General features: G+C 57.1%; 8 protein-coding genes and 1 long non-coding RNA gene across 11 annotated transcripts; 4 read left to right on the top strand and 5 right to left on the bottom strand.

Moving 5' to 3' along the window:
* Positions 1-31,394: 31,394 nt before the first annotated feature.
* On the top strand, positions 31,395-34,104 carry LOC311217329. Its single transcript, XR_014619022.1, has 3 exons — positions 31,395-31,534; positions 31,882-31,983; positions 33,459-34,104. It is a non-coding gene; the product is annotated as an uncharacterized lncRNA (long non-coding RNA).
* Positions 34,105-35,588: 1,484 nt separating this feature from the next.
* TMEM268 (transmembrane protein 268) lies at positions 35,589-44,090 on the bottom strand (the record flags this gene model as incomplete). The annotated part of the gene is made up of 8 exons (XM_084298782.1): positions 35,589-35,832; positions 36,707-36,889; positions 37,668-37,748; positions 39,295-39,405; positions 40,100-40,249; positions 41,447-41,554; positions 42,086-42,195; positions 43,985-44,090. 8 exons carry the CDS (start codon positions 44,088-44,090, stop codon positions 35,653-35,655), a joined length of 1,029 nt encoding a protein of 342 aa, XP_084154908.1. The 3' UTR covers positions 35,589-35,652.
* A 10,955-nt stretch (positions 44,091-55,045) lies between these two features.
* On the bottom strand, positions 55,046-58,343 carry ATP6V1G1 (ATPase H+ transporting V1 subunit G1). The gene is made up of 3 exons (XM_084298780.1): positions 58,214-58,343; positions 56,880-56,980; positions 55,046-55,471 (listed from the first exon to the last, which is right to left on the bottom strand). Exons 1-3 carry the CDS (start codon positions 58,293-58,295, stop codon positions 55,298-55,300), a joined length of 357 nt encoding a protein of 118 aa, XP_084154906.1. The 5' UTR covers positions 58,296-58,343; the 3' UTR covers positions 55,046-55,297.
* Positions 58,344-82,377: 24,034 nt separating this feature from the next.
* On the top strand, positions 82,378-130,555 carry WHRN (whirlin; the record flags this gene model as incomplete). The annotated part of the gene is made up of 13 exons (XM_084298779.1): positions 82,378-82,950; positions 96,655-96,870; positions 106,433-106,558; positions 117,777-117,979; positions 118,302-118,338; positions 119,255-119,467; positions 119,795-120,007; positions 121,602-121,634; positions 126,083-126,154; positions 126,464-127,061; positions 128,856-129,034; positions 129,503-129,625; positions 130,373-130,555. 13 exons carry the CDS (start codon positions 82,378-82,380, stop codon positions 130,553-130,555), a joined length of 2,769 nt encoding a protein of 922 aa, XP_084154905.1.
* A 4,099-nt stretch (positions 130,556-134,654) lies between these two features.
* On the top strand, positions 134,655-142,391 carry AKNA (AT-hook transcription factor; the record flags this gene model as incomplete). Its single annotated transcript, XM_084298803.1, has 19 exons — positions 134,655-134,955; positions 135,088-135,896; positions 136,281-136,355; positions 136,886-137,063; positions 137,175-137,326; positions 137,424-137,483; positions 137,663-137,781; positions 138,028-138,267; positions 138,345-138,518; positions 138,800-139,001; positions 139,095-139,201; positions 139,359-139,805; positions 140,091-140,264; positions 140,502-140,596; positions 140,737-140,856; positions 140,938-141,036; positions 141,283-141,408; positions 141,500-141,644; positions 142,141-142,391. 19 exons carry the CDS (start codon positions 134,655-134,657, stop codon positions 142,352-142,354), a joined length of 3,837 nt encoding a protein of 1,278 aa, XP_084154929.1. The 3' UTR covers positions 142,355-142,391.
* Positions 142,392-143,871: 1,480 nt separating this feature from the next.
* Positions 143,872-161,762, bottom strand: LOC311217173 (syntaxin-binding protein 1). 2 transcript variants are annotated; one of them, XM_084298983.1, is made up of 19 exons: positions 161,724-161,762; positions 153,628-153,677; positions 153,395-153,476; positions 152,789-152,865; positions 152,538-152,616; positions 152,128-152,231; positions 151,292-151,440; positions 151,098-151,182; positions 150,862-150,992; positions 150,518-150,625; positions 150,338-150,398; positions 149,997-150,062; positions 149,737-149,817; positions 149,483-149,621; positions 149,172-149,281; positions 148,945-149,046; positions 147,912-147,997; positions 147,533-147,687; positions 143,872-145,503 (listed from the first exon to the last, which is right to left on the bottom strand). In XM_084298983.1, exons 1-19 carry the CDS (start codon positions 161,758-161,760, stop codon positions 145,421-145,423), a joined length of 1,785 nt encoding a protein of 594 aa, XP_084155109.1. In that variant the 5' UTR covers positions 161,761-161,762; the 3' UTR covers positions 143,872-145,420. The 2 variants fall into 2 exon arrangements, with proteins under 2 accessions (XP_084155109.1, XP_084155108.1); XM_084298982.1 differs by lacking the exon at positions 143,872-145,503 and adding an exon at positions 145,701-146,759.
* A 6,614-nt stretch (positions 161,763-168,376) lies between these two features.
* Positions 168,377-192,676, top strand: NIBAN2 (niban apoptosis regulator 2). 2 transcript variants are annotated; one of them, XM_084299191.1, is made up of 14 exons: positions 168,377-168,530; positions 181,272-181,402; positions 184,060-184,188; positions 184,530-184,635; positions 185,191-185,358; positions 187,969-188,084; positions 188,161-188,265; positions 188,948-189,110; positions 189,318-189,505; positions 189,704-189,859; positions 190,095-190,211; positions 190,581-190,688; positions 190,799-190,910; positions 191,708-192,676. In XM_084299191.1, exons 1-14 carry the CDS (start codon positions 168,476-168,478, stop codon positions 192,655-192,657), a joined length of 2,604 nt encoding a protein of 867 aa, XP_084155317.1. In that variant the 5' UTR covers positions 168,377-168,475; the 3' UTR covers positions 192,658-192,676. The 2 variants fall into 2 exon arrangements, with proteins under 2 accessions (XP_084155317.1, XP_084155318.1); XM_084299192.1 differs by lacking the exon at positions 189,704-189,859.
* Positions 192,677-194,464: 1,788 nt separating this feature from the next.
* On the bottom strand, positions 194,465-198,383 carry SLC31A2 (solute carrier family 31 member 2). Its single transcript, XM_084299193.1, has 4 exons — positions 198,292-198,383; positions 195,777-195,843; positions 195,147-195,321; positions 194,465-194,650 (listed from the first exon to the last, which is right to left on the bottom strand). The coding sequence occupies exons 1-4, from the start codon at positions 198,295-198,297 to the stop codon at positions 194,482-194,484; spliced, it is 417 nt and encodes a 138-aa protein (XP_084155319.1). The 5' UTR covers positions 198,298-198,383; the 3' UTR covers positions 194,465-194,481.
* A 1,140-nt stretch (positions 198,384-199,523) lies between these two features.
* Positions 199,524-271,063, bottom strand: LOC311217065 (uncharacterized protein; the record flags this gene model as incomplete). The annotated part of the gene is made up of 68 exons (XM_084298802.1): positions 199,524-199,673; positions 199,857-200,045; positions 200,286-200,366; positions 200,481-200,587; positions 200,960-201,125; positions 201,376-201,438; positions 201,574-201,627; positions 201,792-201,809; positions 201,893-201,946; positions 202,116-202,169; positions 202,255-202,308; positions 203,137-203,190; positions 203,673-203,726; positions 203,883-203,936; positions 204,043-204,096; positions 204,262-204,315; positions 204,540-204,593; positions 204,710-204,763; positions 204,904-205,011; positions 205,538-205,591; positions 205,972-206,025; positions 206,202-206,255; positions 206,385-206,438; positions 207,097-207,204; positions 207,400-207,453; positions 207,523-207,630; positions 207,829-207,882; positions 208,108-208,161; positions 208,378-208,431; positions 208,680-208,787; positions 208,964-209,008; positions 209,512-209,556; positions 209,757-209,810; positions 210,038-210,091; positions 210,411-210,464; positions 210,870-210,923; positions 211,651-211,704; positions 212,247-212,291; positions 212,959-213,012; positions 213,531-213,575; positions 213,943-213,996; positions 214,315-214,368; positions 215,402-215,509; positions 215,784-215,837; positions 216,372-216,416; positions 216,793-216,846; positions 217,028-217,072; positions 217,165-217,218; positions 217,496-217,540; positions 217,625-217,678; positions 217,777-217,821; positions 218,231-218,284; positions 218,549-218,593; positions 218,711-218,764; positions 219,418-219,471; positions 219,562-219,669; positions 222,153-222,206; positions 222,852-222,905; positions 223,026-223,064; positions 226,233-226,352; positions 227,094-227,138; positions 229,984-230,321; positions 230,402-230,678; positions 241,107-241,244; positions 241,882-242,077; positions 242,685-242,843; positions 243,577-243,724; positions 270,967-271,063. 68 exons carry the CDS (start codon positions 271,061-271,063, stop codon positions 199,524-199,526), a joined length of 5,328 nt encoding a protein of 1,775 aa, XP_084154928.1.
* Positions 271,064-271,610: the final 547 nt, after the last annotated feature.

Raw genomic sequence — 271,610 nt, 5'->3', positions numbered from 1 at the left:
TTTAAGAGTAATAATATGAAAAAGAGAAACTGAACAAACAACAATCAGATCATTGGTGAACTGACATTCATTTTTAGAAAAAAGTCTCCCTTATGACAACTTACCCACTAAATAAAATCACTTTCTGGCCCATTCATCCATTTTGGATACAGACTTAGAAGGAGGCCAGTGGCAAAACGCCACAGCTGAAGTAGCAGCACCATCCTGATACCTGGCCAGGAGCTGCATGCCATGCTTCTCAGGCAAGGCAGTTCATAACAAGAAGTCTTTAAAAACAACACATTTAAAATAGAAAGGGTATTACTTAACTGCCTATTTCTTTTTCTAGACGCAAAATTGCATTTTTACTTGTGTCCCAGTAAGATTTGGCTTCATACAAAAGAAAGCAAACTGCAATCAAATGAAAGGGAGTAATGGGAGTGAAAAAGGTTCCAGCAGTGCACTGAGCCTCCTGTCCTTAAACACCTGATTGCTAACAACACTCTGCTGTGCAGAATCACACCAGGGACTGAGGTCTAAACCAAACCTGAATTGAAATATCACTCAGCTCTATGTATCCTGTTCAAAAAATAAGGGTGGATGGGCTGATGGACGCACCTTAGCTCAGTAACTTGGACCCCAACTTTACACAAGCTAGATATTTCCAGCAGTTTTTTGCAGCAACCTAAATGCCCTCCAGGCCAGCTGCACTGAAAAAGGCACACAGAACATTTCCATAAAAGTAAAGTAAAGGCAACTGTGCAGTTGAAATTGGATCAAGAGCATCTGCAAAACTGAAGTTGAGCTTAGAATATAAATTTGAATGCTGTTCTCAGTGAAGCTTCGTCAGTGGTTCATTTGTGAAAGAAAACCAAAGGCATGAAGACCAGAAACAGGGATTCAAATCAAGGATCCAATGGCAAATTCTGTTCATGCTTATATCCTAAATCAGGGTCTATCATAAAGAAAGCTCTTGCTGGTGCCATTTTGAATTTCTAAGCAAGGTGGTAATTTGTAAACTACATTGTACAAACAAGAATTTCTCACAGCAAGTTTGTGCCTACTCATCGCTTGTGTTCACTGCACTAAGTAATGGTCTGGCTCTTGTATTACTGCTGTTATGCGCGAGGCAGCAGCTTGAATAACTTCCAGATGAAATTACAGAAAGCTATGTATAATTAAATTTCTAGCAACACTGAAGCAAAGGTTTTAGTTCTAGCCTAAATATACCTTCTTGAAGATCTTTACTAAAACTCAGAGAAGGGAGAGGGATGGGTAGAAGACACTTTCTATCAACTCAGATATATTTTACCAAGCATAGAAAACTGCTTGCATTCTACTCCAGAACATGTCAGATAAACCCATTCTGAAGTAATAAAAACTTTTGACAGCATAGGTCAACAGTTCAGCAGTGCACATTTCAGCAGAATTTCTATCTAGTCTTCATCTAGATTCATGAGAAGAATGGTACATGCGGTTTTCCAAACCAAACCGAAAGGATCTGGTTGGTTTGTTTGTGTGTGTGTGCTGTTTTTTTTTTTTTTAATGTTAACAATATCACCAGTAACTGGTTTTGTGGCTTCTTTTTGTTTGTTTTTCTTTTTACAAATGTAATTGCCAAAAAAGAATGCCAATTTCTGGGAACAGAGGATTTCTAATTTATGTATGCCTTTGGGTCTAACATCTAAAACTCCATTGTAAACACTTGGGATTTTAGGCTTGATTTTCAAGCCTTTCCTTGGTTCGTGAAGTTGTTTATTATAATTTAATAGATTTATTAAAATATGATATATTTTAATAATATATTATTAAGATATGATATAACCTCCTTGGTGGACTACAACATATGAGACATTAAAATGCACAGCATTATGTTATAGCCTCACTTTTTCCAACATTATTAAAGACATGCATTGTGCTTTTAAATGGATAAAGACTTCCAATGGCAGATGGATGATCCAAGCCTATGCTCTCTTACAAAGCTATTGGACTTTGAAAACCTAATAGATTAAGTGCTTATTTGTAAGTGTTTTCTTCAATTAATTTCTGTTACTTATAAATTTTACACTTATTAATTCGATCCTACAAGACAATTCAAAAAATTTGGTTTTCTTCATTGGCAATTTGCACAGACACAGTGTGTTTAACAACCAACAGCAAATTTTGCATGCAAAAATAAGTGCACCCAAAAGAAGTCTGCCACCCGCCCCAGGATGGAGGAGGCAGAGGACTGCTGGTCCTAGACTCAATTCCTCAGGGCTTTGCCCTTGTGCTGCATGGGCTTGAGGTCAGTTCTGCTTTGGGGTGAGGGCAGAATGTCAAATTGTTCCTTGAGGAACTTAGCAGCAATGAAATGTAAAGAAGCCCCGAGTAACCAAGCACGTGTCTTATGTCAGTTCACTTGTCATTAAGACAGATGTTCCTGTTTTAGTCCTGCAATAAAAAGGAAACCAAGCTCTACCCGGATATTATTCTTTAAGGTTTTTTACAGTGCAAGCAGATGTTGATGAAAGGCTTTACAGATCCTTCCTTGGAGTCCCCTCCTGTGGGAGGAACTGAGCCGTGAGCTCAGCTGCACCAGGAATCCCCTTATCAGATGAACCCCCAAGGCTCTTCCCCAGCAGTGAGAAGATAAGGGAAGGAAGGGAGGATGTGCCCCTGGGCTGATGGGAAGCCCGTCCACCTTCCGAGAAATGCCTTCCAGACATGGGCACAGAGGGGAAGGGGAGACAGGGCCAGGGAGGAAAGAAAGACATAAAGGGTGAACTGAGAAGCCTGCGCTGGTGAGAGAGCTGACTATGTTGTAATCAAAGTTCCCTCACCTTGCCCTTGTGACATCCCTACCCATCAGTGTAATTTCTACATTCCTTTCAAATCAAGCAGTGACTTAAATCCCTGGTGTTGAGCTTGCAGGAGAAAGCTCTTGGAAGTATTTAGGCTTTTGCTCATAAGGGAAAACAGACTTGCTTAGGAAGGGATGGTGGCAACCAAACAGACATGCCCAAAGGAATAACTAATAAGGAGAATAAACAATGACAAATATTCTGAGCTTTCCAAACATGACAACCAGGGAAAAAATCTGAAGGAAAAATAAATCTTTAGAGTGAGAAAGCTTTCTACTGTGCCGCTTAATTGTTTTTGTTTTTGTGTTTTGTTTTTTTTTTTTCACACAATGTGTAATGCACTATGGAATATCTTCTGAAGTGATCTGATTAAGTCAGAAATTGTATGTTTTGTTGTTTTTGCCATGGAGAAATGGTGAGATAACAGTAATCATCAGGGTCTTGGCCTCCATTTGTTGCCAGGTTCCCTTATCAAAGATGTAGAGATACAGAAACAGATGATGCAGAACTGGTGCCTTTCTAACCACAATGATTAAGGACAGTGTGGCGCTGGTCCAGAGGGGCCCATCTCTCTGGAATAACCCCTTCCTACCTCAGGGACAAGGACGTCAGATTTCTGTGTGGGGTGGGAAGACCTGGCTGAGTCTGAGGCAGGCTCCCCAGTTGATCCCCAGAGCAGTGAATTGGGTGTGATCCTCAAAGAAAATGCCATCGAGGAGCTTTCAGTAAACTACCAATGAATCAGCACATCCCAATAAATATTACCAGCTTCCTTTCCCCTTCTCTTAAAGTAACTGTGTAGTCTCCAGCCCTTTGAATAAATAATTGGTGGCAGCAGAATGCATGTGTGAGTATGATTTTCAAAGACTCCTAAGGTTTCCCATGAACTATCAAGAGAAAAGGACAATCCTGGGAGACATAGTTGTGCTCCTGACACATTAAGGTCATCTGTCCACGCTGACCACAGAGTGAAGCAAAGTTGGGAATTTGTGATGTGGATCTGGGTCATGGCATGATCCTGTTTGCTCTCCTGTTAATCCTTCCAGCCATGGGCTGGTTTTGGAGTTGAGGTGGGATGAGTTTAACAGGCATCCAGCTGCTGCACCATCTCTGAGTAATAGAAGCTGCAGTAATAAAATGTCCCAAGCAGAGCATCTGGATATGACAGAGGTTTCCTTGAAGAATTGCTGGAAAGGAAGCAGCACAGTATAATAGAAGTGATCATTTATACAATAGGGTCGTTACTGTAACAAGATTACAAAACTACCCATCTGCTTCTTAACCTTTAACCTCAGCTGAAGGAGAAAACCAGACCGTGATGTCTGTCCACAGCTGTGCAAGTCTAGGGTCTGTGCTAAGGCCCTGCTCTCTGGGAAGAGACGTGCCAGAAGATGCTGTGCTGGCCAAGCTCGGTTCTTGCACAGCACATGTGTTCCCAGAGCAGTATCCAGCCCATGACACGCCCTGGGGCAAGCAGAGGGTGAATTGCTATGGCCTGACACAATGCTGGTTTGGTGCTGCAGGTGGCTGCCACCTCTTTCACCATGGGGATGGGGACAGGAGGAGACCAGAAAGGTCTCCAGTGATTCATTCTCAGACCGGAGACACCGCCTTGCCTTGCCTTGGAAGCATCAGATCAAAAGACTCAGAAGCATCCTGAGGTTTCCAGGTGTTATTTTTGCACACATGGCAAACCCAGGCAGGTACCTGTGCCAGCGACTAGTCCCAGACCGGAAAAACTCGAGTGCATTCAGCAGACACCCAAGTCTGCAAATCTGTAAAATATCTGATCTGGCCTGCTTCCACGGACCGGCAAGGGCTGAATTTCCCAGGCCTGCTGAGGCACGAGGGACAGCACACAGGCACGGAGGCTGCCCTGTCACCCTGGGCTCTGGGGAACCCCGTGACAGCGGCACTGACCTCGTCATGGGCGTCTCCAAGAGGCATTGGCAGCTCACGCCTCTTTCAACATTCGCAAGCAGAGGCTTGGTTCCCCTCTTCCAGAACCATCCTGAACTTGGGGATGGGCCTCGTGAAGCACGGCTCTGCCATGTTTACAAAGCTTTGCCTGAGATGTCAACAACATCTCTGACATTTCCACTGCTTTAAGCCCTCTGAAGCAGTGACTTCCCTGACCATTTGGTCACATACGTCCAGAGAGTTTCAAGGAAATTGAGGAGTGTTAAGTCCCTACTGCTGGAAACAATATCGCCTGCTTAGCTGAACCCAATTGCGACATCTTCCAGGAGATGAGAACACAACAAAAAAAGCATTGTATGAAGTATGTACAAATGAGTAGTTGTCTGCTTTTCTGCTGCTGAAGACAAAGACAGCTCCCGCTGCAAAAGCAAAAGAAAAGCCCAGGCATTTTAAGGCCAAGACTCTAGCGTGCAGCACATGCTGCAGCGTGACTAAGCAAATCAAAGAACTCTAGAAAAAAAAAATAATAAAAAAATAAATAAAAGTGCTTAGGGAGCCCAGATGCCTTTTCTGTCACCTTTGAAGGTCCCAAGTTTCCAACTTATCCCTTGCTTTGCCAGCCTGCTCCCTGTAACTGGCCTGGCAGCTCACAGCATGGGGACACTGGGAGGAGCCAGGTGCCCTGGGCAGCTCCATGCTCTGTTCACAGCGGAGCTGGCAGTGTCCCAGGCTGCTTAAGGCACATAGTCACACAGCTTTCCTCTTGTGGTGACAGAAGGAATGTCACACCAGGAATGGCTGCTAGCTGGTGGCCAGGAGGTACCCCTGGGCTTGCTGTGTGGGTAGCACTGTGGGTATCAGTGCCTGTCATCACAAATATATGGCACGATGACTTCACGCAGCCCTTTTTTTGAAGGGATTGGTCCCTTCAGCATCTGTCCCTTCAGCACCCATCCCTTCAGCATCCTGCCTGGGAAACTTCCACAGCACAGGGCTAGACACTATTCATGGATGAGGCTGGGACACCGCTGGTGCCAGCCACGCATGTGGCTGGTTCTCCTGCAGCAGCTACACCTTGTCCCAGCCCACTGGAAGGGAAGAGGAGAAGTAACTGAAAGGGCATCAAGGAGCAGGAGTCAGCATTGCAAAACCTCGTAAGCAGAACTGCTCACTTCCTGAACGCATCTGCCAGGCAGCTGGCATGGAAAGGGGAACCCAGCCGCAGCACAGACGCTGGGCAAGCTCAGAGGGGCTGCAAAGAAGGAGGAGGAAGAAGCAAAGCTGAACGCTGGCATCCTTACTGTAATTGACTGCATGCTGCTAGGTGCTTGGATGAAGAGCAGCACAGCCTGGAAGGCTTGGCAGTCAGGGGTCTGAAGGGGTTTTCAGGCCAGAAGGTGTCTCAGTTTTGCTGGATTCACCCAGCCTGTGCTCGAGGTGTGGGAAATGCAGTGCCCTCACTGTTACTGACAGCAAGGGGATGGAGCTGGTAAAGAGGGGAAGTAAGGCAGGAGGTGCGACATGGTTGTCCATCTGCTCGAGGGCTAAGAAAAAGCTGATGGATCTGGATGCTCTGCAGACTACTAAAAATAGCTTTAGTCATCTTGGCTGCACATGAAATGACTTCCTCAACCCTGTGGGACAGGCTGGGTGTTACAGCAGTTCGGGCCAGAATCTTAGAGGCAATGCTAGCAAGAGGAAACTGCCAGGAAAAGGCAGAGTAAACCCAGCTCCACAGCTCAACCACAGGTCTGGTATTTTGAGACAGTGGTTTTCCAGCTGAGCTACGAAAAATGTGTAACGTTGATGTCAGGAGTGTTGCTCAATGCCTTTGCTACCCATCACACCTAGCAGGCAATGCTGCCCTGCAGCCCTCTTGCACTGGGGTCACCCCAAGGCACAGCCTTGGGATGTTCCTGAGACAGCTTCTCAAAGAAGCTCCCTCTGCTTAGGTGAAGAGATGTTATAAAATAAACTTCTTAAGGACCAGCAATGCAAATCCTGCTGGTTTGGGGCAGTTACCTGGTGGGGTAGTTACAAAAAACTTGGTTTAACTGATGTGTCCATTTTGGACCCTCTAGGCAGCAGTACCACAGATGACTTCCATAGGAAGGGAAGGAAGAGGAATGAATGCTGCTCTTTTTTCTTGAGGATCAAATTGTGCCATATTGATTGAGTCACTTTAACCTAAAATCTCCTTACAGCATTTTCTTTGGGAGCTTCTTCATGGCACAAGGGAATTGAACAGTAGCAGCTCCCCTCCCAGCAGAGCAGAGGTGCACGCACAGAGGAGACCCTCATTTCACCTGGGATCTCGAGACAGCTTGATGGACTGCAAAAGGGAAGAGGAGTGGAGGCCAAGTAGAGGAGCTGAAGTACCAACAGCACGGCCCTGGCAGAGCGAGGGAGTGCTGGGGGCTGGAAACGTAAAGCCAAGCAGCTGGCAGCCCTCCTTTGGCTCCTCGTAGACTCAGGAATCAGATTTTCATAAGCAATCACCTGTTTCTCTTTCAGGAGAAGCAGGCTGGCTGGGCAGGCCGGGGAGGACACACATCACCCTACCTGCCATGGAGGTACCTGCTGTCATCCCCATCACCTCTCAGGGCCCAGGCACCGTCTGGCCTCAGATGTAAACGCTGAAGCATGCAGAACCACAGCAGACCAGGAGGCCTTCATCTATCCCACTCTCATCACAGGCATCTGTGATGCTCCAGCAACCCCACAGCTCGGCGTGGGGCACGTCCCTCTCAGCTGGTGCAGTGCTCTGTTTCATGTCTTCACTGATTTACACCAGCATAGATCTTTGAAATAGCTTAGGTAGACAAAGAAAAACAGAGGGCTGCTGCAGCAAATTCTTCTGCTCCTGATGTTTATATAATAGCTTCAAAAAGATTTTAATAATCATCAAAAAATGAAAATACAACTGGGCCATCGATCCCAATGTTGTTTTGCTGAGCAACAGACCTCCTGCTTGCCGCTGAGCAAAAAGGAAAAAGCAATTATAAGAGATGCCTGGATGAATCCCCTGATCTGTCGATATTTCTGATGGAGATAAATTTGGTTGGTAAAAGCAAAGTTCCAGGCCTGAGAATAAAGGAACCTATAGACATTAATAACAACAGAAATCAAGCTGCCAGACTCATTCAAGGAGTGGGGAAAGATAGGGAGAAGGAGGGGGAAGAGTAGCTCTGTGGCTCTGCAGGGAGAAAGGAAAGGAAAGGAAAGGAAAGGAAAGGAAAGGAAAGGAAAGGAAAGGAAAGGAAAGGAAAGGAAAGGAAAGGAAAGGAAAGGAAAGGAAAGGAAAGGAAAGGAAAGGAAAGGAAAGGAAAGGAAAGGAAAGGAAAGGAAAGGAAAGGAAAGGAAAGGAAAGGAAAGGAAAGGAAAGGAAAGGAAAGGAAAGGAAAGGAAAGGAAAGGAAAGGAAAGGAAAGGAACTGAGCTGGAGGATTTAGTAGGACATTGATCTGGGATTCATCCCCTCATCAGGCACCTGGAAAGGGACTGAGTTAATGAAGAGCAGCTGCAGAGTTTGAAAGTTGGCTCTTCTTTTGGCCTGTAATTTGCATGTAAATGCTAAGTCTTTCCTAATAGCTCCAGGCCAGGTATCTGCCAGTGCAGCAGCATGGGACCAGACTAGAAATCTTCCTGCCCTCTGGGAGAGACAGCAGATAAAGCCAAGTTTTGCAGTCTTGATTCATTCCTAATTTTGTGCAGATCACAACAGCAAGCATGGGAGTTGCCTTCAGGTCTGACTCCTCCGCTATGTCACACCATTGATCTTATGGTGTGATTCCCCGGTCTGAGGATGTTTTGCTCTTGTTCTGGGGAATTTTGCCAATTAATACCAAGTGAAAACCTGTCCCATGGCACTCTGTCCTTGTTTATCACAGCTTCTTGGGACATGCCAGAGAGGAACAGGGTTAAACTGTAACAAGAAAGTACTGTTGGGCATTAACAAACATCCTGGTGGTGGGGACAGGGATGTGTTGGTACTGACTGCCTGGGCAGGGTGAAGTCTCCTCGGGGCAGGCTCTGAGACTTACAAAGTTCCTTCGGAAATATGCTGGATCACACCCTGCAAAGGCCACCCCCGCAGCCTGTCCCTGTCCTCTCCTAGCTGCCAGGACAGCAGCTCCTGCCTTGCTGCAGGTGCACAGACCCTGCGGGGTCCCTGGTGCCGCCGTCGCTCCCAGCTCAGGTGGTGCAGCAGGACAGGGGGCTTTGCTCTGCTTTCAACTTCTGCAGCTGATGGGGATCCACCTGGATGGCTTCTTTCCGAAGGCTCTTGATAAGAGCTAGGTATCTCTTGGAGATGACCTACGCTGGAGATATCCCCGTGTCTCTGCCCTAGATTTACTCTGTAAAGGCACGAAAGGACACCCAACCCTCCCTGGTTTCCCCGACACATTCTCATGTTTTAGCCTGCAGAGCTGGTGAGGTTTCCTCTGGTCTCTTGACGGTGGGATGGCATCCATGAAGGCTTTTAGAAGAACTGGGCTTTGGCAGGCTATATGCATGGTGCATGCTGCAAACACGCCAAAGATGCTCAATGATTTCACAGCATAAATTGCAAGGAGTTTGTGGAAAGCAGTGGGAGACTGCAGCAAACTTGGGCAAGTTGTGCTTGAAGCTGGGCTGAAGGCTACGTGTACACGCTGCTTACTGAGGAGCAGCTGAGATGGTTTCCCAGATCTTTTTACCAAGAAGAAGGGGATCCCTTTGCTCTTCTCTCTTTTCCTCCCTCTAGCTCTGCATCCTACCTTGTGAGGCTGATGCTGGATGCAGGCTGGGATGGACACCAGTGCTGCAGCCTCCAAAAGCTGCGTGTGTGATTCAGAAAGAACACATTTATTTTTTTTTTATCTAATATAAAATTAAGGTCAGATCCACTATGAATATTTTTTCTTCCTACACACAGAATACAAGTTGGGAGAGGAAGGCTGATTGCGTATTTTCATGGGAATTAAACTATATCACTTTTTTTTAATGAAATAGTATCTGAATTTAACACTGAAACCTCATTTTTAAATGTAACATTGAAAAATTTTATACTGAAAAATGTTAAAATGTAGCAATTTGGCTTAAAAAGAAAAAAAAATGCAGATTTCAATAAATTGTTTTGTTTGACCTAAATTTGACATTTCAAACAACACTGAATTAAAAAAAAAAAAATCATGCCTGGTTCTAATTAGCAATGAGTGTTACCATTGGTCAGGTGAAATAATCGTGGTCTTGAGCTTCAAGATGATTGCAAAATGCTTCAAGTGAAATAAATGCTGACGCAAACAACTTTAAACAGCCCAGCAGAAGTCTCCTTGCCAGGACAACTTCATTAATTCTCCACCAGTCTACGCATTTCCCGAGTAAAGGAGAAGGCTGCAACAGAGGGGGAGAACAGGAATTTTTTAAGGCCCCTTCAGACCTGATAAAGAAGCAAGAGGTGACACAAGTTCTGGGAGTGTGCTTTTAGCATCTGTGAAAGTGCAGATGGGAGTGGGAAGCCATCGCTGGGCTTTATCAGGGTTATCCAGGAGCAGGGTGCAGGCGGCACGAGGCGCGGAGCCCCAGGCCACCCAGCTCTGCAGTGCTCAGCTGAATGAAGTAGCCACAGCAGCTGGCCTGGATGCTCCCTGCTGCAATTTAATCAGCCTTATGCTGCTTTAGTTTAAGTAAATTAAATTAAACCTCAGCTAAACCCAAGTAAGCCACATGTCTGTTCAAAACGGGGGGAACTCGCTCCACTGCAGCAGCTGGGAATGTCACCGCTGCCAGCCCTGGGGCTGTGGATTTGTTCACAGAGTCTGTAAAGGTGGCTGTGGGGGTTGTTGGAAAAGCTCATGGACAGAAAACAAATGCAAGTTCAGCAGGGACAGGCAGAGTGGGGCATCAAGAGCAAGCAGTATCAGATCCTGGGAGATATCCTATACTGGTCATCCCATGCAGGGCAAGCCCAGGAAGGTCCCGAAGGGCAGGGAGATGTCCTCACCAAAGTTGTCCTCTCCAGTGTCCATTTTTTTGGGTGCAGATTCATTACAGTAGCCACGCAGGGCTATTATTTCCCATACTTCTTTGCACTGCTGTATCCTGTGCTTGCTCCTGGCTTATAAGAGATGAAGTTATTTTGATCAGACCTGTGCAAGCCCCAAAAGTCCCTCTGTGTTTCTCCCAAGCCATTGCCAAGCCCTCCCACAAGTTGCTCAAAACAAGAAAGCAAGAGGAACCCCTCCAGTCTCTCCAGGAGGTAGAGTAGATGCAGAGCCAAAGCCAGATCCTTATCGCCAGGATGTCTGGGAACATTTAGGCACTGAACCAGTTCGGATTTCCTCTTGGAAAGTGCCCTAAGGATGGCAGGGAATGAAGGGGGTGAATCGCACACAGCCCTCGAAGCACTTCACTTTCATTCATCAGAAAATCATTCAGTATTTCATTCTTTGGATGCCAGCAAATGCACGAACCCATCCCATCCACGTTGCCAAGTGCTGAGCTGGTATGTGCAGGCATGAGGAATGAGTTCAGGTGAAATATGCCTGAAATATTGAAATATTGAAATATTGAAATATTGCTCTCAGAGGGTTCTGCTCGCACTGCAGGCACCAAGGCAGCTGCTTGTTGAGGCGCTGTGCTGAGCAGGACACGGTGCCACCCCAGGAAACCCCCAGTGCCCCACGCCAAGCATTGGGAAACAGAGGGGAGCCCAGAGGCTTTTGGTGTTTGCCTCAACTGCCCTTTGGAGAGCTGGGATTTAATTTATTTATTTATAATATAAATATGCAGTATCATGCTTTAGAGGCGGAGGAGGACCTCAGCTAGCTGCTACCTGCTTGTACAAGAATAAGTCCTTGGTATTGATAATCAAATTTCCCCTGTCATTATCAGCAGTGGTCTTGACAGTTGTTGCAGTAAACCAGCATGACAGCAAAGTGGGCAAACACCTTGCACGAACTCTCTTTAAAAAGTATATATATTTTTTTCTTTTAATGATCCATTATTTGCTGAGCTGTTCAGTGCCAAAAAATAAAATAAAATAAAATAAAATAAAATAAAATAAAATAAAATAAAATAAAATAAAATAAAATAAAATAAAATAAAATAAAATATTTAAAAAAAAAAAAACACAGTATTTCTGGTTAGATGACCAAAAGAGTCTGGCTCACCACCATATTCAGACAGTGAAATAAAAGTGTACAAGGAAACCTACGAGCACAGAGCCCAGGCACACCAAATGATGCTGCCAAATGCCTGAGATGCTGAGACCCTGAGAAGATCCACTCCACACGTTGTTCTTGTCCAACCTGGTAAATTAAGCCACCGAGCCTAAAAGTGAAAGACGGCACCCACGCTTGTTTCTGTGGGTGAGGAGCGAAAACAAAGCCGTTAACCCTGCCCACCACACAGTGGCTGTAGGAGCTGGCACCGCAGCACCTGCTGCCGTGCGAGAAATGCCCACGTCCTCACCGCAGAGCGAGAAACCGCGGTGCAGAGACCTCGCCGGGCTTCCTGCCGCCACCTCATTCACTGCTGGGGATGGCAGGAGGTGGTGGGACGTGGCCAGGGCCAGGGCTATGAGAAGAAAACTCTGCTCTGTTACCAGAAGAGAGGAGAGGATGAAAGCACTGAAAAACCATCTTCAGAAAGGCCAGCAGGACGCTGAAGGGTTGGTGACAGAAAGAGATCCAGTCCCAAAGACCTTCGCTCTGCACAGCACCAGGAGAAACCGTAAGGACTGCAGGGGTATTTTTGTTGTCATTTCTCTGGGGGGCGTTATGGAAGCAGGGCTGGCTCGGCTTTCTATTGTCAAGAACCGAGGCTGGTTTTACACCACTTCATAGCTTCTGGAAGGAACCCATCTGTGCAAAACAAGCATGAGATGGCACCAAATCAGGGCTTCCCACTTCCACTGGTGCAAGTGCTTTGCACGCATTTCCCACAGGTTCATGGCAGATGAGCAAAGCACTGAAGTCAGGCTTAGTTTTCCTCCTGGGATCAATAAGTCACCTCTAATAAATTTATTTAATCTCAGCTAGACTGTTCCCATCCGACACTTGCTATTTGTGGGGAGTGGGTGGCTGTGTGAGCTGGTGCTTCTGCTCCCTGGAGGAATGATTGACACCATGTAAAAGAGCTGCACTGAAATAGATGAGAGAAGAGTTGTTTGGGTTGATATTTGTGAAGTATTTCCAATTTGCAAGCACAGTCGGGAGCGGTGCTGCAGGAATCCCTGTGCTTGTAACCAGAAACTGGTGTCACTGCGGGTCAGGCCGGTGCAGGTTGTGCAGGCGGGCAGCTCATCTTCATCTCATGGTCTTTCCAAGCATCAAAAGCAGGCTGGTGCGGGGCCTGAGAGATTCTCTGCATGTTCTGATGTGCAGGAAAGTGAATTTCCAGGGAAGATGTTAGTAAACCTTCTTCCCCCACTCCTGTCCTACAGCTTGAGGTTAGCAAAGTGTTAGCTCTTCAGTGTAACTACTTGAAGAGATTGTCTTTGCTTCAGGAAATTGGAAGACGTTTTTATGTGTTCTGGAGAGGCAGAGCACCTAGCAAGTGGAAACAAATACAGCTGTCGTTCCTTTGCAATATAACCCAGTAAGTGGAAACAATAGCCAGGAGCTTTGTGAAAGCAGGGCAACGCAGCCTTGGGCTTAGTAGTTGTATGCTTTGCTTGCACTTCACATTACATTTCCAAATCAATTTCCTCTCAATAGCAAAGATCTCATCTACCCATCTGAGATATTTGGGCCCATTAGGGTTCAGCCTCGATGACTTTCCCCACAGCAGCTGCAGAGGAGGCTCAGCCGGCGCCTGCCACAGTTCCCACAGGAGACATCAGTGAGCACACCAGCATGCATGGAAGCTCTGCCAGTGGCACTAAAAAGAGAAGGAAAAAAAAAAAAATTAATGCAACAGAGAGCAACACCAGCACCATGTGGCTCCCACCATGATCGAGCTGTCCCCATCACCACAGGACCACAGATGACAGCAGCAAATGGCCTTGGTCTTGTTCTCTGGGCTGGGATCGGCTTCAGCCTCAGCACCTTCTGCCCAGCCTATGCAGAGCTCGGGTAGCAGTGGGGCTTGCAGAAGATAGAGAAGCAGAAATGGTTAAAAAATGGAAAGAAAAAGCAGGTAGGGCTGGTTGGCTGAAGCCAGCAGCACAAAGCTTTATTACTGAAGGGGCAGAGGAGGATGAGAACACCCAAAGTTCAGAGTAATGGAGCCGCATGTTGGGCTGGCAGCTTTGCCCCAGCACAGCCCCGGGTCCCTCTCAGGTGGCCACCACAAAGCACAGGAAGATAAGTGGTGACTTTGGAAATGGAGAGCAAGAAAACAGTGTCATGCCCTGGAGAAGGTCCCTAGTGCATGCAGGAGGGTGCCCCAGGACAGCCTGGCACAGAGGGCAGAGGAGGCTGCTTCTCCTGCAGAGGGGTAGCTGGAGGAGCCTGTGTGTGATGTGGGGAACAAGAGAATCACGGGTTTGAGGCTGATTCCATTGGGATTGGAGTAAATCAGGAGCAGGCCATGGTTCAAGAACAGCAGAAAAGGAACAAGCTCTGAGTCATGGGGAAAATCTCAAAATCAAAATTAAAACAAAATTGAGAACTTGGTAAAAAGTTTTGAGACTCACGAGGATGGGCCTTTTTCTTTGCGTCCTACCACGTGGAACCAGCGGGGTCGTCACAGCCAAAGAGGCAACTGCTGCCAGATCTATTGCAAACCACCGAAGTCAGCAGAAGACCAAAGCAGTCTTGCTGCAACCTACAAGCAACATCCCTAAAACCCAGCTGACGTTTCACTGCCTACAGCCTTGGGGCACCTCAGCTCCAAAATTAAACCTTCCTTACCGGGTGCTTGCAAAGCAGGGCATGGCGCCTTGGATCAAGAGAGTGCTGAGATAAGTGAATGGTGGGTATGTCTCATAATGGAAAGGATATTTCTCTAATTGAGAGAGTTTCCTGGCTCTGATGTAACCAGGAGAATTATTTCTCAATGTGTCATCTTTACTGTCGAGCTGCAGCCACGTGCTCAGTATGGGCTCAAAATTGTCTTGCTTGCGCCATCAGCATGGCAGTTATTTATAGGTGGCATTTACACGCCGCTGCTCTGAGCACACCTGTGACCATCCCAATTTGAGGGCACTCCTGTGCACTGGGCTCCATCAGGGACAAAACTGAGGGATGGAAGGACACAGAGGCTCTGTGGCTTCCACACCAGCCATCCAAATCCCAGACTGGTGCCTCGGCCTTTCTTCTCTGCTTGCTGTGGCTCAGGGTGGGCAGAGGTGATGGGAAACCAAGGAGAGGTGCAAAGCTTGGGGCGCTCTGCATGTTTACCTGAGCTGCAGAATCATCTTGAGTTTGCAAAACAGAGACGGAAATTGCTCAGTGGCAAAATATCTATTGCTTTCTGCTTCCAGTCAGGCTAAAAATAAAATAAAACTTTGTGCCAGGCTTGTTGTTGCTGCAACCACATTCAGCCTCAGCACAGCAAGACGGGGGTGAGCATGGGCTGATACCATGCTGTTTTTTGGCAGCGCAACTCCCAGCCCCAGCCAGAACAAGGAAGGGAAGCTGGGGGTGAGCAGCAAGCCCAGAACCAATTCTCTGCAGCTCTCCATGTCCCCAGTCTCCATCTCCTCCTCCAAGGTTTCTGCAAACAGCTCCCAGCAATGTGTATCTGAAAGGCTGGAGACAAAATCTGCTGCAATCCTGCTCCTGTAACGTCCTGGCTTTGTGTTGGGGCAGGAGATGGTTGCATCCTGGGGTGTCTTCAAGCTGCCTTGTTTTTGCCAGGCTCTGTCACACAGCCTTGCCTTTCCCTGTAAAGGCAAAACTGGTGTTTTACCTTGGTTCTGATTACTCGGAGATGATTGACTTGGAAGTGCCACACAGCATGTGCTGAGATGGGGAGGAAATTGTTGTTTCACCGAGGGTGAAAGCCCACATTAGGGACCTGCCAGACAAATTGATGGTGTGACAGGGCTGATGTGGCTCAAGGGATGCCTGACTACTGTCTGTGCAGAGCCGTGAGAATTGTGACTGGGGAACAGCAGCCAAACATGGGGTGGCTGGATGCCCTACAGCAGGTTTTCCTCCACCCTGGCACAATCAGCTCCCCAGGGTGACATTTTCTGCTCCTGAGCTGCACACCCCAGCAGAGTTGGAGCAGGGGGGGAAGGACCAAGCCTTTTTGCTGCAGCAGGTCCCACAGATGGCGATGGGAAGGAAACATTCCAGTCTGGCAGTTTCTGCTGGGTTCTGCTGGGAGCCAAACAGGAGCAGCACAAGGCAGGCCTGGCTCTGGGTGGAGGCTGCATGCATTGCAGTATGTCATGATAAAGGGGAAAAGGGAATAGTGGAGAAAAGGAGCAAGCCAACTACTTTAGAGGAACTGCTCGGGTATGGCAGTGAGCCAGGGCATGACTCCTGTTTCTGAGCACTATGTGAACTCCTTCCTACCTCTGTGCTGCCCCCCTGTCCTCTGGGGACACATCCACACAGATAGCAGAGTGCCACACTCAAACACACACGTACAGATGCACAAAACCTTAGAGAGTCACTTCAAAACAGACCTTGTGAAACCCTCACATTCTTGCTGCAGGCAGTAGAAGATGCTCCCATGGCAAAGCCACTCCTCTCCAGCATGGCAGGAGATGCTCAGCACACCTCCACAGCCCACCGCCACACTGCCAGCCAGGTCTCTGAGCACTGCAAAAGGGAAATCCCTGCCAGCATCGTGCCTCTCTGGGCTGTTTTACACCCAGTCCCCTCCATCCACTGGCTTAGCACAGGAACTTTTTAAAGTAAGGTAAAATCTCTAATATTTTGGTATTGCAGCTCAGAGCTTGGGCCAAGAGATTTGACGGTTTATCTGGTCCCAAAGCCACAGCCAAGCTCAGAAATAAGAGCAGCCCCACCAGACGGTGCGTACCCTGCTTTCTGGTTTGGGTCTGGACTTTCTGCTCCAAGTTCAGAATGAATGAGAGACATGCACCTACCCAGGGCTGGACTCAGTTTGCTGAGCCAGGAGGTTATTGTTCTGCACCGCGTGATGGGGGCGAGAACTGAGTCAACTAAGCAACTAGCAAATTTCGACTAAATAAATGGGGACTCATCTATGCAGGCTGTGTTGTCAGCGCACTGGAAGGAGATAAGGCTCAGCTCCCACTGCAGAGATTTCACAAAAATTGATCATTTTAAACCCTTGCAATATCTAGCAGAAGTAATTATATTTCACACCTCAGATAAACAGAAAACATCCTCCAACACCTCCTGCTATCTCTGGCAGGGTGAGTATGGAGCTGCAGTTTCCACTGGGAAAGGATGTGTGGGTCAGGGGTAGAGAAAGCACCGGATAGGGTCAAAGTAACATGCAGATGCTGAAATTACTCCAACTTCTACTCATTTTCTAATTAGTTCTGAGCTGAGAAGTAGATTAAGAAAAAAAAAAAAAAATCATTTGAAACAATGGGCAGGAAGGCTTCCAGAATGAAAGCTGCTCATGTCAGGCTCCTGCCTCATTTTCCTTTGACCGAGCACTTTGTGCAGCCTGGTGGAGCACCCAGCCCCACGGGAAGTGCCTCCGATGGGGGGCTGGCAGCTAGGCCAGGGTCTCCATCCTGGCCTCCCCCAGCCACAGGGCCCTGAGGGCAAGGCTTCAGAGGTGGAACTGGGGTGTTAGTGCAAGGACATGTACTGCACGTGGCCGAAGAGCTAGTGGAGGGACCTTGGAGATGCAGGAGAGTCGCCTAACTGTACGGTTTCCGAGGCTGACACCTCTTACCCATTTACCGCAAACTACTTCAGCAGCCATTCGTTAAATCATTTCAGAAAAACACATGGAAATATTAAGCAACCAAAAAAAAAAATCCACCCCATCTTTCCATTCAGTCAGATATATGTATATAAACATATTTTTGAGCGGATAAAAGCAAACAACAAGGAGTTGAAGTGTCATTTGTACCTTTGCGGTCCCGGTAAAAGTTTCCCGTCCCTTCTCCGGTTGCAGGTTCACAGAGAACAGGTACAGGGGCCAAAGCTGAATCAGGAAATAATAGGTAGAGGGGAAATTCAACAACGCGTGTGCGATGGTGGCTCTGAGGTTAGGCTCATCACCGAGCCTTGGGACTGCTTCCCAGCACCTCATGCCATTGTGACCTTCAAGATAACCGCATGAGAGAGGGCTCGTCGGTGCTCTGAATCCTGAAATGACTGACTGCTTACTCAGGCAACATCCTTCTGGGCAAATTAGTCACTTTTTGTCACTCGTTCTGGTTTCTTTGCTTTCGTATTGGCTCTGTGACGTGGCACTGGCCGGCCCTGCCGTATCTTCATCACCATCTGGTCGCTCTGCTCAAAGGGCACCTTCATCACTCGGGTTAAGCCCAAGGCTCTGCTAGGCAGTTTTGTGCATCCTGGGCTGTGTTTGCTCATAGGGGGATTTCTCCAAAGACAGTTTATGTTCCTGGCTGTCCCTTGCGGCTCTTAGTATTCATGCTTTCCCAGAAACCTGCCTGATTGGAGAAACAGCCACACACCTTGCAATAACTGCAAATAAATTTGCCTTTTCCACACCTCTGCAAAGTATGAATCTCACATCACTGACCATGATTACTGCAATAAATGATTCTTATTCCTTCAAAACTGACAGGCCTTAACCTTTTACTTAGGTTTGTGTTTTTCCTTTTTTGTCACTGCTCTGCCAGGAGTGAGCCTTTGGCTGAAAGTGTTTCAGGAAGGCTGGGCTGTGGTTTTGAAGATGCAACCAAAAAGTTTTCTTCTGGCTTCCCACTGGTGACCCACGGTCACCTCTTGGCAAAGTCATGTACAGTCCCTTAATCAATTTCTGCCATCCTTGAGTCGGGCCTTGCAGCTCTCAATTTCCCTCTCAGTCCGTTTTTAAACTCTTAAATGTCCAGATTCAGTGCTGAGCCCAACAGAGACATGTTGCCCCTAGAAAAGCACCCCTGGGAGATGTGTCCCCTGATGAGCCCTGCAGCACCTTCACCAGCCCTCCCTGCCTGCATGGGCCTGCCTGGAGGTGGCCTTGGCCCCCCAGTGGTGGAGGGGGACTTCCTCTGGATTTATGTTGTCCTAACAGCTAGTTCCAGGCAATCTCTACTCCACATTCTCAACACGTTGGCAACTTGTGCTTTCTTCCCTCTTTTACAGTAATACAGTTTTGCAAGCAGAAAGGGCTCGTCAGGATGATCTAGTTGACTTACTTCATTAGCCACAAGGCTTTCCTAATTTTGCTGAGATTAGGAACTACCCAAACGGTAGCCAATATTTTCCTTTTCCGTTTGACTCTAGGTGCCAGCTCAGATTCTCCATCAATCACCTACTTTAACGTGAGCCAGAGGTGTCTGAAGGCCTGCACATGAGGTACATGAAAGGCTGGCACACAAATAACTGCTGATCTCAGCTGCAAGCCATAAATCACATGTGTGCTGTGTTACTGCGGAGTGGCAGCTCTATTCCTCAGAAGAACAGTTATGCTAACAAGTCTCATAAATAACTTTCCTCTTTATTGTCACTTGATATTGGTGTGAACGCAGCTTGCCTCACATGCTAATATGCAAGACCATTCACCAGGCATGAATTTGGGCAGAGCTTTTAAATCCGTTTTTTATGCTTTAGCTGCTGTAAATGAGGGATAATTCCACAAAATAAAATTTAACTTTTTTTTTTTTTTTCCCCATTCATTTACCTTTCATCTGTTGTAATTTTTGAGAAACTTCATGACAACACTTCCTTTCCAGGTCATTCTGGTCTTCTGCCCATCCCCAAATGCTGCCATGCCATGCGGGGCGCATGGGTGTTAGACCAGACACCACCTATTTGCCTCTGGGAAACACCGCGTCTGTATCTGGCTGTAGGCCAGGACTGGATTCTGCTTTCGTCACCAATTTCCTCCACGAGCATCAGCCAGTGACTCGTGCTTTGGATGTCTCACTTTACGCAGAGATGTGAAAGGGCAATGATGACATGTTCTTCTTGCTCGTGTGACTCACGTGTGATGAAACCTCTTCGAACAGGGCCCTGCACTTGGGATGGGGCCCCCAGACTCATCCAGCCAACCCTGAGACCTGCGTGGCCACGGCTGGGAGCTCGGCCTTCCCTCAGTCCCTCCCAGCTCCCAGGGGTGGACTCGCCACCTCAGGGCCTTCATGGTGGGGACACAAACAGCCTAAAAGACCTGGAGATGTGGCAGCACCTCCAGGCAAAAAGCCAGTCCTGACCCCAGCAGCTGTGCCTAAGCAACAAGAAGCAACTGCTCTGTTCCCTGGACACCCCCCACTCCCTGTCCTCTCCCAGGGAGGATGATTTTTGTCACCCCTCACTCCAGATGAGTGCTATGGACCTGCACAGTGACAGGATCTTCCCTTCGCCGGCCTCCTGACGGCACGGCCTTATCAGCGCAGCCCTGCAGCCGCGCTGGGCCGTGCAGCACACCCGGGTATAGACACATCAGCATTGCTCAGCGCAGGAACGATAAGCCTAATGACAGAGACACCTCACGGGCTAACCACACAGGGATGCATTTATCACCATTTCTTGCAGATAAGGACCTGAACCACAAATAAACCTGATGCATACTGCAAGTCCCGTGTGCGTCCAGCCCTGTGCACGTGGCTCATTCTGTTTACGCAGCAACTCCTCATGGCAGCTTTTTTTTTTTTTTTTTTTTTTTTTTTTCCTTTTAAAGCATCAGTATTTCTTACAAAGAACATCCCTGAGCCTTACACCCAGCAAAGCATCACTGGGCTGTGGAGGTAATTTTCTTTACCGGTTATCCCCCAAGACCAAGTCTTCAGGCCTGAAGAAAAGCCTGTTAAAAAGACTGGCTTCGCACCCTTGGCACCTCGAAATATGGGCTCATGTCAGCTGCAGGGCACACAGCTGGCTGGAGTCCAGAAAATAGGAAAACAAACCTCTGACTGCCATCAGAGCCACACCAGAGGCTCAGCCCCTGCGGCATGTTCTTCTGACACCTCTGCTTGAACAAAGGGGTGCAGGGTGGAGGGAGAAATCTCATCCAAGCAGCCTGCCAGCAACAAGCTGCTACCTGGCCTCTCACCCTGCATACGTGAGCAGCACTGGAGGAACCCTCTGCACCCCTGCACCCTTGTTTTGCCTAAGCCCTGCCTCTGGCTGTGTTGTTAACCTGGGATTTCTGCTAAAGCACTAAGGCTATGTGAAACCCAGCTTGTTTGCTTCTGAACTCAACAATAAACCTCATTTCCCAGACTGCCGTTTTGACTGGCCAAATGGACGCTGCTATTTGAACAGTAAGGTGCTTGTTTGAATACACAAAGCGATTGGCTAAGCTACTCCAGAGTGACGAGCTCAGATCCGATAGCCTGGCTTATTTTTAAGTCTTTGCTTTGTTTATTTCAGCTAAACTCTCAGGCTCGTCCAGGAACTGGATGCTGTATCCAGGACACGAGTGGAAGCGCGTCCAGCAGGCTGTGCAGACAAACTGGCCCAAGCTTCCAGCTCCCCGCCCGCAGCCCCTGAGCCTGGCACCCACACAAGAAGCCGGCCAGGAGGAGGTACCCAACCAGCAGGGAGAAAGGGTGATGGGAGAAGCTGAGATCCGAAAGCTAATGCAAAGCACGGGGAGGGAAACATTTTACAAGCACAGGACTGATGCTGAACTTCATCAGCTTCCCAAAAGGCCCAGCTGTTTCAGCACATGTGGCTGCTCGGAGGAGTTGTTTCCCTTTTCCAAACAGAGTTAACAAGGATGCTGCCAGCTGGCAGGGAGGGAAAGGTCTCCATGAAGAGACATCCACTCAGCAGCATCCTCCAGAAAGCCATTTGATGTGTGCAGCATGGTCAGCCACCGCATTGCACATGCTTCTGGCACGTCTCACCAGCAGCCACCAAGCACACGCTTTCCCTGAGCTCACAGCCTGCCCTGCAAAGCTGCTTTCAGTGGGTTTGCGTCAGCATTTGGTTGTTCCTTGGTCACATCCTCATGCTACGTCAGGCTTCGGGGGATGACAGCAGCTCTGCTCCCTGTACGCAGCCTCCACTGTTGTTTTTACTCCTTTTGGAACAAACTGCTCGCACCTCGCCAGGACCAGCCCATCCCTGTTCCTTCTCTGAACCAGCATCTCGCAACCCAGCCAAGACCAGCATTTGGCAAGGGGCTACACAGAGAAATGGACAAAAAGTAGGGTCACTGCTTTAGCGGGTTTGCAAGTGGCACGTAGGGGAAGTAGGGGGGGCAGCACGCATGCTCCCTATTTAGAAATAGCAAGCAGAGAAGAAGAAATCACAGTGGCGTTTGCAGAAAAGTTTCATTCCCGTAATCACCATGGGCAGAAAACCAAAGCTACCAGGTCCTAGAGAGGCCCAGAAACATACAGTGGGCTTCAGAGCACTTGATCCCAGTCACAGAAAAGGCAGAAAGAGACGCAGGATGGAGCTGGCACTGTCCAAGCCCCCTTAGCCACAGGACTCTGCACCCCAACCCCAGCAGCCTCAGAGCTCCAGAGGAAAACCACGCTGACGAGTTTTCTTTGCCTCTCCAGCACGTTGCAGAAGCAAAAGTGTTTTGTAACACAGGTCTTAAATGCTGCCTAGAAGTTAACACAACACTTCCTCTACTGCCAATGGACACATTGCAGCAGAGCTGTTGGAAGGGATTGTGTACAGAGCTTTTGACCAACAGACATATAGATGAATACAAATTGGGAAGAAAAAAAATGCCAACACTTCTATACTCTTATGAAAGAATATGAACAATAATTATGTATGGTAGACAAGGGAAAATATGAGCTGGTTGGGCTTATTTCTGTGAACAGCAATAGAAATGAGCTTGAACACACTGTGGCAGTAGATGAGGCTGTAATTCTTAATAGGTATATATTTAATAATCCAAAGGCTGAAAGGAGATGATTAATTGCCTTTATACAGCATGCCTCATTAAGATTTATGCCAAGGAGGAAACAGCATTTTCCTGGGATCAATGCAACTTCACCAGTAATGTTAAAATAAATAAATAGATAAGAATGTGATCCGTAACTTTTTAAGCCCTCTCTTTTGACAAAACCTGTACAGCCCAAGCCACGTCAGCTGCTTTAACCCCCCAGTGCTGCTTCTGCCCTGCCCCTTGCTAACACTGGGAGCGGGGCGGGGGCTCACAGCCAATGTCTTGCACAGCCACACAAGCACAAGTGGAGAGGTGCTGTGGCTTTTATCTCTCCATTTTCCTCCACTGGCAGGGCTTTGGCCAAGCAAAACAAACAGCAACACATACCCAGAAAAACAGCCAGGCTAATCGAACACAAAGGAAAGGGAGAACTGAGGCAGCTTGCTTTGGGAAGCGCAGGGAAAGCAGAGTTGGGAGCAGAGCCAGCATCTTCTCCCCTTCCCCACTGACCCCACCACTGTGCCCCTTCAGGAACCCTCCCGTGGGCTTTGTCACGTCCTCTGCTCCCAGCTCTTGTCACACTAAAGGGGACAGTGAGGTAAGGCAACAGGGCTGGCCCCAGCGGGTGCCTCGTGGCAGCGGATGCAGGAGCTGAGCGCGGCAGGCACCAAGGCCCCAGGCTACCTGCCGTGCACTGATCCTGCTCCAACTTGTGCAGGGAGCAGCGGAAGGATGTCTGTAGCCCATGCCAGGTGACAGAGCCTTCTGGCATTTCATCACCTGCTGGAAAACACCAGGAGACGTCACCGGTCCCTTCCACGACTCCTGAAGCTCTTTTAGCCCTGACCCCCCTCTTTCCTGTCCAGCGAAGCTGATTCTGGGGAAATCATCTTTGAAATGGGAATTGGTGGGGAGGAAAGGCTGGGCTAAAGGCTTCGCTTTGGACACTGAGGAGGCTGGATGCACATACAGCAAGAGGAATTATCCCCTGGTGACAAGAAAAAGACTCAATAGTTATCAATCCATTTTTCCTAGGAACTCTTTAAAACAGGACACTGGGAATGGACCTCAGGATCGAGTGCTGTGCCCTGAAAAAGCCACTTTTCCTGCCGTATGGCTTGGAGAGCAGCAGGAGGCTTGAGCTAGCTCACACACCAACAGTTTAAGCTCAGCAGCTGCTCCTCGTGGATCTGCAGCACAGCACCGTGCTGCCTGCTCTTGTAACCAAGCATGATGTGTGCATGCCTTGGGCCCCCCTACTCCCGATTTCCAACCCTGGCTCAGATAAGCAGAGCACAACACTCGCTCACCGTGCTTTTCCCATGTAGCAACAAGAGGCTGTGTTTTCTCAGGCACTGAGGCCAACCTCAAACCACAAATCTCCAGCCAAGAGCAGCACCACCACAAGCCATTTTGATCACCCCTTTAAGACCCATCATCACCTCCGCGCACAGCACCGTGCTCAGACACCATCTGCACAGGGGCAAGTGACAGCGGCAAGCGTCAGGTCTCATCCCCGTTAGTGCTCATCGGGGGTCCATCAGAAATCTCTGCAAAGCTTCCAAGTTCTTTAGTTCTTTGGGGAATTCTCAGCACTTCCTGATTCCAGTCAGGCAACGCTTCTTACGAGAAGCAGCCTGTTGATTTGGGGCACCATGGGCTCCCCGGAGCCCCTCTGTGCTGGGGCCTGTGCCCACTTGGCTCCGGGAGCCACCTCCTGCTGTCACGTCCCCTGGGGAAAGGGCTGCTGATGTAGCCAACCTGATTTAGAAACTGCTTTAATCAGCACAATCCCTTTGTGCTGGGTCCTGTGAGTCACTTGGAGGCCTCTGGCCATAGTGGGGTCATCGAGGCCCTTGCCTGGGATTTTCAAAACCTTGCAGCCCGCAGCACCAGTCCCACTGGACATCTGTGAGGGGTTCTGAAAATCCATCTCGCCACCTGATCTGGGCTCTCTGCGTCACAGCTTTGGCTGGCTTTGCTCTTGGCAGAAATATCAAATTTGGCCTCTAACACGCACAGAAAACTTGCACCCACACTTACAATGCTGTAAATTCAGGCTAAATGTATTAAAGTTAAGGGAGGTGATCTTGGAGACTTAAAGCTGTCATGGGGAAAAGTCGCATCAGGCCTGTGGAGTCAACAGCCTGGCCTGCTGCCACCCTGGGCTCATTTGTAAAGTAGCCCAGAGGGATTTTTTTATGAATGTCCCATTAATGTTAACAGCTAAATCCCTGCCCTGCTCTAAAAACCTCACTCCTGTCTATGTTAGATGCAACATCTTTGTTTAATTTGCTCCCAGAGCTCACCAGCCATATCTTCTGATCATCTTGAAAACCATCCAGCTCCAACCCCCTGCCGTGGGCAGGGACACCTTCCACCAGGATGTGTCTCGCAATCATCACCCCTTTAAGCATAAATTGTTGGCATGTTGGAGGAATCTTAAGAAAAAAGGCAGTTTTCCAAATGTCTCGTTCATTTTTCAGGGTCCCTCAGCCCTCCACTTAATGCCCTATCAGTGGCTACAGGAGAGGACTGGAAACAGCAGGTTAGTGACTATATTTCTCTGAGAGCCTCCTGTTAAGCTCAGCTCAGGAAAAAGCTCTGCCTGTCCAGAACTCGCAGGCACAGTTAGCACCACCTGAACCCCTTTGCAATGTGCTATTTGCAGCCCAGTTGATGCTCGTCCCCCCTGTGTCCTAAGGCAAACAAAACAACCCAGGAGCTCGAAATGCTTAGAGCACAGCCACTCATCCATGCTGTCACCGATGGCTCCTGATGCAACTTTCAGATTATTTCAGCCTGAAAAGGAAAAAATAAAAAAATCTGTGGTCCAACCACATAACAACATGCAGCGTTATCAGGGGAGATACTTCCCTTTCCTTGCTGCTGTGGTCTCTCTCTTGTTACTGGAAGCTCTGCTGTGCCTTACGAGCCACAGCTCATCACTGACAACGAATCTGGGTTACACCAAAACCGAGTCAGAATACTTGGAGGCATGAGCCAAGTGTCCTCAGCTCGCTTGGCTGACCTACGGGGCTGCAGCATGACTTAACCGCGGATGGGATTCCTTCCTAATAAATGCACCACAGGCAGCCTATTGCACACAGCGCAGCGGCAGCCAAGAACTGAGGAGGAATACTTTCTGCGTGAGTATTTAAGGAATCCTGATACTACTTTTGGTTTCAGTCGAAAACTATTTCCTCTCATGAAGTCAGGAGTTCTCACTCGTGGCTGTGCGTGAAACCGGATGCCAGCAGGGAGGGAAGAGCAGCATTTGCATCACTGCGCTCCAGGCAGTGCTGCCACCCGGGTGGTGAAGGGTCGGGGACTCCATCTCTTGCCCATCTTGTGTTAAATCCCTGCTTGCAGCGTGGCTGCCGATGCCCAAGCAGAATGAAAAGCACAACCCCAGCTCTTAATGAGAATGCAGATTCATATTTGTAAGCCATTTCAGGTCATGAACTGTCAGCTTTAGCTCATATCAAGAATGTGCTGAGAATCTGAAACTGGAAAGTAATCAAAGAGAAGCAGAAGAGTGGGCAGCTAGTAAAAGACTAATAACGGCACAGCAGCAACCCTCCTCCTGCAGAAAAACAGAAAGTGTTGTGAAGAACCGGCACAGCTGCAGCAAGAAGTCTTTCAGAAAGCCAGAATGAGTGACACAGCTCCCGGAAAGGGGGACACGGCTGAACGTTGCACAGGACAGCAGCACACGTATTTAGTCACAAACTCAAATGCTGAGCTGTAGCAGATATAGAAAGGAAGGGTTAGGAGGAACAGCAAAAAAAAGTTTTCTGCATTCAGCAGAACTAAGAGAAGAAAGGGAGGCCTGCAGGGGTGTTAGTGTGGGGTTACTTTAGAGCTGCCCTACACCAGAGCAGGCTCAAGACAACACATTCAAGTGCTCACAGCTCTGACTTGCATATGATTGCTTATTTATGTGTGTCCACAGAAGACACAGGGAGCAAGGAGCTTTATCCCATGCTCCATGGGCAAATTATCACAAAATGCTGTTCCGCTGGAGGTTGCAGCAATTGCTAGAAACACCCAGCAAAGAATGGTAACTGGAACAGGGCCAGGCGATGGCTCCCCTGCCACTGAGATGAGTAGCAAGCAGCAGGAGATGCCACGCACCCGAGGGACATCCTGTGCCGGCGCTGCTGCCTCTGCTTGCTCCAAGTGTCTGGGGACGAGCCCAGCCAGGCTGGCATCCCTGCCGCTGTGTGAGGTGCTCCACAGGGGTCAACCAACACCACCACCGTCCGGGGGCACCTGCAGCCCTCACCTCCTGGAAGCCTTCCCACCACAGCTGGGCACCTTCCACATCACAGACATGGATTTCTGTGTCCCTCTTCCCTTTCAGCAAGGATGTCACCCTGCCATGGACCGGGAAAGGAGCAGCCAAACAATTATCCGGGTTGTGCCATGCAAGATTTGTGGTCACCTTCTCTGCTTCACTTGCAGGTGCCAGGACCAGTTCTCCAGAAACCTGATGTGTTTTGTTTTGTGTCCCTCAATTCCCCCCCTTTTTTTTAAATATGTAGGGGTTTTGTTTGTTTGTTTTTGTTTTTTTGTTTGTTTTTTTTTTGCAATTGCTCTATCCATGCTGGAGTAAAAGAGCTCAGCGGGGCCGGTGACCCTGGCCTGCCTGCAGAATTGAGCACTGTGCTGTGGCAAAGAGGTCACCGAGGTTCCAAGAGCCTGTCCCACCTGAGGAATGTTTGATTCAACAGGAATTCCCCACCATTGATGCCAAGAACATAGCATGTGGAAAAACACTTCGCCAACTTTGGCTCCAAAAATACTTCCCGTCTCGTTATCCGTAGAGGCCAATAACTGCTATCTCAAAGAGCCTCTCTGACACACCGAGCCAGCCAGAGCTGGCTCTGACTCACCGAGACCACGCTGGCCCCTCATGGTAACCGGAGCAGGGCCAGGTGATGGCTCCCCTGCCCCTGCGATGAGCAGCAAGCAGCAGGAGATGCCATGCACCCGAAGGACATCCTGTGCTGGCGCTGCTGCCTCTGCTTGCTCCAAGTGGGAAGGAAAGCTTTGTTTGGAGTAGCTGACATTTCGCTTACGTTTCCATTCCTCATGACGACAGTGAGGTTTTTCCGACATGGTGCATGCTCTACCCCTGGCTGATGTTCAGGGCTGAAATAAACAGCAGCAGCCCCGTGCTAGCAGAAGCCTTGCCTCCTCGCTGCTGCACGGTGCCCGGCTGGCTTGCTGCAACCCCAGCCCAGGAGCTGAGCACCACCCCCCTACAAAAAGGACCAGAGCCCTAAATCCCACTTATCCAGCTTATTTCCTCCAAAGCACACAGGTGTTCATAGAAAGGGGAGGCTAACTGAGCTGCCCCACTTGTTCTGGGAGAAGTGCAGGCATAGCAGCACTGGGGGTAAAACCCACCACTAAACTTGGGAAAAGAGTAGGCATTTAGCCTGTGCTAGTAAGGGCACAGTGCTCCTTGTCAAACTCACTCCTTCTAGCTAGAGATGTCTCCAGGTGTGCCAGCACAGCCCGCAGGGCTGCACAGTAGCGATGCCACGCTTCCAGCTGGAGATGCCATCCCTTGGATGGCTGCTTTGACATCAACCTGCTGTGGGCAAGGGCAATGGCAGAGGTTCCGAGGGATGGCTGGGTGCCCGCAGCCCGTGGATTAGTGTGAGGGATGTTTCTCAGTGGTGTTCGCACTTCTGGAGAAGAAAAGATGAGAGAAGGAGGAATCTCTTCTTCAGAAGCGTTCAGGTCTCACGTCAGCACTCGTAGCTGCCTTGTGTTTCCCAAGAACTCAGAGGCTGGGTGCTGAATTGTACAGCAAGCATTGCAGTTTATGTCGGGATACTCAAGGCAAAGTGCTAAGCCCTTATGACTATAATTTGCTGCTTACAAAGGGGTTGAGCTGTTCTGAAAGCCCAGCCCAGATTATGGGTGTCAAATGCTTGAAAATCTGTCCCAGAACTCTTAATCCCGTTTCTGGGCTCTTCACGAATGGAGCCAAGCCATTCTCAGAAGGAAAACTTGGCAAAAGCAGCCCTCCTACACTGTATGAGTAGAAACTGCACTCACAGCTGATACCAGCAGATGCCAGCTGATTCCAGCAGAGCAATTAAAGCCTGTGGCAGCCTCTCTCTGCTCGGGGGGAGTGGTGATAAGGGGGCAGCAGCCAGACACAACAGGTCCCACACCGAGACACACTTCCCTGGCTGCTCACACCTGGGTGGGAGCTGACTGCTCCCCGGCTCCACTTGAACTAAGCTTGCACGTGCCACAGAGCACGTTCCACGGCTGTCCCGAAAGCTGCAGATCATGCATGGGCAGGATCAGTGTGCACAAACACCTTCACCTCTGCAGAACAGGGAGCTCAGCCCTCCTCTCCCAGCAGCAGGACATCAGCACACTGCTAGCGAGGCTGTTCAATAGGGTTGGTCTTTCCCTGTTTGTACTTGCAAGAACAATACTGGCCTGCATGTAGCTTGCTTTTTTATTTTCTTTTTTTTTAATAGTGTCTTCTAACAGCCCTCTTTCAACAGCATACATACTGCCCATCCAAAATAAAGTCTGTTCAGCTGCTGACCCAAAAGACTTCCCCTGCACGGCTAATCCCCAAGGTCCTTTGCTCGTCTCTGAAGGCCAGGCTGTATGCTCCTGACTGGCCTACCCCAGTAAATTATTGGAAAAATAGCAGGCATTTAGCCCATGCTCTTATGACCACGCTGCTTCTTGTAACAATGAGTTTCCTTCATGCTAGGGATATCTTCAGGTCTATCTGCAAGGGAAAATTATTTTCTCATATATTATCTATGCTTAAATTTGACAAAGAGTCTGGCTGATGATGCATGAGATGGAGGAGGATTGAGCTGTTATAGTCTTAGCTGTGTTGCTCAGTAAAACTGGTTGAAGTGGCTAAGAGCTAAGATGGATCTTTGCCATTAACAATCAACTTATCTGATTTACTGCTTGGATAGCAGCAGATGAACTGATTAGAAACATGCTGCACTTGTGGCGTCTCACACATCAGTAAGTGAAATATGAAGTGACAGAAGGGCCTGAGAAGTGTTTGCTGCAGGTAGACACAGCGAGTGCTGCAGCAGAGGACTGGTGCGAGTGTACGGGCACGGTGCTGGGAGCACGCAGGGAGCTGCCAAATTCTCCCAGCCCAGGAGACCTCAGCAGCACCAGGTGTGCAGAGGCGTGCGCTGCAGGACAACCTCTGCTCCAAGGCCACCGCCTTTTCTCTTTAGCTTAGCACCATCTAGAGGGATGCCTCTGCAAAGTCGAGGTGCCGGGACGCACCAGCTGATGGCACACGTTGGGCAAATAACGCCCATCTGACCACGCTGCTTTGGGGGCAGGAGAAACAGCTGGAAAGCAAAGCCACAGAAGGGCAGCTCCCTCCTCCAGCTGTCCTTCCCGTCGGGACAAACACGGGGCCATGCTGCAGCCATCCCCCTCATCCTGGGGAGCTCTTCTGTGAATGGGCAAATGTCCTCCAGAGAGGGGTGGAGGCTGTGGGTTTGGGGCAGGATTTGGGGGGGTTGGCAGGAGGAGGATGCTGGGGGGTATTTTTTTTTTTTTCCCTTTTTTTGACTTTATTTTTTTAATTATAAACCACCTACAGATCTTGCATCACCTATTCCTGCAGGCTGCAACTAATCTGGTGACGCAAGGGGAGCCTTCTAGGCTTGAGAGCCGGCATCTTCCCTCCTGTCCATTCAAGCCCTCTTCTTTCTTCTTTTTCACAAGCACTGCACAGGAGCACATCGGGATGCCTGCTGAGGTAAAGGTGTCTGTGCGGAATTTCAGTTTGCAGCCCCGTGCATCAGAGCTTACTGAAAACTCCTGGCATGAAACACCGGAACCAGACCAAAGGCGAGGTGCAGTGACGTTATCTCCTGTCTATCTCACACCATGATCTTGCACTTTCTTCTGCAGCAGCCCAGGCTGCCGGCTTGCAGCACCTTGACACGCAATACCTGCTTGTCATCAGCCCCATCTCTGACCTTACACAATCCCAAGGCAACGTCATCAAGATCAAAGTCCAGCCAGCCTGATGCTACGAGGAGTGGTTAGTGGGAGATAGGAAGCACATTACCCTGCTCAAAGGGCAAAGCACAGCCTAACAGAACTCACCTGACTTTTGGATTAAGGAAAAAAGTACCGAGAAAGACTAACAGCAAGGTTTGGCTAAGGATGCACAAAACTTGTGTTCCTTTATTAACTGGCTGCAGTGACCCTGGGGACACAGATCACCGCCCTTCCTCCTTGGCAGTGCTTAGGAGGTGTTTGGATGTGGGAAGGATTCCAGAGACACCAAGACCAAGCTGCTGCCTGCGTCTGGTCTGCTAGGGATCGCCCTCACCTTCCCTGTGCATACCAGGACATGTGCAAAGGGGCTTGGGGAGGAAGGACACTCACATGCCAAGAAGTGCCTGCAGTGCTCAGACAGCAGCAGGAAAGAAATATCCCTTAACCAGATGATCTTTACAGCCCCTTCCAACCCAAACCTTCCTTTGCTGCTGCTCCGTACAACCCAAGCGCACACTGCAGCAATCCTCTGTGGCTCAGCTGGGAGGCTGAAGTACAGGACTGACTTCTCCTGCCTCCAACCCATCTCTGCCAGCCCCCAAGCACCAGCAGCTGCTCCTCCTGCCGGCACCAAGCCCGGTCCGCTCAGCCGATGCTCCCAGAGCTTCCTGCTCCCCTGCCCACGCCCCGCTGCACCCACAGGAGCGCGTCACAGAGCAACAGCCCCATTGCCAGCCTGGCAGCAGGAGGAAGGAGGAAGCCGGGCTGCAGAGACACAAAACCACGGCAGAACTGGCTGCGAGAGCGCCAGACAGGCTGACTGGGAAGCTGACTGACGGCTTTGCTGAGCCCGAGAGAAAATGGTTTGAGTAATTATTAACGGTAAGGAAACCTTTCATTTGAGGCGAGAGGGCTTAAGAGGGATTTCTGCATGGTAATACTCTGCATACTTGGTGCTTATGGGAGGAGAAAGGCTGGTGACTGAGTGGTTTGAAGCACAGCCCAGACGCAATCAACTCCCTTCCAGCCTGCTGGATCCACTCCCCCTATTTCCAATCTTACTTTTGGCTGCGACCCACCAGGGGCATGCACAGCCCCCAGCAGATCCTCCTCAGCAGGACTCCTATCTCTCTGGGCTCTGGGCTGTCTGGGGGGGCTTTCAGCATAACCTGAGCTTCACACTGCTGCTGTTTGCTGTTGTTTGCTGACAGTTGTCCCCCCCTCCCCAGCCTGCCGCTATGTGGCCAGGAAGATGGGGACCCTGTGCTGCCAGCAGCCCCAGGAGCCACCACCCAGCCCGGAGCAGGCAGCCCCACGGACAGGCCACCAAAGTAAGTTATTTTGGGGTTAAAAGCTGGGGTGTGTGGCCACGTCCTGATGGAGCATGGTTGTCTCAGAGCAACGTCTCTCTGGGACGATCTTTGTGGCCTCGAATCACCAGACACCAAAACACATGAGCTGGCAGCCAGAGCTCCCCTTCCATGCTGCCAGCCTTCCCCAGCCCCTCCCTGGCCCATTGCAGCCCCCAAAATCCCAGCGGATCAGCAGATCACTCACACAATGCCCCACAAGCAGCCACACACACCCCCCAGCTGCCCCTGATCCACCACCGGGGGCTGCTCCCACATCACCCAGCCACGCTGCTCCAGAGTTAAAGCTCACATCGAAAATGAAATGCTCCCTGAACAGCAGACAGAAGAACCTCAGAGCTCACCGGCACCATTTCAGTGGTCCAGCTGAATCATGCCCAGGTCTCCCTCGGGCAAACAAGCCCAGAGCTGCACCCAGGGGTGACCACCAGGAGCTGAGGCCTGCAGGAGACCAGGCTCTTCCCCCTGCTGTTCTCACACTGCTGCCTAGGGGGCTATAAACCCTCCAGATATCACCTTGCAGTACCACAACATGCAGATCCTTAAGGGAGGAGGAGGGACGTCTCTCACCACTGATGCTTTAATTAAGTGCAAATGAAGGAAAAGCACGACATCAGCCATCTGGCCTGCAGCGGGGACCAGAGCATGGCAGGTGCTTGGGTGTGTTAGTAAGAAGAATCAAACTCCTCCTTTGAGTGTGGTTAAGCTCGTTCCCTGCTGTTAATTGCTGGGTGTTTGTTGCAATCAGGGGAGCTGTGCCAATTAGCACTAACAGAGGGCCCACAGCATCCCCCCCCCAGGTGCTGTGGATGAGGGAGGCTGTGGATGAGGGAGGCTGTGTCCCTCCCTGGGGACACTATATCCTTGAGGACACAGCTTACACAGGAGAGCTGCTCGGTCAGGGCTTGGCTCAGTTCCATCCACTGGGGCAAGGCCCTTGCTGGGGAATGTTGAAGGCAGAGCACTGCCATTCAATGGGGTGATGTTTTTGTGGTGCTTCCATGCTGACCAAAGCTGTGGGCTTCCCAAGTACTGTGAGCAGTACCTCCAGTTGGCTCTGTGCCGCCAGCACAAGCCATGTGCTTGGTCTGTGCCTCCCGAGCAAGGAGCTCTGCGGTGTCCCAGAGCTGCCAGGATACAGCAAGGAACTCACAGATCCCACCAGCTTCTGGTGGGACACAGGGATGATGCAGGGGCACGAGCAGTGTCTAGGACACAGCATGGAAGCTGCTGAGCTTCGTCCTGGGGCCCTGCTGGAGAGCTCTGTGCTAAAACCTGGCCTGACTCCCTGCACTAACCTAGCATGGGTCAGGGCTGCCACCAGCAGGTTTTCCAAGCAGCAGTTCACATCACAGCCATGTCCCTTCGGGAATGATTTTTGTCCATGGCTAATCCTGACCCCCCTCTCCTTTTCCCTGATGCTTGTGCATTTGCAGATGTAAACGCAGTGGTATCGGCACCCCCCCAAGCCACAACCTCACTTTCCATGAACAACGATGTGGCCCAAGACCAGCCCTGCAGGTCCTGAGGGTAACGGCCCTCGTGGTCCTCTCCTGAAGGCCACGAGCTGCCTCCCCACCTGCCTCCTGGAGGAATCTGTGTGCTGGCAATCCTGCAGCTCTGGGATTGGGAAACATCAGAAAAGATCCCTCCTGTACCTGCTCTCGGCACAGAAGCACAACGACAGAGAACATCCCCATGGGTCTCCCTACCAGAAATTTCGAGATGGCAGAAAAGACCAACGTGTACCAGGTGCTCCCGGCACTTCTGGGCCCTGGGGAAGAGCATGAGCCATTGCATTCCACCAGAAAATCAGATTTTTATGCTGTGAAACCAAGCTGTGCTCCCAATGACATCACTCTACGTTCAGACCCCTTCCAAGAAAGTAAAATCAGCTTGGGAGCTGGAATGTGGAGTCCGAGAGCCCAGCCCTGCGGAAATCCCATGATGTTTTGCACACCCTGTGCCCAACAAGCCGGTGACCCAGCACGATGAGCAGCACATGCAGAGCAGAGGGGCTGCAGAGACCACCGCCACATCCCCCCCACCCCCAGCAAACCCCATGCTGTCACAGAGCAATGAAGGCAGAATTGCAAAGCCCACCCCTGTGGGGGCGATTCTGCCTGACCCCCTCCTGTGACAGCCCCAGCTGAGCCAGAAATAAAGATGGATGGAAGGAGGCTGACAGGGAGTGTGGTGGCTTTTTCTGCAGGAGGGAGTTTGCTGTCATTACGGTGTTTGCACAGAGCGATGCCTGGGGCTACAGTGAGGGTGTGATGCTGAGGCTCCCAGGGAAGAGCCTTATCTCTCCATTGCTCCTGATGGAGCGATGTGGGACCAGGAGGAGGGAGCGGAGTCATCCCACACCTCAGGGCAGAGCACCTGGCTCCAGGTCCCCAGCCCCCTGCCTCTTGCTGCCACCGTAGCCCATGGCTCGGCCTTCAGTGCTATAGAATTCCCTGCTACGGTGCCACACGAGGAGATGATGGCATGGGGGGGTGGCCGTGACTGAGGGACGCGCATGCCTCATTCCCCTGATTTTAAAGTCTTTCCTCACTTTGTGTGCACCAGGAGCACCACGTGGAGCTGTGCTCCAGCAATGCAGGAGATGGGATGGGGGGCACCGTGCCTGCCCGGCTGCAGTAAGGCTGGAAACCACAGCCCTAAGGACCTTTTATTCTGATCAGTGCCACGTCCCATGACCATGCTGTGGTCCAAGCTGTGTGGTGAGGTGGCCAGGTGCACACAGTCACAAGAAGCTCTGGGGACAGAGGACACCAGCAACCCTGGCCCATACAGCTCTGCATTCATGGGCTCACCTAAGCACATAACCCCTCGCAGGCTTACAGCCCCTCATTTCATTCCCCATTCCCTCCCATACTCCAAGTGCTGGGGTCTCCTGCTCACCACTGCCTCCTCTCACAGACTGTGTGAAAGCACAGTGGGGGAAAATGAGGAAAGGAAAACCAAAAGGACTCAACCCGTCCCAAAGTGCAGCAGAAAAGGGAGTCTAACAAGAGCCATGCCCCAGGCTGCCCTACAGAGGGCCTTTTTTAAGGCCTAATCCCATGGATTGTCGAACGTCCAGCACCTCATCCCTGAGGAGCTTGCAGAGGTGGCAGTCACTGGGCACTGCCCCAAGCTGGCCCCTGAATGGCAACTTGGACGAGGTCTCAGCCACTGACTTGGCAGCACCTGGCACAGGACAGAGCTCCCTGTCACCAACAATTCATGCCACAATCCAAATCCGGAGCAGACGCCACATTTGTAATGCACAGGTATTCCCTGTCCTTCTTCCAAAGAGCCCATGAACTGCACCACACCAGTGTGGGGCTGCTGTCTCCAGCTGTTCCCTGCTGCTCTCCCAGACCCCTGGGTCACAGCAGGGACCACCCAAGGGTGCTTTGAGCTGCTGCATGATTGTTCCTGGCACCCAAAGCAGCTCCTCCAGGCAGAGTTTGGGGCCAGGCCAGCAGGTTTCTAAGGCAGCAGCTTTCTGATTGCATGTTTATTAGAGTTCCACTCGTTCACCCCGCTAAGTCCAGGATGGGGCTTACAGCCCTCTCCTCTGCTTCTCCTCGCTGCTGTGCGCGGGCAGCCTGTGTTTCGGCTTCCTGCAGCCCCCAGGGGTCACCTGCCCGGGAGGCAGCACTGCTGCGTGCTGAGCGCGGCGCTCTGGATGAACTGGCACAGGCAGGGCACGCTGCTGGGCTCCACGTGCCCGGCTGCTGTGGTCGGGGGGAGCCGGCCGCTGACCAGGAGCCGGACATAGCAGCCACTGAAGATGACCAGGAGCTGCTGGGCCATCACCTGGAACAAGGAGGAGAGGTGTCAGTGTCTACCTGCGTGGGGAGCACACGGGACATTGAACACCATTTGTGCCCTCATTCAAACACCGTCCTTGTCCGAAAGAAGCAGGGCAAGAGCCAATGACAGATATATAACTGCCCCAGATCCCCTTCTGGTCAGCAGTGCTGGCACGCTGTCCCCATGGGACAGTGACGTGAAACGAGCCGCTGCCAACCACCTGGCCCAGCACCACGCTCGGTGCCAGCAGCGAGGCCAGCCCAGGGGCAGGGGGCTGCAGCGGTGGGGTGGTCAGGGCACCAGGCTGCTCAGGGACCCTCCTGCTCTGTCACCAACTCCTGCTGAATTTTTTTATTTTTTTTTTTTTTGCCTGTAGACAGCTGGAGAGCTTCAACCTGCAGGGATGTCACCTGCACCAAATCCACTTAGTAACAGCAAGCAGAAAACTGCAAAATAAATCAAAATCATCTCTTTTGAAGCTTCTTGCTGAGCGGGAATGAGGACACATTTGTCACTCAGCAGGGCACAAGTCTTTGAGGGCACAGACTGTGGAGATGATGAAGGCTCAGCATGGCCAGGCCCAGCCCCAGCCCGGACACAGGCACCAGGTCCCTGCGCAGACCCCGGGGAGAGGTCGGATTCCAAATGGGGACCAGGAGGAAATGTCTGGCCTATAAAAGAGACAGCATCAAGGCCTTAAACATTGACCACCCAGCGCTGCCAGCCCTGGAGGAGGTGTGGGTGAACCTCCAGGTCTGCAGGCATTTCTACCAGGGCAAAAGGAGGTGTCCCCACGGCGGTGTCTGCTGGGACAAGGTTTGGAGGCGAGGTGCCCAGGGAGGCGTTCAGCCCATCGAGGAGGGATATTTCTCCTTACCTCTGGTGGGCCCTCAGGAATGAGGCGGAGCAGCTGGTTGCACATCATGGGCTCCTTCTTGAAGTTCACCCCATTGGATAGGAGAGGGGACTCCTCGCACGAAGCCTCCTCCGCTGCCGGCTCGGGCTGAACCGCTGCCTCCATCACCACGCAGAGCTGGTCCAGGCTGTGCCGCAAGCCCGACTGGGGGAGAGGGAGAGTTTGGGGCAGCAGCAGTGTCCTCAGGACACCACTCAAAGCACCTCATTTGTATCAAAACTATCCTCCCAGGAGTTAAAAAAAAAAAAAAAAAAAAATCATACAGGATTGGCTAAGAGAAGTTGCCAGCACTGGGAGCTGAGAGCCTTCATCCCACAAGGAAAGGTTGGACATGTGTAACATCAGCCCCTTTGTGCAGTGGTTCATTATGGTCAGCCCTCAGCCCGTGCCTGTCGGTTCATCCAGGGAGGTGAGTGGCCATGGGATCTGGGGGGTTGCACCCCCTCACCTCCCTTCCCGTGGCTGTTTCCAGCCAGCAGCGTGTGGATATCCATGCAGCCACAAGGAGGAAGAGACTTTGAGGGACAAGAGGACAAAAACCCCATACAGCTAGCCCAGTGCAGCGTTTAGTTACTCCTCAGGCTATCCCATTTATTTCAGGAGGACAGCTCAAGGTGTCAGCTAGTTCCAACAGCGACACATGCCGTCAGAATTCACCCCTGACTCCTGGCAACTCCTTTAACAAAAGTCACAGTTAATTATCCAGCCACACACAGCTACGCTAAATAAATTCCTACTGACCTGGGCACCAGCAGATGAAGTTTGTCCCCCTCCCAGTTCGCCCAGCTCCCAGTACACAGCAAGGGGCACCCAGAAGGCAACTCCAACATGTGCTTCTCATCACCCACCTCCACCCCACCAAAGCGGGGCCCTAGGGGTGGCCACGTGTTTGTCCCCACAGGCTGTGCCCACTGTCCTTTACCTCCCGTGTCTGCCGCAGCTCCTCGAGGTGGGCTGACAAGGACTGGAGGCAGCGCTCGGGGCTGAAGTGCACAAACCACAGCTGGGACGGGGGTGTTAAGGAAGGGACCTCTCCGCAATGTCCTCCCCAGAGCCCTCACAGAGGGGGCTGGTGCCCAGGGACTGCTCGGGACGCGGTCAGCAGCCAACTGCCATGTCACAGCACTGATTCTAAGCCTGGTCTGGGCTAAGGCAAAACCTCCAGGACTGGCAAACGGGCAGCAGAGCAATGGCAGGGAAGGGGGATGTTTCCCCTCAGCCCAGACCTCCTCGCATACCTCCTGCACCATGGCAGGGACAATTGGGGTGACCCCCGGCCACTGCTCATCACTCAGCTCAATGGCATCGTGTCTGAACAAGCCAGTGAGTCAGGTGAATTAGCCCCCCTAAACTCCTTCCTGCTTCCCTCTGTTTCTGGGGACCCATTCCATTTATTTGTACAAGATTTGCTGTGCTCACTGTACAATGGAGGCACTGCTTGCCAAGAGTCTGCCATGGGGATGCGAGTCCTGCTTCAAGAGCAGCAGCCCCCCGAAGGCAGCCACGTGCTGTCAGCCAAGGGATGCAAGCCCAGTGAGGAAGCCAGAGGGCCGACACAGACCTGGCACACAGCAGGCAGAGGAAGCCTAAACCCGTGGGTCCTTTCTGCTCTCAGGCAGTTCTGGGACATGTGAAGGCTGCGATAGTCCTCACTTACTCAGGTGTGAAACTAAGCTGGGCTGAACGAACATGTAATTCAGGTTCTTCAGCGCTTCCTGCTCATGCTGCACGACCTCACAGCTGCCACTGCTGCTCCTGTGCTCCTCGCTGCTCCTCTCTCTGACCCCATGCTTTGCCTCATTCCCTCTCCATTTGTATTTCATGCTTCTCAGTACCTTGGGGGTGATGCGAGATCCACCAGTGAATCTGGGACAGCATCTCCCACACCTTCCTTTTACACCTTCATGCTGCCTTAAAACACACTTCTTTCCTCTAAACCTTTGACTGGTCCAGAGAAGGCGTCTAAAGAGCAGCAAAAGAAGATCCCTCACCCCTGGCTTCTTCAACCTGCACTTTTGTAAGGTGATGATCAGAAGTGCCTGGCAGCTGGAGACCCGGCTGCCAGGTGCTCACTGCATAAATTAGATTCTCTCATGCCTGAAGGAGGGAGCCTGGGGCTACAAACGACTCTTGAGAGCACTTGGATGCTGTTGGCTGAGCTCCTCTCTGCAAGGCACAGCACAAGCTCCCAGGGAGGGGATTTCTCTGTTGTGTTGTTTTGCCATAGGCACATTGCTGTCACTCTGCTGTTAGTAAGAATCATCATTGTCATGTAAACACAGTACACTTGCAGGAATAATTGTCTGCCCCAAGGACTAATTTCACTTCCCTGTTTTAAACTCTTTATTTCCAGTGGCCTTTGGGTATATCTCAATCCCTACAGACAGGAGAAGAAAAATACCCCACTTCCTATGCCATCCAATAGGAGGAAAAAAAAATCCTAGAAATGCCACCCTCTGGAAATCCTCCCTGATCACCACATCAATAAATACCCTCCCCATCATTAGCTACCCAGCAGGATTATGAGCGATTCACCACAGAAAGGATACTTGTAGGATACTGTGTGGCCCGTCCAGGACATCTGTAATCCCCAGAATTAAACTGTGTTTGATAAAGAATTCATTGACAGCGGCCAGCCTCACATCTGTATTCATATTTATCTATTAAAGAACATAGGAAAAATTAACATCTCTGTGACAAAACCTGGGCCAGCCTACAGCTGCAGACGATCCTGCAGGCTGCTGGATGACCCCAAACACTGTGTCTTTGAAGGGAAGGCAGTGACAGGGCTGTAGCCAGGGCAGGGTTGTCACCAGCCATCAGCATGGCCTTGCCACCCCCAGCTGATGTCTGTGCAGCCAGAGATCTCAGTAAGGGTTACGTGTGTTATGGACAAGATGTGTGAAGTGGATGGGCTTCCAGCATTGTCTCCTCTCTCCCTTCCCCCAGCTATTCCTAAGTGAAGGACAATTCCACGGGTTAGGAGCTGCCTTTTTGTGCTGCACCTGGGGCAAGGTGGCTGCAGAAGCAGGGCAGGAGAAGAGCCCTGCTCTGCTGGTGCTCGCACGGGGCTCCCCACCAGCCGGGGGAGCACAAACCATGCAATGGTTGCTTTTTCTCCTGCAACAGCAGGCACTTCGAGCCAGCTTTCACCTACTTTGTAGGCGTTACGACACCTAACTCTATAATACCCTTGCCTGAACCAGATCTCTGCGCCTGCTCTAAAAATACTCCTACCACCCCCGATAGCCATGTTCGCCATCTGCATCTAGGAGGTGAGCCAGGTCCCAGCACGCTGGTGGGAGGGAACCCTGCTCCCCGCGCTGTGTCCGCACACGAGCCACCTCCTCTCACCTTCCTCTGGCGCCGGTCAAGGACCAGTATCACGACCACGGTGATGGCCACAGCAGCCAGGGTCACCAGCACGCTGGCCTCCCAGTAGCGCCCAAAGGAGCACAGCTGGACTGTGGAGTAAATGTTTGTCCAGAGAGACATGTAGAAGATCTGTGAAAGCCCAGAGAGATGGATGATGCTCAGAAGACTGTGGAAGGGATAAAAGTCAAGGGGAGAAGAAATCCTGCCTTAAATTAATTAAGTAACCTGGGATTTTTCAGAGGGTGAAAAAGGACAGGAGTTCTTTCCAATAACAAATGGAGGAGAAAAGGGCCTAGAAGGACTGAGTGAGCACTAGTTTATGATAAAAAACTACCAATCATTAAAGACAGAGACTGAACTCTTAATGATGATTCATACCTAGGAAGGATTTCAATCCACTTCTTCCATTTAGATAAGAAATGCACTTGCTGAAGCATATTGATAATACTTGTAATAATCCCTCTATTTAGAGAGCTCCTATGTCAGAGCGCTCAAGGTGGTGCAGAGGCTGCTCAATTACAGCAATGCTCAAATGATGGACGGTGACACTGGGCTCAAGGACTATGCTAAAGACTAGCAAATGTGTCCTTTGCATAAAAAACAGCAAAACCGAATTTGTTTGGCCTTCACTTCAGGTGTCAGGCACTGGGCAGAAGATTGCCTAGAAGCAAGTAGGGTACATGCAGCACATCTTGTCACAGCATCCCCTTGCAGTGACACAACTCATTCCTCCCCCTGGCAGTGCCCAAGGCCAGGCTGGACGGGGCTTTGAGCAACCTGGTCTGTCGGGAGGTGTCCCTGCCCATGGCAGGGGGTGGAATTAGATGATCTTTAAGGTCCCCTCCAACCCAAACCACTCTAAGATTTACACAAAACAGGCACCAAAGCCCTCAAAACACTGAGTACAAACTCCTGCGATATTAGTGAAAGGAGAACATGTATATAATGACTACCAAAAAAAAAAAAAAGCATCTAAAATGAAGGAGTCAGTTTTTACCACACCTTCAGCATGCTGGAAAGTAACCTTAAGGTAGCTGCTAGTGGCTGAGGTCTTTGCAGGAGCTTGTTTTGCCAGAAGCAGCAAAGCAAGACTAGACAAACCACCTGGTAGCCTGCATTGCCTGGGCCATTGGTCTGAATGAGCATCAGGACCAGGTCATCTTCATGTTTTTAAAATCAAATTAAAAAGAGCGTGATGGGGTACTACTAGCTCAGCAAATGCTGTTTACCAGCCCACTCCGAGGGGACTACCGGCAAGAGGCTGGGGAAGGCGTCTCGCCCTGTTTTTGGAAACACATCTACGGCAAGCCTGGGAGAAGCCCTTACCACAGCGATGGCGATCTGGAACGCCCTGGAGTTGTAGAACATGTACCGCCTCACTTCGGGCTTCAGGATGGCCTCCTGGATTAACCTCCTCCACTCGTCTGCTGCCACCTGCTCGGGGAACAACCTCAGGTCACCGGCGTGGGGCTCAGAGCCACCAGAACAGGCCTGGTGGGGCCAGGCCCCAGCAAAGCAAAGCAGGCCCCGGGGCACCTTCCCACGCAGTGTACCAGGCTCCATTCCCACCTGTACAGCTGTCACGGGCCAAAAACCTGTGTCCTTGCCTCATTTGCAGTGAGTGATATCTCCCTGGAAAGCGCAGGGAAAGTCAGAAGAGAAAAGCGTGGTTTTATGACAAAGGACAAGGCGAGACAGATTGTCCCGGGATGTTCCAGCACACCGGAGTGCTCTCAAGCAATTCGGCTGAACCTATGCTGAATGGGTTTCTTCACGGAGGTTTAAGCCAAGATCATTACACTTGACTTGAAGTCAGTGAGGAATAGATTGAAATTAAACTGAAACAAGTCACTCTTAAACCAAAAAAAGAATAAAAATAAGAAGTGCCTGTGGTCTGGGTGCAGGTGCAAACGGTGCCAGTCCTGTACCCACTCCTACAGGGCCCCAGGGGAGTGCGGAGCTTACCTGAACCCCAAGGGACTTCAGCTTCTCTGCACAAAGCTCCATGTCGAAGGAGGTGGCCGAGCAGTTATTGTCCATACTGAGCACCATGAGCACCTGCCCATTGGGGGGGTCTGCAAGAGGAACACAGGGCACCCCGACGTGCGTTAACTGGCTGCAGAACCCCCTTGGATATTTCCAAGAGCATCACGAAGAGCTCCAAAAGCAGCCCAGGGGCCTGCTGTCCCCTGTAAGGAAGGCACCTACGACAAGGGAGGAAACCCAAAGCACATTCCAGGGGCGAGCAGTCACAGATAACGTGATGCTCTGACCCTCAGTGGGATAACGCCTTGTCTCGCTGATCCTTAACTGGGAGGACAATGGACTCGAGCTGCTCGGTGCTGGTAACTCTCCCTCAGAGATTCCCCGTTCCTACCCACCCCACCCACTGGGAGGAAACTCCAGCAAACAAACCAAGGCGTTTTCCAACAACCACATTGTCTGGGATGTGCCTGGGCTGTCCCTAAAGCATAATCCCTACAAGCCTCTGGCAACCAGGTCCCTGCTCTAGCATTGGCAGCGCGGCTCTGCTCAGGGCTCCCTGTGATTCCTGGCTTCAGCTAGGGTTAGGATCAGAAATGTAATCTATGGACCCAAGCTGCAGGCAGGAGCCCAGGAAGCGTGAGGACAGCCTGCCCTAGATTTGAGGAGCCGGCAGCTCGGAGCTGAGGCAGAGCAGCCTTGGAGCTGCAGAGCAGAGCTGTGATCTGGCATCCCATCTGGCAGCTACCTAGAGTTTACACAAGCTGAGCTACGCCAAGAGGAAGAGATTGAATCCAAAGAAGTGGCGTGTTCAGATGAGATCATGTTTCATCGACATGTTTCACACAATTTTCCTGCCCCTCTGCAGCTCCAGGGCCAGCCAAGCGTCCCTTGGGTTGCTCCCTGACAACACCTGCTCAGTGCTCTCCACTCAGCTGTGCTGGCTGAAAGGCAGCGCACACTCACCCTTCCCTTCTCTCCTGCTTTCGTCTTCCATCTTCATCATCTCTTCACTGCTCGGGAATGGGAGATGCCAAATAAAATGAGGCAATTGCATTACGAAAGGGCGTGACAGCATCGGCTCCAGAAGGGAAGAGAAGATGCATCTGAAACCTCCAGGATAACAACGTCCTGTTTGTTTGCCGAGCTTAATCTCCTCCAGACACTGAGCCACGGAGGCGGTGAGGATGAAGCAAGAGTGAAAACAAATGGGCTGGGCTCTCCTGTTCCCCACGGCTTTGGTCAAGCTGATTGGCACAAAGCCTATTGGGTGCCAAGCTCAGATACCCCAAACCTGCAGGGAGGCTCAGCTCCTTGACCTCTGCTGGGGTAACAAGCGCTGCTTCACCCACCCAAAAGCTGAGTGCTAAGGAAGTGCTGTGAATTGAGCAAGCAAGAACCTGCTGAGCACAGCACGCAGGTCTCGCTGCAATGGGGCACCCATGGCACTACCTTCTGCCTCCAAACAGCGCTGAACCACGGCTGCAGAGAGGGAGCAAATTGGTACCGGGGAAGAGAGTCCCTTGGAAAGAAAAGCACAGGTCGAGTTTCCCAAAGATTGCTCAACTTTTGAAAGCTGAGAAAAGAGGACTTCAGAGGACCTGGGTTTCAATAGTTAGACGGTCATTCACTCCTAAATATCAGGCTTTCCAAAAAAGTAAAGTGTATCCACCCCCTTCCCCAAACACCAAAACATCCATAAGATTTGCTTACTTTTGCAAACAAGGTGCTGTCAGTGAGCATCGCTGAAAAACCTGCCACCTGCCAATTTAAGGGCACTGCGCTCTGCTCTGCATCTCTCAGCAAGTCCCCAGAGTCACAGAGCAGCCCAGGTTGGAAGAGGACCACAGGAGACCACCCGGTCCAGCCTCGCTCGCTTACCTTTCGCCCACTGCAGGGATCCTTCCTTTAAATCGCTCTTGCAGTAGAAGATGGAGGAAAGGGACCCGTTTTTCTCGATTCCACCAGCTTGGCTTTTATAGGCCATGCTGATAACCTCTCCTTCGGCGACTCTGCGTTGTGTTGTCAGAAGTTCAGCACTTCATCTCCCTCCCTTATCTTTGGCGGCTCAGAAACACCCAGGCAGCAGGCAGCCAGCTTGCTCTTCCTGTTGGGGACCAGGTTGTGAAATCTTCACTCACACTCCCACTGGAGGCTTCCTCGAGATTCTGCTTTCCATGAGCAAGGAGGCATTTTCTAGCCCTGTAAAGAGGAAGGAAAAATGCTCATATCTTGCAGAGAGAGCAATTAAAGGGTAAGAGCACAGAGCCCTTGGGTGCACCCTGCTCTTTGGAGCCTGTGCCCTGTGGATGTTACCGCTGGGCGGGTGGTGGCCAGCCATGAGTGCAGCATGCACAGGCTCTCCTTTTGCTTGAAATATTTCTTTTTTTGCTGCCACTAGGTGAAAAAGGTATCTCCAGGTATTCCTTAAATTATTCCAACGTCCTTAAATATTCACACTTTGCAAAGAATCAGCCACGCAATAGAAAGGGCTTCTCTTTGTGAGGGCAGAGTGGGGAATTCCCCGGCAGTCAGCGCAGGAAACACGCACGCACCTGCGCAGGGACGAGCAGCCCTGCTCAGCCAACAGCAGCTCTTTGGCACACTCTGCTCGTCTCTGCCACCCTCCTCTGCTCCCCGCCGTGCCCACGGGTTTTTGGTGTGAATGCTGCTGACGTGGGGCTGCAGCCGCCAGGAGCTGCGGGTGGCTGTTCAAACCCAGGGCGTGCAACTCCAAAGTTTAATCACCTTCCTTTCAGGCAGATCATCTGCATCCCTGCTGGCTCTCCAGAGCTCTTGTTTTGTTTTAACCTCAGCTCCTGCGTTGCTTTTGCACTGGGAGCCTGGTTTGAAGGTCCCTCGTGGATCTCAACAGCTCTCCTTTGAAAGGGATCGCTTCGCTTTCTTTACCGGTGGCTGTTGCTGCAATCACCCCCTTGCACAAAGCCAGGAGAGTCACCAGTGAAGGACTGACAGACAGGAAACTGAGGCAAGGGGAGCCGCACAAAAGGTTCAGATGGTTGCAGAAAACCTGCAAAGGGCTGGAAACTCAGCACACAAAGCAGCCAAGCCCTGGTGCAGGAGGTGCGTATTGTGCCCGTGTGCCTGGGATGGCCGCGGCACCTGCTCTGAGCGCTGGCTGCTCCCACGTTTTTACAGTTTTACTCCAGAATGAGTCTGCTGCACGGCCAGTCCCTGTGCAACAGCCCCTGGTGAGGCACCCACAGTGGATCACACTGCTCTGCAGCGCGCTTTCCTCACAGAGCACAGGCAGATATGTTACCCTGCACATCCCCAAGCACTGAAAGTGAACTCAGGGAATGTCACTTCCTTCCCCTTGGCCTTCAATCCATTCAGTTCAGTGTCAAACAGAAGGGAAAATGAAAAACAAGACAAAATAAAAAATAAAAAAAAAGGAGAGAGCGAGAAAACAGGAGACAAAAAGAAACCCTAATTAAAACCTGCCACCTTGCTCTCGTTGTGTTACGTTAGTGATGAAGCAAGGCTCTGTGCCTCGGACACCTTGGGAGCACCGAGTCCCACAGCAGCCCCCAGGAGCTGCCAGCGACTGGTGCCACAGGGCCAGGGCAGCTCACTCCAGGGCCCGCTGAGCCTTCCCCAGCACGGGCAAGCCCCAAAACAACAGAAGCTTTGTTTTACACCAGTCGTGCACTATAGACCTCGTTTGGCTCCATTGCCTTTCACTGCAGAATGACTGCCTCTGCGGGGAAGGTTGGTCCCCCCACGTCTTCCCCTGTGCTAACCTGAGGGGTATCCTTACCTCCTGCACTCTTATTTTCTGTGCAAAGCCATTCCCTTTGCCTCCTTCATCCTAAGGACCTTCCCGGACACCTCCAAGCCCCAGCTATCTCAGCAAGTCCTGCTGCTGCGTTTTTGGAGAGGCTTCCAGAGGCTTACCTCGTCCAGCTCACCTCCTGGTCCTGGGGTGCCGGCTCAGCTCCCTCACCTCCTCCTCCTCCTCCTCCCTGTCCTTCACCCGGCACCACTGGGCTCCCACAGCAGGACAGAAAGGTCCCAGACTGAGCAGGGGACACAGCTGGGACCTTCCCTGCCTCTCCCTGGAGGACGAGCGATGAGGCACCGCGAGCTGAAGGCGAGACGCCTGCGCCCCCGCACTCCCCGCTCTCATTACCCCAAGCTGCAAGCACCGACTTGCAAAATCTCCCTGGTGCATGTGACTTTTCCCCAGGCTCGCTTCAGAGCCGTGGTTTTAACCCTCTGCAGTTCCTCAGAAATGCTTCCCCATCTGGCGCGGCCATGGGAGACTCAGCAGCAGGAGCTGGAGTCACCTTTTGAAGGGTGGGGGTCCGGACCGGGACCCCGGAGGGCTTCTTCAGAGGGGGCACGAGCTGAGCAGTGGCACCGTCAGAAGGCTCTCCTCCTCCTCCTCCTCCACCAGCTGGGCAGGATTCACCAAATACAAATCCCAAAGTTGCATCAGACGAGTCGCTGCGAAGACATTAGTCAGAGCCAAGCATCAGCAGCAGGGCTGGAGAGATCAGGAGAGATGAGCAAAGACCTCAAGGCTGAGAACGCGCTGCTGCTGAATTAGCACAGGGTCACAGCAAAGCACAGGGGAGCAGAAGTAATGGGGAGGGACCCGCAGCCCTCCTCAAAACAGGAGGCTGTGCTGATAGGGAGGGCGGGTGGGGTTTCCTCTCCATTATGTGCTCCAAAAAGCAAAGAAGGGTCAGGCACATGGCCAGACAGAGACAGCCCCCCCATCCCCTCCCCCCCCCCTCCCCCAAAAAAAAAAATAAATTCAACAAACATTTCATGTGCTGGGGGCAGTGCCCTGCCTTCAGGCCAAGAGGTAGCGCTGGGGATCACAGCTGCAGAGCCCACCAAAAGCTAGAGGATCCCCAGAGGCTAAGAACGGAGTCAATCAAATTTCACAGTGCCTGCAAGTGAACAGTTAAAAAAAATAAATAAAATGCTTCATTGCCCTGTCAGAGAACACTTCCTGGAGAAAAGGCTGCTCTGCTCTCTGAGGGCTCGATTTCTGCAACCCTGTTGGCTCCAGACTTTGCTGAGCAATGTGTTCATTAAATCACACGGCTGCACGGGGAAGAGAATTGTCTCCAAAACCACTTACCACATGGGATCTTGTTACACTGGGAGCTGGCAACTCACAGAGGAACATCACCCAGGTACTGAGAAAATCACATCAATCTCGCCGCTGTCGCTCGCTGAGGCCTGGCTCACATCCCCACCCAAGGCAGGCGAAGCGTTGGGCTCGTTTGCAAACGCTCATCAGATCTGGCTTCGTTTCCTCCTCTCCTTGCCCACGCAAGGATCCTGACAGAGGCAGAAGACGGCGACCAAAGTGCTTAGAAAGAGCATCGTCAGCTCACTGCGGAAAAGTGCCCAAGGCACTGTAGGGACAAGAAGCCTGAAAGCAATTCCCCTAATTACCTGCAGCACGTACACCCTACACCTCGTTTAGCAAGAAGCTCGTGGGTGCACTGATCTTGGCATCGACGCCTCGTGCTATCAACACCAGCAAACCCTGCCAATGAAAGAGGGGTGTTGCAAAGATCAGAGAAATAAAAGAAGCAATTCCAAGTTTAAAGGGCTCTGATGCAGCCAAAAGGCTTTAAACCATTCAAAATCCAGGCTCCTAACCAAGGCTGAGAGATGGTCGCAATGTGCCAGAACAAATGCACGCTGGGGCCGGAGAAAGCCTGCTGAGAGCAGGACCCAGCCGCTCTCCAGACACCGTGCTGAGCAGACCCACCTGGCAGGGAGCTCCTTCCAAGCACACACTTTCTCCACCTCGCTGCGTGTTTGAGTCGGGCTCCTTGGAGGTGTGGTGAAATTGTCACCTGCTGGGCTTTCCCTCTGCAGGTTTTCAAAGCACCCAGTTCGTGCCTACCCAAGAAAAAGGGGAGGAAGCCCCACAGCACCTCACACCAATCTAAACCAAATGCAAGGCTTTCCAGCTGCTTTCTGAGAGTTTTCCAGCCACCCACCCCCCTGCACTTGCTAATCCCAGGATCACACCATGCAGGTGCAGGCCCAAAGGAGCTGGTGGAGCTGCAGGTCGGCTGCGTGGAGCCCAGGCCTCCCAGCCCAGCTCGTCCCGACTCCAGCAGTCATCAAACGCTCAGAAACCTCTGCCAGGTGTCAGTTTTCTGAGCACCTTATTCAGGGCGTAATTTCGGTGCTTTTGTTAGTCAGATGAGAGCTTACCTGGTATCTTCTCCATGCGAGCAGACACCCTGTAGCCACAGGGAACAGATTAATCACTGAATGTCTTACAGGCTATTTCAATAAACAGCACATGTATTTTAGATTCTAGCCTGCCAACAAGCTAGGCTTTGCACAGATGCCTTCATAGCCAGGCTCCTGAAGCACAAAGCTGTGTCTGTAACGTTTCTGTCCCACCTAGTAACAGTCCCACCAAAACTTGAGCATTAAGCAGACAGAGAACAGAAATTCAAGCCTCTTAAACCAGCAGGGAGTACTGCAGATACAAAGCCAAACAGTAAACTAGAAGGGAATTCGGAAGGTCAGGCAAAAGCTCACCAGAAAGAAGGAACTTTCTGCCTAAAACAGAAAGAGGACACTGGCAAGATCCCAAACAGACGCGAGGTTCTGCGGCTGCACGGCGCCCAGCTGACACCCTGGCCTTGGTTGAAAAGCCAGGCAGAAGCAAAGAGGCTGTGCCCTGCGAGTGGAGGTCTTCCAAATGTCCCCATGTTGGGCACTCGAAAGCTGAAATGGGAATGAGTGAAATTAAAACTGAACGAAAACGCAGACTTTTCTACTCCAGAAAGCAACGCATTGGCTGAATGCTCGGCTTGCACAGGCTGGCAGGGGAGCTGGTTCTGTGTAAATCAGAATTAAGGCAGCCCGAGGGTTCTCTTAAGCTTCCCTCTTTGGTGTTTGAAGAAGCAAGTCCTGACTCATGTTAACCCAAGGCAGAGCTGCTGGCAGAGCCTCCCTCTCCCACTTCACTTGCTCTCACCTGCCGGTCCCAGAGGCACCGCAGCCTGCAGCAGGCTCGCTCGCCCTGCTGGGCAGCACCCCCAGGCTAAATCGTTCCTGGTGCAAATTAAGCCGATGACTTCTAGCCTCAATGAACCTGGTGTACAATTAACACCTGCCCTCTCTGAAACAACTCCTGGCTTATTTCAGGTCTCCTTCATTCTGTCACGGGGCCTCAAAGCTCCGCATCCAAACAGGGGGCAGAGACCTCACCCCGTGCACAACCACAAGGATTTCTAACTCCTCCATCTGTCATGGGACACTTGTATTAACGTGCTGCAGCACAGCGGCATCTCTTCAAAACCAAGACATTTGCCAGCTGAGTCTGGGGGAAGTTTAATTGTCACAGTTTCTGCAGCGCTGTGCAGCTGGTTATTGGTTGGGTTTGTGTATTTGATCTCACCTTTCTTAGCTCAGTTTTGGACTTCTCTTTGGGGAGTTTCATGCTATCAGTTTCAGATCATTTCTCCCATTTATCAAGATCATTTTAAATTGTAATTCAGTTCTCTGTACTGTTTGTATCTCTTCCCAGCTTGGTGCCCTGGACATACATTATAACTGTACTCTCTATTCCATTGCTCTGCATTAATGAATAAATTACAGGGAACCTGATTCCGGGAAAAAAACACTGCCATCTGAAATGCTTCCCCAGCCTGACAGCAACCAGTTAGCCCTGTCCTCTGGGGTAACCTCATCCTCTGTCCTCTTCTTAATGCCACTTCTGAGATCCTGCCACTTACTTCAAGTCCCTCTGCTTTAAAGACTGAGGCACATGCTCTTCAGTCTCTTTTTTTATTTCCTTCTGACCCCCAAGACCATATTCTCAATTAATTACGTGGTTTTACAAAAATATTTTTTCTGCAATATCTGAAACCAGCCAAAGCTGATGGCACATCACTGTTCTCTCTGCCCTGTCTGCAGTGGTCTGCATGCAGCTGCAGGCTCTCCCTTCGCGGGTCTTGTTTGCAGCTGTGCCTGCTGCAGCAGCGAGCAGCAGCCAACACAGGCAGATCTCATTTCTTTGGATGAATCTGCACTTTCAGCAGAAGTTGAAGATAACTTTCATCAGTTTGTTGTTTTTTTCCAGTGAGCCTTAATGAGGAGAACAAAGTTGTCGAAAGCCTCATCTTGCCCTTCCCCTCTTCCAGCACACAGTCTTCTTTTACAGACGGCTTTTTTTTTTTGTCAAACAGCTCCACAAAGCTGACAGATTGACAGTCATTAAATACAAAAACTTCATTTCACAATATTCCTAAAATACATGTTTCAAATGAAAAATGACACTTGCTTAAAGCATAAAGTGCGGTTCTTTTTCTTCCCTATTTCTGCCTTTTTTCCTATGAAGACTTAAAATATTATGCTTTTTATTATGGTAATGCAAAAGCCTCTTTCTTGCACCTCAAATTAAAAAGAGGACACTTGCTATGTGCCTTGGATAATGATTTGGCTATTGATTCAGCCGGTGCTTTATTAGATTATTTTGAGACAGCCTAATATAATTTCATACCTATTTATTTTCTATTTCTATGCCAGTCCAAGATACAATCTTTTCTGCAAGAAATTAATACTTTCTCCTTTCAACCTCAAAGAAAGATTAAACTAACCTTCTTACTTGGATTATTTTGGGGAACTGTCTTTCAGTGAAACATTTATCTTGAGGGTTTTTGATAGTCTTTTTACTAATGCTTTGAAGCCAAAACCTCAGTTGTGAACAGTCAGTTCTAGGCTTTTCTTTCTTATTTTACACTAATGCAAGAACTACTGGTGTCACATAAGAGAAAAAGATTCCAGATGAGGAAGGAAACAAAGGAAAGGAAAAACAACCAGCTTTCATGTAGGCAAAGAGAGAGGAAGGTAAGAGGAATGGCATTGTTCTTGCATGGTTATCTGCAACCAGCTGGTCCTGCTTGCTGCGTCTGATGGGCACGGGTGCAGGGAAAACAGCAGGAGCCCGGAGCTGTGGGCAGCAGGAAGGCAAGGACTGCCAGCAGCCTGATGGGCTTATTCCTAGCCTTAAAAGCTCCAGGCTTTTTAAAGATCATCAGGAATTGCGTAGGGGTCTTGCAAAAGCAGGAGGAATTTAAGGTTGGCCAGTTTGGATTTACACACTGGAACACGCTCAATGATTCCTGCAAGGCAAATCCTCCGTGTGAGCACCCAGCCTGGCGGGACAGCAAATGGCTCCAGTCAAAACCAGCTGCAGCCACGGCACTGGGAAGACTCATGGTCCTCTCTCGTGGTTCTGCACTGTCCAAGTCAAGCTGCCCGGGGACTTTCTGATAAAGCACCAGCAGCCAAAATTGCTCCTCTCTCAATGAAAATGTTCCCAAATTCCTGGGTTCTACATACATTGCTAGGGATGATCTGGCTGCTTTGGTTCACTGCTTGGACCCTGGGAATGGAGCCAGAGGGGAAAAGGAAGCAGGGGTGATCTTTAAATCAGAAAATTACTTGCCCTAAAACTAAAATCACATGCTAAATTTCAAACAAAATGTTCCCATAAAAATAATTCACTGATTCTTGTTCCTATTTCACAGGAAGCCCCATCAGCACAGTTTTGCCACATGCCTGCTTTCTGGGGCACCTCCTGGGGTCACCCAGGCTGTGAAGGACCAGGGAGAGTCACCCCTGCCACCCCTGCACACGCTCCTGTCCGCTGCTAGGCCCTTCTCCTACTTAGATTCTGTATTTAGCTGCAAGAACCATACAAGGGATGAAGCCCAGGACATACTGAGTCTGAAATGACAACAAAAAAAAAAAAAAAAAAAAAAAAAAAAAAGCATCATCAGACAGAGCAGAGGTGTTGAGGGGCTTTGATTTCATCCTTCCCTTCCAGAGGGGGTGCTGAGCGTAAGATCAAATTGTCCCTTTTATCCTTTTTGTCTCTTTGGTCACAGCCAGCACACCAGCTCCCTCCTGCAACAGGCACTTCGTTCCATATTCACACTGCCAAACGAGGCTGCAACCACCCATCTAGATGGTCTGCGTGGGATACTGATGTTGAAACTGCCCTGAGGTACCAAGCACATCTGCACTCAGCTTGCCCAGAAATGCCAGCGGCCAGCCCGTCCTCAGCATCACCTCCAGCAAGGACTCGAGCAGCCTGCCCGTGCCAGGCAGCAGGAGCTTTATCTGGAGCTCCTTCTCAGGCAGCAGCAAGGAGATGCTGACCTTCAGAGCAAACACCACAAGCTGAGCAGGGAGCAAGCTCTGTGAGCACAGGCAAGCCCTCAAAAATTGAGCTCGGGCTTCAAGCAGCACAAATGTGTCCTGATTGTGCCTTGTACTGCATGTTAAGCCATCCAGATGACGCACATATTTTGGTGTTAATAAGCCATTTGTCCATCTGGTGCTCTCCCCGTGGTGCAGAGGACAAGACTTCTCCATGGTATTTTAAAAATGAAAAGCATCAACTGTAAAGTACACATAATGTCTGAAAAGAAATACCCCAAAGACCAACTCCAAACCATCGCTGATGAACGCAGATGTAACAGTGCCAAATGGTGCTGTGTAAATCCTGTACTGTGCCCATGTGGATCCCAGGAAACTGCTCAGCTGCACGCAGCTTTATCCAGAACACAGCCACAGCTACTCGCTGGATACTGCACAAACAAAACCAAGTCATTGCTGAACACTTTTTACCTCCATACAGCACCAGGACTGACTGGGCTGGCAATCTGTCCATATTTCCAGGGTTCAGAGCTCAAAGTAAAAGAATTGGTGCTACAGATGCTTAAAGCAGCTTCTGATCCCTTTCTGGAGTATGAGAGCAAGTTACATCGCATCTACAGGGGTCACATCTGCCAGGGACAATGAAGACAGAGCAGCAGCAGGGAGACTTCAGGGACAGATTTGTACTAGCAGCTGGGGCTGGTTTTATTAACCAAACCTGCTGCAGAACAAGTGGAGGTCTAGATCTGATGCAAGAAGCTGTATGTCTAACTCCGTACCTCTGTGCTTCTAATTCCTTACGTCTGCCAGTAGAAAACTGCTCCCTGCAGAGTATTTGTCAGGAGCCTGGCTTCAGCACACAGACAGCAGGCCTCCTTTTCTCAGAACACCTCATTGTAAGATTAAAGAATCTCAGTTTAAACCAACACATCTACGCTGTAAACAAAGCCAGCCTTCCTGGCGAGCAGTAATTGGAAATGCTTCTGTGCAAAGTATGCAGTCAGGTAAACCTCACCAGTTAAATCTCAGGGAAACATTACAGAAAATCGATGTTCTTGCAAGCACTGGAACTTTTGCATGTTCTGAAGAGTAAGCCTTCACATCCTCTTTTGCCAGAAAGGAAATCATCAGGGGAGTTTTACTTCTTTTTGCCTTTGTCTCTCCCTATTCCAGGATACCAGGGTAAGAAGTGCTCATTTAACAAAGGGATATGACAAATCAGTAGGAGAACGTGGGGACACGCACTGTATTTTTTCTGGACAAAGAGCCTCCTTTTACTGATAAACAAACTGGATGAAACTAATTATTGCCTGGGGCTAGGAGGACTTTTTTGAGGAGTATCATGCTGGAATCTGAGCACCTGTTCTCAACAGGAGGAGAAGTTTCATCTCCAAAGGACAGACCAGAATTAGCATGGTTACAACCTTTTATGAGGCCGTATCACTTCTCCAGCCATTAGACCAGACTGATTAAAAATGCTTTGGTCCTGTTCTCCTTGTACCAGCCTGGCTTTTTCCCAGCTTGACACATTTCACTTCACAGGAGGCTTTTGTTTCAATTTTACAACCCATTTAATAGCCTCAACTCCTAAAGGGATGCTTTCAGAACTACAGTACAGTAGCATTAAAATATTACCACAGGAGACACCACAGCAGTCTGCTCTTTCATCGCCCTGCGTGACTGCTGGCAGATACCCATTTCTTTAAGGCTCCCATCCACCCTGCTTTCTTCCCTCCCTCCCAATCAAACTCTACAGGTCTGAGAGGCTTTTCAACGCTGCACTGAAGTTCTGCAGAAATACCCAAGGTTTTGCCTGAGGAAGAGCATCAAGGTTTCTTCCAACTGCATGAACTGAAGGTTGGATCAGCTACGTGCTGATTGAGGTCTCCTTTTTGCAAAAAGCTTCAAACTAAACTCAAAAAAATCAAAGTTACATTTAGTATCCTGCTGGGGGAGGGTGGGGTGGAATAAACTGCTAAAACATGAAAGTTCTTGATGTACCTGTGTGTATTATTAACTAAAGAGTGAGACAATTATTTCACACTGTTCCTGAGCGCAGCAGGATGCTACAGGATAAAGCATGACCTTGGTATAAACAAGCAGTGCCTAGGACTTGACTAAAGGAGGGATAATTACTGCACAGTCCCTGGCTATCCAACTATACTAGTGAACTGGCAACGTTTTATTTCCCCTAATAGTCACAAGGACATTTGTTCCTGAAGCTTTTCAGAACGATCTGGCTGGCAGAGCATCAGACTGGAGCCAAGAGGAGGAGCTCTCTAACAGGTTTTAAACTTACCTGCTGTGACCTTCAGACATTTCTTTCTTTTACTTTTATCAATATTTGATATTCATTCTTCAGTCCAGACTCTTCATGCAACACACTGAGAGTACCGACAGGATTCAGAACAAGTTAGCAGGCACAAGACTGACTAAAGAGACTTTGGAGTTCACTGAGTGTTTTTACTTTCAAGTGTCATGGTGCCAGACTTGTAACTCAAGCTAACAGCAGAATATACAGAGGATATTCAATACAGAGAAACTCAAGCACCTGAAGATTATCAGCTAGCACTGTACAGCCAGAGAATTCTTCTGATGAGGTTTAACCCTGTATGAAGGCTTACAACACACTAAAAATGCATTTTGGTCAACAATACAGTTACGCAGGTCTAAATTACTGGCTCAAGGCCAGCATCCCTCTCCCCTTTCTAGTTCTCAGAGGAAAGGCTCTCACTGAGTACTATCCCGAAATAAGGGAGCTTTAATGTGCCAGCCTGAACACATTTAATAACTTAGCACAGATTTGAGACACGGTCACGTAAAGTTTAAGCTCTAAATCTATGGCAATGAAGAAACCAACAGAAGTCCGACAAGATGCTGATAGCCTACAACTCACTGAAATAATTTAACACCTTCACAAAACAGGTAAGGTATGGCTGAGAGCTGTACATTCCACCTGAAGCTCAAATGCTGCTACCAGCATTTCCTGTACACTTCTTCCTTCTTCCACCACTACCCATTGATGCGGTAATTCACGTGGATTTCAGGTTTGATGTCACACACCAGTGACAGCAGCTGGGAGAGGACCACCTCACGATTCTTCTGGAAGTTCTGCTGGATTACACTCATCTTTTCCTGGGTCTCCTTCTCAACCTCAGTGGTGCAGCTGCCATGAGATCCAAGTGCCTACAATAGCAAAGGAAAGAGGAAGCTGACATGCAAGTTGTTTCACAGAGAGAACATTATGATTAGCTCTGTATTTTGTCCTTCTGTACTGCCTCAGTGCACCTCAACTAGTCTTTGCCGGGGAATAACTGTTCTGAAAGGACAGAGGAGTACACTTCGATTGTCCTCTCAGATTTCCCCCAAAACTTGCCCTAGTTTATCACCCACAGCCCATGCGCTTTTATCTTCTCAGCCATTAGCTACCAGTTTAGAGCAGAAGCTTCAGAAGAATTCCAGAAGTCAATGTCCTACTCTACCAGCAACTGGAACTGTGAATCCCTGTGCGCTGCTGTAGCTGATGGTATAAGGAAATAAGTACTTGTGATTTAGTTTAAGCCCAGTCTTCACATCACCCCATTGCTAGAAGAATCTTTATAAAAATCCCTGGCTTGTTACCAGGATTGCGGGATGCATGATAAGCACACCAAGGAGTTTCTCATGGATTACAGCATCTCCCTTGCTCCATAAGCAAAGGCAGAGAGAGCAAGTTCCCATTTTAAGTGGGGAAAACAGAGGAATGGAAAAGTACGCTGAGACAGAGAGTACCCTGGGACTCAAATTCAAAGAGCTTCTCTCTTTGTAGAAGGGTAAGTTAAGCAGAACCAACTGTTAAGTCTACTTGTTAGCCTGGAATTACCTGGTATCACACGCCCAGTGAACCAAACTAAAATGGGATTTTAACAAATTCATTTTGACCAACTGGCAGGAAGGCTGTTGTACAGAAAAGAGGGGGCATTACTGTGCTAACCAAAACCTGGCCAGATGGAGAGCTGCCAGATCGTTTCCAGAAGATTTCGAAAGAAATGGCAGGGACACACAGCAAGCAAAACCACCCTACCTGTGCTACAGCCCTCCGTGAGAAAGGGGCCTCAGTTCTGCACCTCTGGGCTCTAACTCCTCTTGCTCAGAGCGAGAGGAGGACGCACACCCCAGCACACAGCCAGGCTGAGCAGGGCACAGGCCTCACAGCTTTCTCAGCAAAAGAGCGCCGTCCACAAGGCAAGTGGTTTCTACCAAGTTAGCACCAGGGAAACCAGCTGGCCATAGGAGCAACGAGCTCTGTCTTTTCTCATGCTGCTACACAGAGCAGGTGTGGGGAGGCTGAGAAACCCCAGAGCACCAGGGGGTACACGAGCTTACCACGCTAATTCACTGCCCTGAGTAGCTCTGGCTCTCAGGGCACAACATACCACGCTGATTCACTTCCACCAGTGTCTCCACAACATGTGGCTGTGCATCAGAGGAAGGCAGTTGGGGAAGTAGACCTCTGGTAACGTGTTCCACCCTGAGGGTGATTCTCAGAGCAAGTACTCGCAGTTTTAGGGCTAAGGGACTGGATAGGTAACAGGGAGTGCTCTAGCAAACCAACCGCTGCTTCCTTGGCCTTGAATTCCTTCTCCCTCTGCAGGCGGTACTGCTCGATCTCTGCCTGGGCTTCTTCTTTGGCCTGCTTCAGCCTCCGATTCTTTCCTGTTTCCAAAGAACACAGCATGTGAAATACAGAAGCGAAAGTACTCAGAGCATGTTGCCCCCCACCCCTCCAGCGGTCTAATGCAAAACCATTACTGTGACATTTGCTATCGCAGCACCACACAAACTGCACACCCGCCTGGCTTCACAGTGTCAGCCTCAGGAGCACCAGGCTGCCCCAAGTAACGCCAAACCACTGCCCGGCTCACCGAGCACCCAGCTTCCAGCAGCCACAGCTGGAGCAGTTCTCACATCCAGCAGATACATGAGGCAAGCTGCAGGCCCGGCTTTGCTCATGTGAGCATCTCAGAGTGACCTCAAACATCACGGGAGGAGGAACACAAAGTTTTAGCTTTGCTTCAGGTCAGTTGTACAAGCAAGAGAGAGAACTGGGTACTGCATGACTTCCCCCCGGGGCTTCCCAAAAAACTCTTCCCTCAGGGTTATCCTCAGAGGGCGTTACAACAAGCTGCTCCTTGCAACGCCATCAGTGGGTACAAATCATAGAATCACAGAATCATTAAAATTGGAAAAGACCTTCAAGATCATCTGGTCCAACCACTGGTACCACCAATGTCACCCACTAAATCCTCTCCCCAAGCACCACGTCCAACCTCTCCTTGAACAACCCCAGAGACGGTGACCCCACCACCTCCCTGGGCAACCCATCCTAGTGCCTGACTGCTCTTCCTGAGCAGAAATGTCTCCTCATTTCCAACCTGAACCTCCCCTGGCACAACTTGAGGCCAATCCCCCTGGTCCTAACAGAGGTAGAGAGCAATGAGGTCTCCCCTGTGCCTCCTCTGTTTCAGACCAAACACCCCCAGCTCCCTCAGCCGCTTCTCACATGACTTGTGCTCCAGGCCCTTCACCAGCTTTGTTACCCTTCTCTGGACACGCTCCGGGGCCTCGATGTCCTTCTTGCAGTGAGGGACCCAGAACTGACTCCAGTACTCGAGGTGCGGCCTCACCAGAGCCGAGCACAGGGGGCCGACCAGCTCCCTGGCCCTGCTGGCCGCACTACCCTGACACAATCCAGGCTCGTGAAGGGCAGCACCCCCCGGGGCCAGGCTTAACGCGGGGGGGGCTCCGAGCAGCCTGCCGCCAGCCGGGGGCTCCCCGCGCGGGGCCGCCCAGCGCCGGGCCCAGCACCCAGCACCCAGCACCGCGCCGGGCCCAGCCGCGGCTCAGAGCGGCCCCGTCCCCTCGCCGCCCGCCCCGCGCCGCACTCACGCTTGCGGGCCTCGGCCACCTTCTCTGCCGCGCGCTTCTCGGCCTGCAGCAGCTGCTGGATGCCCTGCGACTGGCTCGCCATGGCCGCGCCCCTCCTGCTGCTGCTGCTCTGCCGGCAGCGTCTGCGTAATGCGTCACCGCGCCGCTGCGTGCTGCGTCACGCCGTCCGGCCACGCCTCCTCCCGTGGGCCGCGCGCTCGGGCACGCCCCCTTCACCAGGCCACGCCCCTCGAGCCCCCCCCCAGCTTGTTCGCCCATCTCGAGGATGGGATTTGTGTGGGGTTTTTTTAATTAAAAAAATAAATAAGTTATAAAATATACATTTTAGACGTTATAAACTTAATAAATTTACATTTAATACATTTAATGCGTTTAAATTAATTTTAAATTAATACATTAATACAATTTACATTTAATACGTTTAATGAAATTAACAAAATTAACATTAACGAAATTAACAAAATTGACATTAACAAAATTAACATTAACAAAATTGATTAAAAAAAGGTTTCTAATATATTTATTAAATAAATAAAATTTTGAAAGTTACTTTTATAAATTCTAAAATTCTAAAATTAGTAGAAGTAATAAAAATAAAGGGTTTCATCTTCTATTAAATAAATAAATTATAATATAATAATAAATTATAATAGTAAATTATAATAAACTATAAGATATAATTTTTTAAATTCTAAAGTTAATAAAATTAATGAGATAGTAAAAATTAATAAAATAATGGTATTCGTTGAAATAATGGATGCATTTTTAATAAAATGTAAATTATTGTTACTGATTATGAATTGATTTTATCGATTTATAAATTAGAAATAAAAAAACATCATGGGTTTTAATGGTTGTAATCATCGTGGCAACCCAGGAAACCCGTGGCGTGCCACTGATGGCAGTGCTAGCATTAATGCTAGTGCTGATGGGGATGTTGGTAGCGGTAATGGTGGCGTGAATGTTGATGTCCCTAATGCTAGCGGTGACGCTAACGGCAGTGCTAATGTTAACGCTGCTGTTAATGCCGATGTTAACGTTAATGCTGCGGGGCCAGCTGGGCTGGGGAAGGGAGGGCTCCGGGGAGACCCCACAGCGGGCTGCCAGGGCCTGAAGGGGCTGCAGGACAGCTGGGGAGGGACTTGTTGTCAGTGATAGGACAAGGGGTAATGGCTTTAAACTCAAAGAGGGTAGGTTTAGATGAGGTATAAGGAGGAAATTCTTGACTCAGAGGGTGTTGAGGCCCTGTCCCAGGCTGCCCCGAGGAGCTGTGGGTGCCCCATCCCTGGCAGTGCCCAAGGCCAGGCTGTTTGAGGCTGGGGGCTGGGGGCCCTGCCCATGGCAGGGGCTGGAAACAGATGGGCTTTAGGGTCCTTTCCAACCCAAACCATTCCACGATCCTAATATTGCCCCCAAGCACAGAGCCACTTGACACACAGGATTCGTGGCCACCCCAAATACCTGCACTGAGGGCACCTGGAAGACCAGCCCCATGTACAGGCACCAGCTCTACCCCACCCAGCCCTCGGCCCTCATATCCCAGTGACAATTCAGAGCCCTGACCACGATTCCCTGGTACTTTTTGGAGCATAAATCACGATTATTGCCAGTGTGGAAGTGCCGGGAGCTGAGGCAGTGACTCACATCCCCGCAGGGAGGTGGCTGGCACACCGCTCCCGTTCCCCGTGATGGAGGGGACACGAGATGATGAATCAAATGCTTATTTACAGAGGGGAACGGGGATGATGAGCGTGCAGCAGGGTGACCTTCAGCAGGGCCCAGAGATTAACTAAGTGGGCCTGTCAACCTAGCCTAACACTCGCTTCAGCGAGAGGAAGATAAAGATGGGGAGGAGAGCTCTGACCATAAATCTCTGTTTCAAAGCAAGCCGGGGACAAGCAAAGTGTGTGGCCATGGAGCAGGAGCAGCCGCTGGGTGTGGATGTGGGCACGTCCCCAAGGCACTGCCAACCTCGTGGGGACACCCAGCAGACCTGGACAAGCCAAAAAAGCCACCTAGGATCTTGTGGTGGTCAGCTGGTGCAGAACCAGGCCATTTCGAAACAGAATTGGCCCAGAAATGATTTTTTTCTCATCTTGCTCCAAGAGGAGCCCCCTGTCCTTCTCTCACCCGTGCAAAACTCTCCAAATATTAAATTTCCTCCAGCTCCCACAGCCCTCAGTTAATGGCCATTGTTCCCATTTCCATCCATCATCATCCCTGTTAGCTGCTGCCAGTCTTCAGAGATAACTAAAGTCTTCACTGCTAACTAAAACACTTGAGCTGAACTTACAAATTTCTTCACAGCAGAATGCTTTGAAGGCATTGCAGCTCATCTCCAGGGGCTTGCAGAAAAGCAACAGTTACCAGGATGTTATTTTCCTCCAGGATGATCAGGCTTTTTGGACTTGCTACTCCTAAGATAATGATTCCCTTTTCTACCACCAGACATATCCTGGTTATAATTGCACAAAGCTTTCGGGCAAAAATCCCACCTAAAGTACAGCTTTGGGTTGACCAAAAACATCTGATGAGCTTTTGACAACTTCATTTTGATGCTTAACAAATAAGACAATAATAGTTTGTATATAAGCAATGCTTCCTTTGGTTGCACTGCTTTTCAGCTTAAGACTGCTCAAAAGCTAACCGAAGCCTCATGGTGTTGGTCACATGAAGCACATGTGAATCTCAGAGCTCTTTGATCCATTTTCCGCTTCAAATTTTGAACAAGAATTTCTCCCACTGTGAAAAATGGGTTTCCAATTCCCAGACCTGCACTGGCATGCATAAAGAGATACTTATACAGCTTTAACCCTATCAGCAAAGGGTTTATAATTGAGCAGCACAAGTACTTCTGAACTTGTCTTTTATTCCTCCAAGATTAATTGTACACAAGCTCATCACTAGCTATTACAGAGGAAGAGGCTATTGCTGCAACTGGCACTAGCACCCCATTATTTGCCTGGTGCTGATTGCTTAGACCATAAACTCAACTCACCCTAAATTTCACATACCCCACATTCAGTGGAAGACTGTAGAAAGAATATCTTTAGAAGACAAAGGCTATTCCCACTCTCTGCCATGGGAAAACAAGTTGTTAAAAATCTCCTGACACAAACCAATTCCCCTGGGCTGCCCTGCAAGGGCTGACCCACCTGAGCCTGGCTCTGCCTGTGCGTGCACTGAGATAGGTAGCAGCAAAAAAAGTTCAGTATTTCAGAAACACTGCCTTGGTGTCAGGAAAAGGTTGGGTTTTCTTTCTTGCAAGCCTTAAAGACCAATTTTTATTTTGGAGAGGTGTCTGTTGCCTTTCTGCTTTTGTTCTATGCTGGCTCAGGACTCCAGGCACATGCTAAACTGGTTTCAGAATTGATCAATAAATCAGACCTTTCTAGAACCAGGAAGAAAAAAAAAAAAAAAAAAAAAAAAAAAAAAAAAAAGGAACGGTTTTCCTTCATCTTTGTTTTTCTTTCAGTTTCTAAGCACAGAAAACATGCACAATGTTTTTTGAACCTGAAATCATTACGGATTCCAAGACATTTCATAAAGATCAAGATTTTAACCGTTATGTTTGGCTTCTTTCCAAATCAGGTAATCACATTTCCCCTCTCTAAATTCCCCTGCACCTTCAGTTGGATGCGTTATGCTCCATTCCCTGACTTATGTTCTGCTGTGCAATTGTCTGCTCTTTCAAAAAGGTTTTGTGTTGAATGCCTGGGAACTGAGCTGGTTTCTCTCTTCTGAGGTTTAATTCATTAACACAAATCACTGCGGCATTGAGATGATGCAACTGTTGGTTGTGGATAAATGATCGCTGGTTGATAGTTTAAAAACTACCAATGAATAATTGACTAGAATTCATAGTTCAGGGAATATTTTACATTTATGAGCTGAGTAATAGAAATCCAAGCACAGCATAGCAGTAGAATTTAAAATTGAAGAATCAAACCTCCAACTATACAAGTTGGTACTGCTTGACTGTACCCAATCTACACCAAGAATTTGGCCCAAAATACCCAGAATGAAAGAAAACATTTCATTTTTCGCTTGGAGTCTGCGACCAAGGGCAATTTAAAGCCTGCAATAACCCAATTGCAGTGACAGAATTACACCAGCAGAATGGACTTATGTTTGTATTATAAAGAATTGACTTTTTTTTTTTTTCTAACAGTTCAAGAAACTATTTCTAGTGCCAGCTCTCATTACCTTTCTCTGGGACAAGCATGCAACCTTGGGATGCTGCGAGGGAAGCCGTGCAGGCTTGCCTCAGTGGGTAGCGAGGCAGTCCGGGGGCTCCCCTGGGTTCCTCCTGCCCACCAGCATGTCCCCGTCTCCCCAAGCCATGCTGCAGCCTCTCTGTGGTCCAGGTGACATAAAATAATTGTCCCCAAGCCCGATGCTTGCAACGCCATCAGTGTCCCAGTGTTAGGGAGCAAGACTGGCAGTCAACCACATCCATACAGCACTGCCTGGAACGGGGTTTTAGATGTGATGATGACAAAACAACGCAGGTCCTGTTATAGCCTGGTAAGTGGTTTCTCCTCTAACACGTAGCACCAAAGCTCTGACTGCTGAAGGCAACTATCAATTCTTCATCAGCTTCTGCAAGAACACGGTATTGCTCCTGTTCCACCTGCAGGAAGCCTCCTGCTCAGTGCTGCTTCCCCTACTGTTTAACCTCTCTCTGGGGTTTTCATCTTGGCTTTGTCTGCCCCAAACCACTGCTTTCTGGTGACTGCATTTCAGTGATGGATGAAATGAACCCCGCTTATGTAGATTGCTTGGTGCTTTGAGAGATGTTTGAATAAATGACAGATTGCAGTAGAAGTCTCATTCATTATCAATATTGCTCAGAAATATCAAGTGTCTGAGGCCTCAATTTTATTTGGATGCTCATTACAGACTCTGGGGAAATGGAGAAAAATATGCTATGAGACACCAAAACCGAGCAGCACAGGGATGCCAGCCAGCATCGAGCAGTGGGAGAGAGTTCTTTTTGCTACTAGACCACAAGAGAAGATGTGGGTGCTGGGAGATGCTTCTCCACCGCGTGCTCCTCCAAAGGGACAGCACCTGGGGTGCTAGCCAGAGCCTCTGGGCTCAAGGAGATGCACAGCAGGTCCCCGCGGGCAGGCTCCTCACAGCACTGCTCACACCAGCCAGCCGCAGGCCGCCTGCCTGCTAAATGAGGCAGAGTTTCTCCACAAGCAGCAGCGAGAAGCTTCCCTGCCAAATTTCAGCCAAATGCTCTGGGTGGCCCTGGGAAGGGGGACGCCATCCGCTCCCGGCCTAGCTGGGGTTGGAGCCTGTGGTCTGCCCTCGGAGCTGGGTTAGCCCCTGCGCACAGCTCCCTGCTGGAACCGAAACGTTTACAGCATTCATGGAAAAATCCTAATGACTAGCCTCTGTTTTTAGGCTGTTAAACACCTGGGGAAGCCTGGGCTCTGCATCCCCATGCTTACCGGCCCCGTGCCCTGACACAGAGCTGTGGAAAGAGGCCTGAAACAGGCCAGCAGCCAGCACAACCCTCTCATGCTCCTGATGTTCCTGACAAACAAGCCCCCCAAATTGCTCTGCTTTGGCACTGCTCAGCACCTATTAGACCCCCAGTTACTAACACTGGGGAATTAAATCCACCTAGCTTACCCAACTTACCCCCTTGTTCTCCTCTTGCTCTTCCCTCACCAGCCCAAAACCCAGCTCCATCCCTCCCACTTCAATTGGGGTTTGCCAGACAGCACTGAGCTGCAGGAAAAAAAATAAAAAAATAAGAGTGCTTTCCCCACCACCTCATCCATCAGCTTCATGGCTCTCTCTTCTGCTGCCAAGAAGGGTTCTTCAGCAGCTGGTCGCAGCGGAGCCAGCCCAGGGCCATTGGGTTTGCTGCGTTACGGAGGCTGCAATCATCATTTGCTTAATTGTGTAACGGGCAGGGGCACGGGAGCCGAGCTGGGTGCCATGTAATGAGATTGCAGTTCAGGAGGTTTCAGGACATTAACAGTGTGATTAACCTGAAACAGCCATGGTAACAAATTGGTTATCAAGAACAATAAATTGTCATCTTACATAGGTGGCCTGGGGTTTTCCTTGCTGGGCTGTTTTGTGCCTCAGAAAGCCATGAGTCTGTCTACGAGAATATAACAAATTCAGCACGGAGCAATACCCAGGAAAAGACCAAAAGCACTTGATTAAACTCTATTTTGGGAATGCAGAGGACAAAGAAAGGGAAGGCTGCTGGCTTTTAGGTCTTTAAGATGAGGACACAAGTAATGCGACAGCTGTCATCCCAATTCCCTTCCCCAATCTACAGGACAGTCCTTTTGGGGAAGACTTTGGGACTGACATTGCAGGGCCTGGAGCCAGGACAGGACATGGCTGCTCCAGGCATGAAGGGCAGGGGCAGGACATCCTCCAGCACTGAGCTTTCAGAGCCTCAGGATGTGCTGAGCTGCTTGGTGGTGGGCTGGGGACCCCCTGCATCTCAAGGCCTGAGCAATCCAGGGTGGTTCCTGCAGAGTTTTCTCTACACGACCACTGAATGCAGACTCCAGGACATTGCCAAAGTTTCCAGCTGCCTTTCCACCATCTGCCTGCAGGGAGTCAGCAGCAGGGCTGGGGCAGGGCTTATTCTGCTGCCAGCCGTCTCCTGGGTGCTCTCAAGTGTGCTTCATCTGTAGCAGCCCTGCAGGAGGGTGCTGGGGGTGCAGCCGCATCCCAGGTGCCCTCCAGCAGCCGAACCACACCAGCAAGTGGCCGGTGGCAGCCCCAAGCTCCCTGGTGTGTGAGGAGCACGGAGCAGCTGCTCCTGGTACAAGGCTAAGCGTTGAGCTGGAGTCTGCACGTAGACAGATGGGACAAGCAGCACCAACTGCTGCTGTCAGCAAGGCACACAAAGCAGCTTTGGCAGTCCAGCTCAGATTCAGGGCCACAGCTCTCTGTGTTAATTTGGGGCAAATTTACAGCTCGTGTCAGAAATTAGATCCAAGCCAAGGAGAGCCCTGAGACATCCAGGGACTGAGCCAGAGCAAGCGTGTACCATGCTGTCTATTGACCTGTGTTAATTTTGGCATCGGAGGGAAGGCAGCCTGTGACTCATTTGGGCTTTCAGGCCTGTTGGGACCTGCAGGAAGGCTGCCCTGCACCCCATTCACTGCCCCCTTCTTCAGGAGACTCTTGCAGAGGTCTCTGGGCCAGGAGGAATCCAGATGGAGATGGGCAGATAGGGCATCCCAAAGCCTGCTGCACACTGCAGTGCTGGAGGAGTGGGCACCAGGGAAGACCAAGAGGGCAGGTGGGAGAAGTTGCCCTCTTCCAGCCTTGGCAGCCCTGCTTGCAGTGGTGAGGCTCCCCTCCGGGAGGAAAACTCCGTCCCATAGCATCTTCCTGCAGAACAGCTTCCAGCACCTTAATTTAGCTCTGCTGCCATCCCCAGAGCCACCCAGTCACTGCAGCACTCTTCTCCCATGGAGGAGCCTGCAGGCTAAATGGACAAAATGCCTTGCTGCTCCTTAAAAGCCCCAAATCCAAATGCCACAGGACAATAGACACAGGACTCAAGACAGGTTTCCCCAAACTCCTTGCGATCCCTTCCCAGCAGGGCTCAGCTCGCTGCTACAAACTGATGGTGGAGGTGGAGAAGAGCAATCCATTCCCTCAGCCTGCTGGTGACGAGACACGGGATCCCAAGAGAGACGTTACAAATCCGTCTCACGGATAACAGCATGATTTAGGAACCCAGGCCGTTACTTTGAGGAGGACACGGTCTGTCAGAGCATCGCCGGCCCCTCAGCACCACGAGCAGGATCGCTGTGGCTGTGTTGGAGCTCTGCCTTCACCCTTGGCCTCACCTAAGCTCCAACAGCATGGATCAACACAACCTATTGATTTCAGCAGGATTTTGATGGCAATCCTAATGCTCAAGGCAGAACAATGCTCCTGCAAGGACTTCTCTGCTTACTTAAGGCTTTACATTGTCAATTGGGTTTTGCCAGTGTGCGTGAGCTTGCTCTTTCCCCACTCCAGGTGTTCTGTTGGATTGATCCTTTCGTTACCTTTTGCAATCAATGTGTCTGGGCTTAGAAAGACGATAGGCATGGAGGTCAGCAGCCAGCCTGGATGGCAGTGCTGCAGCACCGTTATCTGGGTTGTATCCACCTCCCCTTAAAGCACAGATGCCGAGGGGCTGCATGCCTGGGGCTTTCAGTGGCTTTGAGAGGGTTTCCCACTGAGACGAAAGGGCTCAGTAGTAGCAGGTGCCTTTGATAATCACACCTTATCTTCACAGACAGGTGCTGAAACATTTGAACAATGCAAGGCCAGGCTTTTAAAACCATTTGGGCATTTACAGATGACACTAAAGGCCACTTAGCAAGAAAGCCTCTTCTGGGATTCTCAGAATAAAGTCCCTAAATCCTCCTCACAAAGATGACAGCCTAAAACCCTTAGGTCTTGCCTGTACACCAGAGGAGCACAGACTTAATCACATGCAAACTAACACCCACTCTTACTACCATGAATGCAAATACAACTAAGATCATTTATTCTGCTCCAGCTGCTGCCAGAGAAGGGAATCGCTCTGCCAGTGGAAGCGTCTTTATACAAGTGAACCTGCCTTCACCCGCAGAGATGTACCTTGCACCAGCATCACTACACAGACAGGTGATGGACACACGGAGAGAAGTGAACCCTGAGGAACAGACTGGAGCAACGAGCCTACAAAGGAGGCAGCCGTGCCTGCACATCCAGAGGCAGGCATGAGAAAGCCTGAGGGAAGTGCAGCTGATTCATCCAGGGATAAATTTGCCACTCCCAGTGCACGGATCCATCATTTTTAGGCTCACAGTACTCCTGCCCATATATTTGCAGCATTTTCAGGTGTGGACAGCTTAGTTTGCCACATGTGAATCCATTGTCTGAATGACATCTGTGTTCAAGCAGAGTCTGAAAGAGCTCAGCTTTGTACCTGGCAAGAAGTCCAACTTCACAGCCTTTACTTACATGGTCAGTAACCTTCATGGTCCAGCCACAATCCTGGTGATGCCAGCTCAATGAGACAGAGGTCTCAGCGTGGTGAGGCTGCTCCAATTCTTGTACTAAAGGACGAATGGTCGAGTTATCCACAGCTGTTTTACTGGGAGCTTCTGGCTGATTTACATAGCAAAGCGGTACAATCAAGTGGAGGTCAAGCATACACAAAAATAGAAGCTCTTCTCAGGTTCTTCACAAGAAGCATTAAATAAGGACTGCCCCTCGACTAGGGACTTTGGGTGTTGCTAGTTTCAACAGGCAGAGTTCTTCACTTCTGGTACTTGGCAGCAACTTTTGCATATTAATTCTGATAAGTGTTCCAGGGGTCCTTGCTGTATGGAAATAAGATGTTCATTAGCATGTAGCACGGGTAGATGTGCCACCCTTCCAGGTGGAGCTGTGCAGGCAGAGCACGCAGCTTTCCTTCCCCCTCCTGCAGGGCTCTACATGCCCGTCCAACCTACACTGCTGCTGCCCATTTGTCCTCACTCTGCAGATCCCAGCAGAACAGCAGACCTTAGATAAAAGCAGAAGAAACCTCTCTTCCTCAGACCACACACCTAACCAGCAGCTCACCAGGCAGCATGCTAGCAGGGGCTCCGTGAGCCTGGGGTTGGGGTGGAAGCCAGGATCCCCTGGCAGAGCCCAGAGGTGCCGGTGCCATACAGGCTCTTTACATCCAAACTGCGCTGATTTCATGACCCGTTGCTGATGGAGCCCCCACGGAGCAGTACACGTTAAGTCTACCTGGCTCCAGCAGCACAGCCCCAGCTGGGCTCCTTGCCACGCTTGTTGTTCTGCCCAACATAAAATACAAGAAAGTGAATTCGCAATAAAAAGGAAAAAAACATGAAATTTCTCTTTGCAATCTCATTCTGCTCTGGGGCAGGACTCTGGCAGAGTCCGAGCTCCAGCTCTGTTTCAGCCAGCCCAGCGAGGAGGATTAGATCAAAGTTTTGCTCATTCCTACCACAGGCAGGGCGTCCATAGCTCTAGGAAACACGGTCTGGCTGCTGTTACTGATACTGAAAAACAGCTATGATGGGTAAAACTATCATTTTTTTCTTTCAGATCAAGCCCAAGTTTACTGGTTCACGATACCTAAGCTCTGGCATTTTGTTTAAAAGGAAAGGTTTGTCTGTCTACAGTGCTCCAGAAGATCAGATTCAGGATAACAGTGTGCAGACACCTGCTATGTCCACACCTGGAATTGTGTTTAATAGCAGGCAATTTAACCCCCTGACGTTCCTCATTTTGTACAGAAACTGTGCTGGGATAGAAGGGGAGTTGGCTCCAACTGTGCTCGGTTGCTATGTAATTTCCTTCATTTTTTTTTTAATAAAAAGATGTCTGTTATCAACTCCAAACATTTAATACATACAAAAAGTATACATACACAGACAGCCCTCCACGCCCCTCCTCCTCCCATTTTGGGCTGATGCCCAAATGATGCCAATGAAGGAACTGCATCCAGCTGAGTGGAACACCCCGCACAAAGTCAGCCACGGAGTTCGTTACAAAATGCTCAGGCCTCCCCGTTTGAATCCCTTTCCCATGCATGATGACTGGTGTTTAAATAAGTACATAGCATTTTCTAGAGCATTTCACTCACTTTAATTAAAAGCTAATATTTACAGAGCCAGGCAGATGTGCTATATACCAAGAGAAAAGAGGTCTCCCCCCTGCCTCGCCAGTGCCTTTCTGCAGTAACGACCGTGTAATCGCTGCTAAACTGGAGGAAGCACTATTGATTGGTGCCTCTAATAGGGCATATTATTTTAAAGAACTTGCAGGAATGGACTGTTGAAGCTCCTTTTATTTATTGAGACTATGAAGGCTGTAATCACAGGAGAGAACACCTGGTTATTTGTCATGCACTGGTCATTCAGGAGGTGTATCCGACACCACGGCCACCTAAGCGAACTGAAACAAGCACAGCTCTGCTGTAGAAGGATTTTGTCATCATCCCATGGCACAAACCAGGCTGTGGCAGCCCACAGGCTGCTCCTGGCATCACACCAGCTTCTGACCTCCTCTGTGAGCACAGGAGGCCAGCAAAGCAGGACCCCGTGCCCCACACAGCACCTCGGCCCTAGAAGCAAGGGGGCAGGCAGCGCCTCCCTGACCGCCAGTGTCTGCAGACACATGACAAAGGCACAAGCTTCAGCTACTGGATGCTGCTAGCATTGCACCCCCACAGCAAAACCCCAGTGTTTCTGCTTCAAAGAGGACAACACTGGAAATAGGGACACTCCACAGGGCAATTGTGCATCCAGGATTAAGATGGAAACCAGCTCGTGGAGCAACACTTCATTTAAGTGCTCTTAATTTGCCGCTTTTTGCCTAGTAACTAGCACTGCTACTCCAGAGCTGTCTGCATTACAGCATCATTTGTTGGTAATTACGCATTATCTTCCTTCGGCACATCCCATCACACAGATGCCGGCCACAGCATCTCAGCTCCCCAGAGAGCTGGGCTCATGCTGTGGCTCTGGGAGCAAACACCAGCAGCAAGGGACGGCTCTGCAAGGGCACAGAGCAAAGGGCAGGGGGACAGTGACACCCTACCTGGGCGAGAAAAGCTCTGCTGATAACAGCCAGTGACCTCCACACATCCCTGGGCACAAGAAGCAACACACCACACAAGTTGGCTCCTGGGCTGAGCTGAAATACCTCTCCTGAGCCAAGGGGGGAAGCCCCAGGTGGGCTGCCCAGGGCAAGCAGAGCCAGCTGGAGCCCAGGGAGGGCACTTCACCTGCACGATTCTGCCCTTCCAGCAGGATAATTCAAGAGCTATTAAGCAAAATCAGCCCTTAGAGGAGCTCCATCCCTGCTCTCCTGGCAAGCACAGCCCCCCTTGTCAGGGCCACTGCCATCCCTCTCCTTTCACCAGCTCCTCTCCCTGCTTTTCTCCTTGTCTCTGCTTCACCTTCACTAAGAATTTCCCACTGCAGCATAATCACAGGTGCTTCACCAAAAAGCACCAACATGATTTAATGCCTATTAAATTCAGGATCCTAGGAAAGAAGTCCTAAATTAGTCCTGCATGTTCCTTGTCAGAGCATTAGCCATTTTGACTTTTAGGCTATTTTCCACTTAAATCTGAGCATTAAGTGTTTTCTCTCTCAGATTTGTTCTAACGCATGGCATGTTATACATCAAATAAAAGGTCCTGTTTGCTGTCCTTGCTCTAGCCGTAGTGCTGAGGGTTTTGTCGAGGCAGCTTAGAGGCGAGCTCCTGTCTGTGTGCAAACACCCGGCGTACAGCAGTGCTGGGCTTCCTTCCCCTTCGGGGGGAAGGGGTGATGGAGGCTGGTGCTTGGAGACAGATCTGTGGTGTGCGAGGTCGGTAACTGAGTGTACAGCCCTACAGACAACCCTCCTTTTGGAGGCTACAGTCCTGATCTATCTGTCCTGAAACAGGGAATTGATTTTGTTCTTGGAAGTTCAGTGGTGGTAGCAGTGATGTTTTTTACAAGAATAACCCTCTGCAGCTTTCTGCTGGTCAGGGCGCAGCCACCTGTGTTAGAACAAGAGAAAGGCAACTCTGATATCCTGAAAGATTTCTTCTCGTGTTTCTGTCCGTAGCATTTTGTTCGATGCTCCTTGCAAAGTCTCCTGTCTGCAGTGAAACAAATGGCCATCCAGAATTGCAGCAGTTAACAGCTCTAGGAGCCTCCTCGCCTCTCTCTGAATTATTCTATGCATCCCAAGTATCTAATTTACCGCTTAAATGCTCTATTTTTTCCCCAAAAGGAGCGCTGCCTACACCAAACATGAGATAACAGGAGCGCTGTGGAGCTCACTATGGAAGCTGCAACTTCACCTTCAGTCCTGGTTGATCTGAGACAAATTAATCTAAATAGTACCTACTTGTGCCAGACTCAGTAAACCCGGTGCTGTTGGGAAGCCCACTGTGTGGGGAGCACCCAGATCCCCTTCCCCAGGGAAGGAAGAGCAGGTCCCGTGCCTACCAGGCTGTGGGCACCATGAGAATAAATCAGGAGGAGGGAATGCACGGTGGTGTTGGACACTTGATGTTTCTCTGTCCTAAAGCACAGAAAAAGGCTTGCAAGCTGTGGGTGGAAATCCCCCTGAGATGCCCCTGCAGCTCTGGATGCTCCTGAGCTAACTCCCTACAAAGGAACCAGGGCAGCTTCTGCTCCTGCACCGGCTGTTTATTTCAATACGATGGTTAGTTCAGGAGTCAGCAGTGTCCTGGGCATCCCAGAACAAGGGAAGAGCTTGGGTGGTGGAAGACTTCAGCCCCGATGAGCATTTATTGGCAGGAGGAGGCTGTAGGAGGGCAGGAGCCCCTGGCAAAGCTCAGAAGGAGCGGGGTGGCTGCGTCTGCCTCGTGCCGTGTTGGCAAAGAGCTGGGGCTTTCTGAGGGAGGTCTGGTGTAGGCTCAGTGTCTTTTCAAGGCAGTGGAAAAAACACACTTGGAGAAAATGTGCTGATGAGCCCCCAGCCTTGCTGGTCTCCTCCCTGGACTGGCCAGCCGTACGTGTGGTGCTGGGGAAGAGAGCTCCTGCAGAGTCCAAAAGGTGAGCTGGGACTCGGGTGGGTGCACCAGGAGAGCAGAAAGCAGCAGTTAATGCTGACCTTGCATGGCTGGGGGAGCTGAATTCGGTCCTGAGGGCTGCCCGGTGCAGTGCTGGGTTCCCTGTGTAACCCCTGCCCTGTGCACGAGCGAGAGGAGGGGGCGTTAGGCACTGGCTGTCCCTGCCCACCCGTTCCTTGGCTGCTCTCCTCCTTTATCATCCCTGGAAGCTTTATTGCCAAGTTTTTATGCAAAGTAGAAAAAGGCTCATTAGATGATGTCTGAAGTGCTCCTCTGTTGCTGTTAAAATGCAGCAACCGTGTAACTGAACAAAATGTTCTGGTTGGGTTAATGCTGTGTGCAGGTACAGAACGACTGAGCTGCAGAGCAGCGAGAAGCCTGCAGAAGAAGGGGAACGGCCGGGGTCTGCACGCGTGGCAGGCTTAAAGTGTGGGGAGAAGCCCAGACACCCTCACATCAAGCTTAGTACCACATATGCTAAAGGTCTCTGACCTCCCTCACAGAGCTCCAGAGAGCAATTCTGGAAGAGGACGGATGCACCCTGGGTTCTCTCTGGTCTCTCACCCTTTTGTTGCAGGTCAGGGACATGCACAGACCAGATTCGTGAGGCTCTCAGGGCCGCACTGTTTAGGCTCTGGTCCTCAGCTGGTGCCAGCTGGGCAGCGCTGTCACAGTTCATACAGGTGAGGTAAGTCCCTGTGTCCATCGCCTCCAGGAGCTCCTGATCCACAAACACCAGCCCAGAGCAAATCCCGGTGGCAGAGGGCTAGGAGCCTTCAGGAGGGCAGCGCCTTGGGACGTGTCAGCAGCTCTCCTGCAGCTCTAGGTGAGAGCTGTCCAGCTGGGCAGCCACAGGGAGCAAGAGCAAGCTGGAAGTGCTGGTGGCCTCTGAATTCTGCTCCTTCAGCTTGAGCTCTGAGAAAAACATGCTGAGAGGGGAAACACAAGCTAGAGATAAGGAAAGTTTTGGGCCTTGCAATAGTGTTTTGTTTTGTTTTTTAAAAAGATGCAATATTGCTGTGTGCAGGGACCTCTGGGTCCTGCTACTAAAAGCCACGACTGCTTCATGCTTCTTTGCCTGGGGGCAAATCCTCCCATGCTGGTGCCTGATTGAATCCCCAATTGCTTCCAAGCAGCAAAAAGGGGGTTGGACACGGATTATATCTTTATCTTCAACTGTCTTTATCTTTATATCTTTTGCAATTCCTTTATTCTGAAGGTCTCCAAAGGTTACAGAAGTGGCACCTGTGCAGCTGAATCTTGCACTGGGAGCAAGGTTTTGATTGCTTCTCTTTTGCTTATGCTATGTAAAAATTGTTTTCGTCTGCCTGCTGATGGGCTGCAGGGAAAGCGGAGCACAGGATGTAGAACTACAGAATTTATCAGATAAACCAGTGCTTAAAATATCCTTCCTCGCTGCATCCCATTACATCTCTTCTCCCCATTCCTGGTCTCGTTCAGGATACTATTAACTCAATGGCTTCGGTCCTGGCTCTGCTTACAGCACAGCATTAAGTCAAAATTGAGCATCAGCTGCTTGAGCTGCAGCAAAATTCGTCTCAGTCTTCTGATAGCTGTAGGCCAGGAACCCACAACCAGGAACAAGGTAACAAGTAATTCATACAGAAAAGCTAGAAAATTAAATCTGTTCTACTAAAGAGAGGAAGATTTAGACTGGAAAAGAATCCATTTACTCCCCAAGTCCCTGCTGTTGCTCCCGATTTCCAGCAAGGGCGTGATGCTGGGGGCGATGCTGGCTCGGGGGCAGCCTTCCTCCAGCTGCCCGGGTGAGCAGCCGTGCAAAACTTACTGCAAAGTCTGTCTTAATATGGCTTAGGCTGAATGAAGACATCTTTCTTCCAGGCTAAACAAGGTGTTTTAATGCCAGCCAGTAAATTATCTCGTGTAATCTAGCTGCTGCCTCCTGCTGAAGCAATGCCCGGGCTTGGGAGAGAAGGAGCTGTCTCCCTATGAGTGAGTGTCTGCAGGGCAGCCCGGCGGTGACCTTGCTCCGAGACCTGCTGAGGAGCTGCCAGAGGCAGAAATCTCTTCCCCCCTCCAGGTAGACACCAAGATTCAGAAGAGCCCAGGCGAAGGAGCAGGGTGTTGGGCTGAGCTCTGCGGGCTCTGCCACCAGCCTGGAGAGGGATCATTGCCTTACCTGCGTAATATTTTTCTAGCTTGTGTCAGCTTCTGTTTAAATGGGAATCTTGTGAATAGTATTTAGGGACAGAGTGGCTGGGGCTGGTAATTCAGGTAACAGTCACCGACCGTCCTGATGGCTGAGAGCAGCTTCAGTGTGTTCAGCTCCGGCACGATAGAGGCAGAGAGGTTGCTGCACCAGGAGCAAGCCTGAGGCTGAGCCTTTTTTCCTCCCCTTCCCGCCTGGCAGCACGTCCTGCTTGGATGCATCTTAAACTGCTTTGTAGTGGAGCACATGCTTAAAATGTGGAGTCAATGGATGCAGGTTTGGAGGCTAAAGACACCAGAGACCGCTAGACTGAAGCACCAGTTCTGGCTGTGCTGTGATCCCCTGCCTGCTGCTTTGTGCTCAGCATGTTGCTCTGGGAAGACTTTACTCTGGTTGGTGCAGATTTATTGCCAATTGACTTTCTTCATAGCACGCTGCAGCCCGCAGAGCCCGTCCTGCTTATCCCGAGTGTCAGAGCTGAGGAGCTGAGGAACAGCAGGAGCAGTGCTTGCTAGGTTGTTCACCAGGTTCATGCGGTGAGGGACGGAGCCCTCCCATTCCCTTTGCTTCCCCCAAGCAAGGTGGATTTCCAGGTGGATGGAGGCTGGCTGGAAAGCTGCTGGAGAAAGACTGGCTGTGCTTTAGGAAGTCTGTTGTAAAGCAGCTTGGGCAGAGCGCACCAGGACCTCCAGCATCTCGAAGGAGGCTCAGGCTGGGTTATGCAAAGAGTGTTTAGCATTCAGAGCAGCGTGCTGGCTGCTGGGCTTCCTGCACTTCGTGTGTTGCTGCTGCCGGGAGCTCAGCGAGGGCCACGAAGCCAGCTCCTCAAAAAAGAATAACATCATTTGGTGTAATAAGCCCGGTGGCTTTTTACTCTTTGGATCTAAAAAGATGCAGCCAGGTGCCTTCTAGTGTAAACCCAATTGCTTAGCGCAGATGTGACTCCATCCAGGTTTCTGTTATTTCTTCCTTTCCTTGCTTTGATATGCGAGATGTAAAATCCACAACTGCTGTAACTAAAGAGATTCAGACCTTCCCTTGGGAGATCCTGCAGTAAAAAACTCACCGAATGCCTGCTGGGGCTGCCTGCAGTGCTAACAGGAGGAGAGCAAAAACCTGGGGGTCTCAGACGTGAGCACCAAATCTTCTGCAGCCTGGCTGGGGACACAGAGCAGGAGCAGGCGGGATGATGTGGATGATGCTGTGCTGCAGGGCTGGTGGCTGCCAAGGGTGCTCTGGGCTGTCCCTTGTCCTCCTGGGATGGCATTTGGCCAGATCTCCTTCCTCTGAAGCTACTGCAAAACAGATATGGAAATAGCTGGCTCCTAGGAGTGCTGTAGTGCCCTCTGTCCCAGGGCCCCAAAGCACAGAGATGTATCTCCCATCCCTCTGCACCCTGCCGCTGGGTCCCTGGGGAGCTGCAGCCCCACCGCCACCCTGTCAGCACCAGGGAACAAGCACGGGGGGCAGAAGGCTGAAAGCACCCTCCGGGGCCCAGGAGGGTTGGTGTAAATACAGCCGGTAGCAATTAGTGAAGGGTGATAAATAAATGCTTGTTCTTTTCACTCCCGCTGCTTGGCTTACACGCAACTTTGGCTTCTTGTGCCTGCAAAGGTTTTGTGCTGGGTGGTGTTATCTGGAGGTATGAGAGCTGTGCACACACCTGCACGCCCAGCTTTAGTTTATAGCCAATAGTTTAATTCTCATCTGAAATACAAAGTCATGCTGGAAACCTGTAAGGATGGAAGTTTGCAGCAGGGAAACTCTGCTCTCCTTCGGGGGATCGGGAGGGCTGGGGTCCGCACGTCGCTGCCTGTGTGGGGCTTTGCTTGGAGCACGCCTGGGTTCAGAGCCGCAGGGACGGGCGATCCTCCATGGGGGAAGGGAATTAAATGCTCCAAAATGTGATCGGTCCCTGGGGAGATGTGGCAGGATTTAGACGATGACATAACGTGCTTGTCTCGTCTCCGCTGCCTCTGCTAATGAGTCCGATTTGGGAGCATTAGAGACGTATCCGCGGGCTTTCCTGTGTGTGAGTCAGGGGATCACAGCCCTAATTAGCCTCGTCCTCTGCCAGCAGCCGAGCCACTCGGCTGTCCAGCGCAGGCAGAAGCCCCCCACGAGTGCCCTGCACGTTTGCCCAGCACAGCGCTGCCTCCATCGCGCCTTGGGGTTGCTGAGCAGGACCTGCGCCCGGCTGTGCGGGCTTCTCTCATCGTGGCTCCTAGAGAAATCTGCGCAACCACTTCTGTTCTGGAGAGCTTCAGAAATGTGATGACAGCTTAGAGGCCTTTTATTCTCTACTGGCTGTTTCTCGCTTTAGGAGAACTTTCAGCATCCTGAACAGCATTTTTTTCCCCTCCAAAACCAACATTTGCTTCCCCCAAATGCATAATTTCTACGAGAAAATTGGCATAGGGGAAAACCTTCACTGAAGCTGATCATTTGGTGGAGAGAGGATGCTCAGCTGGGTCCCAGAAGGGAGGGGAGGTCAGCTTCCCTCTGTCTGACCCTTCTGAAGGAATCTGGGTGCTCGTTCCTCACTGAGACAGAAGAAGCACCTCCACAAGGGCTGTTATGGGAGCGAATATGGTGGAGGTGAGGATGCAGAGATTTCAGATAAGGGGATGATAAGAAACAACGGGGTGTGTGGCCAAATGCAGCTGTGCTGAGCAAAGGCAGACTCAGAATGAGTACACCAAGGCCCAGCAAGGGCTGTGCTCTGCCAAGGTGCTTGTTCCCTGCACTGGAGACTGTGCTGTTTAATCTGGTGGCACCACCAGACTGGAGGCAAATAAAAGCCTGCAGGGACAGGAGCCAGGCTTCAGGCTTGCCCTGGCTTTTTTTTTTTTTCATATCCATGCTCCTCATTCCCCTCCACGGCCTTTTCAGTGAGGTTTGGTGCTGAGCTGTGGTGGGTGCTGGCAGCTGCTCAGTCAGCCGTGCTCCTCCAGCACCTCTCAGCATTGCCCCTGATGGCATGAGATTAATTCTGTAAAAGAAAATAAAATGACTGATGTGATTGAAATGCCTTTGCCCTGCTACATTTAATCAGCGTCAGTGGGTATTTATTGCCTTATATACCACTAATCAATAGTGATTAGTACCTCATTAACCTTTTCTGTTTTTCTGATTGTCTTCTTGCAGTGTTGTAATAACAGAGCTTCCCTCTCCAGCCTGACAGAGGCGGTTCTGTAGGCTGCAGAAGGAAGTGCTGATGCCTCTGATGAGGACTGTGACCCTATTACTACAAGGAGGAATCACCGTGCCACCCATCCTCACCAGGAGGTGGCAAATCCTCACGGGGTTCACTCACCTCCAAGCTCCCATGGCAAACATCTCAGCCCCGTAACTCTGTGACAACAGCTGAGTGGGAAGCAAAACCCTCAGGGGTGCAAAATCTCTGGTGTGGGGGATATTCCCCAGGAAGAGAGAGCAGCCTGACGCTCCGGTGTTGTTTCAGGGTGGTCACAGCAGCCAGGAGAGCACTGCTCCCCTGTGGCTTGTTGTGTTTGCACCTAGGATGCACTTACAGCCTCTGTTGTGACAGATGTGCTGAAAAGCAAAGCCAGCAGTCGTGGGGAACCGCTCCCTTCCTCCCCTGCTGCATTTGCTCCCTCACATCCGTGTGACCAGCCCCTGGGGCCAAGTTTCCCGGCTTGCTGGGCTGAGCGGTGCTCCCGGAGCAAAGCTGAGGGACGGGGCGCAGCAGTGCACCCGCTGGGACTTCCAGCACTGCAGAAACGGTGGTGGGGAGGTGGGCCCGAGGAGTGCAAGGTGGGCCCCGGAGACTGGCAGGCTTCCACAAGCAGCAGACTGGGATAAATTTCTGCAAATTAGATAAATTTCTTCAAATTAGATTAGCGCTGTGCGGGTTTGTTAATTCTCAGTGTGAGTGAAGCCCCCTGAAATTCCATCTGCTGGCAGGCTGAGCTCACACCGACAAGCTCTGCGCTGCTCAGGCCAGCTCTGAAACCATCAGATGCATTTCGGGAACCCCTCGGGACGGGGCTGCGCTGCCCCCAAGTGTGTTTGGTGTCCTCCAGCTACAGCAACTGCTGTAAATGCCACAGCCCACGTGCAGTGGGATCGAGAGGGGTATGAAATGGGGCTTAATGGGTGTGAAAGCATTCCAACAGCACGGAAACAGAAGTGTGCCTGGTAATACAGGTGAAACTATTGCTCTTCGGTTAACTTTTTTATTGTAGGCAGTATCTAAAAGTCATCCTGTGGTGTCCATCCTGTGGAAACAGTGTCTTGGTGGTCTGGAGCAAAAATACTTGCCTTTGATCTTCTGCATAATGGGGAGCAATGAAATTCCCACCCCACCGAATCTGTCTGGGGCCGGCTTTGCTCACTGCAGTCTCAGCGTGGCGCTGAGCGATGCGAGCATAGGGATTTCCTGGTATGCAGCCACGGGAGGCTTTAACAAGGGTCTGAGTTTCCTGCCCCTCCGCCCGCCTGGACCTGGCTCTTAGCTCTGCTGTTGGCTGGAGCACGTCGAATTGAACTTCATCTGATTAAGCACGGCAGCGCCGATAACTTGGAAGCGTTCCTGTTGTGAGTGGATTACATTTGTGCTCCTAACTCAGAAAATCCCCCTTGAAATGATGATTTCTCACTGCTCCTCGAGCTTTGCCTTAAATGTGACTTCTACCTGCTACGCCCGGAGCTGAGGCGAGGGAGCACACGTCTCTGCTGGTCACGCAGCACCCGGCGTGGTGGGGAACGTGTGCCTGGGACCTGTTAAACCCCCTGAGGAAGCTTTTTCCTCTGCTCTGGCTGTTTCTGTTGACCACTGGACTGCAGCACTCAGCCGACTGTCGTCCGTGCTGAGGAAAGCACTTGCTGAAGCCACGCAGCCCAGTCCAGCCGCCCAGGGACAGGGGATTGGGAGCCAATCTGCTAAACGGGGATTTAAGCCAGAGGCAGCCCCGAGTGCCTCCGTCTCCTGGCGCTCCCAAGCAGCACAGGCAGCCGCCGCTTCCTCCAGGCCCTTCCCACAGTTCAGCCCCAACCTCCAGCTCTGCAGCAAGGGCTTTCCAACCAGAAATAAGTTTCCCCATCTTCTTGCTACGCTGCCTTTTAATTAGGAGCACAGCTGCTCTGGAAACGCGGAGCTCACTTTTCAGAGTGTGCTGGAAAGTGATTACAATGGATTAAAGTGGAAAGGTTAGGCAATTTATTCATCTGGCACTTAGCAAATGCGTTGCATTATTTTGTGCCGCGGGGATGATTTTAAAAAGAAAACAACACCGTTCCAGCTCTCGCTAGCCCTGAGGTTCCCTGCTGCACGAGCTAGGGGGTGGATCTGAAATGCTGCTTGAGCTGAGCTGTGCTGAATGCAGTGACTGTAACGGAGCTGATGTGAACCTGAAGGTGCTGCCGTTACCTTCCTGGTGTCAGGACAAGCCCCTCTGGTTACTGAATCTCCAGCTGAGTCAGGACTGAATGTGGACTCTTCCAGCCCTCACAGATCTCGGCTCCAAAGGACGACTTCCCCGAGTGTTTGCAGAATAATGCTGCTTGTAAATGGCATTAACTTCCCATCCTGAGCACCTGCTGCCGAATATCCAGCTGGCAGAGCTCTTTGCTTTCCACAAGGACTGTTCTGATTTATGGTGGTGAGAAGCTGGCCCGTTTTGCTGAGCAGCCCTGGCAGGGCACTGCGAGCCGCTGCTCCCAGCAGCTGTGGGGCCCTTGCTCAGCAGCTTTACTCCTGCTGAGAGCTCTGAGAGGTTTTGCTCAGGTGTGGGAACGCTCCTGTGCCTAAGGGCAGGATGAGCCCCTTCTCCTCTCTGGTCCAAAGCCGTGTGCTGCCCTCAACTGCATGGCTTAAGTGCTTAAAGCAGTGGAGAGGATAAAGCCTCTAGAAATTAATCAGCCTCACTTCAAAGCTGAGGGTCTATGAGAAGATCTCATATTCTTTTCCAGGCCCCCCCCGGTTGGACAGTACAGGGTAAAGACCCAACTTGCAGTGTTCGATCAACCTCAATCTGAAGAACATCTGGGAATAAAATGTTGCAGGTGTTTTGGAAGCAGCTGTAAGCAGAACTGGAAGAGGTCTCACATCCTGCCCTGCTCCAAAGGGGTGCCTCGGAGCTGTCCTACAGCAATCAGCAGCTGAACAGGGCATCCTGGGGATGAATAGCCTCCCCCAGAACCCTCACAGCAGCAAGAAAACGGAATTCTTCCCAAGCACAGCTCCTCCTGCTGACCTTGTGTGTGTTTTTCTGGGAGGTAGCATTGGGTTCAACTTGTCTTCGGTTGGGAAACTGCCTTTGTGACAGCTTGCAGAGCAGCAGTCAAAAGATCAGGGCCAAATTCCACCGCTGGGGAGCGTTGGGTCATCGAATGCCAGCGGTGGTTGTGGTTCTGACGCTGCCAGGGACGACCTGGATGCGCTGCTCCAGGCTGGGGCTGGTGCACTGCAGGGCTGCTCTTTCTGCATCGGCTCATGTCGGTGTCCTCAGCAGCTTCTTGTAGGATTCAAAATAAATAAAAAATTTGGAGATGCTCAGATCCTGTGCCTGTGAGAGTCACGGCACTTTAAATAGCGGAGTCTTCAAGGGGGTTACTAAAATTAAAATTGTTTACGTGCGATGTGAAGACATGAAATATCTTGTTTGCCCTTCGCATTTTGTTTGGCTGTTGTGGGCGTATTTTTGTTTTTACTCACTTTGTCATATATTGCCCCTTTTTTTCCCAGCAATGTTGACTGTTCCATCTGCTTATTTATCACCCACAGCTAGAACCCGAATTTCAATTACCAATCTGCTTTGTTTGGTCTTGTTTTATACGAGGCATTGAAAGCTCCAACAAAGCTTTAATACATAAAACTACTTGTAATGCAGCTGTTAAAGCTTTCCGATCATATCCATGAACAAAATGAATTCTATTGCTATCAAGATGCGTCTGATAAATTAGGTTTAATCCTCCTTGACTGCAGTGGATAGAAGGCACTTCAGCAACGATAGAAAGATTTCAAATGGATGAGATGAGAAATGTTTTTGCTAAAGAAGCCAAGATCTCAGGTAGTAAGAAATAACTTATCTAGCAACTGGAAAAGCAGTCTTTGGATTTCTGCGCTGACATCTAATCTTGAAGGATCACTTTTGGATCTGAAGGGTATTTGACAGGAAGAATGTGCCAGGTTTCCACCCTGTGGGCGTTCTGCTGTCGGCAGGAACTGCAAAAGGCAAAGCTCAGCTGTGACAGGTGATGGTTCTGGCACTCCTGATGCTGGGGGACCCGCAGCTCTGCTGGCTTTCGTGTTCTGTCCCAGCATAGCTTGGTGGCATGGAGATTAAGTTCCTTGCTAGGCTTTCTAGACACACATAGAGCCAGTTCTCCCTGAAAGCTGACAGCCCAAACTGGTGAGGCATCTAACAACCCAAACTGACCAATGTGGAAGTAGAAAAGTGGGTGGGTAGGTGTGAGGCAAAGTCCCGTGCTACCCTAAATCCTGCAGGTCTGTGCTGTGACCTGCGATCTCTCTGCCCGTGGCACTGCTTCTTGATTGCTGTGGCTGCATCTTGGGATCCTTCATGGAATGGTGCTGTGGGGCTTACTTGGCAGCTATTTGCTGCTATTCACAGTCCATGAGCTGAGTTATGTCTTGCTCAGGTTTACCCAAGCTAGCGGAAGAGTGTTTAGGTGCAGCGAGTTTGGGTTTGACTCAAATCCTGGCTTTGTGAGTTGCCCCAGTACCAACCAAGAAGCCAGTCCATCCCCATTCTGTAGATCCTAAATCCCACTGACGTTTGACTGAAACACACCAACCGAAGCTCTCCACCGAATCACGGCCGAAGGGCTGAATTCCCGCTGTTACCTACAGCCGGCCGCCATTCCACCCGGCGTGCCGGGCAATGGAAAAAACACCGGGCGGGTCAGGTAACGGGGTCACGGCGGCCCTGTGGGGCTGCAAGCTGATCTGCTCGCCGTGCTCCAGGCCTGGGAGGGATGGAGGGGAGCGGGCTGGGGAGGCGCTGGGACTCCCCTTGGGCCTCCCTCAGCAGGGGCTGGCGGCGGGGCCCATCCGTGTGATGAGCTGTGTGCAGGCCTCAGCCCACCTTATGCTGGTCACAGGGTGCTGTAACCCCTCAGCAGCCACCCAGCAGCCCCAGTCCCGCTTTGGGGCGGTGACAGCAGTGCGTGCCGGGGGGGGGGGGGGGGGCGTTAATTAGCACCTCGCTAATTGCCGCGCGGCGGGGGCGGGGCCTAGGCTGTGGGGGGGGGGGGGGCGATGTATCAGGCGTCTCCTAGCAACGCGCGGCCACGTCACTTCCTGGGGGAGCGCGCGGGCGGCCGGAGCGGCGCGGGGCCGGCTGCGGGGCCGGGCTCGGAGCCCCGGGGGCCGCGGGTTCGAATCCCGGCAGCGCCATGAGCGCGGAGCCGGACTCGGCTTCGCTGCGCTCCTCAGCGTCGTCGGGGTCGGGCTCGGGCTCGGCTCCGGCTGCCCCCCGGCCGCTGTCGAGCAACGTGCGGCGGCTGCACCAGGCGCTGACGGCGCTGCTGAGCGAGGCGGAGCGGGAGCGCTTCGTGCTGTGCCTCAACGCCTACCACGGCCGCCGCAACGTCTGCGACCTGGTGCGCTCCCTGCGAGCCCTCCTGGACGCGCCCCGCCGCCGCCAGCTCCTGCCGCTGCTGCGCCTCGTCCTGCCCCGCTCCGACCAGCTGCTCTTCGACCAGTACACGGCCGAGGGGCCCTACCTGTCCCCCCCCGGCCCCCCGCAGCCCCCCGGGAGGCTCCGGCAGGTCAGCCTGCGGCGGAGCAAAGCCCACCAGGGGCTGGGCTTCAGCATCCGCGGCGGTGCCGAGCACGGCGTCGGCATCTTCGTGTCGCTGGTGGAGCCCGGCTCGCTGGCCGAGCGGGAGGGGCTGCGGGTCGGAGACCAGATCCTGGGGGTCAACGGCAAGCCCCTGGACAGGGCGACCCACGCCGAGGCCGTCAAGGTAAAGCCGCCGCCCGAGGGGGGTGAGGGGGACACGGGGAGGGCGCCTCCGGCCCCTCGGGGGTCCCCCCCAGCCTCCTGTCCCCTCTTCTTCCTCACAGTACTACTTGTTTACAGAAGAGCCAGGCTTTAGGGTGTGGGATCTGGTCCTAAAGTGTGCTGCCCGCTCCCACAAGTGGGGAAACTGAGGCACGGGGAAGCCAAGGAGCTCGTCTCCTTCCCCAGGAGCTGGGGTGGGGATGTCAAAGGCAGGTGCCAGGCTTTAGGGTGTGCTATCTGCCCCTAAACCCTGCTCCCAAAGGTGGGGAAACTGAGGCACGGGGAAACGGAGGAACGCAGCTTATCCCCCTCCAGGAGCAGGAGGTGGGAGTGCCAAAGCCAGTGGTCCTGTAGTGCAGGTCCTGGGCACGGCAGCTGGGTTTTAAGGTGTGTAATGTGCCCCTAAACCCTGCTGGCTGCTCCCAAACGTGGGGAAACTGAGGTATGGGGAAACAGAGGAACTCAGCTTATCCCCCTCCAGGAGCAGGAGTCCCAAAGCTAAAACTGGTCCGGGGGCACAGGTCAGGGGTACAGGTACGCAGCCAAGCTGCCTCCGGCTCTTTGCACAGCCGGGGTGCCCCAGGCAAAAGCCCCCGTGTGCAGGTAGGTGCGGGGCAGGCAGCCGGGGGGCTGACCCGGTGCTGATTTGGGGTTTGAGCTGGCTGTGAGCGACCCGAGCCCGTCCCTGCGCTGTACCAGCGATCTGGTGGCTGGGCTGCGGGGCTTGGCTCACAGCGATCCCGTGAAGCTGCGGAGCTGGGGGGGGAGCCGACCCTCGGGGCTGGGGTCTGTGGGCAGCGGGTGGGCGACGGGGGCTGCTCCGGGGCTGCTCGTGCTTTAATTATTCCGTAACGAGCTAAGGCACTGCTGCTCGCAGCCCGCTCCCCGTGGTGTGTTTTTCCAGCCGTGCGTTAATCTCGTGCGGCTCTGAGCCGTGCCCCACGCAGCCAGCCTGCCTGCCCCCCACCCGGGCTTTAAGTCCGTGCCCCGGGCAAGGGCACAGCTTCAGCCTGGCAGGAGTCCTGGGCAGCCCTGAGGCTGCAGGAGAGGTTTGTAGGAATTCTCTCTTCCCCTGCTTTCTCGTGCTAGTGACAGGGTGGGAGTTTCTGCAAGTTTGTCCTGCAGTTGTGTGCTCTTAAGGTTGCAAAAGCCACGGACGTGGTCTGCGGGGAAGGGATGGGCGGAAGGCAGGTGTCAGGAATTTCTCCTCTGTTAAATGGCTTCACCTCCAGCTCAACCCACGGTGCCGGGTAATTCATGTAATAACTTTCAGTTTGCTCTCTAATACAATGTGCTCCCTCTTAGACTCTCAATTAGGCTCTATTAGCATTGTGTGAACTAAGTGCTTCCTGCACAGAAATAATTCCTGTAGGATGCGATTTGCCAGGGGGCCGTTCTGTGACAAGAGCTATATGTTGCCGGTGTGATTTTTGGATATGAAAGAGAAGCTTAGAAACTGTCTGCTCGTGAGCTGAACTTCTTTAAGCTGCAGTCTTGTCGCTCACCCGGCTGTGCTGGCATCTTGTAGGGCTCCTGCTGCATCCCATGGGGATGTTCTGGCTGCTGGTGGTGGTGGGAAGAGCCGCAGTGTGATTTACAGTGCTGCCTAACAGTTCTTGGGAGGCTTCGGAATGAAGCAAATGCTAATTTGTCCTTGCTGCCTCTTGTGGAGGGGGGGATGAAGAGGAGACTGCAACCAGCAATGCCAAAGGGCTGTCCTTGGAGGGCTTCCTTGGGGTTGGGGTACGAATGCCCGCGTTAGGATGCAGAGCAGGGTGTCTGTGCCCTTGGAGGGACGTGGTGGTGTACGAGGTGGGCAGAACCTGTATGGTTTGCTTCCCCTGGACACCAGGACCTCAGCTCAGCCTTGATTCTGGTGTTAGCAGCTCCACCAAGTCCCCTGGCTGCCTCCTGGTCTGTGAGACCAGAGCGAACTTTGCTGGTGTCCTTGCTGGCGCCTGCTGGTCTGCTCTGAGGTGGATCCGTGGAGGGGAAAGTGTTGGTGAGACCAAGCAGGGTTTGGTCCTGGGATCAGATTCAGTGGGAGAAAAAAGGTGAGCAGAGGCTTTCTTAGTGCAAAACCTCAGCTGTGTGGCTGGGTCTGCCTGCCTTGGACCAGACGTGGTGATTGCCTGGTCCATCAGGAGCTGCCCAGGAGAGCACAGCTCCTGGCTCTGCCTGGAAAGGAGCCCACTCCCGGGCTGCGTTTCCATCTTCACCCTCCTGCAGCAAGGAGCTGTCTGGGGCAGCCTCCTTATTCAGAGTACACGGAACGTGCTGGTGTGGGAGAAGATGTCAAAGCTGTTCTTCAGGGCGTGGGATGGCTGCGGAGATCAGGAAGGCTGCTTCTCGCTGCTGGCCTGGGCTGCCCTGGGCACGTTGGGCTCCCCAGCCAGAGTCACAGCCTGAAATCAGCTTTCTGGGGTGCTCGGGGACTCCCAGCTGTAAGTACGGGCAGTGAGTGCCCCCGTAGTACCACCTTGCTCATGAAATCTGGTCAGTGCACTCACAGGGCGATCAGAGCGTTCATCTCACAAATCATGATGCTCAGCTGCCTCCTCTTGTGCCCGTGTGCAATGCAGGAGTGCCCCAGCCTTGTCCAGTGCTCCTCTCCAGGAGAAAGGCGCTGTCCCGAGGGCTGAAAGCCGTTTCTCATCTGTTTTGTGTTTTCAGGCATCAGCCAAAACTGGAACTGAATGAGAACTGCTGCGATGCTGGGCAAAGACATCAGAAGTAATGAGCTGTGAGCTGCTCTGGCTGCAGAGTGACCAGTGGCCTGTGACCAGTGCGATGGGGCTTGTAGATATTTTTAGTGAAAATTGCATTTATAATTCCTTTTTTTTTTTTTTTTTTTTAACTTAAATGACAAGATTACCTAAGCACTCCAAATCAATTCACTTAATGGCCAGCTTCTTAACCTTTATGTTGGTAGTGGAGCTTTATGTCTTGGCTGCGCTGTGCTGTTCCGTTCAAATCCAAATTAAACGACTCCATTACAATTAGAGCTCTATCATTCCAGCGTTCAGGAGTGCACTTTAGAAAAAGATCACTGTAATTTGAATTATGGCGTAAGGGGAGAAGTTTGTATTACCTGGCATCTTTTTAGAACTCGCCTGGCTTTCAGCAGCCTTCCCGCAGTACGCACTTGATATTGATGCGGTCGTGCTGAAAGTTTATTCGTAAAGCTGCAAGGTTTTGTCCAGGTGTCTCTGGGTTTAGACCATGAGAGCACTACACAGGGAGGTATTTCTCCTTTTCTTGGGGGTTTGTGTTAAGCTTGCACTCCCTTTTCCCCCCAGCCCTTACTTCTGTTGCTTTGCAGTGGGTTTTCATGTCCTGAAAGCCTTGGGGAAGGGGAGAGGAGTGGGTGTGAAGCCTCACTGCTGATTGAGGATTGGGCTAAATGAGTTACAGCCAGCCTTGCACGAGTTGCTCTGCTTCTTGCCATCAGACCGCTTGCCCTGCCTCGTCTCTCTGCATTTGCCCAGCTGTTAGCATCAGCAGAGGAGCCTGACAAAAACCCCACAGCCGGGCTGACCTGTGTGCAGCCGTCCTGCGCAGCGTGGTGCTTCTGTGGTCCTTCTGTCTGTCTCAGGCTGAACCCCGGTGAGTTTCTGTCTGTCTGCTGGGGGTTTTCGTGCCTCCCAAAGCAGCCTTTCCATCTCCTCCCCCGAGAGCTCCAAAATAACAAAAAGCAGATTCCAGTTCTGTTCATTTAGCCATTTGATGGCCAGCCAGGTGGTCCCAGTGGCCGTGGTACCTTGCAGGATCGTGGCACTGCTGAGACCCTGGGGAGACGGCAGAGACGTGCAGCCCTGAGCCTGGGAAGTGAATCTACAACAATTTTGCCTCCCAGGCAGCTTACAAGAATGTGAGTCTCACTTCAGTGTTTCCTGTGATGCCCAATTAATTGATTATCCAAGACTGCTTATTTGCTGTAGTCAGTAATCGCCACTGTACTTCATGTGCGGTTATAACAGCTGGTAGGAAGGAACACAGCTTGTTTCTTGGGTTTTAACCCTCTGAGTTGTGGATCATCACATATGGCCGTGGTTAGGGTGGGTGGGGAGGAAGAGCAGTACGTCGGTGCCCTGGTTCTGCAGGTGTTCTGTTCCTTTCTGTTCCTTTGAATGCCTGCTTCCTTAGCTCTATTCTAAAGTCACTGATCCAGAGCCAGAAACCTCTCCCTTTCCCGAGGGATCTCTCCGGTATCTGGAGCACAGAAAAGGATGCGAGTGGCATCTATCCCAGCAGCAGTAACCTGTTCCTCGGTCTCCGGACCTGCTTAAAAACTGAACCCCCAGAAGTGCACGCAGCAAAAGCCCCCGCAGGGCAGGAGGCAGGGGCAGGGGCTCTGCAGTGCTGCAGGCGTTTGCTGCTCTGTCCTGCGAGCAGTTTCCATTTTAACTCGCAGAGCTCGGAGGATGGAGGTGGGAGGTGTAATGTCACCAGGATCCCTCCCCAGGAAAAAGGGGACGGGAAAGAGGTCACTCCTGGACTCGGAGGCATCTGCCTTTGAAATGAGTTCTGCTCCTGAAAGGGAGCAGCCAGCGCTGCCCTCGGCTCACGGACAGAGCCGGGGACACCGCGGGGCAGGCTCAAGGGGCCAGCTCACCTGGGACCCAGGGTCTGGCTGGGGATTGATGCCTGTCTGTGCACTAATTGAACTGGTCTAATTAATGTTGTGGGTAGCGTGGAGTGCGTGTGTGTGCGGAGAGTCCTCTGGCCCTGCAGAGATGGGGTTTCCCTCCGTTACACCAGCAAATCATCATTACAATCAGCCCTAATGAAATCAAACAGCATTGTGCTGAGGGAAAAGGTTAGGATGAGGTCCTCAGCCACTCCTTTCATAACACGAGGGTGGCAGTACCTGGTGCTGGCATCGGTGTGTCCGTCGGGGTTAGTGTTGCTAGGACATCCTTCAGTTCTTGGAGCACAAATGGTGTTCGGTGTGCTTTGTAAATAAAGAGTTTTGTCTCAGTAGAGAGCTTGATACGATAACCCAAAGGATAAAAGCCTGCCTTTCCTTCCAGCCTCCGTTAGAGGAAAATGAAAGCATTGATGTGCAGCATAGCCGGGGAGTTAAAATCTCTCTTACTCACTTCCTCTGGCCTCGGGGACGATGATGGATTTTCTTGACACCTTCCTCAATGCCATGTCTCTCCGGAGAGTTATTGGGCTCTAAATCCCCTCTCCTAAACTGACAGCGTGTCTGCTGGAAGGATTTGGCTGGGTTTCATCTGACTGGGTGCCCTGCCCCTGAGTCCTCCTGGTGCAGGGACGGGGCAGCCCGCAGCTCCTGCCGGCTCCTCGCTGCTGGACCCAGAAACCGCATCGGAGCCCCCGGGGTGGGATGTGCAGGAGGGCCCCTGCAGGCACTGCCTGCATTTCCTCCAAAGATCGGTCAGGTGTCTGGCTCATTTCTCCACCTAGATTCTTCCACAGTCAGCTTCTCACCAGGTAATGAACCATAGCTATGCAATTTGGGTTTGCTGATGGCTCTTGTGATATTTAATACTTGTTCGGTGATGTTTGGTATGGAGAGGGAAGAGGAAAAAACAGGAGGGAGGACTTGCCTTCATCTTTTTTTTTTTTTCAGAAAGCACAGGACAAATTTCCAGGCTTACCTTGAAATAAAGCTCTGAAGTTTTTGCTGCTTTTACAGCTGTCTGCACTCGTGTGAGGGATGAGCTGGGCGGTGACCGGCTCTGAGGGGGCAGGAGGTGATGGAGCTGTTGTCTTGAGGCAGGGAGGGGATGTCAGCGAGAAGTCCCCGGGGCTAAGATTTCATTCGACCTTCCCAGGTGAAAGGGACGTGGGCTTCCTGCCACCCTGGGGCTAAATGTGTGCAGTCACCATAGTTATGCATCCATTTGCATATATTTGCATAAGTGCAGCTGCTTGAAAACCAAACTGCTGTCACCTTTGCCTTGGCAGAGGGGGAGAGGCTGGACCGTGCCTCCTGCAGTTTGGTTTGTCCATCTCACACCTCCATCCCTGTGCCTGTCACCCTGCCGCCTTCTCGTTCATCTCCTGCACTCCATCTGGGGTGCCTCTTCCCCTCCATCCCTCGTTTGCTCTCCTCCTGCCTGTGTCACCTCTCCCTTGCATCGTTTTTCTTCATCCCCCTGGCAGCAGCCACGCATCCTGTGCAGGGACAAGCCCCTCAGGGAGGTTGGTGCAGTCCCTCCCGGCCCCTCAGTGCTGAAGCCATTCCCCAGCTGCTGTCAGGCAAGGTGAGGACGTGCACTTGGTCCCAAGCATCTTATTTACAGCTACAGGCTGCGGTCTGCAGCAGGGGACAGCCCTTCCCTATGCATTTGTACAGCACCTGGTGGATTTGGCGTTAACCAAGGCGTTAGTTGCAGCTGTAGCAGCCTCTTGCCTGTCCTGCCTGCAGACGGTGCTTGGAGCAAGGTGCTGGGGCCATCTCCTGCCCTGTCCATCCTGCAGAGGAACTGTTTCACAAACACACCTCTGGACCCTGCACGGGGTCTCAGCCCCCTCACCTCCACTGCAGGCACGGGAACTTCTTCGTTCCCACTGGCACCGAGGTGGCTTTGCTCAGCCCTGCCGGCTCCCCGAGCTTAAAACTTACCTGGGTCCACCCAAATCCCACAGCACGTCCCAGGGGAGCGCAGGAAACAGCATTTAGACAAACTTCTGCAAATTGCTCCCTCCATGGTGCTGTTACACGCTGTAAAAGCTCCCTCTGCCTCCATCCTCTGGTATTTCTGCATTTTTCTCTCTCCCCTTCAGTTTTTTTCCCTCTCTCAAGCCTGTTGCTTTACTCTTTTTTGGACTTAGTACGAAATTGCATGGTCCTTCAGTGATCGATAACCTCCCCGCTGACCTTTCCAGCTTGCAAATGGAGCGAGTGCGTGGATGCCCATTATCTGAGCAGCCGAGCAGCCCCGGCGAGTCTATTATCAGAAAGAAAGTGGCTGCAGCAAGGGGGAGGATGGCTCACGGTTAATGCTGCTTGTTTCAGACTGATCTACCCACTAAGAGAGTGAATTGGAATAGATTGCTCATTTCATTAGCGGCGGAGGTAAGTGAGTGGGCTGTATCTGTACCAGACGCATGTTTTATTCCAGCTGCCAGAAGAGTGCTGGTGATTAATTGCCATTCATTCCTGACATCTGTGTTCCTGCTGGGGGGGGGTGGAGGCCTGGAAGATGCTTTTACACAGCCTTTCAGCTCCCTTTGAGTGGAAAGAATGAGGGGGAAAGCTCTCAAGGTGGAAGGGGGAAAGTCTTCAGCAGCGTGAGGCTTGCTGGGCACAGATGGGTTTCGGGAGGGTGGCAGCTGGCAGCAGGTCTCAGCGAGGAGCGCGCTGTGGTGTGTGTGTTTGCAAAGGTACCAACAGTGAGTACACGAGATGTGTTCCCTTCCTTGTTTATTTCAAGCAGTCTACCTCACTCCCAAAGGGTTTGATAGGTAATTAAATAAGGTGTTGTCAGAGGATCGGTGGCTCCATGGAATCAGTCTGCCCTTCTCTCTGGCACTTGCTTTTTCTAATAATATTTCTGGGCAATTGGTGGCTGTTTCCCTGCTAAATGTTTTGGCGCTGATCTCCGCGTTCGGTTGAATTATTTCCTTAAGCTCTTCGAGCAGGTGTGCTCGTGCATTGTGGTGCCAGTGTTAAAGCTTTCACGCCGTGGTCTTCCAATGCATTATAGGTGGGACAGAGCCAAATACCCGAGTCGGGAGCAGAGCACAGCAGCGCGAGCAGCGTGGTGCAGGTCCCTGAAACGGCTCCAGAAAGGAAAGTCTGCGCTGCCTGATGCTGCAGAGGGGATTAAGGAGGTGGAATTCTTTTATTTAATGGTCCAGTGTAAATGGGTTAGGTTTAGTATGCCCATTTTGTGCTGCTCGTTTCTGTGATGTTATCTCTGCAGTCGCTGGGCGCAAACTTGGTGGAGCAGCTCTCCTTTGTGTTGCTGCCATCCGGAGCCTGTCCTGCCTCTCCATGGGCCCCACGTTTTCTCTGTTGGGGGGAAGCTCAGGTCTGGTGAGCTTTTCCCTCTGCCCTAGGAGGCTGGGGTGAGCTGTTTATGGCAAGAACTTCATTCATATGGGCAGGTGCTGGCCCTCTCACTTGCTGTTGGTGCCTCTCCTGATGCTAAGGGGGGTCCAGGACCTCGCTGTGCCTTATGAGCAGGGCTGACAGCAAAATTGAGGTCAGGGGACTTGTGCCAGCTTGGCAGCGCTGTGACACCTTGGGAGCAGGGAAAGGCAAAGTGCCTGATGCTGGAGCAGCTGCTAGGCACAGGGCAAGCAGCCCGAAGCCTGAAGTGGAGGGGGGACAATGATGGGAACCTGTCATAAAGCCTCCTTCACCAAGGGGCTGGTGCAGCTGGCTGAAAACCCCCTGCTCAGAGGGGTTTGGGGACCCTGTGTAACTCTGCAGGAGGTACAAGGTGGGAGAAGTCCACGTGGTAGGGCTGAGAAATGATTTCTGTTGATTGATGGGCATCCAGGAAGACCAGCTGGAAAACAGATCCTGTCCTCTGCCATAGATAGTGTCCCTGCTGGCCAAAATGCCTGTGTGATGGCAGGGAAGGATGTGTCAAGGAAGCTGCCTGCATGGTCCGAGTGAACTAGCACCTTTGATCCCAGGTCATCAGCTGCCCTTTTCTCACCAGCCCCAAGGAATTAAAAGGGAACACAATGACCCTGGGACAGCAGGGTGGAGGTGAGCAGTCTTTAGAGGTCCCTGGTGTCAGCTACAGCAAGGACAAGGATGGAAAACGAAGGCTGCAAAGCACGATTCCAGGTGGGGCTGCTGAAGCTCCAGCAGAAGGATGCCCAGGCTTGGCTTCTCTGCTGGAGCTTTGGTTCCTCTCTGGGCTCAGCCCAGATCCCTCTGTGCCACCAGGCCGAGCTGCTCACCTCCCCTGAAATGGCTCTCCTTTCCATGCCAGCTATTTCCACTTTATTAGAAACAAGACTTTGCTCTCATTCTGCAGTCGCTTCCCTGGGATGCTCCAGCACCTGGCCGTGTCCTGAGCTGCAGATCAGCAGTGCTGTGGGAGCTCCATGCAGCCCGTGGGGGTCCCAGCTGCACCTCGTGTTGCTTTGGCCCTGTGGTGGTGCAACAGCAGGCATAAACGGCCCCATTAAATTCTCATTCTATCTCAGTGCTGAAGCAATAAAAATCAGCAGGACCAAGGTGGTGTAAGAAACTCACTGCAAATGCTCCGTTAGGGTGGGCACTTGGGTTCCTCTTCGGATCCAGCGTTGGGGTCACAGCCTCCTTCAGTGGGTGCCTGCTCCCAAGGCATTCTGTAACCGTTTGAAGAACAGCTGGAGGGGCTAAACAGGGAGGTGCAGGGGAGGGCACCCGTCTCTTGTGTGCACCAGGCATGGTGAGAAAGCCTTCCTGGGTGCCTGGATGGGCAATCCAGATCATGCAGCTTGGAGGGGACTCGCTGCTGGGGCTGCCTTCACTTTCTTTCTAGAACGGGGTGATGTTTTCTCCTTACAGAGAGACTAAAGGCCCAGGGATGGGAAATAGCAAAAGGCAGTGGTGATGCTCAGCTCTGCTCCCTGGCAGCCCTGCGGGGGAGCCCAGTGGCTAACCAGCCGGTGGGGCTGCCACACAGCCTGGTGTCACTGTGGGATGGGAACTGCCCTCAGCCCTTCACCTCCAGGTAGGTCACAGGCTGTGCAGTGTCGAGGTGGTCCCTTCCCATCAGGGCCCTGATCCCACATGGCCCTGCACCTACAGGGAATGGGCTCCCAGCAGGTTCTGCCCCAGGGGTCTCTCCTGTGCCTCTGGGAGCATCAATTTTCCTCTGTTTCTCCCAAGTGTATTGGGTTTCATCTCCCCAGGTACCTGGAGGGGAACTTCTGCGAACCATAGGATGAAACCAGCCTTGGTAAAGCCAGAAAAAAATAAATTAAAAAAAGGGTGAAGAGGAGAAACTCTCCCTGTGCAGGAAAATGGATAGCTGCTCTGTTCCCTTGGAGCTCACCGGAGCAGCTGACAGGGATTTGTGTCCGGATGGAAGCTTCTCCCACTTGGCTCACCTGATGCTTCCTCATCTCGCAGCTCTGCCTGCCAAGCTTTTATAGGCTCATGCCAGATCTCGTTCCTTTGCCTGCTGTGCTTCATGGGACACCTGTGGTGCTGCCATCCGAGGGAAAACACTGCTTTGCTTCCCTTCTGCTCACAGCCCGCCAGCTTGTGTTTAAATTGCTAGTGGCTGCCTCGTGGATGGGAAGTCCCCTGGAGGCCCAAGTGTTTGAGCAAAATGGACTTTAATGGTCACTGTTGGAGAAGCCATTTGTGCTGACCTCCCTGCGATGTTTGACAAGAGTTGGGTGGCCCAAGGGAGGATACAGGTGGTGCTGAGCGAGCCTCCTGCTCCTCAGCCTCCTGCTCCTCAGCCTCCTGCTCTGCCCCCCTCAAACAGGGGCTGTGCTCCCGGTGGAGGGGAAAAGCAGATTCCCTTAGCTGCTTGTACTTGCGGCTAAAGGATTTACCCCCTGAGCTGGTACAAACCCAGGCTCACATTAAAAATAAAGTCTTTTCAAGCTGATGCAAAACGATGAGTCAAATCTCTTCTTGTAAATCAGCTACGATGGTGCTGCATCTCAGAGCTGTGCTTGAGCATCCTCCAGGCAAGGGAGGGAGGAGGGTTGGTGCTGTTGGCAGTGAAGTGTTGTTTGTGTTGCACTAAAGATCCTGTCTAGGTAACAGGATGCATTTGTTGGTGCTAAGAGGCTGATTAATTGGCTGTCTCTGGTAATTAAGTTCCCTGTGTAATGCTGCAGCTTGGAGGAAGCGAGGGGTGAGTTGCCTGTAAAAGCTGAGGGAGGAGGGTTTTGTTAGCAGAGGGCAAAAACTTAGGAGCCCCTTGCCTGTGAAGTTAAGAACAAGTGGAGCACTTCCATCAGGATTTGGGCAGAAACCACACTGGGCTCATAGGGCCAAATGATTTTTTAAAACAAATTTTACCTTTAGCTGAAGCACTAGGGTAGGATGGGCTGTGCCTTGCTGAAGCTGAGCAGAGCCCCAGGAGCCAGCAGCTGGCCTCGAGGGTTTGTTAACAGATGCTCTGAGTAGGGTCTTGTTGGGGGTGATCCCAGGGGAGCACTGCGGTGGGCAGGACCTGGAAACCTGCTGAGGACAAAATGACAGCCCCAGCCATCACCGCTCCTTCTGTGGGGTCTGTCAGCAGCAGCATCCCGACGGCACCACCAGCTCCTGCTGCCTCCCTCCTCTCCTGCCAGCTCCTCCCGTACCCGTGCTGCTGCCTCCCGGTGCTCTGCGGTCACCCCTATGCATAAAACATCTCCCCGCTGACGGTGATCCCATCTCCTGGTGGCCTTGTCAAGGGAACTGCAGAGAAACACAAAAAGTCCCTTGTACATTTCTGGCCTCTCATCATGGGGAAGTTTGCCGTGTGTGCAGAGAGCAGCCCTGCTGTCCCCGTGCTTCTGATATGTGACATTTAGCCCAGGCAGGACGGGAACTGCTGGGGCTGGGGACGTGTCCTGGTGCTGAGCTCTGCGTGTGCCTGCTGGCTGTGCTGTCTGGTGCAAACCCTGGGGTTATTTTTGGTGTCCCTGTTACTGCCAGGACGGGTGCTCTGAGGAAGGGAAGAAATGGGGAAGAGTGGGAGCATGGGCATCAGTGGGTAGGGTCACCTGGTGTTTCTGCATGGAGTGGGGACTGGACCCTGCGTCCCTCGGGACGTGGCTTGGTCACCCCATGTGTTTGGGCTGATCACATTATCCTTGTTTGCTGGTGCCTGATGAGGAGCTGCAGCCTCATTTGGAGATGAGGTTTTCCTCGGGGGGCTCTCAGTGCTGTTTTGCCATCTCGGTGCCTAGTTACATAAACGGTGCTCAGGCTTAGAAGAGGATTTCATAGAAATGGCTCCGGTCTGAATGGATGAATAACGAGACAGGAGACGGGGTGCAGCTCCTCACAGAAAGCAGGGATCACGCTGCACTGGTGGCTGTAGGGCAGGTGAGAACCACCCTGCCACCCCCAGCTCGTGGGTGCAGCGTCCTAGGGCTGTGTGCAGGGCTTTGGGCTGAGCTGAGCCGTGCCCTGAAGCACTGCAGCAGGCTCCTCTGCTCTCAGCCAGCCACCCTGGCCTCTGTGAGCTTGCTGGGACAGGGTGACAGCTGGTGGCAGGGCTGGGACAAGTCCCCAGCACGGAGGTGGGGCTGGGGAACCTGGTGCTGGCTGCTGGCACGGCAAGAAGCGAGGTGTAAAAGTGCAGGGACGCAGCCGGGGTACCCTTGGCAGGACAACCCAGAGTGAAACCACAAGGAGGGATTTGTCTCCTGATTTGATTATTTTTGGAAGACTGATTAATTGGTGGTGTGTATCAATTAGCTGAAGCTTGCTGTCTGCTGCAGAAGGGCTGACCTACCTGCGGGAGAGCTTGCTGCTCTGGGTAGCCTGGGAGGTGCACAACGAGTTCGCCGTGGGACGATGCAGCACCCCTGGCTGTGTGTTACAGGGCCTGGGGGAGCTAAAGGGATGGGGACAGGCTCAGCAAGCAGCCTGGGCTGTTGTAGCTCTCTGCGCTTGTCCTGCTGGGGCTGCTGGTTTCGTGGTCCTCGCTTCAGCTCTCCAGGCACGCGGTGACCTTGGGAGCGTGTGACCGAACTGCTGTGCGGGACGGAGATGCTGAGCGGGGAATTGGCGAGCTGGATCCTCTCGCTCTGGCAGGGAGGACCAGGAGCGGTGCCAGGTCAGAGCTGGGGCCCAGCCAGCCCGGCGTTACTGACGATATTCCTCCTTCCCCAAGAGCTGCTGCCGTTCGTTCTTCCCCATCACGATCTTTGCTCGGTGGGGAGAGGAGACCTTGCGGGGGCATCTCGTCAGAAGGACGCACGTATGGAAGAAAACAAAGCAGCTCCTTTATGAGAGCAGGTCCCGGGTGCTGATGTTTCCGAGGCCTCAGAAGGGATCAGCACTTGGAGCCGTCCCCAGGGACGGCTCCTGTAATGTTAATGGTGTTTTGATAAAAGCTTTGTCAGCTCCTCGCAGTGGAAGCTGGGGAGTCAGAGGAGCAATTGCAAATGGCCTTATCTGGATCTCAAGGCCAGCTTGGTGCGTGCTGTCTTAAACAGATTTATATATTTGTTAATGACTGTACTCGCTAATTGGCTGCTTGTGCTGGGAGGGGGGCTGGTAACGAAATGGCAACAGAGGCAGAATTTCTGTGTGCATCGCTGAGCGGTGCCTGCTGCTGGCAGCAGGATGGGGTTTGGGACCAAGCTGGGGGGGACCAGCTGTGCTGTTCTCCCCAAGCAACGACCCCTGCCCTGCTCTGACCCCGTTCTGAGGCTGCCAAAAAGGCTCAGTCTGGGTTTCAGTCCGCAACCCAGGCATAGCACGGCCCAGCCTGCCTCCTGGACTCGGCTTCAGCTGCTCTTTGCCTGGCTGGTGGGGAGAGCGTATTTGCTCTGGCAGCAGCAGCATGGCCTGGGGCCTGCTGTAGTTCAAGAGAATATAAAAATCCCAGACCTTTCACTAGCTTTTTCTATAGCTCAGTCATTCCAGCCACGCTGCAGCCACCAACAGAGATCTCTCACTCTCAAGAAAAGACGAAGCTGTGGCACTCCATAGCCCTGAGCCAGGTCGTCCCGTGCCTCTGTGGGCATTAACCTCTCTCGTCTTCGGCTTGTCTTCCAGCTCCTGAAAGGCTGCAAGAAGCTGAACCTCTCCGTGCACTCGGTGGGCCGCATCCCCGGGGGCTATGTCACCAACCACATCTACACCTGGGTGGACCCGCAGGGCCGCAGCGTGTCCCCGCCGCTGGGCCTGCCGCACCACCAGAACAGCTCGCTGCGCACCGACAGCGAGAAGAGGAGCCACCTCCAGCTGCTGCAGGAGGGCGACGAGAAAAAGGTGAGCTGGGGGGGCAGCCACCCCCCTACGGGCCCGTCCACGGTTACAGTGTGAGTGGCAGCCTCTTCGTGGCTTTTGTAGATTTCCCTTCTCATATTCTGGCTTCCCTTAGGGCAGCCTGTCCAGCAGGATGTGCTGTGTCCCATTCTCCTCCCCGGGTCTGTAGCTTTCCTTCGGTTTCCACTGGGGAGCTGTGTGAGGCAAGATGGATTGGTTTTGGTCCCGTCTGATGCAAGTACAGCCTGAGCCCGTAATCCTTCCTGAGCTGGAGACGAGGCGCTGTCCAGACACGGACTTGTCTGGCAGTGAGAGTGCTGTCAGGGCAGTTAAATGAGAAATTGCTTGTCAGGCTTTTCCCAGGCAGGTTGCTGTTTTGGCTGGAGGCCCTTTGCTCATATGCTCAGCAGGAGACTGACCTGTCCTGGTCAGGAGGGCCTGTGGGTGCAGAGGGCTGGATCCCAGCGCGCATTACTGCCCTTCTGCTGGCCTTTCACATCTTTCCTCATGTGTTTCCATCAAGGTTTCTTGGGTATCTTGGCAGTTTTGCCCAAGTAGAGGAAAACAAACAAACAAGCAAACAATTTTTTTTTCTTCCAAAGTTGCTATAAAATAAAATGGATACTTTACTTTTTCCTCTTGGGGAGAGGCGAGCAGAGCCAGGAGGGGCCTGGGCAGTGCCTGTGCAAAGCCCTGGCAAGTGAAAATAAAGCAGAAGGGGAAGGGTTTTCATCCTGGTGCCCAGGGGAGTTGGCAGGGTCTGGCCAGCGGTGGGCCTGTGGCAGAACAGAAAGGATATCAGCGTGTCTGATTCCCAGTACTCATCTCTGACCATGAGCCCATGAGCCCTTGAGATAGGCCAAATAATAAGCGAAGGCACCTGACAGTGTGTTCACTGTGCAATATTTCATCTTGGAGATTTAGTTTTCTTTTCCTTTGTGCTTCTTGTGCACAGAGACCTTGAGACTCATTGCATATGCAGAGGAACAGCGCTACGATGCCCTCGCAATGGGGCATGGGCTGGAGGAACAGATGCTGATGATGGATAGGGAACCTGTTTGTCCCATGGTATTGCCTCTCTGGTGTTCATGGGACATCCAGGTACTGTCACAGGAGTGAGCACTGCCCAAAGGCATGGATTTACCTGGAGCCTCGACATATTTCCTTCTGGTTATCCTGAGATCACTCTGGCTGCCCCCAGCACTTTGATTGTTTGCCCCAGACGTCCTCAGCTCAGCCTGGAAAGCTGTAAGCTGGGGCCTCCCAACTCAGCCAGAGAGGGAAAAATCTAATTCAGGACGAGGCAGTTTGCTGATGAAATATTCATGTGGGCCACAAGGGAGACGGGCACATTATTTTCACTTTAAGAAGAGAAACTGCTGCTGGCTTGCTGGTGTCCCCCACCCCCTACCACTCCGTGTCACCTTGATACAGCCCCTGCAGAGCACGCAGAGGCTCTTTGAAGCTGCAGGTAGGGGGTGTTTCTGCACGTAGTTCCTTTCCAGCTTGCTGTGCAACAACACGAGATGCTCAGAAGCCTGCAACTGTGCGAGTCCCTTCCCAAGCGTCTGATCTCCAGGGAGGGGTGCTGCGGGTGCTGTGGGGCTCTCTGGCAGCGTGGCTGCTGCATGGGCTGCTGTCAGACCAGGGCACCCTCTTCTTCTCTGCTGTCATCCTCAGCTCAACAGAGCTGTATCGCAGGGGTGCACAAGAAAATGAGTGAACTTTGCAAGTTAAACCAGCCTTAATTACTGTAGCTTCATTTGCTTTGGAAGGGAATTCAAGCCAAGTTGAATGAAGGCGACGTTAAACTTCTAAGAGCATCCATGGCTTGGATGCTGTTGCCCAAACTCGCTCCCAAGGTGCGAGGGGCCCTAGCTCCGAGTGTGGCACCATCCTGGCCTCAGCCTGGCTGCAGGACCTCGGTGTACTCCCCGCTCTGAGCTGTGCTCTGGTGCCGTAGTGTGATGCCTCGTTGTGGCAGTGCTGCACTTGCAGAGCACTGGGGAGATCTGCCAGCCTTGGGTGCGGTGCCCAGGCCTCGTGGTGCTCCCAGCTCGTGGCATGCTGCCTTCAGCAGCTCTTTGCCGAGCCATGAGGAGTGAAGAGCCTCGCTGTGTGCCTGGCTTTTCCCAAATCTGTGCTTGTTCTTCCGTTCCCTGGCACTGGCCTTCCTGCAGGCTGGGCCCTTTAACTCCTTCTAATGGAGGATCACGCATTGATCCCAGGGCAGGGCATGAGCACCCCTCTATTACCTGGGGAAGAGTCGATTGCAATTGCAGAAAATATTTGAAGCTCACGGAAATGGGTTGTAATGATCTGATACAGAGGGTGGTGCTGGATCATGAGAGCAGGCACCTACGCCACCTTCTCCTGGCATCGCTCCTATGTGGCTCATCACAGCTGCCACTGCTGTTCCCATCTGACCCCCAGGGCCCCACTGGCCATATACCCCCTTTTACCAGCAGCTGTGGGCTGTGGTGTTCCAGTGCCAGGAGCCCCATGCAGCTTGTGCCTGGCCCTTGGCTCCTCCAGACGTGATGCGGGGCAGTGAAAGCAAGCCCCACCATCATCAAAGGCTGGCTGGCAGCGAGAGCCCAACCTGGCCAGTGGCTGTGAGAGGGGTTGTTCGGTGTGACTGCACATTATTGGTCTGAACACGTGCCTCAGGGCATGAATTTACAGAGACGTTTTGTCCTGCCGTTTCTGTGCACCACTGAGAGATGAAAATATGCCCCAGAACAGGGGAGCAGTCTGCCTCCAGCTTTTTTCTTTTCCACTTGTGTTTGTTTATATATTGCTGTTATAAATGGGGTTATTGTGTTCACAGATATCATGCAAATAAATGCAACGTATCCCTGGTTAATTCAGTCCAGTCAGCTGGAATTGACGGGTATCCCTGCGGGCTGTTTGATTTCTGGATGGCTTTACATCCTAAGGGCAAGGCTGGGGATTAGTGGGTTTTTCCACCCCCCCTCTCCTGTTGCTAATCGATCTGAATGTCCTGTAACACACGCAAAAGCTCTCTAGCAGGCTCTGTTTGGGAAAATGGGCAGAGATCAGGCTTCAGCCCTACGGCAGGAGGATGTAAACCAGGAACTTTGTTAATGCTTTGCTACAGTTCAGTAAACCTGCAGTGCTGCCGTGGTTAAGGAGATGTTTCCAGCTTTTGCAAGGTTAAATTCGAGGTTGGTGGAGGCGTCCTGCATTCATCAGGCAATAGAGATATCCCTGTCTGGCTACCTTTCTTCCCCAGCGCTGCTGTTCCTGCTGAAAGGATGGATTTTTGTAGCGTAGTTTAACAAGTTTGCTTATCTGCAGCCAGAAGCATTCATTATCAAAAGGCTTGAAATGGAAACCGCTGCTGCTGGCGTGCGTGTGGCAGCGTAAGCGATCTGTCTGGCGGCGGAGGGACGGGCGCGTGGCTGCCTGCCATCGGCGGCACCCGGCGGTGGGTGGGGGCACGGAGCAGATGGGCTGCAGCGGTGTATGGCCGGGTCGGGGGGGGTTTCGGCTCACCGGCAGGCTCACCTCCTCGGGGAGCCTTGCTACAGCACAGGTTCAGCACAGAAGGCAGCCAGCACTGCTGGTGCTTTGCTCACCCCTGGCTTCAGATCTTTATGTGGACGCTGGGGTTCCTTTGCTTTCGGCTGTGAAAGGAAGAGTTATGGGGATTTGGGAAGCTACCAGGGGGCTGTCCACTGACTTCGCTTTCACACTCCTTTCCAGGCAGGGGTTCTGGGCCAAAATGCAGCTTGGGTCAGGAGCTATTCTGCATGGACAAGCAGGAGGTGGATGCTAAGACCTGGGTCAATCACTCAGTGTAGACCTGACCTAGTATGAATAATATCTCAGGAGAAGGCACAAGGGGTGCAAGAGTTAATGGGAATGGAGGGATGAAGGAGATGCAGGCATGTATGCACCTGTGGTTGTGCAAGTTGTTGCAAATCTCGATGCTTTCCATGTCTATGGTTGAAGAGATGGCCGTATTTCCAAGTTTTTCCTGTTACTTGTTTTCTGTGGTCACAAACAGCCAGCCTTCCCTACAGCCAGAACAAGTGGGTTAGTTGTGCACCCTGTGCACATCTTCCCTGTAGGTGAAGTAGCCAGGGATGGTGGGCAGTAGCTAGTTTGAAATGAAGAGCTTGCAGTGCTGCAGAGCTCAGGGGACATTGCTGGAGCCGTCCATCTCCAGGACAGGCACAGCAGCAGGACGCAGTCCCCCAGTAGCATCCCAACAGAGGAAGCAAACTCTTTGCTGGGGAGGTGGGACCTGCTTGCAGTGGTCACCCCACGTTTCAGAGCAGGTTAATGTTTATGATCTGTTCAGCCTCAAACCGTTTGGATTTTGACAACATCAAAGACCACTTATGCTGTGTATTGTCGTTGATGCACTTCTGGGATCAACAGCTTATTTCATTAAAAGCACTTTGGAAACCATCAGCCAGCAAAAACTCATAGGTGCTGCTGAGCTGGGAGGAAGACGAAATGCTCTGCAAGTGTTGCACTGCTAATTCCCCGAGAAATGCCATTTCATCAGCTGAATTGTTGCTCTAATGTGCCGATTGCCAGGGGAGCTGCTTATTCCTTTATGCTTTTGGTGCAGCAAAAGAAAGAAAAATATACTCAAAGAAGAGAATGAGAATGTCTCTTTGCCTCCAGGCAATTTTGTGTTCAAAAGTAGCTATGTTTGTTACCAAAAAAAAAAAAACAAAAAACAAAAGGAAAAATACATCTGTGATAACATTGCGTGGCTTGAATGCTTTCGGGAGGCTAATGGTGACTACTTGAGCATGAAGGATAAGAGATGCAGGAGATAAGGACGGATTTCTTTCTCTCAGCTTGTGATGACGTTTGCAGCGCGGAGCGGCCCGGCTCCCCACGTCTCCTGCTGTTTGCCTGCTCTGACCTTGCTGGGTCTGTGGCTAGAGGCCTGCCCAGGCTGCTTGCCGACTCATGGTCACCTCCCCACCTGCCTGCAGGGTTTCTGTGGAGATTGGAGGGTGTGCCATGGGTGGCTGGTCCCTCGGGCCCTGGGGTAAAAGTCACCCCTCTGCCTTGGGCTGCACTGCCCTGACAGGCCTCGCCTCAGCACGGCCCTCAGGTCAACCCATGCTGTTGGTGCTGTCTTTCGCTACTTCAGGCACTTTGAGCAAAAACAACACCCAAAAGCGATGTTTATGCCCAAAGCCATGATGACTACAGGTCCCAGCAGGTCTCAACAACAGCTGGGTGGATGGCCGTCGTGTGGTGATGCTGTTTTGGCCTGCCTGGCCCCTTGCGCTGGGTGTCACCGCTGGGCCGCAGGAGGTGGGCTCACACCTCGGCACGGTGTGCAGACATGAGGCGGTGGGGTTCCCTCCGTAAGCAGGAGGGGAGATGAGCCCCACGAGCCCCCTTAAGTGTTGTTTTTGTCGCGTGTTAGCAGTAATGGCATGGAAATAGCTGTCGGCACGGGTAGAACCTCCTCGGTCTGTCATGCAGCTGTGCGCTGAATTGTACCGATGCAGAGCAATTCTTGTCTGAAAGTGCTTTTTCTAATGGTAAAATTGAATCTGTCAACAGGTAATTTCATAAACCGGGAGAAAAGAAATCCCATGCAAGTATCAACTCAGAGCAAACGCCTTATCGATTATGTGTTTTTTTTCCTCTTCATTTCCTGCAGCAGCAGGAGGCAGATGTTTCAGTGCTGAAATTGAGATTAAAATTGTGTCCCTGACCTTCCAAATGCCGCATTGTACGTGCAGGGGTAGCTTAGGGCTGGCCTCAGCCCTGACAAAGCGTAGGGGAGGAGGTGGGTGCTGTGTAGCCACAGGGACAGCGTGGCTCGGACCGTGCCCTGCAGCCGTGCCACAGCCTCCGTCCCACCCTGTGGCCGTGCTCGCAGCCTGGGCTTTAGCATGAGAGGTGCCCTCGGTGGGCATTGCAATGGCTGGGGACAGTCCCATGCCTGGGGGAGGCGGTGTGACGTTGCCATCCCCAGTGGCAGCCTCACAGCATCTCTGTGGCAGGCCCCATCCCTGCAGACAGCCTCCTGGAGGCAGCAGGCCCTTGAGAAACTCAGCAAACTGCCTTCCTCCTTATCCCTAAGCCCCTGAGCAGGGATAGGGGCTTCATCCTGGCAATCGGCTTAGCGCAGGGTTTGGCTCCTGGAGCGCCATCTCCCTGCGCCTCCTTCCTGCCTGCCTCGCCCGTCCTCTGTCTGATCAAACCAAGCCTCCTGCCTGCGTGCGCTCGCTTCATTTCTCAGCTATTCCCTAAATCTGCCGTTTGTCAATAAGCCGAACGCTCTCAGAGTTTTTTCCTCCAGCCCCTGCTGTTGTGATGCTTTCCCAGCAGCCTGAGGTTCTGCTGCAATTTCTGCAGCGTTTATTTGGAGAGGCGTAGGTAGTTGTTAATTAAGAAATGCAATTAAGCCTTCAACAACCCAACTTTCGGGGATTGCCAGCAGTAACATTTTTAAGTAGTGCATTTTATTTTAATTTATTTTTTTCCCATACAGCTGGAGCTTGCAGGGAAGAAGGTCTTTCAGACCTTTATTGCTCGGGGCTGTATTCACTGCTTTCCACTTGCTGCTTCTTGAAGACTAGATCCTCCTGGTACGTGTGTGGATATAAACTAGCTCTCTCAGCACCACACCAGCTTTGAAGGAGTATCTCTTACTCAATTCGATGATACTGGGGTGGGGAGACGAGCTTCCAAATCCCTCGGGCAGTGTTAAAAGGAAATGTAAATGTCTTGATACTGAGCTACTGCTTGCGTTGCTAGCCTTAGTGCAGTGCTGGTGAATTTATTTGTTGTTCAGGGATGCACAGAGGGATGCACTGGCCAGCACCAGGCTATTTTCACCCTGATCTGTGGTTTTGTGTGCTTTGCTGCTACGTGTATTTTTATCAAAGTTGAGGAGTTTTTGAAATATATGGCAGTGGTGTGGTGAAGAAATTCTATTCGGAGGGAAACTCTGAATGTTGTTAGGGCAAATGGGGAGAAAAGAGAAAGATTTTGGAAAAGTTTAATGTTTTTCTGGTTTAAAAAAAAAAAGAAGTGAAATTTCTGTAATGCAGTGGTTCTATCAGAGCAACATTTTAATGTCAAAAACAAAAAGTTAAACTGCCCTTGATTTTGACAGGCAAATGCTCTGCTGGGTAGGTTGTCTGCCAGCTTTCCTCTGCAGCCTGGAGCATGAAGGTGTCTTTATGGTTCCTTTATAATACTTCAATCCGAAAATTGTTTCCAGCAATTTGTGCGCTGCAAAGCAGGTGAGGGATTAACCCAGGGGATTTCAGTTCTGTGCAGCCTCAGACGAGGGTGGCGATGCAGGTGGATAACTTCCCACAGCTCCTGCACCTCGCTTGCCGAGGCACAGCCGTTCTCGGAGTGCGAGCAGCGGGTACTGTGCTGAGAGCGGCGGTGGCGTGTTTATGGGATCACCCTGCTTTGGCCCACGGCTCCATGAAGCACAAGTTGATGAGGCATTAGTGGAGTTTCCAGCCGGCTGTGATCTCAGTATGGAAAAGCAGGGACTGTGTTGGCATCCATGTCATAAAGTACATAATTTTGCAGTTCCTACTCCCTGCCAGTCCCTAGTCAGATTTCTGTCCTGCAGCTGCTTAACCACCCAGATAAAAAGGATTTTCATTACCAGTCTCCCTAAAGCTGGGCTGAATTCTCTGTGTAATGCGGTGTCCTCCAGAAAGGCAGGTTAATTAATGAACTGAAGCTGGAAATGACTTTTGCATCCAGGTAAATGTGAAAGCTTTTGATTTGACTGGGATGAAGAGTTTAAATATAAAAACCCATTCACAAGCAGGCCTGCTTCTGGTTGTTTCTGCCAGTATGAAATGCGTCTTGGCTTCTCTCATTTGTTTTTATTCCTGCTGTCTGTTTTTCTCCAGAATCGGCTTGAAACTTGGGACAAAAGAGGGAAGGAAAAAAAATAACACCACCAACCTGGAGTTATTAATTTAGAAAATGTCACGCCGTGACTGCACAAAGGCCGTTTTAAATTGAGACCCCCCACGGGAGCTAAACACAGGCTTGCTCATCCCCTCTAAATTCTCACCTGAACCTTCACCCAGCACCGGGCCCTGCGGGCAGGGGAGGTGGAGGCGGGCAGCTGGCGGTGCTGCACGGTGCTGCTGCTGTCAGAGCGCTGCGGAAAGCGCTGAGCATCTGCTGTGGTATGTGCTGCTGCCCTGAGCAGCGCAGGTGGAACATCTGCCCTGCTGTTATTAATGAGAGATAATCAGGCACGTGGCTGTGCAAGCGGTTCCTGAATGCCTTCTGTGCAGGATGCTCTGAGGACGGGCGAGGTGTCCTGGTGGGTGAGACAGAGGGGACCACGGGTATCTGTAGGAGCGAGGCTTCAGGTACACGAGGCTGTGCTGGTGGCTCCAGCGGTGACCGGATCGTGTCTGAGTGTTTGGGTGTCCCCAGTCAGTACCTGCACATCACATTTCTGTGCCAGAGCTGGGGTTTGGGAGCGGAACAATCCAGGGTACAGGCAGGGCTGCATTTGGAGGGGAATTTAACTTCGCAGCAGTGGTTGGTGCCTGCCCCTCTGCCAGTGATGGGGAGCGTTGGGCACTGCCCCTGCTGCAGGAGTGCCACTGGGTCTTTTGCAAGCCCCGAGGTCCTTTACAGGGACAGGCAGCAGGATGTGTTGGGGTTGGAGCAGCTCTTCCCTTCCTCTGTGGTGTTCCTTGGTAAAGCAGTTGCAACAAAGTCCTTGCCAGAGCAGTTTTTCTGTTGCTTGTTCTCCGTGCTCCCTCCAGGCAGAGAGCGCCTGGGGCAGCCCCTTGCAGTCGTGCCCTGTGAGAGAAGGGCAGAAAGTCGAGCTGGGCCGTTTCCCAGCCGGGCTGGTTGTGGGTAATCACTGTGCAATCACGTTTGCATAGGGCACGGGCAGGGCGAGGGGGAGTTCACAGCCAGCACAGACTGGCACCGCTCCATCAGTGGCAGCGGTGCTTTGGGGTTTTGTCTCAGCTCAGAGAGCTGCTCCTGGATGGGAAAGGTGTTTGCCATAAGTAAAACCAAGAGCTTGTTTTTTTGGTTGATGTTTTTAGTCCTTAACACTAAGGGCTGTTTTTTTGTAGAATACAGGGAGGAGAAAGGAGCACTGGCATCCAGCGGTGCTTGCAGTGCCCTGGCTGGTGGATCCCTTTGCTGGGCTCCAGCCCGCAGAGTGGCTTCTCAGTCCCTGGCTGAGCTTCATTTCCTTCCCTGGGTCCCAGCCCCCTCCAGGAATAATGTCGCTGCTCCTCATGGGCTGGTTCATGCCTCCTTCACGTTAACCTCCTGCCATTGCAGTGCTGTCCTGCTGGATTTGTCACCTGCGCCTTTCCACCTTCATTCTCTTCTCTTCCAAGTTTTTGGAGAGCTGCCATCCTCCACACCTTCCCAGCACGATCAGCCCATCCGCCCCATTTGAGCCCCTGAGGCACTGAAAGACAGGAAAAGACAAAACAAAACCAAATCACGGGTGCTGCAAGTTCTCCATGACCCGCTGAGGTGCTTTTGTGCAGCTCCCGGCCACCTCTCAGCGTCTGCTCCTCCTCCTCTGCAGGTCAATCTGGTCCTGAATGAAGGGAAGTCCCTGGGGCTTATGATCCGAGGAGGGGCGGAATATTCCTTGGGCATCTACATCACCGGTGTGGACAAAGGCTCCGAAGCAGAGAGCACGGGCTTAAAGGTAAGAGCAACCCCAGGGCAGGTTGCAGGAGAGCTTCACACAGCGGGGCTGCAGGCACAGGGCTCTGACACACAACTGCCTCTGCTCCTGCGCTGCGGGGCTGTCAGCGGAGAGGTAAGTGGTGTGTTTCGGGGCAGGCTGGTGTCACATTTTGGGTGCTAAGGCTTGAGGGAGCCAGGCTGCCGTGCAGAGAGAAGTGCAGCCTTATGGCCTGTGGAGTAGGTTGTACCCTCCTTCTGCCTTGGCTCCCCCCCTGCCTGATTTCTGCCCCTTGAGACAGCCTGGGGTTGGTTTCGGTGCAGGAACCTGAGGCTGCAGCACAGACTTGGCAGGTGAAGCAAGTCACCCTCACCTCCCTGAGCTGGCAGGGAGGAGTTTTCCATTAAAGCTCCTGGTCCTGTGCCCTCCCCTCGTGTCTCGCATCCAACCCCATTAAGTTTGGAGCTCGTGTGCTGCACAGGGAGCTCCGAGCCTGCCTGCGGGGCTGCAGTTGGCTGCCTCCACGTGGGGAGGGCAGGCTTGCTGCAGTGGGAACAGGTGTGTGCCACTTTCCTCCCGCAGCGTTGTCATCTGCAAGGATCGTGTCTTAACAAGCAGAAGCAGCAGGTTCACCCTCGGGGCTGGAGCAGAGCCCGTCAATCAGCAGCCTAAGCTGGTGTGACTTTGGGTTATGGCAGGCGCCCTCCGTGCTCAAACAGGTTCCTGAAGGGTTGTCTGGGCCCTTCTGAGGCTGGACTGCTCTAGGCCAGAGTTTGATACAGTTTTGTCATGGACCTCTTGTAAATTGAGGTGCTACATCTCTTTTTTAGTATATTTTTTAAAATTATTTTTAATCCCACCACGTACAATGCACATGCATCACCTCAGAGCTCCCCCATCCTTCCTGCTGTACCGGGTCTCAGGGTACGATGGGACATACTGGGACCTCATTTGTGTGTGGTCAGGGTGTTTGGGGGTAAATTTTTATTTGTTCTACAGCACTGACCAGTAAAGTAAGCTGAAAAGGGAGCTGTTAGACATCAAGTGCTGCTGATGGGTGGGGTGTGTTCGAGACTCAAACCCCCCAGGCTGTAGCATTTTACTTCGCCACTCAGAGGTTCTTTTCTGTAATTTTTCTCCCCTCTAAGGGACCCAGCTCCCTGCAGTCTCACGGTGTGCTTTTTGCTGTCTCCAGTGCAGTCCCATGGGCTCTTACAGCCAGCTCTTCCCCTGCTACTTGTGTCAGTCAAGACAGGACAGATATTAAACCCTCTGGTGCTCCCTCAGTCCACTGAAGTTGTGCTGGACTGTGGAATATCGAGGGGAAATCCCCTCTGATCCCCTCCCTGCATCACGAAGTGATAAGTTTCTCCCTTGATCAACCCTGGCCACTTTAGGGCTAAGCCTTCAGCTTTGTCCCAGCGGCCTCACAAAGTCACTCACGTCCCCCAGGGCTGCTGGGGCGAGGAGGGTGGGCACTGGTGGAGAGGGCTGGGACAGACAGGATCCCGTCCCTCAGGCAGCTTTGCACAAACCAGTTGCATCTGTCGGCACTGAGCTCACCAGGGTCCCCTTTATAGCCACGGGAGAAGGAGGGAGACCTTTGCTGGGGTGATCCGAGCACTTCTGAACTTAACCGTGTGCTCCAGGCTCCTGCTTCTCTCTGCCAGCTCTCTGACAATGCAAATGCTGACCTTGGAGGTCTGGGTCAGAGCCTTAATGTCTCAGATCCTCTGTAGGAAATGGGGTTTGGGGTCCTGCTGTGTGACAGGGTCACTGGGAGCATCCCAGGGAGACATCTCAGTGTTTCTGCTCACCCGTCCTTGAAAGCACTGCCCCGAGCTGGGCCCAGGGGGAACGGGTGCTGACGGCGGCTGTGTGCAAGGGCTTGTGGAAGGCAGAACCTCGCTCGTGAAGGGCTGTGCCCCTTGCAGGGCAGCAAGGAGTGAAAGCTGCTGCTGCATGCTCCCTGCACGCCTCCCTCCTGTCCTGCATCTGTTTCTGCCCTGGGCGGCACCTCGCCTGCACCCTGCCCCGGCACGCAGCCGTCCCCTGGCGGTGTTGATGGGACACAAGGTGGTGGCGAGGGGCAGCAGGGGCAGTGCTTGGGGCACGAGGATTTCAGGACAGACGATGAGAAACATGGGATAATTCTTCCTCCTAAAGAGCTGGGGAGAGGGACTGGCATGAGCCCGTGTGTCACTTAGGTCGCTTTGTGGAGCAGCAGTCTGGAAAAAAACTTGCTTGTCCCTGTACCACAGGTCAGACTCCACCTCACAAACACCAAAAGCCGGTAAGATTAAAGGCAGGAAAAGGAAAAAGTGGCACTGTTTTCCCAAGATTGTTTCCGTTTGTTCCACGTGCAGTCCTGCATTGCCCCAGACCCCACTCCCAGCCGCACGGGGCACGTGGCTGCGCTCCTGCTGTCTGCCAGCCGGTGAGCTCAGCCAGCCTGCGCTGCGAGATGCACACAGACAGTCACAGCAGCACCACGCAGCCATCCCTGCACCTCTCCTGTTGTGCCTGCCACAAAGGCAAGACAAAAACCACACGCACACGTAGTGCAGGCAGGTGGCATGCTGTGAGGGGCTGTGCCGCAGCGCTGGCTGCACGCTGGAGCCTGTCTGGTCTTCATCCCTCTGTCCTTGCTGTTCGGGTTTCCAGTTGCTGATCTGTGCGTGCCAGCAGGACGATGCTTTTCTGAACGTCAGGCTTTGTGTGATTTCAGACACACACGCACACTTCCCCCCGAGTTGTGTATGCTGCAAGCTGTAGATTTAGGACTGCCTGGAGGTTTGGAGATAAAGAAAGGCCTTTTAATTTCTGCTGTTAGACACAGGCAGGTGTAGGCTGCATCCACAAGCTCCCCGTGCTACTGCAGGTGCTGGTGGAAGGGATGTGGTACCACGAGGAGGGAACTGATGGCTTAATGGGATCACCAGGTAATGCGTTGCTCTCTCAAACAGAATATCTGTGGCTTTGTTCAGGGCGAGCTCAGCCCAGCCTGGCTGGAGTTGGTGGAAAGGTGACTGCTGATTTCACAGGCAGAGGATCCCTCTGTGGGTTTTGCTGCCTCCTCTGATGTTGGGATACGTCTCTTGCTCACCACATCCATTAAAAGTGTTTTTCTATTCTTAGGGGCAGAGAATAAAACCCCATGTAATGAGCTGCTGAATCTGGTGCTGGTCTCTGAGCCCTGGTGCTTGTTCCTTGCTGTCACAGACCCACGGTGACTTTGGGAAACTCGCTGTCAGCTCTGGAGCTCAGCAACTGATGCCTTGGTACCATTCAACACCGGCCTCTTGATACAGGGCCTAAGTGGGACAGGGCTTTTAGGGAATCGCTCTCTGACATAAAGCCCTGCATTTATCTTCTCCTTTCAGCTACTTCTCTGCCCTGTTTGGTGTAGCCGTACCTAACGCTATGCTGGCTGTGACAGTCCTCAGATCGTCCTGGCAGAGGTCTGTGGACAGCAGTGTCCTATAAATAACACGGGGAGGGAAGAGATGCCCCAGGGCAAGGGGACAAGCAAGACGAGACTAAGAAGCCAAGACATTGTTTGCATAAAACAATATTTGCTTAAAAAAAAAAAAAAAAAAAAGAAAGAAAAGAAAGAAAAGATTTGGCAATACTGAATTTGTTACAATTTTTTTTTACGAGTTGACTCTGCCAGATTTTTAATTTTAGGGGAAAAAAAAATATCCCAGGAAACTCTCTTGTGTCTGTGGCACCAAATCAGAATTTTAGAATGTTGTAATGGGATTTTTTAAAATTGCCCTTAGATTTTGATTAAAGGGCAAATAAAACGATGTCAATAACCAGTCGAAACCAAGGCAGCTGCTCTCAGACCCGAAGCTGTAACCTGGAGGTCCCCATGCAGGGAAAGGGGGACAAGCCAAGTTACAGCTGCCACCGTGGGGCCGAGGTGACGCCGTGTGGGGACCGCGGCCACCATCCGAGCGCTGTGCGGTGCCAGCAGCAAGCAGGCTGTGTCGCCGCAGTCAGTAATTAAATGTTCACCCCCTTGGCCTCGGCCCGTATGTTTATTCATTCTTGAGCCTTCGGACAGGGCGTTCTTCAGGCGGGCTTGAAAATGTGCTGCCTCAGTGCAATTTCACGGGCTGAAGAAGTGCTGGGTGGCAGAGGGCTGCGGCTGGAGCACGAGCCAACCTTGTTTGCTTTCAGCTCTGTCCTTCTTGCCTCCCTCCTGACGTACACAGCGATGCCTCCGGGAGGTGAGCTTGTTCTGTTGGCACTTGGGACTCTGCTCATCCTGATTTCTTCCGCATTCATTTTTTCCTCGTGTTGTATTTTGTCAGGATATTTTTTTAGGCCGTTTTTCTTTTTTTTGTTCTCTCCTTGACCTTTACATCAGAAATAGCAGATTTCAGGTAGCTTTCATTGAGCAAACAGCTCGATATTGAGTTTGCAGCACAAAGGCTGGGGTAGAAGGAGGCTGCCACAATCCCTATATATTCTCATACAAGAGAAGGAGAAAGAGAGACTATAAATCAGAAGAGGTGAGTGATTTTGCATCAGCAGTGACATTCATGAAGCTGTCCCTTGAACAGCTCACATTTTGAGGTCCACGCAGAGATGAAGATACTGATAAAGAGAATGTAAAAAGAGCCTCATGGGCAATAAGCTGTAAGGCGAGAGATGCACTGCAGAGATGCGTGGTCATGGCGTGCAAAGTGTCACCTCTCCAGTGACGTTCCCTCTGCGGGGACATGGCACTGCTTAAACTGCTCCTCTGCTGGGAGGCCACCCGAAACCTCCCCGCAGCAGCACTGGAACCCCAGGAGACATTTTGTGTGCTTCTGTGTCTAGTCTGTGTTTGCTTTGCTTGCTGTATTTGTACTGCATGGTGTTTGGGGATAGGAACACATTTTCCGACAGCACTTGGCACCTGCTGCTCTGTTGCCTCGCTCCCGGATCTGTCTGATCCTTCCAGCAGCCTGCCTGGCCTCATTCAGCACGGATCATCTGCCCCGACCCACTTCCCTCCTGGGGCAGTTGAGCACCTCCTTATTTTTCTGCGAGTCTCCATTCAGCTGTTGGTAAATTGATTCATACTTTCTCCTGCCCGCATTTTTAATTTCTTAAGGTCTGCTTTCGTTAATGATTTGTGCTAGAGAGAGATTCCTTCTACTTCAGTGGTGTCTGTGAGGGTAATTTAACCTCTCTTCTGGCCCATTAGTGGCATTAAATAAGACTGGTGCTAGTGCCAAACCGCCTGGCATCCTGCTAGCCCTGTTACTCCCAGCTCAATTTGGTGTCATTTAACATTAACTCGTATTTAAAATCTCTCGCCTGGTTTTCTATCTGTGTGACTGGGTTTCTCCCAGAGCCAATTTTTATCATTTTTAAGGGACTTGAGGAGATCAGAACCCTTGTCTTAACTCCATTAACTTTTCTTAACTGCGCTTCCCTTTACCGTGTAACTCTGTCTGTCTCCAGAAAGAGAAGGGGCCAGGCCCATCATTGAGGTGTGGTATTTCTAAACTCTGTTCTGTTCTTCTCTGTGGCCACCTTTTGCACGCTATGTTCAGCCCCTGCATTCCAGGATAGACATTTCTTTAGAAAGTGAAAATAATCCCATTTTCAGAAGTGATCAGACGCTCAGTAGGTCCCGTTATGTCCCCCCACCATTTGCTGAGCACCACTGGAAACTCTTCCCTGAAGCGTTCAGGGCAGTAGCTGTTCTGGGTGGTATTTCACAACTTTTTTTTGTGTCTTACTATTCCTTCATTTATTCCGTGCTGGTCAGGACCTGTGCATACAGCAAATCATTTGCTAGAGTCAACCTTTATTTTAACAGATGGTTTGTTTGCATTTCTGCAGTCTTTTATTCCCTTCCCAGTTGTCCTTGACTTTTGGAGGAAAAAAAGAGATATCGATGTTAATTAGCAAAAATCCTTTTCTGCCCTAATAGGAGTGTGCCATTAGATAGGCTGATTTGCAGTCATTTAGGCTGTCCACTGATTCCTTATCTGCCCTTCAGCAGCAATTATTTTTGCAAGGTCTTTTTCCCCTGCACGAGGTGCTCTCTTATCCAAGTATTTCATGGCTGGTTCTTCTCACCCCTTGTTAATATTCAGGCAGCACCAGGCAGAGGTGGTCTGGTGCTGGGCACCCCACTAACAGGACACGAGAACAGACAGCCATGGAGAACAAATGATAAAAAAACAATGAAGACAGGGACCAACGTTGTGGCTCATCCAGGGCCCCTTCTGGTCTCCCTGCCAGCTTCCTTTTGGCCTGCTCTTGAGGAGAAAAAACTAAAGAACGGTTCATTAAATCAGTGTAACTGTCTTGAACAAAAAAATCATGAAAGTTTAATCCCCGATATGGGAAACTATTAAAGATTCATGATTACAATAAAAGTATCTAATCGAATTTGGGTCTTCATTCTTTTGGTGCTGCAGTGAGCCCAGTGCTCCTGCGCTAGCAGCAAAATCCCTTCCAGTGGATGGCCCAGTGAATTAGAGAGGCCTGGGAGGTGATGGGGTGATGGCCGTTACACCCGGGTGCATTTCTCTCGGCAGTTTAGTCACTTGCATAATTCACCCTCCTTGTTACGTTGGTGGTCAACAATTTTCCGACTGCTGGGTTCAAGCTGAGAGACCTGGAAAAGATCTGGAAAGGACCCTGAGGTATTTCTGCGGTCTGGTGGTTGGGAATGTGGTCATCTGTGGGGTTTGCCTTCCCTTGGGCTCCCTCCCTCCCTGTTTCTGTGTCTCTCCGGATCAGCTCCGGTGGGGCTGGTGCCTTGGGATTTTCCTCCAGCTGGTTCATAGAAGCAAGGCTGCTTTTCTTTCAGACCAGGGAAGCTTCACATCCCCGGCACATGATTTTGGCAGCCGGTCTCTGCTCTGCAGCCTTCTAGGGTAGGTGTGAGCATCCCAGCTAGACACAGCTCTGCTCTGTGTGCTCCCTGCCAGCCGCTGCAAGGGTTTGCCGTCTCCTGGTCATGACCTTGCCAAATCCAGCGCACCCCCGGTGCTGTGTCTTGTCCTTCCCCAGGGAAAGTCGAAGGAGGGAAAGGTGAGCCAAGAGCAGATGGCTCTGTTTGCAGGGGCTGCTGCTTTGGGAACCTTTCTGGAGCCAGAGGAGAAAGAAGAAAAGGAGAAAAAAGGTGCAGCAGGACCTGGAGCATGCATCCCGCTGCAAGCTCAGGGCCCTGCATCAGCCCAGCCTTGCCTTTGGGTCTCTCTCATCTCCAACATCTCTCCCGCATTATTAGCTTGTGCAGCTGACGAATTAACCATGGTTACAAGGACAGCAAGCAGAGAGCACTGGCTGAACCATGCTGAGGTTAAAACAGAGGCCCTGGCAGTGGTGTTGGGGGACTGGGCTGTCCTGGGCTGCCACAGCCCTTGCCATCAGCCCGTCTGCATGTCACAAAGGAAGGAGATGTCCCCAGAAGAATGAGGCAGCCAGCCTGAGGTGGCTGGATGGGGCTGAACACAGAACTGAGCTCTGGTGCATCTGGGGTGCACCTGGTGCCTTTGCTCCAGCCCCTTTCCTATTTTCTCCGCTCACAGTTTTTTTCCAGCCTCACTCAGCATCCTGTGTCCTTTCATCAGAGGGAAAGGAAGACAAGAGCCCTTGACTTCTCATTATTGCCAGCATTATTTTATATAGCTCCATCAAGTCCCCACACATCACCTCTTCTCTAAATTTAACAGGCCTAATCTTTGCAATCTGTCCTTTCACAGGCACCTTCATCGCCACCAGTCATCACTTCCCTTCTCTGGAGCTTTCCCTTCTGCGTCTCCTTGCTGGGCAGGCAGGGACGTACCGGGGAATGCACTCACAGCAAGGTCACACATCCACGTGGATATCTCCAGTGCACTGTTTTTAGAGCTGTTCTCGAGCTGTTTTTTACCACTCCTTCCCGTCAGCATGTTTTCTGTTGCGTGCTTTCTTGATCCTTCACAAATCACCGCTGCAGGCTGAGCAGCAGCGTTCCTTTGGCAGTTGGTTGCAGTCCCTCACCTGTGCCTGCTCTTATCGTTCGAGAGGCATCGCTCATGTCTTGGCCAGCTGCAGATTTCTTCCTGGTTCTTTCAGACCGCCTTCACCTCTAGTCTGACCTAACCCACGTAGCTGAGTGGTGCTGCTAGGTCTTGACTGGACTCACGTTGCTGCTCCAGGCACCTTAGGATCTTCTTCCCTTCTCTTTCCCCCCTCCCAGATGTTCGATAATCCTCAGCTTCTCCAATTCCTTTTGTCTCCTTGTGGCTTCTCAGGGAGACCCTGCACCATCGCTAGCTCTGCATCTATTTTTGCAAGGCCAGAGGAGCAAAGTGAGCTCCGTGAATGACCCTCCAAAGCCAGGTATTTGCTATGGCTATGAGCAGAGCAGGGGAGCTCGAGGCTGGAGGAGTCGACATGGCCAGTACAGGTCTCCTGGCAGGCCAAACAGTGTTCAGGGACAGCTCTTCTGAGGGTGATCAGGAGTCAGGAGGCTTTCCCGAGCTGTGCAGCACCCGGACCTGCCTGCTGAGGCTAATTTTGGACGCGAGGACAAACACAGGTCCCCACTGTGGCTTGCTCACACCCAGCCACAACATTTAAAGGACAAAGGAGCAAGCTCTGTGGAATTTGCCCTGCATGTTCATCCTCCACATACTGTTCCTTCCCGGAAAGCTCTGCCATCCCAGTTCAAGCTGTGGAGAGGACAGAGTTGGAGGGGAGAGGTTTTGCCCTTGTACCCAGAGATCTGTCTGGGGATGGGCCACCAGGCCCTGGCCTGGACTCCGGGCCAGCTGCAGAGGTGGCAGCCCAAGGGCTTTTCTCACGTTTGACCTGAGACCCAGTGCTCTAATCTCCACATCCTGGCCATGCGGGTCAAATTCCCCTTCTTGGCCACTTGCTTTGACCCAACAATAACTTGTCTTGTGCCCACCTCGTGCCAGCACTGTTTGGGGAGCTTGCCACTGTGGAGGTCTGGTGGCTGATAACGGTGCAGGCAGCAAAGAGGGAAGCTGCCCGGCATCCTCGGCACGTGGAAACTGCCTCTGTGGTCCCTAAAATAGCCCCAGCAGTGCTTGCACAAGTGCCATGCAGTGGGTTTGGGGGTGCCGATGGGGAGAACAGGCCCGGGGTCTCTGTAACAAGCATCTGGAATTTTCTTCAAGACTCATTTCAAAAGAAAACAAAGCAAAATGTAATAACAATTAGGCTGCTGCAATCTCCCCTCGAGCACTGCTGGGAGGAGCATAATTTAAGGTAATTGTGGTTTTCTTTGCTATTAAGCCAACTTTGCTCTACAGCAGTCTGTGGGGGAGGTCCCCTGGTGCCACAGAAGTACGTAAACCTGGCAGAAACGGGAGGCTGAGACCACGGCACTGCGGAGTACAGCGAGGGCACGTGGAGCCGGGCTGTGGCCACTGCCTCGGTGTGAGCCCTGGGCTCCGAATCCCCTCGGGGTGAGCTGGTTGTGTTCCCCCTGAGGCCCTGGATAATGCTTGCGGTTGTGCCCTGTGCCCCTGGCTGGTTATGTGGCAGCTGGGGCAGCCTCTGGGTGTTGGTGTCGGTCCCTGAACGTGGCTGCTGCCAGGGCCGGATTCTGCTTGTGAAATACCCTCAGTACCCTCCGGGGATGCTGGCTCACGAGATGAGCAGAGCCGTGGTCCTTCAGCCACCCCAGGACTCCCCACCGGCTGCTCTTCCCCTCCTCTCCACTTGATTTCTCATAAAATCGCCCCTCGGGGGGCTGCCTGGTGCCGGTCACACCAAGCTGTCACGCTCTGCCTCAGGCTTGTGGGCACTGGCAGAAGGGAAAGGCCCCTGGGAAGCGCCTTTCTGGGTCCTTTTAGCCTTGAAGCTGCCGGTTCTTGTTGGCTGAACTGGCTGCCACAGGCCTAATATGGGCAGGAGTGTGTGTGTGTGTGTGCAGGGGGCCCATACGTCTGCCAGTCCTGCTGCTGCAGCCCCCAGCCCCTCAGCCGGCATGGCCGGGCCAAGAGAGCAGCCGCTGCGGCCCTAAACCCCGGGAGGTGCAGCACAAAATGGGCAGGGGGCGTGCTGCACGTCCTGGCCCTGCTGCTGGGTGCTTGGGCCTGGAGAGGCTTCCTCTCTGCTGGGATAGTCAGCAGGCCTCTTGGTAGTCCTGGTGTCCTTTATTTCAACCCTACAAAGTTTGGGTGGCACTGGGGGAAGCTGGGTGGCAGCAGAGCTGCAGCCCGCCGGCGGTAGGCTTGGCAGCGTTGAGTCGGGGCTTCTGGCTGGGGTGAATTTAAGTCTGGAGAATTAATCCCAGTCCTCTGAGGCTTCCTCGACCCAGCAGCAGCAGAGTGAGATGGATGGAGATGAAAAGTTCGTGCTGACTCTTTGTGCTGTTACTTCAGCATCCGAAGCACTTCCCTCTCTCCCTTTTCTCCTCCGAGCTGGGGGCGAGTTATTTAAAGAGCTGTCGTGTTCTGCTTGTATCACGGCATAAAGAAAACAAGATTGTGTTTTGACAAAAGCTGAGCAGAAGCCTATGGTTAAGCAAAGATATGAAGAAACAGTTTCAGAGAGGTGGCTTATCAGGAACAGGGTGAATTTTGATATGGGAGTGAGAAGCGCACTGAATGCCCTAGAAGGAAAGAAAAAGAGGACTTGGGAAGAAGGAGATTCTTCCAGATGAATGCTGCGCCTTGAGCATGGCCAGGCTGTCAGGAAGCCTCTGAGTACAACAAAGGCTGTGCCCACAAGATGAAAGCTGTCAGGAGCAGCTGGGGAGGAAGTGGGGGGAGAGGAGAGATGAAATCCCGGCTGTCCCAGCTCCCCGGTGACAGGGCTGGGGCTGTGCTGAGACACTGAGAGTGAGCCCTCAGGGCTGCACGCAGAGATCTGGGGTTTGGAGCCTCTGCAGATGGCTCCTGGCCTCCCATCTCAGCAGGAAGGAGTGGGAATGGACTTCTTTGTATTTCTGGGGATTGTTTCCAACCTGATCTGCAGACCTAGTTAATGGAGGGGACTGGGCAGATTGGTCTGACTTGAGATCCTAGATAAGCTCCTCCAGGCTTCATAGCCTGGCCCGTTGCTGGCTGTTGGCTGAAGGGCTCATTCTCCAGCCACCAGCACTTGCACCCTATCCCTCATTTCAGTTCATCTCTCCAGTTGCTGTGGCCCTGGTTTGGCGTTAGGGTACGGTGAGTAGCTCCTCTCAGTGGAAGAGGAAGGCACGTTCCTATCAGCAATGCCCGCAGGGCAATGCCGGGCTCACCCTGCCCTTACTCTGCAGGTAGGAGACCAGATCCTGGAGGTGAACGGCCGGAGCTTCCTCAGCATCCCCCACGACGAGGCGGTGAAGCTGCTCAAGTCCTCCCGCCACCTCATCATGACGGTGAAGGACATCGGGAGGCTGCCCCACGCCCGCACCACCGTGGACGAGACCAGGTGGATAGCAAGCTCCCAGATCGGAGAGACCCTGGTCAACGCAGCAGGGTAGGTGCCTGCTACACCCCACGCAATAAATAGGGCTGCCAGGGCTCCCCTAGGGTACTTAGTACCCCCGGTGCTTAGCTGGGTGGCCCCCATGGCTGGTGCTCAGACGACAGCACCCTGTAAGGTGGGTGAGGTGTGGGCAGCATGCTGCTGCGCCATTCAGAGCTCCTTCCCTGGTCTCTCAGGCCGGGAGCTTTCCCCCATTAGCTTACAGGTACAGGGAGAAGAGTAGCTAAGAGATCTCCTCAGGGGATGACTGCTCCAGGAGGCGACTGATGGGCACGTGGCACTTGGTGTTAACTCATCTTCTCCCCCCTCGCAGGGCAGTGGGCGATCACGCTGCGGAGGCATCAGCCAGGGTAAGAGATGCCAGCCCTCAGCTCGGTGCCTTGTGAAAAAAAAGCCATCTCTCCGTGGGAGGGAGGGCGGTGTGCTCCTGGTGGTAAAACGGATGTTGGTTTATGAGGACCGCTGCCTTTTAGCTGGCTCTAGCCTTTTTCCTGCCTATCTCACTTTGCTAGTTTTATTTCTACAAAGCCTGGCATAATGGGAACCCCTCTCCTGTACCACTGCTGGGCCAGTTGTGGGGCGCAGCTGGAGCCTCCCAGCCTGGGGATGATCACGGTCAGGGGTGACAGGCCAGGGCGTGGGGATCCCATCCTGTCCTGTCCCGTCCCGTCCCATCCCATCCCAGGATCTCTCCCACCCCGCAGCACGAGGGTAGCAGGGCCCTGCCCGGGGCTGTTCCTGCAGCCCCACATCAGCCCTTCTGCAGCCGGCCCTTTGCAAGGTGCTCTCCCTTTAAATGGAAATGAAGCCAGGAGGTTTCACAGGTGGCTTGCACTGATAATGCCTCCATGCTGTTTGCTTGGCAAAACATGTTCCCCAGCCTCAGCTCCTTTCAGTGTCCCCAGGACAGTCGGGATGTTGTCTGGCTCCATATCTGTACTCTGACTGCTGACACTGCCGGGGAGGGGAGCAGCAGGGAGCCCCTCCGTTAGAAATCCTCCCCAGAGAAAGAAGCCTTTTGTCAGTCTGCCTCTGCAGTCGGACATCCCTGTCCCTGGGGCTCCTCTGGGTCCGTTAGCTCTTTCTTCACCCGCTTTGACCTTGCAGTGCCAGTTGTGCATTTTGTACAAGATGCATTTTGCACAAGACGCCTTCTCTCGTGGCACCCATTCCCCCAGCTGTGCCAGGAAGGAATGCAGCCTGCTGTTAAATCAGTGGCTGGCCAAAGGATAGTGCCCAAACCCAAGGCCTTGTTTTCTTCCTCAGCCTGTGTTTTACCGGGGCCTGGCGGGCTCGCAGGTAACGCTGAGCAGCATGGTGAACCAGACCCGAGTCATGCTGGAGGAGCAAGCGCGGCACCTGCTGAACGAGCAGGAGCGAGCCACCATGGGGTACTACCTCGACGAGTACAAGGAAGGCAACATCTCCGTGGATGCTCTGGTCATGGCGCTCTTCGAGCTGCTCAACACGCACGCTAAGGTGAGCCCTGCAGCGGGGACAGGGACGGCTTCTCCCAGGGGTCTGAGCAGAGCCATGGTCACGGCGTGGCTCAGCACCTCCGGGTGTCTGCACAGGGTTGAGGGTGAGGGTGTGAGAGCAAAATCCAGGGGCAGGACGTTATGGGAGGCAAAAACTGGCGTTGGGTGGCAGAGGAGCTTCTGGTAAAGCTCAGGACCGAACGTCTTCCTCCGTTACCTGCCCGTGCGTCTCGTTGCCACTGCTGAACGGGGGGAGGATGGGGCTTCACGTGCCCGGGAGTGTGGTCATGCTCCAACCTCTCTTTGGTTGTCTGTCTGCCTGGCCCAGTTCTCACTGCTTTCAGAGGTGCGGGGCGTGATCTCCCCGCAAGACCTTGACCGCTTCGACAACCTGGTGCTGAAGAGAGAGATCGAGTCCATGAAGGCCCGGCAGCCCTCGGGGCCCAGCGTTGGCACCGACTCCTACTCCATGATGTCCTACAGTGACACCGTCTCTTCCTCCAGCAGCCACTTCACCTCCACAACCGTCAGCTCGGCCCGGGTAAGTCTCTTCCAGCTCTTCCTTTTCCCTTCAACCCCAGCTCCTGGCAGCCCTGCAGCAAACTCAGTTCCCCCAAGTGCTCTGCAGGCATTTCCCCCAGCATGAAGTCTGCTTCCCCGATGGGTTCCTGCAAAGCTTTTTTATCCCCTTACAAGCTGCCAGGGCTCATCTCTTCTGGCTGCAGGCTGTGCCACAGCACTCCTGCTTTTAGAGGCAGGGGTCCTGGAGTATCCTACAGGGGCAGGAAAACGATGACTTGTTGCTGACTTGGAAAGCACAGCCTTGCTCCGAGAGGCCTTTGCCATCCATTTGCTTGGCAGCAGAGAGAGAAGGGTCTAGAGCAGCCGGGTGGGCTGGAAGGAGGCAGGGAGCAGGAGTGCAGGGGCAGGCACGGTGTTGTCCCAGCATTGCCTGCCTTCTGATGGATCCTGCACACGTTTGGTGTCCCGTATGGGTGCTGCAGGTACTTAAATTCTGAGGTGCTCTGGGGTCCTTGCAGGCTGGGCACAGGTGTGTGATCTGTAGGGGCAATAAGGTGACAGGGTGACACATCATGGTATCTCTCAGTGCCCCTGAGATGAGATAGATGCCCCATCCTCTGCGTGGGGGCTGAGCATCCCTTTGTCCCCAGGGAGGGAGCAACTCTGCTTCCCACCCAGTGCCTCCAGCTCACAGTGCAGGCTGCAGCCACAGAAATTGCAGCGACTTGCTGCTGCCACGCCATCCCTGCCACTGTTCTCCAGCTCTTGCTGCCACTTCTGAGCCACCTCCTCAGAGCTGTGGCTGCCTGTTCCCTGTCCCAGCGGGTCCCCAGCAGCCAGGCCAGCTGCGTCCTGTCCCAGCCTCTGCCCACTCCAGCATTTAGCAGCAGCGCTCCCACGTCTCGCTGCCAGGCCTTCGTTGCACGCACCGTCTAATTAAGTTATCGTAATCACCTCAGAATGTGCAGGCACACAGCCCCCAAATTAATTTCCTGGCCGTAAAATGCCTTTCATCACAAATGCATTAGCAACCTTGGAAATTAAAACCTTCTTGAAAAGAACAGATGATGATGGGCTTTCCGCTTGTTCGACAGCAAGCAAACCGGCCCACGTGCGGGGCAGGTGTGATTGTGCTGCAGAGGGGCAGCAAGGTGGGGGGCTTTCCTGGGGCTATATCTTTCCCGCAGTTTGGTCCTGCTTTCCAAAAGGCCTCGGGGAAGGTTCAGAGCATCAGAGCTGTGTTTTTGTCCTGCTGACTTCAGAAATACCCAAAGGATGGCTCACGGTGTTCAGGATGGATTGCAGCGAGGGCCTTTCTGGATCAGGATAAGCTGCTGCCAGGCAGGGAGCAGGGGCTCTGGGTGGTGGGTGCTGAGCAGCTCGCAGGGGAGAGAGGAGGCACGGAGCTTGTGGACTGTTTGCTCTCTCAGGAGGGGCTGATTGCAGCCTTCCTGCTCAGCACGGGGACGTGGATCCTGCAGGGTGGGCTTGGGGGAGGAGGGATGCGTTGTGCTGGGGTTTGCTGCTCTCGCTTGTTTGTTCTGCATCCTCCCTGACGTTACGTTTTTGCTTTTATGCTTGTTTTAATCTGCTTTTCCCTCGCACGTCCCCAGGAGCGGCTCTTGTGGCTAATAGACCTGATGGAGGTAGGGACCAGCAGCGACTCGGGCAGCTCGAGTACCGCAGTTGCCATAGGAGGCGAGCTGCGAGTGCGTGCGGATGTGCGCTGGGCGGGAGGTGGGGGACAGGCCCTTCCCGGGGCCAGCACGTGTCTCGGCCACGTGAGCAGCCGCCTCGTGTCTCCCAGCTCTGCTTCTTCTCCCCGTGGCTCTGCTGAGCCGTTCCTAAGTCCCCTTCCCTAGCTCAGCAGCAAGGCTGCGGGTCTCAGCACCGCAGTGCAGACCAGGCTCAGCTGTGAACCAGCCCCGACTGGTACCAATGTCCTGCCTGAATGAAAGCCCCAAGTGCCAGCAGCAGCTCAGGGCTGGGCTTTTAGAAGGACCGGCAGCATTAATATCCGAGGGCCCCCCAGCTGTGTCCCCTGCCTCGTGGCCCTGTTGTGCCAGCTCTCCCTGCTGTTGCCCTGTCTCCCTGCGTAGGCGCCCTGGTGAAACACCACAGGGTGTCACAGCGCATCACACATCCCCAGGGACTGCAGAGCTTTCTTACACACCTCAGGTGTGCAAAAATCTGTGCAGGAGGCTTGCTGTGCTCACACTGTGCGTGTTCAGCCTTGGAGAAATCTTTGCACACATCTCAGAGCCTCGAATATCTCCCTGTAATCACAGAGCTCAGGGCTGGGAGGAGGCTAAGGGCTGCATGCTTGTGCCCTGCAGCGTGGCTCTGCTGTGCGGGGTGTGTTGCCCTCTCCCGTGGCTGTTGGGCACTGAATGGTGGCGGTCAGCAGGTTTCACACACCGCAGCTCTCAGCTCCACCACTCACCAGTACTGCTTTGGGACACAGAGCCTCCGGTAGCTGAGAACCCGACCCAAATGCCTCATCCCCCAGGAACAAGAGTTGCCTAGAAGAAAGCTGTGAGGTTTATCAGAGATATTCTGAGCCTTGGGACAGGTTTCTTTGGTTTCTTGAACAAAGTCAGAGGTTTGGTGGGCAGACATGCCAAAAATAGCTCGTATGGGGCTGATCAGGATGGAAAGTGATTGCATTTCGGAATGTCTGAAGGGTACTCGGCGGTGAGACAAAGTCTTGTTCGGTTGTGCCACCCACTGGCTGTGTCTGCCTGATCGTCATTGCCACCTCTCCTAAATGGAAGATTTGGAAGATTTGGATCTCAAGATGAGACCTGCAAAGCAGAGGTTAATTGTAGACTGCAATAATCAGATGTGGCTTGCCTGATCAGAGCAGTGTGAGTTTCTAATTTGCCTGCAACCAAGGCAGTCCTTAAGGGATTTAGCATTGCCTTTGTCCCTGCCTCCTGCCCCGGCACTCATTATTAGGATTAAGGATTTGAGATCCCCGTTGATTTCATTTTTCTTCTCCACTGCCTCCTAGCAAATAGACTGTCATCGAAAGTGCCTTCTCCTCCCAGGCTCTGGCTCCCCAGGAGCTGCTCCCAGCTCCCCGAAGCTGCAGGGCTGCTCCCAGTGCAGGAACTCAGCTTGGCTGCCTGCTGTTGGTCTCCATATCACCAGGAGCATAAGGAGAGGATGACGGTGTGAAGTCCTGAGCTGTTCCTCTGCTGGGAAGAGAACCTCAAGCACAAGGGTCCACAGAACAAGAGCAGAGGAACTGGAGACCTCTGCCAGGTCCAGCAGCCCCCGTGGGAGGGTATCGCTGCTGCCCATGCCAGAAGAGCCCCCCACACCACCAAGTCTGAGATGTCTGTGCTCAGGGGCTCCTGGGTTCCTGGCCTTCTGGGCACCCTCATCTTTTTCCTCAAGCCCTGCAAGTGCACGGGAGAGGGAGAAGGAAGGGAGGAGAGGGGGAAGGCTGGGCTGCCGCTCAGCCTGGCGCAGTTACTCAAGAGCTAAACCCTGCGGGAGCTGGGCTGTGTGGCTCTGTAAAGCTCTCGTTAGCAGTTACAGGAAGATAAGGGACTCATTTGGAACTGGGAGGTTAATTAAAGGTTGATCTGTATCCCCCAGGGAGCTGGTGGTTTTCTCCACCACCTAATCTGTGAATGGAAACGGGCTGCCTGTCTGAAAGATGCTCTCCAGCTCTGTCGCTCCACCCGGGGGCTCTGCTCAAGGTGGGGAGGACAAAAGTCCCCCAGCTGCACCCTGCAGAGGGGCTGGAAGGGCCCCGCCTGGCTCCCACTTCCCGTAGGTAACTGGGAAATAGCTGGGGCAAAGGAGAGGCGGTGAGAGGCAGCAGCCTCAGTAAATGCCACTGCCCATTTTTCAGAGCAGCGGCACATGGCTTCGGTGGGGCTTTTAAGGGAGATCCAGGAAATCACGGTCTGAAAATAGCCAATTCCTGAAAGCAGCGTGCTCAGCTTAAAAGCCATTACGTTTTACAGCCCGGAGCAATTTCTGTGTAATCGCTTTTGCCCCCAGAGCACTCAAGCAGTGGAAAGGCAAATCTCCTGCTGGCACAGCCGGCACAAAGAAGAGCCTGGGCGGGATGAGCAGCGCTGGTGTCAGGGGGCACCGAGCTGGGCAGCGGGATCGGGGCTGTCCTGGGGCTCTGGTTGTATCCACACAGCCACCGTGTGCCAGGAGGCCTGGGCTGGGATGTAGGACGTGCTCCAGGATGGGCTCGATGCCACGGTGCTGGGCACAGGGTTCAGTGGGGCAGATTGTAGGGCGGCTGTTCCTTTAGTAGCGATGCAGGTTCGGAGGCAGGCTGCTCCTGAGTGCATCGGGGGGCTCTGATCCTTGCTCCTCTGGCAAATCTCTGAGGCTGAGGCTGGAAGGGGAAGAGCTGGGGGTGTAGATCTCAAACGGGGCCGGGCTGGTGCGGAAGTGGCACCGTCTGTGCCTGGGCTGAAGGCTGTGGGCAGCAGCGGGAGGTGGGTGGCACAGGGGGGTGAGCCCGGGCAGCTTCATGCAGGGCACCGTTCTCGTTGGGGCACTTTTCTGCATTTTGGTGCATTTTGCCAGCTCTGTGCGTGGCCCTGGCCAGCCAAGTGTCTCCACTCCATGGTGTCACGAGGGAGGTGATGGCACCGGGGCTTTTTGCACTCGCTGCCACTTCTCTCCAACCTGATGCCCCACTGCACAGCCCCGAGCGAGTTCCCCTGATCCTGGTCAGCCCTGCGGGCACTCAAACCAGCAGGGTCCCACCTTGCAGGAGCAGCCCACGATCGTTTTAATGGGTATAAATAAAGGCAGGCTCCTTTTGGAAGAGCCCCAGTGCATCAGAGGTGCCCAAAGCCTGATCGTCCTGCTGCTGTGTGTCAGCCACATCTCTCCTCAGCCCAGGCTTGCAGCGGTTTTGTCAGAGACCCAGCGGGCAGGGGATTCGTGGATTTGTCTCTCCCCAAAGCCACCTCCATGGGATCGGATCGGGGGCGAAATCACCCTCGTCAGGGGAAGGCACAGTCTCACAGGCTGATGAGACCCCCGCCCTCCCCGAACAAGCCGTTTCTTTCAGCTCTTGTTCTCCAGGGCTCCTTCGGAAGCCACGGAGATAAAAGCAATTTCCATCAATGTTTTTGCTGCTTCTCTAATGCTTTTAATTGTCTCCCGTGTCTATTTTGGGACACTAACGTCTTACAGGCACAGCAGCAGCCTCCAGCAGATGGGGAAAATACAGAGGCACCAGCTTTTCAGCTAATCAGTTGTTTATCCTGCAATAAATAACCCACACTTAAACACAAGCTGCACCCTGCCCGTCCCACCCCAGATGAACAAACGGCCCCGGGAGCGCGATGGGATCGAGGTGGGCTGGGTTCCTGGTGCCTGAGGGGCAGGGGGACACGGCCAGCAGCACAGCCACGGCTCTGGGCTCAGCTCAGGACCAGTTTGGACCCTTTTGGGGCCAGGGCAAGGAAAGCTCACCGGGGCAGAGCTCCACAGCCAGCCCCTGGTTCTGCCAGGGAGACGTTTTGCACTTCCAGCCGCATCCATGCCCTCTGCTGCGGGACCTGTGCTGGCCCTATAGGGGCAGGCTGGCCGATTCCCGTGGCCCTTCCCGATTCCCGGCGCTGTGCTGGGCTCTGTTCCTGCATTTCCTAATGACATTTAGACTCCCAACAGGGAGGCAGTGGCAGCAGCTCCCGTCTGTTTGCATCTGAGACCGGCTGGTTTGCAGGGCAGGGAGGATTTACCTTTTCCATTGCCCTGCTCCCTGGGAAGATCCAGGTGTTGAGCCTCGGAGCTCATTCCTCCCTCCTCCCAGCAGCACCGGGAGCAGAGCTCTGGCTCAGGAGGGCAGAGGCCCCACGGGGCAGGTTCACAGCACGCGCTGAGCACCTTCCTTACCCTGGCAGAGGCAGTTCCGAGTTGCTTTGCTTGTGTGGGGTGCGAGTCTTCAGGGGAACCACCCAGAAAATTAAACCCTCCGGCTGAAGGCCCCTCACAGGGGGCAGGGCGATGCCCTGCATCCCTCTGCATGTTCCCTGTCGTGCTGCCCCTTTGGTGGGTGCTCGTTGGTGCCGTGACCAGGTTGTTTCTTCCTTTGCCTTGTCAGAACACGTCAGAGATGGAGGGAGGTGGAGACGGCCAGCAGAGCAGCATCAACACCCTGCCGGACATCTCCCTGGTAAGGCACCGCGCTGCTGCCAGCCCCTGGCACCGGGCTCTGCCGCGGTTTCTCTTTGCTGTATCACCGACCGATGGGTGTCACCGAAGGAAATTAATCGGACTGCTTTAGAGGAAAGGTTTGGGATGTCTGAATAAGAGCAGTGTCTGGTTGTAGGACCCAGGACAGGAGTTGTGTGCTTTGTCCTCCAGCTGGCCTCTTCTGTGGGTCAGTTTCTTATCGCCATTAACGGGTGTTTCTGTGCAAATGGTTTACTTTGCCACAGTCACTGTCCAGAGGCCGGTGACAGCTCTGTTGTTGGTTCGGCAGGATGACCTCTCGTCCTTCCCGGAGGAGCCACCCAACTTCAAGCCTCCCCCTCCTCCTTCAGCCCCCCAGATGCTGGACCCCTCCGCAGCCCAGCACCGGAACCCGGGGAAGGACAAACCCAAGCGCCCGTCCTCCGAGTCCTCCCAGTCAGGCCTCTTCTTCGTGGCCCCCCGAAACCCCACGCCCCCTCTTAACCACTCCGAGCAGGACACAGCCAGCGTCACCTCCACCGCCACCACCTCCACCGAGGAGTCCTCCCCAAGCCCCATCTACGCCACCATTTCCCCGACCCTGCACGGCTCCCGGCGCCAGATGGACGCCCAGCTCTCCTTGCTCAGCCAGCCCCCCATCGGGCCCTTCCCCAGGGTCCAGTCCCCGACGAGGCTGAAGAGTCCCCCCGCCGAGGGTCCCGCAGCCCCCGGGCACCACAAACCCCCTTCCCCGTCCCCTCCGCCCCCCCCGGCGCACCCCGCGCCCCCACCCCCCGACAGGGGCAGCCCGCGGGCCGTCCCCAACCAGCACTTCATCATGGTGGAGGTCCACCAGCCCAACAGCGAGCCCGACGTCAACGAAGTCAGGCCCCTGCCCCAGGCCAGAGGTGGGTGTCCTGCTGGGACGAGCGGGGCTGGGGGGGTCCCCGCTCTCGTTGCTTTATTGATGGGGGCTTGCGGGCGGGCGCTGGGTGGTTGTGGAGGCCTGGTGCCAAGCGGGGATGAGGGGTGGGAGCGTGTCCTGCAAGCACTGAAGGGGGTGGCCTCCACCGGTCCAACCTGTGGCCTCTACTGGCCCAGTTTGTGGCCCCCACTGGCCCAACCTGCAGCCTCCACCAGCCCAACCCATGGCCTCGGACCATCTGGGCAGCTGTAGGACCAAGGAGTGCACGCAGCCATTCCCTGGCTTCAGGGGATGCTCAGTGCCTGTGGGGTAAAAACAAATAAATCTTGGTGTTGCTCAAGAGAGAGGAGCAGGAGAAGGCAGAAGGTGAGGTCCCATGGGAGGGCATTGGGAGAGCGAGCCCTGCATCAGGCCTCAGGTCCCTGCATGAGCATGAGGCATTTTTGTGGGTTCCCCGTTCTCAGTGAGGGGCCCCAGAGGTGAATTTGACGATTCCTGCTCAAACTGGGGCAGCAGAGCTGGGTGAAGGCCATGGAGGCCGGGTCGGTGTGGCAGCACGCTGCCATTCGGCGTTTGTAGGTCGGTTTGCCATTTTTTCAGAGAAATTTTCAGAAAACAGCTGGACAGCATCATGGCAAAAAATAAAAAAAAATAAAAAAATAAAAAATAAAAAAATAAAAAAAAGAAGATCCAGGCAACACGTAAGCCCTCAGCAGTGTTACCCACAGCAGCAGTGCTGAGCCCTGAGACAAAGCCCTCAGCCCTGGCTCCTGGCAGAGCTGGAAAACCTGCGAAGCCCACGGCCGTGCCAGCTCCCCGCCGGCCCTCGGGACGCTCCTCAAAGCCTGGCTGTGTCCCCGCAGCCATTCAGGCTGAGCTTTACGCAAAGACCAGGCTCCCGTAGGCAGCTGATTGCAGCCTCATGCGTGGGCTGTGCTGTGTTAGTTCATATAACCTGCTTCCAGTGGAGTTTTCAAAGAAAAAAAAAAATAGCAATTCTAGGATTTTCCCATTTTTTCCAGGTTTTTGAAGGAAAAACATGGTGCTGATGCTGAGGACAGGGCTCAGGTTGATCCTGAGCTTATCCTGGGAAAAAGGTGGAAGTGAAGGGTCCCTGGGGGTGCTGAGGGTGCCCAGACCTGGTGCTGGTGCCCCAGCACCCCGGGGTGCCCCAGGGTCCCCCCCAAAAGCCCCGTGTGCCTCCAGGCTCCCTGGGACCCGCTGCGAGGAGCACTGTCGCCCTCCCGTGGCACCGTCCTCCCACTGCAATTAGTTAATTAATCTCAGCGTAATGAGGGAGCAAGGGGCTTGGGGTGCCCCTGGGCAGGGCCCTGCTTGAGGGGTGTCGTTGGGGGCACCCCAGGTGGTTTCCCCCAGTCCCTGTGCTGCTGCCAGCCAGCCCCAGAGGGTGAAGCTGCACCCCAATCCCTCGGGGATCGAAGGGGGGAAACAGCTCCCGCCCAGCACCTCGAGCTCCTGGGGGCTGGAGGCAGAATGAAGGCCCTGGGCTGGCCCCAGCAGGATCCCGGAGTTCCCACATCCAAGTTTGGGATCCCAGCTGGATCCCGGGTCCAGTCTTAGGGCCGTTTATCCCATGCACAGCTCCGCTCTTAGGGAGGGGTTCAGCCGGGAACCCCACTCTAAAACCAGATCCCAGTGCCGGGGAGCTGCCCAGCCCTGGCAGCGGGTGCCGTGCCCTCTCCTCCACCCTGTCCTCGGTCCTCGGAGGCAGAACCTTGCCACCGGCCTCCCCCCTGACATCCCCCCTCTCCCCCAGCCTCCACGCTGTCCCAGCTGTCGGACAGCGGGCAGACCCTCAGCGAGGACAGCGGGGTGGACATCGGCGAGCTGGAGATGGGCGGCAAGGACAAGAGCCGGCAGCCGGTCCTCGGGAAGAGCCGAAGCCTGAAGGAGGCCGCCAGGAGCGAGGCGGCGGCAGAGGGGGCCTCCAAACCGGTGAGGATGGGTCCGGGGTGCTCACGGGTCGGGGTCCTTTGGAGGAGGGCTCCTGGGGCTGCTGTAGGGCAGAGCTGGTCCCCACCACCTCGTCCCACCCTGGTGCACGTGGTTGTGCTCCCACCGTCTGCAGGCAGCTGAGAGGGGCCCCAAAGGGCTGATTTACCCCATCTGGGTGAGTCCGATCCCTGCCAGCTCCAGCAAGCTGGGACACGGCAACGTTCCTGGCACTGAGGGGACATCTCCAGGGCAGCATCCTACAGCTGAAGTCACCTGGCAGCCTGACACAGAGCAAAGCGGCTGTGACATGGGGTCAGAGGGCTGCTGTGCTCCTCCCCGCGCCCTTCCTGACCTGCCCCAGTTTTGGGGTGGCTGCCAGGGGTCAGCATCGGTCCCTGTGCTGACCGAGGGAGCACGGCGGGCAGAGGGTGCCCAGGCTCTCTCGGCAGCCCCGCTGTCTGCCCGCAGCCGGGGCTCCTGGAGCCCACCTCGTGCCTGATCCGGGTGTCCAAGAGCGCGCCGACCCTGGGGATCGCCATCGAGGGTGGAGCGAACACGCGGCAGCCGCTGCCCCGCATCGTCACCATCCAGGTAGGGCAGGCTGAGGCCGGGAACAGCTCGGCACGCATCCCACCCCGCTGCTCCCCGTCGCTGTGGGCAGGCTCAGGAGAGCCCTGCAGCCGCCTGCCATCAGCCACGGCAGCTGCAGCCCTGCCCCAGGGGGATTTTTGGGGACGGAGCTGCCCCTTGATAATCCCAAATGTCCCCAGTACCAGGGCATCATGCTGCTGGGGGGGATTTGCTGAGCAGCAGTGTTCATGTGCTGTGCCATAATGCGTGTCCTGGGAACTCAGGACTTGCTGCAGATGTGTTTGGGGGGTCTGGGCAGCCCTGAGAGCTCGGCTGGCCCTCCAGATGTCTGGGAACCCTCTTTTTCTGCTCAGATCAGGACTGGGGAGGGGGAATGGTGAGTGAGAGCTGAGGAACTGAGCCCACAGCCCTGCTCTCAGGAGCTGTCTCCTTGCTCTGTTCCCCGGCTGTTTACTTGTGGCAAAATTGATGTCCCAGCACCACAAAGGCAGAGCTGAGCCTTGGTTGTTCTTGGCCATCCCAGCTGGCGCCGCGCTGTCAGCCGAGAGCCAGTGGTGTAGGGACAAAGCCAAATTCCTCTCCTCTTCCCCAAACCCAAAACATTTCACTTCCACGATGTTCACACTGACCTGGCAAGGGCCAGCCCCTGCCTCGTCTCCCCTCCCCGTGCCCAGAGCCCTGGGCTGAGCGGGGGGATGCAGATTCAGGCTGTGTCCCCCCACTGATCCCCCCCCCACGTCCCTGCAGCGCGGGGGCTCGGCGCACAACTGCGGGAAGCTGAAGGTGGGGCACGTCATCCTGGAGGTGAACGGCACCGGGCTGCGGGGCAAGGAGCACCGCGAGGCCGCCCGCATCATCGCCGAGGCCTTCAAGCTGAAGGAGAAGGACTACATCGACTTCCTCGTCACAGAGTTCAACGTCGCCCTGTAGGAGCCCGCCGAGAGCCTCGGGACGGGCACCAGAAGAGACGCGGGGACACTCCCGTGCCCTCCCCTGCCCCGCCGCCCCCTGCCCGCCTGGCATCTACTGTCCCCACGGGGCCATGGGGCAGGCTGAGGACGGGCACAGCTCAGAGGCCGCATCCCCACAGGGCCGGGCACGGCGGGCGGCGAGGCCGGGGTGGGCAGCAGGACGGAGGAGGCCGAAAGGAGCCGGACACCGTGTACATTGCTGGCGCTGTCGTCGTGTGCATACGGACACTGCTTGTGCTTGTCGTATTGCAATAAAGCTGTCGGGTTACGAGGAGGCTGGCTTGGCCTGGCGTGGCTGGGCTCAGCTTAGCTCAGCCTGGCTCAGCTCAGCTTGGCTGGGCTTGTCCTGGCTTGGCTGGGCTCAGCTGGGCTCGGTTTGGCTCGGTTCAGCTCGGTTGGGTTGGGCTCGGTTGGGTTTGGCCGGGCCGGGTTCATCTTGGCCGGTCCCTGCTCGGCCGTGCCCGCTCCCGCCAGCGCCCCCGTTGGCGCCACGCGGCTCTACAGGCGCTGCATAAATTATGCAAACAACCCCCCCTCCTCCTCCTCCCATTGGCCAGCTCCGGCGGGCTATGCAAATCCCCCACCGGGCGCGCCTTTATGCTAATCACCCCCGGGCGGCGCGCTGCGATTGGCGGAACGAGCCGAGAGGGGGCGTGTCCATGAGGGGTGCCGAGCCCCGCCCCCGCGCCCAGCGCCGCGCTTTGTCCGGGCCGGGCCGGGCCGGAGGCGGCCGGGGGGGGGCGGGGGGCGCCGGGCCCCGCCCTGCAGGTGAGGGGGGGGCCCCGGGGGGGGGGGGGGGGGGAGGGAATTGGGGCCGGGGGGGGCCCCGAGTGCGGCTGGGGGGGGCCCGGTGCTGGTCACAGCCCTATGGGGTCCCCCCCCCATGGGTCGCTTTATGGGGGGGGTGTGGGGATGGGGGTGGGGGTGGGGGTGCTCGCCCGGCCCTATAGGGCTGGGATTCGGCCACCCGCAGGGTTTGGGGTCGCCGGGGGGTCGTGCTTTGGGCTCGCTGTCCCCACGGTAAGGAGCGGGTCCCGTCCTCGCCCCTCCTTCAGGCTCACAAAAAACTCGGGGATTTCAGAAAAAAAGCCCTGTAAGCAGGGGGTTACCCCCTGCCGGGTTGGGGCCGGGGGGGTGCTGTGGGCCTGCCCTAACCCCAAAAAGAGGCTTCGGGTGAGAGCAGGGACCCCAAAACCCCGCTGCTGCTGCAGGAGGCTGGGACGGGGCTGGCGGGCATCGCCCCCGCTCCTACCCCAAAAGGGATCTAATGTCCATGTGTGCCCGCTGGGCACTGTCGGTCCTTTTTGGTCCCAAAGCTGTGATTTTGGACAAACTCATGCTTTCGGAGGTCCAGGCGGGCTGCCCAGGTGCCCGGCTTTCCGCTTGGGGTGTGCGAGGTGCAGGTCCGGCACCGCTGGGGCATCCTTGGGGTCAGGCTGTGGAGCTTTGCGGACAGGACACGTCCCCGCTGCTGTGGGGTCCCCCCGAGCCGCTCACCCTCCTGCTGCGCCCCTCGGCACGGCCCCACCGAGAAACCCGTAGGGACCGGTGTCCCTCATTGATCAGGGGACATCACCTCCGCTGCAGGGATGGGGATGGGGTCTCTGTGCCCCCCCCGACCCCACAACCCACAGGGACAGCAGCGTTGCCCCCCCCCCCCCGGCTGGCACCGCAGCCGTACCCAAGCGGGAGCCGGGGCGCGTCCTGGCTGGCAGGGGGGTAATTAATCCAGCCCCGTTACTGTGTAATTAGCAGCGCGCAGAGCAGACCTTGCGCAAGCTCCTGGCTGCTATTGGAGCCTTAACGTGGCCCCGGGGGGGACATTTGGGACAGGGACGGTGTCGGGGTGCTGCGGGTGCCCTGGGGGTGGCAGCTTGTTGGTGACCGACCCCGCTGCGGGGTGCGTCTGCTGGGGGAAAGCCCCTAATCCCCCCCCAGCCCCAGCGCTGCAAATCCCCCGCATAAATCCTGCTGTAGGTGCCTGGATGCTATTCCTGTGCAGCCGCTGCTGCCCAGCACCAACGCGGTCACCCCAAAGCCAGGCAGAGCTCTGCCAGCCCCCTCCGAGCTGTATGGGCACCCCAAATCCCCCCTGAGGGCCCTACAACCTTCTTGGGGAGGCCACACGAGGCTTTTTCCTTTGGACTTTTATTTTCCCCGAGCTCTCCTTGCCCTGAGGCTGTTCCCCGGGGGGGACGCGGGGATGCTGCGGGCTCTGCATCTTCTCAATGTGCCTCAAGAGCACTTTTGGCTCCGGCCCCTCTCTGGGCTGGGACGTTTCCAAAGGCGGCTCCTGGCCCAATTCCTGGCACGGGGAAAGAAAAGTGGCCCCGAGCCCCGCGGGAGCGCTCCAGCAGCACCCCGAGGGGGGAACGGGGACCCCCAGAGCCCCGTGGGGTGCCCTGGGTGGGTGCTGAAGTGTTGGGGTGCAGGGGGTTACATCGGCCCCCTCCGCCTTTTGGGGCTGCTGACCCCCAGGTGCTGATTTCTGGGCCCTGCAGAGCTGCAGCTCCTCTTGGTACCCGCGTTCATCGCCTGCCCCCCTTCCCTGGCAGCATCCCCCCCCTGCACTGCCCCCGGCTGCAGGTTTGGGTTTATGGCTGAGTTCAGCCACGTTCAGCACCCTCCCAGAAATCCCACCACCAGGCAGTGTGATGGGAAGAGAGAAACCCTTTTTTGTTTTGTTTTGTTTTTTTTTTTTTTTCCTTTAACTTCCCTTTAAATGATTCGCTAGCACAGAAGAGCCCGGCCAGAAACCCACAAAGCAAACGAAAACAATCCCGAGTGTGTGTGTGCGCGGGGTTTTAATCCCACTTGAAAGCTTACATTTGGGACAAGGACCTAGGGAGAAGTGTAGAGGAGCTCGGAGACCCTAAATCCTCCCTGCCCCTCCGTGTCCCCCCTGGGGCCGTCCCAAGTGCCCCAGACCCCATGGGGTGGAGCTGTGGGGCTGGGACCCCCAGGCCAAAAGGGTGAGAGAAGGGGGGAACAGGAGACAGGGCTGTGCCGCTGCCTGCGCTAATTAATCCGGATTAATTGCCGGCAGAGATTTCTCTCCCCCTGGCTGTGCCGGCGGAGGCGGTGCGGGGCTGGGCCCCAGCGCGCGCAGCCTGCTGGGCTGAGGGCGGCTGTGTGGGCCCGCAGGAAGCTCCCTGCACGTTTCCGACACGCTGCGGGGCTCTGGGTGCCGGGGGGCCGCCGCCACAGGGAGCTCACGGTGATGGGGACCCTCTGGGGTGGGTGCCGGGGGGGGTGAGCTGCGAGCCCCCACCCCGATTTGCGCTCTGTGCCTTCCCGCTTCGCGCCCAGCCCCGGCCGTGCGCCCCCAACCCCGCAGCGGGGGGCTCGGGTCCCACCTCCCCCTAGGATTTGGGCTGCTCCCGGGGCTGGGGGCTCCATTCCAGCTGCTATAAACCCCCGCAGAGCCTCGTCCCACCCCCACGGCCAGGTTTTGTCCCCGGTGCTGCTATGGGAACGCCAGAACACGGAGGGCACATCCTGCTTTAGGGCCCCGGCGGAGCGAGCGCACGGGGCCTCGGCGAGGCAGGATTTGGGTCGCCCCTTCCCAGCCCCGCTCCCCCCACGCTGCTCCTCGCCCCCAGCCCCAGCCGGGACCTCACTGCCGCGGGCTCGTGGCCGTTTCGGGTGGATCAGAGCACAGCGGGGGCTCGTGGAGAGGTTGGGGGTCCTGGGGGGGCCGGGGGTGGCAGCACGGGAAGGAGGTGATGGGGTGGGGGCAGCACAGGAGCCCCCCCGGTGTGTTCCTTCCCTTGGGATGTGGTGCGCACACCCCGGGTGCGGGGATGTCCCCTGCCCCTGGGGACAGGGAAAGCCCCGTCAGGGGGTGACATCTCCGTGCGGGGAGGAGGGGACGCGTCGAACAGAGCCCGCTGTGTCCTGCTCAGCCTCCCTCCGTCTCCCTCCAGGGTGCTGCGGGGCTGAGCGCCGCGCTCTGACCTACATTCGCCGCGAGGAGGTTCCCCAGCCCCCGGCTGCCACCCTGCCATGAAGCGGCACAAGTGACAAGGGGCAGCGTGGCACAACGTGCCCTGCCCGCCATGGCCAGCTCAGCGCCGTGGCTGCGCTGGGCACGGACGGACCTGGGCACCGGCTGCGAGGAGCTGAAACGCTGGGAGGAGGAGGAGGAGGAGGAGGAAGAGGAGGAGGAGGAAGACTTCGGGAGACACATGGATGAGAACGGTGTCATCGGCATGGGGGAGGACGGGCTGGTGGCTGTCACCAGCCGGCCGGGGAGCTCGCATTTTGGGGAGGCAGCCGCTGGCAGCATGGACCTCAGCGACCTGCAGGACTCGGGCTCGGAGGAGTGGGGCCGGGAGGATGCCGGGAGCCCCCCGTCGGGTGAGTCCTCTCCCGCTGCCCCAAAACCCTCGTGGGGGGGACCCGGCTGTCCCCGGACACCAGGAGCTCGCCCTGGGCAGCCAGGGGGGCTGGGGACGGTGCGGGCTGGCTGGTGGCAGTGGCGCTTTGCAGGTGATGGCGAGGACCTGGAGGGGTCCCCGGTGGAGCCGGCTCGCTGGCACCCACGGCAGGACCTGACCGAGGAGGAGGAGGAGGAGGAAGGGGAGGAGGAGGAGGAGCGGGGCAGCTCCATGGAGGAGGAGCGGCTGGAGGGGCCCTGGGGGGCAGAGAGCGATGGGGAACTGCACCCCGAGGCGGGGCCCCTCCACAAAGCCCCGGCTGTCACCACGGATGGCGGGGACACCTCGGGGCCTTCGGACACCAGCCCCGGCCCCGCCACCCCCCCAAGACGCCGCCGGGGCTGGGGCCGGGCCGGGGCCACCCATGGGAGCCGCGGGCAGGGCTGGGGCCCCAGCCAGAACCGCTCAGCTCCCCAAAACCCCGCCGGCAGCAGGGCTGAGCCCGGCCCCAAGCCTTTGGGGAGCCCCCAGACCCCGCACCAGAGGCCCCGAGTGCCCGAGCCCGGCCGGCTGTCGCGGTCCCTGAGCCCCCGGCGGCACGGCGGTGCCAAAAAGCCGAAGGAGACCCCCGAAGGCTGCCGGTACGGCCGGGGGCAGCTCAACCACCCCCTGCCCGACCTCTCCAAGGTGGAGGCGCGGGTGAAGTTCGACCAGAGCTACCGCCCGCCGCCCAGCAGAGCCCTGCCCGCCCGCGCCAGGACCCCGGGCGGCCCCCTCGTCCCCAAATCCCCCGCCGAAATCGTGCGGGAGGTGCTGCTGAGCAGCGGGGAGGGGGCCCCGACGCAGCCCCCCGCGCCCCCCGGCGTGCCGCAGGAGCTCAGGTCCCCCCGGCAGGCCACGGCGCTGGTGCAGCAGCTGCAGGTGAGGCCCAGCGCTCCCAGTTCGGGGGCTGTACTGGGAGGGGCTGCGGGGGGGACCTCGGGGTGCGAGCGGAGCGGTGTCGCCCCTCTGGGGAGCTGCGGGGTGGGGGTGTTGGGTCTGGTCACCCCTTCCCCATCCCGTGAGGACCCAGCAGCTCCAGGACTGGAGCCAGGGCTGCTCGTGTCCCCCCCATCTGCTTGTGTCCCCCCCCCAGTGCCCTCCTGTCCCTTGGGAGGAGAGGGAGGCTCCTGTCCCCCCCCATGCAGGGGATCTGGGCCACCTCCAGGGCCCCTTGTCCCCCCTGCGCCGGGCTGCCTCCTGCCACCCCACCCCGGTGGCTGTCCCCATGACACGGGGACGTGTGTCCCCCCCCCGACCCTGCAGGAGGACTACCACAAGCTGCTGACCAAGTACGCCGAGGCCGAAAACACCATCGACCAGCTGCGGCTGGGCGCCAAGGTGGGTGCCGGGTGGGACCCGAGGGGACAGGAGGTGGTGGTGGCACTGCCCGAGGGGACACACGGCAGTGGCAGCAGTGCAGCTGCGCAGCGCCTCCCCTGTGGGCCCTGTGCCTTCCTCCCCAACCGCACTCTTCCTCCCGACAGAGCTGCGGTTGAGGAAGGGTGGCAGTGGGGCCGGTGACAGCGCTGTCACCGCAGCGAGTCACCCTTCCTCCCTGCACCGGGGCGGTGCCGAAACCTCCCCAAAATGGCCGGGGAGGCTGCTGCAGGGCACCAAAATGGCGAGGAGCACCCGCGGGGCTGGGGGCGTCCCCGTGCCCTCCTGCGCTGACGCAGGGCACCCGGCGGTGCTCAGGGTGCCGCAGGGATCCGGGGGGCACCCATGGGTGCGACGCTGCGCTGCCAGGCTCTCACCCAGAGGGGCTCCGTGCCTCAAAGTCCGGGTGCAGTCCCCGTGGTGCCTTCGTGTCGGGGTGTGGGGTTTGGGGTGCTGTCCCCGGGGTGCCCGAGCTGTCTGTCCTGGTGCAGGTGAGCCTTTACGCCGACCCGCCGCGCGCCAGCCGCAGCGCCCACGCCGGCACCCTGGGCAGCGGCTGCAGGGTGATGGCCTTCAGCATCCCGCGGGCCAGCACGGCCACCATCAGCACGGCCCCGAACCCGAATCCAGCCCCGACCCCACCGCTCTCAGTGGATGGAGGTGGGTTGAGTGTTGGGAGGGTCAGGCACCACCCAAACCCATCGGGGTCCACGGCTTGCCCTGTAGCGGGGTTAGCAGTGCCGGGGGGGTCCCGCCAGCATCACCTTGTGCTTCTTGCAGATCTGGCACCGGCTGAATGGGGGATGTCCCAGCAGCCCTGCTCCCCCTTTTCCTCCTCGGGGGGCTGCCCCATGTGCGTGGGGCAGTGCCGGTGCCTGGGGCCGCAGCTCACGCGGACGCTGGCGGGGCAAACCCGCAAGCTTCAGGCACAGGCAAGTCCCGGGTGGCCGTGGGGTGGGGAGGACGCCCCTGACTCCCCCAGCATGGAGCGGGCTCGTACCCCGGCTCAGCCCCTTCTCCCCAAACCAGGTGGAGTCCTTCGAGAGCTGGCTCCATGCAGGGAGCGCGGTGCCGCAGGAGCAGCTCCAGGTGCGTCCTTCCTAGGGCCGCGCGGGTTCCCCGGGCTGGTGCAGCCCCTCGCTTTTACCCCCCTGCTGTCCCCTGGGGGGCTCCGTCCCCATTCCGGGAGAGGCAGGGTGCAGCCCCAGCGCCGAGGGTGATTTTGGGGCTGTGTGGGGCCGAGCTCTCAGGCTGCCCTTGTGCTGCAGCGGTTCCGGCGGCTGAAGGCGGCGCAGGACGCGCTGGAGCGGGCGTACCTGCGGGCACGGGAGGAGCACGGGCAGCAGCAGCAGCACCCCGCAGCCTCGGGGGACTTCGACCCGGAGCGGTGAGCAGTTCGGCAGGGGGCACGCGGGGGGGTTCCTGGGGTTGTGCTGCTCAATTTGCCCCTGGCTGTGGGGTGGGAGCGCTCTGCTGGGCTCCTGCTGGTTCTGGCTGTGCCGTTTGCTGGGGGTGCCGGTGAGCTGCCCCGTCCCAGCCAGCAGCGACCCCAACCCCACTGCTCCAGGCCCTTGGCAGGAGCAGCCCCCCCAGGCTGGGGGTCCCTCGGGTACTGAGGGCGCTGTCTTTTCAGCGCGGTGGAAGGGGAAATATTCTGCCTGGGGATGCGCCTGGAGGAGCTGAAGGAGCGGCTGGAGCGAGCAGCACGCCCCCCGGGCTCCCCGCGCCCCCAGCTGAGCCCAGCGGTCACCGAGGGACCCCCCAGCACCCAGGGGACATCGGGGGACGGCGAGGTGGTGGCAGGGGGGCTGCCCCGGCCCCTCTGGCACAAGCAGCACCGAGCGGAGGAGGACTTCGGGGACCTGCTGGAGCAGTAAGTGCCCCTCATGGGGGTTTAGGGGGGCAGCTCCTGGCACCCCAAACCCACCCGCTCCTGCCTGCGCCTCACAGGTACCAGCACTTCAAGTCCTTGCCGGCATCGCTGAGCCTGGAGCGCCTGAGCCTGGCGGGCAGCTGCTCCCTGGAGGAGGCGGATGGCCCTGCGGCAGGGGACGGTGGCCCCGGGCAGGTCCCCTGCAGGGCACGGTCACTGGAGGAGGGCACCGACCTCGAGACCTCCCCCTCGTAAGTGCTGTGGGCGCACGGATGCCCCATTTAGGGCGAGCGGGACGGCTTGGGGAGGGTTGTGTCTCGAAGCAAGCCGGCTGCCCGGGCTCCCCGTGTAGCTGGAGGGTGCTTTAGGAGACGTCGGGCATCGTGTGCGTGGTGTGCTGGGTGTGGGCACACGGGGATGGAAGCCCTTTGGAGACCGCCTGCCTCACGCGGTCCTCACCCTGATGGGCTTCGGGGTTAATGGGGCACCTGGCTGCTCGGCCCACTCCTCACCCTCTGCCCTCTCCCCACAGCCCCCCCCCGCAGAGGAGAGCCGCACCGCTGCCCCACAGGGCGGAGGGGACCCATGGCCACCACCAGGAGCCCCCAGCTGCCCCCCGGCCGCCACCACCGGTGCTCCCCGATCCCCTGCCACCGCGGGTGCTCCCATCCCGGCACAGCATCGGGGCGGGCAGCGCTGCCACCCAGCGCCGACCCCTCAAGCCCTGCCGCCAGGTGAGCGCTGGGGGCGGTGGGTCCCCGCTGGCCGTCACCCTGCCGGGGTCTCCCAGGGGTGCAGGGCACCCGTCCTGCTCGCAGTTGTTGCAGGAGCAGCGCATGGTGTCGCCGGAGACGGACAGCGGCTTCGTGGGCTCGGAGGCCAGCCGGGTGTCCCCGCTGGTGCGCACCCCCGAGCATCGCCCCCTGGGCACCGGGTACGGCCCTGGCGCCGGCTGCTTGCGCCCTCCGAGGGGGATTTGGGGCACGGGTGGGGGGAGAGAGGCGGAGGGGAGCAGGGAAATGGGGTGTTGGGGGCGGTTTGGGGCGTGGGTGGGATGTGGGGGGCTGTCTCCATGCCCTGTCCCTCCCCAGGACGCCAGGCTCGCTGGGACCACCCGCCCCCATCCCCGCGCCCCTCCGTCCAACGCAGCAGAAGGATGCGCAGCCGCTGCCCCCCGAGAAGAAGCTGTTGGGCACCTACCCGTCCCCCGGGCACCTGCCCCCCCGGGGCGGTGTTGGGGGGCCCAGCCTGCCCCCCAGCCCCGCCTCGCACAGCAGCTCCCCCCGGGTCTGGGCCGAGAGCCCGGGCAGCGAGCTGGGACCCCACGGTGCCGGCGGAGAGCGGCCAGCCCCCGGCACTGCCCCACGCCCCCCACCGCCACCTTCACCACCTCCTGCCCGCTCCCCAGCTCACAGCGACTCCGAGGGGGGGGGCAGGAGCTGCGCCAGCGCCTGCAGCCCCCTGCCCGGGGGGGACACCGCCTCGCCGTCCCCAGCCCCGGCACCCTGCGACCTGCTGGGCTCCCGCGTGGAGCGCGAGTGAGTCGGGGTGGGAACGGGAAGGGGGTCCCTGAGTTTATTCCTTGGGTTGGTGTCTTTTTTTTTGTGGGGGGGAGCTGGGTTTGGGAGAGCAGCCCCTGGGCAGGGCAAACTCGTGGCACGCATAGGGTGGCTCAGCTCTGCGGGCACGGCAGCCCTGAAATGCCTCGCGCTGGTTTGGAGGGTGCATGGGATCTGTCCTGTGGTGGTTATGGGGATGGGTTTTGGGGCTGGGGCTGGTCCTGGGGCTGTTGGCCCCCCCCTCACCGTGCCTGTCCCCTGCAGCCAGGCCATCCGGGCGCTGCAGGACGAGGTGTGGCGGCTGCGGCGGAGGCTGGAGGAGAGCCTGCGCCGCTCCCGCAGCTACCCCGAGGGCAAAGCCCCCCCGCGGGGCACCCAGGCCAGGAGGCAGCCGGCAGCAAGCGGCCCCTCGTCCCCCCAGGACACAGCACCCATGGGGTAGGTGGCACGGCAGAGCCTGGTATTTCCCAAAAATGACAGCGGGAACCCAAGCGGGACCTCGGGAGGGGACAGCAGCCTGGCCGCGGGTGGACCCCCGGGGGTCCCCAGGGATGCCGTGAGTGGGGTGGGGTCCCTCAGAGGTGCCCCCCTCTCAGCAGCACCATGGTGGCATCGTGGTGCCACCAGCCCTGCTGTGGGCCCGGCTGGGTGCTGATGGCTTTGTGCCCTCTGCAGGGAGCCGAGCCCCCCAGCACGGGGCAGGGTGGCCCCCGCTGTGACAAGGGGCAGGTCGGCATCGCTGCCACGGGACAGGACCGAGCTGGACCTCAGTGAGTGGGGACTGTGGTGGTGAGGGGCTGCTGGCTGGGCTGGGGGGGACTAGGGGGACTGGGCACATCCCGGTGACCCCATGGGACCCGGCACAGCCCATGGCCAGATCCTGAGCCCAGCCCCAAATCCTTCCCTGCAGGCTCCGAGTTGGGCCACTCGCTGGCTGGGCACGGGGACGGGTGGCCCCAGGGCACCCCGGCCGCACAGAAGCGCTCTCGGAGCCCCCCGGGCACGGGGACGGTGCGGGGGCAGTACACAGGTGGGTGTGGGGCAGGCTGACCCCACAGGGTGGGTGATGGGGGCTGCCCTCCCCTGGCCCTGCTGACACCGGGACTTGCAGGGACGCGGTACCGGGTGCCACCGCCGAGCACCCCGGCACCCCGAGGAGAGCCGAGCACCCCGGGGTGCCCCCAGTGCCGCGGGAGCAGGACGGCACCAGGTGAGCATCCCTGACCCCGTCTGGCTGCTTCTCAAGCCTGTTAATTAATGACTTCAGGCATTAATTACTTAATGCACAGGGAGCTTGGGCTCTCCACGCTGTCCCTTGGCCAGACCCGATGGCAGAGCCGTGGGTTCCTGCGGGGAGACGGCTTTGGTGCCCGCCACGCTCCCTGCTGTGCCCTTCCCCACATGCCTCGTGCCTTCCCCACGCTATTTTCTGGACGTTTCCTCCCTCTCCCTGCAGCCGGATCCACGACGGGCGACGCCGTGCGGCAGCCCCAGCAGAGCACCCCCAGGACACGGCGCTGCCCCACGTGCCGGGCACCCCGGGCTGGCCCCACACCGAGCAGCAGGGACGGAGCCGCTCACGGTGCGTGGCAGGGGCTGGCCTGGCTCCGGGGGGGTGACAGGGACAGGGGACACCCCCTCCGTTAACCCCAGCGCCTTCCTCCCCACTGCAGAGCTTGGCACCGACGCCACGTCCTCGCCGGGCTCCCGTCCCCGAGCCGAGCCGCCGGAGCAGCCGGGACTGTGGTACCTGGCGGGCGGCCCCCCAGTTGGATACCTCGCCCCCGTGCCCCTCGTGCCTTACGCGCCCCCCCTGCTGTAAGGATGCTCTGCACCGGGGAGGGGGGGGTGAGGCCGGATTGTCCCAGGGGGGCCATGAACACCCCAGGGCTGCCCCATAGCCCCTGGCGTGGCCACAGACCCCAGGCACCGGGCTGGGATGTGGGAGCGGGGTCCCAGCTCTTTTTGGGGGGGGGGGCTGAGGTGTTGGGGGGGGAGATGGGTGAGATTTGGGGGGATTTAAGAAAAAAATGATGGGGGGAGCAGACTGGGGGGGTGCAATGCTGTGAGATGTCCCCATGCGATGACCCCTTCTTCTTCTCCTTCTTCTTCATCTTTGTCTTCGTCATCATCGTCTTCTTCTTTTTGTCTTTTCTTCTTTTCGTCTTTTCTTTTTGTCTTCTTTTCTTCTTCTTCTTCTCTTTTCTTCTTCTCTTCTTCTTCTTTTCTTCTTCTTCTCTTCTTCTCTTCTTCTTCTCTTCTTCTTCTTTTCTTCTCCTTCTTCTTCTCCTTTTCTCCTTCCTCCTCCCCCCAGCTACTGCTCCCCGCCCGTACCTACCTCAGCCGCGGCCCCCCCGCCGCGCCCCCCCCTGGGGCTGCCCCTGGCGGACCTGGAGGAGCTGCAGCGCTCCCTGTGCCGCGCCGTGGATGCCGCTCAGCGCGCCAGGATCACCACCAAGAGGCTGGGCCGCTCGCTGGCCTCCGAGCTCAGCAGGGCACGGGGCCTGCGGGGGTCCTGCCTCTTCTGAGGGCCCCCCCGGCCCGTCTCCGGGCGAGGAAGACGAGGAGGAGGAGGATGATGATGAGGAAGGCTGGCCACGAGGGCACAGCCCCCCTGGGGGACGTGTCCAGGGCACCCCGTGGCGGTGCTCAGGCTTTGTGTAGGCCCTACCATAACACAGGCCCCATTTGCAGCTGTGTTTGCCCCTCTGCCACGCCCGTGCAGAATTAGACATTTTTTTGCAGCCATGTCTCGCTGCTTTGACCATTCCAGCTGTTTTTAGGGTTGTTTTTTTTTTTGGGTACGTCGCAGCTCACCGGCTGCCCCCAGACCTCGCCCCAGCAGCGCCCGCACTTAACCCCCACCCTGCTGCGTCGCGAGCCTCTCTTTTGGGTCCAAACCCGGGGTTTTTAGGTACTGTCCCTGCATTCCAGCCCCGTTGGGCACCCTCCTGGGGCTCAGCCCCACAGCTCGGCCCTAATGCCCTGTGCTTTCTGCTCTGCCCCGAGCCCTGCCCGGCAAAGCCCCTGCTCCGTGCGGCTCCGTGGGGCTGTACAGCAGCTCTGTGTGTAGGCAGCTATTTGTAGGTACGTGTCTGCGGTTCCTTTTTAATTTCCAGCAGGATTTTGAGGGCATTTGAGGTTTTTTTCCCATAATTTATTGCTGCCGCTCCGAAGCGGCCCCTGAGCGGGCTCCTGGTGGGATGGGGGTGCTGGGGGGGGCTCTGGGGTCCAGCCCTGCACGTGGCTGCCTGTGCCTAGGCAGAAAATGAAGGGATTTGGTGTTTCCCTTGGGATTTCCAGGGAAAGTGGAGGGAAACGTGTCCGGGGAGACCCAGGCACGGGCAGGATGCGGCCCCGAGGCGCTCCCAGAGTGGTTTTATAAAACACCTTTTTTTTTTTAGCAAAATGGGTGAGATCGGACACCTTGTGCACTGGCACAAGGGCCTCAACGAGGTCCTGTCCCCAGGTTGGGGACAGCCAAAATCCGCCCCCCCTGCTCAGTACCACTATGTTTGTGTAGGACCTACCCGAAGTGCCCGCCTCGAGCTTATTTATTGCTGAACTTCCTCATACAAAGACCCATTTTGGGGGGATCGCTCATGCCCAAGGCGACTTTACTCAGGTCGGGAGCCTCCCCGAGGGCTTGCAAAGCCACCAAACCCCTGTCCCGCCACGGGGCCGGGTTTGGGCTCTGCTGGCATCGCCTCCAGGCGGGGGGGATGCCCCCAGCCCCGCTTCAGAGCCTGAAACGCAGCGGCAAGGAGCAAAGACGTTTTATTTCCCCACATTTCCTATTTTGTGATACCCCCCAGAGCCACTCAGACGGTATTTTGTACTAAGATAATTGCCTATTTTTTAACGAAATAAACGCCGTTGTTTTGCCTTCTGGTTTCCCCTCTTGTTTTTAAGCTCTCTCTCGGGGACGCTGCCTTCGGGGTCACCGCTTCGCCTCACCCCGGGGCTGTTTTTTTTGGGGGGGCAGACCCCAAACGCTGCCTCCCCCCGCCCCGCAGCCCCCAAGCAAGCGGCAGGCGCAGCCTCCTTGCACTGGGTATGGAGATCGCGTTTATTGAGCCACTCGAGTGCTTGTACAGAACAGCTATACAGAGATGATACATGGTTGTGCTTCAACACCGTCAAACACTTAGATTCCAGTAACTTCAAGGTAAACAAGTTCCAAGACAGACTAGATTTTTTTTTTTTTTTTAGTTTTTCTTTTTGATAAATTATTTTTTATATAAATAACTGTAACAGAAAAAAAAAAAATAATAATAACGTCCAACATACAGGATCCTGAAGCGTTTTCGCGTTGCTAAACTGAGAAGGAACTCAAACGGGGCGGGAGGACCAAGGGGGAACCAACAAATATCAGTGCAATGATACAGCCTTTGCCCTAAAAATATATATTTAACTTTATGGGCAAGGAGCAGACAGGGAAAGGAAGGAGAGGGGAGAACCACCAACGAGGCAAGAAAGAGATTTCGGGGAAGGAAAAGGGGTCACAGCCTTCAGAGGGAGGGAACAGAAGAGAACAAAACGAAGGACCCCAAAATATTGCAGTGCATCTAGTGGCGGGGCAGGGGGGGCAATCCTGGGACGTAAAAAACAAAAAATCCGAGGAGTTTTGGTTAAATCACTATACACCAAGCTGTAAGAACTGCACGAGACACAGAATTCATATACACAGGGTCCGCTGGGGGGCCCGGGGGGCTGCGGGGCCTCGGGGCGACGGCACGCTCGGGAACGCTTCACCACGGGGGGACACGAGCGGGGCGGGGGCCTCATAGCTTCCTTGTCTGCAGGGATATATATATATATGTGTGTGTGTGTACGTGTGCTGCCTGTTAAAAATATATATATATATCTGTGGGCTGAAGGAGTACGCAGCCTGACGGGGAGGGAAGGGCCGTGCAAGCAAACGGGTCCCGTCCGCGGGGTTTGACCGTTCTGGTCCCTTTTTGCGTGGGGATTTGGGGTAGCGTGGGGCAGAGCCACCCCCCCCCCGTCCCCTGCCAGATGTTGGCACGCACATCTGGGGGGGCAGCCGCCCCCAAATCCAAGGGAAAGGGCACCGGGAGGGGGGGGCTTCTACCCCAAAAAGAGCTGGGGAGGAAACACCGCCAGCAGCAGCGCGGGCGCCATGGGGCAGGAGGGGCGGCCGGCTGCCCGTCCGTCCGTCCCTGCAGGAACCCAACGGGGAAGGAAAATTTCAGGGAGGGTTTTTGTTTTTTTTTTTTTTTGGTGTTTTCCTGTTATTTTTGTCGCTGCTGTTTGCGGGTCACTGGGAAGTGAGCTCCCCAGACAGCGGCAGCTCGGGGTGCGGGTATCAGTACTTTTTTTTGGCCACGCCGCAGCGCTTCTCCTAACGCGCTTGCATCTGGGGTCCCTTCCCTGCGCTGAGAGGGGGACGGGGAAGGAGCAGGGGGGGCTCAACACAAGAACAAGAGAGAAAGCTCGGCCGGGCCGGGGTCAGGTTGGGTTTGGGTTTGGGTTTGGGTTTGGGGACGCGGTTCGGCGCAGGAGCGCGCCCCGGGCCGGGTGCCCGGCGGGGGGGGGTGCAGTCGGCGTCGGGTCGCTGGCGGCGTTTCCTTTTAACTGCTGCTTTCCTCCTCTGTTTTATTGAGCTTCTTCAGCGTGTCCAGCAGTTTCTGTGGGGTGAGGATGTGCGTGGACCCTGCGGGGGGCAGAGAGGGCGAGGGCGTCAGCGCCGGCTTCGTGCGTCCCCCCCACGTCCCGGCTGATGGCCCCGCTCCCCCCCACCCCCCCCAAAAAAGGGTCCCCGGCCCCCCCCGGCGAGGCCTTACCTGGCGGGAGGGTGCGCACGCAACTGGAAATGCTTGCACAGAAATGAACACCCATGGGAGGAAAAAACAGGGAAAGGAAAGGCAAAGGAGAGATGGAGGAGATGGATGGAGCTGGAGGGTGGCGGGATGAAGCCGGGGGGGCCGGGAGGTGCCGGGGGCGCAGCGGGGACAGGGACGATGGGGACCCTCCTGTCCCCATCCTGCAGCGGGCACCTGCGGGGGGCATCGGGGTGGGGGGAGCATCGCAAGGGGGGGGCAGCAGGACGCAGCACTGAGCATCCCTGGGCAGAAGGGGTGACGGGGGGGAAAAAAGGGGTCAGAGAGGAGGAGGAGGAGGTGAAGGGGGTCCTGACTTCGGCAGCCCTGCTCCTGCCTGGCTGCGCCCTGCTTGGCCCCCGTGTTGCAGGGGCTGCTTCTGCCTGGAGCAGGATGCGGCCGGCGCGATGCTGGGCACCACATCCCTGTGCCCGAGCGCTGCTGCGGCAGGAGGAGAAACCTCTGTCCCCGTGTGCCCTGGGGGGGGACAGCACGTGGCCCTGCCCCATCCTGGGGAGGCCACCGCGCCGCCACCGCGAAGAGCCGAGCAAAACCAAGATTTCCTACAGAACCGAGGATTTCAGCCCAATTTCTTCTCCCCCGAGCACACCGCAATGGCGAGAGGAGCCGGGGCAGGCGGCGGGGGCTGCCCCACGCACACACAGCCCCCCCGGGACAGCGCTCCACCTGGCCCCGAGCGGGTGGGACCTGCCCCGCGTCCCGGCCCCTCCGGAGCGCGCGATGGGGAGCGGATGGCATGAGGGGGCCGGCGGGGCCGGAGCCATGGTGGCGGGGTGATGGAGGCGGCGCTAGAGGCGTTCCAGCCCAGGAACTGCAAGCATTTTCTCATCAACGGAACCCGAAAGGAAAAGCAAACCGAAATCATAATTAACGGAAGGACGGAAGAATCAAAGAAAGCCCTTCGGGGAGGAAGAGTTTCTTTTTTCGTTAGTAGGCTGCCTTTACTTGGTTTCTTTGGCTCACTCCATTGCTGGAGCCTGATCCTCAAATGATACCCTAGTGGAGTCCCTGAAGTCGGGGTGCCTCAGGTCCATGAGAAATTTGGTGGGAGTGAGAATGTGAGTAGAACCTGCGGGAGAACAGAGCGGGGCTGACGTCCTGGCCACAGCCCCGGGGGGCACACAGCATGCACCGGCGCCGGCCGGGGAGCCCGCGGCAGCTCGGGCGCATTTTGGGGAGGGGGGACAACGACGAAGGATGCGCCGCCCGCACCGAGCATGCGAGGACGGTGGGCACGGAGAGGTGCGCGGCACGAGATGGGCGAGACACGGGACGGCGACGGGTCGGGGGGCAGGAGGGGGATGGCGACCGGCTGCCCGAGCCTGTCCTGGGCCCGGCTGCGTTCCCCTGGGGGGTCTCAGGGGGTCTCGGAGCCCCCGCTGGCAGCAGGCAGCGCTGCCACCGTGCGCTGCCTGACCGAAGGGTGCCGAAGGCGGGCACGCTGCGCGGGGCAGGGCGCACGCACGGCACGTGTCCCGCTGTGCCTGCAGGCTGTGGGGTTGCACACACCCTATTGCACACCCGCTGCGTGCCGGGTTGCACACCGCTTCCTTCCTCCTGTGACACGGCCCCAAAGGGGGCAACGGGGCCAGCGCCGGCTGCACCCCCCCCCTCCCCAGCTCCTGCACCTCGCGCAGCAAAACTCACCCAGGCAACGAAGAGGGGGGCAAAGAGGGGGGCGGCTGGGGGGTCACGCTGTGTCCCCAGGGGGGTGACACCGGCAGGACACCTCGGCGCAGGGGCCCTGCGGTCACCTGGAGGCTGGATTTGGCGGCGGCGGCGGCGCGGGGCGAGCGTGGGATGAGCAGCGGGCGGGGGGCGCGGGGCCGGGCCCCCACTCACCTATTAGCACTTCCCACTTGCCGCTGGCTTGCGTCACCTCGTAGGCGCAGCGCATCTCGTTCATGCTCACCCCTCCCAGGATGAAGATGATGAGGCGGGGGCCGCTGCGGTACTCGCCGGGGGCCTTGTTCTTGTGCCAGTGGCCGTAGCGGGCACTAGAGAGGGAGGAGAGGGGTTAGGGACGGCTCTGACAGCAATGAGTTAGCTTATTACAAAATAAAAATTAAAATTAATTAGTTCCCAAATTGCTGTGAGAGCAGGTGATGTCCTCGGTGCCTTCCCAGCCACGAGGGCGGCTCGTTTTCTGTTCGGGGTGGGGAAACTGAGGCACGGGATGGCCGCAAGGGGGAGGGCAGGGGCTGGGTGCCGCGGGACCCACCTGACGGCGGTGGTGCTGAAGGAGGCGGAGGAGCGGGTGGAGATGTAGGGGTAGTGCTTGGTGTCCAGCTTGTCGTCGATGGCATCCTGCAGGGCACAGCCTCAGTGAGCAGCCGGGCGCTGCCCGACACCCGCGTCCCCGCTCCTCCCTCGCCCTGTTCCCAAACCCCACCAAGGTGCAGCCCCCAGGGCGCAGACACCAGGCAAAGCCCTATCAATTCAATTACGCGTTGTTCATTTGCATATATTTGCATACATTTGCATTGGGTGGCTTTGGGGGAGGATGTGGTTGAGCTGCTGAAATTCGGTGCAGCTGGGAGGGGAAAGGTGGATCCCTTGCTGCAGGGCAGGGGCAGCGCAGGCTGAGGCTCACCCTGAGTGCTCACCCTGAGGTGCCTCCCAAGGTGGTGAAAGGAGGCCGGGCCCTTCCTCATTTTGTTTTTCTGAGAGCCTGAAGGGCTGGAGCTGATCTCCAAGCATTCCAGCTGGGGGACCCAGCCCGGGGTAAGGTAAGGAAGCTGCTGCTTTGTGCTCGGTGACCACAGCTGGGGGGTGAACGTCACCTGCGAGCTGTTTGCTGGGACCTGGCTGAGCTCTGCAGCCCCCACAGAGCTCGGGGATCAGCTCCAGGGTGCCCCAGGTGCAAAACGGGGCGGGAAAGTTTGCACGGAGTTGGGTGGAGGAAGGCAGGAGCGAGGCTGCGTGCTTTTGGAAATGAAGGGAGCTGCGGTAACCGAGCGCAGGGCTGGGCTTTGTACTGTGGGGACGCTCAGGACACGGTGCTCTGGGAGCTGTGCAACCCCCCCACAGCCCGGTGTGCACATGGGGGCCACAAAAACTTCCCAAATCCCCCCTACCTTGGAGCAATCGCAAAGAAACCCCCACAGCCACTGCCCGCGTGGCACCACGGGGCTGTGAGCGGTGCGGAGGGTGCACTGGGGAGATGTGCCAGCAGCCCCCTGCTCCACACAGGTCCCTGCCCAGTGCTGCTGAGGTCCCTGCTGTCCCCCCCATCCCCGCCGTCGCTGTCTCACCTCCATGATGTCCTTAATGACGGGGGTCCATCGGGAGAGCTGGTAGGTCTGCTCGCTGATCCGCTCCTTCCGCTCCGGCTTGCTCCGGCGGCGCAGGGTGGACTGGGCAGGAGGACGGGGACACCCTGAGCCACGGGAGGGCCACCCCAACGGGGACACCCCGGGGGACACGAGCAGGGTGGGGGCCTTCCCGGGGGCCGAGGGGGGGGCGGGAGGTGGACACTCACGTCTGTGATGATGGGCACCCCGAGGTGGGCCATGTTGGTGATGATCTCGCTGTCCTCTGCCGGGATCTGGGCGTGCTGGATCAGCTTGTTCAGGTTCTCCTCGGTGATACCTGCAGAGAAATGGGGAGATTTGGGAAAATGGGACCTGCTGAGGAATACCTGCGAGCGGGGCACGGCCCCTCAGCGTCACCTGAGGACACCTGGCTGGGTGGCAGTCACACAGGGCTGAGCTTTTCCACCCAGCTTTTGCTGGCCCAATGCTCCTGGAGGTGCCCGTCTCCCTTCTCCCCCCGCCCCGCTCTGCTCCTCACCATTCTTCAGGAAGATGTACAGCAAGATGATGCGGATCTTGTCGTAGGTGCTGACGTTCCCGTCCAGCAGGATGGGGACGATGGCCCTCATGGGGTCCTTGATCTTCTCTCCTTCAGCATCGGTGCCCATGGCCAGGTCCTGCGGAGCACGGGCACGCTCGTCACCACTCGGTGGTGGCTCTGGGCTGCCGGGCAGGAGCCGCTGTCCCCGGCCATCCCATGGGGTTATAGGGGGTGTGTGGGGGTGCCGGTACCTGTTCAACTCTGCAGAGCTTGTCCACTGTGCCCTGGTAGTGCTTCATGCAGTCCTCGGCCAGGTGCAGGTGAGTGGAGTACTGGGGAGAGACGCGCAGGGACACCCTTGCAGGGCTGGAGCACACCAAGGTCCCCATGCCACCACCCCAAAGCTGCCAGCCCCAGCCCGGAGCCACCTTCCCACTGGGAAAGCCACCTTTGGGTGCTCCCCGTGAGGCTCAGCACCAGTGGCCCTGCTCGGACCTTTCCCCTGCTTTACCTTGCTGAGCTCCTTCTGGTACTGCGGCATCTTCTTCAGCATCTGGGACAGGTCTCTCATGGTGGTCTGCGAGGGAAGGGGACGAGGTCACCCCGGGGGACCCGGGGCCAGGACCCTGCCCAAACCTCCCCCTCTGTTGGGGTTTGGTGGGACACGCGTGCACCCCATGCCGGGGGGACCCTGGTGCCCCTCCAAGGGCATCTTCCCCATTCCTTCAGCCCCAGGTGTGGGGTCAGTGCCCCACGGCTCCCCCCTGCCCATCAGGGACCCCCTGCAGGTGTCCCCGCGAGGCTTTGCTGTATCCTGGCCCTTGGGTGCCTGCGCTCGCCCGGAGGTGTCACCTTATCGCCTGTGTTCATCCTCTTGCTCGACGAAAACTCCTTCAGGGACCGGGTCACCTCCCTGGGGACAGGAGGAGGGCGCAGCCGTCAGCACAGAGGGACCGACCCGAGGGGCCGCTGGGTGCCCAAGCGCACCCACATGGGGCAGGGGCAGCAGCGAGGCACCCCGGGGACACTCACTGGGACACCTCCGCGATGTGCTTGTGGCGAAGGGACACCCAGAGGTCGTCGTCCTCGTCCAGGAGAACCTCCTTAACCCGGGCTTCCCCGATGCCGCTCGTCTCGTACCTGGGAAGAGGGCAGGAGTGGGGAGGGGACGGGGCGCGTGGTCACACGTGGCTCGGGGGGGGACATGGGGCAGGTGGGGGCTGCTCTGGGCTCTGCCAGTGATGGGGCGAGGTTATTTCAGTTTGATTTAATTCCCACCACCTTGTACCCATTTATAGGTTGGGAGGGAGTTTAGAAAAGGCTTTGGCATCAGCCCCGGGCGCCTGGGGGCGGGTGAGCACGAGGGTGGCACTCACTTGTAGACGTCGTTCTCGATGGGCAGCAGGTCGTAGCTCATGGCCTGGAAGGTCAGCTCGTGCAGCACCGGGGAAGCGGGGTCGAAGCCACGGTCCAGGATAAGGAGCTGGGAGCGAGCCTTGTCCGGGCCCTGCCGAGCCACCGGAGCCGTCAGCAGCGGTCCCCAGGTCCCCGCTGCCACCACCCATCAGGGGGTGCCCCCTGAGATGCCCCCCCCGTGCCTCCCCCTGCTCACCTCGCCCATGGTGGGGTCGTCAGCCTTGTAGGCATCCAGCTTGTCCTGGATGAGCTGCGCCAGCATGGCGTTGTCTTTGTAGTCCCTGTGGAAGGAGGAGGAGGGAATGGTCCTTTTCCCCTCTCCCCGGGGAATTTGGTGAGCCCCCGGGTGCCCCCGCGTGCCCCTCTGTGCTGCCTCCCTCCCGTCCTCACCCGCGGTACCGCACGGCCGGGTACTCCTTCAGCGTGGCGCACAGCGTGGCGATCTGCTCCGCCAGCCGCTCCAGGATCGGGTTCTTCATCTGGGCCTTGTGGGGGCTGTAAAAGCTCTGGAAGGAGTCGGCCGAATCCAGGGAGTAGACCTGGGGAGCGCAGCGGGAGGGTGCTTAGTGGGGCCGGGACACAGGAGCATTGAGCAATCCCTGGAAGGTTGGGGAACCCGACCCAAACCCAGGCAGGTGCCGGGTCCTGGCTGCAGGTTTGGCAATGTTCGGGGTGTCCTTTGGGGTTTCGGCTGCCACCACTGTGCCCTGAGCCCCTCCCCAGCCCCTGCTCCTTGGTGCAGCCCCTGGGCACGCGCAGAGCCCCCAGGAGCTCGCCCAGCCCCTGCGCACAGCATCGCCTGCGCCCAGGCAGGGAACCAGGGAGGCAAGGAGGAGCAGGGACAGTAAAACCAAAGCCAGTTCTGCCCTGCACGGGGCCCCTAGGAGCTCATCTTCCACCTGCCCTCACCATGGTCTCCTCCAAAATCCGCTACCACCCATTCCTCCCTGTTCCCCTTGTCCCCGTGGCAGGGGGCTGGCCGCCTGGTGCCCCCGGGTGGTGCTGTGCCGGGGGGGCAGAGCCTGACAGCATGGGCACGGGGCCAAGGCGCTAAATCCCCGCAGCCGATCAGCCCCGAGATGTAATCGGAGGAGACAGGGCGCTGGGAGCAGCGCGGGGAGAGGGCTCGTGGGGTCTGTGGCTCTTACGCAAACCCTGCTGGGCCGGGGAGGGACCCGGAGCACCCCCTCTGCCCCGTCCCCTGGGACACCCCAGCCCAGACCCACCTGGGACTCGGAGGGCAGGAAGGCGATGTTGATCTCGGTCAGGGTCTTGATGACCTTGGCAGCTCGGGATTTCACCAGCTCGTTGAAGAGGGCGTCGGGGCAGGCTGGAGGGGAGGGAGAGGAGGAGGCTGCGCTCAGGGCATGGTGGCCAAGCTCCCGTGGTCCTGCTCTGCCCAGGCATCCCTCCCACCCGCCTTTCTGTGCATGTTTTAGTGGAATCGTTCCCTTCTCTTGGTTTGCAGGATGTGTTTTGTGATGGGGATGCTGCCTGCAGTGCCTGGGGGCGAGGAGCCCTGACCCCACTTTTGGCACGCACAAACCCGCCCGTGGCCATGTCCCAGCCCCGTCCCGCAGCTCCCCACGGGCACCCCCTGCTCTCAGCTCCTTGCCCTGTCCCCTGCAGTACTCACAGTCAGTGAAGAAGACGTGGGCAGCTCTGTACTTGGAGGTGGGGGGGTCCTTGAAGTCGTTGATGAGGGAGTGGATGGACTGCAAGAGACACGCGAGCAGCTGGGCTGGGCAGGGCAGGGCAGGGCGGCCCCACATTGCAGCACCCAAAGCCCCCCACACTGCACCCCGCAGGCTTGGCACCACGACCCGTGCCAGGGTGCTCCCATGGGCGCAGATCCTCCTCCTCCTCCTGCCCCCAGCCCCTGCTCACCTTCTCGGAGGGCGTGATGAGGTACACGGCCTCCAGGCTGGGCAGCGGCTCCCGGCGCTTGTTGATGTCTTCCACGACTGGGGGGGAAACACGGGGGTCAAACATCTCCCTGGCCACTCGCCCCCGCCCACGTGGCAGCTGGGGCTGTCCCCAGCCCACCCCAGCCCTGTGTCACCCTGTGGGAGACACTTGGGTGCTTGGAAAGGTCCCGGGGAGGGGGGCGATGGATTTGTGTGCGTGCTGCTGTGCCATGGCTGCTTTGGTCCATCCTCGTGCCCCCGGGCTGCGGGGGGACACTTGGGGGTGATGCTCTGCCTTGGGACGTGGTGGTACCCCGGGGACAAGCCCCCAACACCCAGCACCTCCCGAGGCACCGCCAGTGCTTTCCTTCTCCTCTCTGAGCGCCGCAGGCAGCTATTTATAGGGCTGGGATAAAACAACACCTGGCCTCCTCCTCGCCATCCTCCTCGGAGCCAAGCGCTGCCGTGGGCTGGGAGGGGCCCAAAGGCACCGGGCACGGGATGGAGACGGGGGGCTGGGTGCCAGGGGGGTGCCTGCCCTTCCTGCAGCAAGCTGTGCGGGAGCTGTGCGTGGCGCTGTACTCACTGGTGATGCCCTCCGTCATGATGTCGGTCATTTTGCAGCAGGAGGACAGCATGCGCATGCTGAGCTGGTCCACCACCAGCACCTGGGGACAGCGGACACCAGCTGGGGACGGGGCAGCGGGGAGAAGCCCTGCCCTGCACCCCGACGGTGCCCTGGGGCTCCCAGCCCGCTCTGACCCCTTCCCAGCTTCATCCTCCTCCTCCTCCTCCTCCTCCTGCAGCCCCGCTGCTCACCTTCCATTCTCCCTTCTTCTTCACCTTGCGGATCACATCGTGCATAATTTCTGCAAGAGACGGAGCAGGGGGCGGTGTGAGGACCCCAAACCTCCCCGCAGCACCCCAGGGTGCCCACCTGCAGCGGGGGGGCCGTGCTGGGAGCGCTGGAACCCCCCCATTGCTTATGGGGCTGTGCCAGCCCCACTGCACCCCTCCTGGGGGTCCCAAAACTGCCATCCTGGGATGGCTGAGCGCAGCCACTCGCTCAGTAGGGCTCCTTTTGGGGTGGCAGGGGTGTTTTGGGGACCTGGCACAAGGGGTGGCCCCCAAAAACCCACATGGGGCTGAGCGCAGGAGCTGAGCCCACTCCGTGGGGAGCAGGGAGCAGGACCCAAAAGCGCGCCCCAGATGGCAGAGGGACGTGGGGGTCCCCGGGGGCCACCCCGCACGCCTTGGCCCTAATCCGAAGCGCCAGGAAAACAACAGCGGCTTTAAGGGCTCCTTTTAGCAACAAGCCCCAGGCGGCCTCAGCCTGCTCCTTGTAATCCCCCAGGAGCTCATCTCGCACCCGGCCCTGCCCCGCTTACACAACCAGCCGGGGCCGGTGTCCCCGCGCTGTCCCCTCAGCCAGGCCACCCCCTGCCCGTTCCCTGGGCGCAGCCACCCCGGGATCCGTGCTGGGGTCGGGGGGCAAGCCCCAAAGGTCCCCTTTGTCCCTGGAAAATGAAGTACAGGGCTGGTGGGCTGCCTGGCCGGGCTTGGGGAAGGGTCTGCGTCTGTGCGCCGCCGTGCCACATCCCTGCTGCCCTCCTGGGGGGCTCTGCTCCAAGGCCCTGGTCCCCAGGACAGGGATGGGGGTACCCAATTAAAGCCCCAATTAAAACCCCATCAGGAAATGTTTCTGAATTACATAATGTGGAGGCGTGGGGGGGGAATTGGTGCGGGTGCCCCCCTGCCAGCCTCGTCCTGGGGAGCCTCCCCCATGGCAGCACCCCCAGGGGTGCCGGTCCCGCGGGCAGAGCTCGACGCAGGTTTATATGGGGCAGCTGGGGACCTGAATTTGCCTCATTCCAGGACAGGGCTTGAGGGAGGCACACGGAAGGGACTGCTTGGGGAGCTGCCAGCCCTATAAATGTCCGTGCTGGGGTGATGCTGCATTTGGGTTCACTTCCCTGCCCTGCCACGTGCTGTGAAGCTGCAGGGGCACGGGGCTGGCAGTGGTGTAAAACCCGCTGCAGAACTCGGAGGTTCCTGCTGTTGGTGCACACACAGGCTCCTTCCCTATTAAGTGTTCCTGGGGGAGCCCCAAAAGCTGCTGGCCATGACCTTGGGGTGCTGCCCGGCCTTGCTCTCGTCCCATAGCTTCTCCCTTGGGTGCGGGGCACCTGCAGGCCACGGGGGGGTAACTGGGAACAGGCGGCGTTGGGAACAGTGGGAACTGGGAACAGTGGGGCCGCCCCCAAACCCCGTGGTGCACCCACACCCGGGGCACCCAAGCAGCAAAAAAGCAAGGCCTCAATGGGGAATTTTGCTTTGCCGTGGGCAGGGTGCAGCAGAGAGGGCCCCCACGGTGTCCCCTGCTTCTCTGCTGGTGCCGGGGACCCCCTGCAGCCCCCACACCACGTCCCCAACCAGGGCTGCATTCACTCAGCTTCCAGCAGCCAGTGCCCGGTGACAAACATTGCCGGCTCCTGCCAGAGGCTCCTTCCCTCTTTTCATTCCTCATCTTTGGCTGTTTCCCCTGCGCGAGGCCCCATGGATAACGGTGCTGTTTGGTGCTGTTTGCAGGACACCCTGCGCCCGACACCGCGGGCAAACAGCCGTGATGGGAGCACCGAGGTGCTGCCGGTGGGGACAGGGCTGGGCTCCTGGATCCGGGCAGCCAGGCAGAAATCCTGCCCCTGCAGCAGCGTGGTGCTCCGGGGCAGGGAGAGGAAGGAAGGAAGGAGGCTGGGAACAAGAAGGAAGGAGGCTGGGAGCGAGCGTCCTGCACCGAGGGCTGCGGGGAAGGAGCCTCGGGTGCCTCAGTTGCTGCTGGCCCCGCAGCTGTTTGTCCGTGGAGCAAAACCGGAGAGGGTGGCAAGGGAGAGGGGATGCCAGTGAGGATGAGCTGTCGAGGATGAGCCATGCAAAGGCATCCTTGAGGCAATTTGGCACTCGGCAAGAGGGGAAACAGCAGCTCCCCTGCTCCTGGCGCCTCGAGGCAAGCCTGGCCCCTCCTGGGCAGAGATGCTCCCACGTCCACACGACAGCAGGTCGGACGCTGCCGCCCGTGCCCTCAGATGGTCTCGGCCAGAGCTTTGGGGCTCTAACGTCAGCTGGTGACGCTCGCAGCCGAGCTTTTCATCTTGGAGGCAGCCCAGGTTTCGGGGGGGGATTCGTGTGTGTATCCAACCCACCCAGCGCCTCCACCACTCGGACGTTGCTCACTCCCTTCAGGCTGGAAGGATTTTAATCACACTGAGAACGGACAGCGCAGACAGCTCGGGGCTTCTCCTCCGACGCAGAGAAGACACCAACACCATGGGCAAGGCAGCCCCACCTCAGAGGACCTCCAGTAACGTGACCCTAACCGTGCCACCGGGACACCTCGTGTGGCGCACCAGAGCTGCCACCTCCCCGGCCACCCCCTCGCTGGGCAGGGCTCCTCCTGGGGTGACGGTGGCAGGAGGGTGTCCCAGCACATCGCCTTCAGCCAGGGCCAGAGGCCGGTGACACGGTGGCCTAGTAGGACTCGCGCCCATCCGGCGCTGCAAGAGGCTTAGCGGTGTTACCGACACGGGGCTGCCCCGCCTGCCTCGGGGACCGACCCCACACCTCTGCTCCTGGGGGAAAAGGTGCTGAAAAAGCTGTGACCAATTCAGGCTGGGCGGGGATGGACTCTTCTGGGGTGCCCCAAGCCAGTTGTTAGGCTTCGGAAAGAGCCCGGAGCCCGGCGAGCAGCCCCAAAGCCCACCTGCAGTGGAAACAGCAGAGCCGGGTCCCGGCCAGCCCCAGGTGCTGGAGCACCAGGATGGGGTTTCTGCACCCAGAGGTGTTTGGCAGCGATGGCCAAGCCCTTCCCTAACGCAGAAATTATGAAACCAAACTCCTGCTGCTCAGAAATGCTCCTCTGCCACCATGTTCCTGGTCCTCGTGTGCGGCACACCTTGTCCTGGCGTGGTGCGGGGTGGAGTGATGTGAGGGACGGCAGGAGACCAGGTCCCGCGGTCCTACAGGACCCCAACCACGGGCTCCTCCTTGCCACAGGCAGGGCTCAATCCCTTCACCCTCCTCCTGTGCACTCCGTTTGGGACCCAGAGTCCTGGAGCCGCCAGGGAACTGGACCACAGAGGCCCACGGTGAGGTTTGCTCCAGACCCACCTCCCTCGCGGAGCTGTCACGACGCATCCTTGAGACGAGCGTGTTTGTCTTCGGGTTGGCCTGGCAACTGCCTTTCGCTGGTTCGTTAACTAATTGGGGAAGGGAGTGCCAACGTTACCTAGGCAGAACCACGCTCCGATGTAGCAGACCGTGCACTTACATCCAAAACATCACCAGCTGGGGACACACAGGTGCCAGCGTCCTGTCCCCAGGCGGTCCCCGATCAAATAGGATCAGCGGGTGGCGAGGAGGCCATCAGCCCGTTGGGGCACGGAGAAGAATTGCATTTATAGGAGCCAAAACCACCTGCACGGCCTCGACAGGGGCAGGGCAGAGACCTGGAGAACGGCTCAGGACTTTGGGGGCACGGCCAGAAGGACATGAGGAAGATGAAAGGCACGATCAAAAAATCAAAAAACGATAAAATTCATAAGGATTTTCACTGCGGGACCGCTCCTGACATGGGTTCTTCGGGTCTGCACGAGGACCTGGGAGTGGAGCAGAGCTTCTCCTGCTGGGTGCTCAGCGGGGCACAGCCCACAGCAGGTCCCTTCTGAAGGCATCGCCCTTCCCTGTGCTTGTTCTCGTCCCCCAGGCGTTCCCACCCTCGAGGAGGTGCTGCCATGTGCCGCACCCCGCTGCCAGTGGCTGCAGGAGCCAGGAGTTTTCCTGAGGCAGGACGGGACACGCAGGGCCACCACATCCCAGGGTAGGTGCCACTCGTCCACACACACAAGGACTTTCTGCCCTGGTTCTCCTCCGCGTTGACCAAGAGGGAGCAAAACGCCAACCCCCGGGGTGCACGGGTCCAGCTCCAGGCGGTGCCCCGGTGCCACATCTCCCCATCCCGTGGGCTCCACCAAGGCCGTCCCCGTGCGTGCCCACCCGTGTGTCTCTGCGTGGTTGTGTGGAAGCCCCCAGGTCGCGGTGCCTTCAGCCTGATTTATTTTCTCCCTCCGAGAGGCAGGAGCCCCGGGCTCCTCCCCGCGCGGCGAGCTGGTGGGCGCAGCATCTGCTGACGGCCGCGCGGTGCCGAGCCTCTTCCTCAATGCCTGGGTTTTGGGGGGAGTTTCTCCCAGGAAAAATCCTCAGAGGTGCCAGGGAATTGCGCCCAGACCTTATTTATTTATTTATTAAGAGGGGAAATTTCTAGGCCTGGTGGTGGCTTTTTTTCTGCTTTCTTGCACGCGCAGACATCGGTGGGTGGAGGCAGCCCTGCCGAAGCGATCGGTTATCACTCACGGTGACATAGGGACGATATTTTTCAGGCTCAGGTGTAGACCACGGTCTGGAGGCTAAAATTGCTAAATTTTCGAGCCATGACCCAACTTGGAGCCGATGCTGGAGGCAAAGCAATACGATCCCACGGGGACAAACACAAAAACCCCAGCAGGGGCTTTGCCAAGCGCCCGCTCTCGTGGGAGCTGTGGGGTCTGCTCCCGGCTGTGGGGTTGGGGCACGCCGAGCTGACGGCAGGGCTGGAGGCTCTGCCCCACGCAGGGATCAGGATGAGGAGGACGCGCCGTGCACCCATGCCATGTCCCCACCGCGTTGGCCTGGTCCCGTGCCCTTCATCACCTCCTCTTCCTCCTCTTGTGCGTGGCAGGGACCTGCCTGGAGCTGGCTCTGGCGCAGTACACAAGCCAGGCACCCCGAGATGGACTCGGAGCATCCTGCGGTTGGCCCCAAAATCCTCCCATGCCCTCAGCAAGGTGCTGGCAGCACGAGGTGCCCCCAGCCGCCCGGGTGAGTCACGCACCAGCTCCGCAGGTCCCCGGGGGCCCCAGCCGTGCCCTGAGGCTGGCAGCGAGCCCGCAGCCCTGCCCTGCCCTGCCCGTGCCACCCCGCTCGGCGTGCACCCGCTCCCTGGGCTGTCACCTCCCCGCAGGGAGGGACGGGGACACCGGGCGACGTGGCACGGCCTCGGCGGTGGGGGTCCAGGGGGGATTTTAGCGTGGGCTGGAGGGAGGGAGCTGCTGTGAGGACGCTGTGCCCTGGGGCAGGGTGGCCCCGGGGGACAGCACGGAGCCAGGGACAGGAGGAACGTCCACCCAGGGGGGGTCAGGTGAAGATTTGGGGATGGGAGCCTCAGGGGTGGGCCCCAGCTGCCACAATGGGGTGAGATTTTTCCAGCTGGAACCCGAAGACACCGGGAGGACCGGCCCCAGGGGAGAGCAGGTCCTGGTATGGATGCAGCCATCGCTGCTGGATGCGGGGAGGCGCAGGGACAGCCCGGCTGGGGGGTGACAACGGGTGCCCGGGGCACCTGCGACACCCCTGCCCACCCGCTCCCAGCTCCCTGGGGGCCCCCAGAGCTCGTCCTGCTCCAGCACCAGCTGGTCAGAGGAATAATCCTGGCCTGGAGGGAAGCCAGGGCGGAATGCAGCTCTGGAGGTGGGGCCGTGGCAGCGCGCAGCATCCCCCCATCCCTCCATCCATCCCTCCTCCCTCCCTCCTTCCCTCCTCCGAGGATGCCCGCAGAGGGATCCTGCCCTCGGGTCAGTCCCAGGGCACAGGCTCAGCCCTCCTGCCCTCCCCGCTGAGCGTCTCCCCCCTCTGCGGGTGCCCCCCGGGGAATCGCTGCCCTGGTGCAGTGGGGGAGAGCCGCAGTGGGGAGGGGGAGCTCTGGGTACCCTGCGGCTCCTGGCAGCGGGGAGCAGCCCCACAAAGCAGGAACGGCCCCAATGAGACCCGGAGCCTCCTGCAGCAGCCTCGAGAGCCCCCAGCCCCAGGTTGGGGGTGGGCTGGACCCCCCCAAGTGCTCCTGCAGGGGCCCCATCCCTCCATCCTATGCAGCATTTTGCCCGCACGCAGAGCCCTGCCCTCTCCTTCCAGCCACCCACGCTCCGCAGGCTGTGGGGCTGGCACCCCGCTGCCCCTCACCTTCCCCAGCCCGGATCCCCTTATTTTTGGGCAACCAAACCCCAAAGGGACGGATCCGGCCAGATTTCCACGATGCTGGCTCGAGCCTGTGTGTGCACAGCCGTGATGGCCCCCAGCCCGTGACAATGACTGCAAACAGGGGGCAGGGGACACGCAGCGCTGCCCGTCTGTCCCCTCTTCGCCGAGGGCAAGGTCCTGGGGCCCTGCTGGGGGGGTGCAGGATCCGTGTCCCCCCCCCACCTATGGGCTGGGGGCTGCCCCTTTCTCTCCCCAACCTCCTGCTCAGGTGGAGGGGGGGGTCCAGCCCCCCAGGATGACACCCAGCAAAGCCCCCCCCTCCCAGAGCCCATCCTGCAGCAGAGAACCGGGTGTGTGTGGGGGGGGCATTTTCCTGCATTTTCCATTTCATTTCCCAACCCGCTCGGCTCTGACCCCCCCTCCCTAACGCCCCCCTTAATGCAGCACCCCAGGGCGGGTTGGGGAGGGGGGGGGGGGGGGACACGACTTGCGCAGCCCCCCCCCGGGCAGGTGCCGGCTGGGAACAAAGCGGGGCCATCAATCCATCAATCCGGGGGGGGGGGGGCATCAATCCGAGATGGGGGGGTTATCAATCCGGGGGGTGTCCCCCCCCCTCCATCACCACCCACCCGATCACACCACCAGCCCCGGCCGCACCATCTGCACCGCTGCGGGAGGGGTTCGCAGCCTCCGCAGCCGGAGCCATCGCGGCCGCGGGGATTTCTCCCATTGCCCCCCCCCCCCCCTCCCTCCCCACCCCCCCAAAAAAAAAAAAAAAAAAACAAAAAACCACCCAAACCAGCCCCTGCTACGGATATCAGTCCCGCAAGATGGGCGCGGGGGGGGGGCAAAAAGGCTGCGGGGAGCCCGGGGGAAGTTTCCCCCCGGTCCCTGCCCTTTTCGCTCCCGTCTCCTTATTTTTACGCACAGATTTTCGCAGCGGGGGAGGGTCGCACGAACATTTCCCCCCCCCTTCCTATAGCCTGGGGCTTTTCGGCCCCCCCCCGAGGCCAGCAGGCCGTTGAGGAGCTGCTCGGCTTGCGGCAGGAGGGGAAGGAGGAAGCGGAGCCGCGGCTCCTCCGTTCCGCCCCGCAGCCCCGGCCAAAAATAGCGAGCCGGAGGGCACCGAAATCCCCGGCCATGGGGTCCCGGGGGGGGGCTGATCGGGGCTGGGGGGGGGTCACCCCCTCCCCGGGATGAGGGGCGAGGGGAAAAAATGTTTCTGGGCGCATTCGGGAGCCCCCCCGGGGAGGGGTTTGGCGCAGACAAAGCGGCGGGCGCACGGCCTGGCGCGGCGCTGGGCACGGACACCCCTCGTGGACCCCCCCGTTTAATGTCCCCCCCCCCATCCTCGGTGCCCCCCCCGTGCCATTTGGGGGCCTTTTGGGTTTTGCTGCCCGCGCCCCGATCGCCTCCCGCCCGTTCAGATCCGGGGAAAAGGCTCCGGCGCCTCCCGCTTCCTCCTTCCCCCCCCCTCCCCGCCATTTATTATTATTATTTTTTTTTTACCGCTCCCCCCCCTCCCCGCGCCGCCCTTCAGCACTGCAGAAAAAGCCCAACAGCTCCAAAACACCCCCAAAAAATAAAAATTAAAATAAAACCCGGAGGGGGGACACCCCCCCCCTTGCTGTCCCCGCTCCCTGCCCGTTGTCCCCCCCGAGCCCCCCCCCCAGGCTCCGTTTGGCGCATCCGCAGCATCCCCCCCCCGGGGGCATTTCCCCTCGGGATGCCCCCCCCCGCCCGGAGCCCGGCGTTTTCCCCCCCCCTCCCCTTTATTTTATTCTCTCCCCACCCCCCCCCCGACTCAATTTTCAGCCCCCCCCCCCAGCGATGCGCGGCCGGGCTCTTACTTTCTCCGACCACAGCCTTGAGTCCGATGGGGGCCATGGTGCCGGGGGGGGGGGGGTCGTGCCAAGCAGGGGGGGGGGGCGCAAAGAAACGAGGTGTCGTCGGGGGGGGGGGGGCCGGACAAACAGCCGGACAGCCGCTGCGGGTGGCAGCGAGGATGCAGAAGGGGGGGGTGAGGGATTTGGGAGGGGGGGGGGCGACACCGGGGACAAGGTGGGGGGGGGACACCGGGCTCCGGTGGTGGCCGCGGCGGGGCTCAGCTGACTGCGCGCAGGGGGCGGGACGGGAGGGGGGGGGGGCACAGACGTCACGACTCCCCGCCCCCCCTCCCCGCCCCCCACCGCAGAGACCGCCCCCCCCCCCAGCATCTCCCCCCCCCTCCCATCGCTGCGCCCCCAGCCCCGCACCCCATTTCGCAATATTTTGCCGGATTTTGCCATTTTTTTCCCATTTTTTGCTATATTTTGCCATATTTCTGTCCTGCCCCCCCCCCCACCTAAATCTCCCCTCTCCCCACACCCTGGGGTCGGTGGGGCGGTGGGAAATGTGCCCCCCCCCCCCCACCACCATTTCCCAGCCTGTTTTGGGTTCATTTTGCAGCAAAATCTCCACCCCCCCCCCCGCGGGGTGCAGGGGATGGGGGCGCTGGGGATGGGCACAGCCCCTGCGCACTGGGGGGATGTAAATGGGGGGGGGGGCAAGGCTGGGTGCTGCTGGGGGGGGGCATTTCCTCGGGGTGGGGGCCAAGGGGATCCGGGGGGGGTTTGGCAGCCTTGTGCTGGCTCCTGGGGCCGGATTCGGGAGCTCCCCCCCGCATGGGCAGGGTGTAAGGGGGTGTAAGGGGGTATAAGGGGGTGTAAGGGGGTGTAAAGGGCAAAGGGGTGGGGACGGGGCTCGGGGGGCTCCCGAGGGCCCCCCCATGGGTGCGGGTGCATGGCCGGGTGTTTGCTGTGGGGTCACACAGCCAGCTTGGGCTCGATTTCCCCTTTATTCCCACTGCATTTATTGGGATGCTGTGGGATGGCCGAGCTGTGCCACGCCGGGTTCCCGGCACGTTTTGGTGCTTTGGGGGGGAAATGGGGGAAATGGGGGAAATGGGGGAAATGGGGGCCTCGGGGAAATGCAAGGGGATGGGAAGCTCGTCCCGGCTCCCCCAGTCACCCCGGGCGGACGTCTCCATCGATCCTGGGCTCCCAACGCCGCTCTTTTTGTTAAAAATAAGCCGGAGTTTGGTTTGTCAGAGCTGCTGGACTCGGTGCCAGCCACGAGCTATAAATACCAGGCTGCTATTTACGAGCGAGGTATTTATATTGCCTTCCCATCGCCCCGTCAGCCTTCCCGGGCAGGCCGAGCATCATCAGGCTGAAGGCAAAATCACGGCACGTGTCCCAGCCGGCCCCGGCCCTGCCCCCGGGGACACCCGGCGCCCCACAGCCGTGTGCTTCCCTGGCTTCCAGCGCTGCTGGCAGAAAAAAATTCAATAAGCAAGCAGCGGCACTTGCTGCGTTCAGAAAATCAACAGGAGCCTCTGGGTTTGGGACCGGAGGCTGGGCCGTGGCACCCAAAACGCCCCAGGGCAGGGATCCTGCCCTACAGGAGCCATTTCGTGGCGCTGGTGCCCCGTCGCCTTGGCTGAAACCCCAAAGCTTCCCCCACAAACGGCTGCTGCCTGCTCCGGAGGCCGTGAAAAGGGGAAGCTGCCCCCACCTCGGTGGCACTGGAGGAAGACATAAATGGGTAAAGGGGAGCCAAAATGCTGGATGGCTTCCTGCCTTACAGCTTCCTACCCTACAGCTTCCCATCCCACCTTACAGCCACCAGCTCCCAGCCAAAGGACTCACCCAGGGGCTGGAGCATGCCCCAAGGAGGGTGGCTGCAGGGACGGAGAGGGCACAGCTTCACCCGTCGCTTCCCTCCCCACCGGGGCCCCTTGGGGACAGCCGTGTGACTGCACGGTCACAGCTCCAGCGCCCCTGGGCCTGCATTTCCCTTTCCAGCACGACTTTCTGGGAGCAGGCACCAGGGACGAGGTGGGATTTGGGTACGAGCGGGGTGGGTTGCAGCTCTCAGCAACCCCACAGAGCCAGGAGAGCGCGTCTGGCTCTGCGTCCTGCCCTCCCACCCCTCGCTGGTGGGTCCCAAAGGGGCAGGTTGTAGGGGCTGCGCACCCCCGTGTCCCCCAGCCTTTGGGACACCGAGCGGGGACAGCAGTGGGCAGGGTGCCACGGTCCCCAGGGTGCTCTTGGTGCAGGCAGCACCCGGCCTTTGTGCCTGGGGCTTCGCCGCTGTCACCGCCCGGTCTCCATCGGGCTGGCAACGTCGTGCTCGTGTTCACTGTGCCCAGTGCCTGGTGCCTCCAGCGTGGGCTCCCTGGGGAAGCCGGCAGGGCCCCCACCCCTAATGGGGTTCCTGCAGCAGCCTGCAGGCAGCTGGAGGGGCAGGGATGGTGCTTTCTGTGCCCCGTGCCCATGTCCCGTGCCCTGTGCCCATGTCCCATGTCCTGTGCCCCGTGCCCATGCCCCATTCCCATCCTCAGGTCCCGTAGCCATGTTCCTGGTGCTGCCCATTCCCACACCCCAATCCCATACTGGTGTCCCTGCCCCATTCCCATCCCCATGGCCATGTCCTGTGCCTCTGCATGGTTCCCATGCCCCATTCCCATCCCCATGCCCCATACCCACGTTCCTGGCAGTGCCCATTCCCATACTGGTGTCCATGCCCCCTCCCCATCCCCATCCCCATCCCCATCCCCATCCCCATCCCCATCCCCATCCCCATGGTTGTTCCCCAGCTCCACCGGCCCTTCCCCAGCCCCCTGCCCGTGCTGGCTGCCGGCCACCAGTTATCCCAGTTCCGACCAGCAGAGGGGACTGGTGATCCACAGCAGCCTCCAGCGCCCTCCTCCAGCCCCGGCCGGGCCGCAGTAGCCTCTCGGGTCCCCCCCCCAGCCCTGCAGGGTCTCCCCCCGGGCTCCCCGCAGCAGGGTGTGCTGCCTGCCTGCCTGCTGCACCCCCCGGGCCGTGTTTGGGGCTTTTTGTAGGGTCCAGGCTCGTGTCTGGCCAAAGCCGTGCCTGGGGCTGGTCCTCGCCCCTCCAAAAAGGGGCTCGGGGCTCCGTGGCCAAGCAGCAGCTGCAGGGGCCGGATCCTGCCCTGGCTCAGCACGGGGCAATCGCGGCGTTATCAGTGCCATAAATCCTGCTGGAGTCACGGGGACGGAGGGTGCCCAGCCCGGGGCAGAGCTGCCCACGGCCTTATCGGCACGGAGGAGCTGCAGGGCCCTAATTAGGCAGCGGTTAATTGCGCCAACGCCAGTTCCCGTGAAGGAGAGCAGTCAGCAGCCCTTGGAGCAGGAGCTGGGGAGCAAAAGGGTACGGAGACCGCTTCTGTCAGCACAGGGAAATAAATCCTTACTGCACTAACAGCCTCCGGGTGCAGTGACTGCAGTGACTCTGTGGGTACTGAGGGCAGGGGGGGTCGGGAACAGCCTGCCCTGGGTGCTCTGCGGGGGCACAGACCGGGCTTTACACCATGAAAAGCAAGAGGAGGGCAGCGGGGGGTTTGTCCCCGTGGGTACCGAGCCCGCGGTGAGCAGGGGAAGCCGACGAACCTCGGGAGGGGCAGGTTTGGTCTGAGCACAGTCGGGATCAAAACCTCACAGCTCAGCGCTTATATTCCCAAACTGCCCCCTCGCTGACATCAATCGAGGCCTTGGGATCGCCCAGGAGCATGTGCCGGGGCCCGGAGGTGGAGGAGACGTCAGCAGCGCTCTGCTGTGGGTGTCGCACGTGGCTCCGGGGCTTTGCCAGCTCGGGGACTGTCCCCGGCAGCTGGCTGGCACCGGGAGCACATTTGTCCTCCCCGGCTGTATTCAGAGGGAAATCCTTCCTTTCGGAGCTCGTTCGTCCAACAGATAATTCAGGCAGCTCCAGACAGATAAGCATTATTTACATCCGCTCAGAGGGATGTAATTAGCTGCCATGATTAGACTTTATCGTGGTGCCGTTTTTAAAGATCTGTCTCTAACCGGGGGGAGCTGCAGGGGGGCAGCGCGGGGCCGGGCTTGCCGAAGCCCTGTGAGCATCATCCATCGCCTGGCTCCCTTGGGGTGCTGGCACCCACCCGGAGCTCCCCTTCAACCACAGGGGGCCAGATTCAACCCCATCCTCTGGTACTTACTGGGGTGTACTGGGTATCCTGGGGGGCCGGGAAGGGAGAGCAGTCAGGGCTGTGCCTTGCCCGGCCACCGTGGGATGGGGCTCAGCGTTGGGGTGCCCCCAGTGCCCCCCTGCTGGGCGGCAGGAGGGGCAGGACACCTCTCCCCATCCCTTTCCACAGCGGAGCCACAGGAACAGAGGAAGCCCGGACCAGACGTGCGTGCCGGGACAATTTCCTCCGCAGACAGGAACGCGCCGAGAGGTGCTCCAAGTGATGGCACCGCGCGGCTCCGAGCCCGCAGACGCTTCCCGCGGTGACAAAGGGCTCCCCGAGCCACCAGCTACCCCGGATCCCCCAGGGTATCACAGCCGAGTGCCTGCCACCACCAGAGCACAGCCAAGGCACCGCAGCCGTGGCACAACCACGACCCACGGGGCCGGGATGCCGGGCTGGTTTTCGGGAGGTTTGTCGAGACAGAAATGCCCTTTGTGTCCGTGCTGCGGCCTCCAGCCGCCGTTTGCACGCTACGTCTGCGTGCGACAAATATAGCCTTCCTGTCTGCACATCAACAATATCAATGCTTGCTATTTTTTAGCTTTTAATTATTATTTTTCCACTTAGGGAAATACGTCAGCAAGCAGGGGAGACAGGTAGGGCTCGGTGCGTGGTGCTGCGGTGCCCACACGGATTGATTTTTCAAAAGTAAATATTTCCAAGCGTTTTGTTGGTCTGTTTAGCAGGACTCTGCGTGCGCTGCTGAAATTATATTCCCCACATTTCTTCTTTACAGGGGAACCAGGCTCGGCTTCTAACAGTGACAGTGCTGCCGTGGGTGGATATTTACGTGTTTACAGTTTGGGGGCGATGCGTTCCCCCCACCGGGGAGCTCCCCAGCCCTTGCACAGCCCCAGGAACTCCGCTTTGCAAATGAACCCAGAGCCAGACTCCTCCGGGAGCAGCGCTGGGGAAGGCGTTTAAAAGCCTCCAGTGGAAGGATTTTCTATTGGAAACGAGATTTTGCTGAAGCTCAGTTTCCCAGGAGAATCCCTCGGCTTCAGCAACATTTTGGCTGGGGAGACAAGCCAAAAACAAGTGTGTTGGTGAGGGTGAGGTGCTTGTATGGGGCGTTTCTGAGAGAAAGGCGAGCCTTTTGGGGCTGCAATGCCTTTCAAGGCTGAGGATAAGAAATATGTGAAAGGGGAAAGGGTGGATGTTGAAAATGTTGGCTGGGGAGGCAGCAGGGGGGGGACAGAGCCCATGGCCCCCCGGGTCCGAGCGCCGGGCGGTGGGGAGAGGTGGCAGGGAGAGGTTTGGGCACCCTCCCGTCCTCCTCCCCGTCCCGCGGCCGGCCCCGAGGAGCTATTTCGGGCAGGGTAAACAGGATGGCTCACACACACCGCCACCTCCTCTCCTCCCACCCTCCTTCCTCCAGGAGAAGCCTCCCGGCCCAGCGATGCCGGCCGGCCGTGGCCCACCTCGGCCTGGGCTCGGCCACCACGGCGCTTCGGCCTCCCCCGCCTCCTCCTCTTCCTCCCCCGGCACCCCCAGGAGCCCGCCGGGGCCGTTTCCGCCTGGCCTGCTGCTGTGGGGAGGCAGCGGAGGAGCCGCGGCCCCGGCGCTGGAAGGAGGAGCTTTCCCAACGCTTCCTCCATCTGCCTCGCTCCCCTGCCTCGCACGCTGCCGCAGCCCAGGCCCTGGCGGCTCGGTGGCCACCATCCCCGGCCGTGTGCAAGCCCTGGAGGCCGTGCCGGGCCACGAGGCTGGCGGCCGGTCCCAGAGGGGCTCCACTTGAGCCTCCCCTCCCGAACCACAGCGGCACTGATGCCGGCTCCCTCTTGTCTCCCCATAACACGCTGCCACCCTGCCCGTCCCCCGTGGCCGTGGAGCCTCCCCGCTCCCCATCCCAGCCTCCCTCCTGGCAAAGGAGGCCGGCGAGGCAGAGGGGCCCCCGTGGCCGCCCTCCTGCACCCCAGCGGGGCACGGCACGGCACGGCACGGCACGGCACGGCACGGCACGGCACGGCACGCCTCGGAGCTGGCGGCAGCTCAAGGCTGAGGTTTACGAGGAGCTGGGCGTGAGCGCGCAGGTAGAAAGGGAGGCGCGGGTGTTGCAATCGCCCTCTGAGGCAACGTCGGGGAGCCGAGGCCGGTGCCAGGAGGGAGCCCGTTCGGCTGGCGCCAGAGCCCGCGGGGGCTGGCACGGGGCCCGCTGTGTGTGCTGGGGAGGCCACGAGGGGAGGAGAAGGGGGCTGAGAGCCCCCAGCACCCTGCCCCGGGCTGAGCTACCCCAACCCTGAGCGAGCAAATGAAGGCTGCTAATTAATGCCGGGTGCCCAAAGAGGGGGAGGCTGGGGGCTGCGGGTGAGGGCTGGGTGGTGGGGAAGGGAGGGGAAGGGAAGGGCAGGGAGGGGAAGGGCAGGGAGGGGAAGGGAAGGGAAGGGAAAAGAGAGGAGGGGAGAGGAGGGGAGGGAGTGGCCGGGGGCGGCTCCGCAGAGCCGCGGCCGCCAGAGCCGGGGCTGCTGCCATGGGGCTCCGCAGCGCCTGAGCGCCCGTCCCCGGGCACGGCTCCGCAGCGCGCCCCCCGCAGCGCCCCGGCGCCATGGGCGATGTGCTCTCCACTCACCTGGACGAGGGCCGCCGGCAGCACATCGCAGGTGAGCTCCCCCCCTCTCCTCCCCCAAAAAAAAAAGTCACCCCCCACCCTCCCCCAACCTCCTCCCGTCCTCAGTGGGGGACTGAGATTCCCCCCCTCCTTCCCACCCCGGGTCCCCCTCCCCTCCCCATTCCCACCCGACAACTTTTGCCCGGCTTTAGTGCAACTTTTTCACTTTTTTTAACCCCTACACACCGCGTTGTATTTCTCCCCCTCCACGTCCTGCCTGGGCACAGCCTGCTTTTATTATTTTTTTTTTTTGGGGTGGGTGGGGGGCAGGACCCCCAAAGTGCCTGCCCGCACCCCAGTAGAAGGCTGGGCTGTGTGGGGGGGTCTCTGCTGGCTTTGGGGACGGGGTCGGGGGCTGAGCCCAGGAGGGCAGGGGGGGCACAGCGATGCTGGCACGCCGGGCTGTCAGCACGGCCACCAAGGGTTTTGCTGGTGCTGGGCTCGCAGAGAAACTTTCCCCTCCCTGGCAGTGCTGGGGGGGTCCCAGAGGCTCCAGGAGAGGGGGGGAGGACCGGGGGGAGCCCCGCTGGCAGGGACCGGGCAGGGTGACAATGTGGCCATTGAGAGCCCCGGCGGCCGTGCCGAGCGTGCGATGCCCGATTCGTGCCGCCCGGCGCGGGGCGGTGGCCTCTGTACAAGCGTGGGGCTGTCTGGGGCTGCCTGCGGGGACTTTTGTGACCCCCAGAGCTGGGGTCACCCCCTCCCCACCCCCGGGGGTGCCGTGCCTCGCTCTGCTCCAGCTGGGGCTGGGGTCTGGCACTTTGCTCCCTGAGGTCGACCTCCCAGCCCCGTGGTGCTCAGACAAGCAAAAAAAAAACCCCTCTCCAACCCCCTCCCAAGCACCGGCACCGTGCACCCCACAAAGTCACCCCCAGCCAGCTGGCACGGAGGAGCCTGGCTTCACGTGGGACCCTGCGTGGTGGCACGGCTCGAGGCCCCGGGAGGCTCCAGGGCTGTCTCTCTGCCCCACCATTGCTCTGTATTTTTCTGCGTGCGCGGCTCTGGAGCGGGGGGACCCGAGGGCTGCCGGCGGAGCCCGTCCTGCCTGCCAGGCCCCGCGGCCGGCTCGCAGGAATGCTTACGTGGTATGCGGCTCAGCAGGACGCCAGCAGGTTTGCGAGCTTTGAAGCAGAGCTCGTAATGAGCTGTGGGTTTTCACGTCGCGAGGCTCGGCGCAGCCGGTTGGCGACGGGGGCTCGGGGCTTTGCGCTGCGCCGGGGGCTCGCTCCGTGACCCCAAAGCACGTCCCGCATTGCCAGAGCACATCCCCGCCGCCTTAACCCCAAAGAGCACGAGGAGGAGAAGCCCGGCCGGGTGCCCAGGCAGCAGTCTGGCTCTGCTGGGCACGAGCAGGGCGTTGGCGAGGCGAGGCAGAGCGCCTGCGCCCAGCGGGGACCCAGCGCTGTGCCGGGGGGTTTCAGCCCACGCTGGGGGGTCTGGGGGCTGTAGGGGATTTCTCATGGATCCGTGCAATAGAGCTCGTTCTCATACGTGTCCTGCCCATGCTACAGATCTGAAGTTTTGGGATGAAATGGGGGGACCTGCACCTCCCCCGGGGCACCCCCAGGAGGGGCTGGGGTCCGCCGGTGTCACCGAGCACCCCCTGTGCTTTAGGTCCGGGCTCCTGGCGGGGTGGGAAACCTGGCGAGCTGGGAGGGGCCGCAACCCGGCAGGCAAGGCACGACTTGCTGTCAGGCATGCAAAGCAACTCGGCGGGGAAAGCTCAGGGTTTTCCTGCTAGCTCAGCCTGCTCGCTGCTGCTGCCGGCACCCGGAGCCGGGGAGGGGGCTGCGGGCTCCGGGTGGGGGCAGCGCGGGCACGAGCCCTGCCTGCAGCAGGGACGGGGGCTCCCTGGGCTCTTCCTGTGCTCTGCTCCTCCTGCAGCCCACCTGCACCCGTGGGATGGGTGGGATCCTGCAGGCTGGGCGTGCAGCAAGCCCTGGAGCAGCGGGGAGGTGACAGCCTGCGCCAGATCCGTCCTCCCTGAGCATCCGCAGGTGGGCTCGAGGCAGGAGGGAGGTGGCAGTCCCCTCTTCCTAGGGACCTGGGGTGTAAAAAGCCACGCTGAGAGGGTGCTGAGGCTGATGCCAATGTCTCGTGGAGGTCATGAGCTGGGTGAGTGCGATGTGCGTGTCGGCAGCTCAGGACAGGGGGCTCTCTGCCTCGGGGGCAGGGGGTGCTGGTGGGGCTCTCCCGGTCTCCTGCAGCTGGAGCAGCCGTGCAGGGGGCACAGGGCTGCCTGGGGAGGCTGTCCTGGTGCCAGCAGGGCAAGCTGGGGCTGTGCTGACACCGGGGTGGATTTCGGGCAGCTCCTGCCTCTGTATCCCTCAGGTCTCTGCAGCCCCACGCTGGGGAGCTGTGCCGGTGGGGGAACCAGTAAGGGCTTCCTTCTGCTGCCTTCCCTTAGGACATTGTCCCAGCCTGACTCACCCAAGCTTGTTTGTCAACACCCTCTGGCTGCCTTCCTCCTCCTCCTCTTCCTCCCCTCTGTGGGTGGGGACTTGTTCCCGTCCTGCTGCACGGGCAGGAGCTGGGACCGCGTCCCCTCTCCTTGCGCAAGGGCACCCAGCGTGGGCACCGTCAGCAACGGGGACACGAAGACGGTGGGGGCGGGGGGTCACTGAAAAGGTTTTGAGGTTGGAAAGCCCCCTGAGGGCACCCAGCCCAACCCAGGCTCCCTTGGGGGCTCCTGCCAAGGAAGGGATGCCGCTGGCTGAGCCGCGGGGCTCTGTGCCCCTTGTGCCCTACTGATCCGGCACGAGGTCCGCGGTACCCAGCGGCACAGGAGGTGAAGCTCTCCTGTGGGTGAAGCTCTCCCGTGTACCCCAATAACTCATCCCCACGAGCCCCTTCTCCAGAGGGGTTCGTGTTGGTGGGCACGGGGCTGAGCTGAGGCAGGAGCTGGGTGCCTGCATAGGGCTGGGGTCCTGGCACCCTGCAGAGCCCCCGGGGAGGCGGGCGGCAGCACCGGGAGGGTCCTGGCGAGCTCACGCCTTGTTCTGGCAGCTCGGGGGAGTTGCCAGCTCATTAATTGCTAAATAAAGCAGCTGTTAATTTGGGGAGGGGCCAGATGGGACTTCCTGCAGACAGCAGCCCACGCAGCTGGGGCAGAGGTGACAGGAGCCCTGCCGGTGCTGCCGGACCTGCAGCTTTCTGGCTCAGCGAGGGCTGCCGGGCACCGGGAGCTGCCGTGCGTGCCGGGGGGCACGAGCAGGAGGAGCCTTCAGTTCCTTAAGCACGACACTTGTCTCTTTGCACTGCTCTTGGACAGCCTCCAGGGCTCCAGGTTCAGCCTGGAGGCTCGAGCCCTCGCCTCGCCCCAGGGGTTGGGGCATCCAAACCCGGCCGAGCTGCGGTGCCCCGGGTGCCGAGGTGTGCGGCGGAGCCGGGGAGGTCGGGAGGTTTCTGGTAACGCGGTGCGTGGCTTCTTTCCTCGCAGAGGAAATCCCTCCCCTGGCATGTCGGGGCCGCACGCCAGCAGGGATCGGCTGGTTCTGGCGTGCTGGGGCTCACCCGCAGCCGTCGTGTCGGGGCACGGGGCTGCTCGGAGCCAGCGTGTCGGGGCACGGGGCAGCTCCGGCTGCGGGGGCCTCCGGGGCCGGCAGGCAGCAGGAGCCCTCCCGGCCTCGGGGACAGGAGCTGAGCCTGGATTGCAGCCGACAGCTCTCCGTGGGTCCTCGGATCAGGCCCAAATCCTCGCCTGGGTCCCAGCTCTGCAATCAGCCACCCCTGCTCCCATTGCAGCGACCGAGCACAGCCAAGAGCTGGCATCTCCCCAACCTCTGCCTCCCTCCTGCCCCCAGATCCATGCAGGGGTCCCAGCCACAGCTCTGGCTGGCTCTGCAGAGGTGACACACGGTGACACACGTCACCAAGACAGCCAGAGCCCCCTTCCCATCCCCATCCCTCCTACAGTAGCCTCTGCCCGGCTGCAGGGTCCCGAGGCAGTGCCACCGGGGGCTCCTCGCTGCCCTCGCCCCCTGGGCAAGGCTGGCACCCCAAATCTGGCTGTGCCCCATGGAGAGCCCGGTGCCGGGGGAGCCAAGGGGAGGAAAGGCCGGAGCAGGGCTGCTAATTGCGAGCAGATTTCCTGCGGAGCTGCTCAAGGACGGAGCGGGAGAGGAAGGAGCCAAACTCCACCTTTTCCCCCTTTTCCAAGGGAGAGGGCAGCGGTGCTCAGCGCGGGTCCCCGCTGTGCTGGGGGGGCACCGTGCCCGTCCCCCTGCCCCCGGCAGGATCTGTCCCCGGACACTCAAACCCTGCTGCTGGGGGTGCTCCAGCCCCCGAGCCAGGTGTCCCCATGGAGGTGACAGGGGCCATGGGACAGGAGCTGCTGCCTGGGGCACGGGGACTCATCCTGGCTCCCTCTCCCCACTGCCAGTGCTGCCTGGTGCCACGCGTGGTGCCCATCGGGGGTGTCCCCAATGAAGGAACATGCCCCAAAACTGGGTGACCCCAGTGTCACTGTGTGGGGTGGCCACGGGCAGCGCCCTGAGCCCTGCTGCTGCTCCTGGCTGGGCCTGTGGCTGAGCACCACCTCCCTCGCTGCGGGGCCAGGCGGGTGCCCCACTGCACCCCACTGTGCCCCACTGCGCCCCGCGGGCTGTGGGGGTGTGGAGGAGCCGGCGCAGGCAGGGCATAGGAAACTCTCCAGCCGCAGGGACAGAGCCCAGAACAGGCTGAGGGCTGTTTTGTTCAAATACCTCTTTTTTTTCTTCTTTTTTTTTTTTTTTTTTTTTTCCCTTCCCTTTGACGTACATAAAAGCCTTTGTTCGGTCTCCTCCCCCGGTGCTGGATTGGGTTTCCCGCTGGCACGGGGAGCGGGCCAGCTCCGGCTCTTCTCCCTGGGGCTGGGCGAGGGGCAGGAGGGGGCCACCTGCTCGTGTCCCCGGGTGGGCACTGCCACCTGCAGAAGGGACCACCGGGACGTCCCCAGACGAGAACCATCCACCTCCTGCCGTCCCCAGCACCTGGAGACACTCGGAAGACGTGTGGGGACGCCTGCATTTGGGCAGGTCCCTTTACCCCAGGGACCCCAGGACCCTCCTGACCCCACGGAGCTGTCGGGTGGCTCCCAGGTGCCACCAGACCCTGTGTGGGTGCCCGGGGGGTGCTGCGAGCAGCACAGCGTGCATGGGGGTGACTCAGCCCCGGCCGGGGTTGCGCCACGCTGGAATGACTCCGATCCCAAAAGGCTGGTGCTGGTGGTGCAGCAGTGTGGGGAGGGGCGAGGTGAGGTCCTGTCCCAGCCCCTCACGCCCCAGACAGGCACTGGTGGGACTGGGAACCCTGCGTGGGGACAGCCAGGCTGTCAGTGAGCGCGGTTACCTCTGGTGGTGGCCTTTATCCTGGTCCTGGTGCCCAGTGGGTGGCGGGACATGGGGCTGGGACCCGGGCACATTGCCTTGGGGCATCAGGAGCATGGAAAGGGGTGATTTGGGGGGGCTGCTGGGCCCCCATCCACCTCCCCACTGGCAGCAGGGGCCTGGATCCGTCAGGGTGGGAGGGGGTCTCCTCTGCCCTAACACACGGGGGCTGCTCGGGGCAGGGCAGGCGCTGCGCACGCCTTCGGTGCTGCAGCCCTGGGCCCATCCCGGCCACCAGCGCCTTTCCCAAGACACGCAGGGGCCCTGGTCAGGCCCTGGACGCTGTTTGTTATTCAAATGCACATTCCTTACACGCAGCCGGAGCAGCCCAGTTCCTGGGCAGCAGCGGGAGGCAGGCGGCCGTGGGGCGGAAAAACACGGCTCCCACCAAAAAACACAGCTCCCACTGGGGCGCTGGGCCCTCCCCATCGGGCTGGCTGCCCCCTGGGGCTCCTCGGCATGGCTGGGGGGCACGGATAGAGCAAGGGGCTTGGTTCGACCCCTGCAGACCCCCAGTGCTTCGACGGTGCACGGGGCTGGGGCACGGCGAGGAGGGGACGCGAGGCAGGGGTGCCGCAAGCCCCTCGCTGCCCTAAATCCCACGGTGCCCCACGGCGTCCAGCAGGCCGCTCCTAGGCCGTGCTTAGCTGGCCGTTTCGGTCTCTCCCCCGTGGGTTTGTGGTGTGCCGGGGCTCGTCCTGCGGACAGGCTCGGCGCAGGTTTGTTTGCTTTGAGCTGGGAGCGCCGCTGGGAAAGCACCCGGCTGGGCGCGGCGCTGCGAGGGACGGGGAGGGCGCAGCCTCTGCGGGGACAGCACCGGGCTGGGGGGGGGAAACCGAGGGACAGGGGGTGCCGTGCCACGGCCCTGGGGACCTTGGGGACCTTGGGGAGAGCGGCAGCACCGCCAACAGCCGGGATGGGGGCACTGGGGAAGTGGGGAGGTGGCTCTGGGACAGCCGCGTCCCCGCGGGCAGCGCGCCGTGCCGCGTTTTGGTGGCTGGGTTGGGGCTTTGGCTCCCTGGGCAGCACGGGCAATGCTCCCCCGGGGGCTGAGCACGAGCCAGCAGGGCCCTGAGCCCAGCTCCTTTCCCCTGCGAGGCTGTGCTGCCTCATCCCTTCCCGCTGCTCAGCCCCCGTCCTGCTCACCCTTCCCGAGAAGCGCGTTGAGTCAGCGGGGAGCAGGGCTGAGCTCAGCGCCGGCGCCGCCAGCGAGGGAGCGCACGCGGGGGCTGGGTGCACCCCTGCGGCCCTGCTTCGTCCTGCGCTGGGTCGCCTCGTGTGGTTTTTAGGGTACTCGTTACCCCCCCAAAAATCCTCCGCGTGGTTTGAGAGCCCGTCCCGCCGGGGTTATCGGCACGGGGCTTGTCGGAGCCGTGCAGCCGGGTGATAGAGCGAACAAAGGGCTGGGGAGGGCAGCCCCCGCCTTCTGGTTGTTCCCCAGCTGGCTCCGGATAAACTTAATCTAAATCCTGATAATGCCCTCGAGCAGAAAGAGGCTGGGGGGGGGTGGTGAGGGCTGGCCGGGTGCCCCAGGGCTGAGGGCGCAGGGACGGAGGTGTCCCAACACCCCCACCCGCCTGGGCTGGTGTCAGCCCCCCTGCTCCAGGAGAGGGGGAGGCGGCCGTGTGGGGCGATTGAAGCGGGGGAGGCGCCCTCACATTGCTGCTGGGGGGCACCCCTGGCCCTGCTTAGGGTCCTTAGGGCTGGCGGTGATGCTGTGGGGTGCGGGCATGCACATGGGGTCTGTGTCGTCCCCTGCTCCTGGCGTGGCACCGAGGCTGGGGCCTCTGCCCCGGCTCAGCACGGAGCCCCAGCCTCCTCTTGCACCATCCCTTGGGTGCCGTTGTCCCGAGGCTGCCCCGCTGCTCTGTGCTGAAAGCTCGTTTCGGACACGATCCTGCCCTGCCCCGTGCCCAGCTGCGAGCCAGAGGGCGGTGCTGGTGGCACAGTGGGGTGCTCGGTGCCCAGGGGGGCCGCCCCATGCCTGGGGGCTGTGCCCTGCTCCCCCCTGCCCTGCTGGGCAGCTGCAGGGGCTGCTCAGGGGATGCTGTTGGCTAAGGCCTGGCTCAGCACCCTGTCCCTGCAGTGCTGTGCACCTCGTTCCTGGTGTGCCGTGCACCCTGCCCTTGGTTATGCTGCGCACCCCATATCCCCGGGGTGCACCCTATACCCCTGCTGTGCACCCCAGGGTGCTGAGCACCCCTCTGTAGGGATGCCCAGACGCACTGGCTGCGTACCACCAGGATTTGGGGCAAGGAAGCGTGCCCAAGGGGCAGCGAGGGCACCTCTGGGCACATTTGTACCATGGTGCGGGACCCACGGAGCACCGGGGGGTGACCTGGGCCCCCTACTTACCCTTCCAACACCTCCCTGCGGTGTCCCCCCATGGACCCCCAGCCGGGGGGGCCCCATTGTCCCACAGGAAGGGTCGGGGCGGTGGGACAGGACACGCGGGCAGGGCGGCGTGGGAAAGCCGTGCTGGGGACAGCCCCGGCTGCCGGCAGCCCCGTCCGCACCCAGGGGGCCGCTGGTGGGCGAGGGGGGGCCCGGCGGCTGCTCGGGCTTTGTTTGTGCGGCTGCAGGCGGCTTCCGTCCATTCTTTGTCCATTCTTCGCCGTAGAGGTGTGAGCTGCCCGGGTTGGGGACGTCCCTGTCACCCGCCCGGCAGCCTGCGCTCCCCCGCCAGCACCCTTCCCCGCTCGTTAACCATTTACCGGCTAAATTAGCAATTAACTCCTGCCCCTGCAGCCTGGCTGCGCCATGGCCGGGCTGGCACGTGGTGATCACGGGTCCCCCGCCACCGCGATGTCCCGCAGGCCACCGCCACCATCATGGGGGCTTTGCTGGGTTGGGGACACCACCGAGGGGACCGCCGGGCTGTGCGCTGTGCCGGGGCTTTCCTCGGGCTGCTGCTGACTCAGCCGTGTGCGGGGAGGGAGCCAGGAGAGCTGTCGTCACCGTGCGGGGGACACGGCTCAGCTGGCCCAGGGCGCGGGCTCAATGAGCCTTTTTGTCTCTTTTTTAAAAATTTTTTTATATCGTTTTTAACCCCGTGCCTCCGTGCCCCGTGCTCCCCGCCGCTGCTCCCGCTCCTCCTCGCAGCTGGGGGGCTCGGGGGAGGCTGGGATCCCACGGGCACAGCCCGGCCCCCCCCAGATAAGATCAGGGAGGGCGGCTGCGGTCCCTGAAGGATGCATCAGCCGTGAGGGATGTGGGGCTCCGGGCTTGCAAAACGGGATGTGGGCTGCAGGGCGGTTTCGGGGCAGTGCTGCCGCCCGCATTTGTCAGCCTGAGTGTGTGCGGACAGGGGCACGCCAGCAGCCGTGGCCACGTCACCTCGTCCCCTGTCACCTCGTCCCCTGCCGGGGAGGTGCTGGGGGACCCCGAGGGGGCAGCCCCTCGTCCCCACCACCCGCAGCAGCGGCTGGGGACTGGATTTTCGGATCCCCAGCCCCCTGCTGTCCCTGTCCCCGTGCCAGCCGGCTGCAGGCTGCGGCCACCGATGCCAGCGGTGACCCGGCAGGGGCTGACCTCCCGCTGCCAGACCTGCTGACTCGGCCGGCCGTGGTGTTGAAGGCGGCACTCTCATTTTCACATGATTTCCAGGGGAAGGAGGCGTTGGGGCCCCGCACTCCACAGCCCTGCCCTCCCACGCCGCACGCTCCAGCAGGCACCGCTGGGTGCTGGGCACCGGCAGGAGCTGGGGGGGCTGGCGCAGGATCGGGCCCCTCCCTTTCCCTTTTTTTTTTTCCCTTTCCCTTTTCTTTTCCCTTTCTCTTTCCCTTTTCTTCTCCCTTTCCCTTTTCTTTTCCCTTTTCCTTTTCTTTTCCCTTTCCCTTTCCCTTGCGTGGCTCCATTTGGCCTCGTGGTGAGGAGGGAGAGGGCCCGCAACGCTGCGCAGCGCTGGCTCTGCGAGGGGAGCACAGGGAGCTGCAGATGTGGCTGCACAAAAAAAAAAAAAAAAACACGCAACAAAACACAAAACCAACAAAAAAAATCAAAATGCAGAGGGAAAATGTGAAGAGCTTGAAGGAAGGGGGCACCGGAGCTGGTGCTGGCCCCCAGGAGCTGGCAGCTTTCTTTGGGCCAGCCCCGGTGCAGGAGTTGGCTGTGCTCACCTCCTGCCCAGTGCCACAGCCCATGGCTTGGGGACGTGGGGACAGAGATGTCCCCTGAGGGCCTGCAGGGGCTCCTTGGGTTCTCCACAGAGCACCAGGCTGCTGCTTCTGGCTCCGTTGTGCCCGGCTTTGAGTGCCAGGCACCTGTGAGGGTGCTGGAGCCGGTGCCACTCTCTGGTGATGCCACCTCCGGGCTCGACCCAGGACCCCAGGCTGATTTTTGCCCTTTTCTTTGCTCTGAAAGGCGCGGAGCTGGGCTGTGCCTGGTGACGGGACAGGCAGGGCGAGAGCTGACTTCTGCTTTGGGGTGTGCGTGCGTGCGTGGGGCTGCCGGTGGTGCTGGAGACGTGCCTGGCACAGGCAACTTCTGCTCTCCAACCTCTCCCCAAGCCACTCACCACCTCCCAGCCGGGCTGGCACGGCGCTCAGCCTCCTGCCCGGGTGCCCAGGGGCTCGGGCTGGCCCCAGCTGCTGTGGCCGGGCCGTGAACCCTCTGACAGAGCGAGGCCGGAGCGGCACACACCTCTGGGAGTGCCGGCGGTGGCAGGAGCTGCCCGGGGGCTGCGGCCACCCCAACCTCCTCCCGAGCCCTTGTGCCACTGCCCGGGGCTGGCGCGGGTCCCGGCACGCTGCCGCGGCTGCACAACCAGTCCGAGGGCTGGGCAGGAGCCGCCTCTCCGGGCCGGTTTCACCGAGATCAGCCCAGGTGGGATGCAGGGAGCAGCAGCCCCATGCTCCTCGCTCCTCGAGGCGCTGCCGATGGGCGGTGATCCGCCAGCAGCGCTGCCCCCGGGAGCTGCTCCCCCCGGCACGGGCACCCCGCGGGGTCCCCGCACCCTGCCCAGCCTCGTGCCGCTGCCTCGTCCCGCTGCTGCTGCCCGTCGCAGCCCTTTCGCAGACGCCAGCGCGCTGCAGAGCTCCTTTATCTCGGCGAGCGAGGCGCCACGTGAATCTTAGTCATCAGGATGCCACTGCAGCGAAGGAGGGAAGGAGGGGAAACCCGGAGGCAGAGAGCAGATGGAGCCTCTGAGGAGAGGTGCCAGTGAGCCCAACAGGAACCCGGGCTCGGGCAGGGAGCTCGGGGACCACAAACCTCCCCCAGCCCCGTGCCGAGCCCCTCGTGTGCGCCCTGCCTGCGGCTTTCTGGGCTGCTGGGCTGGGGGAGAGTCAGCGCTCTTGGCTACTTGACTGAGAACCTTTTGTTTCGGTATCTGCAAGTAATTGACTTTTGCTTTCCCATTTACTTAAGACCTCCTAATTGGCCCCGTTGTTAATCAGAGAAGAATGAGTGACTAAGCCGTCTCGACTGCTGGGGGACCAGGGCTCCTTTTTTCCCATGAACTGAAAGGAAATGAAACCTCAAACTGTCCTTCTAAATCTCAGCTGTCAACATCGCTGCCCAGAGCCCCAGCCAAAATAACACATTTTTGGAGGCGCGTGTTGCAACTGCAGTACCTCGCGGACACAAGCGCGCGCAGCAGCAGCGGGCTGGGCTTTTTCCAGGAGAAAATGCCAAAATCGGGGTGAGGAATTTCTCTGCTCGTACGAGCAGGCTCCTCCTTCTTTGCTGCTCAAAACTTAAACCAAAGGGGTGCTTCAGCCCCGGCACCGCCGCTGCTGTCAGGGGAAGGAGCGCCCTGGGTGGCAGCAGAGCCCCGATTGTGCCTGCCCCAGTCCCCTCCCGTGCCATGGGGACCTGCAGCGTGCCGGAGCCAGCTGCTGCTCCGTGCCGGCGCGGCTGGCGGCCGCTGCTGGATGAGGATCTTGGCTCCTGCTGCAGGCTCCGGGCTCTGCCAGGCTCTGTTTTGTCTGGGTTCGTGCACCCAGCGTCGTGCTGGCTCCCACTCCGGGGATGCAGGGGCAACGTCGCCGGAGCTCCGGAGCAGCCCGGTGTGGGCGCAGGCAGCTTCGGTCATTTCCCCATCGTACAATCAGGGCAAAGCTGAGCGAAATTCCAACCCGAGTCCCTGTGCGCCCAAGGGAGCTCTGAGGAAGTTTCCCGTTTGCTGGAAGTCTCTCCCCAAAGCGATGGTGCTTTGCGGTGGGGTTTGCTGCGGAAGAGCCCCAGGGGGAGCATGGAAATGTGCAGGGTGCCAGTGGGGCAGGGTGCTCGTGGGGCAGGGTGCCCATGGGGCAGGGTGCCCATGGGGCAGGGTGTCGTGCTGGCAGGAGGTGGCTGCTTCCACCGTGCCCCCCTGGAGCAGCGCGGGTGGCACGGGGCTGGCTGTGGGGTGCTGTGCCAGGGCCCTGGGTGATTCAGGCCGTGGGAGTCCCTCGGGCACCTCCAGATTCCTGCACACTGAGGTCAGGCAGGGCGGGGGCTGCGGGGGCAGGCGGGCTTTAGGGGGGTGCAGGAGCCTCCTGCATGGGGGCCCAGTTCTGGCTGCGTGCCTCGGGGCTTGGAAAGCCCGATCCCTGCTGCTGGGGGTGGATTTGCAGTGTCCTTTCCCATGCATGAAGTGATGGTGGGGGGCACCTCGTGCTCAGCTTGCTCTGCAGGGGGTTGTGGTGGGGTCCCCACCTCCTGGGGGGGTGACACAGTTTGGGTTGTCCTGTCCCCCTCCGGCATGCGTGGCCCCGAGCACCTCCACCTGCAGAGCCTGCAGCTCCGTGTGATGTCCTTCATGGGGCACCGCAGGGTCCTGGGTGTTTTATCAAGGTCCTACCTTGAGTGTGGGATCCGGGGGGGTTGCCCCCATTCCCAGGCAGCCGACGTGGGGGCGAAGGCTCAGCCCTTCCTGCGGGGCTGCAGCGGGGCCGCACAATGCGCAGGAAGCGCCGCGGTGCCGGAACCAGCTTAATGTCAGGAAATTCCTGCCTGGGAGAGGAATCCGTGGCATTAACATTAAGGGCCAAAAAATGACTGCAGGAACCCTGAGTGAGTCCCTGGGCTGGACGGGGAGGGCAGAGGGCGGTGGGCTCGGCCGTGGCCTCGTGCTGAACCCTGCTCCCGTGGGTACCGGGTCATCGCCGCGGCGCTTGCCAGGTGTGAAAGGTGCAAACGTGCCCAAAAGTGCCACGTGGGATGCGCAGGGACCGAGCGGAGCTGAGCCTGGGGTCACTTTATGGGGCTGCCCCACTTGGGGGGGCAGAGGTGCTGCAGCCCCCATCAGGACCTGGTGCTGGGGACGGGTCCCCAGGGCGCAGCCAGCGCGGGTTGGGGCGGCGGGAGGAGGATGGGGTGGGGAGCACGGGGTGCCTGATGCCAGCCCCAGCCTAACTCTCCCCTCCTCTTCTCTCCCCTTGCAGAGAAGACCGGGAAGGTGCTGGGGGAGTTTGCCCGCTGCTACAAGGAGCAGTACGGCGTAGCGCTCTTCAACAGCGTCCGCTATGAGATCGAAGGCAATGGGGGGCCGCAGGCGCAGCTGCTGCACCGCAAGGTAAGAGCCCGGCCTCACCCCCCGGGCAGGGACGAAGGCACAGCCTCATCTTCCTCCCCCTGCTTCGGGCAGCCCCGTAGGAACTGGGAGAGGAACCCCCAGGACAAGGAGATGGACGGGGTCTCCAGCCCGTGGGGCTCTCCGGGAAGGTTTTCTTCTCAGATCCCTGCAGCGAGCACACCCAGGGGCAGGGCGAGGCTGGCCTTGGGCTGCAGCCCGGCGTGGACGTGTTTGAGGCAGGCAGGCTGGCTGGAGGTGCTCCTGGCTGCCGAGGAGCTCCTGGGAACTGCTTGTACCCAATAAATCCCCGAGCGAGGCTGCTGGGTGCAGGGCACGGCCGGGTGTGCTGCGCTGCCCTTCCCCTCTGCTGGGGGCAGGCGATGCTGCGGCGCTGGGGAAGGGGAGGAAATCCTCCCTGAAATGCATCCACCTCCATGCATCCACCACCCTGTGCTGCTACGAGGAGCTGGTTTGGAGGTGTGGGGATGCCTGGAGAGCTTTGGGGTTTGCTTTTGCTGGGTTGCTTGAAGCCACCGCTGGGGTTTTTGCTGCAGAGCCTGGGGCTGGGGCAGTGCCGTGGGGTCCCCGGCTTCCCTGCACGGTGCTGTCCTGGCCCTTGGGGCTCTCCCTCCACCTGGTGTTACCAGGGCTGGCGAGGAGAAGACGAGGAGAAGGTGTGTTTCCCAGAGCCCCTTGAGAAAAGGGTGTGAAAAGGAGAAAAGAGATGTGGCCGTCCCTCTGCCTCGCTCAGTGCCTTTTGGAGCCACCCAAGGGGGTTGCATCCAGGAGCTGCTGCACCGACCTGCGGGCGCGCACATCCACCGCCTGTTCTCGGGAGGGGAACACCCCCACCCTAGGCACGGGGACAAGTCCTGATCCCTGCAGCAGGAGGTGACAGCTCCTGGGCTGTCCTGACCGGTGCGGGTGGTGCTGGGCCCGTGTCGCAACCGTGGGCACGGGGCGTGCCGGGCGCAGCCAGGGCGTGGAGCTGAGTGTTCCCGAGCGGGGACGGGGAGCCCGGCACCCGCAGGGAGGAGCCGCTCGGGTTCATCGTGGTTCGGCTGCTGCCTTCCCCAGGTGGTGCCTCCCCAAGGCTGCTCACCCTCTGCACCGAGCCCAGGAATGATCGAGACCGGCTTGAGGCAGCGAGTGGAGAGGTCGGGGGCACGGCGCGGCCCCGCAGCACCGGGGTGTAAATAGGGTGGTCCTCCTGCAAGGAGTCCCCTCAGCTGCCTCGCTGCCTGCAGAGCCCATAGCCAGAAGGGATTTTTGGGGCTGGGGACACGGCTGGGGGTCCCACGAGTGTCCCCAGGGTGAGCTGGGTGGGAGCTGTGGGGTCCCCATGGGAGGTGGAGGTACCCCAGGGCTCGGGGCAGGGCCTGGGGTCACCAAGGAGCGGGGAGCTGTGTCCTGCAGCTCGGCTCAGCGCTGCCCTAACTTGCTGAAAGAGCTGTGGATGTCAGGATGCAGGGTGGTGTCCTCCACGTCCTTGGATGGAAGCCTTCTAGCTGTATTTAAATTTATTTATTTTATTTTTCTTACCATTTTTTGGCCACCTCAGTGCCCAGCAGCACCTCCCGCAGCCCTACCAGGTGGCCTGGAGGGGGACAGCTGGGTCGCGGTGCCAGGCACAGCTCGGTCCCCTGAAGCTCTGTCAAGGAGCAGCGGTGACCAGAGCAGGGACTAAATATTTCCACCATCGGTGCCCCCAGCAGCCCAGGCCCCTCGCTCAACCCCCGCTCGGTGTCAGGCCTTGGGGACGTGCCCAGCCCCTGGGAAGCTGTCCCCAAGCACCCTCCTTCGCCCTCCTCCGGCTCAGCGCCACCTCCCTGCCCCTCCTAGCAATTCGGCACATACCTGCGTGCCCCAAATACTTGCTGGGGGTGTGCGGGGCCGGCTCGGTGAGGCAGGATGGGCAGGATGGTGCTCAGGGCCCCAGGCTGGTGGCCACCAGCTGGTTTACGTGGGACAATTCCCATCGTTTGCTGTGGGGGCTCCTGGGGCTGGTGTCCCCTTGGCCCTGCCGGCCCCTCGCTGTCCCCATCCCCGCTGGGTTTGGGTTAGGGCTGCTTCCCCCTGCAGGGTCTCTCCTCCCCTCTCCCCGTATTCCTCTGGGGAGTGATTTGGGCAGGGGGAGGCAGCATGTGCCAGCCCAGTGTCCGGCACCAGGGTCCTGCTCCTGCTGGTCCCTCCCGGTGGCCACCACGCTGGATGCCGGGTGGCCACCACGGAGAGGCAGCTGCGGAGCGCTCCTGCTGCCAGGAGAGCTCTTGGCTCTTGTTTATGTTCCTGGGGTCATAAAAATTCCTGGGACGAATTCTTGGCCGGCTCAGCGCGCCTGTCTTCGGGACGGTGTCGGGGCAGCCTGCGCGCTGCCTGGGGTGCCTGGCTGGGGGATGCGGGGTGTCCCCCCCCTGCCCCGTCCCCTGCTTTTGGGGACGTTGCAGCATCAGCTGCAGCTGGGCTGTGTGTGCCCCCTCCTGCCTCAGGTGGGGGAAATCACAACAATTTAGGTTCAGGAGGACTTCTGGAGGCCCCTGGGCCGAGCTGTCACCCCGGGGCGCTGGTTAGGCACCAGGATTTGGGATATGCCGGGGGGGTGCTGCTGGCAGCCCCTGTCCCCGCCAGCCGGGTCACCGCGGGTCTCCCCCCGGCAGGTCCCGCTGGAGGACCACGTCATCTACTCGGGGAACCTCTTCCAGTACATCGAGGAGAACAAGAAGTGGAGGAACCGCTTCTGCGTGGTGCCGCACAACTACGGCTTGGTGCTCTACGAGAACAAACTGGTGAGCACGCCCCGGCTTCGGCATCGCCTCCTGGCGGGGGGGGGCAGTGAGCTCAGGGTGCTCAAAGCCTCTCGACGTCCCCCCTCTGCTCCCATCCTGCCCTCCCTGGGGACAATGCTCGGGGCTGATTTCCTTGTGAGGGCTCGGACGTCCCCAAAATCATCCGCGCTGCTTCCCGGTGCCCCGTGGTGTTTCAACGCAGCGTTCCTTCCCCCTCCACCCCGATGGAGGAGGACGGGGACCCTCTCGCCCACCTCCCACGGGGTCAGCACCAAAAGGAGCCGCAGTGCCGTGGTGTTCCCCCCACGTCCTCCCCCCGCTCACCAGCTCTTTCTGCTCAGGCTTACGAGCGGGAGCTGCCGCCCCGCGTGCTGATCAACAGCGCTGGCTACAAGGTCCTCACCTCCGTGGAGCAGTACCTGGAGCTGGTGAGCAGCAGCCTGCCCGGTGAGTGGGGGCTGCTCGGGGGCCCCAAGGTCCCTGCGCCGCTGAGAACCCCATGGGGACAGCTGGGGAGGGGATGGGATGGGGTTGGGGGGCTGCAGGGAGGGAGAACGGCCCCGTGGTCCCCCAGGGTGGGGTGTGGGGTGAAGTGTGCTGCTCTCCCATGGGGGAGGCAGAGGGATGGTGGCAGAGGGTCTGGAGGAGCCCAGGGGTCTCGTGTGCCCCTCCTGCACCTCCAGCAGCTCTGGGGGGGTCCCACATCCCGACCCCAGCCAGCCAAAGCACCCGTATGTGAGGGCTCTGCGGCACAAAGCCCCGTCCCCAGGGGCTGTGCTTGGCCTTGGCGATTTGAGGAAGAGCCTTGACACCTCCCCAGCAGGAAACGTGCTCCGGGTTTGTCAGCGTTTGCTTTCCTAACACCACGAAGCCCTGCAGACGCCTGCAGACCAGCTGCCTCCATCAGGGTGCTCTGCCCCTCATAAATCCCTGGGTTACAAAGGGGCAAGGGAAAGGGGCGCAGCCACCCCCTGCCCCTTCAGAGCATCCTTCCCCCCGCAGGCGTGGCGCCCAAGTCGGGGAACGCCGCCATCATCAAGTGCCCCACGGATTTCCCCCTGATCCTCTGGCACCCCTACGCCCGGCACTACTACTTCTGCGTGATGACGGGCAAGGAGCAGGAGAAGTGGGGGGCGGTTTTCCAGGACTGCGTGCGGCACTGCAACAACGGTGAGCCGGGGGCTGGCCGGGGGGTGTCCGCCTCCAGACCTCCAGGCGGGGTGCTGGGGGCCCTTTTGGCCCTAAGGGATGGGTTTGGGGTGAAGAAGGGGAATTGGCAGGGAGCTGGGGAGTGTCTCGGCCCCATTGAAGGTGGGAGCGGGGGGCTCCGGCCACCCGGCACGTCCCCGTGTCCCCGGGGAGCACAGCGCCTGTGCCAGCGTTCGGGAGAGCCCGCGTGGAGCCAGCTGGAGAGACGCCGGTGCGGGGAGCCCTAATGACTATTTTCCACCCCGAGGCAGAAAATACTTGGCAATTAAAGTCATTAAAAGTGCAGGCCACCGTCCTGCGCTCCTTCCTCCCACTCTCCGCCGGCACCAGCTCTCGGGCAGGGGCTGCGGACGGCCGGGACAGGCAGGGCCGGGCACCCCCCCGATACCCTGGCAGGGAAAGGTGATTTTCCTGCTGAGCCGCGCCTGGGATGAGCCCCAGGGCTGTGTGGGGCTCTGGGAAGGCGTCCCGGGGAAGGAGGCGCCGGCCCTGCTCTGTGTAGCAAGCAAGGAGCCACCTGCCCGGCCGGCGATGCACCTTGCCCTCGCGGGAGATGCTCACAGCCCCGATATTTTAGGGGCAGAGCCATAGGGTGGGTGCAGAGCCTGAGTTTCATTGTGGGTTTTCATCCCCCCGTGGTAGCTGAAATCCGAGTGCTTTGCTCTTTCCCCTCCTTTTGGCACTCCTTGCTCCAGGACACGTCCGTGCACCCTCCGTGAGCTGGGGATGTCCGGGCTCGGGGGCTGATTTATTTATTTTGAGCTTTTATTTATTTTGAGCTTTCCCTTTCCCTTTTCCCCCCGGCCGCCCAGGCTCTGGGCGGGTGAAGGCAGAGCCGTGAGCCCCGGGGAGCTGCCGAACCATCCCCGTGGCTGCGCTGCCGAACCCTCTCCTCCTCCCGAGCTGGAGACGAAACAAGGCACAGACACGGGCACGGGCCCAGGAAGGGATCTGCTCGGGTGGATTTCTTGATTTTTGCAGGCTGTTCCTCTTTGTGAGACATTTCTTCCCTCCCCAGCTCCAGATTTCTGCCCGCCGCTGCTCTGGCAAGGTTTCGGATACTGTTTCAACTCCAATGAAAGATCTTTTGTTGCCGTTGAGCAACTTTTTCCCAAATTAGAGGCTCCGTGTCTGCCTCCGCTGGTGATTAGTGTGGGAAGTTTCACCTCCCTTTACAAGTCTCGGTGTTTTTGTAACACCAGCTCTTCCCTAAGGACAGGGACGAGCGATGTCACCCCTCGGGGGGGGTGTCCAGAGTCGTGCCCCACAGCCTGGGCGCCCATGGGACCCCCATCCCGGCTGGCCTGGGTGCAGCATCGTCCCCAGCACCCAGCACCCAGCACAGGTCACCGCAGGAGCCTTGCCAGGAGAGGTCCCAGCCTGCCATGTGCATCCCATCCCCGACACCACCGCGGTGCTGGATGAGCCCAGCCACCCCTCGGCGCTCAGCGAGGGCCGGACTCCAGCGTTCGCAGCGGTTCTGCTTTTTCCCCACGCCTCGAGCTGTCCCTCGGGAAAAGCTGCTTAGGCTGGGAGTTAAAAGCGAGCGTCTTAAAAAAAAAAAAAATCCCTGCGTGTTGGAGGACGCCAACAGCCCGGGGCTGCCCTTGCTGGGATGAAGCCACCTTTGGCTGAGGCTCCCCAAGCCCTCTACCCCGGCGTGCCGGGCGCTCCGGGGAGGCGGCGGGTCCCTCCTGCCTGGCACCAAGCCCAGGCTTTGGGGGGGGTCCTGCAAGGAAGAGGGCGCAGGGCCAGCACCGAGGACCTCTGCTCTCGCTGCTCTCTGCTTTAGCATGGAGTTTAGGGGGGTGAGGGCTCTGTGGGGGTGTCCCGGGGCTGTTCCCTTTCCCTGCAGGCACCCCTCGCTGCGGCACGGCGCCGGCACCCCTGGGGCTGGGCAGGGCGTGCGTGGGGTGGGTGGCTCCGGGCTGTCCTGTGCGCTCCCTGGGGGCTGTGGACGTGGCAGCAGGGGACGGGGGGGGTGACATCTGTGATTTGTGCCCCCCCCTCGCGTGGCAGCCCCACACCGGGGTGGATCAGGGCACTGACATCCTGGGGGCAGCAGAACCGGCTGGAGCACCGCTGCTGCTGCTGCGCCTCCCCGCCAGGCTCTGCCGTGACTCATTCCCCACCCAGAGCCTTCCTCCTCCTCCTCCCCAGCTGCTCCACATCCCGCGGGGCCCCCCTGCCTCCAGCACAGCCTGGGCAGCCTCGAACCCCATCCTCCCAGGGCACTTGTAGGGCCCCCAGCTCCCCATGCACCACTGGGGGTCCCTGAGCCCCCTGCTCCTGCCGTGCTTCAGGGCTTGCTGAGCCCCCACGGTGCATAAAAGCTCCTGGTCCTGCCGAGCCTTTTTCTCCTGGGTGCTTTCCTGCCCTTTTCCTTCCCAGTTTATGGGGTTGGGGTGCTGTCAGGGCCTCCCCCCGCCCCGCTGACAGCCCCGGGCTCTGTGCAGTGGCCCTGGGGACGTGGGGGGACCCCTGCGGTGGCAGGCTGGGGATGCTGCCAGCAGCTACCCCTGGTCCCCACGCTGCCCTGCTCACTCTCCCGTTTCCCCCTTTGCCCCCCAGGGATCTCCGAGGACTCCAAGGTGGAGGCCCCAGCCTTCACCGACGCCGTCCGCATGTACCGCCAGTCCAAGGAGCAGTACGGCACCTGGGACATGCTCTGCGGCAACCAAAGCCAGGTGAGGGCTGGCCCCCGGGCTGGGGGGGGGCTCTGTGGGGTCGGGCAGTGTCCCCCAACGCCTCCTCCCTTCGCAGATCCTGAGTAACCTGGTGATGGAGGAGCTGCTCCCGGAGCTGCGCAGTGCCATCGGCCCGCGGCTCAAGGGCAAGGCTCCGGAGCGCCAGCGGACCTGGATCCAGGTAGGGGTGGTGGCCGTGGGGACACCGGGGCCAAACCTACACCCCCCTACAACCCCCTGCCCCCACGTTGGGGCACTGTGCTGGTCCCTGTCCCTCCAGGTTGGGCTCCTGGTGGCTTTCCTGCTGCTGGCACCCCCGACACCCCTCCGTGCCGTCGCACGCAGCCCTGCCCGGCCCTCCCTGCGTCCCAGAGTGAGGGAAGCAAACGGGAGGAAGCCCGGCCCCCCCGAGCAAAACCCAGCCCTGCTATATTTAGCCAGCCATTTTTAGGGCAGCGCAGGCTAAATCCAGCCCAGGACCTTGCCAAAGGCTGAGCACATTTCAGGGCTGCCCGTCACAGCCCTGTGGCCAGCGGGGTTTCCACCCAGCACGTAACGTGCTGCCGAGGCAGCCAGCGGAGGCACAAACACTGCTTTTTTCTGTAGCTCTGCTCTCCACGGCACGGCCCAGGGTGAATCTGCACAACTGGGAAGGGCGAGGGAGGGAGGGGAAGGACAGCCCTGCCGCCTGCTGGCCCCAAAATCGCAGCGTCTGGCTTCAAAAGGAGCTCCGGCAGCCACGTGGGGCCTGCAGGGTCAAGTCCTGCCCGGCGTCCCCCCTGCTCGGGGACCTCCCGTGGCTTTGTACACGCCGGGGGCTTCATTTCACCCAGCGGGTGAAACCTTCCTTTCACCCTCCCCAGATCTCGGATGCCGTGTACAGGATGGTCTACGAGCAGACCCAGGCCCAGTACGACGCCTTGGTGGCCAAGTGCGAGGCGGAGCGGCCCCAGCTGGAGAGCACCATCCGCACCGACATGGACCAGATCATCACCTCCAAGGAGCACCTCTGCAGCAAGATCCGAGGTGAGCCCCGGGGGACAGGGCACGGGGAGGGAGCTGTGCCACACGAGGGCCACCTTCAAGAGCTCTTTGCCTCGTCCTGTGGGTCTGGGAGGTTTCTCCTGGAGGGGTTTGGGGATAGGGGCGCAGCTCCCCGGGGGGCTCAGGGACTGAATGCGGAGCTGGGAGGCCGGAGGAAGCTCGCCGTGCTCACCCCTGCTCTCTGCCCAGCCTTCGTCCTCCCCAAGGCGGAGATCTGTGTCCGCAACCACGTGCAGCCCTACATCTCCTCCATCCTGGAGGCCCTGATGACCCCCACGAGCCAGGGCTTTGCCGAGGTGCGGGAGGTGTTCTTCAAGGAGGTGACGGACATGAACATGAACATCGTCAACGAGGGCGGCCTGGAGAAGCTGGTGGAGGTGAGAGCTGCCAGAACTGGAGGTCAGCGGGACGGGGCTCGGGGTGGCAGGGCCAGACCTGGGGACAGACCCCATGGGGGATCCCGGGCTGGGGAGATGCCCGGGGACGATGCCCGTGGGGTGGTGTGTGGGATGCTGGGCATGGTGTGGGGTGGCGTGTGGCAGCCCGGGCCCTGCTGAGCCTGGCCGTGTCCCCAGTACATGGAGAAGCTGTCCCAGCTGGCCTTCCACCCGGTGAAGATGCAGTCGTGCTATGAGAAGATGGAGCAGCTGAAACTGGAGGGCCTCCAGCAGCGGTTCGACGTCTCCAGCACCTCTGTCTTCAAGCAGAGGGCCCAGATCCACATGAGACAGGTAGGACAGGATGGGGGGGGGGACAAATCCCAAATCCTGTGTCCCCCAGGCTGAGCAGCTGGGACACGGGGACAAAGCCACCCCAGCACCCTCAGTCCTCAGGGTGGAGCCCGTGGATGCCAGGCAGGGCTGCTGGGAGCCTTGCTGGTGTATAGGCTCATCCTGGCGTCCCAGTGCCCCCAAAACAGCCCCCCGGGGTCCCAAACTGGTGCTGACCCCGTGGTTCTTGCCGCAGCAAATGGATGACGCCGTGTACACCTTCGAGACGCTGCTGCACCAGGAGCTGGGGAAGCTGCAGGGCAAGGACGACCTCTGCAAGTCCATCCAGCGCATCCTCGAGCGCGTGCTCAAGGTGAGGGCTGGGGCCTGCTCCTACCTGGGGCCCCCGGTGGCCTTCAGCCGAGGGCGAGGAGCCTGGGGATGCATATCAGAAGTCTTCTGGGGAAACATTTCTTTCTAACGAGCCTTTCATGCATTTTGCTGGGTTTTGGGGCGAGTGGGAAAGCCGGCGGGGGACCCAGAGCCAGGGTTCGGAGTGGCCCAAACACTTCTGCAGAAAGTCAGGGGGAGCGCAGGGTCGGGCACCCTGGGGACTGCGTGGGTGGGAGGGACAGGGGAACCCCTTCAGCCCCGTGGAAACGGGCCCAAAATACGGGGCTGTGCCCACGCCACCCTGCGGCCCTCATGTGCGCTGACCCGGCCGCTCCCGCCTGCCCCGCAGAAATACGACTACGACAGCAGCACCGTGCGCAAGAAGTTCTTCAGGGAGGCCCTGCTGCAGATCACCATCCCCTTCCTGCTGAAGAAGCTGGCGCCGACCTGCAAGGGGGTGAGAGGAGGGGAGCAGCGCCCCGTGGAGGGGCTGCAGCATCCCATAAGCACCCCTCGGGACCGGGACCTCCCCGTCCCGCGCCCCGCTGACCGGCCTCTCCCCCGCAGGAGCTAGCCAAGTTCCAGGAGCTCATCTTCGAGGACTTTGCCAGCTTCATCCTGGTGGAGAACACTTACGAGGAGGTCGTGCTGCAGTCGGTGATGAAAGACATCATGCAAGGTAGGGAGGGGAGCCCGGAGCGGCTCGGCTCTGCCCCGCGGGGGCTCCTGCAGCCTGGGGTGGGCGCTGGGTGCTGGGTGGGGAGACCCCAGAGTGAGCAAGGGCAGTAGGGTGACGGGTGTCCTACAAGGGGTGACCCCACACAGGGTGCTGGGTGTCCTACAAGGAAGTGGTGACCCCAAGCCTGGTGCCCTATAAGAGGTGATCCCATGCAGGGTACTGGGTGCCCTATAAGAAAGGGGTGACCCCACACAGGGTGCTGGGTGCCCTATAAGGAAGGGGTGACCCCAGGAAGGGTGCTGGGTGTCTTACAAGGAAGGGGTGATCCCACACAGGATGCTGGGTGCCCTATAAAGAAGGTGTGACCCCAGGTAGGGTGTTGGGTGTCACATGAGGAAGGGGTGACCCTACACAGGGTGATGGATGTCCTACAAGGAAGGGGGGACACCACACAGGGTGCTGGGTGTCCTATAAGGTGTGACCCCAGGTAGGGTGCTGGGTGTCCTATAAGGGGTGACCCTGTGCAGGGTGCTGGGTGTCCTATAAGGAAGAGGTGATCCCACACAGGATGCTGGGTGTCCTACAAGGAAGGGGTGACCCCAAGCAGGGTGCTGGGTGTCCTACAAGGAAGGGGTGACCCCACACAGGGTGCTGGGTGTCCTACAAGGAAGGGGTGACCCCACACAGGGTGATGGGTGTCCTACAAGGAAGGGATGACCCCGTGCAGGGTGCTGGGTACCCTATAAGGAAGGGGTGGCCCCGTGCAGCCCATCTAACACCTCTCTCGGTGCCTCCAGCTGTGAAGGAGGCGGCGGTGCAGCGGAAGCACAACCTGTACCGCGACAGCATGGTGATGCACAACAGCGATCCCAACCTGCACCTCCTGGGCGAGGGCGTCCCCATCGACTGGGCCGAAGAGCACGGCGGGCAGCCCGAGGCCGAGCCGGCCGCCGACAAGCGCCGCCGGGCCAAGCAGGTGGTGTCGGTGATCCAGGACGACGAGGGGGCCCTGCCCTACGAGGCGGCTGCCGAGGGGCTGCTGCCCCCCAGCTCCCCGGAGCCGCGGGAGCCGGAGCCCGCGGTGCCACCGGGGTCCCCGGGCGGGGTGGCGGAGATCAGGGAGATGCTGGCGGAGGAGGGCACGGAGGAAGCTGCCGGCGGCCAGGCTGAGGAGCGGCTGACGAACGGTACCCACGGCAGGCGGCAGAGCGGGGCCACCGAGGAGGTGGTGGCAGCGGGGTCCGCGCCGGGAGACGGCCCCCCGCGGGGTCCGGGCAGCGATGGGGATGGGGCGCGCCGCGACGCACCGGTGGCACCCGCATCGGGGGCCGGGGAGCCTTCGGGAGATAAGGAGCACCCCCCCACAGCATCCCCTGCACCCCGAGCCGAGATGCCAGCAGGAGATAAGGAGCACCAAGCCACAGCAGCGTCCCCTACACCTGGAGCCGGGGTGCCATCAGGAGATAAAGGGCACCCCACAGCACCACCACCTGCACCCGGAGCTGAGATCCCGTCGGGAGATAAGGAGCACCACCCCACAGCACCACCACCTGCACCCCGAGCCCAGGCCCCATCAGGAGATAAGGAGCACCACCCCACGGCACCGCCTGCGCCCGCCGGGACGGATTGCCACCAGCCCAGTGACAAGGAGACGGGCGAGGAGGTGGCCCCCCCGGTGGCTTGCAGCCCCCCGCAGCCCGCGGGCACGACGGAGAGCGTTGTTGAGGGGGTGCAGACTGAGTTCTAGCCCCGTGCCCGCCGTGGACTGGTCCTGGGGCTGCCGGGGCTGGAGCGGCGCTGCGGGAGAGGGAGGGGATGGGGAACACCGAGGGCACCCGACGGGGGGGGTCCCGCTGCTGCGCGGCTGGCCACCACCCGGGGGGGGCCGGCTGGGGCCCGGCTCAGCAAAGGGCACCCGCTGCACTCTGCTCTGTCCTTCTTCTGCCTTATTTCCTTCTTTTCTACTGGAGAGATGCTTTATCTGCCTCCCCCATAGCCGAGCTCACGTGCCTGGGGCTGTCTGGGGGGGCTGGAGCCCCAATACCTGCGGGATGCTCCCAGCTGCTGCCCCCCCCGGCAGCGGGGACCATCCCCTGCCCGCATCTGTGGGGTTTTCCTGGGAGCCTCCCCACGGGGAGCATCTCCCAGGCGGCCCCGTGCCGTCACCAGCACCCAGGGGAGCGAGGGCTGCGGGGGAGGGTGGGCAAAAACGGGACGGCAAGGGCTGGGGGTGAAGGGCGAGACGAGGCCAGGAGCACGGGGACATGTGGGGCAGGAGGAGATCTGCCTGGGGGTGCTGCCACAACAACTCCTTGCCCTTTGGGGGCGAGGTGTGGGGCTGTCCAAGGTCCCCAGGCTGCTCCGCACGCACCCTGGGACTGCCGTCACCCCATGCCCAGGCTCGGCTGGGATTTAGGGAAAGCTTTTTTGGGAGGGGAGGTGGCAGCGGGGGGGCTTTGGCCTCGTCCCGCATCCGCCTGGTTCCCAGCTGGGCATCACCCCCTGGCCTCCAGCCCTCGGCCCTCGCGCATTTGGGTGCTGGCAGCAGCCAGGGAGGGGGGGGGCGAAGATCTGGGGCTTCGGCAGGGGTTGGCAGGGCACCGGGACCCCCGGCAGGGTCGGTGACAGCCCCGGGGGACACACCGAAAGCACTGGAGAGGCGCTGGGGGCACTGGGCGAGACTCAGGAGCTGGCAGCGTGTGTGTGTGCACACGTCGGGGACTGACCCCCCCCTGCATTGGGGGTGCCCCTGTCCCTGCCCCTGAAGGGGGTGCCCAGCCCAAACCACTTGGGGAGCCCCCTCCCCCAAAAAAAAAAAAAAAAAAAAGAAAAAAAAAGTGCCTTGCCTTGGGAACTTAAAACCTGTCTCTTCCAAGATATTTTATTAAGAATGTTATACAAATGTTTAAGATATGCTTATAATAATTAATAAAAGAACTAAAGCTTTATTTAAAGCCAGAGGAGGCTGTCCTTACTCCCCAACTGCCCGGCCCCAGGACACTGCTGTGTGTGTGTGGGGGGGGCTGTGATGGGGCTGAGGTGCAGCCCCCCCAAACCCGCTGTGAGCCGGGGGTGCCGGGGCCCCGCATCGCCTCCGGCAGCCCCGCACCAAGCCGGGAGCCCCAGGCCCCCACTGGTTTTATTGCCACAGGCAGCAGCAGGCAGCAGCTCCCATCCTAAAGTGCGAACCAGGAGGCACGGGGGTGAGGTGGGGGGCGGCCGGGCCCCCCCCCAGCACCCGGCTCCTTCTGCAGCCCCCCCCAAGGCACAGTGTGAGGGGTTTGCGGCAGGATCAGTGCTGGAGGGGGGCCCAGGGACCTGCCCAGCTCACACACGCAGCATCCCAGTGCCAAAACCGCACCCCCCCCAGCAGAGGGGGGCTCAGCACCCCCACCCTGAGCAGTCAGCACCCCAAATCCCACGGCCAAAAGCTCCCTGAGAGCCGGGGGACGGCCCCAGTGCCACCCCCGGTGGTGCCGCGTCCTGCACGGCACGGGGATGGGGACGCAGCCAGCAGCCGTGGCGGTGACACCCCAGCACCCCGCAATGTCCCGAGGGGGGGTCCCCACGCCTAGCCCACCCTGAGCAGCGGGTACACCACGAAGTAGCCGACGGTGGAGCCCGCGAGCACCCCGAGGAAGACCCAGGCGTTGTAGGACATGACGGCCAGCATCAGCGTGTAGCCCAGCACCACCTGCACCACGTGCAGCAGCGCCTGGGCCACGTGGAACTGGAACCACCTGCGGTGGGAGAAGCAAAAGCCCCGTCAGCGAGGGGAAAATGTGGGTGTCAGCCCCCCCCAGGGCACCGGGACTGACCTGAGGGAGGTTTGTAGGGCACGGGGAGGGAGCTGGGCACGGGGCTGGGGTCAGCGAGAGGCTGGCGTTAGGAGCAGCCTCAGGCACGGCTGGGATTAAAGGTAAGGTGAAAAACCCAGATTTTGACTTAAAAGGGTTGTGTTGGGAAGGAAACACCCCGGACAGCCTTGTTTGGGACTGCACCAGCTGAGCAGTGCCTGTCCCCACCCCAAAAGGACCCCGGGGGCTGCAGGCACTGGATGCAGCCGAAAGCACCGGGGGCACATCCCTGGGTACCCCACGGGGCTGGGACACCCCAGGGCTGGCTCCTGCGGCCACATCACCCCTGGCAGCCCCTTCGCAGCCCTTCCTTCACCCTGTCCCCACCTCCCAGCCACCCCCGAGCACCAGGCAGGGCCCAACCCCGCCCGGGCCATACCTGCCCTGCGTGGCCCCATGGCCACCGTCCCCCTCCTCGGGCTCCAGCAGCTCCTCGTGGCTCAGGCTGGGGGGCACGGCCAGCAGCGCCCGGTGCAGCACCCTGGCCTTGCCCATCTTCACCACCTCGTACAGCACCGACAGCAGCGCGACCACCAGCACGGAGAGCGCCAGCCCTGCCCCAGAAGCAGACCCCGACAAGTCAGCAGCTGGTTTTTCTTTTCCTTTTTTTTTTTCCTTTTTTTTTTTTTTCCCTGAAAAGAGCAGCTCGCCCTCAGCTGAACAAATATTTTTCAATGGGGAAAAAGATAAAAAAAAAAAAACTTGCCAGCTGCTCGCAGGAGGAAGGTTTGTTCATCTGTCGCTTCGCAGGACCGGACCTGCGGGGCTGGGGCCACCCCAAAGCCCCACAGAGTGCAGCAAAACCCCACTGTTAAGTGCTGGGTGTGGGGGGGCCGTGCCCTCCTCCAGCTCCCAGCCCACCAGCAGGTATCACTGCTAGCATTATTTAGAAGTAAATGCCAGAAATGCAAAAATCCCGGGTGGTTTTTGTGCCCTTTCCCCAGCTGGCGAGCACGGCCAGCAGCAGACAGACAGACAGACAGACGGACGGACGGGGCTGGCAGCCTACCTGTGGGGGTGTGCACGCTCCAGAAGTCAAACAGCAGCACCACCGTGTCCGAGAAGAAGAAGGTCATCTGCAAGAGAGGCCGAGGACAGGGGTTAGGGGGTGACGGAGCCGCCTGCACCACGGCAAACACGGCCCCGTGACTTCTGCAGGGCTGCGCACCCAGCACCCCACAGCCCTCCCAGGCCCCTTCCTGCTCACAGCCCTTCCCGGAATCAAAGCAAGAGGTGAGGTGTGTGCGTCTCCGCTTTCTTCTCTGCAGCTTTGCTGCTTTGAGCTGCAGCCTTCAAAGGCTGCAGGTCCCTGGTGGCCCTGCCCCTCCTGCGCCCGGCACAGCCCCCGGTGAGGTGCCGGGCAGGCACGCGGTGCAGTTTTTGTCCAGTTCCCGAAATGGAAAGAGGAACTCAACATCCCAGCCACGCAGAGCGGGCTCGGCACGTACCTCCTGCCTTCTTGCAGGGCAGCTTTTTCCTTCCAGCCCGTGTCTGGGCTGGCGAGAGAAATCCTGAGCTAACCCTTGTGGTGGGGAGCCGGCAGCCCAAAGCTCCAGCAACCCGCACGCTGCCGGGGCTTGAGGAGCAGGAGGAGGCAGACAGGGGCTGCGGGTGCCGTCTGGAGCCTAAAGCGAAACTGGCTGGCGGCTGCAGCCCAGCCCGGGAACCCTCCGCTTTCCTGCACCTCCCACGGGATTTTTCTTTTTTTCCAGCCAAAGCCCCGAGGCTGCTGCGGTTCCGGCTGCCGGGGGCTGCCCAGGACCCACCCAGGACCACGACTGCTTTGTGGGGAGGGCTCGAGGCAGGCAGCGAAGCCGCCCGGTGCTGGCATGCCCAGCCCTGATGAGCCTTTAACCGGTGAGCACCCGACCGAGAGCTTCACCACGTCGGAACAGGAGGAGAAAGCCTTGCCCGCGGCTCTTCCCCACTGAAACCGCCCGGAGCTGAGGGCACGGCTGCCAATTCCTGGGCCTTTGCCACAAAAACCTGTGCTGGGTTTTCCTCCTGCCCTTGGCAGAGCTCTCCGGGTCCCAGCAGCTGGGACCCCCCAGCCCAGGTCTGTCCCCCCCTGTGCTCCCTGTGCCCAGGGCGAGCGGTGCCCGCGCCGCTCTCAGGCTCTAATTACACGCTGTGGCCACTCGTTACCAAAGCACATTAGGACGTATAATTGGCTTATGCTTTTAAGCCTCCTTTGGCAACGGATTTATGATAATTAGCCTTTAAATGAAACTATTTCTCCTTTGCATGCTTCAACCCTCAGTCTGCAGGGCCGGGCACGGCGGCGGTAACGTTACTGTGGGGACGTGGGTGACTTGCAGAAGGTCCCCGCACTGCTGCTGGTCCCAGGGCACCCAGCCTGGGCAGCTTCTGCCCCGTGCCCTTGGGCACCCAGCGTGTCCGGGAGGCCAAAACGATGCTGCTGGGGCCAATGGCACCCTGCCCCTCTCCCCCATTTAAAAGGATAGGTTTAGATTAGATACAAGGAAGGAATTCTTCACTCGGAGGGCGGTGAGGCCCAGGCCCAGGCTGCCCAGAGAAGCTGGGGGTGCCCCATCCTGGAGGGGTTCAAGGTGAGGTTGGAGGGGCTCTGAGCTCTAAGGTCCCTTCCAAACCCTTCTGTGATGCTGTGGCTCCATCCTACAGGACCCCACAGCGTGACCCCTCCTCAGACAGCAGCCACACTGACTGTGCTGTCAAAGGCTGAGGGTAAATCCCCAAATCCTCGCCGTGGGGTGACATGCCAGCAGGGATTCTGGTCCGAGGGGCTTGGTCCTGCCCCCCCTTACTGGCAGTGACCCCCCAGGAGCTGTGTGGGCAGCACCCAGCACCCTGCCTGGCTTCACGCACCCCAGCAGGGTGGCTGGGCACCACCCCACGCTGCAGCTCCTCACGTGCAGGGCACAGCCGTGTCGGGGCTTCACCCCTGGGGCTCCTCTTGTGAAAAACTCAGCTCTGCCTGCTCGGCATGGCACGGGGCTGGCTGCCCTGCTGCTCCGGTCCGACCAGGGCACCCGGCCCCACACGCCTTAGGGACACCCTGCGTTGGGGTGCGAGGAGCAGGCAGGCAGCGCACCCCATGGCCGGCTCCCCGGGGCCGCTGCTGCTCGCAGTCCCTGTCCCAAGCCCGGCCAAATCACGGGACAAAAACAGGAACCGCGGCACAGGCTTTGCAGGAAGATGCCAAGGGAAATGAATCAGCCTCTGCACGGCCCCTGGGAACGAGATCCGACAGCAGAGGTTTAAAGGAGGCTGCTCCAGGGGGACCCCGGCCCCAAAAGAAGGGGGGTCCCCAGAGAAGAAAGGGGTCCCCAGGAAAGAAGGGGGCCGGCGAACAGCGTGCCCAGGGCTGGGGTGGCAGGGCCGGGGGGTGCCCGCACCCACCCGCACAGCAGCGGGACGGGAGGGCTGGGGGCTGCCCCCACCCGTGGGTGCCAAGCGGGCACAGCCGGGCTGCCCCCCGCGCACTGCGCGCTCGGCACGGGCACGGCTGGGCTCGGCTCGGCTCGGCACGGCGGCAGCCTCACCTGCATGGTGGCGGAGCAGAGCGGAGCCCGTCCCGTCCCGGTTCAGCCCCGTCCTGTCCCGGTTCAGCCCCGTCCCGTCCCGTCCCGTCCCGTCCCGGCTCAGCTGAGCCCGGCGCGGCTCCGTGACGCGCAGCGCGGAGCGCCCCGGGAGTTGTAGTGCCGAGCCCAGCCGTGCCGAGCCGTGCCGTGCCACCGAGTGTGTTTTTCCTTACGGGCAGAGCTGGCACTGGCGTTTTCAGGCCGCATTTGCTGCTTGAAATAATGATAACAACACTAAAAGCCTCCCCTCTCCTCCGTGCTGCTGCTTAAAATCCTGCCTCCGCAGCTCCCTGCAGCAGCCACCAGCCGGGTGTGGGCAGCTGGCGAGGGGTGGGAGGTGGGTGCAGTTCTCCCCCAAAACCACTGCTGCTGGGCAAACAAACAAACCGACCGCCCCCCCTGCCTCGGAGGGGAGAAACTGGACTTGGCTCACAGCTGCTTGTTCTTCCTTCATTTATTGCCAAGCTGGCCAGAAGCTCTGGCTGGGGTTTTCCAGGCGGGGTAGGTGCACCCAGCACCCAGCACCCTGTCACAGCCCAGCTCGGATCCAGCCTCCTCCCGGGCTGCCCAGGGCTGTGGTGCCGGCGTGTCCCCGCTCTCCTTTCCTACCCCTGCCTTGTGCAGGAGATTTCTTCTTTTTGCTGCAGGGTTTGACCTCCCCCTGCCGTGACACCCCCATGCACTCCTGTGCCCTGGGTGGGCAAAGCGTGGCAGCAGCCCTCAGGTAGCAGCAAGGACAGGGCCAGGACCAGCAGAAAAGGGGCACCAGGCCAGGAGCACGCAGCAGGACGGGGACCACGGGGCTCCAACCCCTGCTGCCGTGCCTTATGGTGCCCATCACTATGTGAGCCGCAGCCCCAAAACACAGCTGGGGTGTGAGGAGACGAGGCTCCAAGCATTTATGTCTCTCCCCAGTGAAGAGCTGCCCGTTGCTCTCCTGTTTTCCCACCCTGGTAGCATTTTTGCCTTTTGTTTTTTCTTTCCTGCTGTCATGATTACACGATTCTCATACATATATATGTAATATATATATAATTTATAGAGCAATGACTTTTGTAAACAGTATTCTTCTACTTCAGAAGGAAGTGTAGTCCGTGGCACACTGCAGCTACAGAACCACCTCCACCCGCATCCCCCCCGGGCCAGGTCGGGGACGGGGAGGAGGCTCTGGTGCCGCGTGCGTGTCCCCGGTCTCAGCTGAAGCAGACTGGTCCCACTGTGAATCCGAACTGGTGCGAGGCGTCGCCGTTGTGAAACACGGCCAGGTCCCGCAGGGGCAGCAGGGAGAGCTCCTCGGTGGTGAACTGGAAGATGGTGTCGGTGATGGAGGACTCGTTGTCCAGCTGAAAGGAGGGCGGGCGGCACTGAGACCACGTCCCCCTGCCACAAACCACCCCATTCTCCCAGCCCGGGGCAGCTTCCCGGGGATGCTCTCCCATCCCAGCCCACCAAGCCCAGCTCGGAGCCCTGGGCACACAATGCACACAGAGCCTGGTGCTTCTTCCAGGCTCGAGCCCCCTGCTCACCAGGCAGCCCTGCAGGGTGGCTGTGTAGCTCTGCTCCCGGGAGTCCGCCAGGAAGAGGATTTCCTTCTCGGGCTGGGGCTGGCCCCGTTCTGGGGCTGGGCTGCAGGAGTAGGAGACCTTCTGTGCGGCCAGGCGGCTGTGCAGCCGCAGGAAGCGCAGCTGCACCGTGCTGGCGCCCACGTACTCCAGCTGCAGATGCAACGAGAGAGAGGGAAGGGTGCTGGGGGCTGCTTGCAGGGTCCGTGTCCCCCACCACGCCCCAAAGACAGGGCAGGAGGCAGCCCTACAAAAGCACAGCTCTGAATTTCCTTGCTGAGGGAGAAGGTGATGCTTTTTGCCACGCACAGGCAGCAGGACCCTGTGCCCAGGCATCCAGGAGCTGGCAGGGCCCCAGGGAAGGGCTTCATGTCCCCCCGGCCAGACACTCACCAGGAAGCCCCCAGGCAGGGCGCTGAACCACTCGAAGGTGTCCTTGGAGGTGTAGGTGCTCAGCCAGGCCTTGATGGGGACCTGTGGGGATCGGGGACCACATCCCGGTGTCCCAGCAGGGGTTGGTGGCACCGCCAGGTTGAAGACCCGGCCGTGACAACCCATGCAGGCTGAGAGTGTCCCGTGGGGCCGTACCTGGTTGTGGACGGGGGCTATGCAGGTCTCGCCCCCCGCCGTGAAGTTGCAGAAGGCCAGCAGGGCATCCCGGGGGCTGCCCTGGTTGGGGTCGATGTAGTAGTGCCCTGCGGGGATGCAGAGTGGGGCTGGAGGCACAGGGAGGGCAGCACACGGCTGCCACCCCTTCCCCGGCTGCACACCCACACGCTGGGGATGTGCTGTGTGCCTTCCCCTCCTTGCACCCACCCGCACCCTGCTGTGCGTGCACACCATGCCCACGAGCACCCGACACGCACACAGCCCCCCAAAACCTCGGGGCTGGAGCTGGTGCAGGAGGACATCCTGCATGGAGGAGCTGAGGATGCCCATAAACCCCGCTGAGCTCATCCCCCCATCCTCATCCCCCCTAACGGCAGTTGTAGAGGGAATCCTGGCCCCATGGCCCTGGCCTGAAGGGCTGTCCGGGGCTGGGGGACAACGCAGGGCGTCCCCTGTACCGTCGGGCAAGCTGGGGTGGGCCAGCAGCAGCTCCTTGCAGGTGGCCGCGGGGTTGTCCTTGGTGCCGTCGGGGTGCTCCACCAGCGCTCTCAGCTCGCGGCTCAGGGCCTCCAGCAGAGCCCGCGCCGCAGTGCGGTTCAGGTGGTCGGAGGGGTGGAGGAGATGCTGGAAATCACGGGGACAGAGCCCAGCTCCCGTTGGCCCCCCTGGCATTTTGGCCAGGAGCACGGCCAAGTGCTGGGGGAGGTGTGGGGGGGACAAGGATGGAGCCTGGCTGGGTACGGGAGGGATTGACCCATCTGCGTGCTCTGCTCTTCGTGCAGAGGGACGTGAGGCATTGTCACTGTCCCTTTGTCCCCAGCAGGCAGCAGCCACCAGAGCCAGGAGCCCCCCAGCCCCACGCAGCCCCACTCACCCGCAGCTCCTCCTTGGACAGCGTCAGCGTGGGGCCGCTGGGGCCGGGGGGGCCGGCGGGACCCTGGGTGACAGTGACAGTGGTGACACGGGAAGCCCCTGCCACCCTCACAGCTCCTCCGCCTGCACCAGCACTGCCCATCCCCGTGGCACCAGCCACCACTTCGGGTCCCTGAGGGACGTCGGTGGCTTTGCTTACCGGTGGTCCCGGCTTGCCCCTGGGTCCCGGCTGGCCCGGGGAACCTTTCAGCCCCTGCCCGAAGATGAGGAGGAAGAGGAAGGAAAGGCGAGGTGCTGAGCTGCTGCCTCATGTCCCCACAGTGGGCACGGGGCTGTCCCGCACCCCCCAGGACGAGGACAGGAGGGGACAGAGCCCCGCAGCAGGGCTCACCCCATGCCCGCTGCCCCCACACTCACTTTTTGTCCCGACAAGCCCTGGAAGAGAAAAGCAAGGGGGTGCCTCAGGGGGAGGCTGCCGGCCCTGCGGACCCCCGTGTGCTGGGGGGCGAAGGACTTACCGGCTTCCCGGGGAGCCCAGGGAGCCCCCGTGGGCCGTGGGGACCAGTGTCACCCTACGAAGGGACACAGGGATGTCACACACAGCCCTGACGGGGCATCTCCCAGCCCTGCTCCCTTATTACCAGCCCCTTCCCCAGGTTGCTTTTTGCTGGTGTATTTTGCACAAAAAGGGGAAGAATCCACCCCAAACCCCTGCCCTGTCCCCCCCCACCCCGCAGGTACCTGCAGTCCCTTGGGTCCCGGCCTCCCGGGGACGCCGTGGGGTCCTTGCTTGCCCTAGGAGACGTGGAGGGGAGTGACACGGGGTGGGACACAGCGGGGTGACACGGGGGGGGGAGAGAGGCACAAGCCCTCCACGCACCTTGAAGCCCTCGTCCCCTTGCTGCCCCAGGTCGCCCCTGCTGCCCTTCTCGCCCTAGGAGAGTGAGGGAGAGAGTTGGTGGCCAGGAGGGGGGTGGAAGTGGCCAGGGACAACACTGAGGGGGGGACCCTGCCCCAGAGACCCCGCTCTGGTCACTCCGGTGGCTGTATTCGATGGGGTGGGCACAGGGGGTGCTGCCCGGGGGCAAGGGGGTGTCTGCCTGGCCACATCTCCCCGGGGCAAACAGCTCCTGGCCTCCAGCAAGCCGGGCAGGTGGCTGGGGATGGGAAATTCCCAGGGCCAGCCACCTGAGAAACTTCCGGGGAAAAAAAAATACAATAAATAAATAAATAAATCAATAACCCTTTTGGTCTGTTAGCGGAGCGTTTCCATCCTCTGCTCAGCCGCCAAGGCAAGGCTGGGAGTACTTTACCCCAGAGTAAAATATTGTCCTAGGAAGGCTCGAGGAAATGCTTGGAAAAACTCAATGTGAGGAAAAACTCAAGGAAAATAAAAAAAAAAATTCTGCGTGTGCTTAAGTCCTGTGGGAAGAAACCCCCCCAGCACACCCCGGCAGCCCCTTGCAGCCTCAGCGAACGCCCGGGCCCGCAGCTTCTGCCACTGCTGGTTCAGCCTGCAATTAATTTAAAGCCTCATTTATCGCTGCCTTTCTCTTCCCGAAGGCTGCGAGCAGCCACCCGCCCCCAGGGCCTGCTTGTCGCTCGTATTTATGGCCTGGAGGCTGACGGACGGGGCGTGAGGACAGGGCCGCCTGCACCAAGGACGCTGCAGGCCTGGCCTTCGGGGAGCGGGGAGGGGGTGCAGGGATCCAGCCTCGTGCCAGCCTGTGCCCGGGGCCCCAGCCCCATAAACGTCACCTACCTTGGGTCCTTTCGGTCCTGGGTCTCCTCTGATGCCCTTCAGCCCCGGGATGCCCTAAGAGAGACGAAGCGACACCGCTGGCCCTGCCTGTGGCTGAGGAGGGGACTCAGGAGCCACGAGGGCTGCGAGAATTTGGGGTGTTTTTAGCGACCTCGAAGCATTCCTCAGCTTTCATTTTCCCTTTTGGCAATCCCTCCTCGCCTTCACTAACCCGTTATAAACACAGATCAGGTCCCCTGGCTGGCTGCAGAACATCCTGCCTTTGTTTTCCTTTCGGTGCCATTTCCGAAGCTGTTTTATTATTATCGTTACCATTTAACTGGAGAAAAAGCAACTCCCAACAGTCAGAAAATAAACTTGGCCTTTTTTTTTTTGCCTAACACTGAGCTGGGAGGGGTAAGGCAGGATGAGAGCTGTGCAGCACCTGGAAGCCCCACTCTTTTTAAGGCCCCTGCTCTGGTCATGGGGGGCACCCACAGGGTGCAGATGGGGAGCAGGGAGCACCCCAAACCTCGCTGCTTGGTCCCAGTACTCACGTAGGGTCCTTGTGGGCCCTGGGGCCCCGCCAGCCCCTCGTCACCTGGGTGGCCCTGCAATGCAGAAGCGAGAAACCCTCCGCTGGGGCAGGATGGGACTGGGAGGAACTGGGGGGGGGGGACAGAGGCCTGGCCATGTGCCACGGTGTCCCTCTATCAGCCCAGCCTTTGGGTACAGCCAAAGGCACCCGAAGCACCCTGGCCACGTACCTTGGGTCCACGGGGGCCCCTTGGGGGCCGGTGTCCTGCCTTGCCTCGCTTGCCCTGGGGACAGGAGACGAGACTCAGAGCACAGTAAATTCATCGACCCCACTGCCCGCGTCCCCCTCGCCATCAGCCCAGCTCTCCGCGAGGACGAGCACGCCCTTACCCTCCTGCCAGCTTCTCCAGGGACCCCTTCTTGCCCCTCACGCCCCACATCGCCCTGGGGAGAGAAGAGAGGAGACGTTTTTGTCACCAGCACTGGGACATCTGAGCCCGGGGTGATGCTGAGCAAGGGATGCCCTCCTGGTGCTGGTTTCTCCCCAGGGACCATGGCTTGGACCCCCCCGCTCTGCACCTCCCCCATGCAGGATGCTGCTGGCAGTACCTTTTCTCCTTTGCGACCTTTCTGCCCTTGGGGACCGGCTTGTCCTGGAGAGCCCTAAAATCCCAAAGGAGAAAGCAACCCCCTGTTAGGGTGCTGGGATGTCCCCACCCCGCTCTCACCCACACTGTGCACAGGAGCAGGGTTTGAGCTGAAGCCTCTTTGGGGCAGTGTTTTGGCAGGAGCAGGAGCACCCGTGTGGGTTTTGCTGCATCTCCAGGAAATCCCAGCTCAGCTGCCCACACCGGAGAAGCACCAGCACGGCCACCCCAGCCCCTCACCGTGCGCCCTGGTTTTCCCGGTGTGCCCAGCTCCCCTTTTGCACCCATCAGGCCCTAAGGAAAAATGAAATAAATCAACCCAGCTCCAAAAGACGGCATTTGGGAGGTAATCCCCAGCTCCTCGGGCAGCCTGGTGAGGTCCAGGCTGCAGGAGCAGGGCAGCCACTCACCTCGGCACCGCTCGACCCCGGGGCTCCGGCATTGCCTGGTGTCCCCAGGGCGCCCTGGGTTCATTGGGAGACAAAGCAGGGACCAGCATCAGCTCTGGGATCAGGGGCAGGGCTCCTGTTGCTCCCCGAGGGACCCTGGTGCCACCTCCGCCTTTCCACCCCGTGCCTGTGTCCCCACGGAGCCCACACCTCACCTGCCGGCCCGGCTTCCCCGGTGCGCCCACCGCTCCTCTGGCTCCTCGGTGCCCGGCGTAGCCCTTGAACCCGGGGCCACCCGGCTGCCCGCGGGCACCCACCGAGCCCTGCAGGACACACGTGCTGAGGGCACAGCCGTGCCCGGGCAGCTCAGTGCTCGAGGACGGGGCTGCAGGCAAGGCACAGCACAGAGCAGCATCCCCAGTGCTGCGCACCGCAGGGCCACGGCTGTAACCACGCTGTTTGCCTCCCGCCCAACCCCTGGCAAGCCCCACAGGTTTGCTTGGTGAAAGCCAGAAGAAAGGAAGCCAAAAACGAACCCGCCCTGCTTCGGGCAGGCTCTGGGAGCTGGGGATTAAATGCACGGCGGCCACAGCAAATTTTGATGATTTATTTAATAGCCCTATTAAGATGCCTTTAATGAGCTGTGGTTGTAGAGGAACCAAGGAGATGACAACTCATTCCCGGGTGACTGCAGAGCCACCCAGGGCAGGGCAGGGTCCCCGCGTGCCCCCAGGTTCCTGCCCCCAGCAGCAAGCAGCCCGAGGTGCCCAGGGCTGCCTGCTGGTGCCTTTATTCCCATTCCACGCTGCACCTTTGGAGGGTTTGGCACGGAGGCAGGCCGGTACTCACCGTGGGGCCAGGCTGCCCGCGGTCTCCCTTCACTCCTTCATCTCCTGCGGGTCCCTGCGGTGATGTTGGGGGGTCAGCACAAACCCGGCCCCACCACGTGCTTCGTGCTCGGGCCCTTTGCAGGCATTTGGAGCATCCCCTCCCACCCTCTGCCAGCCGAGGGGTGCGTGACAGTGCCTGGTGGCACCTGGGTGCCACAGGGTTGTCGATGGGCTGAGATGGCAGGGGTGGGCCTTGCACAAGGCATCAGAAATGCTAGGCTGGTTTTTGGGGTGGGGGCACAGTCCCCCTGTTGGGACCCAGAGCCTCATTTCTGACCACCCCCCAGCAGTTATGGGGCAACAACTCCTTTGGCTTCAGCCTGTGCTGGAAATGGCAGAGCCCTGGTGAAGCCTCGGAGAGCTCCCAGCTCCACAAGCCCAGGACAGCAGTACCTCCAACCCAGCAGCACCGGTGGGGCCATCCCTGCCTCGGGGTCCTGGGTCTCCCTGGGGAAGAAAGGGAAACGCTCCCAGCTCTGTTCCTGGCAAGCTTCTGGCCTTGGAGATCTCGGCTTGAGGTGCCAGGGTCTGACCCAGGTCCACCGAGCGTCCCCCACCAGCCAGGGAAAGCAGTGCTTGGGTAGAGCCCAGAATGAGACGGGCAGGAGCATTGCCCTCCTTACCTTCGCTCCCTCGAGACCTTGGGGCCCTGGAGGACCTCTCAGACCTGTGCCGCCCTGTTTGGGGGTCAAGAAAAACCCGGGACTGACAAGCTTCAGCCCTGCCCGATGCTCCTGGTCACAAACGTGTCCCCCACCCCCATCAGCAATCATCCCGAAGGGGGACAGGGACACGAGGTGACTTACCGACCGCCCTCGGGCTCCTGCAGGCCCTGCAGCGCCGGTGACACCGACCTGGCCCTGGGACAGAGAGGGGGATGCGCTCAGCAGCTGGAGCTCGGCTGAAGGCAGCATGAAACGGGCACACGGCTGCTTCCTTCAGGCCGGCAGCCCCACGGGGACAAGAAGCTGTCCCAGAGGCACTGGTGGCTCCTCCCTGGCACTACGGGCACACGGGGAGAGCAGCACCCACAGGCACCAGTGGCTGGAGAAAAAGAGGCGCGAGGCCGGACCAGTGCTCCCAACACGGAGGAACTGGGCAGAACTCTGGGTAGCTCAGGCTCCTCATGGCTCTGAGGTCCCGAAAGCTTTCAGAGACTGAAATCCACCTCTGAGAAAGTCGTGCAAAGGCAAAGCCCACGCAGGCGGGCTGATCTCACAGGGCCAGATGAAACTCTGCACACCAAGCTGTGTTTTCCTGCCCAGAGGCTCACACGCAGGGAGCTGCTCCTGCCCGGGCCTGGCACGCACCCTTTTGTGCCACCAGGACCCAATTTGGGTGTCACGCCCATGAGACACAAAACTCCCAAATTAAGATTTGCCAATTCTTAGCATTTTCTGTAGCTCCTGGTGCCTGAGGTCTCCTGCTGGGGGCAAGCCCTGTTCCTGAGCACCCCACACCCAGCTGGGGCAAGCACTGGAGCCCCGCGGCACTGGAGCACTCCCTCGCTGTACTTGCCAGCAAACCTTCCTGGCCCTTCTCTCCTCTGGGGCCTTTGTGTCCGATTTCCCCCGTAGCAGCTCCTGGTCCTGGCACTCCAGGAAGGCCCCGAGGGCCAGCATCCCCCTGCTCCGAGATGGAAACAGCGGCGTCACAGCAAGGAGGAGGAAGGAGAAGCAATTAAACGAGCGTCCCCACGAGGACACGTCCCCCAGGCACCCATCAGGTCCCGGGGACACCCCTTTTCCTGCACCCATCCCACTGGGACGAGGCGGGGGCAGAGCACGCTGCGGGTGGCAGCACAGGAGCCGCGCTCCCCACCTTGTGTCCCCGCGCTCCCGGCTCTCCCGGCTCTCCTGCCTCACCGACATCGCCCTGCCGGGGGGAGAAGCACCATCAGCACCCGAAGCAGCGCCCGTGCCCCAGCCCTGTCCCGGCACACACCTCCTTGCCCTGCTCCCCGGGCCCCCCCGGTGGTCCCGCTGGCCCCTCGTCCCCTCGCTCCCCACGGCCACCTCTGACGCCCGGAGCTCCGCGGGGTCCTGCTTCTCCCTGGAACGGATGAAGACCCCCAGGGTTATTGTCAGCCACCATCTCCAGCTGGCGCTGGCCCTGCTCACCCCTTCTCACCACGCAGCCCCCTCCTCACCCCCAGTTTTCCTTGCACCAGGTGCCAAAGGTTCACGAGGGCCCTGGTTCCCCCTCCCACGCCCTGGCACGAGCACGCTGGGGCCATGGGAACTGACTGACCTGCTGCCCCTTGGGCCCCGGCTGCCCCTCGGCTCCTGGTGGTCCCGGTGGTCCCTGCGGAGGAAGCACACGGCCAGACCCTGGCACACCTCATCCCCACTGAGCTCCAGGGCTGGGGATGTTCTCCCGGGCAGGCTGCTGTCTCCACTGCCCCCCACTTTCCTTCACCCCACGTCGCACAAAGCCCTGGCCCCACTAGCAGGGACGCAGCCTCAGCCTCGGGCTCTAGCTGAGGGTTGCCCCGAGGCGGGCAGGGTGTGGGGTGTCCCCGCCACCTACCTGCTCGCCATCCAGCCCGCTGACACCGCCGTCCCCCAGATCTCCCAGGGCACCCTGCCAGGGGGCACAGGGATGTGAGGACAGGCAGCTGTGGTGTGCTCACCAGGCTTGTCTCCTACTTTGCATCCATCCCCATCCCGCTGGGATGAGCACATTTGGGTTGCAGCCCAGGAGAGGGAGCACCCCTTGTGCCAGCAGAGCCAGCCCAGCGGGGTAGCTCCAGACCCCCAGGGCTGGCAGGGGGAACCAGGCATCCTCCTGCTCCCGTACCTGCTCTCCTCTCATCCCTGAAGGCCCCTCGGGTCCTCTTGGTCCTTCCCGACCCTGCAAACGAAGAAGCCACGTTGGTGACAAGGCACAGCGTTAACCCAGGGGGTCCCTGCAGCTCCTGAGCTCGGGTGCTGGGGGGCTTGAGGACACAGCAGCCCACGTCCTCACTGTCCCCAAGCCCCTTGTACCAGCCTCCCTCCTCCTCCCCTCTGCGTGGAGAAGGAAGCTCTGGTCCTGCTGGAAAAAGGCAAGGCTGCAGCAGGAGCCGTGCTGCACCCCGCAGCAGCCAGGTTGGCACTTACCGGGTACCCGGGGGGGCCAGCAGCCCCTGGCATGCCGGCTGCTCCTGCCTCCCCAGCCAAACCAGGCTTCCCGGGGACACCATCCAGCCCCCGCATGCCGGGAGCTCCCTGCAGGGCCAGAAGGATGTTAGAGCACCCCGAGGTGTAGCCCACGGGCAGCTCCTCTCCCCTCGGGAGAGTGCTGAGATGGGGGAGACCCACACATGAAGGCACCCCAGGTCCCTGCGGGTGCAGGAGGGCGCAGCCTGCAGCCCCAGCCCACGAGCTGCAGCTCTCCCACTCACCGGCAGCCCTGGAAGCCCCCGAGGACCCGGCTCTCCTGCTCTTCCCTGCAACACAAGGGCTGTGAGCAGCAAGGGAACCCCAGCAGGCTGCAGCTGAGACCTGCCTGGGTCACCCCAGGGATGAAACCCAGTAGGCAGCGAGCAGGACCAGGGTCCTGCATCTCCCCCCTGAAAGCAGATGGGTGTGGGATCCACATCCCTAACGCTACAGGCAGTGTGTGGTGTGCGTGGTGTATGCTGCAGGGTACTGCAGAGCATTACGTGGCTGTATTGCAGGGCACGCCAGGGCACGTGTTGCAGGGTGCATGCTGCAAGGCACCGTAGGGCAAATATTACAGGGTATGATTACAGGGTACATGCTGCAGGGTGTTCAGTGGCACACATTGCAGAAAGTTGTAGGGCATCTCATGGTGTGTGTTGCAGGGCACTGCAGGGCACTCCATGGTGTGTGCTGCAGCGTGCTCCCTGGCATGTTGCAGGGCATTGCGTGGCCGCAGGGGCCAGAAAGCCCACAGCAGCCCCGCTCCCCCCCTGGGATCCAGCCCTACCTGGGAGCCGGGAGCACCTCGTGGCCCGGGGGGGCCTGGCAGGGCCTGGGGGAGGACAGAGACATCAGAGCCCCACTCCCAGCCCCGACCGCAGCCCCGCAGCTCCCCTCTCCCCACGTAGCCCCTGATGCCAGAGGCAAGGATTTCCCTTGCTCTGTGTCCAGCCCAGCAGAGCTGATCTGCTTGGTGCTGCCTCAGGGGGAGGGGGAATTTGGAGCCACCCAGGTGTGGCAAACAGCCCTCACCTTGGGACCGGCTTTTCCAGGGAATCCCGGCGGGCCTCGGGCTCCTGTTTCACCCTGTTGGGAAGAAAAAAGAACAAAACCACACACCAAAACCCCAAACCCTTCTTTTCTGTCACGTGTTTCAACACAGTAACTCCCCGAGGGACAAAATCTAGCAGCCTGCCATCTCGTAAAGAGGCTGAGGAGCTGACGTGTGGGGAGAGCTGTGGGGTCGGGTCCTGCCACCCTCCTCCTGCCCAGCACCAGCCATCGGGGTTGGTGCTGCCATTTCCCAGCCCTACCTTGTCTCCCCTGCGCCCCGGCCTCCCGCGGTCGCCGGCTGGTCCCGGGTAGCCCTGGGGGAGAGGATGGCGTTAGGAGGCAGCTGGGGGTCTGGGATTTGGGTGGAGGTGCTGGTGGTGCTCGGGGACCACATGCAGGCAGGAGCTGCCCCGCTTGGCTTTGCCTCAGGTTCTCCTCATCCAAAAGCATTCCGATGCCACCTTGCACGGAAAGGTCTGGTGGCCACGGGGTTTTCCCTCTCCCAGCAGCACCAAACCTTGCTCCTCACACCCACCCCGGACCCCACGCTTTCCCCGGGGGTCTGGGGAGAGGAGCTGTGCTCCAGCGAGCCCCTGGCGCTGAGCACGGCCAGGCAGCAGCCGCAGCACTTACATACATGCCGACAGGTCCCTGCGGCCCCTCCGCGCCAGGCTTCCCAGGCAGACCCTGCCAGGAGACACAGGAGCTTTCACCACCCTGCTTGCGTGCTGGCAGTGCTGGGGGGCTGGGCTGGGCAGACCCCATGGGTGGGAGCAGATTGTCCACCCGGGAATGCATCCCGGGGGTGTGCATCCTGCTTTTTGCCCCACTTCCAGGCTGTCAGCCTGCTCTGAGCAACGCGTGTGTCCCTCCGAGTGTCCCTGCTGGGGACTTGGGTCTGAACTTTATGCCCAGCTGTGGTGGGAGCAGCTCGGATGCCCCAGCACCATGTTCCCATCCTTGGTGTCCACCCCCAGGGCTCAGCAATCACCCAAACCCTCCCCATATCAGCCGAGAGTCGCTCAGGGCTGTTCATCACCCCTGGGTGCCCCAACCAGCCCCCCAGACACCCACACCCCCATGGGCACTCACCTTTGGGCCCAGGGAACCCGGCTCTCCATCAGGTCCAGGTTTTCCTTGGGGGCCCTTTATATTTAAGGGAAATGTTCAGGGAGGAGGGGGTTGCAATGAGACAAGCCCCACCGAGGCACTGCTGGTGCTCCTGTGCTCCGTGGTGTCGGGGACAAACCCTGCCTGTCCTGGCAGCTCCCACCAGCACCGCAGGGCTGTCACCATGCAGGGTGACAAAAACACAGGGGTTTTGCTCTTGGGGTGCCCACCAAACCCGGGTGAGTGTCCCCCCAGGGGGCTCGTCCAGCTGCAGGAGCTGCTCTGGCTCCCAGCAGGGTGCTGGTGTTCACCCCAGCCACATGGGCAAGGACAGGGGGTTGTTCTCCGTCACCCTGCACCTCCAGCTCCCACCCAGGGAGGTGGCGATGGAGCAAGCGCTTTGGTCCCCTCTGGTCACCAGGACCATGCCCCCCAGGTGGGGAGGGGGTTCCACGGGCTGCCCTTCCCCACAAAGACCATCTCTGGCTGGGGAAAGCTGCAGAGTCCTCCGAGTCCTCCAGGCAGACTGAATCTCTGGGGAGATTATCCTGCTCTTCCCTGTCTGCAGCTGTTTCTGCTGCTAAAGACTTTTTTTTTTTTTTTAAATGCTTTTTAGCACAAAAAGATTCAGACCCCACAGATAATCTGATCCCTTGCTGGTTCCCCAGCAGCAGCACCAGCCCTCCCTGGACACCCTGCTGGCTTTCCACCACCCCTTTCCATAGGAAAAGGGGAGGGGGGGGTCCATTCAGGTTTTCCTTACCGTTGGTCCAGGAGGTCCCACGTGCCCTCTGCCCCCCTGCACGCCAGCAAAGCCCTGGAAGGAAGGGCAGAAGATGAGCTCTGGGTGAAGGGAGAGAAGCACAAGGGGTGGCAGACAAGGGGCTGGGAGGAGAGCAGAGACAGAAACACCCGGGGTGGAGAGGAGCCCCCCGGGAGCATGGGGGCACAAAGCAGCCCCAAGCAGCGCACAGCCCCCGCACAGCAGTGCCCATGCAGACACCTAGACTGTGCTGTGCAATGACAACAGCAAGGTCAGAGGCGCTTCTGTGTCACCCAGACCAAAACATTTCCCCTATTTTGTTGTCAGTGAAATGCCAGCTTCCTCCCTCCCCCCCCCTCCCTTTTTTTTTTTAATTTTCAGAGTAAAAATAAGGAAGTATTTGAATTTTTGCAGACGGGACGACTTGCCACTGGTGACAAGAAACATGAATTTTGCAATAGCCACTTCTTAAATGCACCCCCTGTTCGCTCTTCCTTGCTTTTTGAGGGCACAGCCCCCCCAAGGGCAGAGAGAAGAGAACAGAGGGGAGAATGGATGGACAGAAACGATGCAGACAGACGTGCAGCTCTACTCACCGGGGGTCCCATCCTGCCCGGGCTGCCCACGGCTCCTGAGGGACCCTGCAGGATAAGGCAGGCGATGGTGAGGATTGGGAGGCAGAGGCAGCCATCCCATCCCATCCCATCCCATCCCATCCCATCCCATCCCATCCCATCCCATCCCACACTATGTACAGGGTTGTAAAGCCCCCACGAGTAAAATCCTGAGCCAACTCATTCCCACGAACACAGTGAGGAGTTTCCCCATCTCCTTTAGCCCCACAGTGGCCGGTGCCTGGTACCAACAGCCCCATGGTGCTGTGCAGGGGCAGCACTAGGGTCAGCCTGGCTACGGACGGGTTTGGAAGAGTCCCCCCTGCTCCAACTCGCCAAAGGCACCATGACATGCAGCCTTCACCTGCGGCCCCAGCCCTCATACACTGCGCCAGCCTCGCAGATAAGCAGCAATAGGACTAGAGGGAACGGCCTCAAGTTGTGCGGGGGGAGGCTCAGGTTGGAAATGGAGACATTTCTGCTCAGAAAGAGCAGTCAGGCACCGGGACGGGTTGCCCAGGGAGGTGGTGGGGTCACCATCCCTGGGGGTGTTCAAGGAGAGGTTGGACGTGGTGCTTGGGGACAGGGTTTAGAGGTGACATTGGTGGTAGGGGGATGGTTGGACCAGATGATCTTGGAGGGCTTTTCCAACCCAGCTGATTCTGTGGTATAATATACAGTACAGAATGGGAACCTGTGTACCAGGCTTTCCTTCTGCGCCTTCTGCTCCTGGCATGCCTCGCGAGCCCTGCAAGGAGAATCTTGCCTCAAAGCAGAGCCCAGTGACAGACAAAACAGCTTCCCATCAGCCATGCCCTCCCACAGCAGCCCAAATCATGCCAAAATAGCAACAAATACACAGTGACATCGTCCCCAGGGTCTGTAGGAGCCTCAGGGCCTTCCTAAGCTGTCAACAGTTCTTCAGCATTGAACCGCCCTTGACACGCTTCTTGTCCGCAGCTCTGTGCCTGTGCCTTGTAAAGCTCGGGGATGAAATCAGAGCATGCAGAAGGGCAGCCCCAAAAGCAAAATGGGTGAGGGGTTGAGAAGAGACACAAATTCCTGAATTTCTAAGCCCAGGACAAGAGCGGAGTGGCGGTGCCTGGTGGGTGATGAGCCTGGTGTGCAATGTGCTAGAGCCCAATGCACTCACCTCCAGCACTTCCAGCACCAGCCCCAAGCAGAGCCAAGCCTCTGCCCGGGTCCCCCACCCGCTGCCCCCCTTCAGCCCCACGCACGGCGCTGGACGTGGTCCTGGCTCCTTACGGGCAGTCCTGGGACTCCAACCAGCCCGCGCTGGCCCACGCGGCCCTGGAAAAGAGCGAGCGCTAAGAAAAGCATCCTTCTGGCAGCATTAAAGCAGCAGATTGAGGGACTGCAGCAGAGCTGGTGCTGGGAAGCATTGCTGTGAGAGGCTGTGTGACGGTGCCACGGGCCTTCCAAATGCGGAGACCTGGGCAGAGCTCAGCACGGTTTGGTCAGGTTGTGCTCCCTGGTGCCTCCCCCTTTGAATGGGGGCACAAAGGAGAGGGAAGGAGCTCTATGCATCACCCAGCCATCCTTCCACCCTGGGCAGTTGTCCCATGCCACCCAGCAAGGGGCCTCCAGGTCTGTTTCTGTGCCCCCCACCCAAAGATGCTCCCAGATTAGGCTATGGGTGCCACAGCCCATTAGTTACCCTGGCTCCCCGCGGTCCTGGAGTTCCCTTTGGGCCATCGGGTCCTCGACTTCCCTAAAATTCACACAGAGGGAAATGCAGGCATTTTAGGTAACCCTGAGGGTCCCCCCCCCCCCCGTACCCCAGCGAGCACCCAGGGGACTCATCCTGCCCTGCTGCCAAGGCGGCAGGTAGCAGATGCAGGGATGTCATCCGGGGGGGACAAAAGTCTGGGAACTCCCCGGGCTTGGCCACAGCCTGATCCCCACGAGGGTGGCAGCGTGATGCTGTCCCCTGGGTGCTGGCACCCACACTGGGGTGACGGGGCAGGGTGGCCACGTCCTTGTCCCTCTGTGTGGGACCAAGGGCAGCCCCATGGCTGCCGGTGCTGACCTTCGGTCCTTCGCTGCTGTTCAGCCCCGCCGGGCCGATCTGGCCTTCTTCCCCCTGTGGGGAGAGGAGAGGGGGCGGCCAGAGCTGTGCCTTGCCCTGGCAAAGGCAGCACCCGACCCCCTGGGGAGGCCACAGACCCCCAAAAGCAGGGGACAGGGCGCATGGCCAGAGGGGACAATAAATGAAAGGCGCTAGGAGCCATGGCACCGGTCGGGGTCATGGTGTGCTCTGGGCTGGCAGCTCCCCCTGCCCCAGGGTTGTGAAGTCAGCCGGAGGAAAAGGCTGAATGGGACCATGCTGGCCCAGAGCAGCACTGCTGAATATTTTTGTTTCCTGCTGATCCAGTTAGGGTAACTTCAAGTGCTGCTGAGGCTCCTGCCTGCTCAGACCCAGCCCTGGCACCCGGCTCTGGCCCAGCCACAGGGCCCGACATGACAGGAGCCATGCCTGGGGCAGCAAGGCCTAGCAAGGCCAGGGCAGCTGTGACATGAGAGGTGCCACCGTGCTGTGGCACCGTGCCTGGGGATGTGGGAGGGTTTGCTTCTCATCCTGAAGAGAAAACATGAGGGCACATCCAGGCAGGCATCCCAAAAGCCCTCCAAGATGGAAGGCGCCATGCACAGCACGGCCTCATAGGGGGGAAGGCAGGTGGGGAAGCCGCTGGAGGTGTGGGGCCAGCCGCAGGGACAAATATCAATCTGCAGCCATCCCAAGGGCTCACTGGGAGCGTGCACTGTGGGAAAAGACACCTGGAAAATCCTGCCTTTTTGTGGTCCTTGAGTGTTGTTGTTTTGGCTTTTGGGAGCGAGCGGGGACCAGGCAATGCTGCAGGTGTGAAGCAAGGCAGCGGGCTGAGGGATGGCCGCCCTCTGAGGGGTCTGTAGCCAAGCTTTGCAGTGCTGCAGGCTCCAGGAGGTGTCATTAGGAGGCTTCAGTGCTCCGTGCCAGCTGCTGGCAGCATGGGAAGGGCAGGAGGGTGGGGGCCCAGGGCCTTCATCCCATGGGAGGAGGATGAAGAGGTGACTGGTAGTGCTGCCCATGCACCCTGCAGCCCTCAGGGCTGTCCCCCCCCAGCACCCTGCCTTACCTCGGGTCCCCGGGCTCCTGCCGCCCCGCGGGGGCCAGGGAAGCCCTGTAAACCCGTCTGACCCCGCGGCCCTGGGGGTCCTGCTGCTCCCTGTGCTCCATGAGGACCCTTGGGAGAAGAGGGGGCAGCACGTCATGGCCAGCCTGCAGCCCCCACCCCACAGCCCCCCCCCCCCCGAGAGCACCCCAAGGGCACAGAACGGGGTAATGTGACTTCTTCAACACCAAACCAAGGCAAGTTTTAGACATCAAACCAAGGAAAGGTGGCAAGGGGCAGCCAAGGAGCAGGGTGAGCATGCAGAGCTCGCTCTGACTGATTTTCACAACTCCAGAGGGCAACGGGGCACAAAACGGCTCCAAGCCCCAGCCTGGAAACCTGGTACCTTGTCTCCTCTGGCTCCCAGGTCTCCCTTGGCTCCAGCGGGACCTCGGCAGCCCTGTAAGAGCAGCAGAGCCAGAGGGCACCCTCAGACCTCTTACACTCTTCACTGCAACCAAAGCGTGCTGTGATCTGATTTGGGCATCACAGAAGAAGCTTGGACTGGTTTGGAGCAGGGCTTTGCTCCTGAGGGGCCTCTGGAGCTGCAGTGGGTATGTGCTGGGTGTGCTCCCCAGCACGCGGTGACCCCCAGCCTGCAGTGACAGCCCAGCTGCACCGTCCCAATGTCAGCCCCCCAACACCTTGTCCCTGTTAGTGTGTTATTTCACACGTCCTGAAGTGCTCCCATTTTTCTTGTCACCTCCCCAAAATGTCTTGTCTTAGGACACACCATTGTGTCTAAAAGCTCCTCTTATTACAGTGTTTTGTGGAAGCCTAAGTGCAGCTCAGCCTTCCCCAGAAAACTGCATTTGCCACCTATTCCAATGTTGGGTCTGAACACAGATAAGTAACACAAAGCTGGTGCTTTGGGCTGCTCTAACGTGGCTGTCCCGCACCCTGAGCCACGTGTGGTGTGGGTGCCATCACTCACCTGCTCTCCTTGGGTGCCTTTTGAACCCGGCAGGCCAATAAACCCCTCGAGAGAGACACAGAAGTGCAAGTTAAAGAAACCCAAACCACCCACCACAAAGCCAAATGAGCTGTGCACTCATGGGGACACCACTCGGTTCCCCAGAGCTGCTGCCGGTGTTCCAGAGGGATTTGATCCCCAGCAGGGACCAGGCTGGCACGGAGCTGGGGGATGCACAAACCCTCCCGAGGCTACAGCCGCCTACTCGACAGCCTCCCAAATGTCAGACCCCAAAATGAACCATCCACATCGGGCAGCAGGAAGCCCGTGCTATCCTGGGCCCTTTCAACCTTCAGAAACAGCAGCTCAGCACCCAAACTGCTGAAGGAGGAGGGAAGGATGGGGACACCCCACACCCAGCCACCCGCTCCCACACACTTACCCCAGGGCCCTCCTGTCCCAGCTGTCCCCTCAGCCCAGAGACCCCCTCTGCACCCTGCAAGGGGAACGTCAGCATCAGCCAGCCCCCCCCAGCTGTGTTTGGGGGGTCTGCTGCATGCACGGCCCCTCCAAAATCAGCACGGCACCCGTGGGAGGGGGCTGCCTCCACGGGAAGCTCTCGAGCCCGGGTTTCATCCCCACCAGAGGCCAAAGCAAGCTGGGTGGGAAGCTCTTACGGTGTCTCCTTTGGGACCAGAGGACCCCTCCATCCCAGCTGGACCCTGCAGAGAAGCACACCGGGAGGGGGCTCAGCAGCTCCCTGCCCCTTGGAAAGGCGGCGCTGAGCCAGGACAGCACCTGCAGCATCATTTACCTGGCTGCCCCCCAGGCCAGGGGGGCCGCGACGCCCCTGCAGGCCCTGTGGTCCCTGAAATGCAGGAGGGGGGATAAAAAGCTACAATTAGGACTAAATCCATGTATGGCTGGTGCAAAGCCTGCAGTCCTCAGCCGTGACTCGCTGCAAGAGGCACGGAAGGGATTTTTGCCCCCATCCCAGCCTCTGTGCAGGTTTTGGGGTAGGCTGAGGCCCCAGCCCTGCTGGAGGGGATGCCCTGAACTGGGTGACCCCTGGGCCACCCAACCTCTCCCCCCAGCACCCCACAAGCTCTCCCAAGGCACCCCATTGCCATGAGGTTTGCTCATACCTTAGGGCCCTGGGGCCCGGGCAAGCCAGGAGGACCCATCTCTCCCTGGGGAGAGAGCAAGGAAGGGTTGGGGTGAGCGCAGCAGCTGGAAAACCCCAAATAACAGAGCAGGGTGTCCGGGGTACTCACCTGGGAGCCGTTGACTCCTTGGCACCCGACAGAGCCCGGCTGGCCTGGCTCTCCCTGCGAGGTGAGCGATGCTCAGCCCTGGGGCTGTGGCACCGAGTGGGGGCCAGGGATGGAGACCCCAGCACAGTGGGAACCACAAAGCTGTGACTTACCGGGGGGCCGGCAGGGCCAGCAGCACCCGCTGGGCCACCTTCTCCCTGGAGCAGGAGGGAAATGATGCCTTTTTTTGGCTTTGATTCTCTCCATTTAGATTTCACATCCCAAATTCCCCTTCCTCCTCTGCATTAAGCACCAGCCACTCAAGGACCCCTCGAGGCGACCTTTGTTTCCCCACTCCCTGCCACGAACCTCTACCAAAGTGCTTCAATTTTCTTTTTAACCCCCCTGCAAGCCCTTCCTGGGGAGCCTCCCAAGGAATTGCCAGCAGCTCTGCTATCAGCATGGAAAACCCCAGGTGCAGCCAGGCTGGGATTCACCTCAGCTGCTGGTGGCCACCCAAAACCAACCACAGCACAGTGAGCTCTGCAAGGGCTCAGTTCTCTTTATCAGGCTGCCCAGTGCCTCTTTTGGGGGAGCTGGGGGCCCAGAGAAAGCCAAACCCCTCACCTCCGGCCCTGCAGGGCCCTGGAAGCCCATCGCGCCCTTCAGACCCAACATCCCCTAGGAGAGAAGGTGGAGGGGGAGTTAGCGAGATGCCGGCCCCGAGGTGACGGCTGCTTTTGTCGCATCCCCTGCAGCAGGGCTGGGGAAGACACAGAGCCCTGAGGGCTTTGCCCAGAGCAAGACGGAGCCAAGGGCTGCCCAAATTGTGTCTCCGAAGGAAAGGGGTCGGTCGTGGAGGGGGGAATGAGGATGCATCGAGAGAGAAGGAGAAATCCTGGCACAGCAAAGATTGGGACATCCCGTGCTTCTGCACCAACTCACCGGAGCCCCTGCAGGACCCGGCGGGCCGCTTTCTCCTCTCACCCCCTGGAAAAGCCAAGAGACGTGCAGGGGAGCATGACCCAGGGGCAGGAGCAGGACGGGGAAGGAGAGGTCCCTGCCCAGCCCGGACAAGGCTGCAAAGGGCAGGGGCAGACCCCTCACCTTCGCCCCCTTCTCTCCTTTCTCACCAACTGGTCCGGGGTCACCCAAGAAGCCCTGGAAGGGAACAACAAGGATGGATGAGGCACAAAGAGAGCATCAGGAGCCAAAACACAGCTGCCGTGCCTCAAAGGAGCATCAGTGTGGTGCGGGAGATGGAGACCCTCAGGAGTGCCCCAGCCCCAGGAGAAAATAAAATAAAATAATAAGAATAATAAATAAATAGCCCCAGAGCCTGTCCCCAACATATTGCCACCTTGCTCCAGTGTCCCAGGTCAGCGTTGTGCCACGTTACACAGTAGTGGCAGGGACAGGGCTGTGCCCAGTGCCAACGCCCTGGAGGACACCGGGTCCCTAGGCAGGCAAGAGGTTCTGTCTGGATGGCAGAAGGATGCTTGGAGGGGGCACAGAGTATGGGCCAGCCAACAAAAAGCCACCTGGGCTTTCTTCTTCCAAAAAAAGGCAAAGAATCTGGGTTGAAATGATGAAGGGATCTCCAGACACCCTGGCCTGATTGCTCAGTGCCAAAATCCCTTGGGCACTCCTTTGGGTGAACTCACAGCCCAGGTATGGGACACAGGCACTGGGAGGAGTGCTACTGGTGCAGTACCAGTCAAACCAGTAATAGAAAGGTGTTATCACTTGGAAAACATTCACAGCACGAGGTGCTGGGGATGGCACAGGCTCACACCCCTGCAGCACCACCTTACCTCTTCCCCCTTCTCGCCAGCCAGCCCCCGGTCCCCTCGGAAGCCCTGCAGGCCCTGCGGGGACGAAAGAAGGAGCAGAGCAGGCGCTGGGCAAGCTCCCGGCCCGAGCTCCCCGGGGATTGCTGCCCTCTGCAACCCGCTCACCTGCTCTCCTGGCAGCCCTGACAGCCCGGGTTTGCCTCCCAGGCCAGGGGAGCCATCCGAGCCGGGCTGTCCCATGCGACCCGGTAAGCCCTGCAGCCCCGGCTCGCCCTGCGGAGAGAAGAACCACACACAGGGAGTGAGCCCGGGCTGCGCACACCTCAAACACTGCCCTCACTGAAACCCCAAAAACTCCACGGTGTTGTGAAATGGATGGGCTGAACGCTGAGCTCTGCCCAGCTCTCGCTCTGCCAGCAGTGCCTGCTAACCACCACGAGCCCCTAAGGGATGGGGACACGGGGCAGGGCAGAAGCTGCACGTGCTGCAAGCTGCATCCTGCCAAACCTGAACAACAGGGGAGCACAGCCAGCACTGCAAGGAGCAGAGGAGGAGGCAGGGAATGAGCAATGCACCAGGAGCAGGTCAGGCAAAAGCCCTGTGCATCTGCCTCCCAGCTCTGGGGTTGCACTCGAAGCCGTCTCCGACCTTCCCCACGTGCATGAGCCGGAGCAGATCCCCGGTGCTGCTCACCGAGCTGAAGCCTGGGGGCAGCTTTTTAATTTTCCTCAGCTCCCTGGTAATTTTGAGTTAGGAAAGGATAAAGATCATTCTGGAACAAGCAGAAATCATTTCCCTTCTGGTTGCTTTGTTTGGATTTCCCGAGAATTCAGGGACATTTCGTCAGCCCCAAAACCAGGCTTTGTTTGCGTCTGGAAAGTCAGGGTTCAAGGGAAGCGCAGAGCAACACAGCTGCTTCGGCTCCTTTTCAAGGGAAGAATCTGGTCTGGAAAACACAGCAGCTTGTCTGGGGGAGGTTTTCTCTTCCAGCTCCCTTCCTAGTGATGCCCTCGCTCCCCACAGACCTCCACACGTGCAGCCATCCCCACGCTGCTTCAGCAGTGCCTGCTCACACGTTCAGGGCACACAACCCAAAAGAACACCATTTTGTCCCATTCCACTTCAAGTCCCCATTTCTGGGACTCAGTGAACATCTGCTGTTGTTTGTGGTTTGGTCTGTGACGGGTGGACCCGGGCAGCGATCCCAAATGCAGAACAGACCACAGGTAAATGTGCCCTGAGCGGGGCTTTGGTGCCGGATGGGGGCGTGAAATCGCTCCTTGCCCTGCTGCAATCACACCTACATCGCTGGGTCCGCAGAGCAAAGCAGAACAAGGACAGATCCCTCTATGAGCGGGTGCTTCGGGGCCCTTTGTGCATCGGGCAGCAGCATCCACACCACCAGACACGGGGACGAGGGAGGAGGCACAGGCAGTGCCCAGCAGGGATCTGCCATAGCCTGACTGGGTGTCACAGCCTTTTGGGGCCAATTCTGGCAGAACCACGGCACCTTGCCCAAAGTGATCACCAACCACACCCTGAACTCCTCATAATGAGCTGAGCAGACATCGGGCTCACAGCTGGGTGGGAAAAATGTTCCTGTCCATCTGTGCTCCCCCCGCAGATCCTGCTCACGTGAAGGCAGGGAACAATTTTGGCACCTTCTGGTTAAGCTCCACTGACTGACTCCGGTGTTTATGTTCAACTGACTTAATGCAGCCCCTGAAGCCTTCCAGATGCTGGCAGCACGCCGTCCCCACGTGCATCCCTGCTGGGAGGGAGCGGGGCCGGGTAGAGGCCACCTTGCTGCGGGGCATGCAACGGGGAGTGGATTTACTCCGGTGCCCTGCAGCCTAACTCCGATCCTTACTCAAGATTTCACCTCTAAACTTCACTGTGAGCTTTTGGGATTGAGGAGATCCAACACAAGTGGGAGGACCTGGCCCAGATCCTGTGAAGTCCTCCTTTAGACAGCAGGGAGAGAGGAAGGTCACCGCGGGAGGGAGGCGAGGGGACCAGGGCGCTGTGCCTGGTGGCACTGGGGAGGGACAGGGGCACTGGAGGGCTGAAGGAAGAAAACCACCGGGCTGAGTGGTGAGGAGCAGCAGCAAAGGCGGCAGCACTGCTCACCCCCTGCAGCAACCAGGACAGAGACCATGAGAACCAGAGGTGCCAGGGGACACCTACAGACCAGCTCCCCTCAGGCGGTACCAGGCTTGGGGTGTGCCAGGTCACCCAGCGAGAGCTGGGCACCACTGAGCACTGGTGGGGAGCCAGTGGAAACCTCCAGCAATGCAGGGAGATCTCTTTTTATCGCTGGGGCACTCGAACCCCACAGCTGTGCTCGCTCATCCCCGGGCAGGCAGTGGGGTCCCAGGGTCCTGCCACGCAGCAGCGCCGCTCTGCCAGAGCTGAAGGCTCACACTTCCCGTCAGCAGGGAACTGGGTGGATATTTTCCAGGAGGTGACAAGGGGACAGTGCATGCTGGCCTGCAGAGGGGACCAGGGCTGCTTCTCACATGACCCTTCAGGTCAGGCACACATCTCTTTGCGGAGGTCCCAAGCCAGCAGCAAACCTTATTTTTAGGATCCCCCTCCACCCAGTGCTCCAAGGTTTGGTATCCCAAGAAGGGCACAGCTACCAAGGATCCCACTGAGGGCACGTTCATCCTCTCTGAACAGAACCACCTCTCTATCCCACACCCCTTATACCAGCCCACACCCCTGACAGCAGCCCCCCAGCCCCGGGCACTCACCGTGTACCCCCGTTGGCCCTTCTCACCCGGCTCCCCCGGCTCTCCCGATGGCCCCTGCACACAAACACAGAGCGAGTCAGCAAACGCTGGCCACGCTCCCCCTGAGTCGTGTTGCAGAATCCACTGTGCTGAAAGATGCTGGAGCCTCACAGATACAGTTACGGGGAGAACAAAGAACAATGCACAAAAGCAGTCTTGGGATTCACATCCAAGGATAGATCCGCACCCAAGCACCCTGTGGGGCTCGCTCACACCTCAGCACCCTGCCCGTGTTCACTGCTTCAATACCCACGGGAGGCTGGGAGGCATGCAGTGAGGTGGAACCATGGGGCTCACAGACCCACCACCCTCTGCAAGCATCCCATGAACCGCTCCTTTGGGTTGTTCTTGTGGTTTTCTGAATGCCTTTATGCTGTCCTTATCCCAACACGTGGGCGCACACAGGAGCAGCGTTGGGAACCCAATCCCCAGTGAGAGGGGCTGCTGGAGGGAGGACCAGGGGCAGGGAGCGGGGACATCGAATGCCACCTGCCCATCGGTGGCCCACAGACAAGAAAACCACGAGGCCTTTTTGAAATCCATCCCCAAGACCTTGAGTTACAGCTGAATTTCAGGGAGCCCAGGATTGCTCAGGGGCTGGGGCACGAACTCAAATTGTCCATGGGCAGGCTGGAGCAGCCCGCAGGTGTCTGTGCTTACCGGCACTCCTGCTTTCCCCGGGTGTCCTGGAGGGCCAGGGGCTCCAGGTTTCCTCTGGATGGAAGAGAAAGAAACAATGGCAGAACAGATCTCACTGCCAAGGAGCTTGGAAAGAGGAAAACTCAGCTGGCCATGCAGAGGGAAAACCAAACCACAGAACTTAGTGGTACTCACCGGCCAGCCCGCTTGCAGAAGCTGGTAAAACGGTGATTGCTGAAAAGAGAATGGGAAAAAATGTCAAAAAAATCCTCCCCAAATCCCCAAGTCTCTTTCTGCTGGTTTCAAAGTCTTTTGGGACCAGGCAGTGATGAGCCATTCCTCTGGGTTACTTGTTTTTTATACTGTGTGTATGCGAGTCATGGGAGAAGGATGAATCAGCACACCACCACGTGCAGGACACGAGAACTGCTGGCCTCAGCAAGTTGAGATGACAGAGCCCGGATCTTCGGGCGTGGGGGTAAAGCAGCCAGGTCACCTCTGCTGCTAAACGGAGCCAGGAGAATATGTTATGGAAACTGTTGTCTTTAGCCCAGGTTGAACTCCAGCGGATGTCGTGACACGTGGGTTGGCCGGGTCAGAAACCTCACCCCCAGCAGCCCCAGAAGGCAGAGGTGCTGGGCTGCCCCTCGCAGCCAAACACATCCAGCTCCTCCAGCTTCAGATGGCCACCAAGGGACAAGCAAACACCCCAAGGCCACAGGATGGGCTAACCCCATCTGGCCACAGCTAGCCCCACAGTGCTCCTAAGCAGCATAAGGCTCCCGAACACTTCACAGCACAGCCTCCTCTGCCTGCTCCCAGGTTCTGGGAGACGACCAGCAAAAGAAGCAGCATGTATGTAAGGCAAGCAGCCAGCCTCCTTCTCTCCCAGCATCATGAACCACAGACATTCAGGACGCAAATCTCATTTATCCTCCTCCTCCTCGCTCCATGGCGAGGTCAGACTCAAGGTTCAGGCAGCTCCTCCAAATCCTGGATTACATCAAATGCTAAAAAAAAACAAAAACAAAACAAACAAACAAACAAAAAAAAAAAAAAAAAAAAAAAAAAGAAAACCAAACAAACCCTGCCTTGTTCCCCACCCAGACCCAAGCAGCTGGAGGGGCCGGGTTCCCACGTGCTCAGGTTTTACCCAGCAGCAGCCTCGGGGGCTCAGGGAACCCCCCCAGAATTCACCCTCTGATACCGGAGGAGAGAGATGGGAAAGCCAAGGCACTCATTACCGAGCATAAACACAGACCTTTCAACATGTGGAAATATTTCTAATAACGAGCAGGGGTCTCGGGGCAGATGATGGATGGAGGCCTTTAACGAGCTCTAACGCTGCACCAGGCATCTCGGCTGCTTTCAAGTTGGTCCCGGGCTGATTAACGCGAGCAGCCCCCGCCAGGCTGCGGCCCCCTGGCTCAGCCACTTCTCATTTCCCCCAAAATCTGCTCAGGACAACTTTTGGGGGGTGGGAGCACAGCCAGTGCTTTTGCCGTGTCTTGTGAATCGGTGAACTCAAGTTCACTCGGGACAGGATATTATTTCATTAGGCTTCAAAAAAAATATAAAAATCCAACTTTTTGGGGAAAAAAGAAATCCCACAAGAGGTGAGCTTGTGCTTCAGAGCAGCAGGCGCCAAGGAGAGGAATGAATTTTCTTCTGCAATCTAAGCAGGAAACTGCCCATGCTTTGCCTCCAGCAGCCCTGACGAGCGGTGTGGTGGGCACTGGGATGGTGGGGGGACGGGGATGGGACCGGTGACAGTGTGGGACCCATCCTGCAAGGCTCCAGCCCCAACACGGGGCAGGGGAAACCTACAGCGAGCAGGTCTGCCTGCACCCCGGGCTGCCTCCTCCTGCCTTATTTCATTTTGCTCTGGAGTTACCGGCCCTCGCTCCCCAGCCTGACCTCCAGCAGCAGCAGGGCAGCAGGATGTGGATGTCAGGCAGGTCGGGCTCAACGGGAGCGAGCTCTCTCCCCGCAGCCAGCCCTTGCACCCTGCAGCATTACAGACCTCCTGTCCTGCCCTGCAGACCCCGGCCAAGAGGGAACAACCCTGCCCCGATGAGCCCCCCGGACAGCCTGTGCTGGAGCAACCAGGACCTCCAGGGGGCTTGGTGGATGGATGGACACAAGAGGCACATCGCCGCCCCCATCCAGCATGAAGAATGCCTTTGATCCTTGGCGGGTGCTGAATAGCACGGGCTGCCTTGCTCGTAATCCCCGCGTCCCTCTCATCTCCTGCCAAGCACCTGCTGGCGGGGAGCAGGGGCAGCACCAAGAGATGGGTGCAGCAGGAGAGCTGTGCCCCAACCAGCATCTCCCCCTGCAGCTCCCCTCTGCCCTGCAGCAGGGGATGGGGTCCCGGCACCTGCCAGGCTGTGCAGGGGTCTGGGGGGCTGGTGTCAGGGCACAGCAGGACAGGAGTGAGTCTGGCCCCCTGGGTTTTTTGGGCAAGACCAGAGATGTTTTGGAGGAGTGAATACAAGGGAGGTCGCCTGCACGGCATCCATGGATGCGCTGCCAGCATTGGAGGCACTTAGAGAGGGATGCTGTTACCCTCTGCACAAATGCAGAGCTGCAGATAAGAAGTTGAATCTCTTGCCCATGGTCTCTGATGGTTTTAGGAGCTGGAGATCTGAGCCTGGCTCTCAGAGCAGCCCCTGGCCCCAGCCCACACCAGCTCCCCCAGTGCCACTGGGCAGATCGCAGAGACAACAAAGGGACATTGCACATACACAGCACGCAGCATCCCACACCAGGGAGCTTGAACCCAGGCTTTTGGAGTGCCAACAGCAGCCAAAAACCCAGCACCTTCAGCTGCTGCCCTGCCAGGCTGAGGCGAGGCTCTCCAGGGCCTGAGATCCAGCTCAATGCCAGCAGGCGCTCTGCCAGGGGGAACCTGGATGAGGCCACCTGGGTCTCTGCAGTGGTCGCTCCCACCCAGAGACAGGAGCAAGAGCCCCCTTTTTCCTTTCCTCCCCTCCAGCCACTGGGTTTAGGTATAAATTAATGCGCTGTTTCCATTAACAAGGTCAGCAATGATTTCTTACAGTGGTAACTTCACGAGGTGTGTGGTGGGGTGCCCAGGCCAAGCAGAACCAAACCCCTCGTGCTCGGTGCTTGCAGCCACCAACACTGCTGGGCAGCCCTGTTCCCCTCCCAGCAACATCTCATCCCAGCAAGGAGCCCGATGGCAGCAAACTCCACAAGCCAAAGCCAACTGGCAAGCTTCTACCCTCCTTGCATCCTCCCTCTCCTCCCATCCATCCTGACGGCCTTCCCTGCCCCTGCTCCTCCCTGCTGGCCAAGAGAAGATGGAAAGGATGGGGAAAAAAATAAAAAAATAAAAATAAAAACACCCAGTGGATGTGCATGGGGCTCCCCACTCACGGTGAAGGTCAGCCAGTCCTCCCGGGAGTTCTTCCAGAGGATGATGGTGGGGATGCCGGGGATGCCCATGGGTCCTGGGTCCCCCGGGGGTCCCGTCCGCCCCATGGCTCCAGGGTATCCCTAGGGAGAGAGAGGCAGCTCCTTAACACCAGCGGGGGGGTTTAACACTCGTCACAGGCTGGAGACAGGTCCTGGCCAGGCCAGGAGCACTCTCACCATGTCACCGATGGGGAAGTGGGGACAGAGATGTCAATGTGAGCTGTGGTGTCCCCAGCAGCCCTGCTGGGGGCTGCAGCAGTGCCCGTGGCAGCCCCGTGCTGCAGAGCAGTAGGGCACAGCGAGGGGAACCCCCCACCCCTAAACCACCACCTCGGACCACGACGGTGCACTGAACTGCAGCAGCCCCAGGGCGTCCCTTCCTCCAGCAGGCAAACTTGCTTCTCTCTCCGTGATTTAAGCAGGGCCCTGCTACTTTCACCACTGAAAGGTGGAAAAGGTGCTGCAGGACCAGCACCCACAGGGCTGGCCACCGCACTGCAAGGGGAGAGGTGTCCCTCCGGCTGGTGGGTGCAGCCTGGGGCTGGACTCTGGGACTTGGCAGCATCCCTCCAGGTGATCTGAGCTAAAGCTGCTTCATGGGCTTCAAATACCCAGCTAAAATAGTTTTCTCCTCCTCTAAATGCAGATAAGGGGCCACCAGACTGCAGCATCAGATACTCACTTGGCAATTTTGATAAAAAAATAAAAAAAATAAATAAATAAACAAAACATACAAGCAAGCTGCAAACCCCAACCATCAGTGGTGTTTGCCCTGGACCCTCGGCCACATCTCATGCTTTATGTGTTTTCCCAAATACTCACCTTGTCTCCTTTGGGCCCCGCCAGCCCACGTCTCCCAGGGCACCCCTGCAAGGCAAAGGAGCAGAGCTGCATCACCCGGCTCTGCTGGCTTCCCCAGCCCAGGGAAGCAGGAACAGATTCAGCCTCCAGCTGAGAGCAAACCAAGGGCACCGAGTGCCCCAAAGCCAGCCCCGAGAGCTGGTGGGGCAGGAGGTGCACCCCACGCGGTGCTGCCCTGCCACCAGGATGCAGCTCTGTGGAGCCGAGCGCTCCTGCTGCATCCATCACACGACTGACCCCGAGCACACGGAGCAGGAGCACATCTCCTGACACCTGGTGAGGAAAGGCAAGAATGTTAGGGGAAAAAAAAAAAGAGAAACAGAAGGCTGGACCATGGCCACGGACTTGAACAGTAGTTTGGGGGAGGATGCAAACATCTGCAGCTTTTAACTTGTAGGAGATTTGATCTGCCTCATCTCTGGTCAAATGTGCATTTGTTGGCCAAGTGGTGACCCCACTTCAGGGCTTACTGGAGCATCTGTCCGGGCAGAAATGAAGCCAGCTGGGGAATCCCAGCTTTTCCCAATGAAAGGAACCTACGTGGGAGGTAATGTGCATAAACTTGCATGGAGCCAGGTAACACCACAGCACAGCATCTGCTGCAGAGCTGCGGCTCTGGTGGCCTCAGTGACCGTCCCTCTCTGTCCTCTGCTTGCAAACTGCCTGCCCGAGCCCTGCAGCCTGAGGTTGGAGGCACAGACACAGCCTTGTACCCACCACAGCCCCGGCTGTGTGTCCAGAAGCAGCTTTGGCACCGAGGAACACATCACCAAAGGGATGTTCATCGCCTGCAGTGCCCAGACCCGAACCAAAGGGCCAGATCACATCAGGAGAGAAACAAGGCAACCCAAAACATCTCTCCAGGAAGGGAGAGTTTGCTCTGCCAACTGCACAGCACCGCTGTGACCCCCTTCCTGCGGGGTGTCCCCTCAGCAGGGACTGCGTGTGCCCCAGCCACGGGGGCTCCTCCAAGCAGAGCAGTCTGCACTTGCCCTCAGCACGAGCTCGTGCCTCCATCAGGATTCAATTTAAGCCTACAAAGAGCAAATCCGTCTCTGCTCCCAACCAGCCAGGGATATGTGACAGAAACAAAAAAAAAAAAAAAAAAAAAGGAAAAAAAAGTGGCACATGGCTGAGAAAAGCCAAGCAGCTTCTGAATGCTGGCAGCGCAGTGAAACCACGGCAAGGAGGATTAGCAAGATCATAAACAGCAGCAGCTCGGAGAGCAGTAACCACGTTCTGCTCCTCGCTGTGTTGGGTTCCCCTCAGAGCTCCGGTGCCTTCACAGAGGGCAATGGCTGCGATAGGAAGCTGGGCTACGGGGTCCATAAGTGTCCACGCTGGGATTTGGGCATGGTCAGGAGGTGGCAGGGTGCTGGTCAAGCTTCCATCCGCACCTCCCTACCTGAACAGCTACTGAAAATCATTCTGCAAACATGTGAAAACTTCTGAGGGTGGCAAACCAGATATACACAAACTGCAGCTCCAGACTCCCGAAAGGAATAGCATCAGTTTCCCCCAAAACCCATTGATTTCCCTGAGGGACACTGACAATGAAACTTGACAAGAAAAATCCTCATTAGCAAAACACTGGTGCTAAAACTCATTATTTCCAAGCCTCTCTTATAGGAAAATCAGGAGAGCACCTGCAGACACCCGCCCTGCTTCACACCACGTTCCTGGAGGCAGGAATGCTCAAGGTGACCCAGCAGGAGGGGGTGCTCCAAGGGCAGCACACAGCACCCCCAACATCAGCAGCAAGGCAAGGCCATGCTTCCAAAGGAAAACCCTTAAATTCTGTGCACGAGTTGCATTTACACCCCTGATACACCCACTGCATCCTCGCTGGCATCGCCTCACGGTGACAAGGGACAGCAGCAAGAGGTGCGGGGGCAGCGGCTGCCTCCCTGCCTGTGCCCAGCAGCTCAGAAGCCCTTCAAGCTGCTCCAAATCCTGATCCAAGCTGCCATCAAATCCCATCTCAATGCTTCCTATGGGGTGGGAAAAGCAATTCCCTGCTGGCTCAGCCTCCTCCTGCCAGGCCACCGCAGGGCTCAGCCCCTGGGATGCGTCTGCTGCTCCCGTGATGTTTCCTTCAGCATCTGCTCCTTTTGCTGCTTTATTTTATTTCCACAGGCAATAGCTGCAGGAACGAGGAGCTGACTTGAAAGGGAAGCTAGCAGTCCTAAATTTAACTGGTGTCCTACAATGCCTGGCATGCCGATGATGAGTTTAGGGCCAATGCAGTGAACGCAGCCGTATGGACAGATGGCCTTGCACAGAGACCAGCCCCAGGGTCCCCAAATCCAGCCCAGGGTAGCCCTGTGCCCGACGTTCCCACACATACAGGGTAGGAGGAGATGATGCCTGTAGTAGCCCTCAGTTGTGAAACCGATTGAATAAAATGCACTTTTCTGCTTAAGAAAACCTTGCCAAGTGAAGGCTGACAACCCCTCTAAAGACCTAGCTACCCTAAATTTACTATTTCTAAATTTTCCTTTTTTTTTTTTCTCATCCACTACACAATGAATGAGAACCACGTTTCACTAACAACTTGAAAAACCAAAAAAACCCTGTAACCCCGGGTTAATTCAATGCTTTGAATTTTGGGGGGTGGCAGTGGTGGAGAAGCAAAGGAGCGATGCCAGCAGGGGCCTGCTGTGGGGACAGGGGCTGGAGGTGAGAGCTTCACCTTAGGGCAGTATAAAACCAAAACCAACAGCACTGGTAAATGACTTAAAACCACGTCTAGGGCACAGGGCAGAAGGGAACGGTCTACTCCCATCTGCCCGTGGAGCTACCACCTGCCCCCACTGCCCACCCGTCCCTCCCCATCGCCTCCACCACTCACCGGCAGCCCTGGTGGTCCCGGTGGCCCCGGGGGTCCTGGCTTCATGCGAGCCCGCTGCCTGCGTGCCGCCGGTGAGATGGGGTACCCCAGGGTGGTGGGAGGCTGCTCCGGGTCACCTGCAGCCATCCCCAGCCCCAGGGGACCTTTGGGTGCAGCCTCCTGACGTGCCGATGGGGACAGCTTGGGGACAGCGGGCGCGCTGGCACGGCCGGGTTTGGTGGGTGGGAGGCGGCGCTGGGCACCCGCAGCACCCTGCTGCTTCTCCGTGGTGATGCTCTCCTGCTGGGGGTCGGTGGTGTGCTCCTTCTGGGCTGCTCGCTGCGATTTGGCTGGAGGCCCTGGGGGGATAAAGCACCGTCAGGTGCCGGGACACTGCGCCCGAGCTCGGGAGAAAGGGAGGAAAGTGAAACAGACTCACGGGAGCTAGCAGTGACCCGTGGTCTGCTCCTGACGAGCCCTGGCCTGCCAGGGCCGGTGATTTTATTGTAGGTGGAGTTCAACAGCTCAAAGCCTTCATCCTCAATAGAAAGGATTCCCTCCTCCTCCTCCTCCTCGTCTTCCTCAGCCGATGGCATCTCATCAGCAGAGAGCGAAGGCAGGGTGCTCCCATCCGGCTGCAGGTTAAGGGTCTCCTCGGCGTCCTCCCATGCCTGTGGTGGCCCCGAGGTCCAATCTGAATTGGAGAACCTCCAATCCTGAAAATGAAATATAATGAAATCTGAAGTTTTTTCTCTTTTTTTTTTTTTTTTTTTAAGCCAGCAGCTTGTTTCAGCAGGGCTCGAGAGGCCGGCACTGCTTTGATGCCCTGTCCTGGTCCAACATGCACCCACGAGCCCCTTTCAGCACCAACAGAGAGCAGGAGCTGAATGGGCTCCATGCAGCTCCCCAGCCTTGGGAGAGCCTGTCCGTGCCAGGCGGCTCAGCTCAGCCATCTCAGTTCAATGACAAATTCATTTACCACAGTGGTTTGCAAGGGATTCACCTTGCCTTCGTCTGTCCCACCAATGGTCCCTCCAGGACAGCGCAGGGCGCGATGCCTCCCTCTGCCCTACAGCCCCAACACAGCCCAGGCACCAGCCGTGGATGGAGAAAAATGGCAATGTTGATAGGAACATCCATAAACAAGACAAAAACGTGAATGTGGAAAAGGAGATGAGCATCACAGAGCTGACCTGCACCTGCAGCACACTTCAGTTTTACATCCACCACCGGTGTCAGCGTCACAGACCGGGCCTGTACCCCGAGCCCCAAAAGGACCTGATCCTCCTTGGTCACAGCAGTGTTTCCAGCAGCCCCCCATGCCTCCCAGTGCCTGCCCAGAGCTTGTCCTGGGGGGGACAGCCCCGTGCCAGGCAGCACCTGGAGCCCGTGGGGCCGTGGCTGGGGGCTCCTTGGGGCTGGTGCAAGGCAGCTGATGAACAGGCTGGGAGAAGTCACTAGAGGGAGATGCAGGCCCGTGAGTGCCTCGCAGGGCTGCGGAAGGGGAGCAAGTACAAGGAGACACCAAGCATCCTTCCCAGTGAGCCTTCTCATGACTGAATCCATTTCTTGGCCTTGATCCTGCTCGGTTGCAGACCCCTCCTGGTGCTCCCAAGCCCCCCCAGCAGCAATCCCACCACCAGAGGTTCTGCAGGCGAGGACCCACCGACACAGGTGGCCCTGGCCAAACTTGATTCTGGAGAGCCCTGGAGGCAGAGGAGCTCAAAATGCAGCAGCATTTTCCTAGCAGCTGAAGGCTTTGTGCTCAGGTGTGAGAACAACCGGGAGGAACCCACCCCAGGTCACCTCCATCCCACCTTACCTGAGCCCAACCACTGCAGCTGAGCGGGGCTTCGAGCCAGCCCTTGACCCCTACACTCACCCTGAGAGATCTTTTTCTGACCCAAGATGTTATCTACGTACAGAGATTTGGGGGAGAATATGGGTATTTCTACCTCTGGTTTCAAGGTCCCGAGGATGCAGAGCTGGGTTCTGGGCTGCCTGCTCAGACACACGCACCACGTACTGAAGGTCTGACTAAGCCCCACGCTTCAGAGCCACCCACGTCACACTTCTGCTTCAACCAGAGCCGGGAATAACACCACGAGGTGCAATCCAGCCTCCCCCACTGACTCAGAGGCAGCAAGCTCACATTTTGGTGCCCGACACCCATCCGACCCCTCCAGTCTTGTGCGCAGCCCCCGCACAACAAAGCTGGCGGTGAGGCAGAGACCCCAGCTCGAGCAAAACTTCCCTCGTGCTCAAGTCCTGGAGCTGCTGAAGGCAGCCTGACGGCCCTGGCATCGACACAACCACGTGCTCAGCAAAGCCAGGCAGTGGCAAAAGCCTGATTACAAAGAGAAGCTGCCAAAAGGCAGATGAGGAAGGGGAGCGCTTCGTTCAGAAATGATGTGGCCGTGCTCTGAGCATACACCAGATTTATTTTATTTTAAAGCCATTGATGATATGTAATTAAATACAAAGAAGAGGGAGAGTTGGGGGAAGCAAAACTCATCACATTCCCGTGCTCTAGACCTCCCCGCCCCGTGAACCCCATAAAGCAGCACAGCACTGGGGCGCTGGCAGGGAGCAGCCTTGCAGGCTGGCAGCACCCAGTCACTGTGGTAAGAAGGTAAGATCCAAACCCCAGGGAAGTCACAGAGCTCTGCTGTTAAACCACCTGGGCATTGTTTTGAGCCCCAAAGCTGCTGCAATAGGAGTTGAAATGGTGAAGCACGCGAGGAATCTGCTCTACCCACTGCGACGTTGGCTCTCCAGCCCACCACGGCTGTGTGAGCTCCCAGGAGGATGAGGCAGGGGCCATCAGCGCTTCTCCACACAAACCCCTGCTCAGACCCACAGAGCTCAGGCTCGGCTCAGGTACCACTGCTGGCCTTCTTCCCATCACCCAGCTCCTGGAGCCTGACCTGGAGTTCCTTGGTAGGAGCAATTAGCATCTTAGACTATTAACACACTATAATTAGCAGCCGTTAGCTCACTTTCCCCCCAAATAATGCAATTTACAGCCCACACAGTTTGTTAGCAAACCACAGAAAAATTGGGGTCAGCTCCATGCACGCTCCAACATCTGCTCAGTAAACATTGACTGCTGTTTGTAAACCTTCGACTCCAGCACCTGGAAACCTAAAGAAGAGCATCTGAAATAGGAAAGGGAACAAAAACTCATCCCGAGGGATGAAAGAGGCTCAGAGGAGCGGTGGCACCAGGCATCAGAGGCTCCTCCACGAGCCTCTTCCTGCAGCCAGGCACGGTAATTAAACCCACGGTCTCCGCAATCACAGCTGCATGATTCAATTTGGGGTTTGGCATGTAGTAAATCCAAGGAGAATGAGAGCTGGTGGGGGCTGGGGACTTGGCCTCTGAGTTCACATTAAAACAGTTTCAGAAATTGACTCATTCCTGGTTAGATTTGGGTTTGGCTCTTTTGTAGTTGGGGGCGCAGAGGAATTCTTCAGTCTTCCCCAGAGAAATTTTCTCTTATTTTTAACTGAACTTCTCATTAATGGGCAGAGCTGCAGCAATGCAGGATGCTGCAGGAGGGCTCTGCAAGCTGGAAGGGAAAATATTTCAGTCCTGAGGGGGCAAAAAGCAGCACTGAAACCTGCCCCGGGCTGCAGCCTGGGTACGGACCTGCTGCGAGCTCCCACCTCCTACAGCCCCCAGCCTCACAGGGGTGCAAGAAACCCGGCCATGGGCAAGTTTTCTTTTAATTTAAGCAGGATCTGACAGCTTTTTTTGGGGAAAAATCAGGGCCCTTTTGCTTCCCAGGTCCCTCCTTGGGATCACAGACATCATCCCCATCTCCCAGCTGAGCCTGTTGAGCATCCACCAAGATGCAGGAGGCAAAAAAACCCAAACATTTGCTTCATACCAGAAGGTAGATGCCCCCAGACTGTCCCCCCAGAGACAGTGTGTGCCTTCATCATCTGCCTGAAGGGGGATAAAACTGGGCCTCTGTTGGCTGCCCCAATATCACCTGCTGCCCCATGGAGAAAAAAAAAAAAAAAAAGCCACAGCAGTTTCTGTATGAGCTGAAGTGAAAAAGAATTGATTTTTTGTTTTCTTCTGAAAAATGAAATTGTTCAGTATTGTAGTTTTAATGTTAGGTCTGGTGCTTTGGGAGGGTTTCCTGATTACAGTTTTGAAATACAACTTTAATGGTGAAGATTGAAGTAGTTCGCAAGACCCCTATTCCTCCCCTTCATCAAGAATTTTATCATTTTAAATTGAATTGGAAAGTGCTTATTTCTTTAAAATAAAATTTACGATAAATGAAACCATGGTTCTGAAACGTGTCAGCTACAGCTGCTTTTGAGAGAACTTCACGCTTCATTCTGTGCGTCTTACAGAGAGGGCAACCACGAGAGACAGCAGTGCCTCTGCTTCCTGCTGCAGCGCGAGGACAGGGTGGTGATGAGGATGGGATAGTGACAAGGACGGGGTGTTTAAGCCCACAAAGTGCATGGACATCAGCAGCCAGAAAGCCTTTGACAGGCAGAGGGCAGAGGAAGGTTGAGCTTAAAGAGATGCTGAGATCCCAACCTCACAAATACTCCACAAAGCCCCAGATCTAAAAGTTGTTTCTTCAAAGGAAAACCTCCAGCATCTAAGGGCTGAGAGAGGAGTGAATGGGAGCCCACTGCTAGCGCAGCCTCGGAGACCAGGACCAGGCTCAGAGCTGAAGGAGCTCCTCGGGGAGCTGAGGAACCAAAACACCAACGAGCATCGTGGGCCAGACCTCCACATCGGAGACATGAAAGCTCTCCCCATCCTTTGCTTTGCAAAGCACTGACTGCTGCTAAAATAAAATCCAACATAAACTGCTAGCTGCAGAGGAAAGGCACCTAGGCAATGCTGGGGGATGGCACCCAGTGAGGATGGCTGTGGTAGGGAGCCAGGGCGCTTAAAGGCTGGACTCTGCTCCCATTTGCCTAAAATAAAGGTTATCGATGCCAGATGCAGGCGTGATTAACCAGGAGCAAAGCATTCAGGTGTGCAATGGGGGTGTCAGGGCAGGACAAAGGCGTTGGTACACAAGGGAATGAGACTCGGTGGGAAGCTGGGGTGCAGCCCTGCAGCCGGCACCAAAAAAGCACTGGAATTTCAAAGAAAATGCTTGTCTGCGATTTTTAAATTCAGCTTGAATGCCTGGCATGGGAAAGGTCTGGACTAGAAGCTCTCATCTGGTGAGCTCTGGGGAAATGACTGACTCTAAGCTGAAAGTTACTGGTCCCTTACGCACCAGCAATCACAACTGAGTTATACGGGTTCTGTGTAAACAGAGCAAAGAGCCAAGATCAATAGCATCCGTGCCTGTTCCTTTAAATAGCCAAATGTAGAGGTAGAAGCCATTACGAGGAGAACCAGCTGGGAAACCCAATCTGGGAACTGCTTCCAGCAGCTCAGCAGCTGCCCACAGCACGGGAGGCAGAAAGCATGGGGGGGCGAAACCCCAGAATGACATAGAGGGGGTGGGCAACCAGCACGACCTGAAGGCAGGCAGGGGATGCTGCACCATAAGAGAGCAGAAAGGGGAACAGCTCCAGGGTCAGCAGCACAGAGCCGGATCTGCCAGGGAGCAGTGGCAGAGCCACCGCAGCCACGTTCCCGTCCCACGTTTGGGAAAAGCCAGACGGTATCACCAGAAGACAACGAGCTACTTCCCATTGCAGCAGTGACAAGGGGGAGTTTGGAGCCAGGTTTCTCAGTCCAGCCCCGTCGATGCACCCCCGAAGCTCTGACACCGCAGGCTCTCTGCAACACACGCGCTGAGGTTTGATTTGGCTCAGAGAGCTGGGGGAGTCCCAGGGGACTGGGAATGAGCTTTAACTTATGCCAATAAGAAAGGGGGAAAAAAAAAAAAAAGCAAACAGGAGGCCTAAAATAATTACAGACATTGTCCCCAAAATGAAGCCCAAGCTAAATAGTGGAGCAAGTGATAGAAGGCTTGTTAATAACGAAATCTCAGATAATACAATCAGTGCCATGGTTTTGTGGCACAATCCTGTGCAACCCACTTGGTATCTCACCCAAGGAGATTGAGAGCATCTTGTTGACACAGATAAAACAGCGTCAGGGTAGTCATCCCAGACTTCTGCAGGGCTTTTTACTTGGTACAGCTGCATGCCACCATCCAAAAGCTAAATTCTCTCGCTGAACGGGAAGCAGGTTAAAACCCAGCTTGGGGCACATCTGCCCGCAGGAGCCCAGGCAGCCAGCGTACCGTGCTGCACTCGTTTTCATCAAGGTCAGCCTAGGGAGAAGGTAATTCAAAGCTTCATGCCTTCCTTACCAGGAAACACAGGTTTATTAATAGAAACCTTTTTTATCCAACAGTCAAAGGTACAATGCGATTTATGAGCTCGTGATCAGAGATAGATAATTTAAAACTATTTCCCCCCCCCCCCAAAAAAACATCAAACCTCTGGAAAAGCGTTCTGGGAAAGTTGAAAACCAGGACTGGGATTTTTCCTAAGTGAACTAATTTATAGTAGCAATAATCACCAGGGAACCCTCTATCTTCTGCTGAATGCAGCCCAAAGTCCGACATAATGATGCCTGCAGCAGGAGCCTGGGGGAAGGAAACTTCCTATTGCAGACCAAAGCACAGGATCTCGTGTGCAAGAGCTGTTTGCTCAACCAAAAAATGGGTTGGCTCAGCCCACTGATCACCCACACCACTGCTTTCTGTGACCAAGGGCAGCAGTGTTTGCTCGGCAGGTTGATATATGGCACTCAGGTGCTGGGCTTGGGAAGGGGATGGGTTGTAAGCCTAAATATTAAGATCAATGATTTCTCTTTAGTGGTCCTCGTGAGCTGCTGCAGAAGCAGCCTGTTTTCACAGAGCAATGCTTGGGGTTCCCTAGAGCCTATCACGCAGTGGATTTTAAGTGCAATAAACCATCCAAGGACACCTTACACTGCCTGAAAAAACAGTTTTGGAGGTCTTCTGATGGCTGAGATATTGGAGCTGCCAGACACAGGAACAGCCACCTCCAGGACACTGCTGACAGCAGTGGAGACATCGCTTTGCTCAGGCTGTCAGAGCTCCCCACCAGCCTTCACAACAAACCTGCTGGGATGTTTGAGATCAGCCCAGGTCACCCAAGGAGCCCAGAGGCCATGGGAACATCCATCTCTTGACTTAATCAGGCTTCAGGCTGCTTGGACTGCCCAGGTAGGGTGCTTTGGTAGTACTTGGACACTAAGCACTCAAAGGCACTAACAAGAATTTAGCAACTAAATCACCATTAACTGCTTTCAAAAGTTGTGTGTCAGACAGGCCTTCTCCCTGAACTTTAAGTAGAGCCCACATTCCTCTGGCCATAAAAAACAAAAGCAACTTCTTTCCTCTTCTCTACGTATGAATTACCTGTAACCATCACAAGCACCACACTGTGATTTGCTTTTCTCTGATGGAATGTGCCTTGGCACAAGAAACAACCAGCTAGAAATCCTGTACAGTATGCTCCACTATAGTCTTTTACCCTAAACACTGAATATTTACAAATGCCTTTTTTTTTTTTTTGTAGAAGCTCATTATATTCCATTTGCTACTGCCCAGTGCTGCCTGACCCAGCAGAAATACACACAAATTGTGCTGCACGGGAGCATCTCCTCCAGTTAAGCCTCTGCAAAATGAGGAGCAGAGACCAGGTTTTTGCCCAGTGCATTCCTCTGGCTTGTTTGGCCTCTTTCTTCCCAGAAGTGTTTCCAAAAACTGACTAAAAACTGACTTGCAAGGAGCTCCCTGGCCCTTGGCTCACACGTGCCATGAAGCTACAGAACGATACCAGCCCCACTTGTTTCCCTATTCACATTCATAAGGCTTTCATGACACTTCAAAATCCAGATGACGTCTAGGAACTAGTTTGAACAGTCGAGAGGGTTAAACCTGTGAAGAACAGCTTCAGGATCTCGGATTAAACCGCTTTGGAAAAGTCCAGTGACAAGCCCAGCCCTCACTCATGTAAAGAAAGGAAGACAAAAGGGAGCAGAAGGGGGACAGCACCACCCATCTCGTGAAGATGACCAATAAACAGCAACATACTTAAAAAAAAATAAATAATAATAATCACAAAAGGGATAGACTGCAATTTAGGCTGCCAGTAACAAACAATTCATCTGTTCCCTTCATTCACTTACATCTTCCTCCGCCATCACTGTAGCACTCAATAATTAATTAGCTCTCGTTAGGAATTCAGGAATTTACCAATACACTAATTTACTCCTAAGTGAACAAAGGCACAGAAAGCACAACCCCAAGCACGGCTTTGCACAGCCCCGGCAGCAGGGCCAATCTGCTCTTCATTATATGCAAACTGCGATATGTTCATAGTGCTTTTTTTTTTTTCTTTCAATAAATCCAAACGTCAAAGATCCTGAGGCGTCTCTGGTCCTGATTAAGTGCTTGAGAAACAAACTCGCCCCAAGCCCAGCATCTTGTTAGCCTTCCCCTGTAAACGTCACCAGTTCCCTACCACGACAACATCTCACTGACCAGGACTCGTGGACCAGCCCCAGTGAGGCACAGACCATTTTCCAGATGGGAAGAGCAGCTTCACCATTTCGTTTCACCATTTCATTGCCCACAACACCCAGCAGGACAGCAGTGTGCTCACCCATAAACCTTCCTGCTGCTGCGATATCGGGTCAGGGCTCAGCCCAGGAGCACAGGGCACGAGCCCAGCTGCAAGGCCCACTTGGCCCCACACAAAGCCTGGCTTACCCCAGGGGGCTGGTGAGGTGCAGCCAGGCAGATTAAGCCAGACAAGACCAAGAACAGAGACCATGGGCAAGGGTAAAGAGCAGCACCTAGGAGGGAGAGGGAAATGTGGAAAGGAATCGCTATTGCTCAGACATACAAAAAAAATATCTCAATTCACATTTGCTGGCAGGCTTCCCTTCCGGGTGTCTATTTGCATGAACTTGAGCAACAAATCTTGGCTAGAAATCCCAAGTAAAACAAACAGAGACTTTGCAGCTTGCCTCACTGTGAGCATCACCCCCTGCAAGGCACTGAGCTGGAGGCTCGGTCCGACCTCGTGCCAGGTGGGTGCTGCAGGCGCTAGCACCAGTGGCAGCAGTCACCCAGCTGCTTCTGCTTACACCGTGCACAGACCTCACCGCCCTGCCAGCCCCACCATTTGCTTCCCTCCAAACAACCCGAGCTGCAGGCAGGTCCACATAAAAACTGTGCATGCAGTGAGCTGGTCCATGCCTGGTCACACCTCCACCCAGCCACCCCTCTTCAGCTCAGTGCAAGTTCAGGAGGGCCACCTCAGCTCATCTTGGCTTCCAACAGCTCCAATACATGTCGAGATACATTCACGAGATATTGTAAAAAAAGATAAAACAATCATAACTTGTAGCTCTGCCTGGGTGTTCAGTTTTTACCCGATAGCTCACTGGAGCAAACCTGCCCATAGCACTGCTGCAGTGCAGGAGAGCCGTACCTGAGCAGACGCATCCCAGATTTCGTTAGTTTCCTTTGGCACCTGCACAGTTGGAGAGAAAGAGGAAAAACATCACTGCCCAAGAACTGCACCGACGTAAGTGCGTGGTTATTGCTGGCACTGGGATTTGAGCACACGCTGCCTGCTCTGGCACGGGAAGCATCCCGGGAGCGCACACTGGGAAGCAGCCAGTCGTGGCGAGGAGCAAGCAGCTTCCCATTAAACCTCTCGAGTCCCTGGGTGGCTTTTGCGGTTTCCTTTGTTTTGGTTTCGAAGCTAATCAGCCCTGAGGAGGCCAACGAGGGATGGGGACTGGTGTGATTTGGGCGGAATCACCCTGGCGTTCCCACTCGCAGTCAACTTAGTGAAGCTGAAAATAAAATCTTCTCCCTGCTGGGTAAGCCACCGGAGCCATTCAGTGAGTGTTATGGGCATTATAGCCTGGGGCAGTATTAATAATACTAATTGCAATAATAGCGTGTTGAGAGGATCCCATCCTCGCAGGCTGTAAGATGGATCTTGTAGCCTGCCAAACCAGAGATTTGCCCTCATTTCTTAGCTGCAGGGAGGGAGCTTGATTTACCTCACAGCACCACAGCCAGCACCTGAGGGCGGTCAGCAGGGACATGCCTGGGGTCATTTGGGGGATGACCGGGGGTTACGTGTCCTGGGAACTCAGCGGTCTCCCTCGAAGCAGGCAGATCACCACCATGGGCCGCTTTTCACTGCTCTGCATTACCTGCCCTGGCTGTCCCTGCTGCTGGCACCATGACGAAGTGGCAGGCAGGACCCGGCAGGGCAGATCTCCCATCCCGCACCCAGCTCCCTCCCTGACGCTGCCCTTTCCAGCCCCTCAGAGCATTCCCAGGGAAGGGTATTACCCACAGGAGGCTGATGCAAACCCTGCCATTAAGCACTTGCCTTCAGCAAGCCTTGTCCAGGCAGCTGCAAAGCCCTGCTGGCCTGAGACTTCAGCCTGCCCACTGGGTGCTAAGGGTAAGTGCCCTCACGCCACCAAAAATCTATCTTAGTGGACTTCAACATCTGGCCAAGAGATGAAGTCGCTCCTTGGGCAACCTCCTGGCTCCTGAGGAAGGTCTGGGTGCTTTCTGGCCTTGGGAATTTACTATGGGATCCAGGCTTGGGGAGACAGATGTATTTCTTAAAAAAAATGATGAACAGTAATAAAATAAACCCCACAAAATTCCCATTGACTATATAGAGGGAAAAGCCTTCCAAAGGCTGATGCAATGCAGCAATCTTGCCGGACATGAGCAAGACCTTCGAAGTGATGCACAGCTCCTGGTCCCAGCTCTGCCCCACTCCCAGCAGGGAGCTGCAGCTGCAGCGTTACTCCAGGGCTGAGCACAACTTCCCTGTGCTCAACACTTGGGCAGTCAGGCACACACCCAGCTTTGGCTCCAAAATATTTCCTCTAACTCATTCTCCCCTTTGCACCAAGCCCATCTGTGACTTCAAGGGAGGGTCTGGATGATGGCATACCCACCACCACCACCACCACCTCCTCAAATCTCAGCTCAGAGCAGAAACCTGAGTCCTTCCAGGCTCCCCTAACCCCCTGGCTTGGTCCTTGCACTCAGAACAGGTTACTCCACACAGGAGCCCGGTCCAGCACCCCCAGGATTTGGCAGCTGCCCTCAGCCACACCTCTGGCCATGTGGGTGAGAGGTCCCCTGGGGACGGCAGGCGGCTGAGGCGGGGGGCACACGCTGTGCTGTAGCTGCGGCAGTGCTCGCTGGCGGCCGCTGGGTCTCCCATCACGAAGATCAGCTGCTGTAGGGCACCCTGGAGGGAAGACACAGACAATTTACCCTCCTGCTCCCTCCAGAGGAGAGGGAAAAGTCTGGGGAGTGTGCAGCTTCCCAGGGCTTCTTCGCAGGCTGCTTTGGGCAGTCACCCTTCGACAAGCTCCCCACCAAATCCTTCACAAGCTGGCTGCACAGACGACTTCTGTACGTGGCACTAGCCATGGGCACAAAGGATGAGAGGAAAAGACTAACCCAGAGGTGTGCACGGCTGCCCTGACCCAACCACAAACACTTGGCACATCTCAAAGCCTTCGCGCAGCTCATCCCCAAACAGGGAACATCGGCAGTGGGTTTCAGCAAGAGAGGGCAACGGGCTCTTAGGTGGAGCTGCAACCTCACTTTGACCACTTAGGGTAGGCTAAATAAGATGTAAGGAAGGAATTCTTCATCCAGAGGGCGGTAAGGCCCTGGCCCAGGCTGCCCCGAGGAGCTGTGGGTGCCCCATCCCTGGCAGTGCCCAAGGCCAGGCTGCATGGGGCTGGGGGCAGGGGGCCCTGCCCATGGCAGGGGTTGGAATGGGGTGGGCTTTAAGGTCCCCTCCAACCCAAACCTTTCTGTGACTCACGCAGCTAAAGCAAACCACATCTCCAAACCCAGCCCTGCCCAGCTCTCACCTCAAAGGGGATCTCGAAGGCCTCGACCAGGCCCCCGAGGACGACCAGCCCCTCCGTGCTCACTCCCATCCCGACGTGGCCGGACCAGCTCGCTCTCCCCACCAGCCGGCAGTCCACGTGCAGCTCCAGCCCCTCCGAGGAGATGCCGAGAGCCACTCGGTGCCAGCGCCCATCGCTGAGCAGGGAAACCGGGAACCTGTGCTCCCCAGAGGGGTTGGGAAGAGACAAAACACGAAATTTGGGTGTGACAGCTCATGTGTCTCACCTGGACTTCACCCGTACCAGCTCCCAGGGTCCCTCAGCATCCATCCTCAGTGGAAGGGAGGTGCTCCACAAGACCAGAAACCACCACACCTGGCTCTACGAACAGCTTTTAGCAGGTGAAAAGCAACCAGGGTCCTTACGAAGGAGGTCAGGGTTGTCACCTAGGGAGCCTGAGGGATGGTGCTGGGCTACAGCCGGTCACCAGAAGGTCCATGACACAGTCCAGGGCTGTAATAAACAGCCTGGGGGAGCCCCACGTTCCTGCCAAGTCCTCTTGGTACTCTGGACTGGGAACTAGCTGGTGAGATGGTCAGCCAGCATGGGCATCTGAACCTCTGCTTTTTGTTTTGTTTTCTGCATTGTTTTGATGGAGCAGAGTTAGGTCTGAGGGGCCATCAGACAGAGGGGACAGGAACAAGACCCTGGTTCAGCAGAGCTGGGATGGGAACAGCACTGCTTGAAGCCCCCACTGGGACTCCTGTGTCCAGTTTTAAGTCAAAGAAAAAAATGCAGCAAACAGCAGGTGAGCTGGGACTTACTCATAGTGTCTCCTCCTCGTGGTGACAAAGACCAGGCCGTAGGGGCTCACCCGGATCTGGAAGAGCACGCGGCTCCGGTGGCTCAGGATGGTCACCAGGCTGGTGTCCTCCTTCAGCGAGTACCTGAGCCTCAGCAGCACGCTCAGCTCCTCGGCAAACCTGGGGGGAGAAGTGGCCTCTGACACCCTGCAGCAGTGGCTGAGTCACCACAGACTGACAGCTTAGGGCAAAAAAATGAGTCACGGCACAAAGGAACGCAGTGCAACAGTAACAATAAAATGTAAGAAGCCAAGAGCAAGCGGCCTTTCAGATTTTAGGGTCAGGTGCTCAAGGAGGAGCAGCCAGCCCCAAACTAGCACTGCCCACACAACCTTAATGTTCAACCTCACTCACGATCTCAGCACGTGGCCGTGCACGATTTTCCCCAGGACTCATGCCTTGCTCACTGCCGGGGTTGGGCAGCATCCCTGCCACAAGCAGCAGCTCGGTGCTGCCTTCTCTCGCTGCTCCCAGTAACGGTGGAAGCAAGTCCAGCCCGTGCCATGCACAGCTCGGGTCTGACCTGGTTGCTGCTGTGCCTTGGCATTAGGCAGGGGTGGAGGATGGGGTTGTGACCTCTCCCTCTCCAGTCCTGTGCTGGAGCAGAGAGGTTTTCCTGATGGGAACACCAAGAAAACATCCTCCTGGAAATGGTCGGGCACTGTGCTTCTCCCCTGCTCACAACCCACAGGAGCACAAGAAAGGGAGGAAGCACCGAGCTGCCAAGACTATGGAGGAGATGCAATTATCTTCATCTTGTGGAACGGGATCCTACAGCCAGCCCTCAAACCCACAAGCATGCACGGGGTGATTCCGAGCTGCCCGCCGCCCCGTTGCCCTTCCAGAAGCCCACCTGTCCCCAAAGGCCTCCCTCGTAGGGATGCTGAGGGTGGAGTACTGCCCGATCCCCAGGACGCTGCAGTTGGCCTCATCGTAGCCGAAGGAAGTATTGGTGAGGTCCTGTGCGTGGGAGGTCATTTTGTCCAGCAAGTTCACTTCATCTGCATGGGGAAAAGAGACAATCAGCAGCTGAGCTGCCTTCGTGGCGGGGCTCTGCTCGTTGCTCTCCCCAGGAGATGGACAACGGCTGAACCCCCAACAGGGTGAGAGGGAAATTTGAGGAGAATTGGCACAGGTCACTAATTCAGCAAACAGCTCAGGCCAAAATGAACTACTCAGATAGCCTTAGAAGCAGCCAGGTGATATTTCTGAAATACAACATGCATTCTGAGACCACAGACACGAAGGGCCAGTCCCACCCAAGCAGGGGAGGTACCCTTATGAGGTACCCATTGGGATGCTCAGGACCACCAAGTTGAACTTGGGCACAAGCCCCAGCTCAGCCGGGTGCACAAAATCCTGCTCAGTCCTTTCCCAAGCATCCTTGTTGAAGTTTGCCCACTGCCAACAAAAAAAATGGCATAAAGGCAGAGGGATGAAGCCTCTGCATCCTTCCAGAGGCAGTTGCCCCAGCCAGGCTGCAGGGCCCTCCTCTGCCCAAAGCAGGGCACTGCTGCAAGGTGTGAGCCTCATGGGGAACCGTGCATCATGCAAATCCCCTTCCCCAGCAGGTGAGGAGCCCTCTCTGAGCAGTGCCCTGCCAACACGCGGGTGTTTGAGTTGGTGAGAGGCCCTGCTCTGGGCTGCTTGGCAGCTCCAGTGCTTCAGTCTCGGGAGGAGTTTTACCTCCCTCGGTGAGCACACACACTCCTTGCCAAGCTCATTCGTTAAAGCAGCGTACAGCTGGGAAAAAGCTGTTAAAAGCCACAAGGTTTCTTGTTCCCCTCCATTAGCAAAAAATAAAATTAAAAAAAAAATTAAGGACAGCAGACACCTGGCTCTACCCAGACACACTGCTTCCACCTCTGAGACATCTCCAGGCCCCTCACTTCTCAGCAATATCCTGCAGGGCAGGGAGGGATGGTCCCAGCCCCACAGGAGGGGGCCGTGTCCCCAAGGCCCTCAGCCCCATCCCAGGGAGGGCCTGGGTGAGCCCAAAGGAGGCCTCCTGGGTGGGACTCCTGCCAGTTCCATCTGCACGAGCATCTGCCACCGCCTGGGAGTCGCCAGCCCCTGCAGCCCCTCCAGGTCCCACTGCAGACGAGGTGTGAGATTTATTCCAGGGTGGATGAACTGCCTGGGGCATGCTGCAGCCCGGCAGGGCACACACAGGCTGTACAGAGCCCTGCTCTGCTAAATAACAAGTTGACTGAGCAGAAAGCTGCTTTGATCCCGTACAGGCACCAACAGACCTGCCACAGTGCCCTTGGAAGATTTTTCAAGGGAAAAGAGGAGGGAAGGGGGTGCTGCAGGGGTGCCCCAGCCATTCCTGGTGGTTTGGGGCACCACCTGGTGCTTCCCCAGTTCCCCGCACTGTAACAGCACTGATGTGCTCCCAGGCAGCTCTCAGCAAAGCAACACAAGCACACAGCAACAGTTTTCAGCAGCAGGAACCTCACAAACACTGTGCAGGACCAGAGGGTGCAGGGCTGAGCTCCTTGGAGAGGGCAGCAGTTAGGAGCCCTGAACTGGTGCCAAGCCTGCAGGGTTCATCAGCACCAGAAGCAATGCATGTGTGCAGGGTTGGGAAATAATCTGGGAATTCACACAGCTGACAGAGGGAAAAAGATGAGGGATGTTTGTCCCTTCTCCTTCCCAAGCAGCTCCGGGAGATTTCCCAGCTGCTGGCAGCTGTGGATGCACCAGGAGCTGTGTGCTTCATCCCCAGGTCCTCCCCACTGCTGGGCTCTGCTGGTGGTTGCAGGCAGACCAGAGCGAACCCAAGGGATCCCGTCGGGTGATCTCCCTACCCAGGCTGCAGCTGAGGACATACCGTGATAAACAGCGTGGTGAAATGGAAGCTCTCCTGGGGAGTACGGGCTTTACGTGTGCCTTGAGCATGTGTGAAAATTAGCAGTGTACCATGGAAACACACACGCAGGTTAATGTTAAGCCCGTGCTTGGTGCTCTAAAGAGAGGAGCAGAAAAACCTCTCCCATGATCTGGGTGCCCCACACCATGACCATGAGCAAGGAGGAGGACAGGCCACCCTGGTCCCCAGGGAGCCACCACTCACACCCTGGGGTGCCCCAAGCACCTCTTTCCTCCTCTCCCTGACTTCCCCCAGGAGCCCAGAGAAGCACTGAGACATGCGAGGAGCCCCTCAGACACCTGTCCTCCCGCAGAGTTGGGCAGGCTGCTGAGCAGGTGCCCTTCTCTTGCCTGGCCACCTCCATACCACGGCTCTTCCACGTGCATGCCCCTCCGTGCCCTCCAGAAGCAGCTCTCCTTTTGTTTATTTTAGCTTAATCCAGCTGATTTCTGCACTGCCGGGGCCTCAGAAATGCCTGCAGCAAAACCCCCATGCTGCACAAGCCAGCAAAACCTCAGCCGGAGCCAACCTGCCGCAGACACTTTGAAGAGCATCTCATGGGGCAGCCACAGCTCATAACACCGGACAACGTGCACAGGGCTGCCCCTTACACCTCGTGGTCAGCCACCCTCAGCACTGAAGCTTCTGCTTGCAGCTTCTCCCCAGGATTAACCAAGAGTCACTCCCCATCCCAACACTGCTGGGTTTCTGCTCTTTACAGGAGCATTGCGGATTTGCATTACGTTTCAGAGCAGGTTTGTTTTCTCTCTTTGCCTTACCCCCTGGGAACAGACGTGCTGCTTCTCAAGGACAGGGATTACCATGGAAGCAAAGCTCAGCTGCAGGTCTGAGTCACCAGATCGGGGTCGCAGCCTTCCTGGGAGCAGATTAATGCAGGCAGGTGGATGCAGAGGATGCAGTGAGGCACGGCTGCAGGCAGGGACTGGCCACCCCACGCAGCTGGTGCCACGGCCCCAGGCAAGGCTCCCCACTTCTCACCTCCAGGACATATCCTGCAGGCAAAACAACGTCTTTCCTATTCGACCTCAAACCAAAAGCCTGCAGGAGGGTCATTTTGTGCTGGAAAGGGGATCGCTGGAGCTTGGCAGCTGCTGTCAAACAGCTCAGCTCCAGGCACCTGACACAGTGCAGGGACCTTCGCAGGCAGCCCAGTGCCAGGGGGATTTGTGCAGGGCACAAGCACCAACCATGAAGCCAGAGCCAAAAGCACACTATTCCGAGCTGAAGGGAGCCCCACACTGATGTTACCCAATGGCCACAAGGGCACAAAATGCATTTTGTGATAATTGCTCCCTAGGATAGGGAACACTGCCACGGCACAGCACTCTGCAGGAGTCAGGGTGCCTGCACGAAGCTCTTACCCCACGGAGCTGTTGAATCATAACCATCACTAAAAAAACACACTGCCTGGTGCTGTGCCACAAGGCTCTGCCTCCACAAGCCCAGAAGCTGCACCAAGGGACACAGCCACAGGGACCTCGTGTTTCAGCTCCATTGTCCCAGCAATGCCAAGGGGAGGGAGCCAGCACAGCCTTGCAAAGCCCAGCAGCAGAGGACGCAGCCTCTGGTTATCAGCAGCAGGCCTGGGACCAATGTTACTGCCCCCACCTTCACTGGGCACATCCATGCCCTTAAAGAAATGGCTATTTCAAAAACTATGATTTTTTGTGTTTTCAAAAAAGGAAGCTATTCAGTAAATCTAAATCAAAGCATGCATCCCTGACTTGAAATGAAATGACTTAGAAAAAACACATAGAAATAGGGAGTAAAGTCTTCGCCCCATCACTCTGAGAAGTTAGGAACAAATTCCATCTCTGATACAGAAAAGCACACCGAAAGCACCAACATTTTTGGGATAGGAAGGCCAGGATGTTTAGAGGCAAAGGGTCTGAGTGTGCCCCTACACTGGTACAAGGGATCTGGCCAATGCACCTGCACCACCAGTGCTCCCAGTCACCTGCAAGAGGAGAGGGGGCCAGAAGTGGGTCTGAAAATGGGGCTACGAGTTTGGGTGGAGCAAAATCCACCTGAGAGAGAGGAAAGGCAGGAGAGGAGGCATGCAGACAAGGGGTCCTACTGGGAGACAACTACCTGCAGCATGAGGCCAAAGCCCATGCAGGGAGCACAACCAGAGGCAGGGCTGCAGGCAAGCACCCTGCACCATGGCTCGGGGAAGGGCTGAGCACCCAAAATGGAGCTTAAATGGGCTCTGGGGCAGGGGTGTGGGTGGAGACCCCAGGTGAGGCTGCTCAGGTCTGTTACGGCCCATTTGTGCTCTGGAGGCCACCCCTGGTCCTGTCCCACCCCATCCCAGTGCTGTGGTTCGGGTGGTAGGGCCAGAAAAACTTCTACTCAGGTTGAAGTTCTCCCCAAAGTGGGGAAGCAAGGGGAAAAAAAAGGTGGTTTTAAACGATGTAAAACATAATTGGAGCCCTGGGAGAACTCCTAACAGCATCTGTCAGACCCATCACTTCCCTGGGAGGGCGGCACTGCTTGGGGTGTGAACTAACGGGGTCGGACAAGTCCTGGGGACAGCCCCACAGGAGGGCCCTGTGCTTGCTGCATGGGGAGCAGAGCCTGAGGGAAATACCCCTGGAAGCAGGCTCACAGTCTGTGCACTTCAGCAATGTTTCCAAACAAAATTGGAGACGTCTGTACATCACTAGAACTTAATAAAAATAAAGATTCTGTGCATTAAAGGATGGAAAAAGTGGCCTTTTTTTTACCAGGGTAAGGGTTTCCTGGCACCTCACACCCCTGACCTCACCCCCTTGGCACACTCATAGCCAATAACCACAGACCCAAAACAAGACAGCCCTCCCAGAGCACCGGTGCTCCTCCACCCCTCGGCGTTTCCATTTCACTCAGTGCAAGGTTTGTGCTGGTGCCTCCGGTCCAACCGGGGGCTGCTGCGGGGCACACACCTGGGGGCAGCCCTCGTCCATGCAGAGCTCCATTTCCATGCACAAACTCCTTCCTTTCCCTGATTTCATAAAAACCTGCATACAGATGACCTTCTAAAACATCAATTGCTACAGCAAAGGAAAAAAAAAAAAAAAAGGATATGAAAGGGCATCTTTATATTATTTCAGACTTTCCTGATGACTACACACACACTCCACAAGGACAGCTTGGCAGTACTACATCTACAGGACATAACCCTTTGGCAGCTCTTCCCATTTCTCCCTCTCCTACCATTATTTGTAACAACAACAACAAAAAATGTACACAGCAGCCATCCGTGTCACCTCCTGCACCACGCTGCTTTCCTGCTGTGTCCAGTTCCCCGGTCACCCAACAATTTCTTTGTAAGTGCTACACGAGCCATGGGAGAGGAGGTTTAAGCTGACGGTGCTGTATGTCCACTCAGAGGTTATGCAACGGGATTAAAGCTCCTCCTGCTCTGGGGAGCGCAGAGGATTTGGTTTTGACTCAGTGGCTGCAAGCTGGAGGGGGCAGAGCCAAGGCAGGAAGAAAAAGAAAGAGCGCGCTGCTCCTGGACATCCTCGTAGCTACTCAGTGGAAGAGTGAAAGCCTCCAACCAGCCACCCATGGAGAGGACAGAAATGTCAGGGAAACCTTTTCGGAAGACAAGCTAGCTGCACACATTGTTTGGGCAGGAAAACCCGGGCACAGGCGGTTTCTCAGCTCATTACGCAGATCCGCAGGTGTGCTGCTGCTGCTTTGTTCCTGCACCTCCAGAGGGACGGGGATGGGGCTTTGGGGACAAAGCCTGGGGAGGAGGAAGGGCTGCTGGGGACACAGGGTGACCCCGAGCGAGGACACGCTGGCCATGAGCAAAAGGAGGCCAAGAGGCAGAAGCAGAGAGGCTGCACAAGAGCTTTCTGGAGAAGAGCAACAGGAGAGGAAGAGCTGGGACGTGTTAAACCCACAGAGAGGACCATGACACCAGGAGGCCACAGGAGCAGGGAAGCAGGCTCGGTGGGCACGGCAGCCTTCAGCTTCACCATCCTCTTCTTCTCTCCGATCTTATCACCTCAAATCCTCATGCACAAGCAAACGCGGAGCAAATCAATGTCCTGGTGGTTCGGGGAGTTCGGGAACCTTTTGAACAAGATACAGGGAAGGAGGGGAGGGCAGGGGAGGAAAGCTCACAGCGGCTGGCTGCTCTGCAGGATTTGGTGGCCACATTTGCTTTTTTTTTTTTTTTTTAAATAAGAAAGCAACAGAAAAGAAACCACTTCTGACCTTCCCAGACATCAGCCTGGAGAAGAGAAGGCTCTGGGGAGACATTATTGAGACCTCCCAGTGCCTAAAGGGTGCTACAGAAAGCTGGGGAGGGACTCTTTGTCAGGGAGTGAAGTGATAGGACAAGGGGTAATGGCTTTAAACTGAAAGAGGGTAGGTTTAGATTAGATATAAGGAGGAAATTCTTGACTCAGAGGGTGGTGAGACCTTGGCACGGGTTGCCTGAAAAGCTGTGGGTGCCTCATCCCTGGCAGTGCCCAAGGCCAGGCTGGATGGGGCTGGGGGCAGGGGGCCCTGCCCATGACAAGGGTTGGAACAGGATGAGCTTTAAGGTCCCCTTCAACCCAAACCCTTCTCTGACTCCATCCCACAGAGCTCCTCAACAATCTCCTTCCTGAGGACCAAAGTTCCTGACCTCAAACCAAAGCTCCTGGTCTCCAGGAAGCACCCTGGGGTGTCACACTTCACCCAGCCCTGAACCTCCCCTCCCGTCCCCTGCTCCCCACGTACCCCAACCCCTGCTTGCTCTGCTCTGTGCCCCCAGGCCCCGTCCCTCCTGGAGCACCAACAGCAGATGCCGTTGGGTTGAGCTCAAACCCTCACTTCACTGAAGCCAAACCCTGTGGAACCGATGTTTTATCTATATTAAAGGCTTAATAAGGTTTAGCTAGAGGGGAATTTTTAAACGGATTTCATTTAAACCTGTGCAAATCCCCACACAGCCACTCTTCAATCAGTTCAAGTCTGCTTTACAGCAATTAAACTTAATTACTGAATTACAGTGAATCAGCACAAACCAGATTTGAATTGGTCTACAGTGCTTATGCAGAGGAATCTGTGTGATTAATTTAAAACCAAGTCAAAAACGTGCTAGTAAAACTTGTGTGACAGTGAGTGGGGACAAGTCCCAGAAATGTTGGCCCTCACTGTCCCTAGTAAATAACCTCCTGTTTGCTGCTTCATTGTCAAAGTAATTTAACAGCAAGTTCTGCAAATTATCACACTCTGGGGCCTTGTGTCCAGCACCAGCTCTCCAGGCATCTCCCTCTGTTTGTTTTGTAGGGTTGCAAATGACAACGTCAATGTACACGAAGTGTCTGCAGGAAAGGTTTCTTACAAAAGGAAATGTGATTTCAGCGTTTGGGGATGGAGCAGCTCTTTGATGGGAAATGGCTACTTCCGAAACACCTCTGTCGCCTTCTTCACTCCTGGAAGTCATCTCACAAGCACTGCTGCAGCTTTGCCTCCCCTGCAGCAGGCTGGTTGTTTAATGCCTGGCAGAGCCTCCGCCAGAGCTCTTATTTCAGCAACGTTTGGAGCGTCTCGAGTAATGAGGGAAACGGCCGGGTTAGCTTTATCTCCTGCTGCCGACCTGCACATCTGGGAGAGATTACAGCCTGAAGAATAGCACTAGGGCTGCCCAGGCTCCCATCCCGGGACTCTCATTTCAACAACCAGACCAGGCCGTCCTGCGAATCCCCTGCTCCTTCTGGTGATGAGTCAGCCCCTTTGGGTTAATCTAACAGCGCTGATAAACTTCCCTGTAACGCCACTCGAGGCCGAGAGGGAACCTTAAACCTGATATCACCGAGATGTGTGAGGCAGGGCAGACCTCGGGTGGCGCACCCGGCTCTTAGTCACTGCAGGAAGGCACCAGGAGGAGCCTGACCTGTGCCAGCAGCCACCCGGCGCACCATGGATCCCTGCAGCATGGCAGCAAAACGTCCTTTGTGTGTCCAGACCCTGGGGACCTCACGTCCCAACACCGGGGCTGCCCCATCAGCTCAGACCATGGCACCCAAAAGCACGGCTCCCTTTCTGCCTGCCTTCTCCCGTGCCCATGCTCCCTGCTCTCTTGAAGCCCCGTGTGCCAGGCAGGGCTCTGTCTCCACATGCAGCAGTCGGTGCTGCAGCTTTTGACCCCAGCAGCCCCACAATTCAGTCCTTGCACTGGCCAAACTGATGGCTGCTTCCTTCATCGCAGCAAATAAAATCAAAATAAAATCAGAAGACAATTATTGTAACCTGGCTGAGTTTCACCTTGAACAGAGCTCCCAGCAGACCCAAGCAGCAGGAGTCTTCAGCAGGGCTGGAGAAGAGCAAGCAAAAGGGGCAACCTCCACGTAAGCCAAAGGTGCCCAGAAAACATCTTTCCGTGGCCTTTGCTTTTGCGCGCCCAGAAGGGGATCTAGCACCCAGGTCTCTCTTAGCAGAGGAGGCAGGGCAGGATCCCACAGCCTGCCGCAACTGCACCTTCGAGGCAGCGATGATGAAGACGATGACCATGACAACATGCTGACTGTCATTATTCATGGCACATTGCCAACCCATTAGAAGAAGGTAGTGGCAGTTACATTTCTCTGGATAGGTGGAGAAAGAACGTCCTTCTCCCACCAAATAATGGAGAGTAAATTGTCCTGGGACAGAAACATCCTGGGGAGGGAGTCTTCCAGTAAATCAGGGGCACTGCTGCCTGCCCAGGAGGGTCTGTAAGCAATACAACCAAAAATCAACACTAAGATCATTTTATGGGCAAGTTGAAACGTGAACATGATAAACATAACAAGCCTGTCAGGAAGCTGTCCTCTGCAGAGCCCTGCTGTCTGACTCAGAGCGGGCAGGAGGGAAGGAGCAACTCAGCACCGTGGGGAGCACGGAGCAGCAGGATGGGACCGGCCTCCCCACAAGGAGCCAGGGTCTCTGCCCCTGCTGGGTCTCTGTGGTTTTGTGCCCCATGTGCTTTATCAACAGCCCTGAAGGCTAATTGGCTGGGGAAGGGCAGGGAGTCAGATAACTTCATTTTCCAGGTGTGATAAGAGCCGGTGACTTCACTCAGGAAGCAATCATATCTTGCCAGTGTAAAGGCTTGGCTCGGGTCACTCCCTCCTCACCACGGAGGCACTGTGTTATCACATCCCTGTGAGCTGGGGGACGGGCAAGGATCCTGAAGCAACCAGAAGCAGGCTGCAGCCATTTCCCAACAACCTCCCAACAGATCTTGAGCTCACAGGAGACCAGAGGCAGGGAAAGCAGCTCCCTCCCACCTGCGTTTCTCAAGAGCACAAGGTCTAACGCAAGAGATTCCCTGTTGCACAAACATCTGGCAAAGGTGCTGCCTCTGTCTGAACCTGTCCTAACACGGGGAAGCTTTCCCAGCCACGTCTTCACTCAACAAGGCCAAGTTTTCCCCTTTTCGACGTGGTTCACCTCGGCTCAAATACAACCTGCCTGGCTGCACTTAGTCTGGAGATAAACGAGCTCTCCGCAAAGCGCCACGATCTGTCCTGATGTTAAAGTTCATTTGATAGGGACAAATATTCTGGAGGTCCTAACCTTGACCCCATGCATCTTCAGGCCTGGGGGACCCCAGGAAAAGGGGGAGGAAGGAGAGGGAGGCGTGCGGGGCCCCCGCACCAGGCCAGCCCTCCCAGCCCTGCGCACGCCGCTCCCTGCAAACAGCTCAGAGCGATGCAGAGAAAAACCAGAAAAGAAGCATTTCCCAGACTAACAAGCTGACATTTCACAGCCAAAAAGCACTCCAATTTTCACCTCGGGCAAAACATGTGCACGTTTGTGATTCACTCCACACCCGCGGCTGCCAACTTTCTTGCACAAACTGTGGAACTGTTGCGGTTTCCACCTTTACGGAACTCCTGAACGCTCCCCTGAGCTCTTTATGCTCAGCATTACTCAGAGCTGCTCCCCTCTCCACCCCAATTCCCTCCCCCAAGGTATTTCTGCACATTTGGGTGCCTGCGAGCCTTCAAGGCTCATGGACGTGGGCTGCTTGCAGGGGCTGGACACCCATCGGATGCCCCATAGAGGTGCCGGACGCCAGCTGGGAGATGTCAGAGCCCCCGTGCCATCCAGGCATGCCCCCAGCTGTGCTGGATGTGCCCCTTTTCCATCAGCTCTCCCATCCACCACGGCCACTCAAGGTCCTGAGGCTGAGCCTGGCTCACCAAGAGCAGATCCTGGACCAGAGAGGGGCTGCAGGCTAGGGTGAGGATGGGCACCGATGCTCCATGGGGACCAAGGCAGCTCCTGCAATCATTTACAGGTGAGATCCCGCAGCGGGCACGCTCAGCACATGGGCACGGGGTGACCTGTACAACCATCAGCAGTTATGCAAAAGCCCTTTGCTGGATTTTAAGTTCTCCGTCCCTCTTTTCTCCCCAAAGCTCAGAGTCATCATCCTGCCCACGGGCTGGTCCATGCCTGCTCCTGCATCCACCACCTCCAAGACTGCACTGGAGCATCCCCTACCCACTGATCTGCACCTCCCAGATCAAATAAAGTTTTCTCTCCATCTCTTAGAAAATTTCCTGAGGAGAAAAGTGAGTTTGTTATGCAGAAGAACCTAAAGAAAAAAATATCCCACCAAAAAAACAGCTTTCAGGCCTTCATTACTCATCGCAAGTAAAGCTGAGGAGGCTCAGGCCACCCATGCTCACACCTGCACACTGCAGACCCGAGCAGATGACACTGAGAAAATCCTGGATTTGGGATGTGGGGGAGGTCTCAGGGTTGAATGAAATTGCTGGAAAGGAATTGGTGTCAAGCAGAAAACTTCCCCAGTATGTCTATTAAAAAAAAAAAAAAAAAAGAAGTTAAAAAAAAAGAAAAAGTGAGTCATTTTGAGTCAGCCTCATGCGGGGCTCTGTCTGCGGGGATGATTTGCCTCTTTCATATTTTCTTTTATTCTGTGTGAGTTAACTGTAGTTAACTCAAACACAGACAGCTGGATTAAAACTGAAAGTGAAGTTTTGTGTTTAAAACCTGAGATTTTTTTCAGGACATTTCAAAAAAAAAACAAACCAACAACTGCAACCAAACCAAAACAAAAACAAAGAAACAAAAAAAAATAAACTAATTTATTTGTAAAATACACAAAACCAAGCTGCTGTAATGGCTCAGAACAACACACTGAGCTGACTCTCCTGTGATCAGGACCACACAAATTACCTTCTTTTTAGACACGTACAGGTTGGAAGGCACCAGAACTCCTCCAGCCCAAAGCCCGCTTGGCCCATAACCCAACCTGCCATCTCTCCAGCTTCACCAAAGTGATCACTGCCCTGCTGCCTCGTCTGACTATTAAGAGGAAAGAGGAAAGCTGGAGCCATGGGCTAATTTCCCAGGCTGAAAAAGAAGGGTTCACTAAACTGAAGCAATGTATCACAGAGTGCTCCAAAACTGCCAGGATTTTTTTTTAACCACATACTGCATCCAGCATCACAGTGGGAGAACTCCTTCTGCTGCAAGGTTTCAAGGTTTCTTTTCCTGAGACATTAAAATGTTCTCAGTTTGTGAAAAGTAATCCTTGCCACCTGGTCTTGTATCATAGTGCCACAGAGTGAGACAGCCCCACCGAACTGCGGATCTGGGGGTTTTCATGTTTAGCTCCAGTGGCTCTGTGCTTTGCCAGCTGCTGAAGGGTCGTCCACCCCAATAACCCGGGGACAGCAGCACCAAAGCCAGGCCAAGGTCTCACCAACACGGCCCAGCCCCTGTGGGCAAACTGCGAGCAGGATGAGGAAGGCAGACAGGAGGAAAATGGTGTGGCACTGGAAGGGGGCAGCTCAGGGCATTGCCAGCACATTTATCGGGGCGTGTTGGGGTGGAGCAGGGCTGGCGGGCACCTGGGGACACCCTCACAGCGTCCCCGTGGGACAGGCGAGCCCTGACACCTTCGCACGCCTCCTGGGCCCAGCAGGGTTGGTGCCCACGTCCAGCACCTGCAGCCGAGCGGGGCAATGCAGCCCTCCTTGCTGCCATGGGCTCCACCAGTTCCTTCCTGGAGCTGTGCTGAGGATGCCCAGACCCGTGGCACAGACATGGGCATCCAGAGGCATCCTACACCCTGCCCGGGCAAGCTGCGTGCTCCCAAGGGAGGAGGGCAGCCAAAAACAGGGACCCCACTGGATCTACATCTCCTACAGTTCCCAACCCCTCTCCACAGCTCTCTCAGGAGCTCTGCAGACCCCCTGCCACAGCACAGCTCTCCCCAAAAAGCCCTGATAAGGAACAGCTCTACGAGGACAGAACAAATTCCTCCCCGAGACCGGCGTGCTGCACACACCACGGGGTGCTCACACTTGGTCTCAGCACCTGCAGCTCTAAGGGCAGAGAACATCTTGCTGCCTGTCCCCAGCACTACCCGGTAGGTTTATGGGCAGAGCAGCGTGCGGGTTGCTGCGAGCACAGCCCAGACAGGGTGAGCTCGATCCCCAAGAGCAGGATAAGTGTCCTGGAGGCTGCTGCAGCAATCGCTCATGCTGGCTTTGCAGCAGCACTCCCAGCCTTTGCGACACAATTCAGTGCTCTATCAGGCCTACATAAAATAAATAAATAATTAATTTTGTTTTCTCCTTTTTTTTTTTTTTTCTCTCCCTAGTTTGGATTCGAAGGAAACAAAAAATAATGTAGGAAGTCCATTTGTCTCGAGCTGCTATGCTTTCTTACCATACCTGCAGCAAAACAAATGCTTTAAGGAACCAGCTCATCTCCAAACACCCAGTCATTGTCGTCCAACATCATATCTGAAAAATAGAGGGCCAAATTCCAGACATGCAAAGTCAGTGGAGCCGTTCCTCTCCTGCCATGTCCCAGAGACCAGGACACTGCCATAAAATGTGGGAAAACCAGGGTCAAATGCCTCTTCTCCCTAAACTGCCCAATTCCTATGTTTCAAGAGCCGCTCTCCTCCATTGCTTCCCTGTGGTGCTGTGAGCTGGCTCAGCCACAGTCCCAAGAGCACAGTGCTGCTGGCAGCACCAGTAAGGGATGGGCTGTTACTGGAACTGAGCTTCCATGGCACTGGGCGAGCTGGGTGCTAACCCCCCCGGGAGCAGCAACGGGCCCTGACTTTCTTTCAGAAAGCCACAGGTGAAGGGCACGGGGAAGAGGCACAAGAACCCATCCAGGTGAAGGCCTTGAGAGCCCTGTGGCATGGGAGCACAGCAGCACGTGCATGTTTTTTGGCCAAGCTAAAGTGAAATCCTTGTTGGGGTGTGGGGATCCTTGAGGAGCTCCTGATGAAGCTTGGTTCTGCTCTGTGGGAGCTGCAAAAGCAACAAACCCAGGGCGTCGCTTTGAACACCACAGCCATCACCACCCGGAGATGTCAGCAGTCTCCTGATCATCACACCACACTCAGAGCAAGCAGTTCCTGTGCCGTCTTTGGTATGGCAACTGGTGATGTTACAGGCTTAAAAAAAAAAGAAAAAAAAAGAAAAAAAAGAAAAAAAAGAAAAAAAAAAAAAAAAAAAAAGAGGCAACTGCTCTCCTACGTGCTTAACCCACTTTCAGGTTTGAGATGAGAAGAAAAATCTACTCATTTATCCAGGCAAAGCAACAAGCATCCCTTTAAGTTAAAAAAAGAAAGAAAAAAAAAAAAAGAAAAAAAGAAAACCTTGAAACCTTGCTGCCCATCTCTTTCTTCAGGGCTTTCAACTCCTGTAGAGGGGCAGGGCCATGCACCAACCCATGCACAACCCCAATAAGAAGAAGCCTTCTCCATGCTGCTCGCAACCTTGAACTTGAACCACATCAACCCACGCTCTGCACAGCAAAATTTATAGGCTGGTATTAAGAAGGAGAGCAGACAGAACAAATGAGCAATTAACGGGGCTGTCTCAAGCCCTCTCCAAGCATGGGGAAGGGGCGAGGACAGTCCCACGCCAACCAGGCTCTGGCTGCTGCATCAGGACATTTATCTCAGTACTCCCCATCCTATTCCATCTCCATTCTGGCTCCCCTGCCTGCTCAGCCTGGGCCCTGCTGTAATTTCAGTGGGACGGGGGCAGCAGGGGCCGAGCAAAGCTGGTGCTTGTCTGCATGGGCTGCGTGTGCAAGGAGCACGCCTGCAGCCACACGCCCGGCAGCACTGCAAGTCCCAGCCACGAGCAGCAACAAGCCCAGAGGCCAGGGCACCACTGTTGGGTTGGAGATCCACAAGTCTGGAAAAAAAAACACGTAATGAAGGCTGAAAATCAGCCCTGCCAGCCTCGCACCTCCTTTGTAAAGACACAAGTGTGTAGCCAGCACCCTTCACATCTCCTCTGCGAATGGCTCGCTTTGGAAAATGTTAGTCCATGCTAACGTGTTCACAGCCTGCTCCTGCACAGGAAAGCTCTTGCTGAAGGTGGAAAATAAGCACAGCAAATAAAAAAACTCATGCACAAGTTATTTTAATTAGGATCGGGAATGCATTTTGCTGTGAACACCTCGGTCATCTACACTTAGTGCGCTTTAGATGGCATTGCAGAGTAGTCTTGGACCACACAAACAGATGCCTTTCTGGCAACAATAAGCCAGCAGAAATGCTCTGGAGGACATTTAATGTTCCAAACATGAAGAGCATCCAGTGCAATGGAAGTCCAGTCCAATGTAAAAAATATAAAAACTACACAGGGTGGACACGGGGGCCTCAGACCTGCTGCTTTGCTCTGAAGATCTGGCTTTGGTAGACAGCACAACTTCCTGACACAAAGACTGAATGTTCCAGCTACTGGACGTGTGAACAGCTCTGGGTCTCTTCAGTTAGCCTTCCTGAGCCTCACAGCATGAGAGGAAAGCTTGGAAAACCTGCCTGTTGATGGTCCAAGCCAGAGGTTGAATGCCAAGGTTTGGAGGAGAATTTGGAGGCGATCTCATGGCTACAGTGAACCACCTGAAAGGGAAGCTCTTAGGAGATGCTCGGGGACTGCCCCCCTCTGCAGAGGGGTGAATGGTCCCCAGCACCTGGATAAAGCCCAGGAAGAAGGGCTGCTCCCCTTCCCCACGTCTGGGCAGGAGAGGACAAGGCTGTGCCAGAGACAGGACGTCTGGGTGTCTGTGGTGGTCTCAGAGCACACAACCATGGGGGATTCACCAGGACAAGCTGATTCCTCCTTCCAAAGGGCCCCTAAAAGAGCTCCCACCAAGCTCCCTGGCTGGGAGCCAGCCGCGCACCAGAGGAGATCTGGCTGGCTCCTAACATCTGGAGTCATTTTGAAGCACCCCTTGCCCTACGACAGTCAAACCCTTGATAACTCCCAGCACAGCCACCAGACCCTTTCACTGGAGGAAACTTTTCCTGAACACCTTGAAAGGATGCCTGAGACACCCACCTCCCGGGGGGCCACTCCCAAGGACCTATGTCCCCCTAGCAGCCACCGAGCCATAAGCAAGCACCGCTGTGGGGCTGCAAACACATCCCAAAAGGATGAGCAGGGCAAACGCCTGTGCAGCACCAGCGCAGCTCTGCCAGCAGGCAGGCACGTGCGTGCCAGATGCTCCTTGTTTCGGGAGGAGGGGAGGCGAGGTTTGGGGGTCAAGGTCACGAGCGAGGGCTGACGCTGTTCCCTGCGAAGGGGCCGTGCAGGGGGAGAGGGAGATGGGCGGAAATACCAGCCCGTGTGTGTAAAACGGGCCGGGTGGGATCCACGGCCACGTCTGCACATGTTTGGCTCGGGAGGTGCAGGGAGCTGCAAGGCAAGGAGCTCCCATGTCTGAAACGAAGGGCTGGGTGGGATGCAGGCCGGCACAGCGTTACTGGGGACAGCCTGGGCAGCTCCTTCGGGCATCGCTTTAATGCCTCGGAGAGGCTGCAACCACCTGGCTTCAGGTCAGGCTCCAGCTACTGATGCGATCAGCATCAGGTATGGATCAGCAGCCATAACACAGTGTGAGACTGAGCACTTTTTGATCTGACTCCTACAAAGAATAAGGCACAGGAGGTCTCCTGCTTAATTACTCCTTTATGACCAACACCTGTGGCTGAATTAGGAGAAACACCTTCCCTCTGGAAGAACCTTCTCGGCTGGATTTGAAGTCCTCCCAGCCGCTGAGACACAGCCACAACCCCGACCGTGAGGCAGGCCAGCAGTGAATTAAGTAATGTATACAGCCAACACATGGGTTCTTACAGCTAACGTGGGAGGTTACAATTAAAACCAGTGGAGCTGTGGAAGAAAATTAACAGCGCTTTTATTACATAAGGTGTAGGAGTCCCAGAAGTTCGCTCACTTGCAGGGGAAAAGCATGAGCAGGGTGTTAAAATGAAACCAGTAATAAAGATTCAGAAAACAGCTTACTGTGGGCCAGTTCCTGATCCACTTATTAGAAAGACCCACAAAAAGAGATTTATTTATTTTTTTTCCCTCAAAGCACATTTAACAGCTTAAGGGCTTCTCCTGCAAAGTGGGGATGCATCGTGGACCTCCAGCGCTCAATCACAGCAGGTCTGAGCAGGATGCTTCAGCATCCCACGAGCTGCAGGTGGCCACAGAGATGGGTCCCCCCACAGGCAGCACCAACAGCATGAGAGGCTTCAGCCTTTGTCTCCCTCCTGGTTCTCTCGCCCAAATCTTTCTTTTCTCTCTCTTTTTTTTTTTTTTTTTTTTCTCTCCACTCTCATCATTAAAATATTCATAAAGCTCCAGCGAGGAAAGAAACGCACAGAAGTCATTTAAAACCTGCTCACGCAAAGCTCACGGGATCCAACTTCAGAACCCCTTTAATGACCTTTTAATAGCACGTTAATGACCTTGTAGCAGCGCTCCTCAGCGCGCCTCGCTCAGCCCCTGCACACCCAGGAATGCAGCGCGGCATTCCCAAGGCAGAACCCAGCCCTTTAATTGACCTGTTCCAGGACTCAGAGAAGTGTTCATAATGTCACTTTGTCACACTGAAGGTTTCCCTGTGCCAGGTGCCTTTGCAGGACGCCGGCTCGCTCAGCCTGCCTCGTTAGCCCCGCACACCGCCTGCTACCCAAGGGAAGCTGCCATCAAAAACATGGCTCTGAAGACAGCAAAACCCAAACCAAAGTCCCAAGAAATGCAGAAAAAAAAATCAATAAAGAACATCCCCGAGCTCTGAGGCAGCTTCACCCCTCGCCCACGTTCCCCAGCTCCACCACAAGGATGGAGATGTTCCTTCCCTGCCAGGAGACGCACAGAGCCGCAGATGTGAAACGCAGCGTGCCAGCCTCACGGCTGTGAGAACCAGCCTGTGCTTTAGGGATTGCACTGTGGGGAAAAATGTATTTTGGCTGACTTCAGAGTGATCCCTGTGGTCCTTGCTAACCCCGCTGTACCAGCGGCATTCTTCTGGCTGAAGGACTTCAAGTCGCTCCCTCCCCACCTCCCTTTTTAAGGAAAACTTAACCTCAGCAATTCATTTTGAGGCACATACTTGGGAGAAAAATAGAAATTTCAAATTCCAGCTGGAGCTATTTCCCATATTCATCAGGAATTTCCAGACCTAGCCTGACACCAATTTGCAGATTTTTGTTGAAAAGTTGACAGCCCAGACAGAGAAGGCCAGACCTGCCCCTCGGGTGGCTTCAGGAAGGTTTTTTGCAGGTTGCCTGCAAAATAAATTTCCCTACCTCTCACTTTGCCACCCTAGAACCCTAAGGCCTTCATGCCTGGGGTCAATGCACGTCTCTCCTTGGAGTTGTGCCCCTCGGGGTCAACTCGTGTCCGTGCAGAGGGGACACCTCTCGGCGTGGTGTTTCCCCATGGCTGCAGGGCTCTGCTCCCCCCCAGGCAGGGCTGTGCAGAGGCAGCAGTGCTGGCACTTGCAGGGGCAGGGGAAGGGAGTGCAGGAGCATAAGGCAGGGGAAGCTGGTGAAGGAACAGCACTTCTTTGATATGTCATGTCTAGCAGGTTAGAAAAAAAGAGAGGAAGAGAGGAGCTAATGGAACATCAGCTACCGCCTGGCTGCATTTTGTCTGGTGAAGCGATCTCGCAGTCAGAGCCATGACAGGAGGAGGGGAGGCAGGCAGCTGCCTGGCATCACACCCTGCTTCTCCAGGGGAAATGAGCAGCAGAAACGACAAAACAGCAAAGTGAGGAACTGGGGGTCCAGCCCCACCGTGTGCCACAGCCACCCCATCCCTCCGCTCCCCAGCCCCATCCTGACCTCAGAGGCTGCAGATGTTCAATTCCCTGAGAACCACGGTCACAGAGGAGGTTGCAGCACACACCGGTGCCTCCCCAGCACCCCGAGCATCCTGGTTTTCACTGCAGCTGCTGTGATAAGATCTGCTCCAGCATCCCCCATAGCCTCCCGCAGTACGGCAGCAGAAATCATCCTTCATCCGTCCCTGCAGGTCTGGGGCTTCAAGGGGCTTTGGGATGTCTTTGGGATATATTGCCTGCCTGCCGCTCCTCTTCCTCCACATCCCAGCAGAAATACTTTATGTCCTCCCTAAATGTTCCAACCTGGAGTACAGCCACTCTGCAACTGCGAGCTATCTGCATAATGCTCATTGTTAGAGCCATCAGTTTTCAAGAAATAAAAGTTAATTATCTTTATTTTTTTTTTTTCCTTTAAGAAAATTGCAACTGCTACTCAAATCCTTTTAGGAGACTAAACAAGACAAAACAATCTGTCCTTTGCTTACACTCTGGTGAAAACAACAACAGTAATCACCTCTTTTCCTCTTTTTCCCCCAGACTAACCTGAGGGAGCTGTGCCCAGCCCCTGCCCCTTTCTCCCAGCAGGTGCAGGAGGGGAGCTCTGCCCCCAGCCCATGGAGACATTGAACACAAGGAGAGCTCCCTGCTGAGCACCACTGCAGGTTTAGGCTGGATATCAGGAAGAACTTCTTTACTGAAAGGGTTGTGAGGCATTGGGATGGGCTGCCCAGGGAAGTTGTGGAGTCACCACCCCTGGAGCTCTGTAAAAGACATTTAGATGTTGAGCTTAGTGATACGGTTTAGTGGAGGACTGGTTAGTGCTAGGTCAGAGGTTGGACTCTGTGATCTTGGAGGTCTCTCCCAACCTAGATGTTTCTGTTATGGGTTCCCTGGAGCAGGAGGAGGCAAGGTGCATGCACACTGAGCCTCCCAGTGCTCAGCACCAGCACCGGATCCTTGCCACAACACTCTCTGATGGCTTTCAGAGGTACGTTTTTGCACATGGGGAATGTTTCCATAAGAAAGGAGTGCAGGAAAAAAACACCACTGCCTGCCCCTGCCTGCAGGATGCTCTCTGTGCCCACGCCTGCAGCTGACCCTGCAATCTTTGCCCAAACCCTTGGTCTCCTGCTCTCCACCTGGCCAGGGAACCACATGAATCCCTTGATGCAAGCAGCTGCTGCAACACGTTCAGGGCTCATCCAGCCTGGCACAAGCCCCCAGTGCTCAACAAACTCCTGTGACCCCACAAAATCCCACCTCAGGAGCTATCTCCACCCTTGCCCCACTGCCCCGGGGTGACCAGACGCTCAACGCCTCTGCCCCATCCGCCTGTTCTCAGAGCAGAGAAAACCTGCTGGCAGAAACAGTGATGCTTCAAAAATAGCCAGGCTGCTCGCTGAGAGATTTTGGATCAGAAATAGGATATTCTGACATTCCTCACAAGTGAAACGTTCTGAAAGAGGGCTGTGGCAACGGACCATCATAATTCATCTGGAGGGACCCCGTGGGGCAGCATCCATCCCTGGGATGGACAGAGCTGTCCCCTGCTCACTGGGACCGGGAGCCACCCACGGGGACAGGGAGCAGGGTGACAGTGGGGTGACACAGCCACCTAACACCCCTCGGGCTGTAAAGTGTCCCTCCCGGCTGGATGTAGTGTGCTTGGGGTTGAATTGGCCCAGAAAGGAATGGATTATCTCTCTTTTCTCAATGGAGAACTTAAATATGATTTCTACAGGAATATTTTGTGCAGAAAAGCCCCCGCGTGTCAACTGCAGGAACTGAGTTTTTGTGCCGAAAGCACACCAAAGACGTGGGGGAGGCGCTGCCAGCTAGCTCTGATGTGGGGCTAGGATCCCTTCCCAACAAACCTCCACTTTCTGCCAATTTATCTACTAATCAATTCCATCTTTCAAATAATGAACTCATTTATGAAGATCTCGACTACGTCAAAAACCCTGGTTTACTCCCTGATACACAAACTTCCCCATCGCAGAGACCTCCCAGCCCCCGGCCCCCCCAGCACCCCTGGCCAGGGCAGGATCTGGCCTTCTCAGCTCAGAGCCACATCTGCGTTTTTGGATGGCTGCAGCTGATAGTTTAGTCTGAAAGTGGTTTCCTTTTCATTTATTAAAAAATAAATAAATAAATAAAAATCAGTGCATTCGGCCCTGTTTGCTCTCTCCAATCCCCTGGCTGTGCCAGCTCTCTGGTGGCACTGGGGACAGTGCTGCTGAGCCCTGGGACAGCCGTTTGGGACAGATGACAAAACACCCTTCATCAGATTGCTGGGGCTCGAGGGGGGACTGCAAAAAGGACACTTAAACCTCCGAGCACTACATGACACGTCCCCAAACTGATGTGCCAAGGTGCAGCCCCAGCAGAAGCAGCCCTGGCCCCTTCAGGGGATGCCACCAGCTCCTCCACCCAGCCCTGCCCGTCCCCAGGAGCACCACCTGCTCCTGCTCCTCCTCACAGATGCTGCGAGGGACCTGCCTTACCCCATTGCCAAGGGCAAACCTGCAGGTTCTCAAAGTCTTGTGCAGATTAATTGGTTGGGGAGGTCCTTAACACGGTTCAGGAAGGTTGCACTGGCTCAGCTGCGCAGGTGGTGCTGCCAGCTCAGCCCCAGCCCCCTCCGGGAGCCGTGGGAATTGGGCAGAAATGTCTCTTTTTCACTACAATGAGATTTACGAACCTGCTTCCTGCAGAAATAAGCAGGGCAGCGCGTACCTGTCTTGGTACTCAGGAAATAAATACTGCAACCCTCCATGGACTGTTCAAGTGTTTTGGACTGGCAACGCGGCCACAAAGACTTAAAAATGAGCAAGTATCAAAACAGAGGGCTGTACAAAGAGGGATTTGGGTTTTACCACCTCCTAGCGCAATGAAGTTCCTGGGATTTCGGAGCCAGCTCCCCCTTTGCATTCCCAGGCAGAAACCCCACTGCAAAGCTTCCCCATCCACCTCCTGTGGTCGTGGTGGGGACCAACGGGCTGGGACCTCCGGTGGCCTCCAGCCCTACTGGGATTGCTCAGCTGGTGGGCACGGCAGAGTTCGAGCTGGGTAATTAGCGCTGCACTAATTACCATCATCACGGGACAGCGGCAAGCTGTCAAGGTTGACGTGCGCTGAACAGAAGCTGGGTTTTGTCGCTGAGCTGCTCCCGTGAGCTCTGGGGTGGGAAAGGCACGGGAGGAGGATGCTGTCGCAGATTTTTTTTCCCCCCAACCGACAGCCACAAGGGAGCAAAGCTTTTCAGCTGAGTGATCCATCGGAGGGGCTGCGGGTTGGGTTCATCCCTCGCACAATGAAGGGACGCTGGGGACAAGGAATCCCCTTGCCAGCAGCTGGCAGAGAGGGGGTAACCTCACCGCCTGCCCCCAGCTCGCCCTGCGAGGTGAAGGCAGGGCACGCGGCCAGCACGTTTTTTTTTTTTTAAAAACCAGGGAGCAGAGCACGCACAAAAACCAACCTTGCGATGAGATGCAGGGAGCAGCCATTCACCCCCAGCGCGCAGCCCGGGGCGGATGAGGTTTGCCCTGGGGAAATGTTCCGTTCTGCTCGGGTTGGTGCTCTCCTTTCAACGCGTCCCAGCCTGAGACTGCTGCTGAGAGCCAGGGCAATTTAGGGACAAAAAGCCCAACCTGTTCTGTGCACATTGTGGTTAATCGAATGTGGTTCACTGCGGAAGCCACCATCCCGTGCAGATGTCCCCATCCATCTGTGCCCCTGTCCCCTGGATGTGGTTGGGTGGGAAACAGCAAGGGGGGAACAACTCGGGGCATGCAGGAACTGAAGGTGCCTGGGAACCAAACACTGCCAAGGCTGCAGCAGCCTCCAGAACACAGCTCCTGGTAGGGATTTCTAAGCCAACAGTGACTAAGGCAGGTTCTGGAAGCCCCTACTTCCCCACCCGGTTAGGTAAAGGAAGAGCCTTGCTTTCCAGGAGCTCTCAGCAACCTCAGTTTGTATCCACCAGACCTCCAACAAGCTCAGCGAGGACACCTCAGGACCAGCTCTCCTCTTCAGGACCAGCCCAGAGCACATTCAGCATCCTCTCTGGGGCAGCCCTGCAGCACCAGGAGCTGCCGATGGGCAGTGTGCTCAGCACCGAGCAGCAGAAACCCCGCAGAGATAGGGGCAAGCTCAAAGGACGGATGGAGCAGGCACCCCAAGAGCTCTCCAATGCAGCCGGGGCAGCAGCAGGTGCCAGGAGGCTCAGCCACAGCTTTGGCAGCTCCAGGCAGGGGGGGAGGCACCTGCATCTGAGCTGTGCCTCCTACCCTCAGCTCCCTGGTCCCACAGATGGGGATGCTGAGGCACGTCCTAGCTGTGCTGGATGGGATTCCCAATCTTTCCTCCTCAAGCAACCTCAAACGACCCCAAAACCCTGAGGAATGAACGCCCCCCATCCCGCAGGGGGGAGCGGGGCTGAGCCTTAATCACTCGCAGCTATCGATAGCGGAATTAACGCCAGCATCCCCTGCCCACCCAGGCCTGACATCAGCCCCACGGCTCTGCAGCGAGTTTGTGAGAGCGGAGATTGCTGTTTATATAGCACATACTGAACGTACACCGGGGGGGCCAGCTGCTTGGCTAGAGGAGGAGGAGGAGGAGGAGGACAGCGGCTACGTAAGCCCATGCAGTGGGGGCATCACCAGGCACCCGCTCAACAGCAGCAGACGGTGGCTTTCTTGCAAGAAACTCAAAGACAGGGCCATGCCAGAGCCTGTCCCAACACGAGGAGGGGACAGAGCAGCCCCACGCTGCATCGCAGCCCAGCCAACAGCCCTGGCTCACGCCCAAGCCCCCGTGTCCCCCCAGGGATGCTGAATTTGGCCAGGGGTCTCCCAACAGCTCCAGGCGCCCGAGAGCAGCTGGAAGACGTCTGCCTGTGCTCAGACAGACAGGGGCTGAGGCAAAGCAGCCAGGCTCACGGTGTTTATTTTCACCCAGGCACGAGGCATACATCATCTTGCCCTGCTGCCCGCCGGGGTTTGTGCAGTTGTAAACCTGCAGCACGCAGACTGTCCATTACGCTGCTTGTCTAGAAAGTCCTCCCCCCAAGGAAAAGTGCATGTTTACCCTTCAAACCCTTTCCCAGCACGCTGGAATTTAAAAGCAATGACTTTGACCCATTATGTGTGAAAAATAAGGATGCAAGTGGCACCGGCATCCCTGGCTGCAAGGAAGGCAGGGGTACCTGGCCGTATTAATTCTGGGCAGTGGTAATTTTGGGGGCTGCGGGCTGCCGGATCCAACCACAGCTGGACCCAACCTGCTGGCACGGAGAGTGGGCACTTCAATAAACAACAGGGAAAGTAGGAAATGAGGCTGTGTCTGGCCCGCTGCTAGAGGAAAGGTTTAAGTTTTTATAACTCGGCCTGATCTGAAAGGATTTTGCGTGGGGATGCTGCCAAACCTCTGGTGTGCGCTCCAGCTCACAGGATCACAAATAATGGCTAAAGGCAGCGGTCCTGGAAGCTGCTGGACGGTTTGGCTGAAATTTTTCAAACAATTCCCCATGAGGCAGGCGTACAACAAGCGTTCAACCCAAACGGCCAGAAGCGCCCCCGGGGATGCAGTGGGCTCTGTGTGTGCACCCCCCACATCCCTGCACCCCCACAGCCCTGTCCTGGACAGAAGGACCAGAGGATTTGGGGGCAGGGGGCACTGCCACCTGGCAGACAAATGAGCAATGAGATCCTGCACTGGAAGGTGGTGCTCAGCGAGCTCAGGCAGGTGACAGAGTGGTTTCCAGCTGCGAAGGCAATTCTCACCCAGGAGTGCGCCACCTTTGTCATTGTTCCCATTTTTTTTTGGTACAATAGGACATTTTTTCACATCACATAGGAAAACAGAAATGCTGCTTCACTGCAGAAACCACTGTGCAGCATTCTCCCTTTATTTCTCCTCCTTTCTGCAGGGGAGAGGAGCCGACATCCCCCACCCACAGGTCCCACAGCAATCCACCACCCTAATAGCAGAGAGCACTGGGGGATGTCAGTGAGCTCCCAGGGCACATCCCCATCCCCCCTCTGTGGGGCTGGGACCCCCGACCTGCCGGCAGAGCGCTCCCCCTCTGCAGCCCTGAGGGTTTCCAGCAGCTCCCACCCTTAGCACAAGCACCCTTTGTGCCCGGCTGTCCCCCAGACCCAGGGGCTGGCTGTAGCAGGGTCACCAGAACGACCCCCACCCCGTGCCCATATCCCTGCTGTCCCACATATTTCATTCTCTTACTTATTCTGAAGTACTCTGGGATAGGAGCTGCATTGTGAACATTTCCTGGCGGGCTCTGCCCTTTGCTGGAGGCTCTCGGAGCTCCTTCGAGCCTGAAATTTGTCGTTCACAGGGGCAAGCAGCCCCAGGGGACCAGCACACAGCTGCTCTGTGGCAGGCGGTGACCCCTGTGTTCAGGCCACTTTGAGAGTGTGGTTTGGGGTCTTGTGAGGGGGAAAAAAAGCAATAAGGTCACATAACAGCACGATTGAGGACCCAGAGTAGTATGCATGCACTGGAGGGTCAGATGTAGATGACATGAGGAGTCCAGAACTGCTATTTCTGGGTGCTTAAGCAATTTGACTTGCAAACTTGTTAAGATTAGCATGATTTTGTAAGCTTGGTATACACACAGAGACTGATGTGATCTATACGGTATAGAACATCAGCTCTATACACACACAAACAGCACTAACTCCTTGCAATTCATACCTGATTTTACATATCTACATTAGATTTTTCACTTCCCAAGCCCACAAACACATCCTCACTACAAGCGCACCCCAGCGTAAGGCCCCAGATCCGAGGAGGTTGCTGCACGATGCTGGATGTGACATTTCAGAGCACCAGATCTCCAGGAGAATAAATTACTGAAAGACAACTTTCACCAGCCCTCGAGCAAGAAATGCCATCTGCAAGAGCCAAGTGCTGCATCTTCAGATGCCACTCATCCCTTAATTAAGCCGATTTTAATTGGGTGACTCTAAGCTTTAATTAATGGCAAATTGTTCATGCACATGCATTTTTGGGTTGCGCTGGCAGACGGAATTTTCCCGGTTTGGGAAGCTTTGTGTCTGGGGGGCTGGGCTGCAGTTATGGTTCCTCCTCCTAAAACCCAGCATCCTGACCCCTGCGGGCACATCTGGGTGAGGGGGGGAGAGGGGTGAGGCTCAGCTGGGGCTGCAGCAACCCAAACGTGGGGAAATGTGCTCATGAGGGATGGGACCATGTCCCTGGTGCCCTGGGTCCGGCTCCCACCCATTTCTGGCACCCTCCGTCCTCCTGGGATCATTACTGAGCATCTGCTGGTGACAGCTGCAAGCACAACACTGGTGACTGCTCAGTTCCCCTCCTGGATGGGCCACCTCCTGCTTTGACAGCCCAAAGCTCCCCATGGGGCTTGGGAACTTCCCAACTGCCTTCTCCTGAGCACAAGCCATCTGAACCCTCCTCCAGATAGAAGCAAAGGAAGGGATGAGGGCTGGTACTGACCCCATGGTGGTGATGCTGCAGAACCACCAACTGCTTGCTCCCCTGACCCAAGCAGAAGACCAACAGCCATTGCTCAGCCCTAAAACCACATGAAATCAGCCCAATGTGGGGCTGGGTACAAGGCAGGACCCCGTCAGCTGGTGAAAAGGGGAGAAAGCTGGAAGCTGAGGGTGCACAGGAGAAGCCGGGCACTGGATGGAGGAGTTGTGGTTTATTGGGGTTGGGGGGGCACAGCAGGGGCACAGCCTCAGCCCAGAGAGCTGCCTTCTTCTGTGTGAAAGCCCCAGGAACCCATGTATTTGTGGCACCACACCCTGTTTCCTGCGGGGACCTGCAACACTTCAGAGCTGGCAAAAATCTACCCAAGCCCATGACCCGCACCTGCACAGATGGCAGCAATCGAAGGTGAAGCCACACACCTGGCTGTCCCCAGGCTTCCTGGAGAGCCCTGCTCCCACCCTGCACACAGCCCCCTACCTCCCCGCAGTTGTTAACTCCCAGCTTCCTCGCTTCCACCCCAAAATCCCCCCGGTGCCTTATCCACTCTTGGATCTCGCACCAATTTCAGCCACTGGAATGCGATTCCCAGCTCGGTTCCCAGGCTGTGGGCTGCATGGCTGCAGCCTCGCTTCCCAGCCAAGGTTCAAGCGGAGTTAAGCTCCGCTGAGATAACTCGGGGCTTTCCCTCTCCCAACCACATTCCCACCGACCAGGCTCCAGGGAAGCCTCCGGCACGCTCTGCCCTGGGCCAAGCACTCATTTTTCGGGCAGGGGCTGTGCCGTCGGGGTCACCACCTCTGAGCAGGACCCATAGGCATTAGCACAATGCAGGCAGGGTAACATTTGTCTTACAAGCAGCCAGAGCTTCCTGCACAGCAAACATCTCTTTTATATCAGCGCGGTGGAAGTGCTCCCCCCAGCTCACCACTGCCAGTGACACGTCCCAGCCCCACGCTCCAAATTTTGGAAGCTGCTCGCCTGAAGCCTCCACCTGGCCACCCAGTCCTGAGCCCCCTCCTGTGTGGGGAGCCAGGACCCCGCTGACCCCCAGCCTGGACAGGAGCCTCTGGCACTGGGAAAGAAGGGGCCCAGCGCTCCCAAAAAGTTTCAGTGAAAGTTTTCCAACAGTGGCCAGGCGCAGAGGGGAAAGACGAGGGATGTGGAGACATGTCACAGCACCCCAAACATAAGTTTCGTGCCTGCACAGACACGTTACGTTCTGTTACACGTATGTTGTGTTGTGTTACACACCCGGGGAGCCCTGCACACTCTGGCTGCCCTGCTCCTGCAGCAAGACCACCGCACCCCCCTCCAGCACTGTCCTGCCACCGAGACCCCTGGAGCCACACTGAGCCCCCCCAGATTCACTCCCCATTAACTGCAGCCCCCCAGGGACATGCCTGCCAGCCCCCCAGCTCCCCCCCGTCCCAGCACCAGCCGCGACCCGGGACGGTGCAAGGTGGGACCCCCTCCAAACACCCAGGACCCCCGAGTACCGGGCCGGGAGGGCAGCCCCGATACTGCAGGAGAGGACAAGCCACACTGCCGTGCCCGGGGCTGCAATCCTGGTTGAACAGTGCATCCTAGCGGACACCGCCTCGCCTCCTCTCCCGGAGCATCCCCACCGGCCGGCGGGGAGCGTGGGGAGCGGGGACCCCCGGGCGAGCCTCCCTTTGCTCCCCCCCTCCTCCTCCGCCTCCCATCCCACCCCCGGGGGGGGGGTACAGCTCCTACCTGGGTGCATCCCAGAGCCCGTCTCGGGGGGCTCCAGCCCCGCTGCTCCCAGGGGCAGGGCGCAGAGCAGCGCCAGAGCCAGCGCCCCGCAGCGCATCGTGCGCCCCGGCCCCGGCCCCGCTCCCGGCACGGCGCATCCCGGGCCCGCCGCCCCCGCCCCCGCCCCCGCCCCGCCCCGCGGGACCCCCGCAGGGAGGGGAGGGCGGGGGGGGGACACCCGACACCCTCCCCTCCCTCCACCCCCCCCCCGGCACACGGAGGGGGGGGGACACACGCGTAACCCCTCCCCCGCCCTCACTGCCGGGCCGTGCACACGCAGCCGGGGGCGCAGGGGTTAATGATGCCCCCACCCCCCCGCGGGTGTTTTGGGCAGCGTTGGGAAAGGAAATTGCACCCCCCCCCCCAAAATAAATAAATAAATAAATAATAATAATAAAAAACAACCCACAAATGTTGATGCAGCTGTTACTGGGGTGTTTATCCCCAATAAACAGCCCCAAATGCTATCATTTGGGGCTGGGGGAAGGACCCCAACCCTCCTGCCAGAGCTGTTCTCGTATCTTCAGGGTTCCATCCCCCCTCTCCTCGCCCCCTTCTTGGCATTGCAGGGGTTAAACCCGCCTCCCCCCTCCCCCCCCATGCTG

Source organism: Netta rufina, assembly GCF_964035555.1.
Source record: "Netta rufina genome assembly, chromosome: 20".
Taxonomy (NCBI): domain Eukaryota; kingdom Metazoa; phylum Chordata; class Aves; order Anseriformes; family Anatidae; genus Netta; species Netta rufina.
The sequence above is the reverse complement of the archived record's forward strand: the minus strand, read 5'-3'. Positions and strand labels throughout refer to the sequence as shown.

Bases quoted from the DNA above. Each gene is read 5' to 3' on its own strand.
- ATP6V1G1 (XM_084298780.1), bottom strand. From the start codon at position 58,295: ATGGCGAGCCAGTCGCAGGGCATCCAGCAGCTGCTGCAGGCCGAGAAG. The intron at 56,981-58,213 runs GTGAGTGCGGCG...CTTTGGAAACAG, and splicing joins GGTGGCCGAGGCCCGCAAGC to GAAAGAATCGGAGGCTGAAG. The intron at 55,472-56,879 runs GTTGGTTTGCTA...TTGCTATTGTAG, and splicing joins TCAAGGCCAAGGAAGCAGCG to GCACTTGGATCTCATGGCAG.
- LOC311217173 (XM_084298982.1), bottom strand. From the start codon at position 161,760: ATGGCCCCCATCGGACTCAAGGCTGTGGTCGGAGAAA. The intron at 153,477-153,627 runs GTGAGCAGCGGG...CGCTGTCCCCAG, and splicing joins AGAAGAAGGGAGAATGGAAG to GTGCTGGTGGTGGACCAGCT. The intron at 150,993-151,097 runs GTGAGCAGGGGG...GTGGCTCGGCAG, and splicing joins ACGACCCCACCATGGGCGAG to GGCCCGGACAAGGCTCGCTC.
- NIBAN2 (XM_084299191.1), top strand. From the start codon at position 168,476: ATGGGCGATGTGCTCTCCACTCACCTGGACGAGGGCCGCCGGCAGCAC. The intron at 184,636-185,190 runs GTGAGTGGGGGC...TTCCCCCCGCAG, and splicing joins GGTGAGCAGCAGCCTGCCCG to GCGTGGCGCCCAAGTCGGGG. The intron at 189,111-189,317 runs GTGAGCCCCGGG...CTCTCTGCCCAG, and splicing joins CCTCTGCAGCAAGATCCGAG to CCTTCGTCCTCCCCAAGGCG.
- SLC31A2 (XM_084299193.1), bottom strand. The intron at 195,322-195,776 runs GTAGGCTGCCAG...CTTCTGGGGCAG, and splicing joins GAGCGTGCACACCCCCACAG to GGCTGGCGCTCTCCGTGCTG. The intron at 194,651-195,146 runs GTATGGCCCGGG...CTCCCACCGCAG, and splicing joins CATGGGGCCACGCAGGGCAG to GTGGTTCCAGTTCCACGTGG.